The sequence below is a fragment of the Oncorhynchus masou genome, chromosome 24 (assembly GCF_036934945.1).
Source record: "Oncorhynchus masou masou isolate Uvic2021 chromosome 24, UVic_Omas_1.1, whole genome shotgun sequence".
Taxonomy (NCBI): Eukaryota; Metazoa; Chordata; class Actinopteri; order Salmoniformes; family Salmonidae; genus Oncorhynchus; species Oncorhynchus masou.
Window position 1 is genome coordinate 32,651,866 of NC_088235.1, and position 272,277 is coordinate 32,924,142.

Sequence of the window (272,277 nt, forward strand, 5' to 3'; positions counted from 1 at the left end):
CCATATATGTTACATCAAAACATCTCTCAAAATGGCCTATTCACCTGCCAGATACAACACCCTTTATGCCAGTAAAGTTAATATGCTGAAACTCTGTGTCTGAGCCTCTTTTTTGACAGCTCGGTAGCCAAAGCTAGACTGCAGGACAATGTACTCCAGTCAAATCCCTCTCGAATGAAAAATGTGAATACTATTTAGACATTGTTCCATGTGCCAAGAAGCCTCTCTGCACTCCGCCAGAAACCAAATCCGATCTCACTCAAACTCAAATTTTGAATGCAGTTCTCTTTTGGAAATGACCGTACTGCAATAATCTTTAAGTGTTGGTCTCTAGGCAGGGCCGATTCACCTGACTGAGCCCATAGCCTATTAAATAGACTATTACTGGAATGATTCTCATATCGACTAACAGTGTCTGAACGGTTTTCATATCATAAACAGTAGGCCTATAAAGTATCTGAATACAGTTCATATATTTCTATCGCTATAGTGTAAACACACACATACAGTACATTTTCATGTGAAACCAAAACCTCAACGTGGGGCACAGGGAGACGATTCTGGTCATGCACGCGTGCGCACACACACACTGTTTGGAGAGGAGCGGCTGTAGACGACGCCAACATTCCTTATGAGGTAAAAAGCAAACCAATTTCGGAGCAAGAAGCATCCACACTACATACACTAAAATGTGAAGAGGCTCAGACTCAGGGAACAGGATAGGCTGTTCACAACACACACACACACACACACACTCTCTCTCAAATACCACACACACACACCGCAAACATACCACACACACCTATGCAGCCCCTGTCAGATTTGGCCCTGAAGGTTCAATGAGTTTTCAGTCAACACCACTGAGAGTCTTGCTCTCACACTGGATGTGTACAGACTGACAAAAGACTGCTTTCAGAAAGAAGCACCAAGGTAATATCAACATAGCCTAAATAACATTACACGATTTAAATACAGTTTTCTCAGTGCTAGCTAGTGGATGTAGGGTCTCAGTCTATACATAACACACCAACAAGTGAGGCCAACGAGTTCAATAAACACTGAATTCACTTTACAACTACTGGAACCGCTCATCTTGTCTAAGACTAATAACAGTAGTGCACTGTACAGGCTACAGGAACCATTATTATATAACAACAGTAGAAACTACTATACTGTGGCTGAACCTGGCTCTGACTCCAACCTCTCTCTGCAGGAAACAGCAGAGGGAGCACCCCCATATCCACATTGACTGGACCGGAGTGGAAAGCTTCAAGTTCCTCCACGTACACATCACTGACAAACTGAAATGATCCACCCACACAGACAGTGTGGTGAAGAAGGCACAACAGTGCCTCTTCAACCTCAGGAGGCTGAAGAAATTGGCATTGGCACCTAAAACCCTCTCAAACTTTTACAGATACACAATTGAGAGCATCCGGTCGGGCTGTATCCCTGCCTGGAACGGCAACTGCACCGTAGGGTTCTCCAGAAGGTGTTGCGGTCTGCCCAACGCATCACCGGGGGCAGAATACCTGCCCTCCAGGACAACTACAGAACTCGATGTCACAGGAAGGCAAAACAGATCATCAAGGACAACAACCACCCAAGCCACTGCCTGTTCACCAAGCTTCCATTTGGAAGGCGAGGTCAGTACAGGTGCATCAAAGCTGGGACCAAGAGACTGAAAAACAGCTTCAATCTTTTATTTTTCCTTTATTTAACTCAGCAAGTCAGTTAAAACCAAATTCTTATTTTCAATGACAGCCTAGGAAGAGTGTGTTAACAGCCTGTTCAGAGGCAGAATGACAGATTTGTACCTTGTCAGCTCGGGGGGCTTGAACTTGCAACCTTACGGTTACTAGTCCAATGCTCTAACCACTAGGCTACCCTGAGCCTGCTGACCCCATCTCGAGGCCATCAGACTGTTAATTAAACAGCCATCACTGGCACATTAGAGGCTGCTGCCTATATTTATATAGACTTGAAATCACTGGCCACTTTAATAATGGAACACTAGTCACTTTAACAATGTTTACATATCTTGCATTACTCATCTCATATGTATATACTGTATTCTATCCTATTCTACTGTATTAGAGTCTATGCCACTCTGACATTGCTCGTCCATATAATTATATATTCTTAATTCCATTTCTTTACTTAGATTTGTGTGTATTAGGTATATGTTGTGAAATTGTTAGATATTACTGCACTGTTGGATCTAGAAACACAAGCATTTCGCTTCACCAGCAATAACATCTGCTAAGCACGTGTATGTGACCAATAACATTTTATTTTATTTGTGTAAAAATGTAAAACCCAACATGCAACAATTTCAAAGATTTTACTGAGTTACAGTTCATTTAAGGAAATCATTCAATTGAAATAAATAAATTTGGCCCTAATCTATGGATTTCCTGACTGGGCAGGGGTGCAGTCATTGGTGGGCCTAGGAGGACATAGGCCCACCCACTTGGGAGGCAGGTCCGCCCACTGGGAAGCCAAGTCCGGCCAATGAGAATTTGTTTTTCCCCACAAAAGTGCTTTATTCCAGACAGAAATGCTCCTCAATTTCATCAGCTGTCCGGGTGGCTGGTCTCAGACAGATCGACCCTGCAGGTGAAGCCAAATGTGGAGGTCCTGGGCTGACGTGGTTACAGCTGGTCTGAGGTTGTGAGTTCAGTTGGATGTACTGCCAAATTCTCCAAAATGACATTGAAGGTGGCTTATGGTAGAGAAATTCAATTATCTGGCAACAGCTCTGGTGGACATTCCTGCAGTCAGCATACCAATTACACTCTCCCGCAAAACCTGAGACATCTGTGGCATTGTGTTGTGTGAAAAAACTCCACATTTCAGATGTACTTTTTATTGTCCCCAGCATGAGGTGCACCTGTGTAATGATCATGCTGTTTTAATCTGTTTCAGGTTTTGTTTTTTTCCTTTTATGTTGGACTTTTAGCACATATAGCATTTTAGAATGTAGGGTGCACAGATTGTTGTCACCTTGTCAGTCATTATGTGTTACACCTGCGCTGGTTTCCATGTCGTTAGTGGGACGGTGTTTCAACGGTGTTGGCCCAGGTGCTATTTAGGAGTGGCTGGCCCAGTGCTCCAGTTCAGCTTGAGAGATGTTGGGAGACCTACACTTCACGTCAACTGAGGTGCAATTTCAAGCTCAACCTAAATCATTTTGAAAGAAGCCTGAGTTTTGGTTTGCCCTGTTGGTTTTATTCCAAATGATTTTACTCCCTATCCTATGTTGGTGTGGGTTTTTCTTTGAGTTTGTCTTTTTGGAAGCAAACCTCGTGGGCATCCATGGTGGGGGGTGTTGTTTAGAACCCCTTACTAGTGGCTTTGCCAATTTTCAGTGGGCACCCACATATGTTTTATTTAATTTAATTAACTAGGCAAGTCAGTTAAGAACAACTTCTTATTTACAATGACAGCCTACCCCAGCCAAACCCTAACGACGCTCCACCAATTGTGTGCCGCCCTATGGGACTCCCAATCACGGCCGGTTGTGATACAGCCTAGAATTGAACCAGGGTCTAGCACTGAGATGCAGTGTCTTAGACCGCTGTGCCACACAGGAGTCACAAAACTATGAACGCAACATGTAAAGGGTTGGTCCCATGTTTCATAAGCTGAATTAAAAGATCCCACAATTTTTTGATATGCACAAAAAGCTTATTTCTCTCAAATAATGTGCACAAATTTGTTTATATCCCTGTTAGTGAGCATTTCTCACTGAGTGCCCACATGGGTGCCTTTCAGAACCCCTTTCTGTTTTGTTTGGTGGTAAGTGATTTTCTTTGGTAGTTTTGAGTTTGTCTTGGGGGAATGTAACCTGTCAGGTGGATGGATTATCTTGGCAAAGGAGAAATGCTCACCAACAGGGATGTAAACAAATTTCTGCATAAAATTTGAGAGAAATAAGCTTTTTGTGCGCATGGAACCTTTCTGGGATTTTTATTTCAGCTCATGAAACATGGGACCAACCCTTTACATGTTGCGTTTATATTTCTGGGGCTCCCGAGTGGCACAGCGGTCTAAGGCACTGCATCTGCGTACTAGACCCTGGTTATATTCCAGGCTGTATCACAACCGGCGTTTTATATTTTTGTTCAATATATTTATATAACCCAGCTATAGTATATGCTCAGGTGTAGAATACACTCAGAACTGGTGTAGAATACACTCCGAACAGGTGCAGAATACATTCAGAACGGAACAATACAATGGCATTCATCAAAAGAATCAAGGTCATCTCTGCGAACATCACAACACCAATACATTTTTAGTCACAATGGTCTCACATCCATTTTAACTACTGAAACTCTGACTCTGATAATGTCACAGGATTATGGTAGTTATGGTAGCGTCTTTCAGCAGGAGGAACTCTATAGCCTTGATCATTCAGCTGGACAAGAAGATAGATTAAATATTTGGAAGACAGCAGAGTAGGAACATAGTCAAATCCCACTTTACGTTCATCCTAAAAAAAGGATATTGGTGTGTGTGTGCCTGTATGCCTCTGTGCGTGCATGCCTGTCCATGCTTACTAGTATGCATGCTCATGTGCGTGTGTTTAATTGTTAATGATAGGAATTTCCCCAACAGGTTTGTGTTAAAAGGCTCTCAGTAGAAACAGGGAACATCTGCCAACGGTAGAAATGCACAAGTGCAAGTGATTGGCACCAGGAAGTTACACCCCACTTTGTAATAACATGGTGCTCTTTGGTCAAACGCCAAACTGGTCATTGCCTATTTAGTCATAGCAGATCATTTTGTACATAAGCAAACTATAATTATTTGCCTGGAGGTTGATCTTCACATTAAAAATACTATTTGAACGTCACAATATTTAGAATATCAAATAATGCCGAATACATAAATTTGAGTCATTCAGCAGACACTCTTATCCAGAGCGACTTACAGAAGCAATTAGGGTTAAGTGCCTTGCTCAAGGGCACATCAACCAATGTTTTACCTTGTTGGGTCACGGACTAGAACCAGCAACCTTTGGGTAGCTGGCCCAACGCTCTAACCACTAGGCTACCTGACACTGCTTACGTCATCTGTTTAATTGGTTTTTAAAATGACCAACAATGAAGGAACATCAATAAGTGATGAGCTGGTATAAAACATAGGCCAACAACAATTGACTTTGAAATCGGGTCTCAAAGCAACATAGGGGGTTTAAAGGGTGTGTGTATTTCAGTCAACAGATCTTAACCCAATTGAACACTTACCAGAGATTCTGAAGTAGCAACTGAGACGGCATTTTCCACCACCATCAACAAAACACCAAATTATACTTTTTTTGTGGAAGAATGGTGTTGCATCCCAACAACAGAGTTCCAGATGTAGAATCTATGCCAAGGTGCATTGAAGCTGTTCTGGTTCAAGGGGCCCAATGCCTTATTAACACACTTTATGTTGGTGTTTCCTTTATTTTGGCCGTTACTGTACCTCTAAGTGTTTCTTCCCACACCAATGTAACACTTACTTTCTGTCCAAAAGTCTATCGTTCCATACAGTCTATCCTTGGCTACATAATTCACAATGCATAGGCTATATCCACACTTTGACATGGGAGATTTATTCAACAACCACTTAGCAGTAGTTACCTTCTTACTACTGACTGCCAAGAAGAGATTTTTAATTTTGTTAAGTCATCATTGTTAAGCTATCAGGAAGATTACCTAGATACAGTATTATAGGACAAGAGAGGGAGGATTTCTGTGCTACATCAAACCCCACAATGTCCAGTCAGCTAATTGATTAACCCCTAGCTGTCTCACATATACAGTGCCTTGCGAAAGTATTCGGCCCCCTTGAACTTTGCGACCTTTTGCCACATTTCAGGCTTCAAACATAAAGATATAAAACTGTTTTTTTTTGTGAAGAATCAACAACAAGTGGGACACAATCATGAAGTGGAACGACATTTATTGGATATTTCAAACTTTTTTAACAAATCAAAAACTGAAAAATTGGGCGTGCAAAATTATTCAGCCCCCTTAAGTAAATACTTTGAAGCGCCACCTTTTGCTGCGATTACAGCTGTAAGTCGCTTGGGGTATGTCTCTATCAGTTTTGCACATCGAGAGACTGAAATCTTTTCCCATTCCTCCTTGCAAAACTACTCGAGCTCAGTGAGGTTGGATGGAGAGCATTTGTGAACAGCAGTTTTCAGTTCTTTCCACAGATTCTCGATTGGATTCAGGTCTGGACTTTGACTTGGCCATTCTAACACCTGGATATGTTTATTTTTTAACCATTCCATTGTAGATTTTGCTTTATGTTTTGGATCATTGTCTTGTTGGAAGACAAATCTCTGTCCCAGTCTCAGGTCTTTTGCAGAATCCATCAGGTTTTCTTCCAGAATGGTGCTGTATTTGGCTCCATCCATCTTCCCATCAATTTTAACCATCTTCCCTGTCCCTGCTGAAGAAAAGCAGACCCAAAGCATGATGCTGCCACCACCATGTTTGACAGTGGGGATGGTGTGGTCAGGGTGATGAGCTGTGTTGCTTTTACGCCAAACATAACATTTGCATTGTTGCCAAAAAGTTCAATTTTGGTTTCATCTGACCAGAGCACCTTCTTCCACATGTTTGGTGTGTCTCACAGGTGGCTTGTGGCAAACTTTAAACTACACTTTTTATGGATATCTTTAAGAAATGGCTTTCTTCTTGCCACTCTTCCATAAAGGCCAGATTTGTGCAATATACGACTGATTGTTGTCCTATGGACAGAGTCTCCCACCTCAGCTGTAGATCTCTGCAGTTCATCCAGAGTGATCATGGGCCTCTTGGCTGCATCTCTGATCAGTCTTCTCCTTGTATGAGCTGACAGTTTAGAGGGACGGCCAGGTCTTGGTAGATTTGCAGTGTTCTGATACTCCTTCCATTTCAATATTATTGCTTGCACAGTGCTCCTTGGGATTTTTAAAGCTTGGGAAATCTTTTTGTATCCAAATCCGGCTTTAAACTTCTTCACAACAGTATCTCGGACCTGCCTGGTGTGTTCCTTGTTCTTCATGATGCTCTCTGCGCTTTTAACGGACCTCTGAGACTATCACAGTGCAGGTGCATTTATACGGAGACTTGATTACACACAGGTGGATTGTATTTATCATCATTAGTCATTTAGGTCAACATTGGATCATTCAGAGATCCTCACTGAACTTCTGGAGAGAGTTTGCTGCACTGAAAGTAAAGGGGCTGAATAATTTTGCACGCCTAATTTTTCAGTTTTTGATTTGTTAAAAACGTTTGAAATATCCAATAAATGTCGTTCCACTTCATGATTGTGTCCCACTTGTTGTTGATTCTTCACAAAAAAAACAGTTTTATATCTTTATGTTTGAAGCCTGAAATGTGGCAAAAGGTCGCAAAGTTCAAGGGGGCCGAATACTTTCGCAAGGCACTGTACCTATGTAAATTGGTATTTGAAGAGCACCAGCATAAGGATGTTATAACCAGTACATAAGTGTACTGTGTGGCTCAGTCGGTAGAGCATGGCGCTTGCAACGCCAAGCGTCGTGGGTTCGATTCCCGCTGGGGCCACCCATATGTAAAAGTAGTGGCCCCAGCCGACTTGTAAGTCGCTTTGGACAAAAGCGTCTGCTAAATGGGATATATTATTATTTATTATTATTACTGGTTATAACATAGTATTGAAGTCTTTATGTAATGTTACCACTTTATCAATGTTACGGGCCTTTTCCCATGTAGGCCCTACACAAGTGTTTTTCTCAAAGCTGGTGGTATTAGTCTATGTTAATGAACTGTGGATAGAAGAATGGATGAATGGCTGGTTGCTAAGTCAGTCACTAAACTCCTCACCGCAGACCTATTTTGTGAGCCGTTAATTGGGGGTAGGTCCATTAAGTCAAGAGAAGCTTGTTCAGTCAGATGCCAGCAAGGCAGACTTTCTTGCCAATTGCTTCAGATTTGTTTTCACCTGGGCCGGTCAATGAATGTACTAACACCTCTTGGGTAACTTTCAGTAGGCTAACACTTGAATTAAAGTCTGCCACTATAATACATTAGGATGCGGTTATAATGCATTGTAACACTTGTCATAAGCATGTACGCATATGCACATTATTCAGGTTCCATTCATTAGTAATGGGTGATTGGTTATAGAGAGATTACAGCTCTGTTCTTTTCCTCACTCCCATTTCCATTGATTACAGGACAATACTGCAGTATCACTACCATGCAACCGGACCAGGGAGTAAATGGTTAGAAATACTGCAAAGAAAATAAACTGAGACCCCTTCTGTGGTGTGAAATTGCCCACCACAAAGGAATTAATGAGGGATCCTTGCAGCGTAATTGTCTAATTATGTTGTTGGTTGGGCAGATGGGACTCTGCTTTAACTAGGACACATTGTGCTGCTTCCTCCCTCTCCAGACTCCACAACAAAAGGCCAACCAGTGTGACAGTCAGCCTCTTCAGCAGCTAGGCAGCACAGAGGAGTGGGAGGTAGTGAAAGAAAGAAAAGAGAGAGGTGTAGAGGAGAGAGGGAACTACAGAGAGCGAGAGAGAGAGAGAAAATAAAGTAGAGAGTAGGGTAGAAAGAGCAAGCTGGAGAAGAAAAAACCTGTCTCTCTGGCTCTGTCACAGACGAACCATTCCTCCACTCGATGTTACCACAGAAACAAATGTATGGTGTAAACACTGTGGGGATTAGTGCTCCTAGGTTGTGAATCACTGCACTGTAATGAGGTTGGTTTACACCAGGCTTCTCCCCCCTCAGCCTCCCCCTACCCAGCCAGGCTAGCTCAATACATAGACCCTAATTAAAGACAAATCGGACACTTGATAATTGATCACATAGGTGGTCCGTGTGTGTGTGTGTGTATTGCCACTAAGACAAGAGTGAGAGAGAGACAGAGAAAAAGGATGGTGGAAGATAGAGTGAGAGACGTAGGGAAGGACGTAGGGAAGGAGGGTGGGTCAAATTAAATTGTGGAGGAGAAATTAAAGCAATACTTCATGCGGTGTTTAAAGAACAGTATGATGGTATATGATACAACATATCATCACTCAGCTCACAATACAGATGTCACATTGATTGACAGCCAGGCTGTGTCGAGACTGGTCTGGGCCAACAGGATACTCATTACTGAAACAAGCCAGTCAGTAAGTGACAGCAGCGTGGAGTCATGGACTATCGAGTATCTTTACAATTGTCATCACTACGGGGTGTCTGTCGATGGCAACCTAAATATGAATAAGTCTGTGGGCTCCGAGTTCCGAAATTGATTTTACCCAAAGCAAATTAATCATGGATAATGATCCATGGATAAAGGACATTAAACGGTAGAAATGAGACGTATGCCTACAGTATGTTAGGATGATGATTCGCTACTCAGGGGGTGAAAGACATGAGGAAAATAGGTTGGAGACCGTACAAACAAATGGTACATGGTGAATTGTAAATGGGGTTAGAGTGAGTACATGTAGAACACACCTGCATACCAGACAGAGTGAGGTTATACCCTAACAGAGTACCCTGAGCAGGTGCAGGGGGGGGGTAAGATGAGATGTACGACCAGTGGTGCCTAATTTGTCCCAACTGTAATTAAGCTAAATTTCCACTGACAGCCTAGCTCTTTGCTCATTTGTTTATTCCTACTGGTCATTTCCATGTAAAAGGACCCATGAGTACCAACGTGACATTTATAGGATCACATTTAGTGTCAAATGAAAGTGAAGAGTCAATATTTCGGGGAAATTAAGGCATGGATATGTTTTTTTTCATGAAGTATGAGGATTATGACAGTTCAGAGAATTAACAATGTAGACCTACCAATGAGTGTTTTTAGTGATAACAATTTTGGTTATTTATTAAGTGATTAAAAAGTGACGCAGTGGTCACTACAGACCCAGATTCGATCCCAGGCTGTGTCACAGCCGACAACCAGGAGTCCCATAGGGCAGTGCACAATTTGCCCAGCATCATCCGGGTTAGGGGAGGATCTGGCCGGTGGGGCCTTACTTGGCTCATCGAGCTCTAACGACTCCTTGTGGCGGGCCAGGTGCCAGTTGAACGGTGTTTCCTCTGACACATTGGTGCGGCTGGCTTCCGGGTTAAGCAGGTAGGTGTTAAGAAGCACGGTTAGGCAGGTCATGTTTTGGAGGACACACGCCCTTTCCCTTTCCTGAGCCCATTGGGGAGTTGCTGCGATGAGACAAGATCGCAATTGGATATCACGAAAAACGGGGTACATTTTGCTACTAAATCGGCAACAGTTACCAAAAGAAACCTGAAATTGGCCACAATGGGAATTCATAGTAGTCACAAACCAAAGTTGCAGTAGAGCAGATCACAGAGACGAAATGTGAAGCATACTTCAGCACAGTACATTAGATCAAATGAAGAGAACAGTATAAAATAATATACTTTGTTTTTCTTTCGTGTACTGATGTTACGTTCGTTGGAGGAATTAGACCAAGGTGCAGTGTGGTAGGCGAACATCTTACTTTATTAACCTTTAGTGACTAGGGGGCAGTATTTTTTTGGGGAAAAAAGTTCCTATAGTAAACAGGATATTTTGTCAGGATAAGATGCTATAATATGCATATAATTGACAGCTTAGGATAGAAAACACTATTGTCTGTGAGTATAACAGAACTGATGTTGCAGGCGAAAGCCTGAGAAAAATCCAATCCGGAAGTGCCTCATGTTTTGAAAGCGCTGCGTCCCTATTGAGCAGTGAATGGGCTATCAACCAGATTACTCTTTCTCCATATTCCCAAAGGTGTCTACAGCATTGTGACGTAGTTTTACGCATTTATGTTGAAGAATACCCGTAGGCGGCTACATTGCGGAGGTGGTCACCTGATGCTCCCAGAGAGATTCTCGCATAAAATACAGAGGTAGCCATTACTCCAAGCGGTCCTACTGAAAAAATAATTGTCCCGATGGATATATTATTGAATAGATATTTGAAAAACACCTTGAGGATTGATTATAAACAACGTTTGCCATGTTTGTCGATATTATGGAACTAATTTGGAATATTTTTCGCCATTTTCGTGACTGCAATTTCCGGGCGATTTCTCAGCCAAACGTGAAGAACAAATGGAGCTATTTCGCCTACAAAAATAATAATTTTGGGAAAAATGGAACATTTGCTATCTAACTGGGAGTCTCGTGAGTGAAAACATCCGAAGCTCAATGGTAAACAATTTAATTTGATTGCTTTTCTGATTTCCGTGACCAAGTTACCTGCTGCTTGCTGGACAAAATGCTATGCTAGGCTATCGATAAACTTACACAAATGCTTGTCTAGCTTTGGCTGTAAAGCATATTTTGAAAATCTGAGATGACAGGGTGATTAACAAAAGGCTAAGCTGTGTCTCAATATATTTCACTTGTGATTTTATGAATAGGAATATTTTCTAGTAATATTTATGTCCGCTGCGTTATGCTAATTAGTGTCAGATGATGACAACGGTCCCGTTCACGGGATGGGGTGTCACTAGAGGTTAAAATGAACACCGAAAAACAACAAAATACAAAAACAAACATAAAGTTCTGCAGGCTACACAGCACCTATACAAAATCAAGATCCCGCAAACTAAGGTGGAAAACAGGCTGCCTAAGTATGATCCCCAATCAGAGACAACGATAGACAGCTGGACTATCTTTGGAGGTTCTGGACTGACAAACGTCGCCGGAAGCTCTGGACTGGGAACTGTCGCCGGAAGCTCTGTGCGTGGGGCCGGCACTGGTGGTACCTGGGCTGGTGACACGCACCTCAGGATGAGCGCGAGGAGCAGGCACAGGACGTACTGGAATGGGGAGGCGCACTGGGAACACAGTGCGTCGTTGGTCCTCCTTCGCTGCTTCCATGGCAGGGTCTTGTCCACTGCCATAACCTCCTCCCATGTCCACGATGTCCTCCATTCACTTTTCTCCCGGGCACAGGATCCCTGCTCCTCCTGGCCATGCTGCTTGGTCCTCTTGTGGTGGGATCTTCTGTTACATTCGTTGGAGGAATTAGATCAAGGTGTAGCGTGGAATGCGAACATCTTACTTTATTAAAATGAACACAGAAAAACAACAAAATACAAACACGCACGCAAAGTTCTGCAGGCTAAACAGAACCTTTACAAAATCAAGATCGCACAAACTAAGGTGGCAAAACGGCTGCCTAAGTATGATCCCCAATCAGAGACAACGATAGACAGCTGCCTCTGATTGGGAACCATACCCGGCCAACAAAGAAACAGAAAAACTTGAATGCCCACCCAAATCACACCCCGACCTAATCAAATAGAGAAATAAAAAGGCTCTCTAAGGTCAGGGCGTGACAACTGAGCTCTACTGTACAGTACTGAGCTCTACTGTACAGTACTGAACTATACTGTACTGAGCTCTACTGTACTGAACTATACTCAGTTTTTCTTTACTCTACTGAGCTAGGGGTGTGAACATTTTAAAGTTAAAATGAAATTGGCGGGGAGTGAGCCGGCAACCGAAGGGTGACTGGCATCAAAATCTCTGGTGCAACCTATTGCCGATGTTCTCTTCAGAAAGGAATTTACCCTCCTAAAACTGCTCATTGGGTGCTACACTTCTACTGCCCTCTGCTCCAGTCTTTCCAACCTAATGTGTGTGTGTGTGTGTGTTTAAACACACATGTGCATATACAGTAGCTGTTAAAGGTTTGGACACACCTACTCATTCAAGGAGTTTTATTTATTTGTATATTTTCTACATTGTAGAATAATAGTGAAGACATCAAAACTATGAAATAACACATATGGAATCAAGTAGTAACAACAACAAAAAAGTGTTAAGCAAATACAAATATTTATTTTAGAATCTTATGACAGCTTTGCACACTCTTGGCATTCTCTCAATCAGCTTCATGAGGAATGCTTTTCCAACAGTCCCGAAGGAGTTCCCACATATGCTGAGCCCTTGTTGGCTGCTTTTCCATCACTCTGCGGTCCAACTCATCCCAAACCATCTCAATTGGTTTGAGGTCGGGTGATTGTGGAGGCCAGGTCATCTGATGCAGCACTCTCCTTTTTGGTCAAATAGCCCTGACACAGCCTGGAGGTGTGTTGGGTTATTGTTCTGTTGAAAAGCAAATGCTAGTCCCACTAAGCGCAAGCCAGATGGGATTGCGTGTCACTGCAGAATACTGTGGTAGCCATGCTGGTTAAGTGTTCCTTGAATTCTAAATAAATCACTGACAGTGTCACCAGCAAAGCACCCCCACACCTTCTCCTTCATGCTTAACGTGGGAACCACACATGCAAAGATCATCCATTCACCTACTCTGCATCTCACAAAGACACGGTGGTTGGAACCAAAAATCAGACCAAAAGGATAGATTTCCACTGGTCTAATGTCCATTGCTTCCGTTTCTTGGCCCAAGTAAGTCTCTTCTTATTATTGGTGTCCTTTAGTAGTGGTTTCTTTGCAGCAATTCGACACTGAAGGTCTGATTCACACAGTCTCCCCTGAACAGTTGATGTTGGAAGTTTACATACACCTAGGTTGGAGTCATTAAAACTCGTTTCCAACCACCCCACAAATCTCTTGTTAACAAACTATAGTTTGGCAAGTCGTTTAGGGCATCTACTCTGTACATGAAACAAGTAATTTTTCCAACAATTGTTTACAGATATTACTTCACTTATAATTCACTGTATCACAATTCTAGTGGGTCAGAAGTTTACATAGTGTCTGTGCTTGGAAAATTCCAGAAAATTATGTCACGGCTTTAGAAGCTTCTGATGCTAATTGACATCCTTTGAGTCAATTGGAGCTGCACCTGTGGATGTATTTCAAGGCCTACCTTCAAAATCAGTGCTCTTTTCTTGACATCATGGGGATTTTGTTTTTTAAATGCCACGTTCATCTGTACAAACAATAGTACGCAAGTATAAACACCATGGGACCACGCAGCAGTCATATCGCTGAGGAAGGAGACACATTCTGTCTCCAAGAGATTAATGTACTTTGCTACGAAAAGTGCAAATCAAATCGAAAACAACAGCAAAGGATCTTGTGAAGATGCTGGAGGACACCGATACAAAAGTATCTATACCGACAGTAAAACGAGTCCTATAATGACATAACCTGAAAGGCCGCTCAGCAAGGAAGAAGTCACTGCACCAAAACAGCCAGAAAAAAAGCCACACTACGGTTTGCAACTGCACATGGGGACAAAGATCGTACTTTTTGGAGAAATATCCTCTGGTCTGATGAAACAAAAATAGAACTGTTTGGCCATAATGACCATCGTTATGTTTGGAGGAAAACGGGGGATGCTTGCAAGCCGAAGAACACCATCCCAACCGTGAAGCACAGGGGTGGCAGCATCAGGCTGTGGGGGTGCTTTGCTGCAGGAGGGACTGGTGCACTTCACAAAATAGATGGCTTAATGAGGAAGGGAAATTATATGGATATACTGAAGCAACATCTCAATACATCTGTCAGGAAGTTAAAGCTTGGTCGCAAATGGGTCTTCCAATTGGACAATGACCCCAAGCATACTTCCAAAGTTATGGCAAAATGGCTTTAAGACAACAAAGTCAAGGTATTGGAGTGGCCATCATAAAGCCCTGACCTCAATCCTATAGAACATTTGTGGGCAGAACTGAAAAGGTGTGTGCAAGCAAGGAGGCCTACAAACCTGACTTAGTTACACCAGCTCTGTCAGGAGGAATGGGCCAAAATTCACCTAAATTCACTTATTGTGGAAAGCTTGTGGAAGGCTACCTGAAATGTCTGACCCAAGTTAAACAATTTAAAGGCAATGTTACCAAATACTAATTGAGTGTATGTACATTTCTGACCCACTGGGAATGTGATGAAAGAAATACAAACTTAAATAATTATCTCTACTATTATTCTGACACAGGCTGTGTCAGGGCTATTTAACCAAGAAGGAGAGTGATGGAGTGCTGCATCACAAAGTGGTGATTCTAGCTGACCTAAAACAGGGAATTTGTACTCTGATTAAATGTCAGGAATTGTGAAAAACTGAGTTGGAATGTATTTGGCTAAGGTGTATGTAAACTTCTGACTTCAAGTACACATGTTTTATTGTAAAGACAAGGGGCCCACTCAGCATTCCTCTAGATATGAACAGCTCAGCTTGACAGATGCATGTGGGTAGCAAAATATCTTAGACAGTGGAACTCCAATCTGATTATAGCTGTGATCTAATCAGCCATGAATTCATCTTGCAAAGAGGAGAGGCAAAGAGAAAATAACTGTAGAGAACAATTATCAAAAATCTCACAGCAGTACATTAAAATTCTAATTAGGACATAGGACTATTATCTTAATTGCTAAGGAGATGCACATCAAAACAAGGTTAATAAATGGTCCCGTGACGTGCAAAGGAACACGCTGTGGGAACCGCTTTAACATTCAATGAATCTGCTTGACTTGTTCCGCACGAGAGGCATTTCACTTAGGAGTGTTTCCACCCCTCTTAGGTGCTGATAAACCTAGTTGTGAAGTCAAGGAGCAGGCCTATCGGCGCAGACACCCTATCAAATCATTCAAATGTATTTATAAAGCCCTTTTTACATCAGCAGTTGTGACAAAGTGCTTTACACTTGTGTTCCCAGGCCTAGATTCCAAAGAGCAAGCCTACAACAGAATAAACATTTTAACTGCTGTAAATGTATTTTCCATTTATTTAAGCACATCTTGCAAATTGGCCCAAAAATAATTTTAGATGAGAATTATACAATGTGTTATGTACAACTTCTAGCGAATTTTCAAATCGATTTGAGTCTCAAGCAACAGCCAGTCCTATGGTACAGTAGACTACATATTGCTGGTTGTAAATTCAGGCTGACAGCGCCACTATTATCACGGTCCCAGACACTTCCTTTCAAAACGCACAAAGTCTGATGGACCAAAACATCAAACATGGCCTTTGTTAGCCAATATAGGAAGACTGGGAGTAACTCCCAGTGTATAGGCATTGGCTTGATCGGCTTAATCTATCAACCAATCATCTCCCACAACACACCTCGCAGTCATGTGATTTGCTAAAGTTAAGTGATGACAAATACTTTATTCTATTGTCACTCCCAGTAAGGTCAACTTTGAATCGTATCCCAGGCTTATATGTGCAATAGCCTGGGGACGAGGTTAGCACCAGTGTAACTCTGCAGACCTAAGACAGACAGCAGTGTAACAGACAGCCAGCACAAGGGCTAAAAATGACAGGGAAAGAGCACACCATTAAACATGGATTTATGAAGCAGGCTAGACACTGGGTGGCATCCAAAATGGCACCCTATTGCCTATGTAGTGCACTACTTCTAACCAGGGCCTATAGGGCTCTGGTCAAAAATAGTGCAGTACGTATATATGGAATAAGGTACCATTTGGGACACATCCTGGGGCCATGTATCGCAGTTATGTAGCACTCAACAACAGTATGATGTCAAGTGCCCCCCAAATGGTACACTATTCCCTATGTAGTGCATTACATTTGAGAGGCCTATTGGGCCTGGTCACAAGATGTGCACTATAAAGGGAATAGGGTACCATTTGGGGGACACAATGATGTCCAGGACTAAATCACAGTTCATATTGGCTGATCCACTACTCCGCATACACTCCAACTGGTTCAAGCAGACCTGGGTTCAACTAATAATTGTAATAATTGAAAATCCTTTCTCTGTCCTTGATTGAGCTCGTCTGGGGCAATATTTGTATTTATTTTAATTGCATTTAACCTTTATTTAACTAGTAAGTCAGTAACAAGTTCTTATTTACAATGACGGCCTACCAAAAGTCAAAAGGCCTCCTGCAGGGACAGGGGGCTGGGATTAAACATTTTAAAAAATATAGTACAAAACACACATTACGACAAGAGGGACAACACAACCCTACATAAAGAGAGATCTAAGACAACACAGCATGGTAGCATCACAACATGACAACACGGTAGCAACACAACATGGTAGCAACACAAAACATTTTACGAACATTATTGGGCACAGAAAACAGTATAACAAATTGAATAGTTCAAAAAGTGCAAACCCTGCCTATCTGGTACGTTTAAATTTTTAGATAGTCCTACTGTTTCAAATAAACTACATTCTCCAGGTGGTTAAAGAGGCATCAAATCGCTAAAACTGAGGGGTTTGTGAGGAAAAGAGTAGTTTGACAAGACTTTAAAAAGGGGAAAATATTGCTTGCCACCCACAGACTTTCACTTTTTTCATATTTTTTTTTTATACTCGCAAATCTTAATTGGAAAGAGTTGTACTTTGATACAGCACTACCATTTCTCCTGAGATCCTGTCAGTAATTACAGTGTGTGCGTTCCAAATCGCACCCATAGGTCAAAAGAAGTGTGTTATATAGGGAATAGTGTGCCATTTGGGACGTAGCCAGTGTTATGTGTGGCAGGCAGCTATACACGCACACTGCCACACCAACAGCCATTTCCAAACATTCAATTCCTGACAGAATATAATAAACAGTAGATATGTAATGTTTTTTCAGGGAGACACTGAGATTCCTCTGGTAGCACGCATCTGTTGTCCAAGCGGTCGGGTAGGCTGTTGGGAGTGTTTATCTGACAAAATAAAAATCACAATATGTGACTCGTTTCAGGAAAATTAGGCGTATGTCGCGGGTTACTACTTTCATGTGCATTATTAACAGACTTGTATGCCATATGTAAATATGAATAAAATTGTTAAATTACGAGCCTAGTTGGTTTAGCCACAAAAAAAGAACAGCAACCTTCCCGTTAGCCTTGATTGGCTGAGATAATGAGTGGGCTAGACATGCCGAGAGATGAATTGGGATTGGTCTGCCATATAGCACGCTTATGTCTATTTGAGCTGGTCAGAATGTGTAGTTAATCCTGTCCAATGCTGCTTTTTTATGTATCGCGTAGTAGAATTGCATAAGAGGACTGAGTTTTGAAATCAGTGGAATTAGAGTATGATAGCTAAGGAGATGGATAAAACACTTGTCTCCGGATTACATTTTCAGATATTACACGTTTCTAATTTTGACAGAAAGTCATTTTCATTTCCAAGTTAAAGTGTACTGTTAGCTAGCTAACGTTAGCTGGCTGCATCTGTACAAAGCTCATCTGTAAATAGCCCATCCAATCTACCTCAACCTCATACTGTATTTATTTATCTATCTTGCTCCGTTGCACATTAATTTTCTGCACATCCTACCATTCCAGTGTTTAATTGCTATATTGTAATTACTTTGCCACCATGGCCTATTTATTGCCTTACCTCTCTTATCCTACCTCATTTGCACATGCTTTATATAGATGTTTCTACTGTATTATTGATTGTATGTTTGTTTATTCCATGTGTAACTCTGTGTTGTTGTATGTGTCGAACTGCTTTGCTTTATCTTGGCCAGGTCGCAGTTGCAAATGAGAACTTGTTCTCAACTAGCCTACCTGGTTAAATAAAGGTGAAGTAAATAAATTAAATAAACATGGTCTTATTATTCATATCTCAGAGCCATTTGCTTTGCAAGTTATAGCCTAATGTTAGCTAGCTAACATTGAACCTGGTTGGTTAGCTACCTGCAGATTCAAGCAGGGTAGTGATGTCATGAGTTGAGACTATGGTTCATTGTTTAGCTAGCTACATGTCTTAACAAAAGACTCCACTATGCAAGTAACCATTTCAATATAACGTTCATTATGTCACTGCAACAACTGTCAATAGACGTAGCTTGTAAATTTCCTCTGGCCATCTACTCTGATTTCAGAGCATTCTCGTCTTAGTGTGCCAGAGCGCAGAATAACTGACACCTTTACAATCGCTCAACACTCATTGAAAATATTCTGTGTCAGTAAACGTTGGCAAAAAAATGTAAATTGTTGCCAGCAGCACAGTTGCAGTCACCAATGCTCTGGATAACATAAAAACAGGCTAACCAGCTCTGCTAGGTCGAGTAAAATGGTCAGTGAGCTTTTCTCTCATTTGTGTCTGAAAATAGCTAGCAAGCTAGCCAACATTAGCCAGTTAGCTTGGGTGCTTTACGGTTGTTGTTAGGATAGAACACTTGGATCAACTCTTAAAGAGATGGGTGGGGCTAAAGCTTAAGAGGGTGTGATCGAAGCTGAATGGGTGTAGACAAAGAATAGCTCTCCAGTAGGTACCAAAACATTCAAAGGCCATGTTCTCAAAAGGTTACAAGTTCATCAACTTTCAAAGCAGAATTACTTTCCCATCGTTCCTCAAATGCAGTGTATGATATACCATTTTGTAGCTGTGTCTCTGCCTTTATCCAATGTAAAAAAAATATATATTTCTACATAAGACGAAATCAAGGCAGTCGGCCACATATGGCCCCCTCACTTTCAAAACCAAAGTTACACCACTGGTGGTTACCCACGTCATACTGTAAAACACACAGTATGCACGCATGCAGGCACACACACACTTTTCTCTATTTGCTCTTAATGAATGGCGGCCCCTGGAATTCCCTCCTCCCGGCTAGCCCAGCTCTTCCAGTATACAGTGTACCAGCCAGGACCGACAGCTCTTATCATTCCTGAGAAAGCAAAAGCTGCTTGGGGATCGCTTTACAATTCTCAGGGGCTGGAATAACCCGATGTTGAACAGATCCCGCTCGCTGATCCCCCTGTATTGGGTTAGGAACGTGTGAAGGAGCCTGTTGGGAATGAGCTAGTGTGGATATCAACATCCTCACTTTGTGTTTCTCTGGCTGAGCACTGAGCAGATTGTCTGACTTGATTAGTCTTTGCCACCCCCCCGGCCTCAGCGCTCGGGCTAGACCTCCCCTCTATCTCCCAAGCCCCTCTAGACACGGGTATCAGCATGTCAGAAGAGGAAAGTGCCCTCTCTCTCCCCTAGTCTCAAGGTGTAGGCCATTACACTGAGTGAGAGCACTGTAAGTTAATAGGATTTGCTCCCGATCAAGAGACTGAGCTATTTCCTGCTGGTGCCGTTACAGGCCAGAGCACAAAAATAAATGTTGCTTTATTCAACACTATTAAGCTTCTACCACCCCCACCCCTCCTCACCACCACCCACTTTGACCCACCCCTCCTTTTTACCCTTGTCGGCCTGTCTGTTATTACTCAGGGAGGTGGTGCTCTACCTCTATCCCTCACTCTCCTTGCTTTTCTCAAACTGCCGGTAAAAAGTAAAAGGCTGGCACTTTTTGTTTAAAGGAGCCATTTGTTCAGGTGAAACTTGCATGGTAGGCAGCTAGAGCCGGGGCCCAGGCCTGGCTATTGGGCAGAAAATTAACTAAGGTGATTTCAGATAAATCAAATGGACTATGGATATAGCATGGAGGGTAATCATTGAAGAATAATTGCCAGGGAGCTTTGTATAATGTATTCTTCTCCTCGGAGGTAAAACCTTGTACAGAGGAGGGATAGTAGTGTAAGAGGATCTGCATATAAAATATGTTTGCTGCTCCAACCTTTAACGCCAAGCTTAACCTTGGCCCCAGACAGTAATTACGCCGTTAATTGTCAACTGATCTGAAGACTGACGAGTACTGAGGAGTAGAGCAGAGGACTGAGGAGTATGAAAGATGTCCATTAGGTTAAAAAAAACGAAAGAAAACTCCCACAATGGATGATAGGCCATCGGTCAGACTCTACCATACATGAGGGGAAATTACCTAGGTTGTTAGGGTTCTAAACTACTACTCTCGATGCTTGTCACTCACTACTCTGCATTAAACGCTTCTATGGATGTCAGTGATGTTGGGAGAAGTAAGTACAGTTGAAGTCGGAAGTTTACATATACCTTAGGCAAATACATTTAAACTCAGTTTATCACAATCCCTAACATTTAATCCTAGTAAAAATTCCCTGTCTATGGTCAGTTAGGATCCCCACTTTATTTTAAGAATGTGAAATGTCAGAAAAATAGGAGGAGAGAATTAATAATTTCAGATTTTATTTCTTTCATCACATTCCCAGTGGGTCAGAAGTTTACATACACTCAATTAGTATTTGGTAGCATTGACTTTAAATTTTTTTAACTTGGGTCAGACATTTCGGGTAGCCTTCCACAACCTTCCACAATAAGTTGGGTGAATTTTGGCCCATTTCCCCTAACAGAGCTGGTGTAACTCAGTCAGGTTTGTAGGTTCCTTGCTCGCAAACGCTTTTCCAGTTCTGCCCACAACTCTTCTATTGGATTGAGGTCAGGGCTTTGTGATGGCCACTCCAATACCTTGACTTTGTTGTCCTTAAGCCATTTTGCCACAACTTTGGAAGTCTGCTTGGGGTCATTGTCCATTTGGAAGACCCATTTGCGACCAAGCTTCCTGACTGATGTCTTGAGATGTTGCTTCAATATATCCATATAATTTCCCTTCCTCATGAAGTCATCTATTTTGTGACGTGCACCAGTCCCGCTTGCAGCAAAGTACCCCCACAACATGATGCTGCCACCTCCGTGCTTCACGGTTGGGATGATGTTCTTTGGCTTGCAGGCCTCCCCCTTTTTCCTCCAAACATAACGATGGTCATTATGGCCAAACAGTTCTATTTTTGTTTCATCAGACCAGAGGACATTTCTCCAAAAAGTAAGATCTTTGTCCCCATGTGCAGTTGCAAACTGTAGTGTGACTTTTTTTTTTACGATGGTTTTGGAACAGTGGCTTCTTCCTTGCTGAGTGGCCTTTCAGGTTTTGTCGAAATAGGACTCGTTTTTACTGTGGATATAGATACTCTTGTACCGGTTTCCTCCAGCATCTTCACAAGGTCCTTCGCTGTTGTTCTGGGATTGATTTGCACTTTTCGCAGCAAAGTACGTACATCTCTAGGTAACAGAACGCTTCTCCTTCTTGAGCGGTATGACAGCTGCGTGGTCCCATGGTGTTTATACTTGCAAACTATTGTTTGTACAGATGAACGTGGTACCTTCAGGCATTTGAAAATTGCCCCCAAGGATGAACCAGACTTGTGGAGGTCTTTTTTTGTTGTTGAGGTCTTGGCTGATTTGTTTTGATTTTCCCATGATGTCAAGCAAAGAGGTACTGAGTTTGAAGGTAGGCCTTGAAATACATCCACAGGTACACATCCATTTGACTCAAATGGATGTCAATTAGCCTATCAGAAGCTTCCAAAGACATGGCATAATTTTCTGGAATTTTCATAGCTGTTTAAAAGGCACAGTCAACTTAGTGTATGTAAACTTCTGTCCCACTGGAATTGTGATACAGTGAATTATAAGTGAAATCTGTCTAAATAATCTGTTGGAAAAATTACTTGTGTCATGCACAAAGTAGATGTCCTAACTGACTTGCCAAAACAATAGTTTGTTAACAAGAAATTTGAAAGAGTTGTTGAAAAACGATTTTTAAAGACTCCAACCTAAGCGTATGTAAACTTCCGACAACTGTATTTCTGAATAAAAAGTCAAGACAATGTTGGTCTTTGGAGGTGTTAAAACCTTAAATGGCCATACAGCCAGCTTGGATTTCAAAATACATGTAAGCAGCACAACTCTCTCCCAGAGATGTCTTCAGTCAGTGAGCGGAGACAGTGCAGCCATATAAACCCAGTGGGAGCGCTTGGAATAATCTAGGCGATGTTAATGATGCAATTTATATGTGAGGGGACTGTTGTTTGGCAGGCTCTTTCCATCTGAGCGGTGCTTCTCTAGCTCTCCCACCCTTCTTCCATCCCTCCCTCCCAGCAGCCAGCTAGCACCCCCCCCCTCCCCCTGCCTGGTGGAGGGGGTGGAGTAGGAGGTTGTCAGAGCCGAGTGAAAAGAGAGTGAGCACGCCACTGATAAGAGCCATTACTATTAGTGTGTCTGTCACCTGCTGTGAGTCATCCAGCCTACCTGCCTCTCCCTCGCCGCACATCCCTCTCTCTTTCTCACCCCCCCTCCGCTTTCCTCAGGGCGCATCACTTCATAATTGTATTCACCTACACATTTTTCCATCTAGTCACAGATACTCTGTGTGTTAGCAAACTAGAAACTACACTTCCAAAACCAACAGTAGGTTGCTAGGCCTCTCCAATACAGGTGGCTGATTTAGGCCGACCAACAGTAGATAGCTAGGCCTCTCCAATACAGGTGGCTGATTTAGGCCGACCAACAGTAGATAGCTAGGCCTCTCCAATACAGGTGGCTGATTTAGGCCGACCAACAGTAGATAGCTAGGCCTCTCCAATACAGGTGGCTGATTTAGGCCGACCAACAGTAGATAGCTAGGCCTCTCTCTTCAATACAGGTGGCTGATTTAGGCCGACCAACAGTAGATAGCTAGGCCTCTCTCTTCAATACAGGTGGCTGATTTAGGCCGACCAACAGTAGATAGCTAGGCCTCTCTCTTCAATACAGGTGGCTGATTTAGGCCGACCAACAGTAGATAGCTAGGCCTCTCTCTTCAATACAGGTGGCTGATTTAGGCCGACCAACAGTAGATAGCTAGGCCTCTCTTCAATACAGGTGGCTGATTTAGGCCGACCAACAGTAGATAGCTAGGCCTCTCTTCAATACAGGTGGCTGATTTAGGCCGACCAACAGTAGATAGCTAGGCCTCTCTCTTCAATACAGGTGGCTGATTTAGGCCGACCAACAGTAGATAGCTAGGCCTCTCCAATACAGGTGGCTGATTTAGGCCGACCAACAGTAGATAGCTAGGCCTCTCCAATACAGGTGGCTGATTTAGGCCGACCAACAGTAGATAGCTAGGCCTCTTTCTTCAATACAGGTGGCTGATTTAGGCCGACCAACAGTAGATAGCTAGGCCTCTCCAATACAGGTGGCTGATTTAGGCCGACCAACAGTAGATAGCTAGGCCTCTCTCTTCAATACAGGTGGCTGATTTAGGCCGACCAACAGTAGATAGCTAGGCCTCTCCAATACAGGTGGCTGATTTAGGCCAACCAACAGTAGATAGCTAGGCCTCTCCAATACAGGTGGCTGATTTAGGCCGACCAACAGTAGATAGCTAGGCCTCTCCAATACAGGTGGCTGATTTAGGCCGACCAACAGTAGATAGCTAGGCCTCTCCAATACAGGTGGCTGATTTAGGCCGACTAACAGTAGATAGCTAGGCCTCTCTCTTCAATACAGGTGGCTGATTTAGGCCGACCAACAGTAGATAGCTAGGCCTCTCTCTTCAATACAGGTGGCTGATTTAGGCCGACCAACAGTAGATAGCTAGGCCTCTCTCTTCAATACAGGTGGCTGATTTAGGCCGACCAACAGTAGATAGCTAGGCCTCTCCAATACAGGTGGCTGATTTAGGCCGACCAACAGTAGATAGCTAGGCCTCTCTCTTCAATACAGGTGGCTGATTTAGGCCGACCAACAGTAGATAGCTAGGCCTCTCCAATACAGGTGGCTGATTTAGGCCGACCAACAGTAGATAGCTAGGCCTCTCTCTCCAATACAGGTGGCTGATTTAGGCCAACCAACAGTAGATAGCTAGGCCTCTCCAATACAGGTGGCTGATTTAGGCCGACCAACAGTAGATAGCTAGGCCTCTCCAATACAGGTGGCTGATTTAGGCCGACCAACAGTAGATAGCTAGGCCTCTCCAATACAGGTGGCTGATTTAGGCCGACCAACAGTAGATAGCTAGGCCTCTCCAATACAGGTGGCTGATTTAGGCCGACCAACAGTAGATAGCTAGGCCTCTCCAATACAGGTGGCTGATTTAGGCCGACTAACAGTAGATAGCTAGGCCTCTCTCTTCAATACATGTGGCTGATTTAGGCCGACCAACAGTAGATAGCTAGGCCTCTCTCTTCAATACAGGTGGCTGATTTAGGCCGACCAACAGTAGATAGCTAGGCCTCTCTCTTCAATACAGGTGGCTGATTTAGGCCGACCAACAGTAGATAGCTAGGCCTCTCCAATACAGGTGGCTGATTTAGGCCGACCAACAGTAGATAGCTAGGCCTCTCTCTTCAATACAGGTGGCTGATTTAGGCCGACCAACAGTAGATAGCTAGGCCTCTCCAATACAGGTGGCTGATTTAGGCCTATTACTGAAGCTACTAATAATAACCACAATCGTCTGTTGATCAAAATAACTATGGCTTTTAATGGCTATTAGTCTAATGATAAATACCTGAATCAGTCTTGCCTAATTATTATTTTGGCAATAAAAATACCCTTTCAAATGCAGTCGTTAGTAATTATACAGTAATACAAATCAGAAATCACATAGCCTATTCCTTCATGATTCATTATAGTTTTATAGAGTGGCGCAATAGGAAGTTCCACAGAGCTCATTAAACTCCTGACCTTGGTAGAAATTAACTGTAATTGTAGCCTCTGTATTTTCTTCCAATCTTTTTAACCCAAATATTTAAAGCTGTTTTTCCTTTAGTTGCTATGCAACACTTCAACCACAAGAGCAGGAGCATGCTGAGAATGTGCCAGATAAATACTAGCACCACAGCCGAGCCCTTCTCCCGAGGAAACATCAGAAGAGAGGCAGAGACACACAAAAATAGTCACATGTTAATGTAGCCTAATGGTTGGTTTGCGTAAAATGCATTATAATTGTTGCATTCATCATTGTGTCAATTGACCCCATGTCAACAGATAACTCGAGCCAATAGTGGGAGTAACGAGACACTGTTTATAGTACAGGTTCTGATCCCATCCCAAAGCCATATGAGCAGTTTCAATTTTCATTGCCGGAGCACCAACACTTACAAGACAGAGCCCTTAGCTACAGCATAAAACAATGTGTCAGGCATGCCAAGTGCCCTGTGAGATACATCACTGGGTCATTTGACATGAGAACGCTGACAGATATGCGCATGGCCTTACGTTTCACAAGTCTTTTCATATTTCTGTCAGAGTTAGCCCAGAGTCCCGACAAACAGTACAACAGCCAGAACAAAGCCAGTAGGCCAATGGGTATACAAGCCTTCTATTCCAGATCCTCTACAACCAAGGAATCAAGGACTCGTTACGCAAGACATCACATTCAATTCCACAGCAGCGCCAGGCAGGCTCTGAGGCCAGATGATACATATCGAGTGTGTCGGTCTCCCGAGCATTCAATGTTAATCAACACTCTTTTCCAATGCATACTTATGAGTTACTCCCCTCCGTCTTCCTGCCGGCTGCTGAAATTAAGTCTGCAAATTTGACGGCAAATTAACCTCAACAGCAATGGTAATACGTCACCTATACAACAAACTGTGATGTTTCTCTAACCCAGCTAGAGCAAATACAGATGAAAATTGCTGTAAATATGTGTAGAAATGGAATAGATACATTTTCTTTTAAAAAACATTTTGGGTGTTATTTTAGAATGAAGAACAACAGTGTAGGCGAAGTATTAAGCCATCAGTTGTTAACAAATCCTTCTGAAATAAGAAATTGAATAAAATCACCCAGTTACCAGTTATCCTCTTGATCATAAAGCCTACAGATTAAAACGCACACTAGTATTAACAGTAACATACAGTCACAGTAGTGGTGATGGGAGGGATGGGAGACATGGTGGTGAATCACTTGCTCAAATGGGGCGGATGGGAAGATGTGGAATCCACAGAGGTCTCTTCACTTCATCATTGGGTAAATGGCAGTAATGTTCCAGGCAGACACGAGCTGCGACATCACAGCTGCTTCATGACTGGTGACACTGAAGCCCACGCATGAACACATCGCTCATCAAAGCAAATGAGGCGGCGCGTTTCGTTTCTTCCGCCCGCCGCCACTTCTGAGGGAAGAAAACAATCGAGGGAGCAAGGCCCTCCAACAAGTGCCTCGCCGTCTATTCTAACGACACGACGATGGAACACCTGGAATGCAGAGGAGTGGTGTTATGAGGGAAAAGAGGACTAGAGAATCCATTTGGTGTTCTCCCTCTTCTCTCACATCACAGATTAATAGGCTGTGACCCCTCCATAGCAGGGGAATGGGGTATGAATGAGGGCTAAGCCTTAATGGGCTGTGACGCCTCCATAACAGGGGAATGGGGTATGAATGAGGGCTAAGCCTTAATGGGCTGTGACCCCTCCATAGCAGGGGAATGGGGTATGAATGAGGGCTAAGCCTTAATGGGCTGTGACGCCTCCATAACAGGGGAATGGGGTATGAATGAGAGCTAAGCCTTAATGGGCTGTGACCCCTCCATAGCAGGGGAATGGGGTATGAATGAGGGCTAAGCCTTAATGGGCTGTGACTCCTCCATAGCAGGGGAATGGGGTATGAATGAGGGCTAAGCCTTAATGGGCTGTGACCCCTCCATATTAGGGGAATCGGGTATGAATGAGGGCTAAGCCTTAATGGACTGTGACCCCTCCATAACAGGGGAATGGGGTATGAATGAGGGCTAAGCCTTAATGTGCTGTGACGCCTCCATAACTGGGGAATGGGGTATGAATGAGGGCTAAGCCTTAATGGGCTGTGACCCCTCCATAGCAGGGGAATGGGGTATGAATGAGGGCTAAGCCTTAATGGGCTGTGACCCCTCCATAGCAGGGTAATGGGGTATGAATGAGGGCTAAGCCTTAATGGGCTGTGACCCCTCCATAGCAGGGGAATGGGGTATGAATGAGGGCTAAGCCTTAATGGGCTGTGACCCCTCCATAGCAGGGGAATGGGGTATGAATGAGGGCTAAGCCTTAATGGGCTGTGATGCCTCCATAACAGGGGAATGGGGTATGAATGAGGGCTAAGCCTTAATGGGCTGTGACCCCTCCATAGCAGGGTAATGGGGTATGAATGAGGGCTAAGCCTTAATGGGCTGTGACCCCTCCATAGCAGGGGAATGGGGTATGAATTAGGGCTAAGCCTTAATGGGCTGTGACGTCTCCATAACAGGGGAATGGGGTATGAATTAGGGCTAAGCCTTAATGGGCTGTGACCCCTCCATAGCAGGGGAATGGGGTATGAATTAGGGCTAAGCCTTAATGGGCTGTGACCCCTCCATAGCAGGGGAATGGGGTATGAATTAGGGCTAAGCCTTAATGGGCTGTGACCCCTCCATAGCAGGGGAATGGGGTATGAATGAGGGCTAAGCCTTAATGGGCTGTGACCCCTCCATAGCAGGGGAATGGGGTATGAATTAGGGCTAAGCCTTAATGGGCTGTGACCACTCCATAGCAGGGGAATGGGGTATGAATGAGGGCTAAGCCTTAATGGGCTGTGACCCCTCCATAGCAGGGGAATGGGTATGAATGAGGGCTAAGCCTTAATGGGCTGTGACTCCTCCATAGCAGGGGAATGGGGTATGAATGAGGGCCAGCGGTGGGATCCTAGCACTACTGGTGGTGTTGCAATTAACCCGTCTTAAAATCACACACACACACACACACACACTTAAACCTGTGTTTAAACAAACAAGAGGCTTTGTTTGTACTTGAGCTCTGGTGTACTTGAGCTCTGTTCCGCGATGGGTGAGAGAAACTCCAAAGGCTCACCAGGGGTCTGCTTTTAATCAGGCATTAGTATTCTCATTTAAGTACAGCTGCACTGGGACACACACACACACAAACCAGAGAGAGAGAGAGAGAGAGAGAGAGAGAGAGAGAGAGAGAGAGAGAGAGAGAGAGAGAGAGAGAGAGAGAGAGCGCGCAAGTGATCAAGAAATCAAAGCTCTTCAGTTAAAGTAAAGAACAATTTGTTTTTTAAGGGCTCAAACTAACGCCCCTCAGATCTCCCCAGAGGCAGTATGAGAGCATTTGCTTCAACTTGCATCGTAAAGGAGTGTGATTAAGGATCGGATGTGCGCCGTAAACAGTACATGAAAATATTAAATGGATTTGATTTTTCATGTTAGTACATCCTCTCCCCAAATATCCAGAATGTACATAGCCTGTAACACAAACCCCTCTCCCCTTTCACCATGATCCTCCCTGCTCTCATTAAGTGGTAACAGACCTGGGGCAATTCTTGATTCAGTCCATAGAAATGGGAGGAGGCAAGTTGCCTTCTCTCTTGCTCGTTCTTTATTTAACAGAACAAGCTGTAATGCCAAACATGAGGTCATGGAATATTTTCACCCTCAGGAATAAGTGCATACAATAAGAAATAGAACCCAGTTGAAGTATCCCTACAAAATATGAGCTGGTGAGGGTCTCTCTGAGTCGGTTGTTTTTTTATAAAGAAACTTTTCAACAGTGTACTGTTAGGCACATGAGGTTCCAATTAAGAACTCTGCCCAAACTCCTCAGTCCTATCCAAGCCTAGCCTGGGCCCCTTTACACACACCCTGGGTGGCGTCTCAAATGGCACCCTATTCTCTACCTAGTGCACTACTTATGACCAGAGCCCTATGGTTCCTGGTCAAAAGTTGTACACTGTGTAGGGAATAAAGTGCCATTTGGGACAAAACTCCTTTCTCCACAACTGACAAAATCTGAGGAAATGTTAAACAGGCATCAGAACCATAACAAAGACAGGGAAAATGTATCAACGTTTTTAAAGCGACACTCAAAACATTATATTGAATTGCATCATCAATTAAACAAACATCACATAGAATCACAAAAAAAGTCAGAAAATATGATTAAGAATATGTTTGCCGTCATTTACAAGAGCCGGCGAAATATTTAAAAATCCTCATCTATCCTATAGGCCAATGAAAAATTCAGAGGACCCCTTTAGTTACGAAAAATAACAGTTCAATTCAATACAGTTGATGTATTCAATACAGTTGATGTATGAGGATCATAATGAAAAAACACCCAGTTTACAAGAAACATTCCATTTGCATTTTGTAACACAATCTAGCTCCCAGGTAGCAGGCAGAAATATCTACTAGAACGAGACCGGGAGTGAGTCCCAAATGGCACCTTATTCCCTTTATCGTGCATTACTTTTGACCAGATCCCCATGGGCCCGATTCAAAAGTAGTGCACTATAAAGGAAAAAGGGTACCATTTGTGATGCAGTGAGACTGGCTTCTCTCACAGACAACTTCAATCTCCAGACCCTAAGGAGCTGTAGGTGGACTTTGATGTTGGTTGTAAATGAATTGACTGTGCTTCCTGATACTAGCCCTCCAGTCACCCCCCCCCCCCTAACTCCCCCAACGCTGTCACCGGTGATAAACGCACTGCACGCACACACACACCCACTGCATGCTCACATGCTAGAAAGTAGGGCCACCATTTTCCCTAGACGGTATGATGACTGAGAAATAAGATTGTTTCCCTCTCCTCACTGTACTGTATGGGCTCTGCATGTGAGAGAAAAGAAAAGATAGAGAGACGGCAGACAGAAAGAGAGGGCAAGAGAGGGCAGAGAGGGCAAGGAGGAGAGAGGGCAAGGAGGAGAGAGGGCAAGAGAGAGAGAGGGCAAGAGAGGGCAAGGAGGAGAGAGGGCAAGGAGGAGAGAGGGCAAGAGAGAGAGAGGGCAAGAGAGGGCAGAGAGAGAGGGCAAAGAGAGAGAGGGCAAAGAGAGAGAGAGGGCAAAGAGAGAGAGAGAGGGCAAGAGAGAGAGAGGGCAAGAGAGGGCAGAGAGAGGGCAAAGAGGAGAGAGGGCAAGTGAGGGCAAAGAGAGAGGGCAAAGAGAGAGAGAGGGCAAGAGAGAGAGAGGGCAAGAGAGGGCAGAGGGCAAGGAGGAGAGGGCAAGAGAGGGCAGAGAGAGAGTGGGCAAGAGAGGGCAGAGAGAGGGCAAGGAGGAGAGAGGGCAAGGAGGAGAGAGGGCAAGGAGGAGAGGGCAAGAGAGAGAGGGCAAGAGAGAGAGGGCAAGAGAGGGCAGAGAGAGAGAGAGGGCAAGAGACAGAGAGGGCAAGAGAGAGAGGGCAAGAGAGAGAGGGCAAGAGAGAGAGGGCAAGAGAGAGAGGGCAAGAGAGAGAGGGCAAAGAGGAGAGAGGGCAAGGAGGAAAGAGGGCAAGAGAGAGAGGGCAAGAGAGGGCAGAGAGAGAGGGCAAGAGAGAGAGGGCAGAAGAGAGAGAGGGCAGAGAGAGAGGGCAAAGAGGAGAGAGGGCAAGGAGGAAAGAGGGCAAGAGAGAGAGAGGGCAAGGAGGAGAGAGGACAAGAGAGAGAGCGGGCAAGAGAGAGAGAGGGCAAGAGAAGACAAAGAGGAGAGAGGGCAAGGAGGAGAGAGGGCAAGGAGGAGAGAGGGCAAGGAGGAGAGAGGGCAAGAGAGAGAGGGCAAGAGAGAGAGGGCAAGAGAGAGAGGGCAAGAGAGGGCAGAGAGAGAGAGAGGGCAAGAGACAGAGAGGGCAAGAGAGAGAGGGCAAGAGAGAGAGGGCAAGAGAGAGAGGGCAAGAGAGAGAGGGCAAAGAGGAGAGAGGGCAAGGAGGAAAGAGGGCAAGAGAGAGAGGGCAAGAGAGGGCAGAGAGAGAGGGCAAGAGAGAGAGGGCAGAAGAGAGAGAGGGCAGAGAGAGAGGGCAAAGAGGAGAGAGGGCAAGGAGGAAAGAGGGCAAGAGAGAGAGAGGGCAAGGAGGAGAGAGGACAAGAGAGAGAGAGGGCAGAGAGAGAGAGGGCAAAGAGAGAGAGGGCAAAGAGAGAGAGAGGGCAAGAGAGAGAGCGGGCAAGAGAGAGAGAGGGCAAGAGAAGACAAAGAGGAGAGAGGGCAAGGAGGAGAGAGGGCAAGGAGGAGAGAGGGCAAGGAGGAGAGAGGGCAAGCGAGAGAGAGAGGGTAAAGAAGAGAGAGAGAGGGCAAGAGAAGACCAAGAGGAGAGAGGGCAAGGAGGAGAGAGGGCGAGAGAGAGGGCAAGGAGGAGAGAGGGCAAGAGGGAGAGAGGGCAGGGAGGAGAGAGTGCAAGAGAGAGAGAGAGGGCAAGAGAAGATCGAGAGAGGGTGAGAGGGTGAATGAGCGAGAAGAGCAAGAGAAGAACAAGAGAGAAGAATGAGAAAGAGAGAGAGAAGAGCGAGAGAATCGAGAGATTGCTGTGTAACCTTACAGTGGGTATACAGAGCGCTCCAGTAGGTCATCCTTGATACAGGATACCCCTTCAGGGCATGTTGTTAAAGCCCAGAAAAAGACACACACACATCCCTGTTTCTAGGGAATCACAACCAAAGAGCTCTGCATACAAGCTCACAACTTTCAGCGGCTTTCTGACAACTAAAGCTGATGTGAGAGGAACAGGAACACAGATAGGGAAATTACTATTGTGTTGAGACTGACATCTGCCATGGGACTGGGGTGTGCAGGGTGTCACACAGTGTGAAAGATAATGTCTTGATGCTTTTTATAGTGGAGATCAAGTTCAGAAATTACCTGGCTGTGCTGATGAGATAATGGATTGCGCAGTCAGATGCAACAGGGTAAATCGGCTAAATCGTTAAAATGCCTGTGGTAACTTGTGGAATAGACACCGGCTGGAATGCGGTTTTAACCAAATCAGCATTCAGGATTAGAGCCACCCGTTGTATAAAGCTGGATATGCTGTGGCTGAATGGATCACAAGAGAGGTTCAGAGAAAAACACTCCTAGGGAACTGACTGACTTTGCATCAATTGACAGAGGCGCAAACTGGTGAGAGTCCAAAAAGGTGACAAAAAATGTTGCATACAATTTTCATCATTTCAGAGAATACATATTTGAACTAATCTCGATACTCCTAACTTTCCAAACCACAATAGACAGAAAATAGTGTCCTGAGGTTGAGTTCTATGTTCTAGGTTGAAGGTTTATCATGACGTGATAAATCAGTCTCGCCAAAAAGAGTTCAAATTATTTTCTTGTTCAGAACATACATTTTCCAGTGGGTTTAATGAAGCACTGTAAGGTGAAGGTCTAGACCTACCCATCTTCTAAAAACTTCATTTGAATATTATTTTCAGCCAACATTGAGCACAACTCAGTCTCCTCTTAGTATAATCTGACCTGTCAGCCTAACAAACCTCATAACCCCCATTCTTTTTCAGTAAAATATTTTATTTTGATTCTAAAAATAATAAACAGTAACCGGTTAACTCGCATATCTAGCCTACACTCACTCATAGCAGCCACCTTCTCCTAGGCAAAGTCCAGGTGGTGAGGGTAAGCGACAACACATTAGCCACACTGAACCTCAACACAGGGGCCCCTCAGGGGTGTGTGCTTAGTCCCCTCCTGTACTCTCTGTTCACCCATGACCGCATGGCCGTGCACGACTCCAACACCATCATTAAGTTTGCTGACGACACAACGGTGGTAGGCCTGATTACCGGTGACGAGACAGCCTATAGGGAGGAGGTCAGTGACCTGGTAGTATGATACCAGGACTACAACCACTCCCTCAACGTCTGCAAGACAAAGGAGCTGATTGTCACTACAGAAAACAGAGGGCCAAACACACCCACATCGACAGGGCTGTAGTGGAGCGGGTCAAGAGCTTCAAGTTTCTTGGGCCAGATCACTAAGGAATCATCATGGACCACACACCAAGACAGTCGTGAAGAGGGCACGACCACACCTTTTCCCCCTCAATATATTTGGCATGGGCCCTCAGATCCTCAACAATTTCTACAGCTACACCATTGAGAGCATCCTGACTGGTTGCATCACTGCCTGGTATCGCAACTACTCGGCATCGAGCCTCAAGGCGCTATGGAGGGTAGTGCGTATGGCCCAATACATCACTAGGGCCAAGCTTCCTGCCATCGAGAACCAATATCCCAGGCGGTGTCAGAGGAAGGCCAAATTATTTTTCAAAGACCCCAGTCACAGACTGTTCTCTCTGTTACCTAAAGGCAAGCGGTATCGGAGCACCAAGTCTAGGTCCAAAAGGCCCCTTAACAGCTTCTACCCCCAAGCCATAAGACTGCTGAACAATTAATCAAATGGCCACCCAGACTATTTACATTGATCACCCCCATTGTTTTTAGACTGCTGCTACTCACCGTTTATTAATCTCTGCATATTCACCTGTACAAATTACCTCAACTAACCTGTACACTGCATACTGACTCAGTACCGGTACCCCTTGTATATATTTCTTGAACTGCACTGTTGGTTTTAAGGGCTTGTAAGTAATAATTTCATGGAAATTGTGTTCAGCGCATGTGACAAATACAATTTTAATTGACTCCTACACATCAACTCGGTACTGGTACTCTGTGTATATAGACAAGTTATCGTTACTCATTGTGATTTCTTCCTTGTGTTATTATTTTCAAATGATTTATCTTTTTTTGTCTCTGCATTGTCGCTATGCAGTCTTCATGGTCTTCTGGGCACTGGATGTTGGCTGGCAACCATACTCCTGCCTCCTCTCCTTCATCAGGTTCTCCTGTCTCTGACCTTTGTTGCTGCAGTGTGGATGTTCTTAGAATCCCTTGATAACTTGACAGTCTTTCTGGTACATCTGTATAATAGAGACTCCTGAAGGTAGCAATACCTACCAAAGAGTTGGTGCACTGATATCATATTGATATAGTAACACATGAAATACTGACCAGTCTGTGTTGGCTTAAATGCACCCACCTCAGCATTTGCAACTCTTTCACAGGCAGGGACTGGCACGTGCACCCTTTCAGGGCCTTGCGTTATTGGCATCAGTGTCCCTGGCATCACACAGTGTTGTCAAAATAGTGTGCACTTTCTTTTTTGGCAGTGTGCTCTTGCTTCTATAGTTGATATTCTTACAGCAGAGGATGCAAAATTCATGATCTGCCTTGTCTACTTTTTATTTAGTTTTTTACATTGGGAAGGGTTTCTGCACTCCCTTGACATCCATCTTTTTTTTGTTTGTTTTGTTTTACCTTTATTTTACTAGGCAAGTCAGTTAAGAACAAATTCTTATTTTCAATGACTGCCTAGGAACAGTGGGTTAACTGCCTGTTCAGGGGCAGAACGACAGATTTTGTACCTTGTCAGCTCGGGGATTTGAACTTGCAACCTTCCAGTTACTAGTCCAACGCTCTAACCACTAGGCTACCCTGCCGCCCGCCTTTGCATTTGGCAATAACATCCGTCTTTGCTTATGGCAATAACACAGTATAATAATAAGAATTACTTTTGATTTTCTAATGTTCTACATAACTAGAGAATAGCCACACACAGTGTGGGAATGTGGGTTTGTTTAAGGTCATTACACAAACAGGTCACCACTTGCTCATTTGTCACATCCTGACCTTAGAAAGCCTTTATTTTCTATGGCAGATTAGGTCAAGGCGTGACTAGGGGTTTAGTCTAGTTTATATTTCCTATGTGGGGTTCTAGTTAGTTTTTTTCTATGTTCGTGTTTTAGTATGATTCCCAATTAGAGGCAGCTGGCTGTCGTTTCTAATTGGGGATGATACTTAAGTAGCATTTTTTCCACCTGTGTGTTATGGGATATTGTTTTGAGTAAGTGTATGCAGCACCTCTGTTGTCAAAAATCAAATCAAATGTATTTGTCACATACACATGGTTAGCAGATGTTAATGCGAGTGTAGCGAAATGCTTGTGCTTCTAGTTCCGACAATGCAGTAATAACCAACAAGTAATCTAACTAACAATTCCTAAACTACTGTCTTATACACAGTGTAAGGGGATAAAGAATATGTACATAAGGATATATGAATGAGTGATGGTACAGAGCAGCATAGGCAAGATACAGTAGATGGTATCGAGTACAGTATATACATATGAGATGAGTATGTAAACAAAGTGGCATAGTTAAAGTGGCTAGTGATGCATGTATTACATAAGGATGCAGTCGATGATATAGAGTACAGTATATACGTATGCATATGAGATGAATAATGTAGGGTAAGTAACATTATATAAGGTAGCATTGTTTAAAGTGGCTAGTGATATATTTACATCATTTCCCATCAATTCCCATTATTAAAGTGGCTGGAGTTGAGTCAGTGTCAGTGTGTTGGTAGCAGCCACTCAATGTTAGTGGTGGCTGTTTAACAGTCTGATGGCCTTGAGATAGAAGCTGTTTTTCAGTCTCTCGGTCCCAGCTTTGATGCACCTGTACGGACCTCGCCTTCTGGATGATAGCGGGGTGAACAGGCAGTGGCTCGGGTAGTTGATGTCCTTGATGATCTTTATGGCCTTCCTGTAACATCGGGTGGTGTAGGTGTCCTGGAGGGCAGGTAGTTTGCCCCCGGTGATGCGTTGTGCAGACCTCACTACCCTCTGGAGAGCCTTACGGTTGAGGGCGGAGCAGTTGCCGTACCAGGCGGTGATACAGCCCGCCAGGATGCTCTCGATTGTGCATCTGTAGAAGTTTGTGAGTGCTTTTGGTGACAAGCCGAATTTCTTCAGCCTCGATGCTGTCTGTGTGAGTGGACCAATTCAGTTTGTCTGTGATGTGTATGCTGAGGAACTTAAAACTTGCCACTCTCTCCACTACTGTTCCATCGATGTGGATAGGGGGGTGTTCCCTCTGCTGTTTCCTGAAGTCCACAATCATCTCCTTAGTTTTGTTGACGTTGAGTGTGAGGTTATTTTCCTGACACCACACTCCAAGGGCCCTCACCTCCTCCCTGTAGGCTGTCTCGTCGTTGTTGGTAATCAAGCCTACCACTGTTGTGTCGTCCGCAAACTTGATGATTGAGTTGGAGGCGTGCGTGGCCACGCAGTCGTGGGTGAACAGGGAGTACAGGAGAGGGCTCAGAACGCACCCTTGTGGGGCCCCAGTGTTGAGGATCAGCGGGGAGGAGATGTTACCTACCCTCACCACCTGGGGGCCGCCCATCAAGAAGTCCAGTACCCAGTTGCACAGGGCGGGGTCGAGACCCAGGGTCTCGAGCTTGGAGGGTACTATGGTGTTGAATGCCGAGCTGTAGTCGATGAACAGCATTCTCACATAGGTATTCCTCTTGTCCAGATGGGTTAGGGCAGTGTGTAGTGTGGTTGAGATTGCATCGTCTGTGGACCTATTTGAGCGGTAAGCAAATTGGAGTGGGTCTAGGGTGTCAGGTAGGGTGGAGGTGAGCGTCTGCTAAATGACTTAAATGTAATGTAAATGTAAAGGTGATATGGTCCTTGACTAGTCTCTCAAAGCACTTCATGATGACGGAAGTGAGTGCTATGGGGCGGTAGTCGTTTAGCTCAGTTACCTTAGCTTTCTTGGGAACAGGAACAATGGTGGCCCTCTTGAAGCATGTGGGAACAGCAGACTGGTATAGGGATTGATTGAATATGTCCGTAAACACACCAGCCAGCTGGTCTGCGCATGCTCTGAGGGCGCGGTTGGGGATGCCGTCTGGGCCTGCAGCCTTGCGAGGGTTAACACGTTTAAATGTTTTACTCACCTCGGCTGCAGTGAAGGAGAGACCGCATTTTTCCGTTGCAGGCAGTGTCAGTGGCACTGTATTGTCCTCAAAGCGAGCAAAGAAGTTATTTAGTCTGCCTGGGAGCAAGACATCCTGGTCCGTGACTGGGCTGGATTTCTTCCTGTAGTCCGTGATTGACTGTAGACCCTGCCACATGCCTCGTGTCTGAGCCGTTGAATTGGGATTCTACTTTGTCTCTGTACTGACGCTTAGCTTGTTTGATAGCCTTACGGAGGGAATAGCTGCATTGTTTGTATTCAGTCATGTTACCAGACACCTTGCCCTGATTGCAAGCAGTGGTTCGCGCTTTCAGTTTCACGCGAACGCTGCCATCAATCCAAGGTTTCTGGTTAGGGAATGTTTTAATCGTTGCTATGGGAACGACATCTTCAACGCACGTTCTAATGAACTCGCACACCGAATCAGCGTATTCGTCAATGTTGTTATTTGACGCAATACGAAACATGTCACAGTCCATGTGATGGAAGCAGTCTTAGAGTGTGGAGTCAGCTTGGTCGGACCAGCGTTGGACAGACCTCAGCGTGGGAGCTTCTTTTTTTAGCTTTTGTCTGTAGGCAGGTATCAGCAAAATGGAGTCGTGGTCAGCTTTTCCGAAAGGGGGGCGGGGCAGGGCCTTATATGCGTCGAGGAAGTTAGAGTAACAGTGATCCAAGGTTTTTCCGCCCCTGGTTGCTCATTCGATATGCAGATAAAATTTAGGGAGTCTTGTTTTCAGATTAGCCTTGTTAAAATCCCCAACAGCAATGAATGCAGCCTCCGGATGAATGGTTTCCAGTTTGCAAAGAGTTAAATAAAGTTCGTTCAGAGCCATCGATGTGTCTGCTTGGGGGGGGATATATACGGCTGTGATTATAATCGAAGAGAATTCTCTTGGTAGATAATGCGGTCTACATTTGATTGTGAGCAATTCTAAATCAGGTGAACAGAAGGATTTGAGTTCCTGTATGTTTCTTTCATCGCACCATGCCTCGTTAGCCATAAGGCATACACCCCCACCCCTCTTCTTACCAGAAAGGTGTTTGTTTCTGTCGGCGCGGTGTGTGGAGAAACCCGCTGGCTGCACCGCATCCGAGAGCGTCTCTCCAGTGAGCCATGTTTCCGTGAAGCACAGAACGGTACAGTCTCTGATGTCCCTCTGGAATGCTACCCTTGCTCGGATTTCATCAACCTTGTTGTCAAGAGACTGGACATTGGCAAGAAGAATGCTAGGAAGTGGGGCACGATGCGCCCGTCTCCGTAGTCTGACCAGAAGACCGAAAAAGAGGGAAACGTGGCGGAGTCGTTTTTTTTTGGGTCGCTGCATGCGATCCATTCCGTTGTCTTGTTTGTAAGGCAGAACACAGGATCCGCGTCGCGAAAAACATATTCTTGGTCGTACTGATTGTGAGTTGACGCTGATCTTATATACAGTAGTTCTTCTCGGCTGTATGTAATGAAACCTAAGATGACCTGGGGTACTAATGTAAGAAATAACACGTAAAAAAAACAAAAAACTGCATAGTTTCCTAGGAACGCGAAGCGAGGCGGCCATCTCTGTCGGCGCCGGAAGTAACTTTGGTTTCGTTTGTTTGGCTAAGCTTCACTATTAAATATTCTGTGGAACTCAACATAAGCTGCGCCTTGGTCCGACATTCATTATAACGATCGTGACATCATTGGTATCATCATTGTTAAGAGTATTGGGATGTCATGCCCCCAATATACACTGCTGCCTGCCTGTACTACCATGCTAGTTTTAATAATAAAGCAACCAAGTTTATAAAGTTACTCCCTCGCATTCGCCATTGAAATAAAGTGTTCCATGTGTTATTACACACAGACAGGTGAAGTTAGCTAAGGCAAGTGGGTGGTAATGTTAGCTTGATAACAATTTTAAAAGATGTATATTTAAAAAAAAAAGTATATTATTGATGCTTCTCATCAGCAAAAAATTCTAACACCGTTTGCATACCTCGAGTTGCATTCCAATTTTTCAGTCAAACAAAAAGTTTGTTGAATGGAGTGCATGATGGAGAGGCAGTGATCAAACAGGGAAAACATCTGCATCCCCCCCAGATATTTCTTAAAAGTGACAAGTTTGTATCCCTAAATTGATGACCTACTAACACGCAGTCCAGCTAACAGCCTTTGAAGTGAGAGTGGGCAGCTACAGGAAGAGGACAAAACTAACAGATCTATCCTAGGCTAGCGTAGCTTCCCCCTTTGCTCAATTATGGTTTTACCTATGCCTAAAAATTGTCTGTTCATTCTGTTCTCTTCCCGGCTGAGGTTGTTCCTTGATGACAGAAATGTAAATGCTGATGACACAGAAATAATTAAAATGATCAAAGATTGATGATTAGTTTATTATTTAAGTCAGCTATGTAGTGCTAGGACAAAAACCAAAACGTGCACCCTTTGGGGTCCCGAGGACAGAGTTTGGGAAACCCTGAATTAACTCATTAGAGCATCAAATGAACCAGGTGCTTCTGTGTGGGGAAGAGAGAAGCAGCTTCGGTCGCTGCACACAACATGCTGGAAACCCTAGGTGTGGGGGCGGATCAATGACTGGCTGTCAGTAGATGTAGGCCAAGTCCCAAATAGCATCCTATTCCCTACAGAGTGCACTACTTTTGACCAGATCCCTATGGGGCCTGGTCAAAAGTAGTGCACTATATAGGGAATTTGGTGCCATTTTGGGATGCATTCCATAGCTGACAGCCAGTCATTGAGCCGCCCCCACACCTAGGGTTCCCAGCATCCTGTGTGTGCAGCAATTTCACCAGCAAATCCTCTGAACATTCCTCTCAGTCCCTCTGTCTTGTCCCTCTGTCTCGTCCCTCCCTCTTCCAGTGGTGGTGATGGAAATCCTGAGTGAACCTGCCTGCCCTCCCCTAGAACAGAACAAGCATCTAATTTAGTCTGTCTGATGCCCTTTGAAGTGGATTCAGTGCTGCAGTGCATATCATCGTGTTTGAAGGTTTCTGCTCCCACAATACATCCCGGTTTTGATGTTACAACCGTTTAAAGAAGCACCACCATCTCACCTGTGAAAGTAAGGGATTGAAAAAGCAGTAGCCAACAACTCTTCAAGGTAAATGTTATAAAATAATATTTTTTCTGAGACTGCTTGGTAGAAAGCTGGGGGGTGTACATTATATATTTTTATAATGGCATATTATACAGTATTAGGAGAAACTACTTCCTGACATCGAATACTGTAAATGAGGGTAACACCTCAAACAAACCGAGGTTCTGGTATGCCGTGTTTATAAAGTCAATTTAAATGAGCGGTGAACGTTTTCTGAAAGGCATTAAAATAGAACATAAAAAAGCTTTGTTCAGTGTTCGTTGGTTGTTGGCAGTGAACGGTGCAATTCTCATTCTCCATCTGATTTCACATGGGAGCTTGAGCACGGCCTGAGGTGGTTCCCTCAACGTCTTCTTAAATAAAACATGAACACTAGCTACTTGTCAAGGTCTAGTCTAGGTCTTAACTGCAGAATCCCAGACCCAACTGAATGTATGGGTTTCTAACCAACTTGCTACATGAAGTGAGGACATGAAATAATCAGTGTTAAAGAAAATATCTGGCTCTGAATTTTCAAGGTTGTAATCGAGTCAAACTGAATACAACACTCAAGAGGGTAAAAACGGAGGCGGCAAACCAAATAGAGCGCAGAATAAAAAATTAAAAAATGAACTAAAGTTGGAAGTTTGTGTCTCTCTCTCCGTGTCTGCAGACGTCTTTAGAGAGGGAGGTAAATGTTTCTGATCTTCATTATTTAAGAGAGTTTGAGATGGAGGTGCACAGCTTTCTCTCCCCCCGACTGTTGCACGGTTTCTTCCTCTGGCTGCCACTCTCTCCTGGTATCTCTCTTTGAAAAGGATGTTTAATGTCTCTACATCATGAAGATGCTGCTTGCCGCCCCCCCACACATCTCTCACTCTCTCTAAAACACACAAACAGTCTTGGTTGGACCAGGTCCCTCTTAAAATCTATTTTCATCTCAATGAGACTAACCTGGATAAACAAAGGTAAAATAAACCAAAACGCACACACGTAAATGGTGGCTCTGACCCACATCATTCTGTCAATTAGCACCTTCACCCATCTTCTCTCTTTAGAAGCAGCAGTATCTCTGCCAGCTGAGTGGTTTTATTTCCTTCTTTGTTTGTGAACAGACCAAAGGCTTATCAACAACAGCTAATCAGCGCATGTCAAATATGTAGACTTATTGCATTCAGAATAGAAAATGGGATTCGTAAAATAAATCATCTTCCCATCAGTCAATATTGCTATTTTAGATTCTGGGGCCAATCCCCCGGTTTTCTTTTTGAAGCTGGAATCTGTGGAACAGCCAGAGAGGAGATCAGCATTTGTTTGATATAATTTGTTGTGGCATGTTAATTGCATCGATATGTAATTCTTCCTAATTGATGCTTGATATGTCTCTGGAAATTAGGTCAAATAGATCATTGAAAATATTATTAATCCCCCCCCACCTCCCTGTTTCCTCTTCGTCGCAGGTCTGATATATCTGCAGTGCCTAAAACTTTAATGTCAACTAACTGTTACAGCATCCCACTCTCTCCATTTCCAGCACTGCCTGGCTGACAAATCTAAGGTTGCAACAAGCACACTCCTGTAAATTCACAACACAGAGAACCAGAATGCATCCCAAATGGCACCCTGTCCCTATATAGTGCACTACCTTTGACTAGGGCCCATAGGACTCCGGTCAAAAGTAGTGCACTACATAGGGAATATTGTGCCATTTGTAGCGCACAAACACACACACACACACACACACACAGGAAAGGAAAAGGCCCAGAGAAAAGACAAACCTGGGCAATCTTCACTGAGTTTTGGGTGGAGCCACCTGCATGGTACTCAACTTTGCTCTTCTTTGTAATTTCGTCAAACCTGAAAAAGATACATTAGGGAAGGCACAGTAAGTATAGGCTTGTTCATAGTAGACATGTTACCCACAAACCACAGTGTTTGTAAACAGGAAACTGCCCAAAGCCAGAGCTAATATAAGGCCTCTGTCTGAAAAGACACCCTATTCACCATGCAGTGCATTATTTTAGTGCACTACTGTACATAAGGAATAGGGTAGCATTTCAGACTTTACCCTAGTTCAGTGGCCAAATACAGCTGACAGTTGTAAGAACCATCCAACGATGGATCTTTAGGTTGTCCACACTGACTTCATATAAAAAAGTAGGAGTTGTGCTCCTATTTTCAGAAACTTTGTTCTGAAGGTCTAAGGGGGTGCAAATGTGGGCCTGTCTTCAAAAACAGTCTCAAAGTAGGTGTTTTACCTTTTAGAACATAATGAATAAGATTACATGGACAAAAGGGACCTGATCCTAGATCAGCACTCCTACTCAGACACTTTATGAATACGGCCCCTGGAGGCAATGGGTGAAGGAAGAGCGAGTATGGGAAAACCATGTTTATAGGGCCTTGTTATAAGCCTGATGTCAACACTTGAAAGAAACATCACTGAAAACATTTTGTGGATTTTGTGTTTATGAAGAACAATAAATGAAGTCACTGCAAATAGGCATTTAACAAGATCTGTGGAATAGAGTCAGGGATTGTGTAAAAGGAACTTAAGTCGCTCTGGATAAGAGCGTCTGCTAAATGACTTAAATGTAATGTAAATGTAAGTCTTAGGAGGAATTAGGAATGACCAAGGGAGACTTGTTTAAGTTAAACTATCTGCATGACAGAACACTTTGCATATCAGAGTCATCAGGCATACTCTCTCACATGTTCTGAATTTTATAGCTATTAAAGTGATTGTAATATCAGTCTTACATAATAAACTTTAAAAAATATTATTTTTCTACTTGTTCGCATTGTGATGCCCAGGTGAAAGTTCTGAAGAGGAAAATAAACTTGAGAAGCAAAAACAAAATACCAAAAGAAAATGCTGGATTGTGTTATTTGAGATACTTAACCACAAATGTTAGAGTTGAGAAGCGGGCCAGTCACTTAACTGGCAGCTTGATAAAAGCCAGAAATGTTTTTTTTTCACCCCAACATATGTTTGTACTTACTCATTAAGGCATGTTGAGCTGTGAAAGTTATTTTTATCCAACTAAAAAAAATCTTGGTCACCCAAGAGTTGTCCTGTTTTTTGACCAATTGATTGGTCGAAATGTTTAAACTTTAATTTCCCATATATAGAGACACACCCTATGTGTTTGAAAAAAATTCACTACATATAGTGTTTATCTGATGCTTTAAGCACACTTTGATCAAATAATTGAGACACAAATGACTCAAGAATGAGCACGACGGTCACACGGTGTTAAAAAATGACAGCAAGTGCCTGTGTGACATTGTATTGCTCTTCTCCCTACTGCAGCACAGCAAGTATTTCTTGCTCTGTCCGTGCTGAAGCAAAAACATTTCAGCCATTTTGTTTTTTACTTGTTTCAGAATGAAAAGTTCTGTTACCAAAATCCCTAATTTGTTAATGAAAAACATTCCCTATTTCCTCAACCCTTGCGCTCTTTACATGAAACATGTAAGCATCGCCTACATCGGTTCCTCCTTTAAAAGTTGCATATCATGAGCTTACACCGCGGGAGGTACCCAGCGTCACGGCTTCATTGCCCCAGAACACCACAAGGGGGAGTTAGAGCACTCATTATGCATTTGGGTTCCAAGGTTTTTATATGACCAATCATATCGAGTGGTTCCAATGACGAATTTGACGTGGGCCACCCGTCCCTGGTGACATCAAATCAAATTGTATTTCAGCAAAGGTGGCCGACAAACATTACGGGGAAGCAAATGTATGTAGTTATAACGTCATAACGAGTCAAGCAATAAATGTACAATTGAGAGGAATATGTTAGTCAATGTAGAGACAAATTAAAGTGCATATTTTTTTGTCATGAAGTTAATTTTTTTTTTAAATGCTATTTAACAAGTTTTTTTCAACCATATCCAATACCAGGTTTATCAAACTCATTCATTATAGCAAGCAGGGAGCAGGTTTCGAACCTTCAACATTCTAGCCCGAAGTCCAGCACGCTATCGACTGTGCCCAAATGTATTAATTGGGGTTTGGGCCAATTGTGGCTAAAAACACTATCAATTGGAATCTTAAACATGGAAAGGGGGAAAAGTATTTCGTTTTTCACAAGCGTAGCAGGATGGGCTATTAGCTGAACAATTGACTATTCAACCTTTACTAAAGAATTTTATAATAGTCAAGCTAGGTGTGAACCCCCCTCCCCAACTTGAGCGAGGTGAACCCCCCAACTTATAACAAATCATTTTCAGGACTATCTAGAAAAAGCAGCAGAGATGCGCAATAGGTTAAGAAAAGGCTATTCTCCACAATATGTGAATGAAGCTCTTACTTTAGCATAGGGGAAAACACAAGATGAACTGCTACAAAGAAAACCCACTAAAGCTAAAGGACCCTCATGTTCACAACTACATATACTTTGAACTTGTGAAAAGTGGGAGATGCGGTCAAGAAACACTGGCATGTTTTATTTACGAGATAAATTGGTCCATACCAACTGCCAGCCACAAAAGAAAAATCAGCCCAAATGTTTTGGCATTTTCACCCTCCAGACATTATTTCCTAAAGGTCTTATTGATGAAATGCCTATGTATGTTATGTTGTAACTTTGAACATGAATTATGCCCCCTATTTCAGATTACGTTTCTTACACTGTACCAAATTATTTATTTCAACACTCCTTCCGTGGCCTCCAACTGCTCTTAAAAAGCCAGTAAAACTAAATGCATGCTCTTAACCGATCCCTGTCTGCACCACCCCCTCCCCTCCCAATCTAGCAGTACTACTCTGGGCGGTTCTGACTTAGAATATGTGGACAGCTACAAATACCTAGTTGTCCGGCTAGACTGTAAACTTTCCTTCCAGACTTACATTAAGCATTTCCAATCCAAAATTAAATCTAGAATCAGCATCCTATTTCGCAACAGAGTATCCTTCACTCATGCTGCCAAACATACCTTCGTAAAACTGACTATCTTACCAATCCTTGACTTGGGCGATGTCATTTACAAAATAGCTTCCAACACTCTACTTAACAAATTGGATGCAGTCTAACAGAGTGCCATCTATTTTGTCACCAAAGCCCCATATACTATCCACCGCTGCGACCTGTATGCTCTCATTGGCTGGCCCTCACTACATATTTGTCGCCAAACCCACTGGCTCCAGGTCATCTATAAGTCTATGCTAGGTAAAGCTCCGCCTTATCTCAGCTCACTATAGCAGCACCCACCCGTAGCACGCGCTCCAGCAGGTATATATATATATATATATATCACTGGTCATCCCCAAAGCCAACTCCCCATTTGGCCGCCTATCCTTCCAGTTCTCTGTTGCCAATGACTGGAACGAATTGCAAAAATCACTGAAGCCTTATATCTCCCTCACTAACTTTAAGCATCAGCTTACCGATCAATGCACCAGCTAAATTGCAACATCTGCATTTTGAAAGTGTATTTTTTTATCATTTTATGAACAGTATTTATTAGGCGACTGTGCAGTCTACAATACATACTGTAGTTAACATGGGACTTTCAAAATGCAGATGTTGATTTAGTTATAAATCCATAACAAATTACTTGGGGAATAAATATCAGATTTACAGAAATATCGGAACAAAGTTTTCTAAAGAAGGCAAACAATTTATAATCCTCCAATTCCTGTAGCCTACTCCCAACCGTCATGTTGTACATCGCCATATTTTCCATTCCATCTTAATGGAAACCGTGAGGGTTTCATTTTCCTCTCATTAGACACACCATAATATTAAGTCAAATTAATTAAGCCAAATTTCTTAAAATCAATACCATATACTATGTTATTACAAAAAAGGTTTTAAATTCTCTGGTAATGACAATACAATCAAATGCTTCTCAAAGATGCCCTCTGGTGGTCAAACTAGCAATAACTTGCATTAATAGAAAAAATGGCAGAGAATTAAATGATGTGCCACAGAATGCTGCGGCAGCACGCAAGGTGTGCCACAGAATGACGCAACTTTTAAAAGGAGGAACCACTGTATAGGTCTGGCCATATCTTAATCACATCAATAAACTGGTTATAACAAACTCTGGACAGTAACGTGTGACAACAAAACGGATGCTGTGGACGTGAACAATTATCTCGAAACGTGTGAATGTTAACTGGTTGCTCAGGAGAGAAAGGGGTCAGATCTGTGGAAGACATTTGACTAAGTTGTGGTAACTACTGGAGATCAAGATCAAACAGTTGCTGTTAGACTACAATATTATTGTTTTTGACCATTTGGAAGTGTAAACACTAAATAAGTACCAGAGGGTCCGTTCTAAATGGGGAAAAAAGATTGCCTTTATTACAGCAGACTAAAAACAGTTGCACGCATTCGTTAATTGCGGTTTATTTATTGTTTAGGCTAATTATTCAAAGCTCCCTTTGTTATTTCATTGGAAAACTAAAATGCTCGATTCCATTTCAAAGCATGAATGTCTCATGTGCTGTGTGATGGCATGAGCAAATGAATGATAGATTCATTAGCCTATATATTGAAATACAGGCCTAAGATATGGTATTAAGACTAAACAAGACACTTAGGTCTACAGCTCGATGGTGGTTATACAAGGATACTATACAAAGCCAAGTAATGATAACGACATGACTTATTATCATCCGGGTCTCCCGAGTCTGTATGGGAGTTGCAACGATGGGACAAGACTAACTACCAAATGGATATCACGAAATAATGGAGAACAAGTTGAAATAAAATAAATACATACATGCAACAGAAGCTAGATCTGTCTAATTTCTTTACATATACACTCATACATATACACGGATGACTTATAAAGCCAGGCACATTTAACAGTTAGGCCATTGATTATTTGATTTTTTTATTTTTATTTAACTCGGCAGGTCAGTTAAGAACAAATTCTTAAAATGACAGCCTAGGAACAGTGGGTTAACTGCTTTGTTCAGGAGCAGAGCGACAGAGTTTTACCTTGTCAGCTGGGGATTCGATCCACCAAGCCTTCAGATGCTGGCCCAACGCTCTAACCACTAGGCTCCCTGCCGCCAACGCTCTAACCACTAGGCTCCCTGCCGCCAACGCTCTAACCACTAGGCTCCCTGCCGCCAACGCTCTAACCACTAGGCTCCCTGCCGCCAACGCTCTAACCACTAGGCTCCCTGCCGCCAACGCTCTAACCACTAGGCTCCCTGCCGCCAACGCTCTAACCACTAGGCTCCCTGCCGCCAACGCTCTAACCACTAGGCTCCCTGCCGCCAACGCTCTAACCACTAGGCTCCCTGCCGCCAACGCTCTAACCACTAGGCTCCCTGCCGCCAACGCTCTAACCACTAGGCTCCCTGCCGCCAACGCTCTAACCACTAGGCTCCCTGCCGCCAACGCTCTAACCACTAGGCTCCCTGCCGCCAACGCTCTAACCACTAGGCTCCCTGCCGCCAACGCTCTAACCACTAGGCTCCCTGCCGCCAACGCTCTAACCACTAGGCTCCCTGCCGCCAACGCTCTAACCACTAGGCTCCCTGCCGCCAACGCTCTAACCACTAGGCTCCCTGCCGCCAACGCTCTAACCACTAGGCTCCCTGCCGCCAACGCTCTAACCACTAGGCTCCCTGCCGCCAACGCTCTAACCACTAGGCTTCCCTGCCGCCAACGCTCTAACCACGAGGCTCCCTACCGCCAACGCTCTAACCACTAGGCTCCCTGCCGCCAACGCTCTAACCACGAGGCTCCCTACCGCCAACGCTCTAACCACGAGGCTCCCTGCCACCAACGCTCTAACCACGAGGCTCCCTACCGCCAACGCTCTAACCACGAGGCTCCCTACCGCCAACGCTCTAACCACTAGGCTCCCTGCCGCCAACGCTCTAACCAGGTTAAGGCAAGGGCTGTTCCCTCATTTCTGCTGCCTCTGTTGCATTGTTCTGAATCCAAATAAGCTGGTTAACTTTATTATGCACATAGCAACATAGGGAAAGGCGCCAATTCTACAGCGCACTGAAAATTGTTACAAAACCACAGACAACGACCGTATACAACGCGGGAGAAAGCACGTTATAAAATATTTGATTTATTAGTGTTGCACCATTGCTCGTACATAATATAACCATATACAATTTCAGTATCACGTCTTAAGAGTGATGGAATGTGCCATCCCTGTGGCCTCCGAAATGGATTAGACCACTGAGACAGGCATCTTGACAACCATAAAATAATATATTTGTGACTGCTCGACTAAAGAATCTCAGTCGACCAACAGTCTATTGACCAAACAATGGACCAGTCGACTAAATCAGGTCAGCTTTAATATGAATTAAACCTAAACAGTCCAATTGTACTCAAATCAAGCCACAGCCCACAATAAATCAACAGTTTTCTAAATGTATTTGGCAGATATGCCATTGTGTGATTCTTTCATGTTTCTAAAAACCCAAGTAAGATTAAAATCCAATTGCAAAGTGTCAGCTTTGACATAAGCATGAATTTCAAGGAGCAATAACCTGACTATCAAGAGACCATATTTCATAAGCTATTAAGAGCGAATGCTTTGGGACTGTGGAGTAAACAGTCAATCACTATGCAAATCAACTGAAGAATTTCCCTTGGGTTTATCATAGTTACTTGTACTTGCACATTTTGGGGAATATTCAGAGGTGGAAACGTTACGTGGGAATTAAAAGGGAATATGCAAATTGATATTAATACCATTTCAAAAAGTAGATTTATTTGGCATTGCATATACAGTATTTACCACATCATATGGAGACAGAAACCTTTTACCTTATCAGAAGTAGACATAATTGCAAAATATTAAATCCTTCCAATAGAAATAAAAAATAAAACAATTTAGTTATGATTTTAACTTTAATAACCTCTTGAAACTCTAGAGGTTATGGTTCAAAAGCATATTTTGAAAATCTGAGATGACAGTGTTGTTAATCTTGATACTCCCCATCCCGGATCCGGGATCGTGACTAAAGCCTCAGGCTCATTAGCATAACGCAACGTTAACGATTTCTGAAAATCGCAAATAAAATGAAAATAATGCGCCTGCTCTCAAGCTTATCCTTTTCTTAACAACACTGTCATCTCAGATTTTCAAAATATGCTTTTGAACCATAGCAATTCACTAATTTGTGTAAGAGTATGCAAAGCTAGCTTAGCATTTTGAGTAGCATTTAGCAAGCTACATTTTCACAAAAACCAGATAACCAAATAAATAAAATCATTTACCTTTGAAGAGCTTCGGATGTTTTCAATGAGGAGACTCTCAGTTACATAGCAAATGTTCAGTTTTTCCTGAAAGAATCTTTGTGTAGGAGAAATCGCTCCGTTTTGTACATCACATTTGGCTACTGAAACGAACCGAAAATTCAGTCACCAACAACGTCAAACTTTTTCCGAATTAACTCCATAATATCGACCAAAACATGGCAAACGTTGTTTGTAATCACATATCTCTTCATTGATATATCGTTCGTGGAAGCCTGCTTTCTTCTCTGAATTCCATGGAAAAATACTTGCAGCTGAGGTTTGCGCACCAATTTCGGCGCAGGACACCGGGCGGACACCTGGTAAATGTGGTCTCTTATGGTCAATCTTCCAATGATATGCCTACAAATACGTCACAATGCTGCAGACACCTTGGGGAAACGACAGAAAGGGCAGGCTCATTCCTCTCGCATTCACAGCCATATAAGGAGACAATGGAAAACGGAGCCTCAAAAATCCTGCTGATTTCCTGGATGCTGTTTCATCTTGGTTTTGCCTGTAGCTCACGTTCTAGGGCACGCACAGAGAATATCTTTGCAGTTCTGGAAACGTCAGAGTGTTTTCTTTCCAAAGCTATCAATTATATGCATAGTCGAGCATCTTTTTGTGACAAAATATCTTGTTTAAAACGGGAACGTTTTTTCATCCAAAAATGAAATTAGCGCCCCCAGAGTTTCAAGAGGTTAAGAAAAGGCTAAGCTTGAGAGCAAGCCCATTATTTTCATTTTATTTGCGATTTTCAGAAATTGTTAACGTTGCGTTATGCTAATGAGCCTGAGGCTTTATTCACGATCCCGGATCCGGGATGGGGAGTATCAAGAGGTTTGAGTTGACTCTTCACATGGGATGATTTCACTTTACAACTAAAGGGAATATTGAATGATCCCCAATGATCCATCGCATCTCCCAAAAACATTTTCAACATGCATCTATAAAATGAGTCTAGAAACTAAAGCCTTGGTGTCTTCCGCTCAGGCTTCCATGTCTTCTCCCTGTACCTCCTCAATGTCCACATATTGAACATCAGACTCTGAGACCTCATCTTCAGTCACTTTCCAATCTTGTTGAGGGTTGCTCATTGTCAGGCTCCAAAAGCCTAAAATCTGCCCAGATAACCACCACCTTTCAACCCTTGTATTGGTCAGCCTGTTGCGTGTGTTCCCAAACAGGGACCATTTGCGCTCTGAGGTGGCTGATGATGGTGGGATTTGGAAGATGGAGGCAACAGGGGAAAGAAACTCAGAGGCACGAAGTCCCTTCCACTAGGTGTCTGATGAGATATCTTGGCACGACTGCCATATTGCATCTCATCCTTGACCTAATATGATTGAAATTTTCTATTTACAAAAAAAATGTTTTTGTCTTTTGAGCTTTTAGTCATGAAATCTATGCAGCCTACTCAATCACTTTTTATAGCTACTGTTTACAGACCTCCTGGGCCATATACAGCGTTCCTCACAGAGTTCCCTGAATTCCTATTGGACCTTGTAGTCATGGCAGATAATATTCACATTTTTGGTGACTTTAATATTCACATGGAAAAGTCCACAGACCCGCTTTTGGAGCCATCATTGACTCAGTGGGTTTTGTCCAACAAGTCTCTGGACCTACTCACTACCATAGTCATACTCTGGACCTAGTTTTGTCCCGTGGAATAAATGTTGTGGATCTTAATGTTTTCCCTCATAATCCTGGACTATCGACCACCATTTTATTACGTTTGCAATTGCAACAAATAATCTGCTCAGACCCCAACCAAGGATCATCAAAAGTCATGCTATAAATTCTAGGACAACCGAAAGAATCCTAGATGCCCTTCCAGGCTCCCTCCACCTACCGAAGGATGTCAGAGGACAAAAATCAGTTAACCACCTGACTGAGGAACTCAATTTGGCCTTGCGCAATACCCTAGATGCAGTTGCACCCCTAAAAACATTTGTCATAAAAAACTAGTTCCCTGGTATACAGAAAATACCTGAGCTCTGAAGCAAGCTTCCAGAAAATTGGAACGGAAATGGCGCCACACCAAACTGGAAGTCTTCTGACTAGCTTGGAAAGACAGTACCGTGCAGTATTGAAGAGCCCTCACTGCTGATCGATCATCCTATTTTTCCAACTTAATTGAGGAAAATAAGAACAATCCTAAATGTATTTTTGATACTGTCGCAAAGCTAACTAAAAGATAGGATGGCTTTCACTTCAGCAGTGATAAATTCATGAACTTCTTTGAGGAAAAGATCATGCTCATTAGAAAGCAAATTACAGATTCATCTTTAAATCTGTGTATTCCTCCAAAGCTCAGTGGTCCTGAGTCTGCACAACTCTGCCAGGACCTAGGATTAAGGGAGACACTCAAGTTTAGTACTATATCTCTTGACAAATTGATGAAAATAATCATGGCCTCTAAACCGTCAAGTTCCACACTGGACCCTAAACTACTGTAAGAGCTGCTCCTATGTTGAACATAATAAACGGCTCTCTATCCACCTGATGTGTACCAAACTCACTAAAAGTGGCAGTAATAAAGCCTCTTGAAAAATCCAAACACTGACCCAGAAAATATTTTTATAAACTATCGGCCTATATCGAATCTTCCATTCCTCTCAATTGTTTTTGAAAAAGCTGTTATGCAGCAACTCACTGCCTTCCTGAAGACAAACAATGTATACGAAACGGTTCAGTCTGGTTTTAGACCCATTCATAGCACTGAGACTGCACTTTTGAAGGTGGTAAATTACCTTTTAATGGCGTCAGACCGAGGCTCTGCATCTGTCCTCGTACTCCTAGACCTTAGTGCTGCTTTTGATGCCATCGTTTACTACATAATTTTGGAGAGATTGGAAACCAAAATTGGTCTACATGGACAAGTTCTGGCATGGTTTAGATCTTATCTGTCAGAAAGATATCGGTTTGTCTCTGTGAATGGTTTGTCCTCTGACAAATCAACTGTACATTTCGGTGTTCCTCAAGGTTCCGTTTTAGGACTACTAATTGTTTTCACTATATATTTTACCTCTTGAGGACGTCATTCGGAAACATTAACTTTCACTGCTATGCGGATGACACACCACTGTACATGTCGATGAAACATGGTGAAGCCCCAAAATTGCCCTCCCTGGAAGCATGCGTTTCAGACATAAGGAAGTGGATGGCGGCAAATGTTCTACTTTTAAACTCGGACAAAATAGAGATGCATGTTCTAGGTCACAAAAAACAAAGATCTTCTGTTGAATCTGACAATTAAACTTGATGGTTGTACAGTCCTCGGAGTTACTCTGGACCCTGGTCTCTCTTTTGACGAACATATCAAGACTGTTTCAAGGACAGCTTTGTTCCATCTACGTAACATTACAAAAATGAGAAACTTTGTCCAAAAATGATGCAGAAAGATTAATCCATGCTTTTTGTCACTTGTAGGTTAGACTACTGCAATGCTCTACTTTCCAGCTACCCGGAAAAGCACTAAATAAACTTCTGTTAGTGCTAAAGACGGCTGCTAGAATCTTGACTAGAACCAAAAAATGTGATCATATTACTCCAGTGCTAGCCTCTCTACATTGGCATCCTGTTAAGGCAAGGGCTGGTTTCAAGGTTTTACCGCTAACCTACAAAGCATTACATTGACTTGCTCCTACCCATCTTTTCGATTTGGTCCTGCCGTACATACACGCTATGGTCACAAGACGCAGACCTCCTTACTGTCCCTAGAATTTCTAAGAAAACAGCTGGAGGCAGGGCTTTCTCCTATAGAGCTCCATTTTTATGGAATGGTCTGCCTACCCATGTGAGAGACGCAGACTCGGTCTCAACCTTTTAAGTCTTTATTGAAGACTCATCTCTTCAGTAGCTCCTATGATTGAGTGATGTCTGGCCCAGGAGTGTGAAAGGAAAGGCACTGGAGCAACGAACCACCCTTACTGTGTCTGCCTGGCCGGTTCCCCTCTCTCCACTGGGATTCTCTGCCTCTAACCCTATTACAGGGGCTGAATCACTAACTCTTCCATGCCATACCTAGGAGAGTTGCGTCACCTGAGTGGGTGAGTGGGTTGAGTCACAGACGTGATCTTCCTGTCCAGGTTGGCGCCCCCCTTGGGTTGTGCCGTGGCGGAGATCTTTGTGGGCTGTACTCTGCCTCGTCTCAGGATGGTAAGTTGGTGGTTGAAGATATCCCTCTAGTGGTGTGGAGACTGTGCTTTGGCAAAGTGGGTGGGGTTATATCCTGCCTGTTTTACCCTGTTTGGGGGTATCGTCGGATGGGGCCACAGTGTCTCGACCCCTCCTGTCTCAGCCTCCAGTATTTATGCTGCAGTAGTTTGTTTCGGGGGGCTTGGGTCAGTCTGTTATATCTGGAGTATTTCTACTGTCTTATCCGCTGTCCTGTGTGAATTTAAGTATGCTCTTTCTATCTCTTGGAGGACCTGAGCCCTAGGACCGTGCCTCAGGACTACCTGGCCGTGCTGCTGCTCCAGTTTCAACTGTTCTGCCTGTGGCTATGGAACCCTGACCTGTTCACTGGACGTGCTACCTGTCCCAGACCTGCTGTTTTCCAACTCTCTAGAGACAGCAGGAGCGGTAGAGATACTCTGAATGATTGGCTATGAAAAGCCAACTGACATTTACTCCTGAGGTGCTGACCTGTTGCACCCTCGACAACCACTGATTATTAGACCCTGCTGGTCATCTATGAACATTAACATCTTGGCCATGTTCTGTAATAATCTCCACCCGGCACAGCCAGAAGAGGATTGGCCACAGCTCATAGCCTGGTTCCTCTCTCGGTTTCTTCCTAGGTTCTGGCCTTTCTAGGGAGTTGTTCCTAGACACTGCTTCTACACCTGCATTGTTTGGGGTTTTAGGCTGGGTTTCTGTAGAGCACTTTGAGATAACAGCTGATGTAAGAAGGGCTTTATAAATACATTTGATTTGAATCCCATAGCCCTTGCTTGGAAGTGTACTTCGCCAGACTGCCAAGAACCTTGCCCTCATCCAGGCGAAGGTGTTGACACCATAGGCCTTGTTGATCTGTTGACAGGATGCTCTTTCCAGCATACTTCGGGTCCAACATGTGCACTGCGGTGTGTATGGACTTCAGGCAGAAGTCATCACACTTTTTGATGCATTTCAGAACTTCAGTTTCCTCTGCTTGGAGCAACAGTGAAGTAAGCAGGGCAGTACGGACTTCCTCTTTTACATCTGCAAGCAGAGTCTGAACATCAGATAGGATGGCATTGTCGTCCTCATCCCGTGCAATGGCTACTGCTATAGGTTTCAGGAGTTTCAGGCTTCTTACCACTCTCTCCCAAAATACAAAATCCAGGAGGATCCTCTTTATGGGGCTGTCCATATCGGCAGACTGTGATATGGCCATTTCTTGGAGAGACTCCTTCCCCTCCTGGAGACTGTCAAACATGACGACAACACCACCCCAATGGGTGTTGATGTGCAGCTTCAAGGTGGTCACTTTGCTTGGTGAGTTAGATTGCTGCTATAACTTGATGACCCTTCACATACCTAACCATTTCCTTGGCTCTCTTGTAGAGTGTATCCATTGTTTTCAATGCCATGATGTCCTTGAGGAGCAGATTCTATGCACAAGCAGCACAGCCAATGGGTGTGATGTGAGGGTAGGACTCCTCCACTCTAGACCAAGCAGCCTTCATGTTTGCAGCATTGTCTCACTAGTGCAAATACCTTCTGTGGTCCAAGGTCATTTATGACTGCCTTCAGCTCATCTGCAATGTAGAGACCGGTGTGTCTGTTGTCCCGTGTCTGTGCCCTTGTGGAATACTGGTTGAGGGGTGGCGATGTAGTTTATTCCTTGCCAACAAACATTTAACCACCCATCAGAGATGATAGCAATACAGTCTGCCTTCTCTATGATTTTCTTGACCTTCAGTTGCATACGCTCTGTTGAACTCTGCATCCAGCAAATGAGTAGATAAAGCATGTCTGGTTGGAGGGGTGTATGCTGGACGAAGAACATTCAGAAATCTCTTCCAATACCCATTGCTGTGAGCATCAGAGGTGAACCAGTTGCATACACAGCTCAAGCAAGACATTTATCAGCATTTCTGACTGTGTTCCTCCATTGAGTCAAAAAAACTTCTGATTCCAGGAGGACCATGAGCTGTTGCTATCGTCTGATTCTTAATTTTCACCTCGAATAGAAGTAGAGGGACTTTTGTCAGAGGTTGTTTGTTGTGAGCGATTGAAGGAACTTCATGCACTTGGCCAGATGATTCTGCATCTTTGTTGCATTCTTCACATATGATTTGGCACAGTATTTGCACATGTACACAGCTTTTCCTTCTACATTAGCTGCAGTGAAAATGTCTCCACACATCAGATAGTGCCCATGGCATTTTCCTGTAAAGACTAGAAGAAACAATTGCACAAAAAAATACAATTCCATGTACAGATAAATAGTTAAGCAGTTAGATTAAACAACTCCTTTGTAAGATAAATGTTTTAAAATGAAACATGTATGGAAACAGGTGAATTAACACTCCTTAGTTAGCAGGCTCAAGCGAGCTAAAACCAACATGGTTGCAAAAACTAACTAGCAGAAATAGTTAAGTTAGAAATTATTTAAAACACTTTGCTATAGGCTACTATTTACTAGTTAACAAAATATGTATATGTCACATAAAATATATTCACCCCACCCAGTATTGTAATCAAAACTTACCAGAAAGCATGTAGTCCTTGGCTCAGACAGTGTAGTAGTTTGGGCTTAATAGCATATCATAAGTGTGCAAGACCTTGAGAATCAGCTGTACATGTGATGGAAGAATGCACTATGCATGCGGAGGGTTGTGAATTGGGGATAGTTTAACCAAAATATGCAACAAGACCTAGAATTGCCTGTGTGTATCCCACAAAAAAAAGGTTTACAGTTATAAGCTAACTTTTTTGATGAATTTAAGCAATATTCCCAACATTCCTGGGCTTAACTCCCATAGAAAATGTCAGGAAATTTACCAGAAAGTTTCTGACCCTTTGCAATCCTAGTTACTTGTATCATTATTACATTCCCCACTCGTCAATATCCCAATCTAAAATAACTAAGCCTATTTCATGCTTACACAATACACACACAGATTTGTGTTAAATCTACAACACACAGAGAGTAAACCTATTCCAGGATGGACTCATCTGGTCAGCTGTGAGGAGAACATTAATAATATGAATTCCCCACATCTTTCACACACACAGCCTCCCTGAGGCCTTGGCTATAGAAAAGTGCCCGCCCAGAGAGAAGCTACATCCCAAGTGGCACCCTACTCACTACATAGTGCACTATTTTGCCCAGAATGTATCAGATCCTCAACATGCTCTGTTCACACCTACAGTGATGGTCCGGGTATAAACCACACAAAAACCAACACTAGAAACCATGGAACACAAAGCTTTAACTCTCTCATCCTGGAATATACAAGGTCATCTTCCTTTGGCCTAAAGAGTAGGAACCTAGACTTCAAAGGAATACAGACATTTTCCTCGTACAAGAAACATGGTATAGAGGAAACAGACCAACTTGTTGCCCTCCAGGTTACAGAGAGCTGGTAGTCCCATCCACCAAATGACCAGGTGTGAAACAAGGAAGTGACTCAAAGGGAAAACTAATTTGATTTGGTATAGAGCAGACCTAACCCACTATTAAATTAGTCAAAACAGGAACATTTTACAGCCGACTAGAAATTAATAAGGAAATTATATTAACAGAGAAACATTTCCTCATGTGTGCTACCTATATCCCCCCAATAGAATTCCCATACTTTGACAGCTTCTCCATTTTAGAGGGGGAGAGCAACTATTTCCAGGCCCAGGGACATTAACTAGTCTGTGGCGACCTAAATTCTAGAATTGGACAAGAATCTGACACTCCACACAAAGGGGGAAAAACACCTACCTGGCGGTGACGGTATTCCCTCCTAAATATGACTCCCTCGACAACTATGACAAAACAGCCAACAAAAATGGGTCACAACTTTTGCAGCTCTGTCGCATGCTGGGTTTCTACATAGTCAATGGCAGGCTGCGAGGAGACTTATGGCAGGTACACCTACAGCTCATCACTTGGCAGTAGTACTGTAGACTACTTTATCACTGACCTCAACCCAGAGTCTCTCAGAGTTCACAGTCAGCCCACTAAACCACTATCAGATCACAGCAAAATTAACAACAATGACAAATGGTTTGATGAGGAATGCAAAAACCTAGGAGAAATTGAGAAACCTATCCAACCAAAAACATAGAGACCCAGAAAAACAGTCTACGCCTCCACTATGGTGAATCACTAAAACAATAAAGAAACACACTACAGAAAAACAAGGAACAGCACATTGTAAAAAGAAGGAAGAGCACATCAGAAATCAGTTCAATGTAATTGAAGAATCCATAGAATCTAACCACTTCCGGGAAAATTGGAACACACTAAACAAACAACTCAGAGTGATCTATCCAAAACAGATGTGTGGATAAACCACTTCCAATATTTGTCTCTGTAGCAAAGAAAAATAACATATACATGATCAATTACAAATCTTAGAATCAGCAATTAAAAATACTACCAGAACCCACTATTCTCCAATTACATTGAATTAACTAAAGGACAAAATACAAGCCCTCCATCCCAAAAAGGCCTGTGGTGTTGACTGTATCCTACATGAAATTATACAGACCATAAATTCCAATTGACTATACTTAAACTCTAACATCATCCTCAGGTCTGGCATCTTCCCCAATATTTGTAACCAAGGACTGATCACTTTTGTGGATTGGAGTTAAGACAAATTTGATCCCGATAACTAGCGTGTGATGTGCGTCAACAGCAACCTTGGGAAAATACTCCAGTTGATCATTAACAGCAGCCTTGTACATTTCATCAGTGAAAACAATGCACTGAGCAAATATCAAATTGGCCTTTTACCAAATTACCATACGACAGACCACGTATTCACCCTGCACACCCTAATTGACAAAAAAACAAACCAAAACAAAGGCAAAGTCTTCTCATGCTTTGTTGACTTCACAAAAGCTTTTGACTCAATTTGGCATGAGGGTCTGCTATACAATTTGATGGAAAGTGGTGTTAGTAAAAAACACAGCCTTCACCCTACTAGAATCTGAAATCAAATGTCAACTGTTTGCTGATGATCTGGTGCTTCTGTCCCCAACCAAGGAGGGCCTACAGAAGCACCTACACTACCATTCAAAAGTTACTTATAAATGTCCTTGTTTTTGAAAGAAAAGCACTTTTTTGTTGATTAAAATATCAAATTGATAAATACAGTGTAGACATAGTTAATGTTGAAAATTACTATTGTAGCTGGAAACGGCAGTAACTTGAAAGTTGCAAGTTCAAACCCCCGAAATGACAAGGTACAAATCTGTCGTTCTGCCCCTGAACAGGCAGTTCACTGTTCCTAGGCCGTCATTGAAAATAAGAATTTGTTCTTAACTGACTTGCCTAGTTAAATAAAGGTTAGACTAGATGAGACTAGATGAGTATCTGGAGCATCAGCATTTGTGGGTTTGATTACAGGCTCACAATGGCCAGAAACAAATGCCAGTATATTCTTGTTCTCAGAAATAAAGGCTATTCCAAGCGAGAAATTGCCAAGAAACTGAAGAACTCTTACAAAGCTTTTACTACTCCCTTAACAGAACAGCGCAAACGGGCACCAACCAGAATAGAAAGAGTGGGAGGCCCCGGTGCACAACTGTGCAAGAGGACAAGTACATTAGTGTCCAGTTTGAGAAACAGACGCCTCACAAGTCCATAACAGTGAAGAGACGAGCCTCCTAGGCACTTGGATTAGCTAATACAACGTTCCATTGGAACACAGGAGTGATATATATATAAAAATAATTTTATTATTTATATATATATATATATATACACATACATGTACACATACGTACACATATGTGGTTACTGATAATGGGCCTCTGTAGAGAGAGAGAGATATATATATATATATATATATATATATATATATATATACACACACACGCGTGTATGTATATGTATGCATATGTATATGTATGCGTATATATATATATATATACACACATACATATATATACACACATACGTATGTATGTGTATATATGTATGTATGTATGTATAAGTACGTACATATATACATACGTATACATACACACGTGTATGTGTATATATATATGTGTGTATGTGTATGTGTGTATGTATATATATATATATATATATATATATATATATATATATATACACACACATACGTGTGTATATATACGTATGTGTGTATATATGTATGCGTATATATATGCGTATATATATATATGTATATATGTATGCGTATATATATATATATATATATATATATGCGTATATATATATATATGCGTATATATATATATATGTATGCGTATGCGTGTGTGTGTGTGTGTGTGTGTGTGTGTGTGTATATATATACACTTTTGAACAGTAGTGTAGGTGCTGCTGTAGGCAGATTAGAAAACACACCCAATTTTAATAAAATTCCAGTGTGCAATCACAGCAGCAAGATATGTGACCTGTTGCCACAAGAAAAGGGCATGCAATGAAGAACACATAAATACAACCCATATTTATGTTTATTTATTTTCCCTTTGATACTTTAACTATTTGCACATAATGACATTTGAAATGTCTATTCTTTTGGAACTTTTGTGAGTGTAATGTTTACTGCTAATTCTATACTGTTTGTTATCTACTTCATTTGCTCTGGCAATGTAAACATATGTATCCAATGCCACTAAAGCCGCTTAAACTGAGAGAGCAGAGAGGAGAGAGAGAGAGATTGATCTGACTGCTGCAGACTAGATGGGTCGTATTTGAGAAGATCTACTTATGGCAGTTTTTATTTTATTACATTTGTACTGAAAATGTTAAAACGTGTTGATCTAAAAGTGTATTTAGGCCAAGGAAAATGGTGATGACATGGTGGTAAATTGTCATACAAGTCTATTTTTCACCGGTTTATTGTGTAACACCACCTTAAATTAATTGAGTCAGAGGAGCCATTTGGAAAATGGAATAAGAAAAGAAAAAAAGAATATGCTATTTGTCACATGCTTTATAAACAACAGGTGAAAACTAACAGTGAAGTGCTTACTTGGGGGTCCTTTTCCAACAATGCTGAGTTAAGATTTTAAAAAATAAAAAATAAAGTAATTTATGTAGCTATGTACATATACAGTGCATTCGGAAAGTAATCAGACCACTTAACTTTTTGTTAAGTTACAGCCTTATTCTAAAATGGATTAAATTGTTCCCCCTCCTCAATCTACACACAATACCCCATAACGGCAAAGAAAAAATATTTTTAGAAGTTGATCTTCTCAAGCTCTGTCAGGTTGAATCAGGAGCGTTGCAGCACAACTACTTTCAGGTCTCTCCAGAGATGTTTGGCCCGGGTTCAAGTCTGGCTTCTGCCTGGGCCACTCAAGGACATTCGGAGACTTGTCCTGAAGCCACTCCTGTGTTGTCGTGGCTGTGTGCTTACGGTCATTGTCCTGTTGGAAGGTGAACCTTCAACCCTGTCTGAGGTCCTGAGTGCTCTGGAGCAGGTTTTCATCAAGAATCTCTGTACTTTGCTCCGTTCATCTTTCTCCTCGATGATCGAGATCCGTCTCTATCGCAGAAAAACATCCCCACAGCAAGATACTGCCACCGCCACGCTTCACTGTAGGGACGGTGCCAGGTTCTCTCCAGATGGGACGCTTGGCATTCAGGCCAAAGAGTTGAATCTTGGTTTCATCACACCTGAGAATCTTGTTTCTCATGGTCAGAGTCTTTAGGTGCGTTTCGGCAAACTTCAAGCGGCTGTCATGTGCCTTTGACTGAGTGACTTCAGTCTGGCCACTCGACCATAAAAGCCTGATTGGTGGAGTGGTGGAGTGCTGAAGAGATGGTTGTCCTTCTGGAAGGTTTTCCCATCTCCACAGAGGAACTCTGGAGCTCTGTCAGTGTGACTATCGGGGTCTTCGTCACCTCCACGACCAAGGTCTTTCTCCCCCGATTGCCCAGTTTGGTCATGAGGCGAGCACTATGAAAGGTCTTGTTTATTCTAAACTTCTTCCATGTAAGAATGATGGAGGCCACTGTGTTCGTGGGGACCTTCAATGCTGCAGACATTTTTTGGTACCCTACCTCAGATCTGTGCCTCAACACAATCATGTCTCGGAGCGCTACAGACAATTCCTTCGACCTCATGGCTTGGTTTTTGCTGACATGCACTGTCAACTGTGGGACCTTATATAGACAGGTGTGTGCCTTTCCAAATCATATCTAATCAATTGAAATTACCACAGGTGGACTCATATGAAGTTGTAGAAAGATCAAGTCTGATCAATGGAAACTGGATGCACCTGAGCTAATTTTCAAGTCTCATAGCAAAGGGTCTGAATTCTTACCTAAATAAGGTATTTCAGAATTTTTTTAAATACATTTGCAAACATTTCTAGAAACCTGTTTTTGCTTTGTCATTATGGGGTAATGTGTGAAGATTGATGAGGGAAACAATTTAATCAATTATAGAATAAGGCTGTAACGTAACATTTGGAAAAATGAAAGTGGTCTGAATACTTTCCAAACACACTGTAGGTAGGGGTAAAGTTACTAGGCAACAGGATAGACAGTAACAGCAAGTAGAGATACTGGGGTGCAAAAGAGCAAAAAAATCAAAATAAAATAATATGGGGATGAGGTAGTTGGGTGTGCTATTTACAGATGGGCTGTGTACGGGTACAGTGATCAGTAAGCTGCTCTGACAGCTGATGCTTAAAGTTAGAGGGAGATGTAAGACTCCAGCTTCAATGATTTTTGCAATTAGTTTCCAGTCATTGGCAGCACGAATATGTAGCGAGGGCCAGCCAATGAGAGCATACAAGTCGCAGTGGTGGGTAGTATCTGGGGCTTTGGTGATAAAACGGATGGCATTGAGAAAAAAAATTGGATGTAGTCTAAGTAGAGTGTCGGAGGCTATTTTGTAAATGACATCACTGAAGTCAAGGATCAGTAGGATAGTCAGAGGCTTTGTTGCGAAATAGGAAGCTGATTCTAGATTTCATTTTGGATTGGAGATGCTTAATGTGAGTGAGTATGGAAGGAGAGTTTACAGTCTACTTGTAGTTGTCCACATATTCTAAGTCAGAACCGTCCAGAGTAGTAATGCTAGTCGGGCGGGCAGCAATCGATTGGAGAGTATGGATTTAGTTTTACTTGCATTTAAAAGCAGTTGGAGGCCACAGATGGAGTGTTGTATGGCATTGAAACTTGTGCCAGGTGTATACAGAATGGTGTCGTCTGTATAGAGGTGGATCAGAGAGTCACCAGCAGCAAGAGCAACATCATTTATATATACATAGAAAAGAGTCCGCCTGAGAATTGAACGCTGTGGTACCCCCATAGAGACTACCAGAGGTCCTGACAAAAGGCGCTCCAATTTGACACACTGAGCGCTATCTGAGAAGTAGTTGATGAACCATGGCAGACAGTCATTTTAGAAACCAAGGCTGTTGAGTCTGCCGATAAGAATGCGGTGATTGACAGAGTCGAAAGCCTTGGCCAGGTCAATGAAGAGGGCTGCACAGTACGGTCTTTTATCGATGGAGGTTATGAAATCGTTTAGGACCTTGAGCATGGCTGAGGTCTCCCAGTCAGGAATGCCATGCCACAGTTGCCCTTAGTTTGAAGATGTAATCCGGAGACAGGTGTTTCCTCCATCTCATTAAACTATCATACTCTGATTTCAAAATGTGATCCTCCAGAAAGTGGAGACACTTATGCAGCTCCACGACACAATCAATTTTTTTAAAAGCCGCGTTTGACAGGATTACCAACACAGACTGACGCGCTCCTATGGTCGACCAATCCGAACTCCTCTCGGCATGTCCAGTCCAATCATTATCTCAGCCAATCATGGCTAGTGTGAAGGTTGCTCCTTTTTCAGTGGCTTAACCATCAAGGCTCGTAATTTAACAATTGTATTCGTATTTACAGATGGCATATAAATTTGTTAAGGCACATGAAAGTTCACGTTCAAGAAGGCATTTCTGCCCCAAAAAACGCATTATGATAAAAAATAAAAAATTTACGTTCAAAAGTCGTGACTTGCGACATACGCCTAGTTCCCGGAATCGGGTCACATTTCATTGATCTAGAAAGAGGATGAACCAGACTGACATAACATCAATCATGTCAAGCCTTTCACACAGTGCCTATATACACGTCTAATAGTTAACACCGGAACTAACAGTTTCCTCCTGGTATAACATTGATTGTTTTCCAATGAAATATTAATTGAACAAGGAGTAAAATGTAGGCTATATATGCAGTGTACTACAGCTAACAGACGACGGCGGTGCAGAGGTGCTAATCCGTATTTCAATGATCTCCTGGTTTAACTAGGCATGTCTGGCTTTCCAAGCTTTCCAGGAAGTGTGAAAGTAACCATTTTGCTTCAAAGTGAAGCTTGCATATCATCATTTCTCTTTACAGAAAGTGACATCTACCCAGTAACCTAGGGCTGCATGTTCTCAATAAAAAGAGAACATTCCATACAAGTGGAAAATATGCAAAGCTGGAAGAGAAAAAAAGAAACCCCTTACGGTCCGAGACACCTGTTATGACTCAGAGAGAAAACTGAGCGAGAGAGAGTGAGAACGATGGGTGTTTATAGCATGAAGGCAGCCAAGGGACTCACTCAAATAGACCCCAGCTTCTGAGGATTTCAGCTAGCTTTTTTGCCCTTAGAAAAAGTATTTGCTCCACCTTTCAAAGCAGAGTTAGAGACAGCATGCGGCACCAGCTCAGCCCAGTTCTGCTCTGTGTTGGACATACAACTCCATCCAAAAACACATCCAAAAAGCAGCAGCTGCCTTGAGACCTTTACACCCTCAAACACCATGTGATCCCATAGTAGTGAAACAGGCAAAAGGTCCCCACGGCAAATTACAGAGAGGGGAGAAAATACCTTTCCATCTCACTGCCTGTAGTCAACACTAGAAACGCGAAAGCAGTAATTGTGAATGCTCATGAATTGGCATTTTGAAAAAGTCATTCCCCCTCCATCCTGGACTTTTCCTAAACAAGTCTATATAAACACACTGCCATTGTTGTAATTCTAGTTGTTTGTGATATTTAAATTCTAACTAGGTTTAGGAGGGCATGTCATTTTTTTATGCCCCCCACCCCGTTGCCTCTCCTCCTCCAGACAGTAGGGCCTGCTCCACACTTCTGACAGTTGAAGGTCCGTGCCCAGTTGATAATCACCTCAGTAATTGCTTAGAAACTGAACCTAAACCCGAAACTAATTTCACACATAACAGATGAAATAAGTGAAGTAAAGTATGATGAGGGAGAAAGGGGAAGTGAACAATGCATAATTATGTCATCACCAATTGTGAATGAACAGGGTGGGCCATTATATTGTATTGGTATATCCTAATTATAATCTCAAAATGGTATGAACCCTATATCAGTCCACTAAATCCAAGTAGTCTTATCAGTTTACTCTGGCCTACTTGGAGTACACAGAGAGAGCGTGTGTAATTTACATTTGCAAAAAGACCAAGACAAATGCTGCGTTTGAGCTGCTACAAGATCTGAATGAAAACGACTCAGATGGTGGGGTAAGAAATTAATCATGACATCTGATGATTATTCTTCCGGTTCTGAGCCTCAGCCTGAATAACCTATACCTCTGAGGACTAAGCAGAAAAAAGAATGAACGGTGTGCACTGAGCAGGTGCCAATGCCACCACAAAATGAAACAGACAGGAGAGAGGAAGGTACGGTACCGTTTAGACAGAACAAGCTAGTGAGAATGCTGCGGACCGATTATCAAAACAAAAATGTAAATCAGCACATCAGGGACTGTACTGTGGTGCACAGGGCGCAAGGCCTGGGATCTGTCTGTTAAGCTGGAAGCGATCATTTCAATACTGTATGTCTGTGAAGCATTCAGTGGAAATGGCGTGTATATGGTCTGTGTTGATCAGATGGCATGGCTGTACTCGTTGAAAGGAGGCACCCGCAGCTGGCCTGTTGCTGAGTTCTACAACATGCTTGACTTGGCAACTTTCAACACACCTGTTATTCATGCACTGCTTGAACAACACCATGCCCAGGAGAGACTTCATCATGAGTCTGGAACATGGCCCTCATGTCTCATGTAGCCCAAGGCTTCAGCAAAGATTCCAAGCAAGTTGTTGCGCGAGCCAAATTGCGCACAGCTCCCGGGGAGGAGACAATGCCAGGTGAACTCAAGACACCCGTGTCACCAAACACCTGCGACGTGTTTGTGGGAAGTGTGCCAAACAAGTGAAAGTGGCGAAGATTAGTGTCAAATGTTAGGACACGGGATAACAGCTAAATGAAATCCTACTGATGCCATTGGGTGAAAACGCACACCATGTAAGCACGAGCCGCTGCTGTCAAAGACACGAAGATTCATTATAATGCCATTATTGCTTTTGTGCTGATTTGTATTATTTAAGGCACACTTGATGCTTATAATGATGTTCAGTCAAATGATGAAAACATCAGTAGCCTAGGCGTCTTGTTTTTTTTTTGTCGCTATAATTTTTTTTCCTGTTACCATGTTCCAACACCGATGCTTTCTGTTTAATAGTAGTAACAAAAGACGATGTCACGACTTCCGAAGTCGGTCCCTCTTCTTGTTCGGCAGGAGTTTGGGGGTCAACGTCACCGGTCTTCCAGCCATTGCCGCACCACCTTTCATTTTCCATTTGTTTTATCTTGTTTTCATGCACACCTGGTTTACATCTACTCATAATTACTATATGTGTATTTAGCCCTCTGTTCCCTCCATGGCTGTGTGGGGTATTGTCGAGGTTGGCACGCTTCCAGCTGGTTAGCGCCGGCGTTTATGTGTACCTGTGTTTTGTGGCAGCCGGTACTTTGTGCTGCCTTACTTGTTTTAGGAATTTGTTCTTGTGACGCTGTTGCGTTCTGGTCTTACAATTTGCCTCAGTAAAGTGCTTCGTGTTCACTCATCTCTGCTCTCCTGCGCCTGACTTCTATGCACCAGCTACACCCAACGATTACATATGAATAAAATATAACACTTGAATGTGTTTACACATAATCTACAGTAACAAACTAATGAAAATGCTATAGATTTTTAAAATGTTTTTCTGCATATTCTAATGTTATCTAAGACCTTCATAAACATAAAACTATTATTTTTGAAATAGTGTATGAATTGTATTACAGTAGCTAGGTTGGACAGATTTTCATGCAAATATAAAAAAAAAATCTGCATAAAACAAGGTGCGTTTTCCCAATGCGTGTGATGTTTCCATCAGGATAAAATGCTGTGCTTGATGACGTAGTACACATTAAATTTAAAAGTTAAATGAGTTTCCATCGCTTTAACTCTGATGGATTGTCACAAAAACTGTTGGTTATAGAGCAAATGTACCCACTCCGGACAGGGCACATGTGGTCTATCGAACAGTTCGCAGATACAGTGTGGGTAGGCTACCCACATTATGAAATTACTATGGATAAGAGCGATATTATTTGCATTTGTCAAATTGCCGCCAAGATTCATCATGTCACCAGAATAAGACCCTCAATATGTATTAGAAAGGATCGTCAAGCTCATCACCCATCATCGCCCTTTGAGGTTCATCATAAAGCACAAATGGCGCTTATAAAGAGGTTTAGGTTACTGATGTTCTCATCATTTGCCCGATAAGTTCGTCATAACTTATATCATCTCTAGCCTAATAAACTGCATGTTTTCCAGAGTCTTAGTGAGAGGACCACACACACACACACACACACACACCATACATTACCATCACAGAGTTACAAAGAAAAAGCCATATCTCGTTTAATGAAGCTGCCAGTTGAGGACTTGTGAGGTATGTTTTTTCAAACTAGGGACTAATGTACTTGTCCTCTTGCTCAGATGTGCACTGGGGCCTCCCACTCCTCGCTCTATTCTGGTTTGAGCCAGTTTGCGCTGTTCTGTGAAGGGAGTAGTACACAGCGTTGTAAGAGATCTTCAGCTTCTTGGCAATTTTTCACATAGAAATAGCCTTCATTTCTCAAAACAAGAATAGACTTACAAGTTACCGAAGGGCTTTGTTTCTGGACATTTTGAGCCTGTAATCGAACCCACAAATGCTGATGCTCCAGATACTCAACTAACCTAAAGAAGGCCAGTTGTATTGCTTCTTTAAATCAGAACAGCAGTTTTCAGCTGTGCTAACATTATTGCAAAAGGGTTTGCTAATGATCAATTAACCATTAAAAATTATAAACTTGGATTAGCTAACAACATGCCATTGGAACACAGGAGTGATGGTTGCTGATAATGGACCTCTGTACGCAAATAGATAGATAATCCAGATAATCCATAAAAATTTATTTACAAAAATTTATTTATTTACTCATTTACAACATTAAATGTTTACAGTGTTTCTGATCAATTTGATCAGTTTGATGTTATATATATATATTTAAATAACACTGTGTAGACATTGTTAATGTTGTTTGCGCTAGAGATATACACTGCTCAAAAAAATAAAGGGAACACAAAAATAACATCCTAGAATGAAATATTCTTATTAAATACTTTTTTCTTTACATAGTTGAATGTGCTGACAACAAAAATCACAAAAAATATCAATGGAAATCAAATTTATCAACCCATGGAGGTCTGGATTTGGATTCACACTCAAAATTAAAGTGGAAAACCACACTACAGGCTGATCCAACATTGTTGGAATGTCCTTAAAACAAGTCAAAATGAGGCTCAGTAGTGTGTGTGGCCTCCACGTGCCTGTATGACCTCCCTACAACGCTTGGGCATGCTCCTGATTGATGAGGTTGTGGATGGTCTCCTGAGGGATCTCCTCCCAGACCTGGACTAAAGCATCCGCCAACTCCTGGACAGTCTGTGGTGCAACGTGGCGTTGGTGGATGGAGCGAGACATGATGTCCCAGATGTGCTCAATTGGATTCAGGTCTGGGGAACGGGCGGGCCAGTCCATAGCACCAATGCCTTCCTCTTGCAGGAACTGCTGACACACTCCAGCCACATGAGGTCTAGCATTGTCTTGCATTAGGAGGAACCCAGGGTCAACCGCACCAGTATATGGTCTCACAAGGGGGTCAGACGATATCATCTCGGTACCAGTCAGGCTACCTCTGGCAAGCACATGGAGGGCTGTGCGGCCCCCCCCCAAAGAAATGCCACCCCACACCATGACTAACCCACCGCCAAATCGGTCATGCTGGAGGATGTTGCAGGCAGCAGAACGTTCTCCACGGCGTCTCCAGACTGTCACATGTGCTCAGTGTGAACCTGCTTTCCTCTGTGAAGAGCACAGGGCGCCAGTGGCAAATTTGCCAATCTTGGTGTTCTCTGGAAAATGCCAAACGCCCTGCACGGTGTTGGGCTGTAAGCACAACCCCCACCTGTGGACGTCGGGCCCTCATACCACCCTCATTGAGTCTGTTTCTGACCGTTTGAGCAGACACATGCACATTTGTGGCCTGCTGGAGGTCATTTTGCAGGGCTCTGGCAGTGCTTCTCCTGCTCCTCCTTGCACAAAGGCGGAGGTAGCGGTCCTGCTGCTGGGTTGTTGCCAACCTACGGCCTCCTCCACGTCTCCTGATGTACTGGCCTGTCTCCTGGTAGCACCTCCATGCCCTGGACACTACGCTGACAGACACAGCAAACCTTTTGGCCACAGCTCGCATTGATGTCCCATCCTGGATGAGCTGCACTACCTGAGCCACTTGTGTGGGTTGTAGACTCCGTCTCATGCTACCACTAGAGTGAAAGCACCGCCAGCATTCAAAAGTGACCAAAACATCAGCCAGGAAGCATAGGAACTGAGAAGTGGTCTGTGGTCATCACCTGCAGAACCACTCCTTTATTGGGGGTGTCTTGCTAATTGCCTATAATTTCCACCTGTTGTCTATTCCATTTGCACAACAGCATGTGAAATTTATTGTCAATCAGTGTTGCTTCCTAAGTGGACAGTTTGATGTCACAGAAGTGTGATTGACTTGGAGTTACATTGTGTTGTTTAAGTGTTCTCTTTATTTTTTTGAGCTCTCTCTCTGTGTGTGTGTATTTTTTTTTAAATGCTTCTCTTTCAAAAACAAGGACATTTCTAAGTGACCCCAAACTTTTGAACAGTAGTGTATATTTTTAACTGTGCTGTTACAAAAGCTCTAAACCTATATACATTTTACAGACACAGTATTTTAAATTAGTTATCTTGTTTTTAGTCCCACCCTTCAGCTCCACTCAACCCCTCCCATTTATCTTGGAACACCATCTATGTTTTATTTCTATTAGCCATAACTGTTACACAGTTTAAAATAAAATTGTATTAGCCACATGCACCGAACAGGTGCAGACCTTACAATGAAATGCTTTCTAACAAGCCCTTAAGAGCAGCAGTAAAATAATATAGCGAGGCTATATACAGGGGGTACCAGTACAGAGTCAATGTGCGAAGACACAGGTTAGTCGAGGTACTTGAGGTAATATGTACAAGAAGGTAGAGTTAAAGTGACTATATATTGATAATAGAGTAACAGCAGCGTAACAGAAGGAGGGGGGGGGGGACAATGCAAATAGTCTGGGTACCCATTTGATTAGCTGTTCACGAGTATTGGCTTAGGGGTAGAAGCTGTCAAGAAGCCTCTTGGATCTGAACTTGGTGCTCCAGTACCGCTTGCCGTGCAGTAGCAGAGAGAACAGTCTATGACTAGGGTGGCTGGAATATTTGACTCCACCTTGTATAGAGGTCCTGGATGGCAGGAAGCTTTGGAAGCTATGGTGTTGAACACTGAGCTGTAGTCAATGAATAGCATTCTCACGTAGGTGTATCTTTTGTCCAGGTGGGAAAGGCCAGTGTGGAGTGCAATAGAGATTGCGTTATCTCTGGATCTGTTGGGGTGGTGTGCAAATTATTGTGAGTCTATGGTTTCTGGGATAATGGTGTTGATGTGAGCCAAAGCATTTCATGGCTACAGACGTGAGTGCTACGGGTCGGTAGTCATTTAAGGAGGTTACCTTAGCCACAGTGGTCTGCTTGAAACATGTTGGTATTACAGACAATGTAATGAAAATGTCAGTTTAAACACTTGCCAATTGGTCAGCGCATGCTCGGAGTACACGTCCACGTAACACGTCTGGCCCTATGGCCCTGTGAATGTTGACCAGTTTAAAAAGGTCTTACGCATGTCGGCTACAGAGAGTGTGATACAGTCATCCGGAACTGCTGATGCATGGTTCAGTGTTGCTTGCCTCGAAGAGAGCATAGAAGTTATTTAGCTCATCTGGTAGGCTTGTGTATCTAGGCAGCTCGGGGCTGTGCTTCCCTTTGGAGTCCGTAATAGTTTGAAAGCCCTGCCACATCCGACGAGTGTAGTACGATTCCATCTTCGTCCTGTATTGACGCTTTGCCGGAGGGAGGGAATAGCGGGATTTCTTATAAGCTTACGGGTTAGAGTTCCGCTCCTGGAAAGCGGTAGCTCTACCCTTTAGCTCAGTGCAGATTGGTTGGGGTATGTACGTACAGTCTGTGGGGACAACGTTATTGATGCACTTATTGATGAAGCCTTTGTACACGTCGCTGTGTGTGGAGTAAAGGTGGTCTATACTTTTCCCCCCCTCTGGTTACACATTTAAAATGTTGGTAGAAATGAAGTAAAAACGGATTAAAACTTTCCATACATTAAAGTCCCCGGCCACTAGGAGCGCCACCTCAGGGTGTGCGTTTTCCTGTTTGGTCTTAAAGGGAGTGTACAGAAATATAGGACGATTCTTTAGGCTACTTCACATGGCTTTCCGTAGAGTTTGTATTAAAATTGGAATAATGACAACTCAGACGGTAAGAAAAAAAAGATGGGGTTACAATTTCTGTAAGCTATCCCTTTAAAGTGATGCTCCAGAAAAGCCAGTAGTTTTGAAAGTGGTGCTCACAAACCAAAACGGGTGCCTGTTTTGTGTATTACGGCATCCAATTGTCTACCAAGTCATCCATTTCGTATAATATGTTACGTCATGCAAATTATTATTAGGGATACGCGATATATCGGTGAGCATGTCAGAATCGGGCGATATCAGCTAAAAATGCCAACATCAGCCCCATGTCTAGTTTAACACCGATGTGCAAAACCGATGTCAAAGCTGACGTGCATACCTATATAACGTAGGTAGAGATGACAGAATGACACCACATAAAACACAGTGCTACACGTGCCCACACAGCATTCCTAACCTAGCCCACAATGTCTGCTGTGTGGATCTATTTTGAAGTTTCAAAAAGGCCACATGCAACGTGTGCTGCTATTATTTCCCGATGGGAGAAAGTGAAATTTTTCAAAATTTACTCATTTGAATGTGCATCACCCCCAGATACGTTCAGCAACCACTTAGTTTTTTCCCTAGCTTTTGTTCTAAGTGCACACTTCCAACAACTAAACAAGTTCAAGTCGAGCAGTCATTTGAAAGCGTAAGAACATTTCAGCGAGACAACTCAAAAGGTGAAATCCATTAATGCCAAGATAATGGAATTCATTGCCCTTGACAATCAACCGTACTCTGTCGTGGATGATGTTGGCTTTCGCCGACAGGTCGAGCACCTCAAACCCCAGTATACACTACCAAGTAGGTGCTATTTTTCAGATGTTAACTCACCGGAGTTAAAACGAACATCCATGAACTACTACTATTAGCTTCAAGACTGACATTTGGACCAGCGATGTCAGTCCCATGAGCATGCGGATTCTGACAGCACAGTGGGTCAACGAGGATTTCTTACTGAGGAAAGCCATATTGCATGCTTAAGAATGTGCTGGTTGTCATAATTCCGCTGCTGCCATTTCAATAGCATTTGAGAACATTTTTGAAACATGAACACATGCCATGAGGCACACACCTGTCTATATAAAAGGTCTATATAAGGTCCTGCAGCATTGAAGGTCCCCAAGAACCCCAGTGGACTCTATTCTTAAATGGAGGAGGTTTGGCACCACCAAGACTACCTAGAGTTGGCTGCCTGTCCAAACTGAGCAATCGGGGGAGGAGGGCCTTGGGCAGGGAGGTGACTCTGACAGAGCTCCAGAGTTCCTCTGTGGAGATGGTTGTCCTTCTGGACGGTTCTCCCATCTCTACAGCACTCGACCACTCAGGCCGTTATGGTAGTGGCCAGACGGAAGCCACTCAGTACAAGGCACATAACAGCCGCTTGGAGTTTGCCAGAAGGCAACTAAAGGACTCTGACCATGAGAAACAAGATTATCTGGTCTGATGAAACCAAGATTAAACTCTTTGCCCTGAATGCCAAGCGTGACATCACGTCTGGAGGAAACCTGGTACCATCCCTACGGTGAAGCATGGTGGTGGCGGCATGCAGTGGGGATGTTTTTCAGCGATTGGGAGACAAGTCAGGCTCAAGGGAAAGATGAACGGAGCAAAGTACAGAGATCCTTGATGAAAATGTGCTTCAGACCGCACTGGACCTCAGACTGGGGTGAATGTTCACCTTCCAACAGGACAACGACCCTAAGCACACAGCCAAGACAATGCAGGAGTGGCTTCTGGACAAGTCTGAGTGGCCCAACCAGAGCCTGGGCTTGAACCCTATCGAACATCCCTGGAGAGACCTGAAAATAGCTGTGCAGCAACATTCCCCATCCAACCTGACAGCGCTTGAGAGGATCTGCAGAGAATGGGAGAAACTCCCCAAATACAGGTGTGCCAATAGTAACAGTCAAGTTTGGACACCTCATTCCAAGGTTTTTCATTATTTTTACTATTTTTCTACGTTGTAGAATAATAGTGGAGACAGCTTTGCACACTCTTGGCATTCTCTCAACCAGCTTCATGAGGTTGTCACCTAGAATGCATTTCAATTAACAGGTGTGCCTTAAGTTAATTAGACATTTCATTCCTTAATGCGCCAATCAATGTTTGAGCCAATCAGTTGTTGTGACAAGGGTGGTATACAGAAGATGGCCCTATTTGGTAAAAGACCAAATCCATATTATGGTAAGAACATTTCAAATCAGTAAAGAGGAACAACATTCAATCATTACTTTAAGATATGAAGGTCAGTAAATGCAGAACATTTTAAAATAACTTTGAGTGTTCCTTCAACTGCAGCCTCAAAAACCCTCAAGCGCTATAATGAAACTGGCTCATGAGGACCACCATAGGAAAGGAAGACCCTGAGTTACCTCTGCTGCAGAGGATACATTCATTAGTTATTCTTTCTTGGGCCAAGAAAAAGGAGCAATGGACATTTGACCGATGGAGTCCAAATGTGAGATTTTTGGTACCAACCGCCGTGTCTCTGACGCAGAGTAGGGGAACGGCTGATCTCCGTATGTGTGGTTCCCAACGTGAAGCTTGGAGGTTTGGGGGTGCTTTACTGGTGACACCATCAGTGATTTTATTTAGAATTCAAAGCACACTTAACCAGCATGTCTACTACACCATTCTGCAGTGATATGCCATCCCATCTGGTTTGTGCTTAGTCCCACTATCATTTTGTTTTTCAACAGGACAATGACCCAAAACACACCTCCAGGCTGTGTAAGGGCTATTTGACCAAGGAGAGATATGGAGTGGTGCATTAGATGACTTGGCCTCCACAATTCCTCAACCCAATTGGGATGAGTTGGGCTACCGAATGAAGGAAAACCATTCAACAAGTGCTCAGCATATGTGGGAACTCTGTCACCCTGGAAAAGCATTCTTCGTGAAGCTGTTTGAGAAGGCAATGGGTGACTCCTTTGAATCTAAAATTGGTTTTGATTTAACACTGTTTTGGCTACTACATTATTCCATGTTATTTCATTTTTTTTTTTTATTGTTTTTCAATCAACCAACAAAACACATTACACATTCAGATGTGACAGACAAATATATATATATGTATTTTTTTTTAATGATAACCAACTTGCAGCAGCACTATCAATGTTCTTGTTAGCAAGCAAAGGTTTGGACACCTACAGTAGAATGAGTATGTAAATATGATATTTCATTTTTTTATTTTATTACATTTGCTAATGTCTAAACCTGTTTCCGCTTTGTTATTGTCGGGTATTGTGTCTAGATTGAAGGGGGAAATTATTTTTTGCATTTTAGATTAAGACATAACATAATGTGGAGACTGAAGGTCTGAATACTTTCGACTAATCAACAGGATGTAATATAAACAGTAGCAGCAGCTTGCGAGTGTGTGTAGTCAGTATAAATGCATGTGTGACTTAGTAGATGGAGTGAGTGCGTCGAGACTTTTTTTTAACAAAGGTCAATAAAGATGGGTTAACTCCGTATGTGTAGCTATTTAGCAGTCTTCTTGCTTGGGGGTAGAAGTTGTTCAGGAGTCTGTTGGTGCTAGACTTGATGTACCGATTGCCGTGCGGAAGAAATGAAAATAGTCTGGCTTGGGTGGTTGGCGTCTAACGATTTTCCGGGCCTTCCTTCCACACTGCCTGATATAGAGGTCCTGGTTGGCAAGGAGCTTTGCCCCAGTGATGTAATGGGCTGTCTGCACAACCCTCTGTAGTGCCATACGATTGAGGGCGGTGCTCTTGCCATACCAAGCAGTGATGCAGGCTATTTGCTGTGTGCGCACGCATCAGAGGACAGTCAAACAAATTATACATTGTAGTTTAAACATATTCTCGTTCTTTAATACCTAGTACTCCATCCTAACGCCCGAATGTTCTATCCTGATTAGAAGATATTCATTGTGATGCTTTCTCACAGGTTACAACAGACAGAAGAGGCACTCACTGCATTGAAGGAGAAGTACATATATTTCTGAGCAGGAAAGAGAATTAATGATGTCGGGACAAGCCTTCTCACTGACTATTGATTTGAGACAAACTGACTAACCCTTTGAAGGCTTTGACAAACAATTTAATTGGGGGGGAAAACCACTTTCACCTCACCCTCCTCCTTTCATCACCCTCTCCACTTCAGTCCCAAATGGCATCCTATTCCCTATTTGGTGCACTACCTTTGAAAATATTGCTCTATATAGGGAATAGATTGTCCAAAATGGCTTACTCCTCCTTTCATCACATCCCCAAGCTGGTTTTTCCTCTGTGACCTATGACCTATAGAAAACATTACTGTGCATCTGGCCTGATGCCTCTGTACTATATTGGTCCTATGTGGCTCTTTTGGTAGAGCATGGGGCATGCAACACCGGGGTTGTGGGTTAGATTCCCACTGGGGACTAGTACAAAAAATATATACACACAATAGCGAAAGTCGCTCTGCATAAGTGTCTGCTAAGTGACAAAATGTCAAATGTATTTTTTTATATTGATACACACAGTTGAAGACGGAAATTAACATAGTTAGGTTGGTGTCATTAAAACTTGTTTTTCAACCACTCCACAAATTTCTTGTTAACAAACTATAGATTTGGCAAGGCGGTGAGGACATCTACTTTTCATGACAAGTAATTTCTCTCACAATTGTTTACAAGTAGTGAATTACAAGTGAAATAATATTCACTGTATCACAATACCGGTGGGTCAGAAGTTTACATACACTAAGTTGACTGTGCCTTTAAACAGCTTGGAAAATTACAGATAATGTCATGGCTTTAAAAGCTTCTAATAGGCTCATTGACCGAGTCAATTGGAGTTGTTCCTGTGGATGTATTTCAATGCCGACCTTCAAACTCAGTGCCTCTTTGCTTGACATCATGGGAAAATCAAAAGAAATAAGCCAAGACCTCAGAAAATAATTGTAGACCCCCACAAGTCTGGTTCATCCTTGTAGCAATTTCCAAATGCCTGAAGGTACCATGTTCATCTGTACAAACGATAGTACGCAAGTATAAACACCATGAGACCACGCAGCCATCATACCACTCAGGAAGGAGGTGCGTTCTGTCTCCTAGAGATGAACGTACTTTGGTGCAAATCAATCTCAGAACAGCAGCAAAGGACCTTGTGAAGATGCTGGGGGAAACGGGAACAAAGTATCTATATCCACAGTAAAACAAGTCCTATATCGACACAACCCTGATGGGCCACTCAGCAAGGAAGCCAATGCTCCAAAACCGCCATTAAAAAAAGCCAGACTTCAGTTTGCAACTGCACATGGGGACAAAGATTGTACTTTTTGGAGTTGTCCTCTGGTCTGATGAAACAAAAATAGAACTGTTTGGCCATAATGATCATTGTTATGTTTGGAGGAAAAAGGGGGAGGCCTGCAAGCCAAAGAACATCATCCCAACCGTGAAGCACGGAGGTGGCAGCATCATGTTGTGGGGGTGCTTTGCTGTAGGAGGGACTGGTGCACTTCAAAATATATGGTGTCATAAGGAAAATGATGTGGATATATTGAAGCAACATCTCAAGACATCAGTCAAGAAGTTAAAGCTTGGTCGCAAACAGGTCTTCCAAATGGACAATGACCCCCAAGCATACTTCCACAGTTGTGGCAAAACACAATGCCACAGATGTCTCAAGTTTTGAAGGAGCGTGCAATTGGCATGTCGACTGCAGGAATGTCCAGCAGAGCTGTTGTCACACAATTTGTAATGTTTAATGTGATTTTAGAGAATTTGGCAGTACGTCCAATCAGCTTCACAACCGCAGAACATGTGTAACACCCCAGCCCAGGCCTGGCTCCCAAGGTCATGGGCCTATGCCCACCCATGGCTGCGCCCATACCCAGTAATGTGAAATCCATAGATTAGGGCCTAATTTATTTCAATCGACTGATTAACTTATATGAACTAGAACTCGGCAAAGTGTACAAATAACTAACTCGTATATGTAAAGTTTGGACATGTTAGTGACATGTTGGTTATTGTTACTAAAGCGTAATGTCAGGTGAACAATAGCAGAGGTGGCTAACCTCAGTCCACTGATCCCTGATCTACTGGGTGAGCAGACTTCTGTACCAGCCCAGCAAAAGCACACTTGATTATCAACTAATTAGGTTTGATACATTAAATCAGATGTGTTAGTGCTGGGCTGGAACAGAAACCTGCACAACCAGTGGGGTTGGCCTGCTCCAGTTTTAAAAGGTTTATACATTGTTACATTTTAAACTTTGTTTTCAAAATTAGTTAACATAGGTACACCTATAATCCATGGTATTCAAGGATGTACCCTTATTATCCTGGGACATTCATTGGGACCTCTTCATCTGCAGACAGAGTTTCACGGCCCCCAAGGACAAACACACACGGACTGCATTATTCTCAAATTAGACCGCACTGAATATTATTTTGTTCTCTCTGTCCCGTTTTTCTCGCTGGGGACTGGAACTAGATAATCTTTTCATAATGTCCTTCTACAAAAGGTACCTACCCTATCCAGAGTAGTCTACACTCCCTTCTCTAATAGCTGGACCCGCTAGCTAGTCCTTTCATCTTCTTCCATAGCTGTCAGTTGGCTCGCTACAAATGCTTTTTAAAGTACAACGATAAATACATCACTATAACTATCTAATATGAAGTTAGCAGGTTGATATTTAAATCACTTGGCTAGCTATACAGTACGTAAAGTTAGCTAGCTGTCAAACATTATGTTAGCAGCTGATTTGAGTTAGCCTGCAAGCAAAGTTTCTGTAGCAAGCAAGCTAGCTAATAATGGCTAGATCGTTTCTTTAAAAAAAACTGTTCTAAATAATTTTCCAAATACATGTACTTTAATAGATTCTCCCGCTGCCTTCATTTTCTGGGTCCTTTTAGTTTTTCTAACTAATGGGCAATTTTCCCAAAGTTTCCGGTGGTACTTTTGCAAAACGCAGCCAGCCATGTGGACGATTTGGACCAGACTGACTCGGGGTCTTCCAACATGGTGCCTGGTTCGTTGCTTGGTGATTTAACAACTGAAAGCTCTCTATAGGCTACCAAAGTTTGATCAGTTATGAAAACATTTATAAAACATTTCATGCTGCAAAAGACCAACATTTGTACGTTTTCAATGAAAAAAATACTGTAAAAATAAAATCACAACTTTTCAGTTTCTTTGACACACAATAACCATAGCATATGATTTAAAGGCTTAGGCTATACTGGGCGCTCACCATCATTATTCACATTCCAATTCAAATCAAGTCGCAATTATCAGCTTTGGTATTGACATCTGTGAGCAAGCTTTCTGAATGAGGAGTGATACATGGGTAGGTCTATCAGCATAAAACATCTGAAAATGAAATCCAATGTTTATATAAAATGTCTGCCTTTTCCCCTATGTTTGAACAGTTGAGTAAGTCCATCTGTCCTATTTAATTTCATCATGATACATTTGTTTTGCTATTTCAAAAGAACAGAATACCATATTTTGGAGTTGACTCTACAGGCTAATATACTAAAGATCTGCGGTTCAACTTTAAAGCAAGGGCATCTTTTTAAAATTATGTATTTTTCTTGATAGAGAATGTAGTCCCTTCTATTTGAAATCAGTATTTTTGTCCCTCCCATTGTTCCCATTTTGTCAAAAACAACACTATAACATTGGACTGTTGTGAAATCCTGCCCTGGCATGACACTTGCATTAAAATAATTTGAATAAACATTTGAACCTGTTTAAAATAATTCTAGAGGCCTACATTCTTAGCCTGTATAGTTTGGACTGTCCTTTTCGCAATGTATGAAACATCAAAACATTGTAGATAAACCGTGTGTGTGTGTGATTCAGTTGATTGTTGAAACAGTGTTTGAGTTCAATGTCAAATTTCACAGAAAAATGCTTATTGTATTGATAGGCAAACTGCCTAATGCAAAGAACGATTTTGGACGAGTAAAATGTTATTAGAATGTATAAAAATTAACATTCCCGTGATGCCCAAAAGAAGAAGGTTCTAGTTTTAGGTGATACTTAACCTCTTGAAACTCTAGGGGCGCTATATCATTTTTGGATAAAAAGACGTTCCCGTTTTAAGCGCAATATTTTGTCACAAAAAGATGCTCGACTATGCATATAATTGGTAGCTTTGGAAAGAAAACACTGACGTTTCCAGAACTGCAAAGATATTTTCTGTGCGTGCCCTAGAACGTGAGCTACAGGCAAAACCAAGATGAAACGGCATCCAGGAAATGAGCAGGATTTTTGAGGCTCCGTTTTCCATTGTCTCCTTATATGGCTGTGAATGCGAGAGGAACGAGTCTGCCCTTTGTCGTTTCCCCAAGGTGTCTGCAGCATTGTGACGTATTTGTAGGCATATCATTGGAAGATTGACCATAAGAGACCACATTTACCAGGTGTCCGCCCGGTGTCCTGCGCCGAAATTGGTGCGCAAACCTCAGCTGCAAGTATTTTTCCATGGAATTCAGAGAAGAAAGCAGGCTTCCACGAACGATATATCAATGAAGAGATATGTGAAAAAACACCTTGAGGATTGATTCCAAACAACGTTTGCCATGTTTCGGTCGATATTATGGAGTTAATTCGGAAAAAGTTTGACGTTGTAGGTGACTGAATTTTCGGTTCGTTTCGGTAGCCAAATGTGATGTACAAAACGGAGCGATTTCTCCTACACAAATAATATTTTTTTGAAAAACTGAACATTTGCTATCTAACTGAGAGTCTCCTCATTGAAAACATCTGAAGTTCTTCAAAGGTAAATGATTTTATTTGAATTATTTTCTTGTTTTTGTGAAAATGTTGCTGGCTGAATTCTAGGCTTATAGCTATGTTAGCAATCAATACTCTTTCACAAATGCTTGTTTAGCTATGGTTGAAAAGCATATTTTGAAAATCTGAGATGACAGTGTTGATAACAAAAGTCTAAGCTTGAGAGCAAATATATTTATTTCATTTCATTTGCGATTTTCATGAATAGTTAATGTTGCGTTATGCTAATGAGCTTGAGGCTATAAATAGAATCCCGGATCCGGGATTGCGCGACGCAACAGGTTAAATGTAAAATACTAATAGGCCACAAATTAAAGACTATTTTATTAACTTAAGATTCTCATCAAGACAGGCAGACGGTACAGACAAAGTACAGTAAGACTTTGCTCTGCAGCCGACGTGAGTAAGACTTTAAGCAGGTCAACATTCACAAGGCTGCTGGGCCAGACAGATTACCGGGACGTGTTATCTGAGCATGCAGCTGACCAACTGGCAAGTGTCTTCACTGTCTTTTTCAACCTCTCACTGTCTGTAATACGAATATGTTTCAAGCAGACCACCATAGTCCCTGTGCACAAGAACACGAAGGTAACGTTCCTAAATGACTACCGACCCATAGCACACGTCTGTAGCCATGAAATGCTTTGAAAGGCTGGTCATTGCTCACATCAACACCATTATCCCAGAAACGCTAGACCCATTCCAATTTGCATACCGCACCAACAGATCCAGAGATGATGCAATCTCTATTGCACTCCACACTGCCCTTTTACACCTGGACAAAAGGAACACCTATGTGAGAATGCTATTCATTGACTACAGCTCAGCATTCAACAACATAGTGCCCTCAAAGCTCATCATAAGGACCCTGGGACTAAAACACCTCCCTCTGCAACTGGATCCCGGACTTCCTGATGGGCCACCCCCAGGTGGTAAGGGTAGGTAACCACATCCGCCATGCTGATCCTCAACACGAGGACCCTCGGGTGCGTGCTCAGTTCCCTACTTTACTCCCTATTCACTCATGATGGCACGGCCAGGCACGACTCCAACACCAAGTTTGCTAATGACACAGTGGTAAGCATGATCACGACAATCATGAGACAGCCTATAGGGAGGAGGTCAGAGACCTGCCAGTGTGGTGCCAGGATAATGACCTCTCACTCAACGTGATCAAGACAAAAGGAGATGATTGTGGACTACAGGAAAAGGAGGACCGAGCACACCCCCATTCTCATTGTCATGGCTGTAGTGGAGCAGGTTGAGAGCTTCAAGTTCCTTGGTGTCCACATCACCAACAAACCTAACATGGTCCAAGCACAACAAGCTAGTCATGAAGAGGGCACGACAAAACCTATTCCCCCCTCAGGAGACTGAAAAGATTTGGCATGGGTCCTCAGACTCTCAAAAGTTTTTACAGCTGCACCATTGAGAGCATTCTGACGAGTTGCATCACTGCCTGGTATGGCAACTGCTCGGCATCCGACCGCAAGGCACCACCGGGTCCAAGTTTCCTGCCATCCAGGACCTCTATACCAGGTGGATCCATATAATCCAGCCACCCTAGCCGTAGACTGTTTGCTCTGCTACATCACGGCAAGCGGTACTGGAGCGCCAAGTCTTGGTCCAAGAGGCTTCTAAAACTGCTTCTACCCCCAAGCCATAAGACACCTGAACAGTTAATCAAATGGCTACCCAGACTATTTGCATCTTAGAGGAGCAGAATAAGCAATGGAACCCAAATGTATCCTCTGTGGAAAAAAATATCCTGGTGCATGAAGGCTACACCTACAGATAAATCACTTGGGCCAATCTTCCTGACTGTAATAGGCGGTGTAATTTCTGTTTTTAGAGGGAGAGAGAACCTGGGCTAATTGTGCACTGCCCTATGGGACTCCCAATCACGTTTGGATGTTAATAATACTTGTATTTGTTTTGTCTTTTCTGATGGGTTAAACTGAAATTGCTACTAATCACGGACAGTTGTGATAGTCAACCTCAGAAATATATTTTGGACGATGAATACTTCCCATACCCTCCTAGGCAATTCTATTGTCCAGCTACTTGGTAATAGCCATAATGGCGCTGTACAATGTGGCCGTGTGCGTTGAGAGAATTTCAGTCAGCAAAAATGTACCTTCATTAGACAACTTTGTTCCTATATTTCTGTAATTCAGTGATATTTATTCCCGTGGTAATTCGTTATGGATCCATAAATGAATAAATAAATATTTACATTTTGAAAGTGTTTGTCATTTTATTAACGAAAGCATAAAGATGCCATTATTAGATTGCACATTCAAATTAAAAAAGATTAGCACTAAACAGCGGGATCGTTTCCCTAGTCAGCGCCATTATTAGTGCACGCCCCTTATAGTGTTGCTCTGTGCTACCCAGTGTGGCAGGGTGGTGGTCCACCCTTCCTCGTCCTCCCTACCCCATGGGCTAGGTCTATCTTCTGTGCGCGGCTCTGCGGCCCATCCCATGCCCCATGACCTTGTGCCTTGAACCTTGCAGGCTTTCGGTGGATACAGCTGGTGAACTGCAAGGCAATCCCATTGTGCGCCACTAGGGAGCCATGACCAATTATATACGTATTGTCCTGCTAATAACAGGGTTAATAATATACAGTTGAAGTTGGAAGTCTACATATACCTTAGCCAAATACATTTAAACGCAGTTTCACAATTCCTGACATTTAATCCTAGTAAAAATTCCCGTTTTTAGGTCAGTTAGGTTCACCACTTTATTTTAAGAATGTGAAATGTCAGAATAGAGAGAATTATTAATTTCAGCTTTTATTTCTTTCATCACATTCCCAGTGGTCAGAAGTTTTATACAGAAGTTATAGAACTCAATATACTCAATTAATATTTGGTAACATTACCTTTTAAATTGTTTAACTTGGGTCAAATGTTTCTAGTAGCCTTCACACAAGCTTCCCACAATAAGTTGGGTGAATTGTCTCATTCCGCCAAGCAGAGCTGCTGTAACCAAGTCAGGTTTGTAGGCCTCCTTGCTTGCACACACTTTTTCAGTTCTGCCCACAAATATTCTATAGGCTTGAGGACAGGGCTTTGTAATACCAATTCCAATACCTTGACTTTGTTGTCCTTAAGCCATTTTCCCACAACTATGGAAGTATGCTTGGGGTCATTGTCCATTTGGAAGACCCATTTGCAATCAAGATTTAACTTCCTGACTGATGTCTTGAGATGTTGCTTCAATATATCCCCATAATTTCCCACCTCATGATGCCATCTATTTTGTGAAGTGCACCAGTCCCTCCTGCAGCAAAGCACCCCCACAACATGATGCTGCCACCTCCGTGCTTCACGATTGGGATGGTGTTCTTCGGCTTGCAAGCGTCCCCCTTTTTCTTCCAAACATAACGATGATCATTATGGCCAAACAGTTCATTTTGGCGAGAGGGCATTTCTCCAAAAAGTACAATCTTTTCCCCAATGTGCAGTTGCAAACCGTAGTCTGGCTTTTTTTAATGGTGGTTTTGGAGCAGTGGCTTCTTCCTTGCTGAGTGGCCTTTTCAGGGTATGTCGACAGGACTCATTTTACTGTGGATATAGATACTTTTGTACCGGTTTCCTCCAGCAACTTCACAAGGTCCTTTGCTGTTTTGGGATTGGATTTGAACGTACTTTGGTGTGAAAAGTGCATCTCTAGGAGACAGAAGGTGTCTCCTTCCTGAGCATTATGACGGCTGCGTGGTCCCATGGTGTTTATACTTGCACACTATTATTTGTACAGATGAATGTGGTACCTTCAGTCATTTGGAAATCACTCCCAAGGATGAACTAGACTTGTGACAGACTGCTCTATGAAATCATAATTATAACATAACACAGAAATACAAGCCTTAGGTCATTAATATGGTCGAATCCGGAAACTATAATCTTGAAAACAAGACTTTTATTCTTTCAGTGAAATATGGAACTGTTCATAAGTCTAAATATTCCTGTTACATTGCACAACCTTCAATGTTGTCATAATTAAGTAAAATTCTGGCAAATTAGGCGGCCCAAACTGTTGCATATACCCTGACTCTGCGTGCAATGAATGCAAGAGAAGTAACAATTTCACCTGGTTAATATTGCCTGATAACCTGGATTTCTTTTAGCTAAATATGCAGGTTTAAAAATATATACTTGTGTATTGATTTTAAGAAAGGCATTGATGTTAATGTACACATTGGAGCAAGGACAGTCCTTTTTCGTGAATACGCACCGCATCGATTATATGCAATGCAGGACACGCTAGATAAACTAGTAATATCAACCATGTGTAGTTAACTAGTGATTATGATTGATTGTTTCTTATAAAAGTTTAATGCTAGCTAGCAACTTAACTTGGCCTACTGCAGTCGCGTAACAGGCAGGCTCCTCGTGGAGTGCAATGAGAGGCAGGTGGTTTGAGCGATGGACTAGTTAACTGTAAGGTTGCAAGATTGTATCCCCTGAGCTGACAAGGTGAAAATCTGTCGTTCTGCCCCCGAACAAGGCAGTTAACCCACAGTTCCTAGGCGGTCATTGAAAATAGTGTGCTTAACTGACTTGCCTAGCTAAAAAGGTGTATAAAAAAATTTAAAATAAAAAGCCAAAAATCGGTGTCCAAAAATACAGATTCCCGATTGTTATGAAAATGTGAAATCGGCCCTAATTCAGCGGCCAATCCGATTAAAATCGGTCAACTTCTAATCTGTATCAACACAGCTTGCACTGGTATGTAGTGTCTTAGACCGTTGCTCCACTCAGGCACTGTACAACGTGACCGGCTGGGAGTTGGCTACACTACTACAGTAAGAGTAAAATAATAAAAACCTTGGTGTAACAGTTTTAGTAAATAATACTGAAGTCATGCACAATTATTAGTTTCTATTTAGGTTTATGTTGTCCATTCATTGTCGGTTTAAGACACAGTAGGACTCAAAAGCATAACAAGTGCTCTATGAAGTAGTGACCATAGGGTACCATACTAAACCACAAATTACCTCCTAAGTACTGCAGCATAATTGCAAAACTTTTATTGGAGCAAACACTGCAGGGTTAGGTACATCTGAAGAGGGCCAGGCAGCTCCATCTTGTCCTTCACCCCAAAAAGCGTTATTTTTCCACTGAATACTGCAGTGAAATGAACTCCTTCCTCCTCTACCCTTTCGTCCGCGTAAGACTACAATACGTGGGGGAAGCTATTGTGGTTATGACTAAATAATATGAAACCGTGTGTGTGTATACAATGCAGAAAATTGTTTTAAGAAAGACAATTATGAAATAACACATGGAATCATGTAGTAACCAAAAAAAGTGAAACAAATCAAAATATATTTGAGAATCTTCAAATGGTCACCATTTGCCTTGATGACAGCTTTGCGCATTCTTGGCATTCTCTCAACCAGCTTCACCTGGAATGCTTTTCCAACAGTCTTGAAGGAGTTCCCACATATGCTGAGCACTTGTTGGCTGCACAGTGAAAAAAAAAAAAAAAAAAAAAAATCCTACATAAGACCGAAACCAGGTGGTGTCACATGTGGGTTCGATTACAGGCTCAAAATGGCCAGAAACAGTACTTCCTTCTTCAACTTGTCGGAAATGACAGCTATTCCATGCAAGGAATTGCCAAGAAACTGAAGATCTCGTACACATCTGTGTACTACTCCCTTCACAGAACAATGCAAATTCTCTCTAACCAGAATAGAAAGAGTGCGAGGCCCCGGTGCACAACTGAGCTAGAGGACATGTACATTAGTGCCTAGTTTGAGAAACGCGTCAAGTCCTCAACTGGACTTGAGGAGCCCCGTTTCGTCATATTACACTCCTTCATTCGCCTCCTCCTTTGATTAGTGATGGGCCGTTTGATCATGTTCTCCTGCCTCTCCTTGTGTTTAAACGTGAACGAGGCAATTAAATAAGTCGGGGTGGTACGCCTGGAGAGGGTGTCGTGGCGATCATTAGCGTTGAATTAGCACTCAAACACTCGGACTACTTTCAGCTGGACCACTACCGTTAATCGTTACTGACCCGCAAGCGTATCAACGAGTCAGATTCAATCTAGCCATTGATTAACGTCTGCTAGTTCTTCCTGTGGAATCACTGAGGATTTTTTTGCACTCATCCGGTCTTATTTAGTTTGGCTAGCATCAAAGGGCGATTGAAGAGGGGATTGGGTAAGTGTTTGTTCTTTTGTCTTGCCCTTCAGTAAGAGACTTAGAAGAGCCAATGTTGAATTATTACCTCATGTAAATAATCTTCTCCCTGTTTTTCCTTTTTTTGTGGAATAGGAACTCATGAGTCATCTAGAGGAAAGAGCAAAAGGGATGGATCAAAGGGAGGAGTGTGCACTTGTAGTACTTTGTGCCTTTCCAAATCATATCCAAATCAATTGAAATTACCACAGGTGGATTCCAATCAAGTTGGAGAAACAATGGAAACAGGATGCATGTATTTCCAGGCTCATTGCAAAGGGTCTGAATACTTATGCACATTCTAAAAAAAGTACATTTAATATAAAATACAAAAATAAAAACCGTTTGTTTCATTATGGGGTGTAGATTGAGGGGAAAAATGTATTTAATCCTTTTCAGAATAAAGCTTTAACATAAAGTGGAAAAAAGGGTCTGAATACTTTAACTGCACTGTATCACTCCAGTATCCCTGCACATTGTAAATATGGTACTGAACCTGTATATTGTATGCTTACTTATTGTGTTCATATGTTTTTTTCTAGTATTAAAATTTGATGATTGCATTGTTGGTTTTGAGATTGAAATGCCTTTCTTGCTCTCTACTTGTGCATGTAACATTGAAACAAACTACAAAGAGGGGTGAATGTTTGTCATATTATTTTCAACAAGAGTTGTTGCAAATGTCACTTTTTATAGTGCACTACTTTTGACCAGAGCACTTAGTGAATAGGGTGCCCTTTGGGAAGCAGCCATAGAGACGAAGGACTCAACAAGTTTAACCATGGACTTTGCGCCATTGACTACCATTTTAAAAAGTAGTCAACTGAGTGGATTCCTACGCTTTGTAAATGGCTTTTAAAATTGTTATATATATATATATATATAACCTAGAGGGCAAAATAAATGACTAGATTTGGGTCAGAAATCCAGCACGTCAGGTAGCGGTAAATCACCAATATTAGCTTCTTTCAAACACAAAAGAAAATTGACATTAAAAATGTCTATAACCTCAATGGCGCTGCACATGCTGTCACACATGCCATAATGGCACAGATACAAAGATGAGCCCTCTTTCCATCTCTGTGGAAGTGAGCCAGGTATCTCATCCCAGGGTTCTAACAAAATTCAGCCCATCCAGGCCACGGGCCATTAGCTAGCATTAATAGGACTGGTGTGGTCCTTGAAATAAACCAACACTTGAGGATATTTGGTCATGGAGGATCAGTTTATATTCTCTCTGAAACAGGTCACCGCCGCTACCCCACCACTGGTTTAGTCTGCCTTATGGAGGGGTCATAGCGGTCACACACACATTTGTGCATGTATTTACACTGAACAAATGCAAGTGTCGGACCCATGTTTAATGAGCTGAAATAAAAGATCCCAGGAATGTTCCAGACGCCCTTATTGCTTATTTCTCTCAAATTGTGCACACATTGGTTTACATCCCTGTTAGTGAGCATTTATCCTTTCCCAAGATAATCCATCCACCTGACAGGTGTGGTGGAGCATTACACAGGTGCATCTTGTGCTGGGGACAATAAAAGACAACTCAAATGTGCAGTTGTCACAACACCACAGATGTCGCAAGTTGAGGGAACGTGCAATTGGCATGCTGACTGCAGGAATGTGCATCAGAGCTGTTGCCAGAGAATTTTAATATATTTCTCTACCATAAGCCGCCTCCAATGTAATTTCAGAGAATTTGGCAGTACGTCCAGCCAGCTAACAACCACAGACCACGTGTGTGTGTCATGTGGGCAAGCGGTTTGCTGATGTCAACGTTGTGAACAGAGTGCCCCATGGTGGCAGTGGGGTTATAAGCAGGCATAAGCGGCAGACAATAAAAGCATTTAAAACATCAATGGCAATTTTAATGCACAGAGAAAGTGACAATATACTGAGGCCCATTTTTTTGGAGGGGGCCATCTATTTCCAGTCATGTGACATCCATAGATTAGGACCCAAATTATTTATTATAATCCACTGATTCCCTTATATGAACCCAGTAAAATTGTTGCATTTATATACACACTTTTGATCAGTGATTAAATATAATACACTAATTTGACTGTGCCTCTCAACAGCTTGGAAAATTTCAGAAAATGTCAATACTTTAGAAGCTTCTGATAAGCTAATTTACATAATTTGAGTCAATTAGAGATGTACCTGTGGATGTATTTCAAGGCCTACCTTCAAACACAGTGCCTCCTTGCTTGACATCATGGGAAAAGCAAATGAAAAAATAAAAAATAAAAATCAGTCAAGACCTCAGAAAATAATTTAGATCTCCACAAGTCTGGTTCATCCTTGGCAGCAATTTCCAAACGCCTGAAGGTACCACGTACTATTGTTTGTACAGATGAACACAGGGATAAACACCATGTGACGACTCCGCTGTCTAACCACTCACGTAGGAGATGCGGTCTGTCTCCTAGAGATGAACGTACTTTGGTGCAAAGTGTAAAATTAATCCCAGAACAGCAGCAAAGGACCTTGTGAAGATGCTGGAGGAAACCGGTACAAAAGTATCTATATGCACAGTAAAATGAGTTATAGCGATAACCTGATAGGCCACTCAGCAAGGAAGAAGCTTTTGCTTCAAAACCACCATAAAAAAGCCAGACTATGGTTTATAACTGCACATGGGGACAAAGATTTTACTTTTTGGAGAAATGGTCACTGGTCTGATGAAACAAAAATAGTTTGGCCATAATGACCATTGTTATGTTTGGAGGAAAAAGGAGGAGGCCTGCAAGGCAAAGAACATCATCCCAACCGTGAAGCACGGAGGTGGCAGCATCATGTTGTGAGGGTGCTTTGCTGTAGGAGGGACTGGTGCACTTCACAAAATAGATGGCATCATGAGGGAAGAAAATTGTGGATATATTGAAGCAACATCTCAAGACATCAGTCAGGAAGTTAAAGCTTGGTCGCAATTGGACAATGACCCCATGCATACCTCCACAGTCGTGGCAAAATGGCTTAAGAACAACAAAGTCAAGGTATTGGAATGGCCATCAAAGCCCTGACCTCAATCCAATAGAAATTTTGTTGGTAGAACTGAAAGTGTGTGCGAGCAAGGAGGCCTACAAACCTGACTTAGTTACACCAGCTCTGTCAGGAGAAATGGGCCAAAATTCACCCAACTTATTGTGGGAAGCTTGTGGAAGGCTTCCCGAATAATTTAATCCATGTTTAAATTGTTTAAGGCAATGCAACCAAATACTAACTGAGTGTATGTAAACTTCTGAACCACTGGGTATGTGATGAAAGAAATAAAATCTTAAATAAAAATATAAAAAATATTTAAAAATCACTATTAGTCTGACATTTTGCATTCTTAAAATAAAGTAGTGATCCTAACTGACCTAAAACAGGGAATTTTTACTAGGATTATAATGTCAGGAATTGTAAAAAACTGAGTTTAAATGTATCTGGCTAAGGTTAATGTAAACTCAAGTGTGTGTGTGTGTATATATATAACGTTTAATTATTTTGTGAGTGTGTATAGGATGCAGGTTTCCATGAGAGCAAGAGAGACAGGCTTCTTCTCCGTCTGTAGTCTCCAGGGAGGATTGAGATTTGAAGCAGTCTGAATACAAAGCCTTTGAGACCTCTCGTTCCCTCATCTCAGAGGTTGCTACCAGCATCCTTCTTATGGGGATTCATAATGCGCTGAGCACGTGTCATATATATATATATATATATATATATAAATAAAATCAATTGCAGCTCTACTGCTGGGGCAACCAGTGTGAACTTTAAAACACACAGGGAGTGCTTTGCACCACTCAGGTCTCCTAACAGCACTGCTATACGCATGTGAGGATGTGATCTCTAGCCAATCGCGCATCCTAAATGCCACCCTATTCCCTACATAGTGCACTACCTTGGACCAGAGTCCTAGTCCAGAGTAATGAACTATAAAAGGGACTAGGGTTCCATTTGGGACACAATTATAAAGCTTCAAAGAGGGAGGGGGATTCAAAGAAAACAGCTGTGAAAGATATAGCTGTGAGGGAGAGCATGCTTTCAACTGCTCTCTGAACATGCTGTACATGTGCAATTGAGACACCCACATCGTAATTATAAAACACCAGAACGCCCACATGCATAGAAATGTGGGTATATTTGCTCTACCCATAATCAGTTCAGTGGTGTTTCATTGGTGGTTCTAGCGCCAGCTGCTGGCAGAGACTGCCAATAACAGGGGGGATATTACTATTAAAGGAGAAGGACATTGAATTGACTGCATCAGCCATCATGAGACAGCATCATGCTTAAAATACAGAGGAGATATAAGGAATAATAACCAATGTGATTACTGACTGATGTTAACCAATTTTACTGAATGCCACAATCTATAAATATTTTTAAATTCTTGGGGCGGCCCAGGTTTTATACCACTAAAACCTGGGCCGCTAAACTAGTGGTTCGAGCATTGTGCCAGTAACTGAAAGATTGCTAGATTGAATCCCCGAGCTGACAAGGTAAACATCTGTTCCTAGGCCATCATTGTAAATAAGAATGCTGTTATCAGACTTGCCTAGTTAAATTAAAATAAGTAGAATTCATGTAGGTGTTTTGATCAATTCTGACAGCCTCCTAAACTCAACGGAATATCTCAGTTGAGAGCTTTGCCTTTCGGGGGGGGGGATAGTGTGATTTAATATACATCAATCAATCATTGCAAGGTTGAGAAACATGGCAGTTGAGGTGTGCTGTCTTGTCTGGTGTCAATGATGGATGTGGGTGTATGACCTTCGACCTCTATGTCCTGCTCCCTGACTCAGTATGACCCGAATGGGTTTCTGTAGACGCCTTGAGTACTGTACTACATATAGATACAGCACTCTGTAAAACAGACTGGGGTTGGGGCTGTAGTGTGTGAGATTTAGTGGTCTATCTACACTCAGCCAAGCATGAGTGCATCCACTGAAGTGGCACGATGGATAGCACATGCAGCCTGACACGCACGCTTGCATGCACACAGACATGCAATGCGCCGCCAGACACACAGCCGTTCACTCCTTCCCTGCCTGACACCAGGATGGATCCGTTGGGGGTTTCCAACACTCACGATTCCCTCGTTAGAAAGAGGAGAGGGGGAGGGATAGAAACAGAGATTGAAGGAGGGGGAATAGAAAGAGCAATAGACATAAAGAGGGAGGGACAGAGGGAGGAATGAATACAAATGGGGGATTCAAGTGTGTTTACAGAGCCAAATGTATCACACATACACAGAGCCAGGAGCCATAATGTTTAGCTTGTACTCAGAGACGAGAGGAGGCAGGAAGAACCTTTGTTCTTTTCTTCACAGTAAGCAGATGGAACTGCACCACACCAGCAGGTGAGTGTGTGTCTGTTTACGTGTTTCTGTGTGTGTACACAGGGGGCGGTGTGTGTGACAGACGAAAGGAGAGGCACCTCCACTGATCTCCTGTGTCGTGTGCGATGATCCTCACCCCTGCCTGATCCACCACCCCTCTCCCCCACTGCAGTCAGCCCGGTCACCATAGGGCTCTGGTCAGAAGTAGTGCACTGTCGGGACTAGGGTGCCATTTGGGACGCAGTGTCTCTCCTCCCAACCATCCATCCATCTAGAATGCTAATAAGAGCCAGCTACTAAAACACACCGACACACAGCCCTTGCATAATTCATACAGCAGCAGCGGGTCACTCTGCATAATGAGCAGTTTACTCTGGTTCTGGATGCCATTGTGACACCGCTAATCTGCATTTAGCACAGAGAAAATAAAACAGAAAGAGGGATGAGCGTAGAGCTTATGAACTTAATTGCTGTGAGCAAACAACCTCTGAAAGTAGTCATGCTGTCAGCGCTAAGATGAGAAAGTAATCCATTAATGGACAGACGGAGGCAACATAAAATGAATGTGCGAACAGGTCCAGTTTAGACAGGAAGCTGTTGAATGTTTCCCTGTGGGCCGTTACTGAAGATGAGATTACAAGGTTTCATTCAGTCATCTAACAGACTAATTGAATGTTCTAGCCTAATTAACAGTGCCTATGCATTTTAGTCATAATAGTGAATGTGACTCCACAAAGCCCCTTTAACATCAGAGAAAATAGCATATACTTTTCATGGTTATTGTAATCTTTTGCAGATTTGTGTTTTATAATGTTGTCATGTTAAATCAAGCTAAAGAACACATACATACATAAAATAAACTTGTCACCTGCAGGAGAAAGAGGACAGCCAAGATATTCTGTTTATCCTGCATGGTACTGTAATGTGACCATGAAGTTCCATTTCCAACCACATGGTGGTAGTGTCATACAGATAACCAAAAAAAACTATTGATACATTTCCTTATGCATGTAGTTACATTTAAAAATGTGTTTACTCAGATGATATTAAAAGTGCATGAATAGGCTACTAAATGTAACCAACGCTGTTCAATTCATTATATCAAGTAAAACAAAAAGTCAAGATGCAACTTAAGTACGTACCGCCCCATTTTCAAAGCAAAATCTGACTTCATGATCACCAGCTTAAAAACAGGACGATGACAAGATGACTACTGAAACCACAGCACATCCTGTGCAAGTCTCACCAACCATCACCATGCCCTCTCAAAAATCACTTCTGAAACAGACTGTCTGGAGGTATGCTTAGTACCGTTGAGTGAGCAGCATTCTTTGCAGCATCATTTGAAACCACATGCAATCATATGAACAGGCAATGAGCCTGAGGAGCAGTGGGAACCATTAGAAGAGAAGACGTCCATATATGGAAGACAGACTAATGTGAACATGCCCTGGATGCGTCCGAAATGGCACCCTATATAGTGGGCCCTAGTCAAAAATAGTGCACTAGGTCAGGGACTAGGGAGCCATATCCTGAGTCTGGTGGTTAGTCAGTGAATGATGGATTATCTGTACCTTATACACTACATTTACTCTGAGGGAGTTTCCACCCCCTTTCTTCAACTGTAAATCCTGTATTCGTCCAAGGTAATAACGAAGTAGACCATTGTGATCGTACTAGACTGGAGGAAAAGGCAGTCAGGGCTCTTTTGTTGCAACACTGATATACCTTTGATGATTAAAACAGCTATAGCGTTGAAAGAAGTCAATGTAGCTGGATCATGTTTGGATTAATGAGCAGTTTCACCTGCTGTCCTGACTAAACAGTATCTGAGCTTGTATTCATAAAGCGTCTCAGAGTAGAAGCTCAAATATGGAATCAGTTTTGACTTGGACAGGGAGGACCTATTTGAATACAGTTATCAGACTAGTAGTGGTGAACCATTGGCCAGAAATGAGAGAGAGGAGAGTTGATGGCATATAAACACAATAACTAGAACAGATATTGCACTGTCCTGTTGCGGAAGTCTGAAGGGATATACCTGTTCTAGTAATTTTATTTCTATGGCCAGATATGACCGGAAGGGGAGTGATGACAGCGTACACAGTACCAGAGATGGTTCATCTATAATGTTAACAGGATTATCTAGATAATTGAATTTAGACAGGACTGGAGTTGAGACCGCAGAGAGATATTTGTACCACAAAAAAAAAAAAATGGAAGACTAACAGCACTAACCAGTTTGGGTTTGTGAATTTGGAAGTGGCACATAGGGGTAAGCTTTGATAAGGGCTTGCTTTCCATATACTGCTAATCACCAAGCTCCAAAGTTAAGGTCCAGTTAGACAACTTGGCAGCATGTCAGACTTGTTTGGGTTGCTTACAATCAGTGCAGACAAAGGGCTACCAAAAGTAGACCTAAATCTAGGCTAGTCACCACAAGCTAAGTGTGGCAGTACAGTAAACTCTCCAACCAAACATGAACTTCATTGGTTCATAATAATAATACTGTCCAATGACCTGCAGTACAACATGTTGGGTACTGTGTTTAAGGAAAAGCATGACCTGGATTTTAACCTTTATTTAAAAGGATTTATCAAACTGTCCCCTTACTTTTTACTGTATGCCAGAAAGAAAGCAGTTGTCTGAGGATGGTGCTGGGCTATTGGTGTAATTCTCATTTCTGGAAAGGCTTAAAATGGAACAAGCAAGGAGTTCGGCAGAGCCAAGTACAAACTAGCGAGATCCTATTGGCATGTTCTATCATGCATTTGCATATTTCCGTTAGGGAACACCTACTCTGAAGTGCGCGTGTGCAATAATTCAATTCGCACACCTAAACTTTTGAAAACATTGGCAAAGGGTAAAGTCAATAAAAACATAACTAAAATCTGTTCGGAACTAAGTTTTGGGAACAGAAAACTGTATTGAGATCAAATGTTAAAAATCAATGAGAATTTGCTGGCCAAATCCATCTCGTTCCATCTTCTCCCACTGGGTTTCTGTGGAAACGCCAAGCGGATGCTTCACATTTATACATCCGGTGAAATATGTCTCATTGTTCCATCTGTGGGGGGCCAGGACAAAGTTAAGGAAACCCTGACTTTACTGATATCGATCATTACAATAAGCAGCCTATATGAAAGAAATATGAAGTTTGAAATTACATTTTTGTTTGCTAATATGGGTGATTGTTAACAGGACAATTGACGGCTACAAATATCAAACTAGATCTAGAGTCGGCTTCCTATTTCGCAACAAAGCCTCCTTCAATCATGCTGCCAAACATTCCCTCATAAAACTGACTATCCTACCGATCCGCTACGATGTCATTTACAAAATGGCTCCCAACACTCCTCAGCAAACTGGATGTAGTCTTTCACAGTGCTGTCTGTTTTATCACCAAATCCCCATTTACTACCCACCACTGAACAGTATGCGCTCATTGGCTGGTCCTTAATACATAGCAGTCGCCAAACCCACTGGCTCCGGGTCATCTAAAAGTCGTTGCTAGGTAAAGCCCCGCCTTATCACAGCTCACCATAGCAAGACCCACCCGTAGCACACGCTCCAGCAGGTATATTGCACTGGTCATCCCCAAAGCCAACACATTCTTTGGCCGCCTTCCCTTCCAGTTCTCAATGACGGGAACGAATTGCAAAAAAAAAATAAGTCAGATGTCCCTCTAACTTTAAGCATCAGCTGTCAGAGCAGCTTACCAATCACTGCACACAGCCAATCTGTAAATAGCACACCCAACTACCTCATCCCCATATTATTACTAACCCTCTTGCACCCTAGAAGCTCTACTTGCACATCACTCCAGTATCAATGCTAAATTGTAATTATTACACCTCTATTGCCTACATTTGCACACGGATTGTTCTATTGTGCTTTTGACTGTACGTTTGTTTATCCCAGGTGTAACACTTTGTCGCACTGCTTTGCTTTACCTTAAACAGTTTGCAGTTGTAAATGAGAACTTGTTCTCAACTGGCCTACATGTTTAAATAAAATCACAACTAGTATTAGTACTGTGTTGCAATAATGATAAATAAGTTTAAAACATTTATGTGCATCAATGTGGACGTTGGTCCATATTGCCCAGCTCTAGTTTCCACAAGTAAATGAGTAGACTGTATGGCAGTTGAGTAAGCTGTAGTGTAGGCAATAACCAAACAGGCACTGAAACTGGGGGAATACTTCCCACTACTTAGCTTACTTATATCAAGTAAATGTCTATTATGAAGCATTTTATATCAGCAGTTGTCAAAGTGCTTTCCAGATACCCAGCCTAAAATCAAAAAGAGCAAGCAATGAAGAGGCAGAAGCACAGTGGCTAGGAAAAACTCCTTAGAAGGTAGGAACCTAGGAAGAAATCTAGAGAGGAACCAGGTGACGAGGGGTTATACACTATAGTCTACAAAAATAAGGTTCACAAAATAGGTTTCCTCTATACTGAACTATTCCAACAGAGCCGGTCCTGGTGATGTGGAAACAGCGACAAAGAATGTAGCCATTGTTGTTGAGGACAGAACAGAACTGCATAGTATCTGTGATGCCAAAGATAACACTATTCTCTTTGTGTCTGATGTTCTGCCTGCTGGGGAGACAATTACACTGCTGATAAGGCTGCTTTACAGTAGAAGCACCACACCTGGACTACTGGTCAGTGATCTGGCATGCAATAGCACGAAGAGTAGATCTCTAAAGGGTCCATCTAAAATAATACAAGCTTCAAACCGGTTTCACTTGATAAACATTCACTTCATTATTCCCCGGCACACTTTTAGCCACATCTCCTTGATTTCTTATGACGCAGAGAAAAAAAAAAGTCCCCATCGAAAGCAATAGCCTAAAACTTTCCATAATGCAAAGTTTTAGCATGAAGCTAAACATGTTTTATTTTTCTTAAACGTATTACAGTACTACTGTGGATTATTGGTTTCCCCCTTTAGAGATCTCTAGGGAGTACCCTGCCTTCCACAGCAAGCACATCACATTGTACATGGAAAATGAGGAAATTAAAGGAATTCAGTGGCCAAATATTTTTACACAAGCTTTTTGGCTATAGGTACACTATGAATCTATACAAAAGTATGTGGACATCCCTTCAAATTAGTGGATTCGACTATTTCTGCCACACCCGTTGCTGACCGGTGTATAAAATAGAGCACAGGGGTATGCAATCTCCATAGACAAACAATGCAGTAGAATGGCCTTACTGAAGAGTGGCCTTACTCAGTGACTTTCAACGTACAATAGCACCATCATAGGATGCCATCTTTCCAACAAGTCAGTACGTCAAATTTCTGCCCTGGTCAACTGCAAGTGCTGTTATTCTGAAGTGGAAACATCTTGGAGCAACAACGGCTCAGCCGCGAAGTGGTAGGCCACACAAGCGCACAAAACGGGACCGCCGAGTGCTGAAATTCGTAAAAATCGTCTGTCCTTAGTTGCAACTCACTACCAAGTGCCTCTGGAAGAAACGTCAGCACAAGAACAGTTAGTCGGAAGCTTCATGAAATGAGTTTCCATGGCCGAGCAGCCGCACACAAGCCTCAGATTCCCATGCGCTATACCAGCCGTCGGCTGGAGTGGTACAAAACTTGTCGCCATTGTACTCTGGAGCAGCGGAAACGCCTTCTCTTCACTATCTGGCAGTCCGACAGCCGAACAGGTGGATGCCAGGAGAATGCTACCTATCTGGGGCTGTTTTTCATGGTTCAAGCGAGGCCCCTTAATTCCAGTGAAAAGAAGTGAACGCTGCAGCATACAATGGCATTCTAGACGAATCTGTGCTTCCAACTTTGTGTTAACAGTTTTGGGAAGGCTCTTTCCTGTTTCAGCATGACAATGCCTTCGTGCACAAAGTTCATAAAGAAATTATTTGCCGAAATCGGTGTGGAAGAACTTGACTGGCCTGCACAGAGCCCTAACCTCAACCCCATCGAACATCTTTGGGATGAATTGGAATGCCGACTGCAAGCCAGGCCTAATCATTCAACCCCATTAATGCTCTTGTAGCTGAATGGAAGCAGGTACCTGCAGCAATGTCCCAACATCTAGTGGAACACATTCCCAGAGGAATGGAGGCTGGCTGGCTTGCTTGCCCGCCCCCCCCCCCCCCCCAACTCCATATTAAAGCCCATGATTTTGGAAGGAGACGTTCGACGATCAGGTGTCCACATACTTCTGTCCATACAACTTAGTGTAGGTAGCATAGCTGTATCAAAAACAGACCACAGTCTTGTAATCTGAACTGCTGCAAGAGGAGTGTATTCACTATGAACCAAACAGATAAAACAGGGAGGGACAAATTCTCGTTTTCGTTGCAAAACATTGTGTGCACCAATGAATACGACCCAGGAAATGCAGCCTCTGAAGACTCTCCCACTCACCACACCCCATTTAGAATCCTATGGAGTGCTGACTTCAGAATGGAAAGACTACAAATCAGACCATCCCTAAAATCCAGCTCTACTTTGGGTGTCAACAGAAGACATCCGAGGCTCATATATCCTCCTAACACGATGGTATTTTAAGTGCTGCCTAACCCCAAGGCTGAGAAGATATATTGTTGGTGAATTTGCACCTTGTATAACGTAGGGTGGAGAAGGGTTAGTTTTGAGGGTGTGTAACTATCAGCTCCTCCAGCAGAATCTATATTTAGACTACACAGATGTTCACAGAGAAAATCATCCCTCCACAGTCATATGTCAAAGTAACAACTGCTGTGAAGTGCATGCAATTCAATAGTGCACAGCCTACATTTCAACAATATTACATTATTCAAGTCATCTAATTCCTTACCGAAATCCATGAGCCATATATTTCTAATAGTCTACCATTTGACAGCTTGAATGGTGAACTGTAGCAGAATAATGGCGTCAGTGTCGGGGTGCATTCTTGTGCCAAACGGCCGCATCATGGTGAAAGTTGCATGGGTGTGCCATGGCCATGCTTGAGGACCTCCAGATCAAGTGCAGTTGCCCCGTTACGAAAGGCAGATTTATAGACACCCAGGATATGTCCCGAATTGCACCCTATTCCGTATATAGTGCACTACTTTTGACCAAGCCTATAAAGTCGCACACTAAATAGGGAACAGAGTGACATTTGGGACACACCCAGTCAGCTATTTTGAGTGCTGCTTATTATGCCAAGATGCTTCTGGAGAAGTATGAATAAACGCTAGTTGACTAAATTTGAGTGTAAAGTCAATTTTGAAGTGTGTGTGTTGAATTAAGTTGCCATTTTAGCAGCCCGTTACTCACATGGCTTTGTGCTTGTCCTCCGCCAGTATCTGGTCATTGGGCTTCAGTCCATACCTATTGAGACAGAAGCAATATTAAAATAACAGTAGAATTTGATAGGATGCATAGTTAGCTTAGACTAAATGGTTATGTTCAAAACTCACTTGTCAAGGAAGTCCTTGTCCACAACAGCTGAGATGTCCAGCAGGGGGTTGCCCATCCCAAATAGAGCATGTTCACTGTGGAGAGAAAAGAGAGAGAAGCATGACTCAGACACTCTAGTCGGCCTCATCCCCACATCTGGTGTGACAAAGACTAAATAAAAGTAGTGAAAGTGCTGAAATCCCAGAGTCTTCAGACAATGTTGCCTAAAATGGTGGAACGGCAAATCGCTTTATCGAAACCATGAACATGTTCAGTTCGCCAAAGGTTGTGACCAGACAAAGATCTAGGGCCTGTCAAGTGAGGCAGTGTGACACCTGTCCCTGTGTTTCTGTGGTGGCTCTGTTACCAGTGGAGCGCATTTGAGGAAGTCCTGTGCTCCTCAGAGTGAAAGGGGTTAAGACAAGTCAAGTCTGTCATCTGAGCTGTTCCCTGTGAGCAACACGTGGGACACATGAGGAATCCTGTACTGAAAAGAGAACACAGGATCTAAGCAGAGGCGAACATATGCATGTATCACTCTATCAAACTAAACCATATCCTCTGAACTGTCAGTCTTAAGAGAACAATGGAAGAGTGCTGATCTAGGAACAGTTTTGCCTTTTAGATAATGAATAAGATTACATGGACAGGGAGGACCTAATCCTAGAGCAGCACTTCTACTCAGACAGAATATGAATGCATGGTCCAACTGTGTTGGTTATGAAGAATCACACTAAACCCCTATGAGTGTTTCAGCACACTACGGAGAGCCTAAAGTGTTTATTCCACTGACAGCATCATATTTTAGCCCCATGCAGCTATTACATAGGTGACACATGAGCTCCACATGTGCCTAACAGCTGAAGGCCTATATAGCAACGTCACCCCATGCATGCACACACAAACAGCAAACCTGAAAAATGAAGGCCAGTGCACATTCCATAATGCATTTCAACTCCATATGGTAATGGGTCTATATAGACAGTAACTGAGGGTACATGTATTTTAAATCACACACTTTGAAAGATAGTTATCTTTGACAAGGTTTCATAGCTTTGACAGGTTATGGTCGCTCTGGATAAGAGCGTCTGCCAAATGACTTAAATGTAATGTAAATGTATGGTCACTTCTACTCTTATGACAAGATAACTGACCCTCAAATTCTGCAGTTTCTTCCAAGTCATTCCCTAACAAGATGTCCATAGGATATAGCCGATCACTATGTTTCAGATATTCCCTTTTTATCTAACCATTATCACTGGAATAAACAGGAGAAACATGACACATAGACAAATGATTATTTCCTTCCCAGCAATATAACAGTCTTACCTTGCAGTAGTCATTTTGTCAGTTTAGGTTGATTATAGCTTTAGTCTAACAAACTGGTGAAGCTACCACTCAATTCCAACCAGCAATAGCAGCGTGATAATTTCTCAGCAATTTCGACTAAAACTGGAACCTCCTCGAATACGGTTTCCAAAACGGATTGGCTTGAATTGCACTGGGCGGCGCGATATATTTTTTCTAGGTATGTGGTTGGCTGCACACGTCACCTATTTTCAGTCCTTAGCACGTTTGCATAGCTAGTTAAATAAATAAACATTAGCGTTGCCTAACGTGATACTTTGTTGCACATACTAATTAATAGCCGATGTTCAACGTATCCATTTTGCATCATGCATGGAAAATGCAGCTGTGGTTAGGGATACAAAGATTGGACCGTCATGGCCACCATAAGCATTATAGTGCTCTCTGATGCAATAATTTAAGCACAGCAGCAGAATGACAACTTGTGTAATCTCGTTTCATAAGAGCGCGTGTCAGAACAAGATATTATGCTAATCAATGTATTAACATGCGAAAATATTGTTGCACGTGGAAATTCATATCATTCTTGCTAGCTACCTGAACCAGTATCGCACAGATCGATACCCCTTCACTAGATACCCATCTCTGTGCTAGTTTACGAAGCATCACTTCAAAGCCATAATTTATCAGCATTTTATACACACCTGAGCATTGCGTTTCTAAATACGGTTAAATAGTTACACACTTACCCAAGTGCTTTAGCTGTCACTCTGCCTTTCTCCATGTTGGCTTCTACAGCCGCACTAATCTCTGCAGTCACAACAACCGTTTTATTGGACAAAAATATATCACATGCTGGCTTGAGATATTGCCTGAATTAAAACATTTGTGGCTCGCTATTCCAGAGTGAGACAGCTTTGATTTCGACTTATAAGCAATAGAAAAATGTAGGTAACTTTAGCTAATACCGAGATCACCTGCACCAACCTGGTCTCGGAGCATTTCGTATTATTTTGTACGTATATCCTAAGGCCCTATTAATACATAAATATAACCTCAACATGTAAAGCTTATTTCTCTCACATATGTTTACATCCCTTTTCGTGAGCATGTTTCCTTTGCCAAGGTAATACATGTGTGACATTTTAGGCATATCTGTTCATTGAAATGTATTCCAGGTGACTACCTCAGCTGGTTGCAATAATGCCAAGAGTGTGCAAAGCTGTCATCAAGGCAAAGGGTGGCAACTTTGAACAATCTCAAATATAAAATATATTTAGATTTCTTTAACACTTTTTTGCTTACTACATGATTCCATTAAAATAAAGTAGTAAAAATAAAGAAAAATCTTTGAATGAGAAGGCATGTAGGTATATATTTGATTTATTTAACACTTTTTTAGTTACTACATGATTCTGTGTGTTATTTCATAGTTTTGATGTCTTCCCTATTATTCTAAAATGTATAAAATAGGAAAAATAAAGAAAAACCTTTGAATGAGTAGGTGTTCCAAAAACATTTGACCGCTAGTGTATGTACATGTAGGAACTTTGAAGATCTGGGGACCCATACCAAATCTTTTCAGACTCCTGTGGGGGAATAGGCGTTGTCGTGTCCTCTTCACGGCTGTCTTGGTGTGTTTGGACCATGATAGTTTGTTGGTGATGTGGACACCAAGGAACTTGAAGATCTCAACCTCCTCCACTACAGCCCCGTCGATGAGAATGGGGGTATGCTCGGTCCTCCTTTTCCTGTAGTCCACAATCATCTCCTTTGTTTTGATCATGTTGAGGGAGAGGTTGTTATCCTGGCCTTTCAATGTTGTGTCATCGGCAAACTTAAGGATGGTGTTGCAGTCCTGCTCGGCCATGCAATCATGAGTGAACAGGGAGTACAGGAAGGGTCTGAACACGCACCCCTGAGGGACCCCCGTTGTTAGGATCAGCGTGTTGCCTACCCTTACCCCTGGGGGTGGCCCGTTAGGAAGTCCAGTATCCAGTTGCAGAGTGAGGTGTTTTGTCCCACGGTCCTTAGCTTAGTGATGAGCTTTGAGGGCACTATGGTGTTGAACGCTGAGCTGTAGTCAAGTTGAAAATATCAGACACTTGCCAGTTGGTCAATGCATGCTCGGAGTACACGTCCAAGTAATCCATCTGGCCCTGCGGCCTTGTGAATGTTGACTTGTTTTAAGTTTTTACTCACAACGGCTACGGAGTGTGTGGTCATGTAACAGTATAACTTTAGACCGTCCCCTCGCCCATACCCGGGTGTGAACCAGGGACCCTCTGCACACATCAACAACAGTCACCCACGAAGCATCATTACCCATCGCTCCATGAAAGCCGCATCCCTTGCAGAGCAAGGGGAACTACTACTTCAAGGTCTCAGAGCAAGTGATGTCACCGATTGAAACGCGATTTAGCGCACACCGCTAACTAAGCTAGCCGTTTCACATCCGTTACAGTCACACAGTCATCCGGAACAGCTGATGCTCTCATGCATGCTTCAGTGTTGCTTGCATAGAAGTCCCATTCCTTGAATGTGTCAGCTCTACCCTTTAGCTCAGTGCGGATGTTGCCTGTAATCCATGGCATCTGGTTGGGGTATGTATGGTCACTGTGGGGACGACGTCGTTGATGCACTTATTGATGAAGCCAGTGACTGATGTGGGATTTGGGAGATTTGTTTATGACAGTTTGCAGTGGAACACATGAACATGCACCGTATCCAGGTGAAAGCTATGATTCCTTATTGATGCCACTTGTTAAATCTATTTCAATCAGTGTAGATCAGGGGTCCCCAACAAGTCGATCGCATGCTACCAGTAGATCTCAGGCCACCTATGAGTAAGTTGCTTGAAAGTAAATGTTCAATTTTCACGTGTTCCACCGCAAACTGTCATAAACATATCTCACAAGTATCAGATATCGCAAGCTCCCATCTACTATCTAATCCATTCAGAATTGACATTATCCCACCCCTGGCTAGCCACTATTGGCTTAAAAAGCCAAACCTAACACAAATCCTGTCAATTCATTTCCAGAAATATTCCCTGCCTGTCTGTGTGGTGCGTGTGTTTGTCTATAATCATGATAACCATCTTGTGGGTTGACAGAAATACTTTCCCCAATACCTTCTCAATTAAATGTTAACTTCAAAGTAGTCTTACCTGGCCAGAAGTATATCATGAATAAGTATATCATTTGTATCTATTATTTGCAAACTTTGCCATGAAATGAGAAGCAGCAGTACAGAACCATCACTAGACCGGCACATTAGATGGCACATTTCTCACTTGCTAGAGGCGCAATGACAAATAAAAAATATGAACACAACATGAAATGTGTTGGTCCCATGTTTCATGAGCTGAAATAAAAGATCCCAGAAATGTTCCATATGCACAAAAAGCTTATTTCTCTCAGATTGTGCACACACATTTGTTTAGATCCCTGTTAATGAGCATTTCTCCTTTCTCCCAAGATAATCCATCCACCTGACAGGTGTGGCATATCAAGAAGCTGATTAAACAGCATCATTACACAGTTGAAACTTCTGCTGGGGACAATAAAAGGCTACTCTAAAATGTACAGTTTTGTCATGAATGTCACAGTTTTGAGCAAGCATGCAATTGGCTTGCTGCATGCAGGAATGTTCATTTCTCTACCATAAGCCACCTCCAATGTCGTTTTAAAGAATTTGACCATCCGGCCTCACAACAGCAGACCACGTGTTTGGCATTTTGTGGGCAAGCAGTTTGCTGATGTCAATGTTGAGAACAGAGTGCCCCATGGTGGCGGTGGGGTTATGGTACAGTCAGGCATAAACTACGGACAATGAACACAATTGCATTTTATCGATGGCAATTTCAATGCACAGAGACACCGTGATGAGATCCTGAGGCCCATTTTTGTGCCAGTCATCCATCACCATCATCATAACAAACTGACCATAGCCCCCCGACACATAAACTACTGCAGCATAAATACTGGAGGCTGAGACAAGAGGGGTCAGGAGACACTGTGGCCCCATCCGAGGACACCCCCGGACAGGGCAAAACAGGAAGGATATAACCCCACCCACTTTACCAAAGCACAGCCCCCACACCACTAGAGGGACATCTTCAACCACCAACTTACCATCCTGAGACAAGGCAGAGTATAGCCCACAAAGATCTCCGCCACGCCACAACCCAAGGGGGGGCGCCAACCCAGACAGGAAGATCACATCAGTGACTAAACCCACTCAAGTGATGCACCCCTCCCAGGGACGGTATGAAAGAGCCCCAGTAAGCCAGTGACTCAGCCCCTGTAATAGGGTTAAAGGCAGAGAATCCTCGTGGAAAGAGGGGAACCGGCCAGGCAGAGACAGCAAGGGCGGTTCGTTGCTCCAGAGCCTTTCCGTTCACCTTCCCACTCCTGGGCCAGACTACACTCAATCATATGACCCACTGAAGAGATGAGTCTTCAGTAAAGACTTAAAGGTTGAGACCGAGTTTGCGTCTCTTACATGGGTAGGCAGACCATTCCATAAAAATGGAGCTCTATAGGAGAAAGCCCTGCCTCCAGCTGTTTGCTTAGAAATTCTAGGGACAATTAGGAGGCCCGCGTCTTGTGACCATAGCGTATGTGTAGGTATGTACGGCAGGACCAAATCAGAGAGATAGTTAGGAGCAAGCCCATGTAATGCTTTGTAGGTTAGCAGTAAAACCTTGAAATCAGCCCTTGCCTTGGCAGGAAGCCAGTGTAGGGAGGGAGGCGAGCACTGGAGTAATATGATTACATTTTTTGGTTCTAGTCAGGATTCTAGCAGCCGTATTTAGCACTAACTGAAGTTTATTTAGTGCTTTATCCGGGTAGCCGGAAAGTAGAGCATTGCAGTAGTCTAACCTAGAAGTGACAAAAGCATGGATTCATTTTTCTGCATCATTTTTGGACAGAAAGTTTCTGATTTTTGCAATGTTACGTAAATGGAAAAAAAGCTGCCCTTGAAATGGTCTTGATTTGTTCTTCAAAAGAGAGATCAGGGTCCAGAGTAACACCGAGGTCCTTCACAGTTTTATTTGAGACGACTGTACAACCATTAAGATTAATTGTCAGATTCAACAGAAGATCTCTTTGTTTCTTGGGACCTAGAACAAGCATCTCTGTTTTGTCCGAGTTTAAAAGTAGAAAGTTTGCTGCCATCCACTTCCTTATGTCTGAAACACATGCTTCTAGCGAGGGCAATTTTGGGGCTTCACCATGTTTCATTGAAATGTACAGCTGTGTGTCATCCGCATAGCAGTGAAAGTTAACATTATGTTTTCGAATGGCATCCTCAAGAGGTAAAATATATAGTGAAAACAATAGTGGTCCTAAAAGGGAACCTTGAGGAACACCGAAATTTACAGTTGATTTGTCAGAGGACAAACCATTCACAGAGACAAATTGATATCTTTCCGACAGATAAGATCTAAACCAGGCCAGAACTTGTCCGTGTAGACCAATTTGGGTTTCCAATCTCTCCAAAAGAATGTGGTGATCGATGGTATCAAAAGCAACACTAAGGTCTAGGAGCACGAGGACAGATGCAGAGTCTCGGTCTGATGCCATTAAAAGGTCATTTACCACCTTCACAAGTGCAGTCTCAGTGCTATGATGGGGTCTAAAACCAGACCGAAGCATTTCGTATACATTGTTTGTCTTCAGGAAGGCAGTGAGTTGCTGCACAACAGCATTTTCTAATTTTTTTGAGAGGAATGGAAGATTCGATATAGGCCGATAGTTTTTTTATATTTTCTGGGTCAAGGTTTGGCTTTTTCAAGAGAGGCTTTATTACTGCCACTTTTAGTGAGTTTGGTACACATCCGGTGGATAGAGAGCCGTTTATTATGTTCAACATAGGAGGGCCAAGCACAGGAAGCAGCTCTTTCAGTAGTTTAGTTGGAATAGGGTCCAGTATGCAGCTTGAAGGTTTAGAGGCCATGATTATTTTCATCATTGTGTCAAGAGATATAGTACTAAAACACTTGAGCGTCTCTCTTGATCCTAGGTCCTGGCAGAGTTGTGCAGACTCAGGACTATTGAGCTTTGAAGGAATACGCAGATTTAAAGAGGAGTCCGTAATTTGCTTTCTAATAATCATGATCTTTTCCTCAAAGAAGTTCATGAATTTATCACTGCTGAACTGAAAGCCATCCTCTCTTGGGGAATGCTGCTTTTCAGTTAGCTTTGCGACAGTATCAAAAAGGAATTTCGGATTGTTCTTATTTTCCTCAATTCAGTTAGAAAAATAGGATGATCGAGCAGCAGTAAGGGCTCTTTGGTACTGCACGGTACTGTCTTTCCAAGCTAGTCGGAAGACTTCCAGTTTGGTGTGGCGCCATTTCCGTTCCAATTTTCTGGAAGCTTGCTTGTGAGCTCGGGTATTTTCTGTGTACCAGGGAGCTAGTTTCTTATGAGAAATGTTTTTAGTTTTTAGGGGTGCAACTGCATCTAGGGTATTGCGCAACTGCATACTCACCAGACATGTCACCCATTGAGCATGTTTGGGATGATCTGGATCTATGTGCATAAACACAAACCGGTTTAGCATGTCCCAAAGCACATCATTTAATAAAGCCTGGAAAACAGCAGGGGCATTGGTGAGTCCAAATGGCATGACCTGGTACTCATAATGTCCACTGGCTGTGTTGAAGGCTGTCTTCCACTCACCCCCCTCGCGTATCCGAACCAGATGGTAGGCATTTCAAAGGTCCAACTTGGAAAATATGATGGCCACCTGGAGAGGTTCAAATGCAAAGGAGGGGTAGTGGTAACGATTCTTGACAGTAATGTCATTAAGTCCCCAGTAGTCAATGCACGGAGTCAATCCTTCTTCACCACAAAGAAAAACCCTGCGCCGGCAGGAGATACGAACAGCCCAGTGGCCAGAGACTCCTATGTACTCCTCCATAGCTTTGGTCTCTGGTCCAGACAGAGAATACAATCGACAAACGAGGTGGTGTAGTGCCTGGGAGAAGATCAATGGAACAATCATAAGGACGGGGAAGGGAAGTAGCACATGCCTTACTGAATACTTCCAGCCTAGTGGTTAGAGCGTTGGACTAACCGAAAGGTTGCAAAATCGAATCCCTGAGCTGACAAGGTAAAGATCTGTCGTTCTGCCCCTAAACTAGGCAGTTAACCCAGTGTTCCTAGGCCGTCATTGAAAATAATAATTTGTTCTTAACTGATCTGCCTAGTTAAATAAAGTTTTTTTTTTTAAATCACAGGATTGTGCTTTTGGAGCCAGGAAAAACCCAACACAACCGGAACATGGGGAGATGTAATGAGGAGGAACTGTATGGTCTCACTGTGGTTACCAGAAACCCGTAATTGAACGGGCACAGTACTATTGGTGAGTTCCCCTATAGAGCGGCCACCCAGTGCCCTAGCATCCATGGGCACAGAGAGAGGCTGAGTGCGAATACCAAGCTCCAAAGCCATAGTGGCATACATAAGATTTTCATCAGCCCCAGAGTCAATGAGCACTCGGAGAGACTTAGATTGGTCTCCCCACAGCACAAGAGTAAAAAGGGGTGTGCGGGTGATGGGAATTAGGGAACTCCCTGTCTGACTCACCATAGTACTGGTACCCACTAAAGACAAGGGTTTCCTAATAGGGCAGGTAGCTATAAAATGTCCTGCCCCTCCACAGTACAGACAACAGTTACTCTTCATCCTCCGTGAGCGCTCCCAAACTGATAGCCTAGTTCTTCCCAACTGCATAGGCTCAGGAGTATCCAACTCACCCGTTGTAGATTCATGAGAGAGCTCGGGTGGCTTCGACTCCTCTCAGAAGAGCTGCCTTCGGAAACTTCCGGATTCCATAGGAGGTATACATGCCATATCGTTTGCACAAGTGTGCCCGAGAGTCCAGTGTTGCCAACTTAGTGACTTTGTCGCTATATTTAGCGAGTATTCAGACCCACCTAGCGACACATTTTCAAAAAGTTGACTAGCGACAAATTTAGAGATATTTTCTGGTGTTATTGGAGACTTTTAGATTCTGACGTGAAAGCACGTATCGTTCTTACTCTTCTCAATGAGCAGCGGGTGCTGCCGTGGGCCCCACCCCCGTCCCAAAGCACTGACTTTGGGAGATGTTCACCCCTCCGCGCCCAGACTGCAAATGAATTGCCATGCGGGAAGCCGCCACCGGCGGATCCCGCCCTGAATGTTCAGGGCGGGATGTAAAATGTTCTTTGTCTAAAATAAATTACTGCACAAAAATAAATCATTGCATTTGACTCACACAGTCTCAGTCACTTACTCACCTTGTCCACTATGTGTGCCTCTCTGTGACATGAGCTAAACATCTAGCTGGCGAGCTCATCATGTCTCAGTCTAAACTGTACACTCAAAAATACAGAAAGGAGTGGGAATCAAACCCTGAATTCAAAGGCTGGTTGAAGCCGTTTATTGGAGATGATACACGGCATACTGCCTGTATTGTAAGGCTGATTTCTACGCCAAACTTAGTGATGTAAAAAAACACATGACAACTCAAAAACATACTCAAAAGGCAAAGCCTTTAGGACCCATAACAAGCTGCCATTTATGGTTAAAAAAATTGACTCTGCAAAAAAGGCTGAGGCCACCATGGCATTAGCTGTCGCTGAACACTGTTCCATGCTGGCATGTGATCACATTGGAGAAGCATGTAGAGCTGCTTTCTCAGACTTCACTGCTGCTACCCACTTCAATTTGCACAGGACAAAGTGCACAGAAATTATTAATGGTGTTCTAGCACCATACTTTCTGAAAAAGTTGGTCGTAGATCCTCCTCGATGAGTCCACGGATGTAAGTGTTTCTAAGTGCCTGGGGGTTGTGATAAGGTACTTTAGTGACACCAAGCAGACAATTGTATCAACATTTCTGGGGCTTGTTGAGTTGGAGAGAGGAGATGCCAAATCTATAGCCCGTGCTGTTGTGGCTTTCCTCGAGAAGTGTTGTCTTTTGTTTTGTAACAGTATTTTTATTGGAATTTCACCATTTTCACCCATATTAAGAGATACAACAACAGAGACAAAGCACACACAAAAAAACACAAAAAACAGCACTCACTTACACATATATATATACATATATATATACACACATACATATATATACATATACATACAGTGCCTTGCGAAAGTATTCGGCCCCCTTGAACTTTGCGACCTTTTGCCACATTTCAGGCTTCAAACATTAAGATATAAAACTGTATTTTTTGTGAAGAATCAACAACAAGTGGGACACAATCATGAAGTAGAACGACATTTATTGGACATTTCAAACTCCTTTAGCAAATCAAAAACTGAAAAATTGGGCGTGCAAAATTATTCAGCCCCCTTAAGTTAATACTTTGTAGCACCACCTTTTGCTGCGATTACAGCTGTAAGTCGCTTGGGGTATGTCTATCAGTTTTGCACATCGAGAGACTGAAATCTTTTCCCATTCCTCCTTGCAAAACAGCTCGAGCTCAGTGAGGTTGGATGGACAGCATTTGTGAACAGCAGTTTTCAGTTCTTTCCACAGATTCTCGATTGGATTCAGGTCTGGACTTTTACTTGGCCATTCTAACACCTGGATATGTTTATTTTTGAACCATTCCATTGTAGATTTTGCTTTATGTTTTGGATCATTGTCTTGTTGGAAGACAAATCTCCGTCCCAGTCTCAGGTCTTTTGCAGACTCCATCAGGTTTTCTTCCAGAATGGTCCTGTATTTGGCACCATCCATCTTCCCATCAATTTTAACCATCTTCACTGTCCCTGCTGAAGAAAAGCAGGCCCAAACCATGATGCTGCCACCACCATGTTTAACAGTGGGGATGGTGTGGTCAGGGTGATGAGCTGTGTTGCTTTTACGCCAAACATAACGTTTTGAATTGTTGCCAAAAAGTTCAATTTTGGTTTCATCTGACCAGAGCACCTTCTTCCACATGTTTGGTGTGTCTCCCAGGTGGCTTGTGGCAAACTTTAAACAACACTTTTTATGGATATCTTTAAGAAATGGCTTTCTTCTTGCCACTCTTCCATAAAGGCCAGATTTGTGCAATATCCAATAAATGTTGTTCCACTTCATGATTGTGTCCCACTTGTTGTTGATTCTTCACAAAAAAATACAGTTTTATATCTTTATGTTTGAAGCCTGAAATGTGGCAAAAGGTCGCAAAGTTCAAGGGGGCCAAATACTTTCGCAAGGCACTGTATATATATGTATATATGTATTATATATATATAGTTATAGTTATATACATACATACATACATACATAAACTCATGCATATACACAAATATATACGCGTACGCACACACGTACATACATACATACCACACACACACCCATACATACGTACACCATTTTCCTCTTCCCGCTCGGTGCTTCTCTCACCCCATCCCCATTATTGCGTCTCTCAATACATACATTTTAAACAAACTTACGAACAGAAATTAAACAAAAAAGCTCAGTTTAAACCAAGAGGTTAGGTTCCACACATAGAACGTACAGTGTAGTTCTGAAATACTTAGATCCCCGCCATTCTAAGAGAATCCTTGCAGCATAATAGCTGATACCTCAGGTTCTAGGTAATTTAGATAAGGTTCCCATACTTTGTAGGTCTGGTCTGTTTTAGAATGCAATGTACATGTCAGATATTCCAGAGGTACCCATTCAAATAGTATCTTATGCCAATCTTTAATAGAAGGAACCTTATCACTAATCCACTGTAAAAAGGATGTTTTTCCTCACTGCGAAGGTAAGGATGTTGTAAAGCCTCCTTTTACCCACAGAAGTAACATGCCTACTAGGGAGACCTAACAGTAAAGAAACTGGATCCAATTCTAGATCAACCCCTAGGATCTTTTCAATTTCTTGCAGAACACCAGACCAGTATCTTTGTATTTTGGTATGACCATAAACAATGTGTTAGGGTGCCTGTATCAGTTTTGGATTTAAGACACTGAGGGGAAGAGGAAGTGGGGTTAAAAGCATGTCTGCGATTTGGGGAGATATGCAATCTGTGTATTATTCTTAATTGGATTGCTCTAGTACGATTACATATAGATATCGTTTTTGCATATCTCCAAATGTCCTCCCACATCTCTTCGTCAATAGTAACAGACAATTATTTCTCCCACACTTGTTTCACCCTCTGTGTATTGACAGCAGAAAGGGACCTTAAAGTATCATAAAACAGACTTACAGACATTTTCCTTTGTGGGAAAAAAAAGCATTCTTTCAATGACAGACACATCAGGGTTACCAATTAATAATTAAGAGGATCTACTTGCTCTCCCTCAAAAGCCTTGATGGCCAACTGTACCTCACTCAGCACTGACTTCAAAAACGTCAGATACAATATGTTTTGAGGATCATTGTACATGGAGTATAAAACATCTGTCATGTAGCAGTGTTCACTGGACTTGGTGACTGCGAAATGAAGCCTAAGCTCCTCCCACTGGTCCAAAATGTGTGAATCCGCGGGTTCAATGGAGAGCCAACATGTGGCACACACCTTGGTTATCTGTAAAGGTTTCTCCCCACAGTTGGTCTCATATATGGCCTTGTGGGCCTCCCTGCACTTTGTGGACACTGAAATGGAAACCAGTTAACTTGGAGACCAGTTATAAGTCTCTCCTACCAAGTACTCCACACTATGGGGGATGGTGTCATTGGAAACATGACTTACAGAAAGCTGCAGAGAGTGGCACACACAGCGAATAAGAACCAGATATTTGAGGCCATACTTTATGGACCCCATTGTTAATCCCCGTCATAACAGAGGCATTGTCAGTCCCTATCCCCAGAAGTTTCTCTTTTTTAAGACAACACTTCTCTAAGGGCATACGCAGGCTAAATGACTTATTTGCTGATAAGATTTTATTGTCATTTGAGCAGATGGTCGAGAAATATCGAATCCCAAAGCAGGATTTTTTCCGCTTCCTACAAGTAAGTCATTATATTCTGAAGAGCACCACCTTAACAATATGGGGCTACGGGTTCCCAACTAGGAACCCCCCCCCACCCCCTTCAGCCCAAACGGTGGCGCAGGGAAAGCAAAAATATTCTTAAAAATATTTAACCTCCACACATTAACAAGTCCAATAGCTTAAATGAAAGATAAACACCTTGTTCATCTACCCAGCATGTCAGAATTTTAAAATGTTTTACAGCGAAAACATAGCACATATTTATGTTAAACCACCACTAGGAAAACATACAATATGTAGCCACATGGCTATGCAAAATAGCACAATCACAAACGCAGGATTAAAAGAAAAATAATTCACTAACCTTTTGAAAATCTTCATCAGATGACAGTAATAGCACATGTTACACAGTACATTTATGTTTTTTTCAATAATATGCCATTTATATCCATAAATCTCCATTTACATTGAGCCATGTTCAAAAAATGCAGCAGAAATGACCGGAGGAATTATAAATATCTCCGGCAGCTAACGCCAGATAACAGCAATAAACATCATAAACTTTGACTAAATATACATGTTCTACATATATTTAGAAAGATACACTTCTTCTTAATGCAAACGCTGTGTTACATTTATTTTTAACGTTACAGAATTCGTTCACTATTCAATAATCTGAGACGGCGCTCAGCCATTAGCATTATTTCTCTACTATGTTGGATTCGACAAAAATACAATTTTATAACATAAATATTCCCTTACCTTTGATGGTCTTCGACAAGAATGTCGTGGAAGGAGTTATACTTACCTAATATAACGTTTGGTTGCTGTTGGTGTGTCTTTGTATTAGCAAACGCTAACATCTTCAGGTGAATTACCCCAAAAAGGACTTCTGATCACGAAAATTGCGCATCAAAACTTCAAATTTACATATTATATGTCGACTAAACTGGTCAAACTAAGTGCAGAATCAAGCTTTAGGATGTTTTTAACGTACAAAACAATTGGCGATTAAATCAAACATAACAAACTCTCTTCAGGCAAGCTGGAAAAAAAAGACCCTTTTCACAGAGCGCGCACCTGAAAACTCGTGACACCTCAGTATTTTGCCCACCAAGCAGTCAAAGCTCGTGCTATTTTCTCCGTTCCACGTCTCATTGAAAGACGAGAGCGTGCTGAAGAAATAGAAACTGTTCCCAGATCCGTAGCTGGTTGGGAAGGGTGGGGGCGATGACGTTGGAGCAACTTTCTTAGGAGAGAGAGAGTTTGGGAGAATGGCTGCCCTGTGAGTTCTGCTTTACATACAGACATAATTCGAACGGTTTTAGAAGCTTTAGAGTGTTTTCTATTCAATAATAATTATTATATGCATATATTAGCAATTTTTGACAGTTTTTTTAAAAGTTTACTTTGTGCACACAATTCATCCAAAGGGGGCAGTATTTCCCTTAGCCCCATCTTAACCTACTTGACAGCTTGGTTAGCCTGATCAAGTCTGTGAGCAGCAGGGTGCTGAATCCACTGGCAATACATTAGTCCCAAACCAAACCTTGGTTACCTTTTTGAGTCAAAGGCAGCTGAGCTCCACCTTGCGTCTGAGGATGAAAACAATGTCCGAAAGCAGTGTGTAGCCTTCACCAGCTCCCTCACTAATGAGTTGAGGGTGAGACTGCCGGACAACATCGAAGCATTGTAGTACATCTCAGTTTTCAATGTGGAGGAAACTCTAAAGCACAATAAGAGCCCTGGAGAAATAGAAAACATAGCCAAGCTCCTTGGCTACTCCCCTGCAGAGATAGACAAGATTGTCCAGCAATGGCGTGCCATCCATCTTAGTAAATGGAATGAGACAAAAAACACACTGGGCTTCTGGAGTGAGATTTGGAAGTTCAGGGACGGCGGCAGTGTAGCCTAGTGGTTAGAGCATTGGACTAGTAACCGAAAGGTTGCAAGTTCAAATCCCCAAGCTGACAAGGTACAAAATCTGTCGTTCTGCCCCTGAACAGGCAGTTAACCCACTGTTCCTAGGCCGTCATTGAAAATAAGAATTTGTTCTTAACTGACTTGCCTAGTAAAATAAAGGTAAAAAAAGGGATGCAGCTGATATCAACCCGTTTCAAGAACTTGCCATGGCTGCTGTGTCTGTGTTGTCCTTGCCACACTCGAATGCTGAAGTCGAGAGAGTATTCAGCCAGATGAGTGTGGTAAACAGCAAATTTAGGAATCAGATGTCCTTGCAGACCCTTAACTCCATCCTGTACATTCGATATGGACTGAAGTGGTCTGGTGAGGCTTGTTATGAGCACCAGCTGCCGCTTTTTGCCGCTTTTTTTTTTTTTTTTGCCGCTTTTTGGCACATCAGCTGCTTACTCATTTAAGTCAGCTCCCTCAGTTGCTGAACCTGCCATAGAGAGCCTTGACCAAAATGACGATTACCCACTTTTTCTGTGAGCCAGCACAGCCTGTGTGTGTGTGGAGGGGGTTTGGAAAAAAAAACTATTAACCTGAATTAGAGCCAGAAGAGTTACCATCATTTTCTCACATTGCCATTGGCAGTTTTTTTCTATTGTCTCTTTTTGGTCCATTTAGATTGTTAATGTAGATTGCATACAAATAAAAGGTAAAAAATGTTATGGTTAAAAATGTTCATGTTTTACTGTGACTTGTTGTAGGCTCCTAAGTGCTCCATAAGGTTAAAAACCAAACCAAACCAAATTAAGAACATTTAAATAAAAAATAAATAATAATAATAATAATAAAAAAACTAAGTAACTCCGCCAGAGTGTCTCTTTTGGGTCACTTTTGCCGGTCCCAAGCCAGGATAAAGGAGGAGGGTTGGAATTGTGGCATTAAAAAAACAAGAATCGACAGAAGAAAGTTCATTTGTAGTTCTAAACATATTTAGGGTGTTTTTTACTCACTTTTTGCCTCTCCCACGACGTTATTCCTCTCCTACAGCGTCCATCACAATTTACATGCACAATTATGCAAATTAGGTGATGAAGTCATTTAGCAACTACTAGCGACTTTTAGGACAGCCAATAGCTACTTTCCTTACTGGGGAGTTGGCAACACTGGACCAGAGCTCCTCTCACTCTTGCGTTCCCTTTGGCGTCCATCAATTTTAATGGTTAAAGCGATTAGGGAGTCGAGGGCCACCGGCAGTTCCCGAGCAGCTAGCTCATCCTTTACCTCCTCAGATAATCCGTGCAGAAAAGTATCGAAAAGAGACTCCGGATTCCAGGCACTCTTGGTGGCCAACATGCGACGGACCACCGCGTAGTCTGCCACACTAAGGGAGTTTTGACGTAAGTCAAGCAGTTTTCTAGCCGCCTTTCTCCCGGATACCGGGGACTCAAAAACTTCTCACCTCTGCCAGGAATTCCTCCAAATGACTGCAAATGGCAGATTGTTGTTCCCAAACTGCCGTAGCCCAGGAGAGCGCCCTTCCCGACATTAGCTTAATTATATACGCTATCTTTGATCGGTCTGAAGAAAACGAAGATGGCTGTAGCTCAAAAATAAGCGAGCACTGAGAAAGAAAACCCCGGCAGGTACCAGGTCACCCCGAATATCGCTCTGGAGGAGGTAAGCGTGGTTCACTGGGAGTCGGGATAGGCTGTACAAACTCACCACAGATAGGGAAAAAATTTACTGGGTGATTGGGTTATTTCCAGAGGTGGCAGGTAGCCCTGAGCTAACTCCCTGATTTGCTCCATAGTAGCCTTTAATCCATGGTTGTGGCATTCCGTCAAGGAACTGAGCCCTTCCAGAAGGCCCTGTAGCAACTACTGATGTCTCCCAATGGTGGCTCCCTGTAGGGAGAAAGACATGGCCCAAGTCTGCTGCGTCTGTCATGGCCAGTTTGCACTATCATGACACTAGGCGAGACCCAAATGCAGACACAGGAGGCAGATGGTTGGAGTTTAAGATGTTTAATAAATCCAAAGGGAATAGGCAAGAGAATGGTCATGGACAAGCAAAAGGTCATAACCAGATCAGAGTCCAGGAGGTACAGAGTGGCAGGCAGGCTCAAGGTCAGGGCAGGCAGAATGGTCAGGCAGGCGGGTACAGTGTTCAGAACAGACAAGGGTCTGAGCACACACACTTGTGGGCCCGTGTTGCAGATCAGTGATATGGAGGTGTTGTTTCCTACCTTCACCATCTGGGGGCAGCCCGTCAGGAAGTCCAGAACCCAGTTGCACAGGGCGGGGTTCAGACCCAGGGCCCCAGGCTTAATGATGAGCTTGGAGGGTACTATGGTGTTGAATGCTTAGCTATAGTCAATGAACAGCATTCTTACATAGGTATTCCTCTTGTCCATATGGGATAGGGCTTTGTGCAGTGCGATGACATCTTCTGTGGGTCTAGGGTGTCAGGTAAGGTAGAGGTGATATGATCCTTGACAAGTCTATCAAAGCACTTCATGATGACAGAAGCGAGTGCTACGGGGCAATTGTCATCTAGTTCAGTTACCTTTGCTTTCTTTGGTACAGGAACAATGGTGGATATCTTGAAGCATGTGGGGACAGCAGACTGGGATAGCGAGCGATATGGCGAGATGGAATGTGGGTTCTTCCCTCAGTCAATAAGCGGAGGTTGTCGGTTAAAAGTTATACAAGTTAAGAATACCGTAACAGAGTATTCTTAACTTGTAGTCCTTTAGTCCCATCAGAAGGGGAAGGGCTGAATAGTCCTTGGGTATTGTCCTTTCCTTGTGTTCCTGGACCACTTGCCATACAGCTCCAGGTGGCAGAGAAGACATCAATTAGGGCCGAGCCTACAAATGTTAATGTATCACTACAGTTATAACAAGGATTACTGTGTTATAAACCTACGGCACTATCGTGTTATAAATAAGAGAGGAATTGCTGTTGGGAGTCTTAAATGTTTTATTACAAAATAATGTGAACAATACCAAAAAGCAGTACTTGACTCTAATATTATATCTCACTTTGTATGCATCTTATAAATATCACAAAAATGTGTCTGAACAGAAGTATATTGCCTTGAGTAGCGCTTACTACAAAGTAGATACACAACATAATTTCATGTAAATTAATTGTTTTTTATTGCAATTAGTATTTTTTATTACAAGGCACTTCAGATGGTTTTGTAGGGTCTCAGTAACTTCATCTACACATTCAAACTGCGCTGGTCTTATTCAGACACACAAAAAGAAAACATTTTAAAAACGTCCAACCGTTTGTACCAGCTGTGTTAGCAACTGTAAGGGTTAGTTTAGTGTAGTTTGAAGATATAAGAGGAAGAGAAGGCTGATATTTCAACACCAGTTTCATGTGATGCATTGAACTTAAACACACGGGTAGTCTCACGGAAGAGAGTCTACCTGGACATAGTGTCAGCTTAGTCAAGTACTCGGCTTAATACAGTAATCAGAAGCTAGCCCACAAACTGTCCACACCTTCTTTATCCCCCATACCCAGACCTAATCTTCAAAGTATTTGACTGATCATTCATTAATGTTTCACAAAATTGGCTGTGCAGCGCACACCACGTTATGTCAAGACACAGTTTAAACATTACAGTACAGTTGGCCTCTAGTCAGGCTAAAACACGGAGACTGGCTTGCTATAGATTCTCTGAGAAGTACAAAGTATAGAGGGCCAGACCAGAGGGAGACCTAAGGTCTACATGTAATCTCAATGCAACATGGTGAAAAATCAAGCTAGTCCAGAAACTGACATAGTTGAATACATGTCATCTAAATGGATATTTATTTTCAATCGTCAACTCTTTTGTACGCTAAATGGTTGTAAACATTATAAGTTAATAAGACATTCTCTATGCAATGTGTCTGAAGATCGAGCCTTTGTGTTTTCCAACAGCGCACATATAATAAACCTCAAAACATAAAAAAATATATTTAAAAAGTTAATGGTGGAACAAACTTAGCACTAAACAGACCAGCACTCAGGCTATCACGCCAACTCCGGTGCAAAGAGCACAAACAGATTTGGGACCAGGCTAGAATAAACTCTGACAGTCTTGACAATACTTTCTTTTTAAACTTTGCTACAAAAACCAACTCACTATCGACATTTGAAGTTAGAAGTTTACATACACCGTAGACAAATACATTTAAACTCAGTCTCACAATTCCTGACATTTTATCCTAGTAAAAATTCACTGTCTTAGGTCAGTTAGGAACACCACTTTATTTTAAGAATGTGAAATGTCAGAATAATGGTAGAGAGAATTATTTCTTTCAGCTTTTATTTCTTTCATCACATTCCCAGTGGGTCAGAAGTATACATTGTTAAACTTGGGTAGCGTTCCACAAGTTGGGTGAATTTTGGCCCATTTCCCCTAACAGAGCTGGTGTAACTGAGTCAGGTTTGTAGGCCTCCTTGCTCGCACACGATTTTTCAGTTCTGCCCACACATCTTCTATTGGATTGAGGTCAGGGCTTTGTGATGGCCACTCCAATATCTTGACTTTGCTGTCCTTAAGCCATTTTGCCACAACTTTGGAAGTATGCTTGGGGTCATTGTCCATTTGGAAGTCCCATTTGCAACCAAGCTTTCACTTCCTGATTTATGTCTTGAGAATTTGCTTCAATATATCCACATAATTGTCCTCATGTCCTCATGATGCCATCTATTTTGTGAAGTGCACCAGTCCCTCCTGCAGCAAAGCACCTCCACATGATGCTGCCACCCCCGTGCTTCACGGTTGGGATGATGTTCTTCGGCTTGCAAGCCTCCCCCTTTTTCCTCCAAACATAACAATGGTCATTATGGCCAAACAGTTCTATTTTTGTTTCATCAGACCAGAGGACAACTCTCCAAAAAGTATGATCTTTGTCCCAATGTGCAGTTGCAAACCGTAGTCTGGCTTTTTTTATTGTGGTTTTGGAGCAGTGGCTTCTTCCTTGTTGAGCGGCCTTTCAGTTTATATCGATATAGGACTTGTTTTACTGTGGATATAGATACTTTTGTACCGGTTTCCTCCAGCATCTTCACAAGGTCCTTTGCTGCTGTTCTGGGATTGATTTGCACTTTTCGCACCAAAGTACGTTCATCTCTAGGTGTTTATACTTGCATACTATTGTTTGTACAGATGAACATGGTACCTTCAGGCATTTGGAAATTGCTCCCAAGTATGAACCAGACATGTGGAGGTCTACAATTTATTTTCTGAGGTCTTGGCTGATTTTCCCATGATGTCAAGCAAAGAGGCACTGAGTTTGAAGGTAGGCCTTGAAATACAACCACAGGTACACCTCCAATTGACTCAAATGGATGTCAATTAGCCTATCAGAAGCTTCTAAAGTCATGACATCATTTTCTGGAATTTGCCAAGCTATTTAAAAGGCGCAGTCAACTCACTGTATGTAAACTTCTGACCCACTGGAATTGTGATACAGTGACTTATAAGTGAAATAATCTGTCTGTAAACAATTGTTGGAAAAATGACTTGTATCATGCATAAAGTCGATGTCCTAACTGACTTGCCAAAACTATAGTTTGTTAACAAGAAATTTGTAGAGTGGTTAAAAAACAAGTTTTAATGTCTCCAACCTAAGTGTATGTAAACCTCCGACTTCAACTGTAACACAAATATGGAAAAGGGAATAGTGTTTATTTTTCCGTTTCTAGAACATAGTGTAAACAGACATAATAACCACTGAATCATATATATTTGCGTGTAGAGCTCAGCATAATGATATGCTCGAACCAACTCCCATTGAGTTGGATGTGCTTTGTCCTAGCAACAGTGACTGCACAATGCAGATAGTGAAATAAAGAACCAGTATAAAGATATACAAACGTCTTCCAAGACAAATCTTAATAATGTTCAAATTTTTACTTAGATTTGGGGCTACTGTATGTTTAAATGAGACTGATAATAGTACTCCTTTAATCTTACTGGATAAGAAAAGCAAACCTCTAACACACACACACACACACACACCTAGAAAGTCTAAAAACACTGTTTACAGGCAGGTATGGGATTGACATTGACTGATAAATAGTGTATTCAGTATTAACTCACTCTTTTTACCCCAACCATGCAGAGTTTTCATTCATTGTAGCTTGGAATTAGTATGTATGTGTCCATCAAATATATTGCTCAAAGGATCTGGGTGTTTTTTTTCTTCTTAACAAGCTGAGCCTTGAGCAGAGGAACAGAATAATCCGTGTCCCAAATGGCAACCTACTGTATTCCCTATTTAGTACACTACTTTTAACCAGACATGAGCCCAAGTCAAAAGTAATGCCCTACATAGGGAATAGAGTGCCATTTGGGACGTAGTTGAATGGACAATGGCAACCTACTGTATTCCCTATTTAGTACACTACTTTTAACCAGACATGAGCCCAAGTCAAAAGTAATGCCATACATAGGGAATAGAGTGCCATTTGGGACGTAGTTGAATGGACAGTTGGCCCGTATCTTCTTATTGGTACCAGGGTGTCTTACGGATCCAGTGGAGAGTGAAGCCTGCATCTGTCCGGATCTTGATGGAGGCAGCCTCAGCCTCTCTTACCGTCTCCTTCACAGACTGCATCAGGTTCTGGGCATTGTGAACCAACATCTCTGTGGCCTGGGTGAGGGGGAAGGAAAGAAACATGTTGGTCACATTTTACATGAAGTTGCTCTTGTGTAGTAACACTGTAATTACACTAGTAACAACAGCTATTTATATCAATGTTTCCCCTATATACTAGCAGCAACGGCCCACAGATGATAAATTGTTGCCAGCACTGCAAAAAAATGTAATTTAAAAAAATATACATATATCTCTGCTGATATACACTTTTAAATGGATAGCTGTAGGCTCAATGACTGGAAGTCTATGGGAACAGCTAGCATGTCATTGTGCCACCACCTTTGCCACCACTGCTGAAAGAAATCCTAGGGGAAACACTGTACATTGTAACATTACTGTTACATTGTACTTTAGTGCATTTTGTAGTAAATTTCAAGTTGAAATGTTCAAGTGTTTTTCTGTAAAGTTTGCATTTGGAATTACATTGTAATGGAGTTTAGTGGTTTCTGTTATTATACAAGTGGAATAAGGAACACTATTCCACTTGTATAATAACAGAAACCACTAAACTCCATTACAATGTAATTCCAAATGCAAAAAAAGTTAACTGTGGTTGATGTGTGTTATCCAATGATCTCCAGTGTACTGACCTGCTCTGACTCCTCTTCACTGATGTTGGTACGACCCAACATGGTGGCCTTGACTGTGGAGAGGATCTTGAGCTGTGTGCTAATGGTGGGGATCCGCTCACACACCTGGAACACAGAGAAGTTTATTTAAGTTCAAGTTCCGAGAAACCAGTCAGAGACATGAAGATAAAAACAGAAAACAGTGTAATTTATTTCAAATGATGTACCCTAAATCAAATCACGAGGACAGGGTGGAAATTCAATTATCTTTAGTCCTACAACTCCAACATGAATATAATATTGTCCTTTCTATGGTCTTTCCAGAGCAGCTGCTGCTTCTCAAGGAAAACCTGAAGAGAGCAGTCTGAAAGTCTTGCTTCTTCCGTCCTTGTTTGCTCAATTCATCCATTAGCAGAATATTGGACCAGAAGAAACCCTGATAAAGGCAGCATAGCTATCGAAACTTAGGTATTTATTCAATTTATTGCATCGTAGCCATGATATTTAGCATTTTGAAGACTGGACCAGGAACCAGTCGGTCAGCTGACCTGGAGCAGGTTAGTCCGGATGCGTTTGTCTGTGCACTGCTTGGCCACCTCCTTGGCCAGCCTTGTGACCTCATCTGAGGCCTTGGCGATGTCTTTGGCACACTGGATGAGGGCACGCTTGTTCCCACTGCCACCGCGCACCAGACGGGACATCTCAGCCATGAGCAGGGCCATTCTCTTGGCTGCACCGATGATATCGTTACCCTGAAAATATGACAAAAACCATGGCATTAAATTGGACATATTTTATCTTTATCTAACTAGGCAGGTCAGTTAAGAACGAATTCTTATTTTCATTGACAGCCTCGGAACAGTGGGTTAACTGCCGTATTCAGGGGCAGAATGGCAGATTTGTACCTTGTCAGCTTGGGGATTTGAACTTGCAACCTTTCAATTACTAGTCCAATGTACTAACCACTAGGCTACCCTGCCGCCCCAATATGACAACACATCTGGGGTGGATTCCGTGTCCAGTGTAATTGTGCAGTATACATGTATATGTACTTGTCACACTTCCTAAATGGCACCGAATTATGCCTCGTCTGAATCTGCTCTGCTATGGTTTTCTGGTCGCAATAAACTTTGAACATCAACATGTAACTAACTGTATGTGCTGTTAGCTCACCTTGCTAGACCACTTGCGGGCCTCCTCGTGGAGCTGCCTGGCGGCCATCATCATGGGCTCGCTCACCATCTCTCCCAATACCTGCTCTGGGAAGTCCTCGTCCTTCTCCTCTGGGGGAGGGGGTCTGGGGGGAGGAACCTCACCCTCGGGGAGAGGGGGTTTGGGTGGGGCGGGCTCGTCGCTGACCTGGCGTGTATTCAGATAGGTGAAACGTTCAGAATGTTGCAGATAGAAATGAATCCCTCTACTCTACATGGCAGATAATCATATCCGTTCTAACAAATATATATATTTTTTATATGAACGTTCTGAAACCCCATTTCTACGCCACTGAACAAAACCCTGGTGTTGACAGTGCAGGACTATAAAGTATTTTATGACAGATGCTGATGTGAAAAGAGCTTTATAAATTCATTTGATTGATCGACTTACGTGCAGCTGATGCAGATCAGGAGGTGGTGGTGGTGGGAAGTCTGGTTCCTGTGGCTGGAAGGCATCTCTCACAATGGCAACGGCACCCAGGATTCGATAGCCTGAGTCCAGGAAGCCCTTCTGCAGACCTGGACACCACGGAGGAAGAAGGAGATACATATAGGCCTTAGAAACAGGATATTAGACAAATGCCACAAAAGCTGCTGTGCGGCAGCAGTAACACATTGACAGACCCCAAAACCATAACACCATCGACTGAACCTTAACTTTTGACAATCACAGATTCAGAGATTGACAGAATTAATCTTTATATTTAGTATTAGGTCATGTTGGAAAGCTGTACACGGGTAGCTATAACAGCAGGTTATACAGTATAATGATAAAACCCATCCTAAATGTCTGGTAAACTGCCTTGGAACATACTTGGATCTGTGATGTTCCCAGCCACAGCCTTGGCGTCCATCACCATGGGAGAGATGGTCCGGCTGAGCTCATCAGATGCAGCCTTCACTATCTCCCTGAACTTAGGATCCTCAGAGTTCTCCACCTAGGAAAGAAAGTGTATTCATGCATTTCTATTTTGAATCCTTTTCATAGTATGTATTTTAATCTGAACTGCAATTCACTTGTCTGTATTCTAATCTGCTAAAGTACACCATTGTGGCACGTGTTTGTATGCTTGCGCATCTGCATTGCTTGCTCTTTGGGGTTTTAGGCTGGGTATCTGTAAATCACTTTGTGCCAACTGCTGATGTAAAAAGGGCTTTAAAATAAATGTTATTGTACTGTAAATAAAAATGATCTCTACCTCCCGTTTCGCCACCAGGAGGATCCGGTTGGCCCGCCGGGCGATGCTAGTTGCCCCTGCCACTAACATCTGGGGCTGGTGGTTAGCCATGGCCACACGACACTTATCCAGGTCTTTCTTAATGGCCTCCTCAGAGGCATTCAACAGAGACTTGGTGTCTATGGCCTCGTCCACCAAACCTAGAGACGGAGAAGACATCATTCTTAGTGGTTATACCGAAGTGACCACAACGCCCACTTTTTGTAATCAACGACAAATGACACAAGATGGTCTGGCACTACCTGTCATTTTCTCCACGTTGTCAATCCACTGGTTCTTCATGGTCTCAAAGTGCTCGTATGCAGCCTGGTTGCCTGGGTTTCTCAGCAGGATACGGGCTGCAGAGACCACCTAGAAAAGAACGTTCCCATCAGGAAAAAAATATATAGGAAATAGGGCTCAACTGACCAAGGCCAAATGAATCGTCCCTATGTCACTACGGCATAAGCACCACACAAATGTTGATCATGTTGCACAAAACACAAACACACCTACTCCACTGGTGTAGCACAGTTTTTCTGGACCCCTGCAAATTCAGAGTTTGGGCCCCTCCCCTTCCTAAAAAAACAACTAAATGTATAGACTACCAATCGCTGTCTGTGGGTCTGAAATTGCAACGTTTACGCTGCTGCCTATCGATAGGCTGATGTGGTGCTAATGCTTGGCTATAGCTTTGCTTTAATGGATACATGTTCATTTGTATTTGCTCGTAATTTTCTCACGTTAAGCCTAACGTTTATGTTTCATGAAGCTATAGGCCTACAGTGTCACAACGCTGCTATTCAGAATGCTGGCTGGAGGCAATAATGGGAAATTCAAATATTGCAGGTTGTAAAATGAATTTACGATGCAACAGCATACTAATCAGAAACCAAAATATATTTTGAATATACAATTGTCCAGTAGGCCTTTCTGGAAGAGGAGGAGAAGGATGGCCAACAGTCTCACTAGAGGAACTGACACAATTCTGGAGAGGAGGAGGAGGAGGGACTCTCACTAGAGAAACTGACACTATTCTGGAGAGAAGGAGGAGGAGGGACTCACTAGAGGAACTGAAACGATTCTGGAGAGGAGGAGGAGGGAGTCACTAGAGGAACTGACACGATTCTGGAGAGGAGGAGGAGGGACTCACTAGAGGAACTGACACTATTCTGGAGAGGAGGAGGAGGAGGGAGTCACTAGAGAAACTGACACTATTCTGGAGAGGAGGAGGGAGTCACTAGAGGAACTGACACTATTCTGGAGAGGAGGAGGAGGGACTCACTAGAGGAAAAGACACTATTCTGGAGAGGAGGAGGAGGAAAGACTCTCACTAGAGGAACTGACACTATTCTGGAGAGGAGGAGGAGAGACTCACTAGAGGAACTGACACTATTCTGGAGAGGAGGAGGAGGAGGGAGTCACTAGAGAAACTGACACTATTCTGGAGAGGAGGAGGGAGTCACTAGAGGAACTGACACTATTCTGGAGAGGAGGAGGAGGGACTCACTAGAGGAAAAGACACTATTCTGGAGAGGAGGAGGAGGAAAGACTCTCACTAGAGGAACTGACACTATTCTGGAGAGGAGGAGGAGAGACTCACTAGAGGAACTGACACTATTCTGGAGAGGAGGAGGAGGAGGGACTCACTAGAGGAACTGAAACGATTCTGGAGAGGAGGAGGAGGGACTCACTAGAGGAACTGACACGATTCTGGAGAGGAGGAGGAGGGACTCACTAGAGGAACTGACACTATTCTGGAGAGGAGGAGGAGGAGGGAGTCACTAGAGAAACTGACACTATTCTGGAGAGGAGGAGGGAGTCACTAGAGGAACTGACACTATTCTGGAGAGGAGGAGGAGGAAAGACTCTCACTAGAGGAACTGACACTATTCTGGAGAGGAGGAGGAGAGACTCACTAGAGGAACTGACACTATTCTGGAGAGGAGGAGGAGGAGGGAGTCACTAGAGGAACTGACACTATTCTGGAGAGGAGGAGGGAGTCACTAGAGGAACTGACACTATTCTGGAGAGGAGGAGGAGGGACTCACTAGAGGAAAAGACACTATTCTGGAGAGGAGGAGGAGGAAAGACTCTCACTAGAGGAACTGACACTATTCTGGAGAGGAGGAGGAGAGACTCACTAGAGGAACTGACACTATTCTGGAGAGGAGGAGGAGGAGGGAGTCACTAGAGGAACTGACACTATTCTGGAGAGGAGGAGGGAGTCACTAGAGGAACTGACACTATTCTGGAGAGGAGGAGGAGGGACTCACTAGAGGAACTGACACTATTCTGGAGAGGAGGAGGAGGAAAGACTCTCACTAGAGGAACTGACACTATTCTGGAGAGGAGGAGGAGAGACTCACTAGAGGAACTGACACTATTCTGGAGAGGAGGAGGAGGAGGGAGTCACTAGAGGAACTGACACTATTCTGGAGAGGAGGAGGGAGTCACTAGAGGAACTGACACTATTCTGGAGAGGAGGAGGAGGGACTCACTAGAGGAACTGACACTATTCTGGAGAGGAGGAGGAGGAAAGACTCTCACTAGAGGAACTGACACTATTCTGGAGAGGAGGAGGAGAGACTCACTAGAGGAACTGACACTATTCTGGAGAGGAGGAGGAGGAGGGAGTCACTAGAGGAACTGACACTATTCTGGAGAGGAGGAGGAGGGAGTCACTAGAGGAACTGACACTATTCTGGAGAGGAGGAGGAGGGACTCACTAGAGGAACTGACACTATTCTGGAGAGGAGGAGGAGGATGGAATCACTAGAGGAACTGACACTATTCTGGAGAGGAGGAGGAGGAGGGAGTCACTAGAGGAACTGACACTATTCTGGAGAGGAGGAGGAGGGAGTCACTAGAGGAACTGACACTATTCTGGAGAGGAGGAGGAGGAAAGACTCTCACTAGAGGAACTGACACTATTCTGGAGAGGAGGAGGAGGGACTCACTAGAGGAACTGACACTATTCTGGAGAGGAGGAGGAGGAGGGAGTCACTAGAAGAACTGACACTATTCTGGAGAGGAGGAGGAGGAGGGAGTCACTAGAGGAACTGACACTATTCTGGAGAGGAGGAGGAGGAAAGACTCTCACTAGAGGAACTGACACTATTCTGGAGAGGAGGAGGAGGGACTCACTAGAGGAACTGACACTATTCTGGAGAGGAGGAGGAGGAGGGAGTCACTAAAGGAACTGACACTATTCTGGAGAGGAGGAGGAGGAAAGACTCTCACTAGAGGAACTGACACTATTCTGGAGAGGAGGAGGAGAGACTCACTAGAGGAACTGACACTATTCTGGAGAGGAGGAGGAGAGACTCACTAGAGGAACTGACACTATTCTGGAGAGGAGGAGGAGGGAGTCACTAGAGGAACTGACACTATTCTGGAGAGGAGGAGGGACTCACTAGAGGAACTGACATTATTCTGGAGAGGAGGAGGAGGAGGGAGTCACTAGAGGAACTGACACTATTCTGGAGAGGAGGAGGAGGAGAGACTCACTAGAGGAACTGACACTATTCTGGAGAGGAGGAGGAGAGACTCACTAGAGGAACTGACACTATTCTGGAGAGGAGGAGGAGAGACTCACTAGAGGAACTGACACTATTCTGGAGAGGAGGAGGAGGGAGTCACTAGAGGAACTGACACTATTCTGGAGAGGAGGAGGAGGAGGGAGTCACTAGAGGAACTGACACTATTCTGGAGAGGAGGAGGAGGAAAGACTCTCACTAGAGGAACTGACACTATTCTGGAGAGGAGGAGGAGAGACTCACTAGAGGAACTGACACTATTCTGGAGAGGAGGAGGAGAGACTCACTAGAGGAACTGACACTATTCTGGAGAGGAGGAGGAGGGAGTCACTAGAGGAACTGACACTATTCTGGAGAGGAGGAGGAGGGACTCACTAGAGGAACTGACATTATTCTGGAGAGGAGGAGGAGGAGGGACTATCACTAGAGAAACTGACACTATTCTGGAGAGGAGGAGGAGGAGGGAGTCACTAGAGGAACTGACACTATTCTGGAGAGGGGGAGGAGGAAAGACTCTCACTAGAGGAACTGACACTATTCTGGAGAGGAGGAGGAGAGACTCACTAGAGGAACTGACACAATTCTGGAGAGGAGGAGGAGGATGGAATCACTAGAGGAACTGACACAATTCTGGAGAGAAGAAGGAGGAGAGACTCACTAGAGGAACTGACACTATTCTGGAGAGGAGGAGGAGGGAGTCACTAGAGGAACTGACACTATTCTGGAGAGGAGGAGGAGGAGGGAGTCACTAGAGGAACTGACACTATTCTGGAGAGGAGGAGGAGGAAAGACTCTCACTAGAGGAACTGACACTATTCTGGAGAGGAGGAGGAGAGACTCACTAGAGGAACTGACACTATTCTGGAGAGGAGGAGGAGGGAGTCACTCGAGGAACTGACACTATTCTGGAGAGGAGGAGGAGGAGGAGAGACCCTCACTAGAGGAACTGACACTATTCTGGAGAGGAGGAGGAGGGACTCACTCGAGGAACTGACACTATTCTGGAGAGGAGGAGGGAGTCACTAGAGGAACTGACACTATTCTGGAGAGGAGGAGGGGGAGGGACTCACTAGAGGAACTGACACTATTCTGGAGAGGAGGAGGAGGGAGTCACTAGAGGAACTGACACTATTCTGGAGAGGAGGAGGGGGAGGGACTCACTAGAGGAACTGACACTATTCTGGAGAGGAGGAGGGGGAGGGACTCACTAGAGGAACTGACACTATTCTGGAGAGGAGGAGGGAGTCACTAGAGGAACTGACACTATTCTGGAGAGGAGGAGGGGGAGGGACTCACTAGAGGAACTGACACTATTCTGGAGAGGAGGTGGGGGAGGGACTCACTAGAGGAACTGACACTATTCTGGAGAGGAGGAGGAGGAGGGAGTCACTAGAGGAACTGACACAATTCTGGAGAGGAGGAGGAGGAGAGACTCACTAGAGGAACTGACACAATTCTGGAGAGGAGGAGGATGGAATCACTAGAGGAACTGACACTATTCTGGAGAGGAGGAGGAGAGACTATCACAAGGTGGTAGCTTGGCTGTTGTCGTTATCTTCGGTAATTTGGCACGAGCTTGATCAGATAAAACCTGTTTTTTTGGACCGCTTGGTCTTCCCTTATGTTCATCCATCTTGAACAATGCACTCACTCTCCATCCGAGTCCCACCTGATTCACCCACTCACTCTCCATCCGAGTCCCACCTGATTCACCCACTCACTCTCCATCCGAGTCCCACCTGATTCACCCACTCACTCTCCATCCGAGTCCCCCCTGATTCACCCACTCACTCTCCATCCAAGTCCCACCTGATTCACCCACTCACTCTCCATCCGAGTCCCACCTGATTCACCCACTCACTCTCCATCCGAGTCCCACCTGATTCACCCACTCACTCTCCATCCGAGTCCCACCTGATTCACCCACTCACTCTCCATCCGAGTCCCACCTGATTCACCCACTCACTCTCCATCCGAGTCCCACCTGATTCACCCACTCACTCTCCATCCGAGGCCAACCTGATTCACCCACTCACTCTCCATCCGAGTCCCACCTGATTCACCCACTCACTCTCCATCCGAGTCCCACCTGATTCACACACTCACTCTCCATCCGAGTCCCACCTGATTCACTTAACTTTTTAAAAACTTTATAGCCAATTAGGTGAGGAGGCCGAAATAGGCTAATTAGCTGCATGAAAACTACATTGACTGTCTGACTCACCTACTACCCATGTAGATTGAACAACAAACACTTGCTACATTTGTAAATTAAAAAGGAGGGTTACTGTCCAAATTATTTATTACAAAAATTAATACAATTTAGACATAGCCGTGAGATGACAGGCGCATGGGCCCCCAGAGCATGTGGGCCCTCTCGCCTTGCGGGGGCTATGGGGATTTATGCTACACCAGTGACACACTCGCACACTCACACAAACACACTGTCACTTACCTGTGGTGTCAGGTCCCTTGTAGACTTGACGGCAGCTTGGATCCCCTCCACAGTGGTCTTGTTAGCTGTTCCTACCGCGGCAGCCTTTTCTGCCGTGGCACCCAGCTTATTGGCATGGTTCTCAAAGTTGGCCGCCCTCTCGTCAAACACCTAACATAAGTGACAAATCATAGAATCATGAAACATAACACAATATACACTGGGTGGTTCGAGCACTGACTGCTAATTGGCTGAAAGCCGTTGCAAATGAGGCCGTATACTACGGGTATGAAAACATTTATTAGGTGTGTAACCAGTTTATAATAGCAATAAGGCAACTCAGGGGTTTGTGGCCAATATACCATGGCTAAGGGCTGTACCCAGGCACTTATATATATATTGGCCACATACGACACCCCCTCGGGACTTATTGCTTAAATATAGTATACTATATGCCACTTAGCAAATGCTTACAGCGACAAAACATTAGAACGATAAAACATATGATTAAATATTAATCTTGCATGATTACTTATGGTAAGACTTCCCCCTGGAAATGTCGTCTAAGTATTATTGAGTGACAAGTACATAAATGATTGGAAACGAATCAATAAGTCATCCATATGTGTATCATGATATGAATCTGCCAAATAGTCACCATATTGTCGAGCCATATTATATGCATACACGGTACACTTACATTTCACATTTTAGTAATTTAGTAGACGCTCTTATCCAGAGTGTCTTACAGGAGCAATTAGGGTTAAGTGCTCAAGGGCACAGACAGATTTTTCACCTCGTCGGCTCGGGATTAGAACCAGCGACCTTTCAGTTACTGGCCCAACTAGGCTACCTGCTGTCGTACACACTTTAGAGCTCATTATACTGTTCTGTTCATAGGTTGAGTGAATGAATGAGCCATGATAGAGTTACTATAGGGAGACAAGAGAGAGAGCCAGAGGGCGAGGGAGTAAGAGAGGAAGGGGGAGAGAGAAAGATAAACCACCCACCTCGTCCCTGTTAGGGGCATCGGACGGGGCGGTGGAGGCCACAGCGAGTAGTTTGATGGGAGTGGTCGTGTCGCTGAAGATGTCTGACACTTCGTGAGTCATAGCTTCCTGCATCTTTTCTTTGAGGTCCTGAGAAGACACACATGAGTTAGTAAGCGTTAGACCAGCTTTAGAAGCATTACATGTTAACAATAGGCTCTTAGAACTCTTTTGTCAAGTGCTTTACATTGCAGCTCTGATCTATGGAAATACTACTACATGTGTGTGACATCATTCAACAGTTGATTTCAAAGGGGAATTCTTACTTCTTAATAAATAAAAAAAACATTTAGGTCACACTTTCTTTTGATAGTCAGGATTTTCTATCTGTAGACACTCTAACGATGGTCATCCTATCAACAAACTATAGGTTTGCGATAAGGGTTTGGGTAAGGGTTAAGGATAAGAGATAAAGCTAGGGTTAGTTTATGGTTAGCAACTACAGATAGCAAAAATAAACACTTTATTTGGATAGTCTATCATAGTCATAGGGCTCCTGAGTAGCGCAGCGGTCTAAGGCATCTCAGTGCTAGAGGAGTCACTACAGACCCTGGTTCGATTCTAGGCTATATCACAACCGGCCGTAATTGGAAGTCCCATAGGGTGGCGCAAAATTGGCCCAGATTCGTCTGGGTTAGGGTTTGGCCGTCATTGTAAATAAGAATTTGTTCTTAACGGACTTGCCTTGTTAAATAAATAAAATAGTGGATCTGTCATTGACTGCAGCTGGTGTATCCTGCCAGGAGGGGGATCCCTTCACCATGCCTGTGTCAGAGTGAACTCCAGCTGGTTTGGATGACTTGTGTGGCTAATGACTTGTGAGAGTGAATGTCAGCCGTCTCACCTTCAGGGTCTCCTGGAGCTGCTGAGCCACGGCACGTGCTTGTGGCGACTCTCCCTCGCCCCTGGCGGCCAGGTTGGCTAGCTGGGCCATCAACTGTTCTACCTGCTCACACTTCCCCAGCAGCTCCTGTCTATAGGGACCTGGCAGGGCGTTAGCCAGACGACGACCCTCCGCCACCAGACCCCGGATAGCTGCCTGGCCTGTGGAGAGACATAGATGGAGTCAGACACAGAAGCAGCAGTCTAGGTGGCTTATTATTCCATATATTGTTGTGGTTATGCTTACTCTGAACATTCTCTAGTAGATGGTGTCATACAGTCCAGAGCCAGTGTAAACAATGCATGACATGTGAGAGTGTATCCAGGCTTCTGACCCAACAAGTCAAAGAGAGCATTATGAGGTTGGGTGAGAGTAGTGGAATGTAGTGCACAGAGAAAAACAACACAGCAAGGGAGGGAGGGAGATAGATTGGATGAAAGAGAGAAGAAATCAAGAAGCAGGGATGGAGAGAGAGAGAGAGAAAACCAGAGATATAAAGAGAGCGAGAGAGAGACCAGGCTATTGAGACTCACCCACTCCACCATCATCAATGGTAGGGTTCTCCATCCAGCTCTGGGCCTGTTCTATCTTCCCTTCCAGGTGGACTGCTGCCTTAGCAGGCCTGCTGTTGGCTACAGCCTTGGTGGTCTTCGACTGCAGGTTCTGCAGAGCCGTGGCTATCTGTTTGGCCAATGCCCTGGCCTCCGGAGTATCTCCTCTACCCCTGTGAATGGGAGAGAATAATGACATACTGGATAGGATCTTTCTCATAGGCTCTCTAAAGCATGATATACACTGCTCAAAAAAATAAAAGGAACACTAAAATAACACATCCTAGATCTGAATGAATGAAATATTCTTATTAAATACTTTTTTCTTTAGTTGAATGTGCTGACAACAAAATCACACAAAAATGATCAATGGAAATCAAATCTATCAACCCATGGAGGTCTGGATTTGGAGTCACACTCAAAATTAAAGTGGAAAACCACACTACAGGCTGATCCAACTTTGATGTAATGTCCTTATTAAAACAAGTCAAAATGAGGCTCAGTAGTGTGTGTGGCCTCCACGTGCCTGTATGACCTCCCTACAACGCCTGGGCATGCTCCTGATTGATAAGGTGGCGGATGGTCTCCTGAGGGATCTCTTCCCAGACCTGGACTAAAGCATCCGCCAACTCCTGTGGTGCAACGTGGCGTTGGTGGATGGAGTGAGACATGATGTCCCAGATGTGCTCAATTGGATTCAGGTCTGGAAAACGGGCGGGCCAGTCCATAGCATCAATGCCTTCCTCTTGCAGGAACTGCTGACACACTCCAGCCACATGAGGTCTAGCATTGTTTTGCATTAGGAGGAACCCAGGGCCAACCGCACCAGCATATGGTCTCACAAGGGGTCTGAGGATCTCATTCCGGTACCTAATGGCAGTCAGGCTACCTCTGGCGAGCACATGGAGCGCTGTGCGGCCCCCCAAAGAAATACCACCCCACACCATGACTGACCCACCGCCAAACCGGTCATGCTTGAGGATGTTGCAGGCAACAGAACGTTTTCCATGGCGTCTCCAGACTCTGTCACGTCTGTCACATGTGCTCAGTGTGAACCTTCTTTCATCTGTGAAGAATGAAACCCCACCTGTGGACGTCGGGCCCTCATACCACCCTTATGGAGTCTGTTTCTGACCGTTTGAGCAGACACATGCACATTTGTGGCCTGCTGGAGGTCATTTTGCAGGGCTCTGGCAGTGCTCCTCGTGCTCCTCCTTGCACAAAGGAGGAGGTAGCGGTCCTGCTGCTGGGTTGTTGCCCTCCTACGGCCTCCTCCACGTCTCCTGATGTACTGGCCTGTCTCCTGGTAGCACCTCCATGCTCTGGACACTACGCTGACAGACACAGCAAACCTTCTGGCCACAGCTCGCATTGATGTGCCATCCTGGATGAGCTGCACTACCTGAGCCACTTGTGTGGGTTGTAGACTCCGTCTCATGCTACCACTAGAGTGAAAGCACCGCCAGCATTCAAAAGTGACCAAAACATCAGCCAGGAAGCATAGGAACTGAGAAGTGGTCTGTGGTCACCCCCTGCAGAACCACTCCTTTATTGGGGGTGTCTTGCTAATTGCCTATAATTTCCACCTGTTGTCTATTCCATTTGCACAACAGCATGTGAAATGTATTGTCAATCAGTGTTTCTTCCCAAGTGGACAGTTTGATTTCACAGAAGTGTGATTGACTTGGAGTTACATTGTGTTGTTTAAGTGTTCCCTTTATTTTTTTGAGCAGTGTAGTTGATGATGGCCCCGGAGAAGATGGTCGCCGCATTACGGTCTCCGAACCAATTGTGCTATTATGTGTATTTTTTCGCGATATTTGTAAATTATTTGGTGCATAATGTTTCTGCAACCATATCTTACGGCAGAAAAGATCTTCTGGATATCAGGACTGCGATCACTCACCTTGGATTAGACAAAGATTTCTTCAACAACAACAACAGCAGCAGCAAGCAGGACTCACACAATATTCTCCAAACAACCCACAGGGCAGACATCCCAATTATTCGCAAGAGGAAGCGATGCAGAGGATGAAGAGCAGGATGCCTCGTTCGGACTCGCAGAAGACAACTTGGAAAGCTGCCGTTACCGTCAATATTATTCGCCAACGTGCAATCATTGGTCAATAAACTAGACGAGGTAAGATCATGAATATCCTACCAACGGGACATAAAAAAAATGTAATATCCTATGCTTCATGGAATCGTGGCTGAATGACGACATGGATATTCAGCTAGTGGGATACACACTGCACAGGCAGGATAGAACAGCACACGAGGGGCGCGGTCTGTGCATATTTGTAAACAACAGCTGGTGCACGAAATTTAAGGAAGTCTCTAGATTTTGCTCGCCTGAAGTTGAGTATACAGTGATCAACTGCAGGCCACACTACTTGCCTAGAGAGTTCTCAGCTATACTTTTCGTGGCTGTTTATTTACCACCACAGACAGATGCTGGCACTGAGACCGCACTCAGTCAGCTGTATAAGGAAACAAGCAAACAAGAAACCACTCCAGTATCAGACCAGTACTACACCTGTATTAGACAAGTAATACACCTGTAGGCGGCGCTCCTAGTGGCCGGAGACTTTAATGCAGGGAAACTTAAATCAGTTCTACCAATTCTACCAATGTTAAATGTGCAACCAGAGAAAGAAATTGGTAATTCCAACCACAACTCCATCCTCCTGATTCCTGATTACAAGCAAAAATTAAAGCAGGAAGCACATGACAAATAAACTTTGATTTTAATTTGAGTTATTTTAGGGAAAGCTAAATAAAAATGAAATGACGTTGATTACGATTTGTGGACTTCTATCTATCATGAAAACAAAATGTGATTCAACCTCTAAAGAATCACATCACCAAGGGATACATGTACAGTGAGAACAATAATGGTCCAAGAACCGAACCCTGCGGAACTCAATATTTTACATTGGAAGTGTTTTGAACACTCTTCTTTGAAGTCTTCTTTATTCTGCATTGTTCATTTTTTAAGGAATGCAACCATGCATATCCAATGTGCGACTTACTGTCTCCGGAGCTCAGAGAGCTTGGCGGTGAGAGCAGCCATCTCTCCGATGGACCTCAGGATGTCATCTCTCTCCTTGGGGTCTTCACACATGTCAGCGATCTTCTTGGCCTCAGTCAGGATGGCGCGGATGTTCTCCTCTCCCTCAGGACCACCGTTGGGGTCTGCGAGCCAGTTCTGCAGGGGCACAGGGTTAGTGGTCAACATAAGACAATCTGCCCAACAACATGGAACACAAATTACTGTTGTTTAATGCTTTTGTGTGCTACCCTCTGGATTTTGTGTTTTACTTTTATCTTATCATCAATCAATTATCGAATCAATCAGATATCCTACCTGAGCAGCGTCGATCTTCTTGGCGATGACCTGTTTGGAGTTGGTCATGGCCTCCAATTTCCGGGCTGCGTTCTCCACCTTTCCCGTGAGAATGTCCAGGCCCTGGGAGACCTGTTGGGCCTTCTGCATGGCTGCAGGAGATGCCCCCTGACCCCTGGAGAGAATGACAACAGAGAACATCAGTTGGTTGTAAAATTCCAGAAACGTTCACAAAGTTCACAGGTGTCATGACGTGGCACTTTCTGGGGGTAGATCGCCCCCCCCTCACTCTCTCTCCTAAACCCAGGTTTTGTTATCTCAGGTCATAAATTCCTGGAAGAGACTCTCTCCCCCTGGTCATTCAGAAAGAGAGGGAGAGAGCACAAAGAGAGAACAAAGGCCTTCACTTGGCCAAACTCCTAAATCCCCCAAATGTGAGAATTAAACCATTTCTATTTTTGAGAATGTGGGAATGGTCCGTAACACTTAAGGGACAGTTATGAGGAGTGTGTTTCATTTGGTGATCTCATGAAAGACAAGAAACATAAATAAAAGGTATCTCTTAAAGTGTACATTTCCCAGCTGTCAGGTTTACATCAAAATATTGTGAAAAGTATGTGATTCAATATGAAAATTTGTGAAAAGATGTAATGTGATATTAACCTTCTAAATGAGAGTATGGATTTTCATATAAAGATTAACTAGTCAGTGGCCACACCCCCGTGAGCCCAGACATCACATTAAGCGTCATGGACTGCCATTTTCGATTGAAACGTATAAAACCCACTCCTGATGAAATTCACACCAGACCACGCAAACCCGGGTGTAAGCTAAGGTTGCAAATGGTTGAATTTCTGAGACCAAAACATGCCGGGTGACGCTGGTGTGTGAAGTGGTTTAAACTACAACTCTACCAAAGGACAAGACGGAGGAAACACAGTGCCCCTAGCGACATGGTCAGCATGCACTGCGCCCGGCCCACCACAGGAGTCGCTAGTGTGCGATGAGACAAGGATACCCCTACCGGCCAAACCCTCCCTAACCCGGACGACGCTAGGCCAATTGTGCGTCGCTCCATGGACCTCCCAGTTGGCTGCGACAGAGCCTGGGATCGAACCCAGAGTCTCTGGTGGCACAGCTAGCACTGCGATGCAGTGCCTTAGACCACTGCGCCACCCGTGAGGCCAATGAGAACATTTCTGAATGGTACTCCTCTGAAGTATTCATTCTAACCACAAAAGACTTTGTGACTTCAATGAAAGTTAACCAGAGACTCTGATGAACCCTACAGGACGATCAAGGATTCCAACAGTGAAGACAACAACATACGGGAGTAAATATATATACATTGCAATTATTCTTGAATGAGCGACCGTTAATGTTTTACCTTCACCTTTATTTTACTAGGCAAGTCAGTTAAGAACAAATTCTTATTTTCAATGACGGCCTAGGAACAGTGGGTTAACTGCCTGTTCAGGGGCAGAACGACAGATTCGTACCTTGTCAGCTTGGGGATTTGAACTTGCAACCTTCCGGTTACTAGTCCAACACTTTAACCACTAGGCTACCCTGCCTCCCCTCATGTGCAAAGGATTAGCATTTCAATTAATATAATTATAGGCTGTGTGTAATGAATCCATTTGGTCTTTCCCGCACTTTCTCAGTCACACCCCTTTCCTCTTGTCTACCAAGCTGTCATGTCGGCTTAGCACACTAGGGACTTTTCTATCATTCTTAGTAACCAATATTTACTATTTGTTTGTTATGTATTTCTGTGATTATTTAGTTAGTAAATAAATAATTAAGCCAATTTGTATATTGCTGATTCATAATTTATTCTAGGCTTTGTGCAGATAACCAATAATTTTACGACATTTGGAATGAGACTAACAAGGTAATAATAATAGATCAATGAGAATGACTAATTGATCAGATATTAAAATATCTGAGGGCTTCTGTTCGGAAAATTACAGCTCTATAAATCGACATTTTCCATGGTGCCCCAACTTCCTAGTTAATTAAGTTTACATGATTAGTTTAATCACTTAACGATAATAATTACAGAGAATTTATTTGATTCTTCACATTTAATGATAGTAAAAACACGACACAGGTTTTTCAGGAATCCCAGGATGGTTGGAATCCCTGCTTATTCCCTACTGATTCCTGTAATAACTGGGTTAATGTGTGGAAAGCAGGTTGGCATTCATCGTCATGAATCTGGAACTGGAGTCAGCTCTGCAGTGGTCACTAGCTAGCACAGCCACAAAGTCATACAATCCAAATAAGTGCAATGTAATGTGTTGTTTTACTATTCTTAACCCCAGCCTTAACCATACTGCTAACTCTAATGCCGAACCTTAAATTAAGACCAAAAAGCTAATTGTAGTTTTTTTCATGAATTTTTACAATATAGCACATTTAGAGTTTGCAGCTGATGACAATAAACATCAACCTGCTTAGGGAACTATACCTGCATGTGGAAAAGGAAATCTTGTTCATAGTGTTAGTCATTCTGATGGAAAGACAGAAAACTCAACAAAACTGACTGAGGAAATATTTAATTGACTAACATGTTCTGTACCTCTTGCCCTCCTGCTGTTTAACTTCCTGTTCACTGTCTCATATGGGATGAAATACTTGAACAATAATGTCATTGTTTTCCGATCTTAGTGTCTCCACTTCCAGAGGCCTTTCCAGTTAACAGCAGACAGTAATTCATTCAGGCCGGGGGTTTAACCAGATTATGCATTAAGTGAGGAAAGCTGCTTTTAATCTGTGCATGTCCCCAGCCACTGTGAGATCTGATCGGAGGGGAATCAGTTACAGTCTAACACACTATAATCCCCTGTAATAAGCTTACCACCTTGTAGGTTACTTTCTCCCACTGATTGATCACAGGCTGTGTTTCAAATGGTATCCCATTCCCTATATATTTTTTTCTGCAGTTTTACTTTAGTGCCTTATTGCAAACAGGATGCATGTTTTGGAATATTTTTTATTCTGTACAGGCTTCCTTCTTTTTGCTCTATCATTTAGGTTAGTATTGTGGAGTGACTACAAATGTTGTTGATCCATCCTCAGTTTCTCCTATCACAGCCATTAAACTCTGTTTTAAAGTCATGATTGGCTTCTTGGTGAAATCAATGAGCGGTTTTCTTCCTCTCTGGCAACTGAGTCAGGAATGACGCCTGTAGCTTTGTAGTCACTGGGTGGATTAGCACACACCAATAACTAGCTAGCCATTTCACACCAGATACACTCACCCCCCTTTGAACTCCTTCTCTTCAGCAACCAAGCCACAGCCCTTGCAGAGCAAGGGAAACAACTACTTCAAGTTCTCAGAGCCAGTGACATTACCGATTGAAACACAACTAGCTTGCACTGCTAAATAGCTAGACATTTCACACCATTTACACGAGTTTGAGAAATGTTTACAAAAACAATGGATAAGTTGCCCTAAGAGTTGTGCAAGGTTGGTAAAATCGTATTCATAACTGTTATGGCTGCGAAAGGTGTTTCCACCAAGTATTAACTATTGGGTGTGAAGTCATACACAATCAATACATCCTCAATTTGTATTTTTTCATCATTTTTTCCCAATAGTTTTTCTTACATTTTGGAAATGTGGAGTAGCTTGTGGATAGGACAAATATCAAATTTAATCATTTTTTAAAATTGACTTGGCAGCAAAATGTGAAGAATGTGTAGACTTTCACTAGCGACTGTATGTATGGTTAATTGGTAGAGCATGGCACTTGCAATGCTAGGATTGTTGGTTTGGTTTCCGGGGTCACCCATAAATAAAATGAATGCACGCATGACTGTATGCCGCCTTGGATAAAAGCATCTGATAAACGGCATATATTATTACTGTATATGTACTGTACCTGGACCTCATCTCAGACACCAGGTCAGTGATCTGGCCCAGAGTTTTGGCAGTGCCCAGGATATCCCTCCGCTCCTTCCCAGCACAGAGCTCTCCCACCTTCCCAGCCTCATCCAGGATCTGACGGATGGCCTGTTCTCCTGCATCCCCTGATCACCAGGAGAGAGAGACCACGGCAAGACAAATGTTACTTACAACTTAGAGAAAAAGGACAACTGCATTGTTCAATTGGCGCCAAAATCAGAAGAAAACAGACTGATACAGGGAGGAACTACATACACTCCAATAAAACAGATTGTTTTATTTTTTAATTAAAAAACATTGCGCTACAGACTACCCAAATGCAGAGGTTTTCAACCGTCTCCTCAGGGACCCCCAGCCATTCCATATACAGTTGAAGTCGGAAGTTTACATACACCATACCAAATACATTTAAACTCAGTTTTTCACAATTCCTGACATTTAATCCCAGTAATAATGCCCTGTCTTAGGTCAGTTTGGATCACCACTATATTCTTGTTAGAATGTGACATGTAGAGAGAATTAATTATTTCAGATGTTATTTCTTTCACCACATTCACAGTGGTTCAGAAGTTTACATACACTCAATTAGTATTTGGTAACATTGCCTTTAAATTGTTTAACTTGGGTCAAATGTTTCTGGTAGCCTTCCACAAGCTTCCCACAATAAGTTGGGTGAATTTTTGGTCCATTCCTACTGACAGAGCTGCTGTAACTGAGTCAGGTTTGTAGGCCTCCTTGCTCGCACTCTCTTTTTCAGTTCTGCCCACAAATGTTCTATAGGATTGAGGTCAGGATTTTGTGATGGCCACTCCAATACCTTGACTTTGTTGTTCTTAAGCCATTTTGCCACAACTTTGGAAGTATGCTTGGGGTCATTGTCCATTTGGAAGACCCATTTGCGACCAAGATTTAACTTCCTGACTGATGTCTTGAGATGTTGCTTCAATATATCCAACAAATTTTCTTTCCTCATGACGCCATCTATTTTGTGAAGTGCACCAGTCCCTCCTGCAGCAAAGCACCACCACAACATGATGCTGCCACCCCAGTGCTTCATGGTTGGGATGGTGTTCTTCGGCTTGCAAGCCTCCCCCTTTTCCTCCAAACATAACGATGGTCATTATGGCCAAACAGTTATATTTTTGTTTCAACAGACCAGAGGACATTTCTCCAACAAGTACGATCTTTGTCCCCATGTGCAGTTGCAAACCATAGTCTGGCTTTTTATGGCAGTTTTGGAGCAGTGGCTTCTTCCTTGCTGAGCGGCCTTTCAGGTTATGTCAATATAGCACTCGTTTTACTGTGGATATAGATACTTTTGTACCTGTATCCTCCAGCATCTTCACAAGGTCATTTGCTGGTGTTCTGGGATTGATTTGCAGTTTTTACCACAAAATACGTTCATCTCTAGGGGAAAGAACGTGTCTCCTTCCTGAGAGGTGTGACGGCTGCGTGGTCCCATGGTGTTTATACTTGCGTACTATTGTTTGTACAGATGAACATGGTACCTTCAGGCGTTTGGAAATTGCTCCCAATGATAAACCAGACTTGTGGAGGTCTACACATTTTTTTCCTGAGGTCTTGGCTGATTTCTTTTGATTTTCCCATGATGTCAAGTAAGGAGGCACTGAGTTTGAAGGTAGGCCTTGAAATACATCCACAGGTCCACCTCCAATTGACTCAAATTATGTCAATTAGCCTATCAGAAGCTTCTAAAGCCATAACAACATTTTCTGGAATTGTCCAAGCTGTTTAAAAGCCACAGTCAACTTAGTGTCTGTAAAATTCTGACCCACTGGAATTGTGATGCAGTGAATTATAAGTGAAATAATCTGTCTGTAAACAATTGTTGGAAAAATTACTTGTCATGCACAAAGTAGATGTCCTAACCGAACTTGCCAAAACTATAGTTTGTTAACAATAAATTTGTGGAGTGGTTGAAAAACGAGTTTTAATGACTCCAACCTAAGTGTATGTAAACCTCTGACTTCAACTGTATATTTGAATTATTCCAGAACTAGTACACCTAATTCTACTTGTTAATTAATAATCAAGCCCTTGATTACATGAATATGGTGAGCTAGTTCAGACTACAACAAAATAGTTTCATGTCTGGGGTCCTCGAGGAGAGGTTTGAAAACCACTGCCCTAATGAACATGGCCCTGGTACATTAAGCCACTGGGAAGACCAGTCCTTGTTACCTTGTTGGGCATTGGGATCCCTCAGCCAGCTCTTGGCCTGGGTCATCTTAGAGTCGATGAGTGCCAGAGCTCTCTTCATGGCCTCTGTATCCTTTAGTTTCAACAACAGGGTTAAAAGAGATAACATGGATGAATAACAAAGAACCATCCAGTCTAGAACCTCCCCAAAAATACACATTTGAAAAAGATTGATTGACTACAATTAAGACTTTGTATTACAGCATTTTGAGACCTTGGGACTATAAGGTTCTATCTGTGCAAAGCATAGTTCTGAGATATTGAGCATCAAAGTTTTCATATCCCAGATCTCTGAACTGTCATGTAGTGAATTGTTCTTCCATAAACCACTAAGACACTCATCTTAAAGGTACATAAAGTACAGAGTATCAAAATCCTAAGACATTTGTAAATCAGTTATTTTAGGGGAGTGCAATTGCAGATAGAACCTTATGGCTCTGAAATGTCAATCTGGGATCAGCCATAAGATTCTATCTGGCAGAGAATGTTAAAATTATTTATATTTCAATAGAAAAGTATAAACATTTAATGATTAAATAAATAAAAGTACCCTTCCTTCTTTCTTATGGTCATCACACATTTGTTAAAGCGATAGTTCTCTCAAATGGCAAATACGCTATATTCTATGGAGAACTAGCAACATTGCTGAAGCTTAGCACTCGATGAGTAAACTGATATAATTTTCTGGTCTCTGACACCCAAAGTCGGTAAACTACTTGGTATTAATCGAAAAAATGTGGTAAGTTGGTACTTTTTGTGAAATACCCTTTCCATGGAGGTTTTCATATTTATATAGAACAAGATGAAAAGACAAAAACAGCCATGTCTCCACTAAGGGCCTAAAACATGCTCTAAGACTGGGTTTCCAAAACTCAGTCCCCCCCAGGTCTATGTTTTTTTTGTCCTAGCACTACACAGCTGATTCAAATAACCAACTCATCATCAACCATCGATTATTTGAATCAGCTGTGTCATGCTAGGGGAAAAAACATAATGTGCACTCAGGGTGGCCCCAGGACCGCATTTGGGAAACCCTGTTTTAAGGCACCTGTATTTAATTATTTTTTACCATAAAGAGGTTACATTATGGCCATTCTTCTGAAAAGGTGGTGAAAAAAATCTAAGTAATTGAAAAAGAAGACCAGAACTTATGATATGAATAATCAAGGACTTTGGACTATAAAGGTTCTATATGCAAAATGTATAGTTTTGAGATAATTAATAGATCTCAGAACTCTTTTTGTGAGGTCTTCCTTTTTCATGACTTAATAAATATATAATCTTACATACAATTATTTGTGATTGACAACTTAGCATTGTGTGACTGGATTGCAGATAGAACCTTACAGCACCAAGTTAAAAGGTGTTTGCACAGATAGAACTTTCAGATGTCATTTTTCTTATAGTAAATTGACAAAAATAAATACATTTAAAAGGACCATCTAAAGAGCAACTCTGTGAATAACACATTTTTGACCAAAACTTCAGACAGAAACTTATAGTTCCAAGGTCACAATTTCACATACACAAAGGTTTGTTCAAATAATTTGTGCAATGTCTAAAATTAGGTAATGTCCCTAATGATAATTCCTTTTTAGGGTAACCCTTCTGTAGTTTACTGTATGTCTTCTGAGTCAGCTAATGGTTTATCTGTCAATGAGCCAGATATTCCAGCATGTATTTGGAGTTTGAACAGGGTTGGAATAGTGATCTCATACAGTAACAGCATTTGCCTGCTTGGGGAATTCATTAATGTGATGATGACTGATGAGCTCGACATTCACACAGATGAACACACGGATCATGACGTTACATAGTTACATAGGGAAAAGACATGTCATCTCCATGATAACTACCATTACAGTACACACAACAAACCTGCAAAAAGCTGTCACACACACACACACACATCTGTACCTCAAATGCAAGGTTAACCTCTGACAGCAAGACAGAACTGTAAAAGTGCACATGCTGTTCAAATCAAATCACTTTCCATTCTTTTGTCGAGTCCCAAATGGCACCTTATCCCTATATAGTGCACTACTTTTGACTAGAGCCCTATACAGTGCTGAGGATGAGCTTTTTGGACCCTTCATGCCCGGAAGTCATTTAGCCATTCATTGTAGCCACTGGCACTCTGTATAGTTTTCTTGTGTCAATTAACTTGTGACAGTCCTGGATTACTCATTACACTAACAAAGTCCGATTTAGGCAACAAATACTATAGTCAGTTTAAAAAAAGGTTAAGGGTACAAGACTGTTTACATATCTGGCTACGTATCTCATTGAGCCAAGCGGGGAAAGGCTGCCTGTTATCACAGTTCCAAGACCAGTCAGAAACGTCCACCTATGCCAATGTCATCGGTGGATCTCAAAACTGAACTTATATCCGCGTTAAGTAGCAATGATATCCTTCACCACCTTAGTCTTACGACACGACAGATGGCTCAAACCAGTCATGACTATTCAACAAAACAATAAATAATTATCAAGTTTCTTTCCAGCTTATTTCTTAGTTGCATGCTTGTATAACTAGCAAAGGAGTTTTGAATTTAAGGGTTCAGTATTTATGAAGCCTGGCAATGAAAACGAAACCTTGCATAGTTCAGCTAGCCAGATAGTTTAGCCAGGGAAAACAAGCTCGGGACAGGACATAGCTGGGCGCACATGAGCACTAACTAGGCTAATGCAGGTCACAAATTGTTGTTTTTATGCCCTGATATCAGGAGTTGTCGGCAAAAAGTTAGATTAAACAAATCAGAGACTGAAGCGAATCAGTATACAATCCCGAAATCAGCTGTAACTGTCAATAGTAAAACAAAGCATAAAAGGATGTTTGAGCAGGGGCTGGAAAGAGCAGGCGTTCTTAATGTTTAGTATGTTCAGTGTATAGTGACTAGGGTGTCATATGGGACACAACCGTCAATATGGGTGTGGGGTGTAGTTTCACATCATAAAAAGCCAAATAGACTGTGACATTGTAACTCAATCGGACGAAATATAACAATTTGTCTAAGTCAAGAGATGGCGTTGAAACAAAGCTGAATTCTACACATCATGTGGCAAAGTGAGAGATAAAGGGTGATGTTTACATTTGCCTTTTTAGCCAATGCGCTTATCCAGAGGTGAGTGCATATATTTTCATACTGCTCTCCCATGAGAATCGAACCCACAACCCTGACATTACAAGCACCATGCTCTATCAACTGAGCCACACAGGACCTTGTTGAGGGATAGGCTAGTGTTCTTGTATATCCTTTGAATGGCCTTATTGAGTTTATTACTTTTTACTCCATAAAGGACATCCACAAGTAGCTGTTCTCTCTGATACCACCACTCATGAGATTAAAGCCTTGGCATTTGTCCTTCAGAGACAATACAGATCTATGCTATATTAATACTCTACATCTACTGTCTAGTCTCTACTGCATCACTGAACCAATATTAGCCTAGCGGTTTAGAGAGTTGGGCTAGTAACAGAAAGGTCGATGGTTCTGACGCATAATTGTGTGTTCTGCCCTTGAACAAGAACAACAACTGCTCCCTGAGTGCGCGAGGCTCAACTTCTCTGCTGTTTTGGTGCCCTGGCTACCACGGTGTATACAATGTGAAGCGAACCCGTGCACATGCGCCAGTATTGTGTGTGACTATGTGAGAGCGAAGTGTTGCATCTCAATATCTCTGGTGCTGCTAGTGGCAAAGTCATTTTTACTGAGTCTACCTTTAAAAACGGAAGATTGAGCAAAATCAAGAATGGCACTCAAATGGTGAAATAAAAACAATTAGATTTAAAAAAAACATGAAGTTAAACAATAAGGTGAGGAATGATGTCACTATGACTATGTCGCAAATGGCACCCTAGCTTCCCTATATTCCCAGGTCAAAAGTAGTGCACTATATAGGGAATAGTGTGCAATTTGGAATGCATCCAAGGTTTACTTTACCAAGTGATGAAGCCAGCCTGAGAAGTGGACAGGTGATTTGACAAACCAATTATTTCACAACACAAGAAAACACACACTCTCTAACAGTACACTCCATCCATCCAGTGAGAGGCCCTTGCGTTGGATAATTATTAGTATTGGGGATCATGTAAGGTGAGAGGACATTAGATCATTTAAGGAACCTAGCTAGCTAGATATGTGAGCAAAGCACCACTGTTTTTACACTCTGACACTAGCGCAGTCCTGTAATCAGTCAATTCTTTTGACCACTTGATGATTTGAGTGCCATTCTCCCATAGGGTTAAAATATAGTGCAAGATATGTACACCATTAATACACAGATCAGGATTAATTTACACTGCCTAAGGACAGTTTCCCATAGCCTGACTAAGCCCAAAATAAACCTGGACTAAAAAGCATGTTCAATGAAGAATCTAATTTGAAAGTACTTTTAAGTCCAGGAATAGTCTTAACCTGTGTTCCAGAAACTGGCCCTAAATCTTACTTGAACGTTGAATAAAATATCAATTTACATGACTCCATAGTGCTATGGATCAATAAGACACCTAAAGCACATCCTACTACTGGCATCTATAGGAGAAGGGCACTCAGGTCAGCTGTTTATGTGTTATGTCAAACTTGCAAAAACAAAACACCCCTCCCCCAAGAAAATCAAGAAAAACATCTTTAACAAGTTCAAGAGATATTTTAGGGATTTTTGCAATGAGGCCCTTTATCTACTTCCCCGGAGTCAGAAGAACTTGTGGATACCAATTTTGTTTCTGTGTCCAGTATGAAGGAACTTACAAGGTAGTTTTGCGAGCCAATGCTAACTAGCATTAGCACAATGGCTGGAAGTCTATAGGTATCTGCTAGCATGCTAGTCATTGCGCTAATGCTAGTCAGCAATTGTGCTAGAGCTCGCTAGCCACTTCCTTCAAACTGCATGCAGAGACATAAAAATGATATCCATGAGTTCACCTGATTCTGGGAAAGTAGACGAAGGGCCTCATTTCCAAAATCCTGAAGTATCCCTTTAAAGAAAAGTAAAACAACTGCAAACATTTTTAGAACTTACTGCACATTTTTCCCATATGTGTAATTCCATTCCATTAGCATTGCTTATGCTGCATCTAGCATAAGGCAACATCTCTCACACTCACCTAGATAGCGTATCTACTACAGTAGCACTCATAGTTTTACATTAGCACTGATCTACTACATGAAAGCACACATGGACAACCACATGGCACAAACTGTCATCGTCATCATCATCATGTCAGCACACAAACTGAGAGCTGTCAGTAAGGTTGCAAAATTCCTGGACAGTTCAATAAATTCCTTGGTTTTCAAGAAATCCTGGTTGGAGGATTTCGGCTTTCCTGCTGTTTCCCTCCTGATTCCGGGAATCCTCCAACTGAGATTTCGGAAAAACCAGGGAATTTCGAGAAAGATCCAGGAATCTTGCAACTCTAGCTATGAAACATGCTGCGTCCGATTGCACAACAAGATAGGTAGGGGGCGAAAAAGGTAGGCTTACCTTCTACAGGGAGGGGGGGGGGGGGGGGTAAAAAGAAAGGAAGAACAAAACAAATACAAATGTTTAACCAGACATACCGACCAAGACCAACGGGAAAAAAGAGGCAACGTAAAAATAAGTAAGAAGCTTAGTAAAGAAGAAGTCATTCAGAGTGGAGAGTGGGGTGACATGGGAAAGAAATACAGTCGGTTGAGACTGACTGGGCATGCTAAGCAGGCAGAGTGGTGGTCAGAAAGAGTTAAAGGAGAAGTTATTTTTTTACAACCAAATCTCCATTTTTTATTGTAGAAGGGTTTAGACACATTTTTGTAATTTCACTTGTTTTTGGGGCCCTGAAAAATAAAGAACCAAGACTCCAAAAACACCCAAATACTTCCTTTCAGAAACAGAAATGCTCTCAGTATAGTGATGCAGGTCTTTAGATGAAATTGTGTCATTCTGAAATGTATTCGCACCTCTCTGTCCATTCTAATGTTAACTGCCAAAATAAAGGAAACACTTGAATAAATGAAGGATACAAAGTATATTGAAAGCATGGGGTGCTTCCACACAGGAAGTTCCAGACACTTGTAGAATCTATGCTAAGGAGCATTGAAGCTGTTCTGATAGACAAAACGCCCTATTAAGACACTTTGGGGGATACCTAGTCAGTTGTATAACTGAATGAAACGTGTCTTTCGCATTTAACCCAACCCCTCTGAATCAGAGAGGTGCGGGGGAGCTGCCTTAATCTTATACTGGTGCTTCCTTTATTTTGTCAGTTACCTGTAGCAGCAGGCTACACAGAGAATGGAACAGCTGGATAGGGGAAACGTCAAGAGTCGCGCAAAACAGAATATGACATTGCTTCAGAATTACACAATTTCATGTGTACAATATCTAAAGACCTGCATCACTATACAGAGAGCTTTGACGTTTCTAAAAATATGTTTTTGGGTGATTTTGAAGCCTTTTTCATGTTTTTTTTTCGGGGACCCCATACTACACAACAAAGATGAGGAAGTGATTTGCTGTTTGGGGTAAGATTCTCAAAAATGTGAAATACCCCAAAAGTTGCCTGGACTAATTAATATTAATATATAAATATATATATATATATATATATATATATATACACAGTGCCTTGCGAAAGTATTCGGCCCCCTTGAACTTTGCGACCTTTTGCCACATTTCAGGCTTCAAACATAAAGATATAAAACTGTATTTGTTTGTGAAGAATCAACAACAAGTGGGACACAATCATGAAGTGGAACGACATTTATTGGATATTTCAAACTTTTTTAACAAATCTAAAACTGAAAAATTGGGCGTGCAAAATTACTCAGCCCCCTTAAGTTAATACTTTGTAGCGCCACCTTTTGCTGTGATTACAGCTGTAAGTCGCTTGGGGTATGTCTATCAGTTTTGCACATCGAGAGACTGAAATGTTTTCCCATTCCTCCTTGCAAAACAGCTCGAGCTCAGTGAGGTTGGCTGGAGAGCATTTGTGAACAGCAGTTTTCAGTTCTTTCCACAGATTTTCGATTAGATTCAGGTCTGGACTTTGACTTGGCCATTCTAACACCTGGATATGTTTATTTTTGAACCATTCCATTCACAAAAAAATACAGTTTTATATCTTTATGTTTGAAGCCTGAAATGTGGCAAAAGGTCCCAAAGTTCAAGGGGGCCGAATACTTTCGCAAGGCACTGTATATATATATATCAGAGAGAGACATAGATAGAGAGAGGCTGCTTAAATGGAAATTAGGACCCTGTGCCTGTTTCCTCAAGCAATCTTAAAATAGCAATGTAACAAATGGCCATTTTAGACAATCAACCACCTCAAAATAGGCTTTTCCAAAATGAACCTTTTTTTTCTTTTTTCCTAACAATGAACAGTAAATGGGCATCACACTTAAACCTGTCCAGGCTGCGGTGCACTCTACTCCCACAACATTCTGTATAGTGCATGTGAGCGCACGTGGGTGTTTAGCAGACCAAGCTTTGGCCCAGACAGTCACTGCTTTCCTTTTAGCCTTTCATTTGAGTCCAGATTCATACAAACTCATACTGGACAAAAAAAAACATTTCTTTAGCCGTTGCAATGAGCGAGTGACTGGGCAAAGCGATTTCACTGCCTAAGACAAGCAGCTCTCGAGGGTCGAGGTGTGTGCGTGTGGGAGAGACTGGGCCAAAAACAAGCTCTGGGGTGAAGTTTCTCCCAGGTACAGCATCTTTCCCCCAATTCTAACTTTAACCGTTAGTGGGGACAATGCACAACTGACCCAAGATCAGTATCTGGGAGCAACTTCACCCACTAGTGGCCAAGACAACCCTGAGGGTGTGGTTCTAGTTAGCTACATACCTTATTGGCCCAGGAGTCTTCGTCCCAGGAAGTGAGCTGCAGCACCCGAATGATCTCGTTGATCTCAGCGCTCATCTTCTCGAAGGTGAAGTTCCTGTTCTTCAGAGACTCCTCTACTCCCTGGCTGCCGGACGTCTTGGTCGTCACAAAGATCTTGATACCTATAGTAACACCACAACAATGACCATCAGTAACAAGCACTTAGTTACTTGCAGTATAGTTGAAAGTATAGGGATCTGAACTTGAGGTCTTCACAGGTCCAACAGTCCTTGATATTCCGAGATCTGACCTGAGAGGGTCCGGGTCCTAAATTTTGTCTCGGATCGGGTTCGAGCTGATATAATTGCCATGGGTCTCGGGTATGTGCAATTGAAATTGATTTACCGATAGGACCTCCTCTGTAAATTTAAAGGTGGTTGATGAGAACTGCGTAAGCTTGTTATCTGTGTCAGCCAGCTGAAACTGATTCTGGCCTCTCACCTAACATGCACCTGCTGCTAAGGAGAGCGAGAGAGTGAGTGAGAGGAGCCTTGGCCTAGTCTACTGTTGATTGTGAAGATGGATGTAAATTGTAAATTGAAAGTTAGAGAAAGAGTATAATGAAAAGAAGCCGAGAAGGGGAATTTCCATGGGGACAAGTTTTAATATTGTAATGGGTAAAGATGATAAGAACAATTGTGCGGACAACTCTTCAGGTTTGACGCAATTTTAAAACTTGTATTTTATTTATTTTCATATTTATTATAATTTGATTTATCATTATTTTAGGCTTTTATATGAATCCAAACCAGTTCTCTCAAACTGTTTTTAAAATGTTTTGCTCTGTATTTCGTTTAAGATAGGGTATAAGTAGGTATGTTGTAAAAGAAAGATCCTTAGCTTATTGGTGTCATTTGTCCAGTAGCCTACGGTATAGGGACTAACCTTTGTTGAGAGGCCTAATTGCTTCAATACAGCCTGTTCAAAACTTGTGTGTTTAAACCAGCTTTTTAAATACACTACATCACCAAAAGTATGTGGACACCCGCTCAAATTAGTAGATTCGTTCCATGATTTTGGAATAAAATGTTAGACGATGTTCGAGTTGTTCGATGTGTGTCCACATACTTTTGGTCATGTAGTGTTTGTAAAAAGTATTTTGCTTCATTCTGTTGAGACATTTTCATTGGCCATATTATGTTACAAACTGCATGTTTGCCGTAATATAATATAATATAATTACTATGTAACATTCAATCTATGAAAAAACAAAATCCGTCTGAGATGTAAAAATAAACGTATTGTTATGCTGCAATTTAATAACCTGCTTGTATTTTCCCTATAAGCAATGGCTTGTTTTACTTTTGACATTACCCTAATAAAGTTGAGAAAATGTTGTGAAGGTTTGGTGTGTTGTGAATATTATACGCTTTAGCTACTGCAGGCCTATGAAGGCAGTGCGCATTGGCGCTCCAACGGCCTCCGACAATTGAACTTGAGGTGAGGAAGAATGTTTTAGGCCTACCAGAGTTATTCCTTTAATCTAACAATATAACGCTCCTCTTTATATGTTCAAAATTAACAAATTAGCCTAAATCTGTATAGCAGTAGCAGCCTATCTGACAAGGATAAAGAAATGCATCTCGGTGTTGGAAACAAAACCGGGATATCTCTCTCTGTCTCTATAGGACGAGGCCTAAGCTTCTTGTCCTTATAAATACAGTTGAAGTCGGAGGTTTACATACACCTTAGCCAAATACATTTAAACTCAGTTTTTCACAAATCTTGACATTTAATCCAAGTAAACATTCCATGTCTAATGTCAGTTAGGATCACCACTTTATTTTAAGAATGTGAAATGTCAGATTTTATTTATTTTTTATTTTACCTTTATTTTACTAGGCAAGTCAGTAAAGAACAAATTCTTATTTTCAATGACGGCCTAGGAACAGTGGGTTAACTGCCTGTTCAGGGGCAGAACGACAGATTTGTACCTTGTCAGCTCGGGGATTTGAACTTGCAACCTTTCGGTTACTAGTCCAATGCTCTAACCACTAGGCTACACTGCCGAGAGAATGATTTATTTCAGGTTTGATTTCTTTCATCACATTCCCAGTGGGTCAGAAGTTTACATACACTCAATTAGTATTTGGTAGCATTGCCTTTAAACTGCTTAACTTGGGTCAAACGGGTAGCCTTCCACAAGCTTCCCACAATAAGTTAGATGAATTTTGGCCCATTCCTCCTGAAAGAGCTGGTGTAACTGAGTCAGGTTTGTAGGCCTCCTTGCTCGCACACGCTTTTTCAGTTTTGCCCACAAATGTTCTATTGGATTGAGGACAGGGATTTGTGATGGCCACTCCAATACCTTGACTTAGTTGACCTTTTTTGCCACAACTTTGAAAGTATGCTTGGGGTCATTGTCCATTTGGAAGACCCATTTGCGACCAAGCTTTAACTTCCTGACTGATGATGAGATGTTGCTTCAATATATTCACATAATTGTCCTTCCTCATGATGCCATCTATTTTGTGAAGTGCACCAGTCCCCCCTGCAGCAAAGCACTGTCACGCCCTGGCCATAGAGAGGCTTTAAATTCTCTATTTTGGTTAGGACAGGGTGTGACAAGGGGGGGGGTGGCATTCTTATGTTCAGTTTCTATGTTTTGTATTTCTTTGTTGTTTGGCAGGGTGTGGTTCTCAATTAGAGGCAGCTGTCTATTGCTGTCTTTGATTGAGAATCATACTTAGGTAGCTTTTTCCCACATGGGTTTTGTAGGAAGTTGTTTTCTGTTTTGTGTCTTTCTGCACCTGACAGGACTGTTTAGTTTTTCGGCCATTCTCTTTGTTATTTCAGTGTTCAGTTCTAATAAAAGCATGAACATGAACCATGCTGCGCTTTGGTCCTCACCTTCTTCCACCAACAGCCGTTACGAGCACCCACACAACATGATGCTGCCACCCCAGTTCTTCACGGTAGGGATGGTGTTCTTCGGCTTGCAAGCCTCCCCCTTTTTCCTCCAAACATAACAATGGTCATTATGGCCAAACAGTTCTTTTTTTGTTTCATCAGACCAAAGGACATTTCTCCAAAAAGTATGATCTTTGTCCCCATGTGCAGTTGCAAACCGTAGTCTGGCTTTTTTTATGGCGGTTTTGGAGCTGTGGCTTCTTCCTTGCTGAGCGGGCTTTCAGGTTATGTCGATATAGGACTTGTTTTACTGTGGATATAGATACTTTTGCACCTGTTTCCTCCGGCATCTTCACAAGGTCCTTTGCTGTTGTTCTGGGATTGATTTGCACTTTTCGCACCAAAGTACGTTCATCTCTAGGAGACAGAATGCATCTCCTTCCTGAGCGGTATGATGGCTGCGTGGTCCCATGGTGTTTATACTTGCGTACTATTGTTTGTACAGATGAACGTGGTACCTTCAGGCGTTTGGAAATTGCTCCCAAGGATGAACCAGACTTGTGGAGGTCTACAATTTTTTTTCTAAGGTCTCGGCTGATTTCTTTTGATTTTCCCATGATGTCAAGCAAAGAGGCACTGAGTTTGAAGGTAGGCCTTGAAATACATCCACAGGTACACCTCCAATTAACTCAAATTATGTCAAATAGCCTATCAGAAGCTTCTAAAGCCATGACAATTTTCTAAGCTGTTTAAAAGCACAGTCAACTTAGTGTATGCAAACTTCTGACCCACTTGAAATGTGTAAATGATCTGTCTGTTAAACAATTGCTGGAAAAATTACTTGTGCCATGCACAAAGTAGATGTCCTAACTGACTTGCCAAAACTGGAGTTTGTTAACAAAAGAATTGTGGAGTGGTTGAAACACTTAGGTTGGACTCATTAAAATCAGTTTATGTAAACTTCCGACTTCAACTGTATATATACACACACATACACAGTAAATATGTGTGCATTACTATCATACAGTGGACACCTAAGCCTATGCATGCAATGCCCTGATACATTTTGCGCTCAAATATCTGACAGCTGAATCCTGAGGTGGACAATTATTGTTTTAGGAAAGTAAAAACCAATAAAACAATAGGCTATAAAGTTATGAATATGCTACACATCAAAACGCAATAAATCTTTTTTTGGTGTAATGTGTTATAGGCTGTTTAAGGACAGGCAACCGTGGCTCATTTGGCCAAGCGTCCGATCTGACTTTTCTTTTAATCACTTTCTTTTTCTACTCTCGGATCCTAACTGTCACGGGCCTGTTTTTCCACGGGCCTTTTTGAATGGGACTGACTGTCCTCGGGGCCATTTGGAACGGTTCGCTGTTTATTTTTTTAAATAATTACGCATATTGGGTCGGGTGGGAAAGACCTGGTTCCATTTAGGAACGGGTCCAACTTTACAGACCTGTGGAGACCTCCACTGTGAACATCCAGTATTACTCTGTTAGAGAAGCAGTTGTGTGTTAGAGTCTGGTCTAGTGGTATAAAGGTCGACTCTGGACTCTGCATACACACTGGCGACGAGGGTTCCAGCCCCATCTCAACCTTTACTGTCTATGTCCATCTTCCAATCTACATTCACTCTGTACTGTCACAAAGAATACCAATATGAATGATCTTTGAATTTAAAAAAAGACAGTTAGAAGGAGAGGAGAGAAAAGAGAGAACAGCTTGTTGACTGTGTTCAATAGAATAGAACAGAAGCTCACCTGAGATGAGTATAGGGAGCAGCTCTTTGACTGTCTTTAATACAATAGAAGCTCTTTGAGTAGAGTAGCTCTTTGACTGTGTTCAATAGAATAGAATAGAAGCTCACCTGAGATGAGTACAGGCAGCAGCACTTTGTGTTCAATATAATAGAGTAGAATAGAAGCTCACCTGAGATGAGAACAGGGATCAGCTCTTTGAATGTGTTCAATGGAATAGAATAGAAGCTCACCTGATAAGAATTCAGGCAGCAGATCTTTGTGTTCAATAGAGAAGAATAGAAGCTCACCTGAGATGAGTACAGGAAGCAGCTATTTGTGTTCAATCAAATAGAAACTCATCCGGCTCTTTGACTGTGTTCAATAGAATAGAGTAGAATAGAAGCTCACCTGAGGTGAGTACAGGCAGCAGCTCATTGACTGAATAGAGAAGAGTAGAAGAGACGCTCACCTGAAAGGAGTACAGGCAGCAGCTTTTTGTGTTCAATATAATAGAAGCTCACCTGAGATGAGTACACAGAGCAGCTATTTGACTGTGTTCAATAGAAAACAGTAGAAGAGAAGCTCACCTGGGATGAGTACAGGCAGCAGCTCTTTGACTGTGTTCAATAGAATAGAGTAGAATAGAAGCTCACCTGAGATGACTACCGGGAGCAGCTCTTTGATTATGTTCAATAGAATAGAGTAGAATAGAAGCTCACCTGAGATGACTACCGGGAGCAGGTCTTTGAATGTGTTCAATAGAAAAGAGTAGAATAGAAGCTCACCTGAGAGGAGTACAGGCAGCAGCTCTTTGTGTTCAATAGAATAGAGTAGAATAGAAGCTCTCCTGAGATATGTACAGGGAGCAGCTCCTAGACTGTGTTCAGTAGAATAGAGTAGAATAGAAGCTCACCTAAGAGGAGCACAGGCAGCAGCTCTTTGACTGTGTTCAATAGAAAGGATGGGAATAGAAGTTCACCTGAGAGGAGTACAGGGAGCAGCTCTTTGTGTTCAATAGAATAGAGTAGAATAGAAGCGCTCCTGAGATATGTACAGGGAGCAGCTCTTTGACTGTTTTCAATAGAACATAGTTGAATAGAAGCTCACCTGAGAGGAGTACAGGTAGAAATTCTTTGTGTTCAATAGAAAACAGTAGAATAGACGCTCACCTGAGATGAGCACAGGCAGCAGCTCTGACTGTGTTCAATAGAAAACAGTAGAATAGAAGCTCACCTGAGAGGAGTACATGCAGTAGCGCTTGTGTTCAATAGAACAGAGTAGAAAATAATCTCACCTGAGATGAGTACAGGGAGCAGCTCTTTGTGTTCAATAGAATAGAGTAGAATAGAAGCTCACCTGACATGAGTACAGGGAGCATCTCTTTGTGTTTAATAGAATAGAGTAGAATAGAAGCTCACCTGAGAGGAGTACAGGCAGCGGCTCCTTGTGTGCAATAGAATAGAGTAGAATAGAAGCTCACCTAAGATGAGTACAAGCAGCAGCCCTTTGAATATGTTCAATATAATAGAGTTGAATAGAAGCTCACCTGAGAGGAGTACAGGTAGCAGCGCTTTGAATATGTTCAATAGAAAATAAGTTCACCTGATAGGAGTACAGGGAGCAGCTCTTTGAATGTGTTAAATAGAATAGAGTAGAATAGAAGCTCACCTGAGAGGAGTACAGGCAGCAGCTCTTTGTGTTCAATAGAATAGAGTAGAATAGAAGCTCACCTGAGATGAGTACAGGGAGCAGCTCTTTGAATGTGTTCAACAGACAATAAGCTCACCTGAGAGGAGTATAGGCAGCAGCTCTTTGTGTTCAATAGAATAGAGTAGAAGCTCACCTGTGATGAGTACAGGGAGCAGCTATTTGACTGTGTTCAATACATAGAGTAGAATAGAAGATCACCTGAGATGAGTACAGGGAGCAGCTCTTTAAATGTGTTCAATAGAAGAGTAGACTAGAGGCGGCAGGGTAGCCTAGTGGTTTGAGTGTTGGACTAGTAACCGGAAGGTTGCAAGTTCAAATCCCCGAGCTGACAAGGTACAAATCTGTCGTTCTGCCCCTGAACAGGCAGTTAACCCACTGTTAACCCACTGTTCCTAGGCAGTCATTGAAAATAAGAATTTGTTCTTAACTGACTTGCCTAGTAAAATAAAGGTAAAATAAAATAAAAAAGAAGCTCACCTGAGATGAGTACAGGCAGCAGCTCTTTGAATGTGTTCAGTGGAAGAGTAGAATAGAGGCTCACCTGAGATGAGTACAGGCAGCAACTCTTTGACTGTGTTCATGGAGTTGACCAGCATCACACGGTGTTCCTGGTGGGTCAGCTCCTGCTGTCGCTCGTCAATCATCTTTGCCATCTTTGTCATCCCTGGACAGGAACAACAACAAAGGATCGGTTATATAATGTGTTTCTCTCGCGTAATTTCCACTTCCTGTCAACATGCCATCCATGCAGAGAACTTCAAGTCAACATCAGGTCATCATGTCAGGAGCATAGGGTGTTGAGGTGGGATTGATGCAGGATCAGCTTGTGTTTTTCCCTCTACCTGTTTGTCTGTATACATTTTAAAATGCAAAATACAATTTCAAAAGTAATGTCAAACGTTTATGGATAAAGCATATATTATTGTTATTATGCATTATATCATCTCAGTAGCCAGGTATTGGTAACTAAAGTATGTGGTTTTGACATGTGGTTGTAACACCTATGCAAATGTAACTATGAAGGGACTGACCTGGACCCAGGTTCTTTGTGTATGTGATCAGGTCCTCCATAGATTCCACCACCTCTGCCACGGTTAGGTACTCCAGGATACCTTTGCAGACGCGAATGATTTTACGAACCTGCAATTGATCAGAACAACACGAAACAGGATCAATAATCTACATTGTCTTGGTAACCCAGTTTGGTGTGGAAATTAGATTTGGAAATCTGATTTGAAGTCAGAATCAACTTTTTAGACTAGTGTTTCAAGCGAGACCTTTCATTCTTGGACTCTAAACTCCATCTTCATTGACTAAAGACTTCTTATTATGATGTGTGAATCACAGCTGAAGGTGATTCTTTCAGAGTGATTATGCTAACGTCATATTACATAAACGTTATCTTGGACTTAAATGTCCAAGACAAATTTCCCCTCAGGACAATAAAGTAAACCCTAATTATTTGTTGGTACAGTATTTTGTCTAGCTATTTAGACTGGATATTAATGCTGTGCTACTGACATTCCTGTCTCTTTGTCCTGCTCATTCAGCTTCAGACCAGCTGTGTGTGTGTGTGTGTGTGTGTGTGTGTGTGTGTGTGTGTGTGTGTGTGTGTGTGTGTGTGTGTGTGTGTGTGTGTGTGTGTGTGTGTGTGTGTGTGTGTGTGTGTGTGTGTGTGTGTGTGTGTGTGTGTGTGTGTGTGTGGTTACTGTACGGCTCTCCTCATCTAGTCCCAGTGCTGCTTTATGAACAACTTACCTGGCTCAGTCCCAAAATGCACCCTATTCTATGTCTCTACACTGTATTGTGCTACTGTCCCAGAGTCCAGCCGCATGAACAGATAAAACAGCTTGTCTGTGCTGACTGCCGAGTCGCCCTGGCTGCTGCTACCGCCTGATGAGAGCTGATGGCTGGTGATTTTCACCCCCGGGGAAAGAGGATGGATGGGGTTAGATGGATGGTACGGCTACCTGGTTTAAGACACTAGCTCTAGCCTTCTGAGCTGAGCTGGGCTGTGCTGTGTTGTAATAACACACATTCGTCCCGGAATACATTTTGACCATGGCCATGGATGGGCGGCAGGTTATGCCTGTGTGTAATTAATGGGGTTTAGAAGAAGTTCAGTTTGAGGGTGAGATTAAACTGCTCACAGAACCTATGGTGCTGTACTTGACGGTACCTCAGCTTCGTCGAAGGTCAGTAGCAGGTCCGATGTGCCAGAGAGGATGCCCCGGGAGCCGTCGATGAGGTAATCTCGAGCGGGGACGGAGTAAGGGTCTGCTTTCAACATAGATGCTGCCTGCACCAGCTTGGTGCATGCAGTCTCCACCCTGAGAGAGGGAAAGGGGAACAGTAGAAAACAATACCACTAAACAATAATGTGACATAGATAATTTAGGGTCTCCAAAAGCCAGTAGGGCACCAGGGCCAATCTCCTGTTGTTAAAAGTGATCATGGATAAAAGTGTCTATACATAGCAGCAGTGTGTCTAGGTGGAACTGCTGACTTGACGACAAAGAAAAACGAAACGCTCTTTCATGTTTTAAACACAACTACTTTCTCACGTTCTAAATCAGTATACCGCCTCCAGTCATATACTGCAAGGCAAGCAGATGAAGCCCATTGTCAATATGAAGAGCTTCTATTAGTCACACAATATATCTCACACTATAGCATCCCTGAGCAGGTTTCATGAAAATGGCCTCGGGTGTGTACTGCTGCTGCAGAGGAGATGCAGTATATTTAAGAAAACTTTTAGTTAGCGAAACACAGGCAGGCTCGATATCATAGCCCAAGCCTCATATGAGCCGTATATCATCGAACCTCCAACCCCACGGTACGATGCACAGAAACAGGCAACAAGCCAAAGACAGACATGTTCCAATTCCCACAGAATCCCGACTTCCCACTAAAGCCTGCGGGCCAAACACTCTTCTCCTCTGTTTAATAGGGAACTGGGAACTAGCATTATTCGTCCCCCCCACAGTGCTGGAAGGCAAGGCACTGTGTTTGCAGGAAGGGCCAGACTAGAGAAGTTCAGTTTGAGTTTCCATTATAGCTGAGGCAGAATTGCCGCTGGTCTCTTAAAGCCTGTGGTAACTGATAATGTATGTGCATATTAAAACAGGAAGAGTGCTGGGAAGTGACACTTGCATGCTGGCGGTGTCTGTGTGTAGTTTGTAGTGTAGGCAACGCCATGGCCATGTGTTCGATTCCCACTGGGGTCACATGTAAAATGTATGCACTCAACTGTAAGTCACTTTAGATCAAAGCATATATTATGTATTATTAATGCATCAACACTGAACAAAAATTTCAATGCAACATGCATCAATTTCAACAGTTTTACTGAGTTACAGTTCATATAAGGAAATCAGTCAATTGATTAGGTCCTGATCTATGGATTTCACCGGACTGGGCATAGGCCCACCCACTTGGGAGACAAGCCCACCCACTAGGAGCCAGGCCCAGCCAATTGCAATGAGTTTTTCACCACAAAAGGTCTTTATTACAGACAGAAATACTCCTCAGTTTCATCAGCTGTCAGGGTGGCTGGTCTCAGACGATCCTGAAGGTGAAGAAGCCAGATGTGGAGGTCCTGGGCTGGTGTGTTTAAACGTGATCTGCAGTTGTGAGGTCGGTTGGATGTACTGCCGGCTTATTTTTTGTTTGTAATTTTAGCTTTATTTTACTAGGCAAGTCAGTTAAGGACAAATTCTTATTTTCAATGACGGCCTAGGAACAGTGGGTTAACTGCCTGTTCAGGGGCAGAACGACAGCTCGGGGATTCAAACTTGCAACCTTCCGCTTACTAGTCCAACGCCCTAACCACTAGGCTACCCTGCCGCCCCTATTGCTTATGGTAGAGAAATTAACATTCAATTCTCTGGCAAAAGCTCTCTTGGACATTCCTGCAGTCAGCATGCCAATTGCCCGCTCCCTTAACTTGGCATTGTGTTGCGTGACAAAAAAAGCACATTTAAGAGCAGCCTTTTATTGTCCGCAGCACAAGGGGAATCTGTGTAATGATCATGCTGTTTAATCAGCTCCTTGATATTCCACACCTGTCAGGTGGATGGATTATCTTGGCAAAGGAAAAAATGCTCAAAATTTGTGCACAAAATTTATATATCCCATTTAGCAGACGCTTTTGTCCAAAGCGACTTACAAGTCGGCTGGGGCCACTACTTTTACATATGGGTGGCCCCAGCGGGAATCGAACCCACGACGCTTGGCGTTGCAAGCACCATGCTCTACCGACTGAGCCACACAGGAGCCCCTAAATTTGAGAGAAATAAGCTTTTTGTGTGTATGGAACATTTCTGTGATCTTTTATTTCAGCTCATGAATGATGGGACCAACACTTTACATGTTGCGTTTATATTGTTTCAGTATAATATTATGTATGTTACGTTAGTGCAGCCAGCACTGTCCTTCAGCAGCCAACCCCATGCTATGCTACATTACTGAACCAGACCAGGATCAACGCACACGCTAATTATAGTGAAGGAGACACGTATAGTTAAGGAGACACATTCCAGCATTTGTATCTGATGGATGAAGACATGGTGACGATGTGACTTCAAGGTGCCAAATGGGTTCAGGGCGCCTCTGTGACCTCTATGACCTACGCCTGCCAATTGCTTTTCATCCGTGAACTTGTTGGGCGTCCCGTGACCCCGTCGTGACCCAGTCAGCCCCTATTGTATTACTGAGTTATAGACGGAGGTGACGGGGGCGAGGGTGTAAAGGCTAAGAAGGGATCGCCGAGTCACAGCAAAGCAGCTGGGCTACAGATTATTGCTCGATCGAGTGGAGTAGGAAGAGATCTCAGGAGGGAGATACTGGAGGAGGAAAGATTAATATCCTTCTTGATGAATTTATTCAGGGAGTGATTAATCGTTAGATTACTGTTTAAAATTATAAAAAGGTAATATAGACTCAGTGGCCAGTTTATTAGGTACCAGATCGAACCACCCAGCCAACATTCTGCACACCACTGTTGTACTGTGCCGATATTTGTCAGTTTGTGGCCCGCCTGTTGCCATTCTCCTTCAACCTCTCATCAACGAGCTGTTTTCACACATAGGACTGCCACTGACTGGATGTTTTTTGTTTGTTGCACCATTCTCAGTAAACTCTAGACACTGTCGTGCATGTAAAGCCCAGGAGGCAGGCCATTTGTGAGATACTGGAACTGGTGCGCCTGGCACCGACGATCATACCACCCTCAATGTTGCTTAGGTCACTCGTTTTACCCATTCTACCATTCAATCGAACGCATTGATGCCCGTCTGCCTGCTTTATATAGCAAGCCACGGACACGTGACTCACTGTCTATAGGAGTGAACCATTTTCGTGAACGGGGTGGTGGACCTAATAAACTGGCCACTGAGTGTAGATTGAATCAATATGTCCAAAGAAAACTACTGTCTGAAAATACATTTTAACAGCATGTCTTCACTAGGGGCTTAGCTTTAGTCGAGGTTGTGCAAGAGCAGCTGTCCAGGAAGGAAGACCATATAGAAACCTAACAGTGTTCCTTCCTGCTTCATTAGAGTCCCTCCATGGGAAAATAGTAGCCTATGAGGCAGCCAGCAACTCACTAGCAGTAGCAGGCAGCACCCCAGCACAGTGTTTATAATACACCATGGAAGCACAGGACTGACTGACTGAGGCGCCACTACCAGCCCCCTAACCCTAAGAGCCCTGGTCAAAAGTGCGCTATATAGGGAGTAGGGTGCCATTTGGGACACAATCTAAGACAGTATTTATAATAGACCAGGGAGGGCAGGGCTGTGACTCTGAGGCACTTAACATGCCATCTCTGACCTTTGCGTGCTGGCCTGGGTGCAAGCAGCCATTACTGTCTGCAGCAGATAGCAGAGAGGGAGAGAATAGGACAAAGAGAGAGTACAGAAGTTCATACTCATCATCGTTAACTAATGACTAAATTGGATAGATTGGTAAATAATAAATAAGGTGAAAAGGTTTGGGGGCTGAGAATCGAGGAGAGTTGTTCTTTGTGTACTTACTTGATGAAAGCTGGAGGCATATCTCTCTTCATTATCTGGTCCTCCGTAGTCTGGACAGTGTCTTTCCCCACCTAGAACAGAAACACAGGGAGAGCACATTACCACATGCTGTAGAGCCAGTTTCCTGGACACTCCTATAGACTAAGTATTCACTTTTATATTAGTTAATAATGGAGTCTTCATTGAGCATCTGGGTCCGATTAACCCAGAACCTGTGATCTTCCTTGTTGTCTTTAATCATGTATTGTTACATCTTGTTAGTCAACGATGATATAAACAATTGTCTCAACAAGCAGGTCACTGGAGGAGAGCCAGGGCAACACACACACACAAAGTAATGTGTAAACCAGCTGAATGCCTCCTCTCTCACACACGGCTACTATGACTCATTTCTCCCAGTATGACCTCACACTCACACAAGGAATGATCAAAACCATTAATAGAAGACAGAGGAAAATCTATTTGTCAATTACAGAGAGGAGTAGTTTCTTATTGCAGATGTTCAAACCCACGCACAGGGAGGGAATGCCTCGGGTCAGTTATTGTCTATTAGTCTCTCCCCGACCCGATAGGCAACTGAGCCCTGAGCTTCGAGCTCGCTCTGCAAGCGAGGCTGTTAATGTCTGATTCAGATGGGGCTTGTTGGCTGACTGATCCCGTCTCACACACACACACACACACACACACACACACACACACAACAAAATGTTAACATGCCCACTACAACTCTGGTTAACAAGCACCACGACTTCAACTTGATACTACGACCACAACTTCATCAGCTACACACACTGGTGTATCTAAAAGTAAGGAATTTTGGGAACTTTGATACAAAGGGAAATTATAATGAAGTTGCATAATAAACTTAACAAAATGATAAGTTCTACAATTTGTAGTATGTTCATGAGTATTTCCTGACCACGTCAATAACTTATGGGGCTACAACTAGTAGGGTTGTTTCAGGCCAGGTCACAAAGTCCACACCCAAAACATTGTGAACCTGGTTATTAGGAATGGGACATTAGTGGTGAGGTGGTAAGACTCCACTCTTAACTGCTCCACCAGTTCATCACAGTCAGTGGCTATTCTTTCCAGGAAGCTGACATCATGGAGTCTGCATGGGACAGAGCCAGAAGCACATCTCTCAACCCCATTACTCTCTTCTCATTGGTCCAGTGGGACTGTGGAAGTAGAGCGTCCAACACCACCGTTCATCAATTAAACACAAAGGTTGATGCCAGGCTAAAAGTGGAGAGAGGCTGAGAGAGAATGGGCCCCAGGACTCTTCCAGGTCATGTCATAAAGTTACAAACAAAAAACACCTGACCCTAGTAGTTATTAGGAAATGTGAGGTGAAAGCTCAAGGATGCTTCAACAGTAACCAGCTCAGCTCGAGACCGTGAGCAGCACAGCCATCCCAGAAAGCTGATGTACTATAGTGTGGTCCGAGTTGGACCAAAGCACATTGGTTTCATCGGTCAATTGGAAGTAAGTTACTGAACAGGACTCTCTCCTGCCCTTTAGTTCAAATCCACTCAGTTGGTTTGTGTGTCCTACATCTAAAAAGGACTCTCCCCTGTTCCCCTAACCTTTAGTTGAATGGCCCTGTAACTACCCTGGAACCCTGGATAGTGGTTTTTATGCTAGCTGCCACCTCACAGAGAGAGCTGAGCAGTTACTTTAGTTTTAGCCTGGCATCAATTTTTGTTTAATTTATAAATGCTCAGTGGACAAACGTTACAGTACCAGTATAGGGCTACACCAAATATCGCAATTTGATCAAATCAAATCTTATTGGCCACATACAAATGGATAGCCGATGTTAATGCGTGTGTAGCGAAATGCTTGTGCTTCTAGTTCCGACTGTGCAGTAATATCTAACGAGTTATCTAACAAATTCAAAATGACTACCTTATACACAGTAAAGGGATGAATAGGTAAGTATAGATGTATGGATGAGCGATGGCCGTGCGGCATAGGCAAGATGCAGTAGGTGGTATAGAATACAGTATATACAAATATGAGATGAGTAATGTAGGATATGTAGACATTATTAAAGTGGCAGTATTTAAATTGACTAGTGATACCTTTATTAAATCCATTTATTAAAGTGGCCAGAGATTTGAGTCAGTGTGTTGCCAGCAGCCACTCTATGTTAGTGATGGCTGTTTAACAGTCTGATGGCCTTTAGATAGAAGCTGTTTTTCAGTCTCTCGGTCCCTGCTTTGATGCACCCGTACTGATCTCGCCTTCTGGATGGAAGCGGGGTGAACAGGCAGTGGCTCGGGTGGTTGTTGTCCTTGATGATCTTTTTGGCCTTCCTGTGACATCGGTGCTGTAGGTGTCCTGGAAGGCAGGTAGTTTGCCCCAGTATTGCGTTATGCTGAAGGATAAGGGTGTCCAGACCCCAGTGGAATCTTTTAGAGTGCTAAACCCTGACACATGGTCAGAAGACCAGGCCAGCCTTCTCACCTTTGGCGATGATGGTGTGGCAGACCTGATGAGGCATTCAAGGAGCCTCTAGAGAGGTAAGAATTTATTTGACACTACATGGCCATATGAGACACATGTTATGTTTGCATATTTGCAAACTCACTTGCTCTGTTCAATCCTGCAGATCGGGGTGCAACATGGCTGCAATCCAGGATGAGTGGCAGGGGCTGAAAATCCTGGTCAGCCACAGTTTCAAGGACAAGTTCTACAGTGGCCTGTGGAATACCATGTTGACAAAGGACCCCTACAGGGACGATTACAAGGTAGGCTAACAGTCCTGATTGGTTATGTATGGTATCCCTCTATGGTTGTTTTTGATAAGTTACATGGTAAGAGTTTAAATGAAATTGAAAGATGCATTTTTCCTAGAACATACTGGAGCTGGTGCAGCTTATGCTGGTGCTTCCCATTTCAGCCGCCCAGTGTGAGCGAGGCTTCTCTGCGCAGAACCGGATTAAGAATTCGACAAGAAGCTGCCTTGTGGTCTCCACCACCGAAGACCTGATGAGGATCAGCCTGGAGGGGCCTTCTGTCGAGGAGTTCGATCCCACTCCTGCCGTGGACCGCTGGCTGACCTCTAAGCGTGCCAGACGGCAAACATACAAAAGCAGCTGAATAACTGATATCCTTTGGGTCCAGTAGGCATGGGTCAATGTCCCTTTACGGTCTCCTTTGTTTTGTTGACGTTGAGTAAGGGGTTATTTTCCTGACACCATACTCTGAGGGCCCTCACCTCCTCCCTGTAGGCCGTCTCGTCATTGTTGGTAAACAAGCCTACCACTGCAGTGTCGTCTGCAAACTTGATGACGGAGTTGGAGGTGTGCATGGCCATGCAGTCATGGGTGAACAGGAAGTACAGGAGAGGGCTTAGAATGCACCCTTGTGGGGCCCCAGTGTTGAGGATCAGCGGGGCGGAGGTGTTGTTTCCTAACCTCACCAGCCAGCTGGTCTGGAAATGCTCTGAGGACATGGCTAGGTATGCCGTCTGGCCCAGCAGCCTTTGCGAGGGTTAAAACATTTAAATGTTTTACTCACGTTGGCCACGGTGAAGGAGAGCCCACAGGTTTTGGTAGCGGGCCGTGTCATTGTCACTGTATTGTCCGCAAAGCAAGCAAAGAAGTTGTTTAATTTGTCTGGGAGCAAGACGTCGATGTTCGTGCGGGGCTGGATGTCTTTTTGTAATCCGTGGTTGACTGTAGACCCTGCCAAATGTGTTTGAGCCGTTGAATTGCGACTAATTGTGATGATATACAGTGTATTCAGAAAGTAATCAGACCCCTTCATTTTTCCACATTTTGTAATGTTACAGTCTTATTCTAAAATGGATTAAATGTGTCTCCTTTAAAAAAAACGGAAATATCAAAGACCCTTTACTCAGTACTTTGTTGTAGCACCTTTGGCAGAAATTGCAGCCTTGAGTCTTCTTGTGTATGACGCCACAAGCTTGGCACACCTGTATTTGTGGAATTTTTCCCATTCTTCTCTGCAGATCCTCTCAAGCTCTGCCAGGTTGGATGGGGAGCGTTGCTGCACAGCTATTGGCAGGTCTCTCCAGAGATGTTTGATCAGGTTTAAGTCCGGGCAATGGCTGGACCACTCAAGGACATTCAGAGACTTGTCCCGAAGCCACTCCTGCATTCTCTTGGCTGTGCGCTTAGGGTCGTTGTCCTGTTGGAAGGTGAACATTCAACCCAGTCTGAGGTCCTGAGCGCTCTGGAGCAGGTTGTCATCAAGGATTGCTCAGTGTTCCGTTCATCTTTCCCTCGATCCTGACTAGTCTCCCAGTCCCTGCCGCTGAAAAACATGCCCACAGCATGATGCTGCCACCACCATGCGTCACTGTTGGGATGGCGCCAGGTTTCCTCCAGACGTGACGCTTGGCATTCAGGCTAAAGAGTTCAATCTTGGTTTCATCAGATCAAAATTATTGTTTCTCATGGTCAGTCCTTTAGGTGCCTTTTAGCAAACTCCAAGCGGGCTGTCATGTGCCATTTACTGAGGAGTAGCTTCCATCTGGCCACTCTACCATAAATGCCTGATTGGTGGAGTGCTGCAGAGATGGTTGTTCCCTTAGAAGTTTCTCCCATCTTATTGGTCACCTCCCTGACCAAGGTCCTTCTCCTTCGAGTGCTCAGTTTGGCCAGCCGGCCAGCTCTAGGAAGAGTCTTGGTGGTTCTAAACTTCTTCCATTTAAGAATGATGGAAGCCATTGTGTTCTTGGGGACCTTAAATGTTGCAGAAATGTTTTGGTATCCTTCCCCAGATCTGTGCCTCGACACAATCCTGTCTCGGAGCTCTACGGACAAGTCCTTCAACCTCATGGCTTGGTTTTTGCTCTGACATGCACTGTCAACTCTGGGACATTATATAGACAGGTGTGTGCCTTTCCAAATCATGTCCGATCAATGTAATTTACCGCAGGTGGACTCACATCAAGTTGTAGAAACATCTCAAGGATGATCAATGGAAACAGGATGCAGCTGAGCTCAATTTTGAGTCACATAGCAAAGGGCCTGAATACTTGTGTATTTTGTTTTTTAAACATCCCCAAAAACAAATAACCTGTTTTTACTTTGTCCTTATGGGGTATTGTGTGTAGATTAATTTTTTATTAAACCACTTCAGAATAAGGCTGTAACATAAAAAGTCAAGGGGTTTGAAATGGAATTACTTATATTATGAAAGAAAGTGGAAAGCAGCATGGTTCTTGTTTAGAACAATTGACCTAACAGAAAAGCATGAAAACTTTTTGTGACTAACAGCGAGGAGGCGGAATTGTGGTGCTTGTGTGATAGGGGCGGCACTTGGTGTGTGTGGGACAGTGGAGGCTCCTCAAAAGAGGAAGGGGAGGACCATCCTCCTCAGTGAATAAAATTTAAAAAAATAATAATTGTAAAAGATTCAAATGTGTTATCCTTTTTAGATAAAAACTAGACTAAATATATTCATATGTCACCAAAAAATTGATTAAAATACACTGTTTTGCAATGAAGGTCTACAGTAACTTCAACAGCACTGTCTGGGATAGCACCATGGTGTAGCCAGAGGACATCTAGCTTCCTCCCTCCTCTGGCTACATTGACTTCAATACAAAACTTCAGAGGCTCATAGGCCTCCCCTTCCACAAACATACATAATAATTATGACCACTTCCGGAGGACGTCCTCCAATCAATCAAAGCTTTTGTAGTATAAACTGACATGTTATCCATCCAATCATAGAATGGTGTCATTGTTGGATAGAGATTAAGAGTGAAGAGTGACAGTTTAGCATTTTGGGGATATTATTCAATTAAAATGACAGGAGACGGAGGAGGTATATTATAAATAGTTTTCTTGGCTTTAGAACTTTATTTTTGTGTCCAGTTAGTGCAATTAATTGACATTTGCCTTGCTAATTTCAGTAGCTAGCTAGCTAGCAGCGGGAGAGGGCAGTTTTCTCCGCCAGAATGGTAGAATGGCCAACATTGCAGAAAATGTTGTGGACTTTTTGTTGAAGAACCCCTTTCATTCTCTGGGGTACATGGAACAGATCTGAATTAAAAGTGAGGTTCGACCTCTGCCTGAGATCAGTTTCATGAAGAAGGATGAAAAGGTGAGGGCGTTCAATACCAACTGGTATCAAAAGTATAGCTGGTTAACAGGGAGCCATTCATCAAGCCGCCTGTATTACTGGCCTTGCCTGATTTTTGGAAAGTCTGAGCCTTGGTCGAAAGGTGGGTACAGTAATCTGAAGAACATCAATAGTTTAGCTAAATGGCAAAACAAAAGCAGGGAGCATCCAAATGCACACATCGGATTCAAGATTCTGGGAAAAAGCTACTTTGATTATGACGAAGGTCTACATATTCAAACTACGCAACACAATGAGAAAGTAAGAAGTAACAGGGATGTTATTAAGCTGCTTATCAAGACCACTGTGTTTTTGGGCATGTAATAATTTGCTTTTAGAGGACACGACGAGAGGGAAAGTTCCGCCAACAAGGGTAACTACAAGGAGCTTGCAGAGGTAATTGCACGTTACAATGCTTTACTTGCTGAACTTATGGACATTTCTACTGTCTTTTCTGGGATGTTGAAAATAATTCAGAATGGTTTGATAGCTTCCATCGCATCATCCATTAAAAGTTACATTAAAGAGAGAGGTTAACACAGCATATTTTTTCTTGGGCGCTCAAGTATACTTTCCACTTTCTTCCAGTGTTAATTTAATAAAGATGATAACACATAATTAGTCCGGACAAGCAAAAACCCATGACATAAATGTTGCAGGAACCTAGACTACACCTAAACATTAGAAATCTGACATGCTGTATGGGATGAAAACAAGATTATTTTTCAGTCTGATAATTAATAAGAGCAGCTGCATACAGCCTATGCGCCCTGTCCATCTGGTCAGGGTAAACTAATTGGTAATGTAATGTATTTATAGTCAATTTGTGTGTCAGGGGAAAATGTGAATGTGATCAAAATTTGTATATATTCCAAATTGGGCTGACTGGGTCCAAAATGATTAACTGGAAACAATTCATCAACATAATAGTGATGACAGATGTAAGTACATGTTTTATAAAGCCGACAGTTGCAACAGCCTGCATGATGCAAACATGCATAAAGCAAGCTCAGCTCCGTGAGTTCTATTCTCTATCAGTTGTTTTCTATGTGTCTGGGTAGAGGAAATCCCCCTCCTAATCTACTCTAAATATAATTTAGATGAACAAATCAGGTAGCTGCAGTTTAAAAGGTTTTCATCCAACCCAGGGCCAGGATTTTTGTTTTTAAACCATGTGACCTGATTACGGAAAAACTGGTCCCATCATAGACCATATAAAACCTTTTAACGACTGATTAATCACTGTCATACCTTATAAAAAGGTCCAGAGTTTTCCTAGTTAGGTTAACATATAAGGAAAAATTTCAGACCCCAGGGGGTAAAAAATTGCCACACCGCTCTGGTACCTATGGTGTGACCAGTTTGCTTGCAGTAGTCTGTTATCAAACAACAAAGAATGCGCTCTCATCCACACGCATGAAAACACTAAAGCCACTTAGAAAAACTACAAATTCCAGCTAATTTTTCTAAAAAACAAGCCTGAAACTCTTTCTAAAGACTGTTTACATCTAGTGGAAGCGCTAGGAACTGCAATCTTGGAGATTTTCGCCTCATATTAAACATGACAGCCATTGGAAACAGTGGTATAAATATATATATTTTTTGGAAGCTTTGTTCTCGGGTTTTTGCCTGCCATATCAGTTCTGTTATACTCACAGGCATTATTTTAACAGTTGCAGAAACTGAGTGTTTTCTATCCAATTCTATCTACCAATTAAATGCATATCCTAGCTTCTGGGCCTGAGTGACAGGCATGTTTCTACTAACTTTTATTGTACTTTAAAAAAACTTTTCGTCTGGACTTATTAGTGCACGTGCCTTAAGCATTTGGATTACTGGACAAAACACGCAAACAAAAAGGAGGTATTTGGTCATAAAGAGGGACATTATCGAACAAAAAAAACATTTATTGTCGAACATGGAGACCTGGGAGTGCCACCTGATGAAGATCATCAAAGGTAAGTGATTAATTTTAACCTCTTGAAACTAGGGGGCACTATTTTCATTTTTGGAAAAATAACGTTCCCAAAAGTAAACCGCCTATTTTCTCAGGACCAGATGCTAGAATATGCATATAATTGGCAGCTTAGGATAGAAAACACTCTAAAGTTTCCAAAACTGTAAAAATATTGTCTGTGAGTATAACATAACTGATATTGTCTTCCTATGTACCCCTATTGGCCACTGAAAGGGATATCAACCAGATTCCTTTTCTACGTATTCCCTAAGGTGTCTACAGCATTGTGACGTAGTTTCATGCCTTTATGTTGAAGAATGAGCGTAAACGACTACATTGCGTAAGTGGCCAGCTGAGGGTTCTAAGAGTGATTCTTGCGTAAAAGACAGAGGTAGTCATTTTTTCCTCTCTCTCCTACTGAAAAGCCATTTGTCCCGGTTGATATATTATCGAATAGATATTTGAAAAACACCTTGAGGATTGATTATAAAAAACGTTTGCCATGTTTCTGTCGATATTATGGATCTAAATTTGTATTATTTTTTCTCTGCGTTGTCGTGACCACAATTTCCGGTGGATTTCTCAACAAAACGTGGACAAGAAACGGAGGTATTTCGGCTATAAAATAATCTTTAGGGAACAAAAGGAACATTTGCTGTCTAAATGGGAGTTTCGTGAGTGAAAACATCCAAAGCTCATCAAAGGGAAACAATTTAATTTGATTGCATTTCTGATTTTCGTGACCAAGCTTCCTGCTGCTAGCTGGACATAATGCTATGCTAGGCTATCGATAAACTAACACAAACGCTTGTCTTGCTTTGGCTGTAAAGCATAATTTCTAAATCTGAGATGACAGGGTGATTAACAAAAGGCTAAGCTGTGTTTCACTAAGACGGTCTTACAGTAGCAACACTCTAAGGTAGCACCATAGTGTAGCCGGAGGACAGCTAGCTTCCATCCTCCTCTGGGTACATTGACTTCAATACTAAGCCTAGGAGGGAATAGGCAACATACCCGTTTCCTGAACCACAACACACACAGACCTTCAGGTCTGAGGTAGGCTACTCTTTGAATATAACTTTTCTAACGTGCAAAAAGAGCAGTGGTGGTTATGTAATGGTTGGAAATTCTTAATTTCAAGAGAGGGGTTCTGCCCGCACACTGCAAAATAAATGATATTCAGAATAAGTCATTCGACTGACCCAGACGGTCATTGTGGCAGTATGATGTCACACCAAACAACCTGATGTCAAGCAGGCCTACAAGCCAGCCAGGGCCCTATTTCCAACTGCCAATAGAACAGAACAGACCAGTGCAGTGATGTGAGGACTAAACCCTTGCATTGTGAATGAGCTAGATAAAGTGGCCGGGCCGAGGGAACAGACAAGGCCTTGTTGACATGCACTCACAGAGAAGACAGAGAGAATACATGCCACTCTCAAAGCCTGGAGGACTGAGGTAGTGACACAGAGAGAAAGACACAGCCTGGTTTTCAGAGGGGGCGCTAGCACCAGATGCTAGGCTGGTTCTTTATATGGTAACATTCTATTAGGCCTAAGTAAGTGTCCTCATTGACATCTAGAAAAATCGCTCGCTCTGAACGTGTTATAGAAGGAACGTATTTGCCATTAACTGTGTAATAGCAAAAGGATGTAGTATCCAAACATGTTCCTAATCACAGGAAGCATGTGTGACACGTGAAGCGAAGAAGCAAAGAGATTCATTTTCTGTAACAATCTGCAGAGGCTTCAGCACTAACAGCTCCTCATTAGGGCGACCATGAGGTAGTCAGGTGAAGGTGATCCATTTGGCTTTTCATTTCTTTACTAAAATATGCCTCTTAAATAGGAAAGCAAAGTTAAGTAAAGTTAAGAAATAACTGAAACATTATGTTGGCAACTGCACATTAGGGCAAATACTAAATAGAGAAATAGAGATAAACAATGCAACCATGGACAAGTACTGTAGCTGGCGATTCGACTGAAGTGAGTTTAGAGACACTACTAACAGAAATTTGCACTGGCAATGAGAAACTGTCTAAGCGGATTAAGAAAATATCTGATGATGTAAAGAAAATAAAGAAATCAAGTTGGGAATCCCTGATATGACTGAACTAGGGAAACACTTGGAGGAGGCCGAAATTGTCTTAACCCTGGAGAAAAACGCAAGAAAATCGCCAGAAAACCATGGCTGAACAAAAATACATAATTACAGGCTTACTAAAGATTAAACGGGATGGAGGACTTCAGTCGTTGTTCAAATCTTCATTTCGTAGGTTTCCCCGAATGCTGTGGAACAACTGGAATGGAAGAATTACTGGAAAAGGTAATACTATAACTACTGGGCCAGGAGAACTTCAAAAGGGCTCCCACAATCGAACGAGCACATCAAACAGGCGGCCTGTGAGGGGACACGAGCAGCAAACCAAGGGGCATCATCGCAAAGTTCCTTAGCTATAGGGACAAAGATAAAGTTCTATGACTGGCCATCAATGCCCAAAAAAAAAGGAGTCGGACCTTTGATGTATGAGGGCCATCGGATCTAGCTACATCAACACAGTTTCCCCGAACCGACGAGGTGAAAAATCTGTCTGTGCCCTTGAGCAAGGCACCTAACCCTAATCACTCCTGTAAGCTTCTTTGGATAAGAGCGTCTGCTAAATGACTAAAATGTTCTAAATGACTAAAATGTTCAAATCACATGCCTATTGAAAAGACAATTACAGCACAATTACAGCACCACTTAGGTGATCTGTCCAAATGAATAACACTTTGAATAACACTTTAATGACTATTGGCCATGCAGCCTAAATGACAACTCATTAATTGGCAGGCTATAGCCATGATCTGTTTCGTTTAAGAAACGGACTGACAAGGGAAGCTTGCTATGATCCGGACAATTCTTTTTGAATGCTCCCCAGCCGACAGGCTATAAAGGCCTGAGTAAACAGGAAGAATTTAAATGTCCCACACGAAAAAAAGACTGGGAGAGATCAAATGTTTTACAGCCTAAGACGCTGAAATTGTAAACACACTGCACTTTTATTTCCTTTGCTGGCTCTCTCTCACTTTATTCTTATTATATTTACTTTTGCCCAATTAAGGCATGATAAAGGAGAAATTGATATATGAATGAAAAAATGTGTGTTACCACTTTGGGCAACATGATAGGGGGGTGCACATGACCAAAATCATGTTTACAAACCTGCTCGTCGAAAATCTCGTTCCAAAATCATGGACATTAATATGGAGCTGTTCCCCTCTTTTTATCTTTTTATTTCACCTTTATTTAACCAGGTAGGCTAGTCGAGAACAAGTTCTTATTTACAACTGCGACCTAGCCAAGATAAAGAAAAACAGTTCGACACATACAACAACACAGAGTTACACATGGAATAAACAAACATACAATCAATAATACAGTAGAAAAAGTCGATATACAGTGTGTGCAAATGTGGTATGATAAGGGAGGTAAGGCAATAAATAGGCCATGGTGGAAAAGTAATTACAATATACCAATTAAAATATACCTAATATACCAATTAGGTCGCAGTTGCAAATGAGAACTTGTTCTCAACTAGGATACCTGGTTAAATAAAGGTGAAATAAAATAAATGAATAAAAGAGTGATAGATAAATGTGCAGAAAATAAATGTATGGGGATGAGGTAGTTTAACTTCATGCGACGAGCAATCCCGGACCCGGGATCCTATTTATAGCCTCAAGCTCATTAGCATTACGCAACGTTAACTATTCATGAAAATTGCAAATGAAATGAAATAAATATATTTGATCTCAAGCTTAGACTTTTGTTAACAACACTGTCATCTCAGATTTTCAAAATATGCTTTTCAACCATAGCTAAACAAGCATGTGTAAGAGTATTGATAGCTAGCATAGCTATAAGCCTAGAATTCAGCCAGCAACATTTTCACAAAAAGAAGAAAAGCATTCAAATAAAATCATTTACCTTTGAAGAACTTCAGATGTTTTCAATGAGGAGACTCTCAGTTACATAGCAAATGTTCAGTTTTTCAAAAAATATTATTTGTGTAGGACAAATCGCTCCGTTTTGTTCACGTTTGGCTACAAAAAAAAACTGTATCCAGTTATAGCCTCAAGCTCATTAGCATAACGTAACGTTAACTATTTATGAAAATCGCAAATTAAATGAAATAAATGTGCTAGCTCTCAAGCTTAGCCTTTTCTTAACAACACTGTCATCTCAGATTTTCAAAATATGCCTTTGAACCATAGCAAATCAAGCATTTGTGTAAGAGTATTGATAGCTAGCGTAGCATTTAGCGGGCAACATTTTCACAAAAAACAGAAAAGCATTCAAATAGCTGAGGTTTGCGCACCAATTTTGACGCAGGACACCGGGCGGACACCTGGTAAATGTGGTCTCTTATGGTGAATCTTCCAATTATATGCCTACAAATACGTCACAATGCTGCAGACACCTTGGGGAAACGGCAGAAATTGTGGGCTCATTCCTGTCGCATTCACAGCCATATAAGGAGATATTGGAAAACAGCGCTTCAAATATTTAGCTCATTTCCTGTTTGAAGTTTCATCTTGGTTTCGCCTGTAGCATCAGTTCTGTGGCACTCACAGATAATATCTTTGCAGTTTTGGAAACGTCAGAGTGTTTTCTTTCCAAAGCTGTCAATTATATGCATAGTCGAGCATCTTTTTGTGACAAAATATCGCGCTTAATACGGGCACGTTTTTTTTCTCCCATAATGAAATAGCGCCCCCATAGCTTCAAGAGGTTAACCTCTTGAAACTCCCCATCCCGGATCCGGGATCGTGACTAAAGCCTCAGGCTCATTAGCATAACGCAACGTTAACGATTTCTGAAAATCGCAAATAAAATTAAAATAATGCGTTTGCTCTCAAGCTTAGCCTTTTCTTAACAACACTGTCATCTCAGATTTTCAAAATATGCTTTTGAACCATAGAAATTGACTAATTTGTGTAAGAGTATGCAAAGCTAGCATAGCATTTTGTGTAGCATGTAGCACGCAACATTTTCACAAAAGCCAGATAACCAAATAAATAAAATCATTTACCTTTGAAGAGCTTCTGATGTTTTCAATGAGGAGACTCTCAGTCACATGCCAAATGCGCAGTGTTTCCTGAAAGCGTCTGTGTGTAGGAGAAATCGTTCCGTTTTCTACATTGCGCCTGGCTACTGAAACGAACCGAAAATGCAGTCACCTACAACGTAAAACTTTTTCCGGATTAACTACATAATATCGACCGAAACATGGCAAACGTTGTTTGGAATCAGTCCTCAAGGTGTTTTTTCACATATCTCTTCATTGACATGCAGTTCGTGGAAGCTTGCTTTACTCTCTGTATTGTTTGGAAAAATACTGGCAGGTGACTTTTGCGCACCAATTTCGGCGCAGGACACCGGGCGGACACGTGGTAAATGTGGTCTCTTATGGTCAATCTTCCAATGATCTGCCTACAAATGCGTCACAATGCTGCAGACACCTTGGGGAAACGACAGAAAGGGCAGACTCATTCCTCTTGCGTTCACAGCCATATAAGGAGATCATGACAAACAGAGCCTCAAAAATCCTTGTCATTTCCTGGATGCCATCTCATCTTGGTTTTGCCTGAAGCTCACGTTAAAGGGCACGCACAGAGAAGATCTTTGTATTTCTGGACACGTCAGAGTGTTTTCTTTCGAACAGTAGCAATTATATGCATAGTCGAGCATCTTTTCGTGACAAAATATCTTGTTTAAAACGGGAACGTTTTTCATCCAAAAATGAAATACTGCCCCCAGAGGTTCAAGAGGTTAATGACCTATTAACCGATGGGCTATGTGCAGGTGCAGTGATCTGTGAGCTGCTCTGACAGCTGGTGCTTAAAGCTAGTGAGGGAGATATGAGTCTCCAGCTTCAGTGATTTTTGCAGTTCGTTCCAGTCATTGGCAGCAGAGAACTGGAAGGAGAGGCAGCCAAAGGAGGAATTGGCTTTGGGGGTGATCAGTGAGATATAGTGCACCCATGACCAGCTCTGAAACCAGATTGCATACCAGAGAAGGTATGGTGGGATTCGAAATGGTCGGGAATCTGTTTGTTAACTTGGCTTTCGAAGACCTTTGAAAGGCAGGGTAGGATAGATATAGGTCTGTAGCAGTTTGGGTCTAGAGTATCTCCCCCTTTTGAAGAGGGGGATAATTGTGGCAGCTTTCCAATCTTTGGGAATCTCAGATGGTATGAAAGAGAGGTTGAACAGGATAGTAATAGGGGTTGCAACAATTTTGGCAGATCATTTTAGAAAGAGAGGGTCCAGATTGTCTAGCCCGGCTGATTTGTAGAGGTCCAGATTTTGCAGCTATTACGTATGTCCCCATTATCAGTAAAACATAAACAAAAACCTGTTTCCTTCACTTACTTGCTGTGCTGTTTCGTTGTTCATTTGTTCAGTTGTTTCATTCTCAACCAGGATTTCATCGTACATGTCAAGCAGTGAAGTATCAGGTCTGTCTGTCCGTGGCCTCTCTTCTTCGGTGCACAGTGGCACTGTGTCCGTTTCCATTTTGTCCAGCTGTGTATATAACATTTCACGTAAACCCTGTTTCTTGTCTGCATCGAAGTAGCGATCCTTGTACATAGCATCGAGCATGGTGGCGACACAGCAAAGAGAGAATGTCACCAAATTGCTTGTTCACAGCCTGTGTCCTCAGTTTTGTTGAGCAGGCGTTTCAATTACATGACAGAGGGTATCACGTCTGCTGCAGGCACAGTTGATGAGCTCATTTCTCGAGTCTGTTGTTCGATTGGAGATAGCTAGTGTGACCATGTTTCCACGTTTCAAATGTGTTTTCTAATGCCATTGAAATGGCAGCAGCGGTATGACAACGAGCACATTCATGTGCATGACTTTCCTCAGTACGAAATCCTTGACAACCCACTGTGCTGTCAGACTCAGCATGCTTATGGGGCTGATATCGCTGGTCCAAATGTCAGTTGTGAAGCTAATAGCAGTGGCGCTATTACTGTGTAACTCGGGTAGAGCAAAATCTGAAAAATAGCTCACTTGGTAGTGTGTACTGGCGCTCGACCAGTCGGCGTAAGCCGACATAACCCACGAAAGAGAACGATGGATTGTCAAGGGCAATGAATTCTATTATCTTGCCATTAATGGATTTCGCCTTTGAGTTGTCTCGCAGAAATGTTCTTACTCTTTCAAATGACTGGTCGACTTGTTGACTGCTCGATCCACACAGCAGACATTGTGGGCTAGCTTAGGAATGCTTTGTTACACGTGTAGCGCTAAATTTAACATGGCGTCATTACGTCATGTACCTACATTATGTACAGTTGAAGTCGGAAGTTTATATACACCTTAAAACATTCATTAAAACTCCATTTTTCACAATTCCTGACATGTAATTCTCGTAAAAATTCCCTGTCTTAGATCAGTGAGGATCACCACTTTATTTTAAGAATGTGAAATGTCAGAATAATAGTAGAGAGAATGATTTATTTCAGCTTTAATTTCTTTCATCACATTCCCAGTCGGTCAGAAGTCAACATACATTCAATTAGTATTTGGTAGCATTGCCTTTAAATTGTTTAACTTGGTTAAAACGTTTCGGGTAGCCTTCCACAAGCTTCCTACAATAAGTTGGATGAATTTTGGCCCATTCCTCCTGACAGAGCTGGTGTAACTGAGTCAGGTTTGCAGGCGTCCTTGTTCGCACACGCTTTTTCAGTTCTGCCCACAAATATTATTTTGGTTTGAGGTCACGGCTTTGTGATGGCCACTCCAATACCTTGACTTTGTTGTCTTTAAGCCATTTTGCCACAACTTTGGAAGTATGATTGGGGTCATTGTACATTTGGAAGACCCATTTGCGACCAAGCTTTAACTTCCTGACTGATTGATGTCTTGAGGTGTTGCTTCAATATATCCACATAATTTTCTTCCCTCATACCATCTATTGTATGAAGTGCACCAGTCCCTCCTGCAGCAAAGCACCCCCACAACATGATGCTGCCACCCCTGTGCTTCACGGTTGGGATGGTGTTCTTCGGCTTGCAAGCCCCCCCTTTTTTCATCCAAACATAACGATGGTCATTATGGCCAAACAGTTCTGTTTTTGTTACATCAGACCAGAGGACATTTCTACCATAAGGACGATCTTTGTCCCCATGTGCAATTGCAAACTGTAGTCTGGCTTTTTTATGGTGGTTTTGGAGCTGTGGCTTCTTCCTTGCTGAGCGGCCTAACAGGTTATTTTGATATTTTACTGTGGATATAGATACTTTTGTACCTGTTTCCTCCAGCATCTTCACAAGGTCCTTGTTCTGGGATTGATTTGCACTTTTTGCACCAAAGTACGTTCATCTCTATGCGTCTCCTTCCTGAGTGGTATGAAGGCTGTGTGGTGTCATGGTGTTTATACTTGCGTACTGTTGTTTGTACAGATGAACATGGTACCTTCAGGTGTTTGGAAATTGCTCCCAAGAATGAACCAGACCTGTGGAGGTCTTTACTGAGTAATTTTGATTTTCCCATGATGTCAAGCAAAGAGGCACTGAGTTTGAAGGTAGGCCTTGAAATACATCCACATGTGCCCCTCCAATTGAATAAAATGATGTCAATTAGCCTATCAGAAGCTTCTAAAGCCGTGACATCATTTTCTGGAATTTTCCAAGCTGTTTAAAGGCACAGTCAATTTAGCGTATGTAAACTTATGCCCACTGGAATTGTGATACAGTGAATTATAAGTGAAATAATCTGTCTGTAAACAATTGATGGAAAAATGACTTATTTAACCAGGTAGGCTAGTTGAGAACAAGTTCTCATTGACAACTGCGATCTGGCCAAGATAAAGCAAAGCAGTGTGACACAGACAACAACACAAAGTTACACATGGAATAACATGGAATAAACAATATGCAAGCCAATAACACAATAAACAAGTCAATGACACAATAGAAAAAAATAAAGTCTATATAAAGTGTGTGCAAAAGGCATGAGGAGATGAGGCAGAGGCAATAAATAAGCCATAGTAGCGAAGAATTGCAATTTAGCAGATTAACACTGCAGTGATAAATGAGCAGATGATGATGAGCAAGTAGAGATACCGGTGTGCAAAAGAGCAGAAAAGGAAATAAAAACAGTATGGAGATGAGGTAGGTAGATTGGGTGGGCTATTTACAGATGGATTATGTACGGCTGTGTCATGCACAAAGTAGATGCCCAACCGACTTGCCAAAACTATAGTTAACAAGACATTTGTGGAGTGGTTGAAAAACAAGTTTTAATGACTCCAATGTAAACTTCCGACTTCAACTGTACAGTGAGGGAAAAAGTATTTGATCCCCTGCTGATTTTGTACGTTTGCCCACTGACAAAGAAATGATCAGTCTATAATTTTAATGGTAGGTTTATTTGAACAGTGAGAGACAGAATAACAACAACAAAATCCAGAAAAACGCATGTCAAAAATGTTATAAATTGATTAGCATTTTAATGGGGGAAATAAGTATTTGACCCCTCTGCAAAACATGACATAGTACTTGGTGGCAAAACCCTTGTTGGCAATCACAGAGGTCAGACGTTTCTTGTAGTTGGCCACCAGGTTTGCATACATGGATTTTGTCCCACTCCTCTTTGCAGATCTTCTCCAAGTCATTAAGGTTTTGAGGCTGACGTTTGGCAACTCGAACTTTCAGCTCCCTCCACAGATTTTCTATGGGATTAAGGTCTGGAGACTGGCTAGGCCACTCCAGGATCTTAATGTGCTTCTTCTTGAGTCACTCCTTTGTTGCCTTGGCCGTGTGTTTTGGCTCATTGTCATGTTGGAATACCCATCCACGACCCATTTTCAATGCACTGGCTGAGGGAAGGAGGTTCTCATCCAAGATTTGACGATACATGGCCCCGTCCATCGTCCCTTTGATGCGGTAAAGTTGTCCTGTCCCCTTAGCAGAAAAACACCCCCAAAGCATAATGTCTCCACCTCCATGTTTGACGGTGGGGATGGTGTTCTTGGGGTCATAGGCAGCATGCCTCCTCCTCCAAACACGGCGAGTTGAGTTGATTCCAAAGAGCTCCATTTTGGTCTCATCTGACCACAACACTTTCACCCAGTTGTCCTCTAAATCATTCAGATGTTCATTGGCAAACATTAGGCGGGCATGCATGTATATGTGCTTTCTTGAGCAGGGGGATCTTGCGGGCGCTGCAGGATTTCAGTCCTTCAAGGCGTAGTATGTTACCAATTGTTTTCTTGGTGACTGTGGTCCCAGCTGCCTTGAGATCATCGACAAGATCCTCCCGTGTAGTTCTGGGCTGATTCCTCACCGTTCTCATCAACATTGCATCTCCACGAGGTGAGATCTTGCATGGAGCCCCAGGCCGAGGGAGATTGACAGTTCTTTTGTGTTTCTTCCATTTGTTTCTTCCAACTGTTATCACCTTCTCACCAAGCTGCTTGGCGATGGCCTTGTAGCCCATTCCAGCCATGTGTAGGTCTACAATCTTGTCCTTGACATCCTTGGAGAGCTCTTTGGTCTTAGCCATGGTGGAGAGTTTGGAATCTGATTGATTGATTGATTGCTTCTGTGGACAGGTGTCTGTTAAACATGTAACAAACTGAGATTAGGAGCACTCCCTGTAAGTGTGCTCCTAATCTCAGCTCGTTACCTGTATAAAAGACACCTGGGAACCAGAAATCTTTCTGATTGAGAGGGAGTCAAATACTTATTTCCCTCATTAAAATGCAAATCAATTTATAACATTTTTGACATGCGTTTTTCTCGATTTTTGTTGTTGTTATTCTGTCTCTCACTGTTCAAATACCATTAAAATTATAGACTGATCATGTCGTTGTCAGTGGGCAAACGTACAAAACCAGCAGGGGATCAAATACTTAGATATGCACGTCAGCTTTGACATTGGTGTTAAACTAGACATTGGGCCGATGCTGATGTTGGCATTTTTAGCTAATATCGGCCTATTCTGATATGCTTACCGATATATTGTGCATCCCTACTCCAATCACCCAGAAAAGACTACTGTCCTTGATGTTATCCTTACAAATAATCCTGATAGGTATCAGTATTGTGTTTTCTATAATGACTTTAGTGATCATTGTTTTACAGCCTGTGTTCGTAACTGCTGCTCAGTGAAACAACTGTTTCAGTATGATATGTTGGATGAAGCAATAAGGACAGACACCAATGTCAAGTTCAATAGCCTTGTTCATGCATCTATCAACTCGACTCCGTAACATCATCCTTTTCAATAGAAAAAAGCGTGACATTTAATTTTTTACTTCAGTTGTCATCTTCCTTTTTTTCATTTTCTTTTTACTAACAGAGGACAAGTTAACACAGTCTGTCCTGTGGCTTGCACAGCCGACCCACCCATGAGTATGTATTGACTCTGACAGGGGTAGGATTAGGGTCACGGGCTGGAGAGCTTGGTGAGGTAGAAGCCTCACCTTCAGTTGGCTCATGTCTCAATTCTGCGCCCTTTACCCTTAGGCCTGGACTGTGATCCAGCTCATCTAGGTGAGTGTATGGCGTGTTCTGGTTTGTCTGCTCTGCTTGGCGCTGATCTACCCGATTGCGACAATAGAGGGAACCACCAACATCCACCAGGTAAGAACGTGGTGCAACTCTTTGTAGGCACGTGCCCAGCCTCCAAAGTCCTGTGTGGTCTCCCAGCAGAGGTTTCATCCTTATCATTTCACCCACCTCCAGCTCTGGTAGGTCTCGAGCAGTCCGGTCGTAGAAGCACTTAGCGAGCTGCTTTCTGTGATGCAGTTTGTCCGTGACGCCAACCATGACGCAGGGCTCAAGTAGCTTGTTAGCTATGGGGATGGTAGTCTTCAGATGCCTGGACAGAAGGCGTTGTGCTGGGCTGCTGTCCATGTTTTCGGTGGGTGTGTTCCTCCACTGTAAGATCGCTTTCCATGGGTCGTTGCTGTCGCGCAAGGCCCTGCTTAACAGGTTTTTTGCAATATTGACAGCTGATTCTGCCTTGCCATTTGCTTTTGGGTGTCACGTGGTCAAACTCCCATTCTGAGGCGAAACGCTTAAACTGTGAAGTGAATTGTGGGCCATTGCCCGTGATTACCTTGTCAGGCTGACCTTGCCTTGCAAACTACGCCTTGCAGTGCTTTATGACCGTCTCTGCAGACAAGTCAGGGAGCAGTTCAATTTCCCAAAAGTCAGAGTAGTGATCAACGATGAGAAGATAGTCCTTTTGTCTGTGGCTTAATAAGTCCATGCTGACGATTTGCCAGGCCCTTGTGTGTAGTTCATGTGACATCATGGTTTCCTTTTGCTGTTCATGAGCATACTCGTTGCATGTGGTACAGTTGCTGACAAAGTCTTTAATTTCTGCTTGCATGTTTGGCCAGTATAATGTTTCACGAGCCTGGCGTCACCTCCAACGTGACTGAAGTGTATGTGGGTAAGCATCTCTGGACGTAATGATTTGGGAATAATGACCTTCTGACCTCTGAACAAGACGCCATTTTGCACACTGATCTCATCTCGAAAGGTCCAGTATTCTCTCACTGTGAAAGGTGTCTCCTCTTTCAGGTATGGCCAACCTGCGAGAGCCATGGACTTCAGTGACTGTAGGTGTCCGTCCTTGTCAGTGTGTTTCCTGATCTGGGCTAGGTGGGGATCTGTGATGCTTAAGTAGTCCGCCTGATTGATCTGTTGAACATCTTGTTGTTCCTGCTGTAGCGAACAGATGGCCTGCCGCTGATAGGCAGTGCCTATGCCTGTACATTGTGCTGTTGCCCTGCTCAGTGTGTTGCTGATGTACATCTCTGGTGCTGGCTTGTAAATTACCTTCGGGCTGTAGTTTTTCAGAGGCAGGAGCATGCTTTGAAGCCTCTTGGGCGCGTTGAGGAGAGGTTTACTGAATATGGCAATGAGTGGTTTGTGGTCAGTTTCAGTGGTGACCAGCTCTCGACCATATAAGTATTGATGGAATCGCTGGCAGGAGAAGACCATGCTGAGGCACTCTTTCTCAATTTGTGCATAGTTTTGTTCGGTGGGGGTGAGCACCCGAGGCAAACGCAACGGCCTGGCCTTCCTGCATAAGGCAGCATCCAAGTCCCCTTTGGCTGGAGTCGCTCTGGATTGTGACAGGCTTCGTGACGTCGTAATTAGCGTAACACTAGCATGGATGAAGCCAGAGATTTCATCTACTGCACTGCGGCCTCGTGCTTGGGTAGCCAGTGCCGTGGTGTGTCTTTGTCCAGCAACCGGCGCAGAGGCTCACAGACTGCTGATAGGTATGACATGAACTTTGCAAGATAGTTTGCAAAACTGATGAGATGAAAATCCTGGCCTTGGGAAGCTTGTAGAGGACATCCTCTAGTGTAGGCATGATGTTGTTGTGTCTTTGGCTATTCCGGATTAAGTGATATGACATGCTATTCTATAAAATTATTTTAGAATTAATATTACCTGATTGAGCTAATCATGTAAATGTAATTAACTAGAGAGTTGGGGCACCACAAAATAATATTTATAGAGCTGTTATCTTCCGAATACACTCTTAAAGACCTAGTAATATTTTACATCAATAGCAGTCAATATTAATCGTCATCTTAATTCAGTCTCATCTGAAAGTTGTAAATTCTTGGTTATCAGCACGAACCCTGGCTAACAATTGGAATCAGCAATGCAAAATTGTGTTTAATTATTTATTTACTAAATACCTAACTAATCACACAGAATTACACATACACATAATTAAATCATAACTTGATTACAAATTACGTTATAAAGGAAAACGTCCCTAGCGGGCAGAACAGATATGACAGCTTGTTACACAAAAGAAAAGGGCTGGGTTTGAGTGAAAGAGCGGGAAGACTGAGGAACATAGGGCGATGCTATCATAAATACAGAATCTTATGCATTCTATATGCAACTGTTTCAGTATGATATGTTGGATAAAGAAATAAGGACAGACACCAATGTCAAGTTCAATAGCCTTGTTCATGCATTGTACAAATCCCTACACGCGGAGTCTGGGGAACAGTCCGGCTAGTCGATCACCTGTCAACTAGACTATGTAACAACAACCTGTCCTGACTTGTCAAAAACTTTAATGAGCAAGCGTTCCTTCATTATCTGGCCTCTGTAAATTGGTATAGAATCAGCTTGATCCCCTCTGTTGAAGACGCTTGGACCTTCTTTTTAAAATATTTTTAGTGGTATCGTTAACAAATACGCGCCCATAAAGAAAATGAGAATTAAAAAACAGGTTCAGACCCTGGTTCGACCGTGATCTGGCAGTTACTTCACCTCAAGAATTCCATTTGGCAAATCGCTTGGCACACGCACACTCAGGCTGACTGGCTCTTGTTCAGGCAAATTAGGAATAAGTGCACTCAGGCTATCCGGAAGACCAAAGTTCGTTACTTAAATTTTTTAAGGCTAGGGGGCAGTATTCGGAAGTTTGGATGACTGAGGTGCCCAAAGTAAACTGCCTGTTACTCAGGCCCAAAAGCTAGCATATGCATATGCATGGTAGTATTGGATAGAAAACACTCAAAAGTTTCTGAAACTGTTACAATAATGTCTGCGAGTATAACAGAACTGATTTGTCAGGCGAAACCCAAGGACAATCCATCCAGGATTTATTTTTGAGGTCATTGGACTTTTCAATGTTTTTCTATGGGAAAATCTAATAATTAGGACCCAGATTTCAGTTCCTATGGCTTCCACAAGATGTCAACAGTCTTTAGAAATTGTTTCACGCTTGTTTTTTAAAAATGAAGAAGTATTCGTATTCTTTTGAAGTATCCCCCAGAAGGACTCTAGTCTTTTGGCGCGCGTAAATGAGTGTACACTCCTTGTTCTTTTTCTCCAGTATTGAACACAGTTTACTCCATCTTAAATTGTATCGATTATTTACATATTAGGGTACCTGAGGTTGGATTAGAAACATTGTTTGAACAGTTTGGACAAAGTTTACAGGTAACTATTTAGATTCCTTTGTAAGCATGTTGGGCGAATTGGAACAGGCGTATTTCTGAATCAAACGCGCCAAATAAACTGACATTTTTGGGATATAAAGAAGAATTTTATCGGACAAAACAACCATTCGTTGTGTAACTGGGACCCTTTGGATTGCAAAAAGATGAATATCTTGTAAGGTAAGTAATTTATTTTATTGCTATTTCTGACTTTCGTTATGCCTCTGCTTGGTTGGAAAATGTTTGTGGCGTGCTCCGGTGAGGGCACGCACATTGTTATTTATGAACAGACTATTTCCATCTTACATTTTATCATTTATTTACATATTAGGGTACCTGAGGATTGATTAGGAATGTTGTTTGACTTGTTTGGATGAAGTATATTGGTAATGTTTGGGATTCATTTTGTATGCATTTTCAACGAGGGGAAACTGGTGGATTATTGAATGAAGCAAGCCAACTAAACTGACCTTTTGGGGATATAAAGAAGGACTTTATCGAACAAAACTTTATCGAACAAAACGACCATTCATTGTGTAACTGGGACCCCCTGGTATGCAAAACGATGAAGATCTTCAAAGGTAATGGATATATTTTATCGCTATTTTTGAGTTTTGTGACACCTGTGCAGGTTATGAATTCATGTTAATGTAGGAAGTGGGTGAGGCGCTGTCCTCAGACGATCAAATTAAATCAAATCAAGTTAAGGAGCAGCTCTTTCTCTGTGGGTTTAACCCCAAGAAGTTCTGTAACAGTTAAAGACCTGCCCATGTCCCTTAATGTTGATGTGGTTGTTTCTGACAATGAGCACAACTGAGCTCTTTAATCATCACTTCATTAAGTCATCACTTCATTAAGTCAGGATTCCTATTTGACTATTTGACTGCTTGCCCGTCCAACATTTCCTCATTTCCCACCCCTTCTAATGCTCCTCCCTCTTTTTCCCCTGCCCCGCTACAAAGTTCCTCCCTGCAGGCCGGTCACTGAGTCCAAGGTGCTAAAGGAGCTCCAGTTATGCATTAGGGGGCGTTATAAAAATGTTGGATGAAAAACGTTCCCGTTTTAAACAAGATATTTTGTTGCGAAAAGATGCTCGACTATGCATATAATTGACAGATTTGGAATGAAAACACTCTGACGTTTCCAAAACTGCAAAGATATTGTCTGTGAGTGCCACAGAACTGATGTTACAGGCGAAACCCAGATAAAAATCCAACCAGGAAGTGCCACATTTTTTGAAACCGCCTCATGCCAATGACTCCTTATATGGCTGTGAATGAGCTATGAATGAGCTTGCATTTTCCACGTATTCCCCAAGGTGTCTACAGCATTGTGACGTCTTTTTACGCATTTCCATTGAAGAATGGCTGTAAGGGACCATATATAGCAAGTGGTCACATGGTGTCTCCCGCAGAAAATCTTGCGTAAAATACTGAGGTAGCCATTTTTCCAATCGCTTCTTATGAGAAACCAATTGCCTCGACGGATATATTATCGAATATATATATTGAAAACACCTTGAGGATGGATCCTAAACAACGTTTGCCGTGTTTCTGTCGATATTATGGAGTTAATTTTGAAATACGTTTGGCATTGTATAGGTAGCATTTTCCGGTCGATTTCTCAGCCAAGCATGATGAACAAACGGGAGCTATTTTGCCTACAAAAATAATATTTTTGGAAAAAAGGAACATTTGCTATCTAACTGGGAGTCTACTGAGTGAAAGCATCCGAAGTTCTTCAAAGGTAAATTATTTAATTTGGTTGCTTTTCTTATTTTCGTGAAAATGTTGCCTGCTGCCAGCAGAGCCTAGCGGACATATTGGTGCAGATGGCTTCTGGGTTAAGCAGGCATTATGGTAAGAAGCAGTGCGGTTTAGCTGGGTCGTGTTTCGGAGGATGCACTGCTCTTGATCTTCGCCTCTCCCGAGTCTGTATGGGAGTTGCAGCGATGGGACAAGACTAACTCCCAATTAGATACCACAAAAAAAATACAATTAAAACACTAAAAGAAATAGGTCCTCAATGATGTCACCATTGCCCTTGATTCTAAGCAATGTTCTGCTGCTTTTTTTATTGACTTTTTATTGACTTGATACGGTAGACCATTCCATTCTTGTGGGCCGAATAAGTAGTATTAGTGTCTCTGGTGGTCTTTTACCTGATTTTCTAACTACCTCTCTCAAAGAGAGTGTGTAATGTCAGAACATCTGCTGTCTTAGCTACTGCCTGTCACCAAGGGAGTACTCCAATGTTCAATCCTAGAACCCATGCTCTTGTCAATTTATATCAACATAGCTCAAGTAATAGGAAGCTCTCTCGTCCATTTACTGTATATGCAGATGATAGTCATACTCAGCTGGCCCTTCCCCGGATTTTGTGTTTAACTCTCTACAACAAATCTTTATTAGTGTCCCAACAAGCTTTCTCTGCCCTTAACCTTGTCTTGAACACCTCCAAAACAAAGGTCATGTGGTTTGGTAAGAAGAATGCCCCCCTCTCCACCGGTGTGATTACTACCTCTGAGGATTTAGAGCTTGATGTAGTCACCTCATACAAATACTTGGGAGTATGGTTAGACTGTACACTGTCCTCTCAGCACATATCAAAGCTGCAGGCTAAGGTTAAATCTAGACTTGGCTTCATCTGTCATAATTGCTCCTCTTTCACCACAGCTGCCAAACTAATCCTGATTCAGATGACCATCCTACACATGCTAGATTACGGAGACGTAATCTATAGATCGGCAGGTAAGTGTACTCTCGAGCGGCTAGATGTTCTTTACCATTCGAACATTAGATTTGCCACCAATGCTCCTTATTGGACACATTACTGCACTCTATACTCCTCTGTAAACTGGTCATCTCTATATGCCCGTTGCAAGTCCCATTGGTTGATGCTTATTTATAAAAACCCTCTAAGGTCTAACTCCCCCATATCTACTGCAGCCTTCATCCTCCACATACAGCACCCGTTCTGCCAGTCACATTCTGATAAAGTTCTCCAAAGCACACACACATCCCTGGGTCGCTCGTCTTTTAAGTTCACTGCAGCTAGCGACTGGAACGAGCTGCAACAAACACTCAAACTGGACAGTTTTATCTCAATCTCTTCATTCAAAGACTCAATCATGGACACTCTTACTGACAGTTGTGGCTACTTTGCGTGATGTATTGTTGTCTCTACCTTCTTGACCTTTGTGCTGTTGTCTGTGCCCAATAATGTTTGTACCATGTTTTGTGCTGCTACCCTGTTGTGCTGCTGCCATGTGTTGCTACAGTACCATGTTGTTGTCATTAGAGGTCGACCAATTATGATTTTTCAACGCCGATACCGATACCGATTATTGGAGGACCAAAAAAAACGCTGATACCGATTAATCGGATGATTTTTAATTTATTTATTTGTAATAATAACAATTACAACAATAATGAATAAACACTTATTTTAACTTAATATAATACATCAATAAAAATCAGTTTAGCCTCAAATAAATAATGAACCATGTTCAATTTGGTTTAAATAATGTAAAAACAAAGTGTTGGAGAAGAAAGTAAAAGTGTCACGACTTCTACCGAAGTCGTTGCCTATCCTTGTTCGGGCGGTGCTCGGCGTTCGACGTCACCGGTCTTCTAGCCATCATTGATCCTTTTTTCATTTTCCATTGGTTTTGTCTTGTCTTGGTTTTGAGATTGTTCTATTGTCAGTGTAGTTGCTTGTTGTATAGGTGCGCGTCGGGTCCTCGTACCATGTTTGTTTGTATGTGTACAATTTAGTGTGATGGAGCATACTACGTGGACTTTATTAAAAGACTCCATTTTACACTCCTTTTGACTCTCCTGCGCCTGACTTCCCTGACACCTATACACCTATGTCTGACAGAATCTCTGACCCTATATATGAAGTCAGCAGGGGAGGACACTATGCCCATGGACCTGGAGGAACGCTTTCAGGAACAAGCGAGGGAGCTTGACGTTATCAGCTCCGTCATGGATCACATTGTCCAGAAAATGGATCGCTGGGAGAGACAGGGAGTTTCTCCAGCGCCACCACCACCACAACCGGAATCTCCCGTGAACGTTTTTTCCTCTCCGGAATCGAAGATCCATTTATCCCTACCTACGGGATACAACGGAGATACTGCCGGCTGCCAGGGTTTCCTCCTTAAGCTGAATTTATATCTAGCCACGGCCTCCCCAGTACCATCTGACCGTGAGAAGAGTTACGCCCTCGTCTCATGCCTCACCGGGAAAGCCCAGGAATGGGCCAGTGCTGTGTGTAGAAGGGAGGATGTGGCGTTGGACCATTTTGAGGAGTTCACCTGCCAATTCCGGATAGTATTCGATCACCCACCTGAAGGCAAAGCAGCGGGTGAGCTCCTCTATCATCTGAGGCAGGAGACGAGGAGTGCACAGGATTTTGCTTTGGAGTTTAGGACCTTGGCTGCCGGCGCTGGATGGAGCGACAGGGCCCTGATCGACCATTACCGTTGTAGTCTACGCGAGGACATCCGTCGGGAGCTGGCCTGTAGAGACACCACCCTCACCTTCAACCAGCTGGTGGACATGTCCATCAAGCTGGACAACATGCTGGCTACTCGTGGACGTCTAGATCGGGGTCTAGTTGTTCCATCCTCCCGCACCCTCTCTCCCGAAACTATGGAATTGGGAGGGATGGTGCGCAGGGAGACCGGAGGGGGTTCCCACTCGAGCACCATTCAAGGTTGCAGAGGGCACACTGCTGGTCGGTGCTGGGTTGGTTCCTCTGGGAATAGAGAGGGCAGGCAGGGCATTCTGGCGTCACCCCAGGTGAGTAGGCACCATTCTCATCCAGAGCCCTCTGCTGCACTAATGTTTGTCTCTGTCTCTTTTCCTGATTTTTCACTGCATTCCCAGTATAAGGCGCTAGTAGATTCAGGTGCGGCTGGGAATTTCATTAATAAAAGTCTAGCTCATAGTTTAGGGATCCCTATTGTTCCTGTGGATATGCCTTTCCCTATTCATGCCTTAGATAGTCGACCATTAGGGTCAGGGTTTATCAGGGAGGTAACCGCACCTTTGTGTATGATAACGCAGGAGGGTCACAAGGAGAAGATTAGTCTTTTCCTTATTGATTCTCCTGCGTATTCTGTGGTGCTAGGCCTACCCTGGTTAGTTTGTCATAACCCCACTGTTTCTTGGCCACAGAGGGCTCTCACGGGGTGGTTGCGAGAATGCTCAGGTAGGTGTCTAGGGGTTTCCGTTGGTGCTACTACGGTGGAAAGTCCAGACCAGGTCTCCACCGTGCGCATTCCCCCCAAATATGCCGATTTGGCTCTCGCCTTCTATAAAAAGAAGGCGACTCAATTACCACCCCATCGACGGGGGATTGTGCGATAGATCTCCTGGTAGACGCTGCATATCCCAAGAGTCACGTGTATCCCCTGTCGCAAGCGGAGATGGAGTCTATGGAGACATATGTCTCTGAATCCCTGCATCAGGGGTTCATTCAGCCATCCATTTCACCCGTCTCTTCGAGTTTCTTTTTTGTGAAAAAAAAGGATGGCGGTTTACGCCCGTGCATTGATTATCGAGGTCTTAATAAAATCACAGTGAAATATAGTTACCCGCTACCTCTGATCAATACGGTTATTGAGTTAATGCACGGGGCACGTTTTTTCACAAAATTGGATCTCAGGAGTGCGTACAATCTGGTGTGTATTAAGAAGGGTGATGAGTGGAAGACGGCATTTAGCACCACCTCAGGTCATTATGAGTACCTGGTCATACCATATGGGTTGATGAATGCTCCATCAGTTTTCCAATCATTTGTAGATGAGATCTTCAGGGACCTGCACGGGCAGGGTGTAGTGGTGTATATCGATGACCTTTTGGTCAGGTGGCAGCTCCCATTACCTCACTGCTAAAGGGGGGCCCGGTGCGCTTGCAGTGGTCGGCTGAGGCGAACAGGGCTTTTGAGCACCTGAAGACTCTGTTTACCTCGGTGCCTGTGCTGGATCATCCGGATCCCTCTTTGCCATTCATAGTGGAGGTGGACGCATCCGAAGCTGGGATAGGAGCAGTGCTCTCTCAGCGTTCGGGTATGCCACTGAAGCTTCGCCCCTGTGCTTTCTTTTCGAAGAAGCTCAGCCCGGCGGAGCGAAACTATGATGTGGGGAACCGAGAGCTGTTAGCTGTCGTAGAAGCTTTGAAGGTGCGGAGGCATTGGCTTGAGGGGGCTAAACACCCTTTTCTCATCTGGACTGACCACCGCAATCTGGAGTACATCCGGCAGGCGAAGAGATTGAATCCTCGCCAGGCAAGGTGGGCCATGTTTTTCACTCGTTTTGTGTTTACTCTTTCTTACAGACCAGGCTCCCAGAACGTTAAGGCAGACGCATTGTCTCGGCTGTATGACACAGAGGAGCGGTCCATGGATCCCACTCCCATACTCCCAGCTTCGTGTCTGGTGGCGCCTGTAGTGTGGGAGCTGGACGCGGACATTGAGCGGGCGTCACGTGCAGAGGCTTCTCCCCCTGAGTGTCCAGCTGGTCGTCTGTACGTTCCGTCTGCTGTCCGCGACCGATTGATATATTGGGCTCAAACGTCACCCTCCTCTGGTCATCCTGGGATAGGTCGGACGATGCGCTGTCTTGAAGGGAGGTACTGGTGGCCCACTTTAGCTAAGGACGTGAGGATTTATGTTTCTTCCTGCTCGGTGTGCGCCCAGTGCAAGGCTCCTAGACACCTGCCCAGAGGTAAGCTACAACCTCTACCCATTCCTCAACGGGCGTGGTCGCACCTGTTGGTGGATTTTTTGACTGATCTTCCACCTTCACAGGGTTACACCACGATCCTGGTCGTTGTGGATCGGTTTTCAAAGTCCTGTCGTCTCCTCCCTTTGCCCGGTCTCCCTACGGCCTTACAAACTGCAGAGGCCCTGTTTACACACGTTTTCCGGCACTATGGGGTGCCTGAGGATATAGTGTCTGATCGGGGTCCCCAGTTCACATCAAGGGCCTGGAAGGCGTTCATGGAGCGTCTGGGGATCTCAGTTAGTCTTACCTCAAGGTTTTCACCCAGAGAGTAATGGGCAGGTGGAGAGAGAGTTAACCAGGATGTGGGTAGGTTTCTGCTGTCTTATTGCCAGGATCGGCCGGGGGAGTGGGCGAAGTTCGTGCCCTGGGCAGAGATGGCTCAGAACTCGCTACGTCACTCCTCCACTAACCTTACTCCCTTTCAATGTGTATTAGGATATCAGCCGGTTCTGGCTCCTTGGCATCAGAGCCAGACCGAGGCCCCTGCGGTGGACAATTGGTTTCGGCACGCTGAGGAAACCTGGGAGGCAGCCCACATCCACCTTCAGCGTGCCATAAGGCGCCAGAAAATTGGCGCAGACCATCGCCGCAGTGAGGCCCCAGTGTTCGCACCAGGGGACAGGGTCTGGCTCTCGACCCGAAACCTGCCCCTTCGCCTGCTCTGCCGGAAGCTGGGTCCGCGGTTTGTGGGGCCGTTTAAAGTCCTGAGGAGAGTGAACGAGGTATGTTATAGGTTACAACTACCCACTCATTACCGTATTAACCCCTCGTTCCATGTGTCTCTCCTCAGGCCGATGGTGGCTGGCCCGCTCCAGGAGGCTGAAGTGCGTGATGTTCCTCCGCCTCCTCTAGACATCGAGGGGGTTCCGGCGTACTCTGTTCGATCCATTTTGGAATCGAGACGTCAGGCGAGGGGCCTTCAGTACTTCGTGGACTGGGATGGGTACGGGCCTGAGGAGAGATGCTGGGTTCCGGTGGAGGACGTGTTAGATCCTTCCATGTTATCAGAATTCCACCGTCTCCATCCGGATCGCCCTGCACCTCGCCCTCCGGGTCGTCCCCGAGGCCGGTGTCGACGCGCAGCTGGAGCCGCGCATCAGGGGGGGGGTACTGTCACGACTTTGCCGAAGTCGTTGCCTCTCCTTGTTCGGGCGGTGCTCGGCGTTCGACGTCACCGGTCTTCTAGCCATCATTGATCCTTTTTTCATTTTCCATTGGTTTTGTCTTGTCTTCCCACACACCTGTTTTCAATCCCATTCATTACCTGTTGTGTATTTAACCCTCTGTTTCCCCTCATGTCTTTGTCAGAGATTGTTCTATTGTCAGTGTAGTTGCTTGTTGTATAGGTGCGCGTCGGGTCCTCGTACCCATGTTTGTTTGTATGTGTACATTTTAGTGTGATGGAGCATACTACGTGGACTTTATTAAAAGACTCCATTTTACACTCCTTTTGACTCTCCTGCGCCTGACTTCCCTGCCACCTATACACCTATGTCTGGCAAAAAGTGCAATATGTGCCATGTAAGAAAGCTAACATTTAAGTTCCTTGCTCAGAACATGAGAACATATGAAAGCTGGTGGTTCCTTTTAACATGAGTCTTCAATATTCCCAGGTAAGACGTTTTAGGTTGTAGTTAATATAGGAATTATAGGACTATTTCTCTTTATACCATTTGTATTTCATTAACCTTTAACTATTGGATGTTCTTATAGGCACTTTAGTATTGCCAGTGCTACATTATAGCTTCCGTCCCTCTCCTCGCTCCTCCCTGGGTTCGAACCAGGAACACATCGTCAACAGCCACCCTCGAAGCAGCGTTACCCATCGCTCCACAAAAGCCGCAGCCCACAAATGTGGTGTTTGAATTAATGGTTACGAGTCTGCTGGTGCCTACCATCGCTCAGTCAGACTGCTCTATCAAATCATAGACTTAGTTATAACATGATAATACACAGAAATATGAGCCTTAGGTCATTAATATGGTCGAAACTGGAAACTATCATCTTGAAAACAAGACGTTTATTCTTTCAGTAAAATACGGAACCGGTCTGTATTTTATCTAACGGGTGGCATCCATAAGTCTAAATATTCCTGTTACATTGCACAACCTTCAATGTTATGTCATAATTACGTAAAATTCTGGCAAATTAGGTGGCCCAAACTGTTGCATATACACTGACTCTGCGTGCAATGAACACAAGAGAAGTGACACAATTTCACCTGGTTAATATTGCCTGCTAACCTGGATTTCCTTTAGCTAAATATGCAGGTTTAAAAATATATAGTTCTGTGTATTGATTTTAAGAAAGGCATTGATGTTTATGGTTAGGTACACATTGGAGCAACGATACGCACCGCATCGATTATATGCAATGCAGGACACGCTAGATAAACTAGTAATATTATCAACCATGTGTAGTTAACCTCTTGAAACTCTGGGGGCGCTATTTCATTTTTGGATGAAAAACGTTCCCGTTTTAAACAAGATATTTTGTCACAAAAAGATGCTCGACTATGCATATAATTGATAGCTTTGGAAAGAAAACACTCTGACGTTTCCAGAACTGTAAAGATATTCTCTGTGCGTGCCCAAGAACGTGAGCTACAGGCAAAACCAAGATGAAACGGCATCCAGGAAATCAGCAGGATTTTTGAGGCTCCGTTTTCCATTGTCTCCTTATATGGCTGTGAATGCGAGAGGAATGAGCCTGCCCTTTCTGTCGTTTCCCCAAGGTGTCTGCAGCCTTGTGACGTATTTGTAGGCATATCATTGGAAGATTGACCATAAGAGACCACATTTACCAGGTGTCCGCCCGGTGTCCTGCGCCGAAATTGGTGCGCAAACCTCAGCTGCAAGCATTTTTCCATGGAATTCAGAGAAGAAAGCAGGCTTCCACGAACGATATATCAATGAAGAGATATGTGAAAAAACACCTTGAGGATTGATTCCAAACAACGTTTGCCATGTTTCGGTTGATATTATGGATTTAATCCGGAAAAGGTTTGATGTTGTTGGTGACTGAATTTTCGGTTCGTTTCGGTAGCCAAATGTGATGTACAAAACGGAGCGATTTCTCCTACACAAAGATTCTTTCAGGAAAAACTGAACATTTGCTATGTAACTGAGAGTCTCCTCATTGAAAACATCCGAAGCTCTTCAAAGGTAAATGATTTTATTTATTTGGTTATCTGGTTTGTGTGAAAATGCGTGCTAAATGCTACTCAAAATGCTAAGCTAGCTTTGCATTCTCTTACACAAATTAGTGAATTGCTATGGTTCAAAAGCATATTTTGAAAATCTGAGATGACAGTGTTGTTAAGAAAAGGCTAAGCTTGAGAGCAGGCGCATTATTTTCATTTTATTTGCGATTTTCAGAAATCGTTAACGTTGCGTTATGCTAATGAGCCTGAGGCTTTATTCACGATCCCGGATCCGGGATGGGGAGGATCAAGAGGTTTTAACTAGTGATTATGATTGATTGTTTTTATATAAGATAAGTTTAATGCTAGCTAGCAACTTACCTTGGCTTACTGCAGTCGCGTAACAGGTAGTGTCCTCGTGGATTGCAATGAGAGGCAGGTGGTTGGAGCGTTGGACTAGTTAACTGTAAGGTTGCAAGATTGAATCCCCCGTGCTGACAAGGTACAAATCTGTCTTTCTGCCCCTGAACGAGGCAGTTAACCCACCGTTCCTCGGCCGTCATTGAAAATAAGAATGTGTTCTTAACTGACTTGCCTAGTTAAATAAAGATTAAATAAAGGTGTAAAAAAATATATATATTCCGATTGTTATGAAAACTTGAAATCGGCCCTAATTAAATCGGCCATTCCGATTAATCGGTCGACCTCTAGTTGTCATGTTGTGCTGCTTACCATGCTGTGTTTTCATGTGTTGCTGCCATGCTATGTTGTGGCCTTAGGTCTCTATATAGTGTTGTCTCTCTTGTCGTGATGTGTGTTTTGTCCAATATTTGTATTTTATTTTTAATCCCAGCCTCTGTCCCCACAGGAGGCCTTTTGCCTTCAGGTCGGCTGTCATTATAAATAAGAATTTGTTCTTAACTGACTTACTTAGTTAAATAAAAATAAATACATAAAAAGATGTTAGAACATTGCTACGGGGAATTGCTTCCATTCAGCCACAAGAGCATTGTTGAGGTCAGCAATGAGGCCTGGCCCCACCAAACTTTACCGTTGTTTTGGGGCAGATAGTGTTCTCCTGGCATCCGCCAAGCGCAGATTCATCGGTCGGACTGCCAGATGGTGAAGTGTGATTCAGCACTCCAGAGAACGAGTTTCCACTGCTCCAGTCCAATGACGGCGAGCCTTACACCACTCCAGCAGACGAACAGTTATTGTGCTGACGTTGCTTCCAGAGGCAGTTTGAAACATGGTAGTGAGTGTTGCAACCGGGGACAGACAATTTTCACGTGCGACGCGCTTCAGCATTCCTGTTCTGTGAGGTTTGAGTTTATTTTTACAGGGACAGTGCACATTGATCAACGTTTGAGTAAAAACGTGGCCTACCACTTCGCGGCTGAGTTGTTGTTGCTCCTAGACATTTCCACTTTACAATAACAGCACTTACAGTTGACTGGGGTAGCTCTAGAGGGAAGAAATTTGACTAACTGACTTGTTGGAAAGGTGGCATCCTATGACGGTGTCACGTTGAAAGTCACTGAGCACTTCCGTAACGCCATCCTACTGCCAAAGTTTGTCTATGAAGATTGCATGGCTGTGTGCTCGATTTTATACACCTGTCAGCAACGGGTGTGGCAGAAATAGACGAATCCACACATTTGAAAGGGTTGTCCACACACCTTTTTATATATAGTGTAGGTTTATCCCGCAACTGTCTAGTCACGTCAAGCAGGGGTTATTAATATAGTTCAGGAAGTGCACAGAGTGTAGCCAAGGTGGTGACAGACACAAATCAAATGCCTCACTAGGCCTGTGCGCCAAAAGAAACCATGCAGCAATTAAGCATGCATCAGACACACTTCTTGGCCATCTCTCATGATACAGAGTAATAGTCTATCATGAGTCTTTCTCATGACAATATTCCTATTCATAAGCTTTCACAAGATTCATTGAGCAGATATTTCTGGTCATAATTCATTGAGAACAACTTCCGGCCAACATAAGCATACTATTTGTAGCATGAATTTACCATCCGAGTCTTAAGAGTAATCTTTTCATTATTTTTCTTTTCAAACAGCTGAGGTGACACTGACAGCCACACCGTACATCACATTTGCATCCCAAATGGCACCCTATTCCCTACATAGAGCACTACCTTTGAGCAGAGCCCTATGGGCCCTGGTTAAAAGTAGTACACAACAGTGCATTCAAAAAGTATTGAGACCCCTTCCCTTTTTACACATTTTGTTACGTTAAAATCCTTAACAATCGACACACAATTCCTCATAATGTCAAAGCAAAAACAGGTTTAGACATTTTTGCTAATTTATATATATTTTTAAATTAAAACTTATTTACATGAGTATTCAGACACTTTGCTATGCGACTCAAAATTATGCTAAGGTGCATCCTGTTTCCATTGATCATCCTTGAGATGTTTCTACAACCTGATTAGAATCCACCTGTGGTAAATTCAATTGATTGGACACGATTTGGAAAGGCACACACCTGTCTATATAAGGTCCCACTGTTGACAGTGCATGTCAGAGCAGAAATCAAGTCATGAGGTCGAAGGAATTGTCCATAGAGCTCCGAGACAGGAGCTCAAAGAGCAGATCCGATGAAGAGTAACAACAAATATCTGCAGCATTGAAGGCCCCCACGAACACAGTGTCTTCCATCATTCTTAAAAGGAAGAAGGTTGGAATCACTAAGACTCTTCCTAGAGCTGGCCACATGGCCAAACTGAGCAATCGGGGGAGAAGGGCCTTGGTCAAGGAAGTGACCAAGAACCCAATGGTCACTCTGGCAGAGCTCAAGAGTTCCTCTATGGAGATGGGAGAACCTTTCAGAAGGACAAACATCTCTGCAGCACTCCACTAGTCAGGCATTTATGGTAGCGTGACAAGACGGAAGCCAATCATCAGTATAATCTACATGACTGCCCGTTTGGAGTTAGCAAAAAAGCACCAAAAGGACTCTCAGACCACGAGAAACAATATTTTCTGGTCTGATGAAACCAAGATTGAACTCTATGGCCTGAATGACAAGTGACCCGTCTGGAGGAAACCTGACACCATCCCTACGGTGAAGCATGGTGGTGGCAGCGTCATGCTGTGGGGATGTTTGTCAGAGGTAGGGACTAGGAGACTAGTCAGGAACGAGGAACGGAGCAAAGTACTGAGAGGACCTTGATGAAAACCTGCTCCAGAGTGCTCAGGGCCTCAGACTGGGGTGAAGGTTCACCTTCCAACAGGACAATGAACCTAAGCACAAAGCCAAGACAATGCAGGAGTGGCTTCAGGACCAATCTCTGCATGTCCTTGAGTGGTCCAGCCAGAGCCCGGACTTGAATCCAATCAAACATCTCTGGATAGACCTTAAAATAGCTGTGCAGCGACGCTCCCCATCTAACCTGACAAAACTTGAGAGGATCTGCAGAGAGGAATGGGAGAAACTCCCCAAATACAGGTGTGCCAAGCTTGCAGTGTCATACCCTAGAAGACTCGGCTGTAATCACTGCCAACTGTGCTTCAGCAAAGTACTGAGTTTAGGGTCTGAATACTTATGTAAATGTGATATTTCAGTTTATTTTTAATGAATTATGGGGTATGGTGTATATTGATGAGGATTTTATTTTAAATACATTTTAGAATAAGGCTGTAATGTAACAAAATGTGGAAAATGTCAAGGGGTCTGAAAACTTTCCGAATGCCCTGTATATAGGATAAAGGGTGCAATTTGAGATGCAGCTTACACCACACAGCCACAGCAGCTGAGGTGGCTCGATGGAACACAAAACCTCTGGTGGTTTCCTGACACATCTGACTACACACTATTTCCCCATGGCGGTTGTGGTCTTTAGGGCCAGCAATGTATCATCGCTGGGGAGGAGGGAAGGGAGGGAGGATAGCTCATCAGTGCCCAGCAGAGTTGAAGTTGATTTATTTCCCTCCCTTCCTATGTTGTACTAAACAGCTGTTGTTGCAGCACTGGACTACTACTGCTGGTGGATTCAGATCCACAGCCTTTATCCAAGGCTTCCTGACTTGACTAACTGCACTTCCATTCTCACTATACCTCACCCTGCCTCCCATCTCACCTCTCCTTCCACCTATTCTCAAAAGCCCATCTTCATGTGATCGATGAGAAAAACAGAGGCCAAAATGGCACCCTATGCCCTATTCCCCTCCGGTCAAGAGTAGTGCACTATATAAGGATTAGGGTTCTATTTGGGAAGCGGCGGTTCCTCTGAATCAATTAGTTAGATGGCAAAAAAGGCTAAATCCATATCTTAACATAAAATACTTTATTATGTAGTTATTTGTTGAGTAAAGACGTGTAGCTACGCATCAAAGCTGTGTCATAATGCAAATCCCAAAAGAGCAAAGTAGCAGCAGGTCTCCTTTCCCTTAGCCCAGGACTTAGCAAGGCCAATCAAATTACAGTTAAGCACCATCTACACCACAGTGCTGAAAGTTTGTTTAATTGTGCATGAAGTCTCCAGTCTTCAGCCCTTGTCTTGGAGAGACTTGGCTGTAGAAGCAGGCCGACAAACATTCAGTTCCCAGTCTGTGCCAAGACCCTGTGACTGAGTAGAACGTCAATGGCACATCTTAAAAGACCATAAAAAGGAACTGCAGAAATGATTAAGTACAGCAGGCCTCGTTTGAAAATCACCCTTTTAGTCATCTCAAAACTATGCCTGCTGACTAGTATGCCTGCCTAAATAACACTTGCTATAGTGGGAAATGAGTCATCCCGGCACGCACAAGCCAAGGCTCAAATGCCAGGCTACTTACTCTTATTTATAGTGGGACGTGTCTTTCTTTAGGGATGCATTAAGGCCATCATGGCTGATTTCTTCAACACAGCCACCCAAGGAATATGGCCAAAATTGTGCTTAAAATTCAAACATTTCTGTTTCTGACACACAAAGAAGATCATGGAATAAAGAGCTAAGAAGATAGAGCACTCAAAAAACAAGGTGAACAGGTGACTCCGGGATGCTGGCCTTCTAGGCATGGTTCCTCTATCCAGTGCCTGTGTTCTTTTGCCCATCTTAATCTTTTCTTTTTATTGGCCAGTCTGAGATATGTCTTTTACTTTGCAACTCTGCCTCGATGGCCAGCATCCCGGTGTCTCCTCTTCACCGTTGACATTGAGACTGGTGTTTTGCGGGTACTATTTAATGAAACTGCCAGTTGAGGACTTGTGAGGCATCTGTTTCTCAAACTAGATACTCTAATATACTTGTCCTCTTGCTCAGTTGTGCACCGAGGCTTCCCACTCCTCTATCTATTCTGGTTAGAGCCAGTTTGCTCTGTTTTGTGAAGGGAGTAGTACACAGCGTTGTACAAGACCTTCAGTTTCTTGGCAATTTCCTGCATGGAATAGCCTTCTTTTCTCAGAACAAGAATTGACTGAAGAGTTTCAGAAGAGTTATTTGTTTCTGGCCATTTTGAGCCTGTAATCGAACCCATAAATGCTGATGCTCCAGATACTCACCTCGTCTAAAGAAGGCCAGTTTTCTTGCTTCTTTAATCAGAACAACACTTTTCAGCTGTGCTAACATAATTGCAAAAGGGTTTTCTAATGATCAATTAGCCTTTTAAAATGATAAACTTGGGTAAGCTAACACAACATTCCATTGGAACACAGGAGTGATGGTTGTTGATAGTGGGCCTCTGTACACCTTTGTAGATATTCCAATTTTTTTATCTGCTGCTTCCAGCTACAATAGTCATTTACAATTTTAACAATGTCTACACTGTATTTCTGATCAATTTGTTGTTATTTTAATAGACACATTTTTTTCTTATTTTCTTTCAAAAACAAGGACATTCTAAGTGACACCAAACTTTTGAAATGTAGTGTATATACTGTATAGAGGTCGACCGATTATGATTTTTTTTAACGCCGATACCGATTATTGGAGGACCAAAAACAGCCGATACCAATTAATCGGCCAATTTATATATTTATATATTTATATATATATATATATTTGTATTAATGACAATTCCAACAATACTGAATGAACAATGAACACTTTTATTTTAACTTAATATAATACATCAATAAAATCAATTAAGTCTCAAATAAATAATGAAACATGTTCAATTTGGTTTAAATAATGCAAAAACAAAGTGTTGGAGAAGAAAGTAAAAGCGCAATGTTTCAGTTCCTTGCTCAGAACATGAGAACATATGAAAGCTGGTGGTTCCTTTCAACATGAGTCTTCAATATTCCCAGTGTCACAACTTTCGCCGAAGTCGGCTCCTCTCCTTGTTCGGGTGGCGTTTGGCGGGCGACGTCACCGGCTTTCTAGCCATTGTCTCTCCATTTTTCATTCATCCATTTGTATTGTCTTGTTTTGCACACCTGGTTTACATTCCCCAATTACACTGAATGTATGCATTCCTCTGTTCCCCCTCATGTCTTTGTGTGATTTTGTTTGTGTGTTACGTGTTTTTGTAACGCTCCAGGCTGGCGGATGTTATTTCGTAGTATTTCACGAAGCTTGTTTGAATTGTTAAACATTCATGTTTTGTGACTGTTTTTGCACGCTTTACACTTTACCTTGTTGGCTGGAGGTTGTTGACACAGCTGCGTCCGTCTGTAATCTTTCTCCTGCCAAAATAAAGTGTGCGCCTGTTCACAATTCCCTGCTGTCCTGCACCTGACTTCACCACAAGTACGCACACGCCTGACACCCAGGTAAGAAGTTTTAGGTTGTAGTTATTATAGGACTATTTCTCTCTATGCCATTTGTATTTCATATACCTTTTGACTATTGGATGTTCTAAAAGGTACTTTAATATTGCCATCCTAATCTTGGGAGTTGATAGGCTTGAAGTCATAAACAGCGCAATGCTTGAAGCACAGCGAAGAGCTGCTGGCAAAAGCAGTAAAGTGCTGCTGGTGTCACGTTCTGACCTTAGTTCTTTTGTTAGGTCTTTGTTTTAGTATGGTCAGGGTGTGAGTTGGGTGGGTTGTCTATGTTCCTTTTTCTATGTGGTGTTTTTGTGTTTGGCCTGGTATGGCTCTCAATCAGAGGCAGGTGTCGTTAGTTGTCTCTGATTGAGAATCATACTTAGGTAGCCTTTTCCCACCTGTGTGGTGGGGGGTGATTGTTTTCTTTTGAGTGTTTGTATCTGCACCAGACAGAACTGTTTCGGTTTAATTCGTTCACTGTTGTTTTTGTTCAGTGTTCTATTACGTTATTAACTTCTTGGAACTCTAGGGGCGCAATTTCATTTTTGGATGAAAAACGTTCCCGTTTTAAACAAGATATTTTGTCACAAAAAGATGCTCGACTATGCATATAATTGCTACTGTTCGAAAGAAAACACTCTGACGTGTCCAGAAATACAAAGATCTTCTCTGTGCGTGCCCTTTAACGTGAGCTTCAGGCAAAACCAAGATGAGATGGCATCCAGGAAATGACAAGGATTTTTGAGGCTCTGTTTGTCATGATCTCCTTATGGCTGTGAACGCAAGAGGAATGAGTCTGCCCTTTCTGTCGTTTCCCCAAGGTGTCTGCAGCATTGTGACGTATTTGTAGGCAGATCATTGGAAGATTGACCATAAGAGACCACATTTACCACGTGTCCGCCCGGTGTCCTGCGCCGAAATTGGTGCGCAAAAGTCACCTGCCAGTATTTTTCCAAGGAATACAGAGAGGAAAGCAAGCTTCCACGAACTGCATGTCAATGAAGAGATATGTGAAAAAACACCTTGAGGACTGATTCCAAACAACGTTTGCCATGTTTCGGTCGATATTATGTAGTTAATCCGGAAAAAGTTTTACGTTGTAGGTGACTGCATTTTCGGTTCGTTTCAGTAGCCAGGCGCAATGTAGAAAACGGAACGATTTCTCCTACACACAGACGCTTTCAGGAAACACTGCGCATTTGGCATGTGACTGAGAGTCTTCTCATTGAAAACATCAGAAGCTCTTCAAAGGTAAATGATTTTATTTATTTGGTTATCTGGCTTTTGTGAAAATGTTGCGTGCTACATGCTACACAAAATGCTATGCTAGCTTTGCATACTCTTACACAAATTAGTCAATTTCTATGGTTCAAAAGCATATTTTGAAAATCTGAGATGACAGTGTTGTTAAGAAAAGGCTAAGCTTGAGAGCAAACGCATTATTTTAATTTTATTTGCGATTTTCAGAAATCGCTAACGTTGCGTTATGCTAATGAGCCTGAGGCTTTAGTCACGATCCCGGATCCGGGATGGGGAGTTTCAAGAGGTTAAAAATATGGACACTTACCACGCTGCGCATTGGTCCTCACCTTCTTCCACCGCCAACGACCGTTACAGTTTGAATGAATGCTTACGAGCCTGCTGCTGCTTACCACCGCTCAGTCAGACTGCTCTATCAAATCATAGACGTAATTATAATCTAATAACACACAGATATGAGCCTTAGGTCATTAATATGGTCAAATCCGGAAACTATCATTTTGAAAACAAAATGTTTATTCTTTCAGTGAAATACGGAACCTGTCACGCCCTGACCATAGAGAGCCATTGTTTATCTATGGTGTAGTAGGTCAGGGCGTGACTAGAGGTATTCTAGTTTATTATTTCTATGTAGGTGTTTCGTATGATTCCCAATCAGAGGCAGCTGGTAATCGTTGTCTCTAATTAGGGATCATATTTAAGTAGCTATTTATCTTATTTAAGTAGCTATTTTTCCACCTGTGTTTGTGGGATATTATTTTGTGTTTGTGCATGTGCACCACGTAGTCACGTTCCGTTGTTCGTGTATTTGATTTATTTGTTTTTGGCTTAAGTTTCACTTTGGAATAAATATGTGGAAATCAATATCCGCTGCTCCTTGGTCCCGTTCTTACGACAACCATGACAGAACCGTTCCATATTTTATCTAACGGGTGGCATCCATAAGTCTAAATATTCCTGTTACATTGCACAACCTTCAATGTTATGTCATAATTACGTAAAATTCTGGCAAATTAGTTCGCAATGAGCCAGGCGGCCCAAACTGTTGCATATACTCTGATTCTGCATGCAATGAACGCAAGAGAAGTGACAATTTCCCTAGTTTAATATTGCCTGCTAACCCGGATTTCTTTTAACTAAATATGCAGGTTTTAAAAAATATACTACTGTGTATTGATTTTAAGAAAGGCATTGATGTTTATGGTTAGGTACATTTGTGCAACGATTGTGCTTTTTTCGCAAATGCGCTTTTGTTAAATCATCCCCCGTTTGGCGAAGTCGGCAGTCTTTGTTAGGAAGAAATAGTCTTCACACAGTTCGCAATGAGCCAGGCAGCCCAAACTGCTGCATATACCCAGACTCTGTTGCAATAGAAGTGACACAATTTACCTAGTTAAAAGAAATTCATGTTAGCAGGCAATATTTACTAAATATGCAGGTTTAAAAATATATACTTGAGTATTGATTTTAAGAAAGGAGTTTGTTTATGGTTAGGTACACATTGGTGCAACGACAGTGCTTTTTCGTAAATGCGCTTGTTAAATCACCCGTTTGGCGAAGTAGGCTATGATTCAATGATAAATTAACAGGCACCGCATCGATTATATGCAACGCAGGACAAGCTAGATAAACTATCAACCATGTGTAGTTAACTAGTGATTATGTTAAGATTTATTGTTTTTTATAAGATAAGATATGTTTAATGCTAGCTAGCACCTTACCGTGGCTTCTTGCTGGCCCTAATTAATCGTCCATTCCAATTGATCGGTCGACCTCTAATACTGTATCTTATAACATCTATTGCATCTTGCCTATGCAGCTCGGCCATCGCTCATCCATATATTTGTATGTACATATTCTTATTCATTCCTATAGATTTGTGTGTATTAGGTAGTTGTTGGGGAATTGTTAGATTACTTGTTTCGATATTACAGCACTGCCAGAACTAGAAGCACAAGCATTTCACTACACTCGCATTAACATCTGCTAACCATGTGCATGTGATCAATCAAATTTGATTTGGACAAAAAATGTTTTGTCGTCCAGCTCTTCTTGGAAAGAGGAATTAGAAACAGCCATTGTAGCTAATCATTTAGCAATCTCAGCTGGACAGTGCATGGCAACATGGCTTCCATGAACCTGTAAACCAGTACCGCCCCTGTTTTGGAAAGCCTGCATTCGAGGGTCTGAACAAGGAAGTAGGGATCCCGTCAGACTGTCATTTTTTACAAAGCCATGGAAAATTTGTCAACCTGAATATCCTGCAATGTCCTGGCAGATAGCATCATCGTAGGGACAAGTCCAATGGCTCTAATTGAACATGGGCAACCATATCTACTTGCTGCTAGCGTGACTGCGCAACACAATAATTGCTATAAAACAAGACTACATTTATTTTTTAGATCAGACAGCAGGCTCAAATCAAGCAATGATATCATTGGTTGAGCTCTCCCAGTGCAAAAAAAAATAAAAAATAAAAAAATACAGCTATAGTGAATAATTATGTCTGAAATACCCTCTCAGCACTCATGATTATGTAGGGAGACTGGAAAAACACCCCAAATAATGTTGAGCGGTGAAGTTTCCCTTTAACTGCCAGCCTGGCCTGGCCAGTCCAGGGTGAGTCCTACAAGTAAACAACACTCTACCTCCAATACTCCTACACTGAGTATCACTTTGCTGGGAGGAGATGCTAGGAGATGTCAGTCTAATTGTCCAAATGTATACTCCAGACAACTGCCAAGGACTCCTAGCTTCACAGAGTGATGCAGAAATAGGCCTAACTTAGAGTAAATGTCATACAGCCTAGTATTAGTGTGAGAAATGTATTGTGAAATGTACTTATGTTTGACAACTTCTGGTTGTTTAGCAATCTGATAATAAAGACTGAGTCTAATACTGAAATTGAATACAGCGTGCCTGGATCATCCTGCTTATACGAGCACCTTTGAGTAGCTAAGATGCTACAGTACTTGGAAGAAATATTAATTTATTCCCTTTTTTTGGAAACCACCATTTCTGTGAGGACACTGATAATTACACCTTTTTCTTTTTTTGTTAGCTTCCTCACTTAAAGTGATAATCTCAGCTATGCTCTTGTAAATAAGAGGAAATGCCATTATGGGTCATTTGCCCATTGGTCATGTCCTGTGTAATATGGTCACGTTTAGACTGCAGAAGACAACTACTTCTTAATATCGGTATTAGGGAGGAAACCATTGGATTGCTATTGCATTCTGTACTAAACTGCCATTTAACAAATAAGGACATTGACTGTGGGCCGAACTTGCTTGCTGGCTGCCATGGAGTTCAGTCAGTCATCCACTGTATGAAGTTGTTGTGTGGAGCACAACTTCCACTCCCACTGGGGGTTTTAACTGCTTTTGATTCTATTTACACTTGTCCAACTAAGTCACAGCTCAGACTGTAGTTAATTACATTCAAAACTGTTATACTGTGTGAAACTTTTGGCTATTTTTACAACTGTATGCCCAGTGTCTGATAGTAAAATGCAAACGAACAGTATACTACATAGGCTATATTCAGAGCCAAACCTGAAGAAGATTTAACTAACAGATTTGTCTGTCATTAGCAGATCATATGGTGAAGAAATGCTTATTACTCTGTCATACACTGGGGTTGCCCTTACCAGTCAAATAGCTTACACTATAACGGCATCACTTCCATTAATTCTCATAAAAAACATCTTGCTGGCACAAAGTTGAGTAGGAAACAATGTGGTTCCATGCAATTAAATGTTGGCATTTACAAAAGGCTACAATACAAATACTGCTGAAAATATCAATAATTGTTTAGAGAACACTTGAGTTGATGACAATTAACAATAGTTTTTCAATTGAAATACTCTGGCATTAGAATAGCGTATACATCAACGGGGGGACTTATACATAGCTCCGGGGGACAGGCCCAGAGCATATTCTCAAGGGGAAAAGGGCGTCACTGCCCTACGACCCAAGTGAAAGGGAACTTCAACTAAATGTAATATATACATTGTAGCTACAACTCTCGAGTTCTAAAAGAATTCCGTTGACAACTGATATAGCGATGAAAAGAAACAAAGTAACCACAGCCGTAACTTCTCACATAAAATTACAGTTGACTGGAATCTCGGCGGGCGGGGAACCTTGTAGCACTACACAGACAGCAAGCAACAGGTAAACAACCCTACGCCAGCGTATTGTGTGGACTGTTCACTTACCCGGACCAGGTTGCTGACAGCCGCCTGCACTGCAGCCACAGGTCCGGTGAGATCCGGGATAGCTTTCCCGTCCACTTCACCTTCTTCGTGCATTATCACCAGGTGGGATATCTGCTGAGCCACCGGCTCTAGGATACTTTCTATCGTCTTTGTGTGAAAAACCGGCATGATGAAAACTTAAGTCCGCTCTCCTATCCAAGAGAAAAAGGCAGACCCGTTCTGTGTTTCAAAACTTCCCTCTCTTGTTTGCGCCTTTATGAAATCTAATTTGGTTACTCCAACACTTTCCTTCCCTAGAACAGTTTCACTCTCTAGGAACACGAACTACTCCCCTTGCAACCATCAACGTGAGAATCCCCAACCGCACATCGCGAAAAGTAATTGCAACTTTACCATAATGAACGTAATGTCCACCCTCTGACCAATAAGATAAATAGCATAATGTTACCGCCAACGCGATTGGCGCAAGTGGATGCCAATCTTTCCCGATTTGCCCCCGCCTATTCCACACATTCGCGTTTGCTCGAGTTCTCCCAAAATTACGTAATACATTATCATGCCCTAAAAAGGGAAATGTGCGTCTTCTGTTGAGAGGAGCAAATTCCAACCAGTAAGGACATAGACAGTGTAAATTCTAGTGTCAAATTGCTGGCAGAAGGGACTGAAATATAGTCTAGTTGCTTTGGGATGTAGGCTATACCTGCTCTGTACAGTTTCTATATAAAGGTAGAATGAACAATTGTGAAGTATAATATAATTTTAGCATATAATAGAAAGTTAGAATATCCCAAATAAAAATTAGGTTTGATTAGGTGAATTAAATTCCCAGAAATTGATTTGATAAATATTCTATTAGCCTTCTGCATAGTTATCATAACACATTAGCTGAAAGACTACAGTGATTAAGTAATTCAAATCATATCTAAGCATACCGGTAACCTACAACTAATTTGAATCCTTATAGGTAACATGTTTGTCTAACAGGACAGTCATAAGACCTAAAATGAATAGGCTAAATCCTTCCCAAGGTCTGATTTTATGAGCCCAAATTCAAGTATGGGTCCTATCCACTGCCAGCAACAATTGACCATAGTTTATTCAGAGCTTTTCTTCCTACATCCACATAATCACAGTTGATCCTATGAGTCTTTCAAGTTCTGTATCTTGTGAAATTGGGATCACCCTCCAACAAGTTCATCACATTGTTTTCACTTTCAGACTTTAGCAGGCAACACACTTGAACCATCAAGAGGAAAAAAGGTGGCAGGTAGCCTAGCGGTTATGACCGTTGGGCCAGTAACCGAAAGGTTGCCAGTTTGTTCACCTAGTTGGCTCAGGGATCCAATCTGTTGGTTGGCCAAGGGACTTAATCCTAATTGCTCTCGATAAGGGCATCTGCTAAATTATGTAAATGTAGGAAAACAATTTCCCTACTGAAGTATAGTGTCAACCATGTGCACTTTTGTATAAGATTCGAACTCAGGTCAAAATGATTTATTCTCGTTCTGGCAACTTGAGTGTAGCATAACACATTTTTCAAATTCCATCTCCCCTTTACAACATTAAATAACAATATTGGAGGGTTGAAAATCAACTGCCAGCCAAACCAGCAAAGGAATTCACATAGATTCCCAAGAGGAGGCTGCAAGGCAGCAGCCTACTTCCTAAAAAGGAAGAGTCTTAAAAATAAAGAATCAAGGAAGTTGCTCTGTTTGAGACATCATGTAAACATTCAAGGGATTGATGAACCTGCAGCTGCTGCTCTCATGCTCTGGTTCTGTTTCTATCTTGCAGTGTTTTGGTGCCTATCAGTGGTGGAAAAAGTACCCAATTTTCATAATTGAGTAAAAGTACAGATACCTTAATAGAAAATGACTCAAGTAAAAGTGAAAGTCACCCAGTAAAATATTCATTGAGTGAAAGTCTACAAGTATTTGGTTTTAAATATACTTAAATATCAAAAGTAAATGTAATTGCTAAAATATACTTAAGTATCAAAAGTAAAAGTATAAACCATCTCAAATTCCTGATATTAAGCAAACCAAAAGGCAGCATTTTATATATATATATATATTACTTTATTTAAGGATAGCCAGGGACATACTCCAACACTCAGGCATAATTTACAAACAAAGCATTTGTGTTTAGTGAGTCCATCAGATCAGTGGCAGTAGAGATGGCCAGGGATGTTCTCTTGATAAGTGCATGAACTGGAACATTTTCCTGTCCTTCTAAGCATTCAGAATATAACTAGTTATTTTGGGTGTCAGGGAAAATGTATGGAATAAAAAGTACATTATTTTCTTTAGGAATATAGTGAAGTAAAAGTATAAGTTGTCAAAAATATAAACAGTAAAGTAAAGTAAAGATACCCCTAAAAAGTAATTAAGGAGTGCATTAAAGTATTTGAACTTAAGTACTTTACACCACTGGTGCCTATACCAAGGATGGGTAACTCCGATTTTTGGGTCTTCGGGCTCAATTGGAGTGACAATGTCTCATAGAGATTTTCTTGAACACTATGTCACTAAAGTTGGAAAATGTGTGGTAGCAGTGCAGCAATGGTAGCTTTCTCTGTGTTATCACTCTTTCGTTCATCCCTCCGTCCCATACATTTTTCCCATAGGGATTTTACACTGTGACAAATAATGTTAGTATACAACAAGTTGTTGCTCACTTATACCCTTTAATCATATAACAATGGAAAGCTTAGATTCACAGCTATCCATCAGACACTTTCCAAACCCCCTGACTCACACTCCTTATGAGCAAAACATTTTAGCAGCCCCCCCTCTTGACAGCGGAGAGAAACAATATTTTAGAGTTAATTTTCCTGCGATACTACACATTTTTCCATGGAGCATAGAGAAAATGTTGCAATTTTATAACTAATTTCATACAATTCTACTCATTTTGCCAGGGGAGAGAGAAAGATGAGCAGTTTTACAGCAAATTTTCTGTAACTCTACACATTTTGTCATGGGTGGAGACAAATGTTTGCCATTTTAATATGATATCTGAGTGAGATATCATATTACGGGGGCCCTCAGGTTGGTAATTTTACCATGATTTCTACAAGTTTAGATAGCTGGCCGTTATACTAACATATACATTTACATGGGCTAATTGAGTGACTGACATGAGAGAAAAACTGCTAATGGACAACAAACATTTGAAAATGCACCTTGTGTTTCCTACTATTCTAACTATCAACAGTAAGTTGAGACCCAAACTGAGTTCCAAAAACCTAACCCTGGCATATACCAAAGATGATTAAATATAAGATCCTGAAATATACAAGGTTTAATATAATCGTCTTCAAGGTTTTTTAATCTCTCATTTAGGCTTGGATGCCTGACACATCTTTGAAGTACACACTCAGCATGCAGTTAGTTCCATGTAGTGTAAATACATGGGGTTAAAGAGTGCACTGCATCCCTAGTAGCACACCACACTAACACCACATAATCACTACTCACTCCAGGGTTACTGCCATATAGCTCAATGCAGTCCATTTCAGATGCTCTTACCTCATAATCACCTATTCCTAGTTTCACTGACCCAAATTAGTATTTTTTTAAGGAAGCAGAGTGGTGTTTGTAAATATTGAAAAGCACATTCAGGCTCTGTAGCCTAAGGCCTATTTCCCTAATTTTAGAATGCCTGAAAATCTGATGATATAGTTCTGTTTAGTCTTATACTATTTATTTGATTTGCAAGCAACTGCAGTTCACAATTTTTGCAGTATCTTTCCATAATACCACTCTTACTTAGATGGATCCATAATAACGTGATAACCCAAAAGGCCCAAGGAGATGCTATAGAATAATGCCATAGAATAGGCCTCAATGACAGTACACAAGAAGGCCCCTCACTCTCTCTAAAAATCCATGCCTTCAGAGGATAACCAAACAGAAGAGTCCGTTCTAGATATAGAAATCAAAGGGAAGGCAGCAGGCTGTAGTTCTCTGAAGTCTCGGGTTGCTCCCAGGGCCCTCCCCTGTGTACAGTCTGGAATGCACGTGGGGCTGCCTGCCGGTCAAGATGGGTGGTCTGGCATGCGTTCCAAATGGCACCCTTTTCCCTATGTAGTGCACTACTTTTGACCAGGGCACTGTGGGATTGTAAGGAATAGGGTGCAATTTGAGACACAACCCCTGGTCGCCTTCTTACGCTCTATGTCTGATAGAATAATTTAATGATACTGTCTGTCCACACAAAACTGAAATAGAATTGTTGGTAGTTTGTATTTAGTTCTTCCTCAAAGTGTAATGGTGGCACACTTAATAAGGATCCAACACTGATCCCGTAGAGGTTAAGTGTTAAGTGTTGGCACATTCCATTGTTATTTTTATAACTATTGTGAAGTACACAAATCCATAATGTGCTCCTATGATGCCATGCTATCATTTTATGTAGTAGGAATTGTTCTGATATTGCTGAAAGTATTCTTTAGATGCTTTGAGAGAAAATACTATTTTGAACCCTCGGTTCAGTTATGCATCAACAGCACTACTCTGTACAAAGGCCCTGCGATGCTATAGATAGTTAACACCTGACACCCTCTAGTGGTGAAAGGTAGTAAATACAACAGGTTCAAATAATAGAGGAAATTAGATACTCACTTATTATCATGCCCAATTATAAACTGTACCAAATTGTTATACTGGAAAATGACTACAGGACTTTCAAATGCTGTTTTATATGAAATGTAAATCTTAAGAACTTCATAAGTGAAACCAATGTGTCATTTGACCTCAACTATCCAACCTACCTTAACTAAACTAAAATCACCTTTGTATACTTGGCACTGTACAGAGTTGGCATGATATGATATCTCTGTATGTATCACTGCATGTCTTTAAAATTGGATTTGGTTCATGTTTGTTACTCATCCCATCTCAAGTTCTCTGGTGAAATACAGAACCGGACGAGGTACCGTAGGTTACCGTAACCGTGGGGACCCCAGCTCTAAGTCTAATTCTTGCTGTAGCTAGCCGTCAAAACAAAAATAACACTGTGGGTCAGGGCCAGCTGCAGTGGCGCTCCTAGTGGCTTCATGTGAGGGGGCTTCCACGAATCCATGTGATGCGTGTCAAGTCCCCTAACTCACACACACTGACACATGCAAGACACTCGCACACACACACACAGTACAGATGTAGGATGTTAATTTGAGACAGTTTTATACCGCAGGAAAATAATCCTGCAGCAACAGGAAATGTTAATTATTACGTGGATTATACATTTTTCAAGGCAAAATAAAGGCTTCTAACTTGAGCATTTTCTGCTGTGTAGAAAATTTGCAGCAACAAAAGAGTGATCAAATTAAGATCCTACATCTGTACACGACACACACACACACATTTGATCCCATACTCCTAGCACACAATGACTACATCATGCTTGTGACTCTACCAAATCATTGGATGCATTTAAAGTTTGTTTTGGTTTATGTTTCCCAATCGGAACTTAATGGTTAACGATGACTGGATTCATTTTCTTTCCAAGGGAGTAGATAAGATGTTCATGAACACATCTAAAAAATATGTTTATTTTATTTAAGCAGGTAGTCACCATTGAGACCAGGGTCTTTTTCACAAGGGAGACCTGCATATATAATATACTATTTCAAAATAAAATACGAAACAATTAAAATACATCACAACACAAATATTCAAGAAAAACAATTACATTCTTCAATAAGAAGGTCTCCAATCAATATTTGTAATTGCCCGTGCTGCACCAGTACATTCAACTGAAATGCATTTTGTAGTTGGTTCCAGCAATGAGGTGCTTTAAAACTAAAAGCGGATTTACCTAGTTCGGTGGAGACCTGATAATACCATGATTAAGAAATCATTAATGAATCATGAATGGTGATGATTGAGAAAGTAACAGAGGCAACAACAAAACATGCTATGTGCAAGGAATATGGGACAAAATACTAAACTTTTGAGTACTTTAATTCACTAAGTACACTTGTAATAATGTAAAACAGATATTTGACATTCTGTACTGTCTCCTCACATGAAACATTTGAACTCAAATCCAAAATGCTGGAGTATAGAAACAAATGAAACATTTTATATTCACTGTCCAAATACATAAGGAGGGAAGTGTACATATATATGCAGTGAGTGAGTGATGTGGACATATATCCCACATTTGTAATAAAGTTATATGTTAGGTGCCACGAACGTTATATTGAATGGACCAAGGCACAGCGTGCGTAGCGTTCCACTTGTTTAATTTAAGAAACTCACCAAAACAATACAGACGAAAGGAACGTGACGCTATGCAGTGCTCACAAGCAACAATACATAAACAAGATCCCACAAAAACCCAGTGGGAAAAGGCTGCCTAAATATGATCCCCAATAAGAGACAACGATAGACAGCTGCCTCTGATTGGGATCCATACCAGGCCAACATAGAAATGAAGAAACTAGACTACCCACCCTAGTCACACCCTGACCTAACCAAAATAGAGAATGAAAAGGATCTCTAAGGTCAGGGCGTGACATTAGGTTCATAACCTAAAACCACTATTGTATTGTTAATGTGTTTATGGGGCTTGTAATTAATGGTGTGAACAAGGGTGACAAAGTAAGATGAAGATTCAGTCACAGATAATATTTCTTGCCAATAGAGAAGGAATGTATCTTTCAACAGCTGCAATTCAACACGTCTCCTTTTATAGTCTCCTTTTATGGACAGATTGGAATGAATGAGTTGTTGAAAAACTCAAGACTCTCATCAGCCACTAATAACACTGAAAGATTTCAAAAACATAGGCTACATGTTTTGCCATTAACTGACTAACCTCGTCCACGGGCTAATTGCTACCACATAAGTATGGGTTCAACAGAAAGAGAGCCGACTGGTGGACGAGACTATCAACTGACTGACTCCTACAAACCCACATTAATCATCAGTCGCCAACAGGCCTTCCAGCGTAATTGGAGGTATGAAGTATTCCATTCATCCAGATTACTAATTTGAAAGGCAAGTCTAACCTTAATTACATTTACATGACCATTGGGTAAAAGATCTGAAGCCTTGTGGTTTAAGGTTGAGCCCTGATCAAGAGAGATTCCAGAGGCATGACTAGGTCGAGGCTCCTGGGTGGTGTGGTTGTGTGGGCGGTGAGGGTTGCATGTTGTATAGGGGGATAACCATACAACGAGCTGTCACTGGTGAGTCACTGGAAGGAGATCTTCACAGATTTGCTACAGTATATTTTCAAGGTTGGAAGTTGGACCATTTTGGAAAAACCTTGGATTGTGAGTAATATAAAAATGCTTTATTGTCGCCCTGTTTGCAAAGACATAGAATAAAAATTAAATATTATGTTTAAACGTCAGGAGTTAAAATACTTATATTCCTATATGTACAATTATACAACATGATATACAGCATATTACGAGTCTAATGCGGTCATTTCTGTGGGTACATGGACCCTGACGCAAGGGAGGATAGGACTATTCTCTTCTATCCACTTGTTGTACTTGGCCACTGTTGTGTACAGGTCTGGTCGTAATGCACCCCTCGCCCCCAACTGACGATTCCAAAGAGGAACATCCAATTGTCCACTTCACACACCATTGGCCCTCTGGAATCACCCTGTGGAGAAAAGAAGAATACTATAGTAATATACAGAATATTTCTCATGGAGAAAGACTGTCCTGATATCGTCTTTACATGTCTGTGTTTTCAATAACTTTGAATGCCATTATTTTCCAAATACATATTAACTGCTGAATAAAAATGGTCATCTCAAGTCACTCCTGCGTATCATACCTTTCACGCACGCATCTTGACTCCAGTCCGGTTTTCCAGCGCATGACATGTTTTCTGTGCTCATGTTTCCTTAGTACTCATGGGCCAAAACATTCACCTTTGCCTCCTGGTACTGTGAATTGTACCATAAACCTTAATGAAGAGAGGACACACATGCTGTATAACAAAGCGCTCAACAGGTAAGGAAAAATATAAATATTGCATTGGCATGAAAACTAGTGAATTTACCATTGGAAGGGAATGGGAATAGATATCAAGTGAAATCAAGACATTTAATTAAGGGGTCTGGGTCGTATTTAAAAAGTGTCACAGACTCAGTTGCCTTTTAGATTATAATAAATGGACAGGAAGGACCTGATCGTAGATCAACACCTATTCTGGGGTGGCAGGTAGCTGAGAAGTGCAACTGGAGAATGGCTGGTTGCCAGTTCAAATCCCAACTCAGATGGGAAAATCTTTTGCCATTGTGTGCCCTTGTGCATGGCACTTAACCACCTTCAAGTGCTGCACTGTGGCTGACCCATTGCTTCTAGCCCATTGGGTTGTGAGCACAAAGACACATTTCTGTTCTCTGTAAGATAATGGACAATAAGGCATATAGCCCCTGAATCCTAGATCAGCACTCCTCTCTGAGATACTTTATGAATACCTTGCCCTGGTTCTGTATGTTGTAGACGATCCTTCTCTTTGCTGTAAACAGCTATCTCACAGCAGGATCTCGTGTCAATGGCCTAGCGTGCCTGGGTTAGACAGACAGTCCTCACAGAGCTGCTCTCCTCTGCACACTGGCCATCTATAGCCTTTAGCTTCAGTAGGGTTGTATGGGAAACATAAATTAACCACTCCGATCCACATTATTATGATTAGAGTCTCAAATCCCATGACACATGCACTAACGTTTTACTCTTGACCTTCACACAGCATACAAACAAAAAAATCAATACCAATGAGATTAGAATTTAATAGCCTGGTAGGTCCCTCCAATGACCAGAGGAGTTGGCAAGACAGCACAAACCAATTTGGAACCAGGCTAGGAATGTTTTAATGCCTGATTGAAGCGACAGACTGGCTGACTCCAGAGTCTGGGAATCCGCTTTGATGTTATCGCCACGATGCGTCGATAATGAAGGGGGCTGTGCTTTTACGAGTTCGTTTTCCTCTGTCTCTTTCAATCTCTCAGCATTACAAGGAAAACCATGTTCATACCATAGGGGAGAGTGAGATAAGTTGTGCCAAAGGATTAGTTGAGCCCCCCCTTGTTTCTAGCAAACCATACACAAAATGAATCATGTGACCAAATATTTAGGAAGAGGTCATCACTTTGTGCAGTGTGTGAAGGAAGAAACCACATGGAAAAAGTGGTAAGCAAGTTAGGTGAGAAAGGGATATAGGTGAACAAATGCTGTGGTCAAGGCTACGACGGCACCAGCACGAAGAGTGGAGCTTACTAAGGTGTTCAAAAGCGCATATCAAAGGGTCTGAATACTTGTGTAAATAAGGTATTTATGTTTTTGACTTGTAATATTTGCAAGAAATTCTAAAAACCTATTTTCGCTGTGTCTTTATGGGGTATTGTGTGTAGATGAGTAATATATTTTTTTTCTTCCATTTTAGAATAAGGCTGTAACGTAACAAAATGTGGAAAAAGTCAAGGGGTCTGAATACTTTCTGAATGCACTGCATAGAAAGGTTTGGAAAACACACATACTGTACACCTACACATTAACACATAGAAACAGTACAACCTCCATATAATTCATAACGTGGACTGTGAAGAGACACAAAGCTACAGACAGACACATGCATACGCATACATTGTGACATTGTTGTATGGTGATATTAAAAATGTTGTACTGTAGATATGTAGTGGTGTAATAAGGTTATATGATGTACTTTTTTATATTTTGTTGTATATGTAATATGTTTGGACCCTAGGAATGGGGATCCCTAATAAATACAAATACAAATATCATAGGCCTAATAGTACTACAGAGTTCTTTTTACTTACACACAATATAGCTGGGTCACCACATCCTGCCCCTAGGGATCCATGGCCCTGTAACGCCCCAACCCAACACACCCGACTCAGCTTTGGGATCTTAGTGAAACATTCATTGTTTCCAGGTGTGTTAGCCCAAGGCCAGAGTGACCACAGTACACCGGACCCACCCGGCCAGGACTGAGCAGCCCAGTAGCAAGCGATTTTCTAAACAGGTGTCTCCTCTGACATAGTCATGTTTTCAATACAGACTCCCTTTGTCATACAGTATTCCATATAAGGCATCCAGACAGATCTTTTGAAAGTTGCACAGTATACCCTTAATCTTAAAACAAATCTAGTGATACTGTACATAACTTGACATTTCTTCCAAACATTGTGGGAGGATAACCAACCTTGCAATGAATGGCAATGCATTTATTTAGGTTACACAGTTTCTTCTGATAACTGTCTCCAGTATCAACATTTTCAAGCAAACCAAAACAGGGAGAAGGGAGAACCTGTAGACATACTTAGATAAAAGTACATACTCTTTGTCAGAATTCAGCCAGCCTTCACAAGACCACAACATATGCAAATATGTCCCCTTTTGTGCTTTACACCTCCAGCAGAATACAACTTCTGAGTGCATGATATTCAGTTTCACTAGCATTAGGTACGTTCCATGGATGGTCTTTTATGTCTGAGATTCTGTGAACATGACTGGGCATTTTAACATATCTGGATCCATTCATCATTATCAATAAAGTCTCCCAGGTCTTTCTCACACATTGGGAAAAGCTTCTATCAACCCTTGATGCAGTTTGGAAATAATCTTTGGAGGTTTGTTAGACTGCCTTAAAATAGCATCTGGCACCTCATATGCATTTTACAATAATATTGTACCCGTGGATGCCACTGAGAGTCCCTGTTGTACTACTAATAAGCAAAGCCATTATGAGAAGGAATAAAACACAGCTAACCAGCAACCACATAATCTATTGACTGCATCATATTAAATATAAGTTTGTATTTTAAGTATCAGTCTATCAAAATGTATTGCTGATAATTAGTCTACATTGTGCCGTGTTGTTATAGAGGAAAGGTAAACCACATCTAATTAATTATTTTTAATTTATAATTCGTAGGCCTGTTATTCGTGCATGATGTTACAGGTTGCTGCCTGTAGATGAGCTGATTCATCAGGTGTTTAGGTAAATTGTCAAGGAATTACGTCAGCTAATTCACATTAAAGATGTGAACTAAAACAAATATGTACATTTTTATCCCGGATGTCGCCATGCCTGGATTTGCTTAGTTCAATTCCTCCAGACTGTGCTTCGCGAAGGCTCAGGACAACTGGAGGAGGATGTGACGGATGAGGGAGACTATCCACGAGAAAGACGACGCACGAGCGACCGACGGACGGATCAGTATTCAGGCGCTTCAGGCGAAGCAAACAGGTGGCTGCCTCGTACAAAATGGGTAACGCTGACTCCAAACTCAACTTCAGGAAAGCTGTGATACGACTAACAACCAAAACACAGGTTTGTTAACATAATAATGCTCTTTTGTATAGGCCAATGCAGCATTTAAATATTTATGAACAGTTCTGTTTTTCAAGATAAAAATAGCAATTCAAGTGGGCCAGATGGTAGTCTGCCTACAAGTTGTATTTGACATACATGGATGAGTGACATGGATGATTGGGTGCTAGAGAAATACAGTAATGATTACCATCAGTCCAAAAGCAGAGTTTACTGGTTAAATGTAAACTTTTAATTAAAATGTAGGACTAGGAAATGTATATTTTGTTATTGGCTATAAACTGACAATTAGATTAATTGTAGGGTACTGTTATAAATGCTGCGAATTTGTGCCATCAAATAGTGGACTCATAATATCGGCAACAATGTATCTATGTTGTAATCAAATGTAACATTGTAGTCATACTTCTGTAGTTATAATAAACACAACCAAGAGCCTCGTATCAGGTGCAGACAGTCGTTCTAAGGTGTATCCTATTTACAGAGCTATAATGAGATGTGAATATGAATACTGTACATTTGGGGGCTGTATTTGAATCAATCATTTTCCTGCTTTATTCTTCCTTGATTAAAAAAATAAAATTGAATGAAGGTAGCCTAGAAACCATTTCCAGCTACATTTATGATGACATTGAATGAATCATAACACTCAGACAATATGGCGGATTTAAGGTGGGATGAAAGACATTCAAGTTAGTTAAATAAGCATTAGTCTAAAGTGCACTGTTTGGGTGACATTTACTCTGTCATCAAGGCAAAACAAGTAGCTGAATATATTGTCTGTACAACAAAACAAAAGTAAATTTCATCATATGTGTTGTTCATTGGGGTGGCACGTAGTCTAGTGGTTAGAGCGTTGGACTAGTAGCCGAAAGGTTGCAAGATCAAATCCCCGAGCTGACAAGTTAAAAATCTGTTGTTCTGACCCTGAACAAGGTAGTTAACCCACTGTTCCTAGGCTGTCATTGAAAATAAGAATTTGTTCTTCACTGACTTGCCTAGTTAAATAAAGGTCAAATAAAAAAATGGATGGTTTCCTGGGCACAGATCTTAGTCCTGGACTAAAAAGCAATGCTCAATGAAGAATCTCCATCAAAAGTGTTTTTTAGTCCATGACTAAGTTTATTATGTCTATATTTATCTGCTCTGCTCCTGAAGGCTACAGCCAAGCAGGTTTCTGAATTAATAATGTATGAGTTAATAGAGAAGGGAAATGGCAGCATCCCAACTGTCTGTGCTCATCAATGAGAGCACACTCACATGATGTAGAGTGGAGTGACGTCTGGGACTGGGTTTAGATGGGGCCTGGCTCTGTGTGTCTGAGAGTGGAGTGACGTCTGGGACTGGGTTTAGATGGGGCCTGGCTCTGTGTGTCTGAGAGTGGAGTGACGACTGGGACTGGGTTTAGATGGGGCCTGGCTCTGTGTGTCTGAGAGTGGAGTGACGACTGGGACTGGGTTTAGATGGGGCCTGGCTCTGTGTGTCTGAGAGTGGAGTGACGACTGGGACTGGGTTTAGATGGGGCCTGGCTCTGTGTGTCTGAGAGTGGAGTGACGACTGGGTTTAGATGGGGCCTGGCTCTGTGTGTCTGAGAGTGGAGTGATGTCTGGGACTGGGTTTAGATGAGGCCTGGCTCTGTGTGTCTGAGAGTGGAGTGACGTCTGGCACTGGGTTTAGATGGGGCCTGGCTCTGTGTGTCTGAGAGTGGAGTGATGTCTGGGACTGGGTTTAGATGGGGCCTGGCTCTGTGTGTCTGAGAGTGGAGTGACGTCTGGTTCTATCTGTTTGATGGTGTGCAGAATGGAGATTGTTTCCTCTGACTCACTGTTCTGGTCAGTAGTCTAAAATGAATCTATGATCTTATGCTATCTATTTGTTTTTTGTAAGCTGTTTGTAATCAATTTGAATATTTGAGAATTAACCAATGATATTAGGCCACACTTGGCCATGATCACAGACACCTGTGTGCCTTTTGACACTATAAAAACGAGTCATCCCGCAGTGTTTGTGATTCTACCCTGATGAAGACAGCTTGGCTGTCGAAACGTTGGTAATTAAGTTTTTTGCATCTGAGCTCAAAGAGTGTGTGGCTCTCCTTTATTTTCAAGGGAAATGTCTACAGAACAGACTAAAGAAAAAGTTGCACTCATTTATTTTTCTTGCTGTGAATTTATTTGACAAAACTTTTGGCTACAGAGCCTTCAGATAGGGTTTTGGGATGGGGAATATATCTAATCCCTGTTTGTTGCCTCATCTCCCCCAGCCTGTGGAGACTACAGACGATGCTTTCTGGGACCAGTTCTGGGCGGATACTGCCACGACCATCCAGGATGTGTTCGCTCTGGTGCCGGCAGCGGAGATACGAGCTGTCAGGGAGGAATCTCCCTCCAATCTAGCAACCCTCTGCTACAAGGTAATGTAGGGTAGGATACAGTACATCCTCTGTGTGTGTATGTGAGTTTAACCTTTATTTTTTATACCTTGGATACAATTGGTGTAATAGGAATGCAAGACGGTGTACAGTAACAGTAAATTCTATGGCAAAAATCAGAACACGAACCAGACCACTCTTTGGTCATTTAAAAACCTGCTGTATGTAAAATATTGTGTGCTATAGCTTGGAAGATAAATAAATGGGACTCAGGATGACAACATGATGTTTGTTTTCAACATTAGGGCCGTTTTCCTAAATAAGTTCAATCCGCCTCGTGTTTTGTTTCCTTGCCACGATACTAATGAGTATTGCAATACTTGCATTGTCCCGGCCCTAGTAACAGGCGTATGCTGAGTGTGTTAAGTGGTTCTGTAATGTAGTAACAGGTGTGTTCTGAGTGTGTTAAGTGCTGCTGTACTGCAGTATCGGGCAGGTGTTCCACCTGGGTTTGCTTCCAATATGTCTCTAGTTGTTTTTAAATGGTGTGTTTCATCCTTTTCTGTATTTAAGCAGATTATATTGGGTACCTTCGATACAGATGGTGTTAAAGGAATGCTAGTGTTTGTTGCAGCAAACACCATTGTAAATGTAATTGTATGCCTGTGTTGAGCTTCAAGGGTCTACTGTATAAGCCCTCAAATGGAAACGCTTGCATAAGCAAGAAATTAAGCAGTGTGTGAGAGGAAGTGTTGTATTTGACTAACTGTACATGTTCATGTGTTCATTCCAGGCAGTGGAGAAGCTAGTCCAGGCGGCTGAATCTGGTTGTCCCTCAGAGAAGGAGAGACAGATAGTCCTGAACTGCACCCGTCTGCTCACACGTATCCTACCATACATCTTTGAGGATGCAGACTGGAGAGGGTTCTTGTGGTCTACCGTGCCTGGAGCTCGGGTGAGAATACTGTACTACTCATCAACGGCACCATCCAATATTGATAAAAAATGCTGTGTCCCAGAAGTGTTCTGTGCTATCCTTGCCCATTGGACATGTAACCTTTAAGTGATTTCATTATATTTGCAATTTGCATATCAGTTTATCAGTGGTCAGGGTCATTTTAATTAGGTGAGACTCACTTATGTGTTCCTTTATTATTTGGGAATTAAGAGGGATGCATTCTCTATCGCATGCTGCCAAGGATGCCAGTCTCGCTCTCCACTTGTTTTTAGCACCTCAGACTTGACCACTTGCAGGGAGAAGTGACCACTTGCAGGGAGAAGCTGTGTGGCGGGGCAAGGGAGAAAGAGGAAGGAGCATCGGGGCTAGTTGCATTAGAAGGGCTGGGAGATGAGGAAGTGTTGGACGGGCAAGGAGGCATGGCTGAGTCAAATTAATGAAGTGGCTCAGCCAAACGCTCCTTGTCAGTAACAACCACATTATCAGCATTAAGGGACATGGGCAGCTGTGAGGAGGAGGGTTTATTCTGCAGGTCTTTCTTCGTTTTCCAGAACTTCTTGGGGTTCGACCCACAGAGAGAGAACTCCTTAACCTGTTGAGAGTAGGGGGCAGTATTTTGATGTTTGGATGAAAAATGTACCCAAATGAAACTGCCTATTTCTCAGGCCCAGAATCTAGAATATGCATATAATTGTCAGATTAGGATAGAAAACACTCTAAAGTTTCCAAAACTGTTAAAATATTGTCTGTGAGTATAACATAACTGGTATTGCAGGTGAAAACCTGAGGAAAATCCAACCAGGAAGTGCTGTTTTTCCTGAAACCTCTCTGTTACATTGCATGCCTTCCCTCCATTTAAAGGGATATCAACCAGATTCCTTTTCCTATAGCTTCCACATGGTGTGAAGAGTCTTTAGACATAGTTTCAGGATTTTATTCTGAAAAATGAGCGAGAAAGATCACATCGCGTCATTGGATGGCTGGGTGCCAGCAGAGTTTTGCATGCATGAGCAGCTTGGAGCTGACATTTTCTCTCACTCCTATTGAAAAAGCTACGGTCCAGTTGAAATATTATCGATTACTTATTGTAAAAACAACCTGAGGATTGATTATAAAAAACGTTTGACATAGTTCTACGAACTTTACGGATAGTATTTGTAATTTTCTTCTGCCCCGTCGTGACCGCTCGCGCCTGTGGATTTCTGAACATAACACGCCAACCAAATGGAGGGTTTTGGATTTAAAAAGAGTCTTTATGGAACAAAAGGAACATTTATTATGTAACTGGGAGTCTCGTGAGTGCAAACATCCGTAGATCATCAAAGGTAAGCAAATCATTTTATTGCTTTTCTGACTTTCGTGACAATCTACTTTGCTGCTAGCTGTTTGTAATGTTTTGTCTACTGAGAGCTATCCTCACATAAATGCTTGCATAGATTTCGCCGAAAAGCTTTTTTGAAATCTGACATGCCAGGTTGATTAACCACAAGCTAAGCTGTGTTTTGCTATATTGCACTTGTGATTTCATGAAAATTTGAATTTGGCGCTCTGCAATTCAGCGGATGTTGACGAAAATGATCCCGCTAACGAGATAGATGCATCAAGAAATTGAGGTATCTACTGTAACTTTGGTTTTCTAGATAGCCTGAGTGCACTTATTTCTCCTGAACAACAGCTAGTTAGCCTGGGTATGCGTGTGCCGAGCCTTTCACCAAATGGTGTTCTTGAGGTGGAGTAACTCTGAAAGATCACAAGAACTCCAAGGGGTGCTAGACCCCTGCTTGTTTTATGTTGGAATACAAGAGGCTTAATGATGTCTGCTCTGTAACAATACAAATCTTGAGTTCATATGCATGACGTATTATGCATAAACAGACTTATTTGTACCCCTTTTTCTCCCCATTTCGTGATCTCCAATTGGTAGTTACAGTCTTGTCCCATCGCTGCAACTCCCCTACAGACTTGGGAGAGGCAAAGGTCGAGAGCCATGTGTATGGTTTCCTAGAAACAACTAACCATTTGGCTCAACTTACCCCACTCTCCCCTACTTGTTACAGATCATTGGATAGAATAGGTTTGTCTTATGGTGAAAAGGATGCTGGTGATTTAGCACAACATGCACTGTGGGCTTGGAGAATGGACAGACAGACAGAGGAAGAAAATTCTTCCCAAGACTCTGGTTTAACTTTTCAGCTCCCTTTTCAGTTTTCTAAGGAACATATTTTCTTCTTGAATTTGTGAGTGAGCGCCCCACTCTCATACTGACTGTCCCCCACTACTGCAGCCGCTGCTGTGCTGTCTGGTGGAAACTGCATGTATTCAAGTTTTCAAAGCTCTGACCAGCCAGCATTGTAGGATGAGCCCAAGCTGGGTTGTGTTCATTTGGACACACTGTAGCAAAATGTTTAACAACTTTGTGTAACGCAAAATAAAATGTGCATTTCTTATTAGACAAGATCAGGTAGTACCTAGGGCTGTTGTGATGACCATATTACCGTCACACTGGCGGTCATTAAGGCTGTCAAATTCCACATGACCGTTTAGTCATAGTAATTAGGCTTCTCCAAGCTCTGATGCTGCTTGCTAACTTGCTGGTACTCAGCACTCTATTGTCCCTATAATCACTCTGCCATCAATGCAAATGTATCAACTCTAATCAAACACTTCATAAGAGCTCATGTTGCGCAACATTTCTATATGCTATGCAATTGCAGGAGAAAACAGAGTGATGGCCTTAAAAAGAACAGGATTCCATCAGCTTTTTATAGGCTAGGCCTACTATATTTATTTCTCAACTCCCCTAATATTTAGCACATTGGTTATATTTGCAACAGGATTATAGCCACACAACAACAGCAGGTAAAATGGCGATGACTTGGCAGAGATAGTGTGTTATGTTCGGAATACACATCCATACTTTACACATTTGGATACCTGTGTGTTTGTGTGTTTACTACATGCATAAGGTGAATTCACCAATTTGTAAGTCGCTCTGGATAAGAGCGTCTGCCAAATGACTTAAATGTAAATGTAAATAGCCTACCTGGCTGGCATGATAATAAACCATGGGGAAAAGTATTCTCCATTCGCTATTTAAGTGCATAGATTACATGTATATTTTTCCCGCTGCCCCTGTTTTGATACAGGTGCATGATAATGGTCCATTCTAAATCAAAACAAATGTCACATACATATTATTTAGCATATGTAAAGATAAGATTAAATCAAGAATAGTCTGATGGGTGACAATATTGGCCTATCAAGTATGAATTATATATTATCACTTGTGATATAATGAAATAATGCCTTTTTTGCGACTTTTTCGAATCATAGTCGCACACCCCATGTAGCCTAGCCTATACAATGTTTTTTTTTACACGTTAATTTCATATAAAGCAATAAAGTCATATGTGCTCAGTTTTAGGACGATTTTAAGCAGAATACGAAATACAAAAACAATTAGAAACATCTAAAGTGCTCAATTCTGTTTATTTTCCTGAACAAACAGCTCTGTCATAATTCACTCACATTCACTCTCACACACCTCTCCATCAGGCTTGGAGCTATATTTAAAAATAAAAAAAGTTTGTATCACAACTAAAGTTGCCAAATAATTAATCTGCTTTGCAAGGGGTGTAGAGCCTAACCTGCATACATAATCAGTGCATGAGATTCAAGTTTGGGGAAGATAATTTTCACCATATAAATGCACCTTTTTTAATAAAAATATTACATGTATAATTGCATTTGCGGTCACTTTTGATAATGGTGTTTTCCGCTAATGGAACATTTGCGCTTATAGCCTACTACACTTATAATGTGAAGAAATGGCCTAATAGTTTATCAACGTTTTAAACTAAACGTTCTGATCTGTTGCGTCAGCCACATTGCGTAAAAAAGTTTTTGTTGTTGCTAGTGCTTGTATTAATGTGGGATCTTTTGCATCCCACAACTGTCCCAGACTATGTTTGGAATATATATTTCTTGCAGAGAATACAATAGGCCGACTTTTGTACTATGGAGGATAGTAGATGTGTTTTTGCTGTTCGTTAAGCCTTACTCATCTTGTTGGCTGACGACAAGTAAATGTGGACAGATCTTCCAATATCTTCAATATGCACCTCAGAATTGGATAAGGTCGCACGCAGTTGCGTCCCCGATGTGGCTCTCTTCACTTGTAGCCTGTGAGAAAGACCCAATCACATGATGGATAGCCATGTGAGTGATAAGGGATTCGGCTCGCTCAACACTCAGGGAGAAGGGCACAAAGGCCACTGGCCACAAAAGGCATGGATTTATTTTAGGATGCATTACAGCCACACAAAGGAGATGCCTCCTTGAAAATCTAGGCTTTATCGAGTGCTTGTCAAATTGTAAATGAGTAACTGATGTGTGTACAGCGTGTGCAAAAAACAAAGCAGAGCTCATGCCTTTTTCAATAATTTAAAAAAATCATCATTCATCGCATCATACAGCCTTACAATGTATTAAAAATCAAAACATATAACCCAATGTTTGTAGAACTAAAGTTACATTAATAACTCTAAATTAAGCATATACTGTAGGAATACATATTTCTTTGTTAACCGCTCAACACATAATAGCCTCGTTGCGCCCTCATCGTTTGTTCAATTGTTTTCTTCATACTATAAAATAATGCCACAGATTTCTAAGCAAATCTTGTCTGCTAAAGGAACTAGTGTAGCCCACAGCCATATGGCATAGCCAGATCAGGACCTAACATAAAGTCAAATCAGAGTATGCTATTCTGTTCTTCTGAAATTGACTATATTTTCTTCATATCATGCTTCTTTAAACCTGTTTACAATAAATAATGTATTTATTGTGAAGGTGTAAGCTATATTACATGGATTTATTAGACTTTTTTAAAGTAGATGTTCCAAAGATCTGCATCAGTGGCTTATAGGCTACGTGTGTAAGCCAGGAGATGCTAAATGGGTTTATGTCCATTACCGTGAGACCGACAGTTATTTGCTTGACTCTCACCAGCTGACGGAATGTCGTGACCACTATAGCCCTAGTAGAACCTCCCCGTTACAGTCCATCTTCTTCCAGGGTTTTTCGCCTTATGAACACAGACCTGGTGTTGAGTCAGGTCACTGTCCCAGGCAGAGAGAACTCTTTTGAGGTGGGGCTTTCCTTCTCCCCACATGTCTGCTAATTGTTGGACCAGCTGGTTCTCCTGTAACCTGGCCTGTAGAGCATCTCAGCCTGCCTGAACACTGTTCCTATTGTGTCGCCCTCCCCCATCCCTCCCTCCTGGCCAGTGGTTGAATTGAGTAGGTATTGGATAGCCTTTAATTAAAATGAGAGGCTGGATGGGTGAATGCCAAACTATTATGGGAGTCGGTGTGAATGCGGAACGGTTGTAGCAATCGGTGAGGCATTCTCTACTACAGACTGAACTGGTTGGGGTACTATGTTTTTCCCGATAGCTTTAAGAACCCAGGCAGTCACACACAGTCAGGCAGTTAAGGTGAAAGTGGCCTGAAGACCTGCTAAGTATTTGGAAAGGGTAGTACTATGGTCTCGAAACACAATTGAGTTTGATATGTTTTTGTCATGCTCGTTATTGATAATCCTTAACCCATTTTATACTACAATGTAAGATACAGTACCAGTCAAAAGTTTGGACACCTACGCATTCAAAGGGTTTTCTTTTGTTTTTACTATTTTCTACATGGTAAAATAATAGTAAAGAAAGTCAAACTTAGAAATAACACATGGAATCATGTAGTACCCAAAAGTGTTAAACAAATCAAAATATATTTTTATATTTGAGATTTTTCAAAGTAACCCTCTTTGCCTTGATGACAGCTTTGCACACTCTTGGCATTCTCTCAACCAGCTTCACCTGGAATGCTTTTCCAACAGTCTTGAAGGAATTCCCACATGTGCTAAGCACTTGTTGATTGCTTTTCCTTCACTCTGCGGTTCAATTCATCTCAAACCATGTCAATTGGGTTGAGGTCAGTTGATTGTGGAGGCCAGGTCATCTGATGCAGCACTCCATCACTCTCCTTCTTGGTCAAATAGCCTTTACACAGTCTGGAGGTGTGTTGAGTCATTGTCCTGTTGAAAAACAAATGATATTCCCACTAAGTGCAAACAAGATGGGATGGGGTATCGCTGCAGAATGCTGTAGTAGCCATGCTGGTTAAGTGTACCTTGCATTCCACCTACTATGCATCTCACAAAGCCATGACGTTTGGAACCCAAAATCTCAAATTTGGAATCATCTGACCAAAGGACAGATTTTCACCGGTCTGTTGTACATTTCTCATGTTTCTTGGCCCAAGCAAGACTCTTTTTATTATTGGTGACCTTTAGTCGTGGTTTCTTTGCAGCAGTTCGACCATGAAGGCCTGATTTACGCAGTCTCCTCTGAACAGTTGATGTTGTGTCTTACTTGAACTCTGTGAAGCATTTATTTGGGATAATGAACTTATCCTCTGCAGCAGGGGTAAGTTTGGGTCATCCTTTCCTGTGGCGGTTCTCACGAGAGCCAGTTTCATCATTGCACTTGATGGTTTTTGTGACTGCACTTGAAGAAACTTTCAAAGTTTTTGAAATGTTTCGAATTGACTGACCTCATGTCTTAAAGTAATGATGGAATGTCGTTTCTCTTTGCTTATTTCAGCTGTTCCTGCAATAATATGGACTTGGTCTTTTACCAAATAGGGCTATCTTCTGTCGTCCACCCCTACCTTGTCACAACACAACTGATTGGCTCAAAAGCATTAATTCCACAAATTAACTTTTTCTCCCCAATTTCGTGGTATCCAATTGTTAGTAGTTACTGTCTTGTCTCATCGTTACAACTCATGAAGCTTGTTGAGAGAATGCCAAGAGTGTGCAAAGCTGTCATCAAGGCAAAGGGTGGCTAAGGTTATATCCTTCCTGTTTGGCCCTGTCCGGGGTGTCCTCGGATGGGGCCACAGTGTCTCCTGACCCCTCCTGTCTCAGCCTCCAGTATTTATGCTGCAGTAGTTTATGTGTCGGGGGCTAGGGTCAGTTTGTTATATCTGGAGTACTTCTCCTGTCCTATTCGGTGTCCTGTGTGAATTTAAGTGTGCTCTCTCTAATTCTCTCTTTCTCTCTCTCTCTCGGAGGACCTGAGCCCTAGGATCATGCCTCAGGACTACCTGACATGACGACTACTTGCTGTCCCCAGTCCACCTGGCCGTGCTGCTGCTCCAGTTTCAACTGTTCTGCCTTATTATTATTGGACCATGCTGGTCATTTATGAACATTTGAACATCTTCTGTTATAATCTCCACCCGGCACAGCCAGAAGAGGACCGGCCACCCCACATAGCCTGGTTCCTCTCTAGGTTTCTTCCTAGGTTTTGGCCTTTCTAGGGAGTTTTTCCTAGCCACCGTGCTTCTACACCTGCATTGCTTGCTGTTTGGGGTTTTAGGCTGGGTTTCTGTACAGCACTTTGAGATATCAGCTGATGTATGAAGGACTATATAAATAAATTTGATTTTGTTTTGATTTACATTGAAGAATCTCAAATGAAATATATTTTGATTTGCTTAACACTTTTTTGTTACTACATGATTCCATGTGTTATTTCATAGTTTTGATGTCTTCACTATTATTCTACAATGTAGAAAATAGTAAAAATTAAGAAAAAACCCTGGAATGAGTAGGTGTGTCCAAACTTTTGACTGGTACTGTATACATGCACTATTAGTATCTAAAATATGTGTTCTTTCCTGTGGCTAAACTCTGTTTCCTAGCAAGATGAAGGTAATGATGATGGAGCGAGGCCCCTGGCTGAGTCTCTCCTCCTGGCTGTATCTGACCTGCTCTTTTGTCCAGACTTCACCGTTCAGAGTCACAAGAGAGCCGGCCCGGTGAGTAACCTCATACAGAAACGCTATGAGAGGTGGCCTCCTGAGTGGTGCAATGGTCTAAGGCACTGCATCACTGTGCCACTAGAGATTCTGGGTTCGTGTCCAACCTCTGTTGCAGCTGTGGGGCGGGGAACAATTTGGCCCAGCGTCATCCGGGTTAGGGGAGGGTTTTGCCTTTCCATTGAATTTTGTCTGCATTGGTCAATCCAAAATGGCTTTTTAAGGCTGTCATTGAATTTTTTTTATTGCCTATTACCAAGTCATTTACAGTTTCTATGCCTTTAGTTTCCCATGTAGACCAATTTATCAGTGAATTCTGATAAGCTATCCAAGGATTGTTCCATAATGTTTTGTTTTTAGGGAGTGATATTGGTTCTTGTTGAATACATTTAATTTTCTTCCGTATTGTTATAAACTATGAAGTTATTCTGGGGATGAGCATTCGCATCTTCAATTGTACCCATTTGTTCTTCTAGTGCATTTAACTATATTTATTAAGAAAAAGCCTTGGGTAGGTAGTTCATACAATCCCACGTCTGGAAGGTTAAAACCACCCTCAGACTTAGAAAGATATAAAACGTTCCTTTTTTATTCAATACATTTTTAATTGGCCATATAAAGTATGTTATGACTGAGTATATATTTTTAAAGAATGTCTTCGGTTAGGTAATTGGCCATGCCACTCTGAATAGGTTTATTTAATTTAATCTGCTTTCATATTGTTTTGTAATGGAATAAAGTTATCTTTATATATTTGTTGTTTGCTGTCACTTAGTAAGCATCCTAAGTATTTAAAGGATTGCTGCAGATCTTGAATTATTCCTTTTATTTTCCTATTGCCATTTTTTTTCCCACATTAATTTTATATCTTGATTGTAGTATATTGGTCAGGTATCACAGGAGGTTATCTGCGAATAAGTTTAGTTTATATTCATGTTTACCATTACTGATACCTGTTATGAATGGGTCTGGTTCAATTGCCAGTGAAAACAGGAGGGGGAGAGGGGACATCTCTGTCTTGTGACCCTGACCCTTTCTAAAGAAATTGAATCAGATAATGTACAGTATTATTTGTGTATATTATACAGTGCCTTGCGAAAGTATTCGGCCCCCTTGAACTTTGCGACCTTTTGCCACATTTCAGGCTTCAAACATAAAGATATAAAACTGTGGGACACAATCATGAAGTGGAACGACATTTATTGGATATTTCAAACTTTTTTAACAAATCAAAAACTGAAAAATTGGGCGTGCAAAATATTCAGCCCCTTTACTTTCAGTGCAGCAAACTCTCTCCAGAAGTTCAGTGAGGATCTCTGAATGATCCAATGTTGACCTAAATGACTAATGATGATAAATACAATCCACCTGTGTGTAATCAAGTCTCCGTATAAATGCACCTGCACTGTGATAGTCTCAGAGGTCCGTTAAAAGCACAGAGAGCATCATGAAGAACAAGGAACACACCAGGCAGGTCCGAGATACTGTTGTGAAGAAGTTTAAAGCTGGATGTGGATACAGAAAGATTTCCCAAGCTTTAAACATCCCAAGGAGCACTGTGCAAGCGATAATATTGAAATGGAAGGAGTATCAGACCACTGCAAATCTACCAAGACCTGGCCGTCCCTCTAAACTTTCAGCTCATACAAGGAGAAGACTGATCGGAGATACAGCCAAGAGGCCCATGATCACTCTGGATGAACTGCAGAGATCTACAGCTGAGGTGGGAGACTCTGTCCATAGGACAACAATCAGTCGTATATTGCACAAATCTGGCCTTTATGGAAGAGTGGCAAGAAGAAAGACATTTCTTAAAGATATCCATAAAAAGTGTTGTTTAAAGTTTGCCACAAGCCACCTGGGAGACACACCAAACATGTGGAAGAAGGTGCTCTGGTCAGATGAAACCAAAATTGAACTTTTTGGCAACAATGCAAAACGTTATGTTTGGCGTAAAAGCAACACAGCTCATCACCCTGAACACACCATACCCACTGTCAAACATGGTGGTGGCAGCATCATGGTTTGGGCCTGCTTTTCTTCAGCAGGGACAGGGAAGATGGTTAAAATTGATGGGAAGATGGATGGTGCCAAATACAGGACCATTCTGGAAGAAAACCTGATGGAGTCTGCAAAAGACCTGAGACTGGGACGGAGATTTGTCTTCCAACAAGACAATGATCCAAAACATAAAGCAAAATCTACAATGGAATGGTTCAAAAATAAACATATCCAGGTGTTAGAATGGCCAAGTCAAAGTCCAGACCTGAATCCAATCGAGAATCTGTGGAAAGAACTGAAAACTGCTGTTCACAAATGCTCTCCATACAACCTCACTGAGCTCGAGCTGTTTTGCAAGGAGGAATGGGAAACAATTTCAGTCTCTCGATGTGCAAAACTGATAGAGACATACCCCAAGCAACTTACAGCTGTAATCGCAGCAAAAGGTGGCGCTACAAAGTATTAACTTAAGGGGGCTGAATAATTTTGCACGCCCAATTTTTCAGTTTTTGATTTGTTAAAAAAGTTTGAAATATCCAATAAATGTCGTTCCACTTCATGATTGTGTCCCACTTGTTGTTGATTCTTCACAAAAAAATACAGTTTTATATCTTTATGTTTGAAGCTTGAAATGTGGCAAAAGGTCACAAAGTTCAAGGGGGACGAATACTTTCGCAAGGCACTGTAGCTTTTTTTTAATAAGAGTCTTTTCCATATCAACAGCCATTATTGATAAACCTATAGCTTGTTTTTTGAGTATTGTATTAACCTGGACATTTTATTGTATTTGTTTATACCGTTTGATTTGTATCACATGGTAAGACTTTTGCCATTCTATTGCTTATAAGCTTTGTTATTATTTTATTGACACAATTTAATAAACTTAAACTTGGGTCTATAATCAGTAAGAGACTCTCCAGATTTTCCTGGTTTTAATATAACTGAAATAACGGTTTGATACATGGAACTAGGAAGTACTGAATTGTGTGACGTGTGCTGTCATTTGTGTAAGTAGAGGCACTACTTTGTCCTAAAATGTTGAATAGATTTCTATGGGAATGCCATCCATTTCTTGTGCTTTTCTCTGCATGAATATTTCTTCTTGGGTGATCTGTTTTTAGTGATTTATTTTTTTGTCTGCTAATAATTGCTTCAGAGTTGTTGAGTCTAAGAAGCGATAGGGTCCGTCCAACTGTTTAATTTAAAGTTTGTATTTAATTTTGCGGGGGAAAATTGTAACTCAAGATCTGCTCACAAAAACGAGATTATGCAGACGTTTGCATTAATCTCAAATTAAGATCCTAAGTTCCTAAGTGAACAGAATGTCCCATTAGACCCCTGTTGTGCTTCCATGCTGTGTGTAATTCACCTGTTAGCTCCGTTAGCTCCCCTGTGCAGACTAGGCTCCAGACTCAAGACTCAAGTCCTGAGTGTGAGGTGAGGTGTGACCCTGGGCCATGTTTGTCAACTGGGCTGAGGAGGAGGAGGGTGGTGAACACTTCTTATCCACTGTGCAAACACCTCTATGCTGTTGTTTCCGGCCACACAGGGCCCAATGGTGTTTGACAGGGCCGTGAAAATAAAATGGTCACCCTCCACCCTCCCTATCCTCCAGTTGACCACTCACTCACAGCTACTCAACATACACACGTGCATGCACACGGAAATGTCACACTCAGTGGAGCACTTGATGGTGTGAGGAAAAAAATGGACAGCAGAGTTGTGTGGAGCAGAGTGGAGATGGAGAATAGCCAGGGGCTGTGTGTATTCTGTGTATCCCTATCGATTCAAGGATCCAGGCAGTCACACACAGGCAGTTAAGGCTGAATGACTGCTAACTATTTGGAAAGGCTAATTTGCTTGCCTGAGGAACATGCACAGACACACACATGCACGTCTATCACTACCAAGGTTGGAGTCTAACTATTGATTAGAGTGAATAATATCATGACAGAGTTCCTACACAACTGAATTTACTATAGTAATCTATGAAGATTAAAAATGGGGCTGCTGCTGACACTCCTTCTAGGCAGTTAAAATCTCTCTCTGCAGAGGTGTTGGACAATAGGTGGACAAAGTCAGATGAGTGCTCAGCTCAGGCCACTTGTAAAATCACAAGGTAGACAGAAGTGTGAACAAAGGTTGTGTCCCAAATGACACCCCATTCCCTATATAGTGCACTACTTTTGACCAAAGCCCTATAGGCCCTGGTCAGGAATAGTAATCTATATAAAGCAGGGATGGGCAACTTTGATGGGGATGGGAGCCATCAAAAATTGGAACTCAACATGAGTGGCAGGTCTGCGTACCCAGATCTGTACCCACACATGTAGTCAGAGCCAGCCCTATCCTTTTGGGGGGGGCCATAAGCAACATTTTGATGGGCCCCAAACCCCCCACCTTGCAAGCAAAACATTTCAGCGGCCCCCCTCTTGGCAGTGGAGAGAGGTTTTAGAGTTTATTTCCTGCAATTCTACATGTTGTTGTTAGGCATTGAGAAAATGTCCGATTTTAAAGCAAGTTTGCTGAAATTCTACACATTTTGCCATTGGGTGGAAAGAAATATTTGCAGTTTTTACTATGATATCTGAATGAGAGTGGATAAAAAAAATCAGTTGTGGCCCCCGGACGGTTATTCAACCATGATTACTACAAGTAATCGACAGGTAGCCTAGTGGTTAGCACGTTGGACCAGTAACCGAAAGGTTGCAAGATTGAATCCCCGAGCTGACAAGGTAAAAATCTGCCGTTCTGACCCTGAACAAGGCAGTTAACCCACTGTTCCTAGGAGGTCATTGAAAATAAGAATTTGTTCTTATTGCCTAGTTAAATAAAGGTCCCCCCCCCACACACCCACACACACAAAAGGTCTGCCAGTTGCCCAGCCCTGATATAAGGGGTAAGGCACTATAAGGGGTAGGGTGACTGTGCTGATTCCCAGCCACAGTCACTCTGCCTTTTGCACATGACTATGTATCCCCCTGTCGATCAGGCTATTTGACTCAGTTGGCTGCTACTGTAGTGCCATACTCCATCTTGCCAGTCACCCATTCATTACCGACAAGCCCCGATGCATTCAGTTCATGATTTATCTCACAGTCGCAGCACCCCCGCCCCTCTGTTGATATGAGTAAAGCACTGTCCACCATGTCCTTTGATCTCTGCACTGTAGGGTGGCAATAACTGATATCCCATTTGACATTCATCAATTATTTACTTTACACATTGTGCAGTAAACCATGTTTTATAGTAAACCAAACAATCATTGTTCTACATTAGTGTAACAACATTTATTCGAATTTTGTAGGATTTCATGAACAAAAACCTGAAAAAATTAGGTTTGAAGGTCACATCAATGTTCTCTTGTTTCCAAGGACACAGAGGAGGACATGCAGTCGATAGACAGTTGTGAGTACATCTGGGAGGCAGGGGTGGGGTTCGCTCAGTCACCCCCCCTCGACTACATCCACGACCTCAACAGGTGAGATCACAGCACCAGGGAGGATGGAGAGAGGGCATCTCTGAATTCCTAGATCTACTTGTGTAGATATGAGAGGATTGGATAGATATAATTAGTACGGCGACAATTCCACTTGGCTTATCGGGGGACAAGATGGAACTCCCACTACAATGCTTACACATATCCAACTCTCTCAGATCTACACAAGTGACTAGAGCAGTTGAGTTTCAGTTGGTGGTCAAAAATAATGTAAAATGACCAGGAATAATAATAATAATACTACAAATTTATTCAGAAATTCTGTTCCCAAGTATTCCCACAAATAGAAATTCACATGATCATGTCTCAATGTAATCAAGGTACAGTATGTATTTGAACTATCATTTCAATCTCTTTTTGTGCTTATTTGTGGTAAATTTGCGATGTACAAATTATTATAATTATTTTCTGAAACCAGACCGTTTGCTGGGATAAACTAAATCAGCCCCGTGGTTAAATCTAGGTGCCTACCTCTGGCCTAGAGGGTAGGGGCAAGGGGTTGATTTGGGATTTACAAGATGTTTTCCATCTTTCTCTCCACTGTCCTGGTCAGGACGGAGCTGCTGAAGCTGCTTCTGACCTGTTTCTCTGACGCCATGTACCTGCCCCCCTCTGCCGAGAACAACATCCTCAACCGCTGGGTTACCTTCTTCAGCTCTACAGATAACAGGTAACACACACACACTTTATGACTGATTTGGTTTGAAGCGTGTGTGTGTGTTACACTCATCCTAACTTCTTCCTCCCCCTCCCAGACATGCCCTGCCTCTCTTCACATCTCTCCTAAACGTGGTGTGCGCCTATGACCCAGTGGGGTACGGTATCCCCTACAACTACTTGATGTTCTCTGACTACCGAGAGGTGCTGGTGGAGCATGCTGTCCAGATCCTCATAGTGACTCTGGAGCACGAGGCCGGGGCAGCTGCAGCCACAGCTCAACACAACCTGGACCACTTACACTTCCTCTCCGCCTCTGCGATGGAAGACAAGGAGGTAAGAGAACCTGAATAGCTTCCACAGAGGGCTGAGTGTCTGGGTTTTCACTCCTCCCTTGTACACGATTGATGAATTAAAGTCACTAATTAGTAAGGAACTCCCCTCATCTAGCTTTCTAGGTCTTAATTGAAAGGAAAAAAATAAAACCAGCAGCGACTAGGCCCTATATGGTGTGAGTTTGACACCCCTGCTTTACATCTCAGCTACTTGTGGAGAACTGGATAGGAATAAGCAACATGGTGGTAGCTCGAGCTTGCCTCTGGCCACATGGAATTGTTAGAGGTTGTATCATCTGATAACATTTCTCTTCCTTGTGTTCTCAGCTTGTGGGACCAGACAACCTGTTTGTTAACTACCTGTCCAGGATCCATAGGGAGGAGGTAGGAGACTAATGTACACTGTTCAAACGGTCAAACCAGAGCCATATGACTCAATGGGTCAACCAGAGGTCTTTTTTTAACACTTCAAGTCACCGTAAATTGATAGATTGTTGTTTTTCCTTCCTGTCTATCCCCAGGACTTCAGCTTCATTCTGAAGGGCCTGGCCAGACTGATGACCAACCCTCTGATCCAAACCTACCTGCCCAACTCTACCAAGAAGATCCAGTTCCACCAAGAACTCCTGGTGCTCTTCTGGAAGCTCTGTGACTTCAACAAGGTTTGGACTGGAGCCCTAGCACCGGCATCCTCTCATTCCTATATTGAAGGATACAACAGTGCCTTAGTAGCCTTAATACTGTCCTAGATGGACTAGTAGTCTCACCCCATCACTTCTAGCCTGGTCCCAGATCTGTTTGGGACTTCAACAAGGTTTCGGAGCACACAGAGTTCTTCTGCCCTAAGACCATCCTAGGTCATATGGTTCTTAGTTTCTGTTCTAGCCTCACTCTACACAGCTGTTTCCCCTTCTAGCCTCACTCTACACAACTGTTTCCCCTTCTAGCCTCACTCTACACAGCTGTTTCCCCTTCTAGCCTCACTCTTCACAGCTGTTTCCCCTTCTAGCATCACTCTAAACAGCTGTTCCCCCTTCTAGCATCACTCTACACAGCTGTTCCCCCATCTAGCCTCACTCTACACAGCTGTTCCCCCATCTAGCATCACTCTTCACAGCTGTTCCCTCTTCTAGCCTCACTCTACACAGCTGTTCCCCCATCTAGCCTCACTCTTCACATGTGTTCCCCCATCTAGCCTCACTCTTCACAGCTGTTCCCAACATTAGTGGTCCTTAGTCATATATTTACAGTTCATTGAATAATAATAATTTTGCATCTCTCATTTCGGTTCATTAAGAACACTGAGGGGTGTCTAGAGAGTAGGGTAAAGTGGCACATCTGTGTTTGTTAGGTGCCATGGTCTTTGGAGGTCTGTGCCGCACACTGCCTCTCACATCCATTCACTTCTCAACACTTTCTGCATCCTGTTCTTCTACCGTTCTTCCCTCAACACTGTGCTACCTGGTACATGCCTCATTGCGTCGCACGTTGATTACATGTTTACATACTCCTCGCTCTCTCATCGGGTATGCACTGAGGAGATGAGGTGCCTTTTTAAAGTGTTTCTCTAAATAAATGTAAACCAGCTGCAAACTTAAGCTTAAGGGCAAGGTCTTAACGATTCTGATAATAATTTAGTTTTAACTTTGACAACTCTTGTCTAAAGTGTTTGTGTCTAACCTCTGGGTTTCTGTCTGTGACATTTTTAAGTACAGTACTGCTGTTCCTGTTGCACACCGTACAGGGGAGACTATTCATATACTATTGAAGCTCAATCTCTTAGCCCCTTTGTGGGCTAAAAGGGATCCAAATAAAAAAACATTTTATTTTTTGTGTGTTTCAGAAGTTTCTGTTCTTCGTGTTAAAGAGCAGTGATGTTCTGGATGTCCTGGTGCCTATCCTGTTCTACCTGAATGATGCACGAGCTGACCAGTGTGAGTCACATAAAACTGTCTGAGTCGGTGGCACTGAGAGATATGGCAGCTCTGCTTCTTGCTCCTAAGCAACTTTGCAGTTACAAGCATTTTGCTACACCCGGAATAACATCTGCTAAATATATGTAGGGGACCAATAAAATGTGATTTGTGTGCATTTTCCGAATGCAGTCTGTGTATGTTTTGGGATTGTTGGGTACTAGGTGTACATGCACTCTGTCTTAGTTTATAGTGTGTGTTTGTGTGACATGCACTGTGTGTGTGTGTGTGCAGCTTGTGTGGGCCTGATACACATTGGTGTCTTTATCCTGCTGCTGCTGAGTGGAGAGAGGAACTTTGGTGTGCGTCTGAATAAAACCTATTCGGTACGGGTCCCCATGGACATCCCTGTGTTCACTGGAACACATGCTGATCTGCTCATCATGGTGAGTAGTGCTTCTGGTGCTGTCTGGATGGGAGATTTCTCAGTGCTTCCCTGGATGGGAGTGGGTTGAGGGAATTATATATTTTACATGCTCTGATGAAAGTCTTTGTTGACCGAAAAGCCTGGCACATAAACTGAAACTACCACTGATTCAAGTGTGTGGAGACTATTCATAGTACACTATTAAGGTAACTGTGCACAGTTGCCTTATGTTAGTTCATTTGTGATTGTCTAGATTTTCCACAAAATCATCACAGGTGGACACCTGCACCTGAAGCCTCTCTTTGACTGCCTGCTTACCATCATAGTGAATGGTGAGCGCTCCTATTCTATTTAAATCTGTGGGTGAGTGTCTGACTGTCAGTGAAATGGTCACCACCTGTTGGCAGCATCTGGGTATTACAGTTTCTTGACGCCAGTACTCCACCATCCTCCACAGTGTCTCCCTACCTGAAGAGTCTGTCCATGGTAGCAGCCAACAAGCTGCTCCACCTCCTGGAAGCCTTCTCCACCAACTGGTTCCTGTTCTCTGCCTCCCAGAACCATCATCTGATCTTCTTCCTGCTCGAGGTCTTCAACAACCTCATACAGTATCAGTTTGATGGTAAGGCCTGGCCGTAGCTAGTTCGGGTCCCATATCTGATTGTGCTATCTTGCCAAGCATGGCAATGAGTGACAAGGTGTTGGCAAGACAGCACAAAGTGATCTGGGACCCGGGCTCTATAGTCTCACGTTGTCAGTCGTCAAAAAGTAGTAGAGCAAACCTGGGGTCATGAGGCTAGGTTGGCTCACTCCTCCAAAGATTTTACCACGCACTGACTGGGCGGTATGGGAACTACACCATCTCTTGGTGGATATTGGGATTGTTTCAACATGGTTGACTTTAAATGACCAGAACATAAACTGCCACACTGACACTATTTAAGAGCACTTTTCTTTACATTATAAACCTGCCCAATGTTTGTTCCTCCCCCCTCCAGGTAACTGTAACCTGGTGTACACCCTCATCCGCAAGCGCAACATCTTCCATCAGCTGGCCAATCTGACCTCTGACCCGGTCACTATCCACAAGGTAAAGAGAGAGAGAATGTGCTCTCTAATGTAAAAGTCTATACCATACAACAGCAAACAGTGGATCTTAAAATGAAAAAGGGGCCAGCACTCACTTGACACAGTTGCAGTTGAATCATTGAAACTTTTATTGATCATTTTCTTCTCCATCCACATAACAAGGCCCTAGAGATGAAGAAGATGACATTGGCTCGTATCTCCCGTACCAACTCCCAGGAGACCATCTCCATGGATGGGTCCCGACCGGCCATCCCAGCTGAGCCAGGGACCCTCAAAGCCAGCCTCGTGGCCATACCAGGTACCCCCTCTCCTCTTTGGAGCTCACCATGCATGCATGTATTTTGCAAAGCACATTTCCCTATGGTATGCTAATGTTTTCTATTAACTTGGCTTTGCCGGTTGTCCACTAAGCTTCACTAACTTATAACCTATCACTCTACAACTCCGTTCATCACAGATATTGGAATTCTCTCAGCCCTTTTTATTTAAAAAAACAGCAGTTGATTTGGTTTAGTCATTTTCACCAAATATCATAGCAATCCCTTATTTGACATCAGTTTTGTTCCATTGTTAGAAACCATTGAACACTTCTCTAAGAGTCTGCTGTCACTGTAGCTATTGACAAGCTGACAAAGAAGGCTCAGGTCTCTGAGGATGGCACCATGGTCTGTCTCCAGCACAACACACACTCTCCACAGATGACTGCTGACCAGCATACACACAGCCTGCAGCCTCAAACGGCTGGTGACCAGCACAAACACTCTCCACAGTCCTCTGACACCAACACCAGTGGTATAGCAGGAGCCAGCAACACAGAGTCCAATTCAGGGAGAGACAATGAGGTAAGAGCTCTGATTGGGGAGACTCATGATCCCAGCTCACTGGAAATCAATCCATGGGGGAATGATTTAGTGAATTGCGAACATGTATCAGGACAACATATATCCAGAATGCAACTTCTCAAGTGACATGATTTTGTAAAGAAAATGCTATTGAGCCTAGTGACGACCACAATGGTTACTCTTATTCCTGTCAGGAGGCAGTGTCAGACCCCGCCAGGGGTTGTTTGTCCAGAATGTCAGCATCAGCTACATATTGGAACCCTACTCCAGACTGGGTAAGAGAACTCCCTCCCCTTTCCATCCAACCCTAAACATGGAGTACATTCACAGCTGGGGTGTTATGTACATCATTGGTAAGATCTTTCCTTCTCTCCCTCCCGATAGATGGTGACCTGCTCTCCTTTCTCTGTACTGTTCTCCGTCAGGTCCTCTCCTGGAAGAGTAAGCTTCCTCTCCAGACGATCATGAGGCTGCTACAAGTCCTGGTTCCTCAGGTGGAGAAGATCTGTATAGACAAGTAAGGTAGAAGGATCCTAATCTTACCAACAATGTAAAATGGGCGGGGGGGGGGGGGGTTACTTTTCAATTCAAGAGAGTATGACAGAGCATTTGTTGGATCATTTGATTTTGATTGTGGAACCCATAACTGACCAGAACACAGAGTGATCAATATCATTCCCCAGAACTGGACTAGCATGGATGAGATATACCAATTCTTTTAATCTAACCTGCCCAGGGACTACAGTTAAAAATTAGCCATTTGGATAAAACAGCCACTTTGACAGTATTGTTGATTAATGTGCACTGTCCCTGCAAAACTAAAGTATATGCTTTTCTCTTCCAGGGGCCTGACAGATGAGTCAGAGATCCTGAAGTTCCTGCAGCATGGTACACTGGTGGGCCTGCTGCCTGTGCCACACCCCATCCTCATCAGGAAGTACCAGGCTAACGCGGGCACTGCCATGTGGTTCCGCACATACACGTGGGGTGTCATTTACCTACGGTAAGCAACATGGGTCAAATGAAAATATTAAAATATTTGATGGTGATGACAGTAAATACTTGTATTATAAGACCCAATCCATGTACAGAATGAATATGATTAAGTTAAGATCTACTTTGGAGTAAATACAAAAGAGCAGTGCAGGCTATTGCCGAATCCCGAAAGCAGGATTATTAAATTGGCCAGCGAACTTTGATTAATAGCCACATAACTTGATTTTCTGGTTGATAAAGAAATCAACATTTGTATATTGGTTGTTGTCAAGTCAGTTAAACATTATCATTATATTTCTCAAGATGATTTCAAGCAATTTTGGTCATCTGGCTAACTATTTTTGATCCAGCTACCTTTACCAGCTCCCAGGTCTAGGAATAAAGTGTACCAGCTGGTGGTCAGTCAGTGTGTTTGTCACATCTACTTGCCGAGTCACTTATTCCATGACTCAGAGGTGATTGTGAGTTATTCTCTCAAATTGAATCTGATCTTTATTAACTCCTTTCCCCTGGGCTTTTGTTACCGTAGTAATGTGGATCCTCCAATCTGGTACGACACCGACGTCAGACTGTTTGAGATCCAGAGGATCTAACTGGAGGAGGTGAAGAGGTCTCTACGACTGCGTCTGAAATAGCACTCTGACCCCTATATAGTGCATAGCTTTTGACAGGAGCCCTATGGACCCTTGTCAAAAGTAGTGCACTATATAAGGGGATAGGGTGCTATTTGGGAAGCACACTGTGTCTCTCTGGAACTGGGTTGTCTGGCTGGTTCCCCCTCAGAACCACAAACTCATAACCGTCTCTTACCAACTGCCATCTTCAAACCTGAACAGAAGTCTGGATGAGGAAGAGGACAGATGAAGATTAAACGGACATACCTGCTCTCGAAAACAAGAATTGACAGTTTTTTTCCTGCATTTTGTTTCTTGCCAAACCTGTAAATCATCATGTAATAAACCACTTTTCCTACACGCTGTCTGCTACTACAACTGCCAAAATATCTGCCATATCAACCCTCTACTGGTGTGTATTTTCTATGTCAGTATATTCCTTCACTTCTTCAACCTTGATGTAACTTTTTTTCCCAAACAAAAACCATGTATACACTACCGTCTGTATACGTTAAGTAATCTGATATTTAAGTTTATGTTTTAGATTATGTATTGCACTTATTTTCAGTATCTCCTTTTTCAGGAAGCTTCATTTTTCCCCTATTATCGCTGTAAAATGTATGTTTATTTTTGTGTGAAATAGACTTAGACTAGCGTGAGCCTCACTAAAGGATGCAGCTTTAAGAAACCTGTCATGTCTGAATTAAAAAGGCAGACTCGTGCTGAATCCCACATCGCCCCTCCAATTCCGTGTTCACGTGCCCCATTCGCCATATGCACACGTGCTGAGGGTGTGAAAATAATGGATGGCTAATTAGATCCCACCCCGATAGCCACTTTGACCGAGTCAGCTATGCTCTCCGCTTCAGAGTGATGTGGTATCCCATAACTCATTGCGTTATTTGAGTTTGTGTAATTTCACACAAAATAAATGCGGTGTGGCTTGTTATGAGCCACCTGTATTTGTTTGTGTCTAATGTTGAGGCTTTACACATGTAACATGAAATACTTCCCACAGTAAATGTTTGTTACCAATGTTTATATCTTGTAAAATGACAGGGATTTTTCTCATTTGAATTTAATGCTTGTTTTCTTATTGAAACGTGGAACATGAATTGCATCTTTCAAATCACAAGTGTCCTGAAGTTAATGGGTTTCTTCGATCCCTCGCCACTCTTGAAGTCCCCCTCTGTTTCACCAGAAACACATGACAATGGATGGCCTTCCAAGCGAGTTGGTAGGGGCGAGTGGCTGGTTTGCAGTTCACCATAGGTGCACTGACCAGGACCTTTGTGAACTGACAGACGGAGACAGGTAGGGATATCTTTATGGAATGCATTGGCTTTTGAACTGCAGGCAAATTGCATTCTGTGTCTGATTTCATAATGTCAATATTTTCATAAAGTAACTTCTACAGGATATCATATGAAACAAATCATTATATAAATTGTGAATCAATGTACACGTGTAATTAATGTCAAAACATAGTGGGTCAACTATTTGTTCATGTAATTTCATAATTCCCATATGTGTTCATTAATTGAATTCACTTAGTCTATTTTATGAGAATTTGTAAGATTATTATTTGCATAAAATAGACAGAGACCAGTCTTATCAAAATTAGATAATAGTATTTATTCTCGGAGCGCGCTGCCATGAAACCACGAACAGTTTATATACAAAATATGACGTCATAGGTTATAAAATGTCCTTCCTCCTATCGACCAGGACCCAACAGGTTCAAACGTTTATTCCCACCACCTCGCTCGCTCACTCCAGACACACAGTTAAATCAAGATCAAACTTCTGAAGTCTTCATCTATTACTATTCAGCAGAGAGTTCCAGCTCATGGAAAACCTAGGAAAACACTCAATGCCTTATCTAAACATCCCAGAGCTAAGTTGAGTCGGTTCAACCATAGGTTAACTATCCTTTCTGCTTACTTAAAACCCACAATCCATTTCCTCCCCAACCTAGCTGGAATGGTATTTATTAATCAGATTGCATCCTGTAGAAGACTCCAAGAGTCTGTCCCATGTTGACCAGGATAAACCAGGCTGAGAAGCCATGAGAACTGCTTCCCCAGGCAGTTCTCAAACTGGGTCTGAGCTCCAAACGCTGGGATCATCCACAGCTGAGGAGGGGAGAGAAAAGGTAAGGGGACAAATGTAAATTAAATTTAAAAAAGAATAGGGTGTAAATACGAGCCTGCTCCCAGATCTGTATGCACTTTCTTGACAATTCCTATGCCAAAGAGAAAGCATAGGAGTTGGCAAGAAAACACAAACAGATCTGGGATCAGGCAAGGTAAATACTGTGTAACATGACACTATAAGCCCAGAGACATAATAGCCTCAGCATTACTCATTACAATGATATTGGAGAGAATGAGGATGGCACAGATCTCCTGTGTGGCTCTCATGTACCAGGTGATTTCCCATACATGTTCACCAGGTTGTGCAGATGCTGCCTTTCCTCTCCAGTAGAGCTATACCTCCTGCTTAATCCATGTCTTTATTTTTCTCCATGGTCTTCGTCTTCTGCTTTGGGACAAGAGAAGGGTCATATTTTCAATGTGTAACTATAAATACATGTGTAACTATAGTTTAGTTAGTAATTATATATGAGTTATGATATGCGTATGCTGCTACCTGAGTGCACATTTTGAATAATGATGGCTCGATGAATACATGCTTGTTCATCTCTTTTATATTTTAAATAAGCAATTAGTTAGCAAATCTTGTCCAGGGGCAGTTGGAGTACTCAACATTACGTAAACCATGAAGAAGACAAAGAAGACTCGCCTTGAATATGATGCTCCTCTCCTTTCTTCTTGGCGAGGGCCAGGCTGGGGTATCGGTGGAGGCCCTCGGAGATGATGTTCTGCAGCAGGTGCTCCAACAGGCTGAGAAGGGAGTAGGAAAGATCCAGGCATCCCAGGGGCCCGCTAGGCCCCACCGCCAGAGCAGCCACCAGAGAGAAATTGGACAGGGCCAGCTGACCCAGGGCTGTACCAACCAAGAGAGACACATCCAGGCTACATGTGGGATTATGTCCCCCCTCCTTTTACCTCCTATCCAGTTTATGGACCAACATGCCAGCCAGGGAGCAGAGGGACATGATTGGCATCACAGCTAGATGGTAGCCATAGAACATCAGAAACACAGTTCCGGTGCTGGAGCTGGTTCACCCAGACATGGTACAGGATGATTTATCTGCTACCGTACGGCAAGTGGTAACGGAGCGCCAAGTCTAGGACCAAAAGGCTCCTTTATAGCTTCTACCCCCAAGCCATAAGACTGCTGAACAATTGATCAAATGGCCACCAGACTATTTACATTGACACCCCCCAATTTGTTTTGTACACTGATGCTACTCACTGTTTATTATCTATGCATAGTCACTTCACCCCTACATACATGTACAAATTACTTTGACTAACCTGTACCCCTACACATTGACTCTGTACCGGTACCCCCTGTATATAGCCTTGTTATTGTTATCTTATTGTGTTACTTTTTATAATCTTTTACTTTAGTTTATTTCATAAATATTTTCTTAACTCTTTCTTGAACTGCACTGTTGGTTAATGTTTACCTTTACATTTTGTTCAGTATGTATATTAGTTAGTAATTCAGGTATAGCACCTCCCAAATCATCTGACTCAGGCCCAGCCCAGTGGAACTACGTTCCTTGTGATAATACAGTACATCAAAGAAAAGAGAAACCATGATGAAGGCCAAGAAGCCGACACATAAGCTTTAATATAATAAGTGATGTGAGCACGAGCAGTGTGCAGGCTTCTATTTTTTGAAGTTATTGCTTTATTCTCATGCACCTGCAATCAGATAACTCAGATGTGCGAGTGCTTTTGGTGGATTTTTATAACAACTGGTCCAACACTAAATGTGTTTTAGTTGTGTAAGAATACAGTATATACCTGTGTCAGAACTGTCCGAGCTGTTGGACAGGTCCCCACTGAGAGTGACCATCAGCCTAGACCTAGCAGAACAACACCAACACACACAATCACATTGTTTTTCCTTGTTTGCTTTATTCAGTGCCCTGCGAAAGTATTTGGCCCCCTTGAACTTTGCGACCTTTTGCCACATTTCAGGCTTCAAACAAAGATATAAAAATGTTTTTTTTGTGAAGAATCAACAACAAGTGGGACACAATCATGATGTGGAACGACATTTATTGGATATTTCAAACTTTTTTAACAAATCAAAAACTGAAAAATTGGGCGTGCAAAATTATTCAGCCCCCTTAAGTTAATACTTTGTAGCGTCACCTTTTGCTGCGATTACAGCTGTAAGTCGCTTGTGGTATGTCTCTATCAGTTTTGTACATCGAGAGACTTTTTTTCCCATTCCTCCTTGCAAAACAGCTCGAGCTCAGTGAGGTTGGATGGAGAGCATTTGTGAACAGCAGTTTTCAGTTCTTTCCACAGATTCTCGATTGGATTCAGGTCTGGACATTGACTTCGCCATTCTAACACCTGGATATGTTTATTTTTGAACCATTCCATTGTAGATTTTGCTTTATGTTTTGGATCATTGTCTTGTTGGAAGACAAATCTCCGTCCCAGTCGCAGGTCTTTTGCAGACTCCATCAGGTTCTCTTCCAGAATGGTCCTGTATTTGGCTCCATCCATCTTCCCATCAATTTGAACCATCTTCCCTGTCCCTGCTGAAGAAAAGCAGGCCCAAACCTTGATGCTGCCACCACCATGTTTGACAGTGGGTATGGTGTGTTCAGGGTTATGGGCTGTGTTGCTTTTACGCCAAACATAAGATTTGCATTGTTGCCAAAAAGTTCAATTTTGGTTTCATCTGACCAGAGCACCTTCTTCCACATGTTTGGTGTGTCTCCCAGGTGGCTTGTGGCAAACTTTAAACAACACATTTTATGGATATCTTTAACCTCTCTGGCCCACCCGGGATACAACCGCACCCCCTGCCAACAATAAATGCAAATGCGCTACGCCAAATGCTAATAGCACTCATTAAAACTCAAACATTCATTAAAATTCACATGCAGGGTAGTCAATTCAAGCTACACTCGTTGTGAATCAAGCCAACAAGTCAGATTTGTAAAATGCTTTTCGGCGAAAGCATGAGTAGCTATTATCTGATAGCAGGCAACACGCCGAAATACCAGAAGGGGACGTAAACAAAGGAATTAGCGTAGCCGGCGCTACACAAAACGCAGAAATAAAATATAAAACAGTCATTACCTTTGACAAGATTCTTTGTTGGCACTCCTATATGTCCCATAAACATCACAATTGGGTCTTTTTTTCGATTAAATCGGTCCTTGTGTACCCAAAATGTAAATTTATGAACACCGTCAGATCCAGTAAAAACATTTTTTAAACGCAACGTTATTTTTTAAAATTAAAAAAGTTGCCTATAAACTTTGACAAAACACTTCAAACTACTTCTGTAATCCAACTTTAGGTATTACTAAACGTTAATAAGTGATCAAATTGATCACGGAGCGATCTGTATTCAATAAGCACGAGGTTGGGAAACGTAACTAACTTTTCCGGTTCCATTGTTTACAGCTGAGGACTTGACAACCGGATGTGGCTATTACTCAGATGACCAAAGATTAGTTGAATCGAAATCACAACACTGGCGACATCGTGTGGAAGTTATAGGAACTGTATTCTCAGCCTTAACTATTTTTCCTTCCAATAGACAATACATGTACTGGCGGATTGATTTTTTCTTAGTCGATTTAGTGACCAGGTTTTCTGGCGATTTTGACCACGGAACTCGTTCTGTTATAGTCACAGACACCATTGAACCAGTTCTATAAACGTCAGTGTTTTCTATGGACACATACTAATCATATGCATATACTATATTCCTGGCATGAGTAGCAGGACGTTGAAATGTTGCGCGATTTTTAACAGAATGTTGAAAAAAGTAGCCCGATTTCTATTAAGAAATGGCTTTCTTCTTGCCACTCTTCCATAAAGGCCAGATTTGTGCAATATACGACTGATTGTTGTCCTATGGACAGAGTCTCCCACCTCAGCTGTAGATCTCTGCAGTTCATCCAGAGTGATCATGGGCCTCTTGGCTGCATCTCTGATCAGTCTTCTCCTTGTATGAGCTGAAAGTTTAGAGGGACGGCCAGGTCTTGGTAGATTTGCAGTGGTCTGATACTCCTTCCATTTCAATATTATAGCTTGCACAGTGCTCCTTGGGATGTTTAAAGCTTGGGTAATCTTTTTGTATCCAAATCCGGCTTTAAACTTCTTCACAACAGTATCTCGGACCTGCCTGGTGTGTTCCTTGTTCTTCATGATGCTCTCTGCGCTTTTAACGGACCTCTGAGACTATCACAGTGCAGGTGCATTTATACGGAGACTTGATTACACACAGGTGGATTGTATTTATCATCATTAGTCATTTAGGTCAACATTGGATCATTCAGAGATCCTCACTGAACTTCGGAGAGAGTTTGCTGCACTGAAAGTAAAGGGGCTGAATAATTTTGCACGCCCAATTTTTCAGTTTTTGATTTGTTAAAAAAGTTTGAAATATCCAATAAATGTCGTTCCAAAAATACAGTTTTATATCTTTATGTTTGAAGCCTGAAATGTGGCAAAAGGTCGCAAAGTTCAAGGGGGCCGAATACTTTCGCAAGGCACTGTAGGTCCCTATAGACAATGCAAATTCTGAAGACCTATAATACGATGATAAATGTGTTTCTGAAGTCAAATGAAATTGAGAGGCATTCACCTGGTGATGATCTTGTGCTTGTAAATGCAGTCTTTGGAGTGAGCCCACAGCAAATAGGTATAGTGCTTCTACATCTGCATTGCTTGCTGTTTGGGGTTTTAGGCTGGGTTTCTATAAAGCACTTTGTAACATCGGCTGATGTAAAAAGGGCTTCATAAATACATTTGATTGATTGATTGAAAATACATTAATTAAAACAGTAATACAAGGACATTTCATGGAGACAAATTCAAAATAAAGGTCCCTATTAAAAATTCTATCACAAGGAGACTAGCCTGGTTAAATATATATTTGAAACCTTTTGAAATTAATGAAACAATGAATTGAAACAAATCAGGAAAAATATAATTTTGTGGAAATAAAGGCCAATGATTGATGACTTCCTGTAGCCCAAGAAAGGGAGCCTCGACGATGTGGGCGAGAACATTAGCAGTCGGCTTTTACACTTCATCATCAAGGCATAGTAACCCATCCTGAAGATATGCAGCAGGAGACTGAAAACACCAAAACTGAATCAGGACCACTGGCAGGGCAGGGAGACAGGGGGCAACCAAAAACAAGTTTTAGTTTAGATTGCGTGCCACATGGTATCAAATTCGCTTTAAAGTGCACTACTTTTGAATAGAGCCCTATTGAAACAGGGTGCCATTTGAGACATCTTTTGTTGAAGCATTTCAAATAATGGATTGTGATCTGATAGTTATCCTAACTACACATTGTCACAATATAGAAGCCATCCTTATAGAACTAACTGATTGTCCCTATTGAATTACTGAGGCCCACCCTGCACTCAACCACTGTATAATACATTTAGGAATGGATGTTGGAAGTATAGCTATACATCAATGTGTTTGTATCCGTCCCTCTGTAGACATACAGCCTGGTAGAATTGTAGAATACAATAAGGGGGACACAAGATCACATCTGTACTGTATTCATGTTAAGGGAAATGTTAACTTTCGTCTGAGGCCAAAAAAGACGGGAAATTCTAAATCTAAATTGGACCTATGGACTAACAAGGCTTTTCAGCATCAGCAGCTTGACTACTGCTTGAGTATTGTAGCTTTATTGAAATTGGACCTGTGTACTAACAAGGCTTTTCAGCATTAGCAGCTTGACTACTGCAGCTTTATTGAAATTGGACCTACCCACTAACAAGGCTTTTCGGCATGAGCAGCTTCACTACTGCTAGAGTACTGTAGCTTTATTGAAATTGGGTGTATGCACTAACAAGGCTTTTCAGCATCTGCAGCTTGACTAATGCTAGAGTACTGTGGCTTTATTGACATTGGACCTATGCACTAACAAGGCTTTTCAGCATACACAGCTTGGCTACTGCTAGAGTACTGTAGTTTTATTGATCTACTGTACTTCAACAACAGATGTACTCACATTGGATGGGTTGATAAGAATTCAAACCTTCTCTCAAACAGCCTAATTCCCTAATACATATTCTTAGAGGAGGTATACCCCATTAATGTATACTGAATAAAAATATAAAACATGCACCAATTTTAAAGATTTTTCTGAGTTACAGTTCATATAAGGAAATCAGTCAATTTAATTACATTCATTAGGCCCTCGTATATGGATGTCATACGACTGGGAATACAGACATGCATCTGTTGGTCACAGATGCAAGTAGCAGTTGGATAAGAAAACCAGTCAGTATTTGCTGTGACCACCATGTATCTCATACAGTGCAACACACATCTACTTCGCATAGAGTTGATCAGGCTGTTAATTATGGCCAGTTGAATGTTGTCACACTCCTCTTCAATAGGCCCGAGCATTAACATGCTGAAACATGAGGTGATGGAGGCGGATGAATGGTACGACAATGGGGCTCGGGATCTCGTCACGGTATCTCTGTGCATTCTAATTGCCATAGAGAAAATGCATTTGTGTTCGTTGTCTGTATTTTATAGCTGCCCATACCATAACCCCACCGCCACCATGAGGCACTCTGTTCACAATGTTGACATCAGCAAACCGCTCGCCCACACAATGCCATACAAGTGGTCTGAGGTTCTGAGGCCGGCTGGACGTACTTCCAAATTCTTGAAAACAATGTTTCATAGAGAAATTAACATTCAATTCTCTGGCATTAAGCTTTGGTGGGCATTCCTGCAGTCAGCATGGCAATTGCCTTGCTGTGGCATTATGTTGTGTGACATTCTTCTTACCAAACCACATTACCTTTTTTTTGGAGGTGTTCAGAACAAGGTTAAGGGCAGAGAAAGCCTGTTGGACATTAAGAAAGTGTTTAAAACAAAATGCTGGCAGGGGGCAGTTGAGTATAAGACTGTATCATCTGCATATAAATATTTGAGAGAGCTTCCTACTGCCTGAGCTATGTTGTTGATGTAAATTGAGAAGAGCGTGGGGCCTAGGATCGAGCCCTGGGGTACACCCTTGGTGACAGAGACAGTGGCTGAGACAGCAGATGTTCTGACTGTATACACTGCACTCTTTGAGAGAGGTAGTTAGCAAACCAGGTCAAAGACCCCTCAGAGACATCAATACTCCTTAGCCGGCCCACAAGAATGGAATGGTCTACCATATCAAAAGCATTGGCCAAGAATAGCAGCACAACATTGCTTAGATTCAAGGGCAATCCATGACATTATTGAGGACCTTTAAGGTTGCAGTTGCACATCCATAACCCGAGTGGAACCCAGATTGCATAACAGAGAGAATACCATAGACATCAAGAAAGCCAGTCAGTTGATAATTGACAAGTTTTTTCCAGCACTTTTGACAAACGGACAAATAGAAATAGGCCTATAACAGTTACGAGCAGCTTGATTCCCCCTCCCTCTTAAATAAAGGACTAACCATGGCTGCCTTCCAAGCAATGGCAACCTCCCCAGATAGGAGAGACAGGTTTAAAAGGTCAGAGATAGGCTTTGTGATTATATGAGCAGCAACCTTAAAGAAGAAAGGGTCTAAACCATCTGACCCATATGGCTTTTGGGTGTCAAGTCTCAGGAGCTCCTTTAGTACCTCGGACTCAGTGACCACCTGCAGGGAGAAACTTTGTAGCGGGGCAGGGGGAAAAGAGGGAGGAGCATCTGGTTTAGTTGCATTAGAAGGGGTGGGAGATGAGGAAATGTTGGATGGGCAAGGAGGCGTGGCTGAGTCAAATAGGAATCCTGACTTAATGAAGTGGTGATTAAAGACCTCAGCCATGTGTTTCTTGTCAGTAACAACCACATCATCAACATTAAGGGTCATGGGCAGCTGTGAGGAGGAGGGTTTATTCTCCAGGTCTTTAACCATTTTCCAGAACTTGTGGGGTTAGACCCACAGAGAGAGAACTGCTCCTTAACCTCTTGATGCTATGGGGGCGCTATTTCATTTTTGGATGAAAAACGTTCCCGTTTTAAACAAGATATTTTGTCACAAAAAGATGCTCGACTATGCATATAATTGATAGCTTTCGAAAGAAAACACTCTGACGTGTCCAGAACTACCAATATATGTTCTGTGCGTGCCCTAGAACGTGAGCTTCAGGCAAAACCAAGATGAGACGGCATCCAGGAAATGAGCAGGATTTTTGAGGCTCTGTTTTCCATTGTCTCCTTATATGGCTGTGAATGCGAGAGGAGTGTCAACCCTTTCTGTCGTTTCCCCAAGGTGTCTGCAGCATTGTGACGTATTTGTAGGCAGATCATTGGAAGATTGACCATAAGAGACCACAATTACCAGGTGTCCGCCCGGTGTCCTGCGCCGAAATTGGTGCGCAAAAGTCAGCTGCCAGTATTTTTCCATGGGATTCAGAGAGGAAAGCAAGCTTCCACGAACGATATATCAATGAAGAGATATGTGAAAAAACACCTTGAGGATTGATTCCAAACAACGTTTGCCATGTTTCGGTCGATATTATGTAGTTAATTCGGAAAAAGTTTGACGTTGTAGGTGACTGAATTTTCGGTTCGTTTCGGTAGCCAGATGCGATGTAGAAAACGGAACGATTTCTCCTACACACAGACGCTTTCAGGAAAAACTGCGCATTTGGTATGTAACTGAGAGTCTCCTCATTGAAAACATCCGAAGCTCTTCAAAGGTAAATGATTTTATTTATTTGGTTCTGGTTTTTGTGAAAATGTTGCGTGCTAAATGCTACTCAAAATGCTATGCTAGCTTTGCATACTCTTACACAAATTAGTCAATTTCTATGGTTCAAAAGCATATTTTGAAAATCTGAGATGACAGTGTTGTTAAGAAAAGGCTAAGCTTGAGAACAGACGCATTATTTTCATTTTATTTGCGATTTTCAGAAATCGTTAACGTTGCGTTATGCTAATGAGCCTGAGGCTTTAGTCACGATCCCGGATCCGGGATGGGGAGTTCCAAGAGGTTAAAGTAACTAACTTTGGCCTTCCGGATAGCCTGAGTGCACTTATTCTCATTTGCCTGAACGAGAACCAGTCAGCCTGAGTATGCGTGTGCCGAGCCTTCCGCCAAATGCGATTCTTGAGGTGGAGTAACTCTGCAAGATCACGGTCGAACCAGGGGCTGAACCTGTTTTTAATTCTCATTTTCTTTATGGGGCGTGATAGTGAACAGAATCACTGAAGATATCAAAAAAGAAGGTCCAAGCTTGTTCGACAGAGGGTATCAAGCTGATTCTATACCAGTTTACAGAGGCCAAGTCATGAAGGAAGGGTTGCTCATTAAAGTTTTTTAGCAAGCGTCTATGACAAATCAGGACAGGACGTTTCACTGCGTAGCCATTACGAATGCAGTCTGTAAAACAATGATCACTAATGTCATTACAGAAAACACCAGACTGGAACCTATCAGGATTATTTGTGAGGATAGCATTGAGGAGAGTAGCCTTTTCTGGGTGTTTGGAGTCATACCTTGTGGGATTGGTAATAATCTGAAAAATATTTAGGGAGTCCCATTGCTTTAGGACTTGGTCAGGTGGTTTAAGCACGTCCCAGTTTAGTTCACCTAGCAGGACAAATTCAGACTTAGTGTAAGGGTCCAGGAGAGAGCTTAGGGCAGGTAGGGTACAGGTCGGTGCTGATGGAGGACAATAACACAACAACAGTCAACAAAGAGCTATTTGAAAGTTTATGCTTAAAACCAGAAAATCTAATTGTTTGGGGACAGACCTGGTGGAGAAAACTGAGCACTAAAGGTGATCCTTGGTAAATATTGCCACTCCCCACCTTTGGAAACCCACCTTTGCCGAAATCAATTGGTCTTAGGCCTGCACCACCTTTGGAGAACGCATGCGCTTAGCATGTCTGGAGGGGATGAGGACCACCGTACAATCCTCCCCGTCTGATAACCGTTTTCCGCCCTCTGGGGTGATGCGTTGTCACGGCACCACCCCTTCGGCCCCCCCAAACTCAGTACGGCTGAGGAGTTGAGGGGGGAAGACGGCGAAGCCTCCTTCGCTCTCCACGCTGGAGACGTTGGAGTTGGGTGACAGTGCTTCAGTGTTCCAAGCACATCAGGGATCGATCCAGTCCACAGCGCCATCTGTAGCTGGCAACACCACTACGGAGGAACCCCGGCGTTGATGGAAGCAACACGGTAGCTTTTAGCGAGATTGGATACCGCCCTTGATATCAAGCTGGAAGAAAACACCATCGGAGCAGTTCCTTATCCCCATGTTTCCCAAGTTTGCTTTGACTCTCCGCAAATATTGTAGCAATATGGGAGGGTGCTTACATTGCAACAACCAGAACAGGCTGTAGACACTCCTAATGGATGCAGAGACCTTGGGTATAGACCACTATCCAGTGATGGATGGCATGGTGGCTGCCATGATCCTCCCTGACAAGAAGATTGTTGGCAAGGTGCCTCGCTTCAAACCAGGACCTGAAAGAGTAAGCGATGAATGGCTGCAAAGCACTTCTGGGACCCTCACCATCATGACGCAACTCATAAACGCAGCTACGATGCTCCCTCACCCTGCTGATCCCTCGCCTCCCAGTGATTGGTGACAAGCTTCTTAAGGAGGCCAAAGAAGTGTCAAGGCTGCTCACTATGCTCCAGACGGACATGACACGTGCCAATGGCAAGGCTTTGGCTTCAGTGTTGACTTTACACCGCCATCTTCGGCTGGCACAGTCTAAACTGCCACCGCCAGTTCAGAAAACATTGTTGGAGCTCCCCTTCACGCCAGGTTCCACCTTTGGGCCAGGGGTAGACATCATTCAAAACTGAGCAAAGACAGAGAGACTTTGCAGGAGTTCTTGGCAACTGCATGCCCTACTGCTGCCCCTCAGAGGAGCAGGAAGACAGGGCAGGATGTTTCGAGGGCGCTCCAGCAACGTCTTGGCCCCCCTTCTCCCCCACCAAGACGCAAGGAAATGGGAACTGGCATTTTACATAACCTAACAGCAGAAGGACAGGCATCATGACCACCCTCACAAGCAGCATCACGCGGCTAAGAGAATTCATCACGCTCGACCTGAAGGATGCGTACTTCCTTTTCATCGAGATCACTGGAAGTACCTCCAGTTTGCATTTGAAGGAGTGGCTTACAAATTTAAAGTCCTCCCATTCGACCACTCACTGGCGCTGCGTACATTCACAAAGTGCATGGGTGCAGTCCTAGCGCCTATCATGTCCCAGGGCATTCTAGTGCTAAACTACCTGGGCGACTGGCTGGTGTAGGCTTAATCAAGAGAGCAAGCTACAGCAGACACACGGATAATCTTGAAGCACATTCATGACCTGGGCCTCACCCTAAACAGGGAGAAGAGCAACCTGACTCCCTCACAGACGGTGGTCTTCCTGGGGATGTTTATTTACTCAACTCTTATGAGAGCACGTCTCCCTCAGGTGAGATTAGAGAAGATACAAGTCTAACTAGACCGTTTCCGGGTTGGACGAGCTTTGTTCATATTAGAGTGGCATAAGTTACTCAGCCTTCTCACATCAGCTTCTCGGTTGATGTTACTGGGATTTATTTGTATACCTCAGGCCACTCCAGCAATGGTTCAACTCTCACCATCTACACCATAGATGACACAGACATCATCAGCTATCGGTGACAAATGCATGTGTGAGGACTCTGTTGAAATGGCACTCTCACTCCTTCCTTTTGGAGGGAGTGATACTGAACAGAGTCCATCGCAGGGAGCTAGTGTGCACTGATGCCTCGCTAGCGGGTTGTGGGCCAATGTTCAGAGGCTTGGCAGCGAGTGGATGCTGGAGCCCCCCATGGAGTGGCAAGCACATCAATGTGCTGGAGCTCAGGTCGGTTTGTCTGGCACTCTAACAGTTCCTGCCCTACTTGGAAGGGTTATATGTCCTGGTCAGATCAGACAACACCACGGTAGTGGCATTTATCAATCACGAGGGAGGACTGAGATCACGGCACCTCCACGAAATGGCTTGGGAGCTCACGATTGGCCGGCAAAAACACTTTATGCATTCCCACCATTTCCCCTGCGCTAGACAAGGTCAGTTTGAAGGGCCACTGGCTGCTTCTGATAGCCCCATACTGGCTGCAACGACCATGGTTAAGCCTCCTGTTGTCCCTCCTCTCTGGGACCCCATGGCAGCTGCCACTGATACCCGACCTGCTCTCTCAAGCTCGGGGGACGTTCTGGCATCCGGACCCACGTTGCCTCCAGTTTTTGGTAAATGGGCATGTCTAGGCATTCAGAACAATGTGGTGAGCACTTCCTCCACCAACGTGTCATATCAAATGCGGTGGGGCATATTCTGTAGTTGGTGCGAGGGTCATAATGTTGCCCCAGACTTGTGTGATGTATAAACTTGTTTTAAACTTTTTACAATCACTGTTTGATGCAGGGCAAGCGGCATCTCCTTTGAGAGTGTATTTGGCATACGGCTTGCCATGACGATGGCCCAGAGGGACCCATGGGTGGCCACCCATTACTCTCCAAGCTTATGAAGGGAGTTAGACGTCTGTGTCCAGGGAAGGCCAGTTCGGTGCCAAACTGGGTCTTTGACGTAGTGCTGTCAGCACTTGCTAAGCCACTCTTTGAGCCCCTGGGGTTAGTCTTTGAAGCACCTATCCATGCAGGTGGCATTCCTGTTGGCAATTACCTCTACTAAGAGGATTAGTGAACTCCATACTCTTCATATGAAGTCATTTGACATATACAATTAAAGCATCCTGGCTTAAATTCAATTGTGAATATGGCTGAGAATTTTACAAAATATATATTTAACGTCAATGTTGTCAGAATAATAACATTATGAAGCTAGCTAGCTAGTAACTTGTGCTGCTATCTGCTGTTTACTAACGGTGCGAAGTAGTCAAGACAGGAGAATGATGTCACAGCCCTGAGATCAAATAGATATCCAATCATGAGCTGCTTTATTCTCACTTTGTATGATCTGTAATACTAGTTGTTAATATTTTTGTGTTTCAATGACTGCCTCGCCTGGTTCACCAACTACTTCTCTGATAGAGTTCAGTGTGTGAAATCGGAGGGCCTTTTGTCCAGACCTCTGGCAGTCTCTATAGGAGTGCCAAAGAAAGGAAAGAAAGGCCCTATAGTTCTCAAGCCTTCCCTCCTCGCCTAGAGCCAAGGTCAGTCAGTGTAGATAAGCATTCTAGACAGTCCGTCCCTGCCCTCTGGAGATAGTTCATTCATTTGTACAAAGGAAAAGACCGTCATTGTACTAAACCCCCGACTATATTCACTACATTATTTTCAATAATGGGAGCAAGAGAGAAAATTCATACATGTACAGTAGCATAATTGTATTCTGATTAGTACATCCTGATTGAAATGTATACATAATTAGTCATTATAGATAAAAATTCCCTTAATAACTGTAATCTCTCCTTCCAGACTTACATTAAGCATCTCCAATCAAAAATTAAATCTAGAATCGGCTTCCTATTTTGCAACAAAGCATCCTTCACTCATGCTGCCAAACATACCCTCGTAAAACTGACCATCCTACCGATCCTCGACTTCGGCGATGTCCTCTATAAAATAGCCTCCAACACTCTACTCAACAAATTGGATGCAGTCTATCACGGTGCCATCCCTTTTGTCACCAAAGCCCCATATACTACCCAAAACTGTGACCTGTACTCTCTCGTTGGCTGGCCCTCGCTTCATACTCATCACCAAACCCAATGGCTCCATGTCATCTACAAGTCTCTGCTAGGTAAAGCCCAGCCTTATCTCAGCTCACTGGTCACCATAGCAGCACTCACCCGTAGCATGCGCTCCAGCAGGTATATCTCACTGGTCACCCCCAAAGCCAATTCCTCCTTTCCTCCTTCCAGTTCTCTGCTGCTGTAACAGTATAACTTTAGACCAACCCCTCGCCCATACCCCGTCGTGAACCAGGGACCCTCTGCACACATCAACAACAGTCACCCATGAAGCATCATTACCCATTGCTCCACAAAAGCCGCAGCCCTTGCAGAGCAAGGGGAACTACTACTTCAAGGTCTCAGAGCAAGTGACGTCACCGATTGAAACGCTATTTAGCGCACACCACCGCAAACTAAGCTAGCCGTTTCGTATTAGTTACACTCACCCCCCTTTTGATCTCCTCCTTTTCCGCAGCAACCAGTGATCCGGGTCATCAGCATCAATGTAACAGTATAACTTTAGACCGTCCCCTCGCCCATACCCGGGCACGAACCAGGGACCCTCTGCACACATCAACAACAGTCACCCTTGAAGCATCGTTACCCATCGCTCCACAAAAGCCACGGCCCTTGCAGAGCAAGGGAAACTACTACTTCAAGGTCTCAGAGCAAGTGAAGTCACCGATTGAAACGCTATTTAGCGCGCACCACCGCTAACTAAGCTAGCCGTTTCACATCCGTTACTGTTACGAATCCCTTTTGGCCCGACAGTCTAGGGGGGATGGTAATGAGACTCGTAACATAACTCATGCAAATTATTATTGTGACAAAGGAAAAGTGTGAACGAAATAAGCACGACAACTGAAATCTACCGTCAAACTCTAGGTTTATTTATAAACACACGGTAATGGGGGGAGCAGGAAAAGGGGCTGAGCTGGACCCAAGGAAAGAAACAATAAGTATTCAAAAACACCCCTAAGCTAGACTAGCCTACTTTAACAACAGCTAACTAACTAACCAAAAATACAGTGGGTGGTCCGCCCAGTTCTAACTAGTGTATTTAACAAAGTTCACCTACGGGTAGTGTATGCCCATGGGCGACTTGTCTTGGTTTTCCCCTTTTCCACCAGCAATCAAACACAAACACCATAACCAAAAACAATACTCACAGGTGATGACAAAGTGCTATGAGGTGCTTAAACAAAAGAGAGGTTACGACACAAAGCGAGAGTGAAACACAGAGACCTACAGACATGGCATTTACAGAGAGATTGAGCTGAGCTGAGCTGGGCTCTAGAACAAACAAATGATGGGGTTTTTAAACCATGGGGAAAGAACTGTGATAGGTTTAGGAAATATGAGGAGGTGTGTCTTCTGATTGATGATTGATTGGGGAGTGATGATTTTCACCTGTGAGGGGAGAAGGAGAGAAAAGAAACACACACACAGGATACACACACACACACAGGATAACTGTATCCGTAACAGTTACACTGCCAATGACTGGAACAAACTGCAAATATCACTGAAGCTGGAGACTCATATCTCCCTCGCTAGCTTTAAGCACCAGCTGTCAGAGCAGCTCACAGATCACTGCACCTGTACATAGCCCATCTGTAAATAGTCCATCCAACTACTCATCCCCATACTGTATTTATTTATTTATCTTGCTCCTTTGCACCCCAGTATCTCTACATACACATTCATCTTCTGCACATCAATTATTCCAGTGTCTATTTGGTATATTGTAATTACTTTGACACCATGACCTAGTTATTGCCTTACCTCCCAAATCTTACCTCATTTGCACACACTGTGTATAGATTTTCTTCAACTTTATTATTGACTGTATGTTTTGCTTTATTATTGGCCAGGTCGCAGTTGTAAATGAGAAGTTGTTCTCAACTAGCCTACCTGGTTAAATAAAGGTGAAATAAAAAATAAAAAAATAAAAAAAACTAGTCTACCTGGTTAAATAAAGGTGAAATAAAAAAAATACAAATTTACAACATGAACAATGTCTACACTGTATTTTTGATCAATTTGATGTTATTTTAATGAAAGGAAAATAGACTAGATGTTACAGAGTTACAGTTTATATAAGGGAATCATTCAATTGAAATAGGTTCCTTAGGCCCTAATCTATGGATTTCACATGACTGGGAATACAAATATGCATCTGTTGGTTACAGATACCTTTTTAAAAAAGGTAGGGGCATGGATCAGAAAACCTCATGCAGAGCGACATCTCCTTCGCATAGAGTTGATCAGGCTGTTGATTGTGGCCTGTGGAATGTTCTCCCACTCCTCTTCAATGGCTGTAAGAAGTTGCTGGATATTGGCGGGAACTGGAACACGTTCTCAAACATGTCAATCCAGAGCATCCCAAACAAGCTCAATGAGTGACCTGTCTGGTGAGTATGCAGGCCATGGATGAATGAACTGGGACATTTTCAGCTTCCAGAAATTGTGTACATATCACTGTGACATGGGGCCATGCATTATAATGAAGAAACATGAGATGGTGGCGGCGGATTGATGGTGCGACAACCGGTCTCAGGATCTCGTCACGGTATCTATGCATTGAAATTGCCATTGATAAAATGCAATTGTGTTCATTGTCCGTAACTCATACCGGCCCATACCATAACCCCACTGTACCATGGGCCACTCTGTTCACAACAGTGACATCAGCAAAATGCTCACCCCCATGCGCCATATACAGAGCGACACATCTGCTAAGTAAAGTTGAAACCTGGATTAATCTGTGAAGAGCACACTTCTCCAGAGTGTCAGTGGCCATCGAAGGAAAGCATTTTCCCACTGAAGTCGGTTATGATGCCGAACAGCAGTCAGGTCAAGACCCTGGTGAGGACAATGAGCACACAGATGAGCTTCACTGAGATTGTTTCTGACAGTTTGTGCAAAAATTCTTCGGTTGTGCAAACCCACAGTTTCATCAGCTGTCCAGGTGGCTGGTCTCAGACGATCCCACAGGTGAAGAAGCCGGAGGTGCAGGTCCTGGCCTGGCGTGGTTACACGTGGTCGGCGGTTCTGAGTCTGGTTGGACTAACTGACAAATACTCTAAAAAGTTGTTGGAGGCGGCTTATGTTAGAGAAATGAACATTCAAGTTAGTAATCGTAAGTGAAAAAGCTGTACCAATTGAACTGCTATATGGTAGTGGTTCTATTAACAATATATTGTGTATAGTGAACTGGTAAGAGTGTCAACAAGTCTTCATCCTTTACTGTTTGACTATTTTTCCAAGTCCTTTTGGTCTGTTTTGCCCTGTAATCGCAGCCAGTTTGGAAGCCGTTGTTTAGGACTCTAAGTGATATAAAACACCAAATATTCATACATATTCTGTTATATACAAATGCCAACCTGCTTTCACCAATTCAATGTAACTTCAGTAAAATACTGTAAAGAACTATGTATTTTTAATTAACTAGGCAAGTAAGTTAAGAACAAATTCTTATTTACAATGACGGCCTACATGGAGAACAGTAGGTTAACTGCCTTGTTCAGGGGCAGAAAGACAGATTTGTACCATGTGAGCTCGGGGATTCGATCCAGCAACTGGCCCAACGCTCTAACCCTTAGGCTACCTGCTGCCCCAATATGATTACAGTAGAATTTACTTTCTTACAGCATAGTAGGCACATTTTACAGTCCTGTGTTGTTGCTCTGATATTACAGTAGCTTGCAAGAAGCTGGTGGCAAGTTACTTTGAATATTACAGAAACATACTTGGCATTATTCAGAGATAGACGAAGATACAGTTGAAGTCTGAAGTTTACATACACCTTAACCAAATATATTTAAACTCAGTTCTTCACAATTCCTGACATTTAATCCTAGTATAAATTCCCTGTCTTTATTTTAAGAATTTGAAATGTCAGAATAATAGCAGAGAGAATTATTTCTTTCAGCTTTTATTTCTTTCATCACATTCCCAGTGGGTCAGAAGTTTACATACACTCAATTAGTATTTGACAGCATTGCGTTTAAATTGTTTAACTTGGGTCAAACATTTCAGGTAGCCTTCCACAAGTTTCCCACAATAAGTTAGGTGAATTTTGGCCCATTCCTCATGACAGAGCTGGTGTAACTGAGTCAGGTTTGTTGGCCTCCTTGCTCACACACACTTTTTCAGTTCTGCCCACATAATTTCTATAGGATTGAGGACAGGGCTTTAACTTGACTTTGTTGTCCTTCAGCCATTTTGCCACAAATTTGGAAGTCTGCTTGGGGTCATTGTCGATTTGGAAGACCCATTTGCGACCAAGCTTTAACTTCATGAATGATGTCTTGAGATGTATCCACATAATTTTCCACCCTCATGATGCCATCTATTTTGTGAAGTGCACCAGCCCCCCCTGCAGCAGAGATAATTCACGGTTGGGATGATGTTCTTCGGCTTGCAAGCCTCCCCCTTTTTCCTCCAAACATAACGATGGTCATTATGGCCGAACAGTTCTATTTTTGTTTCATCAGACCAGAGGACATTTCTCCAAAAAGTACAATCTTTGTCCCCATGTGCAGTTGTAAACCGTAGTCTGGCTTTTTTATGGCGGTTTTTGAGCAGTGGCTTCTTCCTTGCTGAGTGGTCTTTCAGGTTATGTCGATATAGGACTCGTTTTACTGTGGATATAGATACTTTTGTATCTGTTTCCTCCACCATCTTCACAAGGTCCTTTGCTGTTGTTTTGGGATTGATTTGCACTTTTTTGCACCAACGTACATTCATCTCTAGGAGACAGAACGCGTCTCCTTCCTGAGCGGTATGACGGCTGCGTGGTCCCATGGTGTTTATCATTGCGTACTATTGTTGAACGTGGTACCTTCAGGCGTATGGAAATTGCTCCCAAGGATGAACCAGACTTGTGGAGGTCTACAATTATTTTCCTGAGGTCTTGGCTGATTTCTTTTAATTTTCCCATGATGTCAAGCAAAGAGCCACTGAGTTTGAAGGTAGGCCTTGAAATACATACACAAGTACACCTCCAAATGACTCAAATTATGTCAATTAGCCTAACATAAGCTTCTAAAGGCATGCCATCAATTTCTGGAATTTTCCAAGCTGTTTAAAGGCACAGTCAATTTAGTGTATGTAAACTTTTGACCCACTGGAATTGCAATACAGTGAAATAATCTGTCTGTAAACAATTGTTGGAAAAATTACTTGTGCCATGCACAAAGTAGATGTCCTAACTGACTTGCCAAAACGATAGTTTGTTAACATGAAATTTGTGGAGTGGTTGAAAACGAGTTTTAATGACTCCAACCTAAGTGTACGTAAACTTCAGACTTCAACTGCACATCAAAATACATGTTGTTACAAATATAACATACCTTGAAGACCAATTTATTCTTAACTACAACAACATTCTCAGTAATGGGTACAGAAACGTTTTACTTGCAGCAAACTGGCTTGTATAGCGCACTGAGCGAACCCCCCCTTAAACCACCTCATTCGCCCCGCCCGCACCAGGGGGCGCCCGTGCCGCCCCCGGCAAGATGCCGACCGTACCTAAAATCTACCGATTTGTATTAGTCTATAAATACATTTCTTATCCAAAATTCGTCATCTCTCCCATGTCTTATTCGACGAGTGTTTTTGAAAGTGTAGGGATAATAATTCAGGCATAGTTGTTCTGAAATGTTTATTGCTTTAATATAACACACATACATTAATTATTAATTTCGGTTGCCTATCCTGAAGTGAAGTTTGTTCTATAGAAAGTATTTGACCAGCCACAAAATTTAAAAAAGGTTGGGGGGGATTTTCGGCACAACACAGGCTCAGGGATTCGAACCTGCAATCTTTTGGTTACTTGCCAAACTCACCAGACTGAGTTGAATATGTTTAATGAATAAATGCATTCACAATTAATTGTGCTCAGTAGGTTCAAACAAAAACAAATGGTTACAGTGAGATCTCGAGGATCTGCACAGGTCTAGGAGGCGACAACCCCTCCCTGTTTGACAACTGCTTAGTGTGTCCCTGGCAACCGCTCCGGCTTCTTTCTCTCCACAGTCCCCGGTAGTTACTACCTCCTTCCGGAGGGAAGCAACAACTGAAGACCCAACGACACCCCGCGCCTTTAGGACAAACCTGCCCCTTCGGAGGGCAAGCTCTTCGCCTTGATGCCAAATAAGCGACCGTGAGCCAGGCTACCGGAGCCATAGGCACCATGAACGACAAGTACCACAGGGCGGCCCGGGATGGCTACCTAGACCTACTCAGAGAGGCCACTCGGAAGGAGCTGAATGCGCCTGATGAAGATGGAATGACACCGACTTTATGGGCTGCGTACCACGGCAACCTTGACGCGCTCCGGCTTATTGTTGGAAGAGGGTAAGTGTCGTTAAGTTTCCTAAGCTGCCTATAGCACAGACAATAGCTTCAATCGCAACTCAGCACCAAGGCAACTAACTTAACATTTTGCTCAGCTTTTTACCTTTGCATATCGGGTCTACCTGTTGAACTATCAACAAACAGGTGTGGAGGTGTCACATGGGGCAATGTGCATATCTCACTTCCTTCCATCTGAAAAGTAAGTAGACAGAGCCATATATAGGCTAGAGAGGTGACTAGTATGTGTATATATAAGATCTTATCTCTGATATACAGCTCATTTTACCTATAGGTGGTCACTGGAATCGAAACCACCATCCTGAAGTTGAGCTACAAAAGACTACTAAAACCTCCAGTCAGCTGGTTGAAGCCCTGATTACTGTCTAGGAACAAAATGTACATTCAAATGACTGTTAGTGCCAGCTCAGGATTTATGTAGGCTGGTTTCACCCTCCTCACCCCATCCAACAGTGCTGTTGATGTGATGGACAGCTCTTTGCCTCCATTTTAAGAGCCTAATTAAAGGCAAAGGTCACTGGCAGGAGGATGGTCTACCCAACATTCTCTCACATACCCATTCACAACCATGTGGCGTGAATACTTATACATGCATGCACGCACACACGAAGGCACCTTCACAGACACACACTTGAAAAAAATATGCTGCTTCAATTTACAATTGTAAGGCAACTAGCTGCAATAAGATTGTGAGTTTGTTCAACATTTGGGCATATCTGATCCAACATACAATTACACTAGAGAATGTATGTTAACTCAGCTTAGAAGTTTAGCTTGACTGAACATGCAATTCAACTTGAGATTGTATTCTACATTATTTCTGCCAGTGTTGATTTTTCGCTCTGTAAGAGTGGCATTAACACTTAGTGGAGTAAAATAACTAGTGATGCACCAATATTACATTTTTGGCCGCTACCGATAACCAATGTTTTCCTTGCCCAAAAAATATTAGCGGCCTTTTAAGCATTCTAGTACAGTTAAATAGTTAACACACACACATGGATGCAGCGGTCTAAGGCACTGCATCTCAGCACAAGAGGCGTCACTACAGTCCCTGGTTCGAATCCAGGCTGTATCACATCCGGCCGTGATTGGGAGTCACATAGGGTGGCGCACAACTGGCCCAACGTGTTCTGCGTTTGCCTGGGGTAGGCCGTCATTGTAAATAAGAATTGGTTTTTAACTGACTTGCCTAGTTAAATAAAGGTTACACACACACACACACCACACGGACCAAAAAGTTATTTTGTTGGCCTTTACGGATGTCCCCATTACCAGTAAAACATAATCAAAACATATTTCTTTCACTTACTTGCTGTACTTTTTCATTGTTCATTTGTTCAGTCGTTTCAGTCTCAACCAGGATTTCATCATACATGTCAAGCAGTGAAGTTTCAGCTCTGTCTGTCTGTGGCCTCTCTTCCTCGGTACGTGCTGTCACTGTGTCCGTTTCCATCTTGTCCAGCTGCATATGTAACATTTCACGTAAACCCTGTTTCTTGTCTGGATTGAAGTAGTGGTCCTTGTACATAGCATCGGGCATGATGGCGTCACAGTAAAGAGAGAATGCCACTGAATCGCTTGTTCACAGCCTGTGTCGGCAGTTTTGTTGAGCAAGTGTTTCAATGCATGACAGAGGGTATCACGCCTGCTGCAGGCGCAGTTGATAAGCAAATTTCTTGAGTCTGTTGTTCGAATGGAGATAGCTAGTGTTTCCAAGTTTCAAATGTGTTCTCTAATGCCATTGAAATGGCAGCAGCGGTATGAGAACCAGCACATTCATGTGCATGAAGTACGACTTTCCTCAGTACGAAATCCTTGACAACCCACTGTGCTGTCAGACTCAGCATGCTTATGGGGCTGATATCGCTGGTCCAAATGTCAGTTGTGAAGCTAATAGCAGTGACGCTATTACTGTGTAACACCGGTAGGGCAACATCTGAAAAATAGCTCACTTGGTAGTGTGTACCGGTGCTCGACCAGTCGGCGAAAGCCAACATCACCCACGACAGAGTACAGTTGATTGTCAAGGATAAAGAATTCCATTATCTTGGCATTAATGGATTTTGCCATTGAGTTGTCTCGCTGAATTTGTTTTACTATTTCTGCTCAACTTGTTGACTGCTCGATCCACACAGCAGACATTGTGGGCTAGGTTAGGAATGCTGTGTTGCGGGTGTAGCGCAAAATTTGACGTGGCGTCATTACGTCATGTACCTACGTTATATAGGTATGCGCGTCAACTTTGACATCGGTTTTGCACATCGATGTTACGCTAGACATTGGGCCGATGTCAATGTTGGTATTTTTAGCTAATATCGTCCAATTCCGATAACTTCACAGATATATCGTGCATCCCTAAAAATAACTCCCATTTGTTGGTGTTAATAACCAGAGTTATTGTTTTACACTGTTGAGGGTAAAACAGTCCCATCGAAACCACACTCGTTATTATCATATTTCCCAGCATACTCTACTGCAGGTTGATAAAAAAGTTGTTAATATCTGTGTTTGTACATTGATTGATTAATCTTATGCTTCAAAGATCAAACATGCATTTTTCTGAACTAAGCCAATCAGTTAGTTAGATTTATTGCACCCATTAACACTTTTTAAAAATATATATTTTATTTATTTAATTTCCATATATCAGGGGGTGCTGCAGCACCCTCAGCACCCCTAGTTCCCGTGGCTATAAGTAGTAGTAGTGAAGGGGTGGAGTGGAATCATATTCATTGATGGTAGCTTTGACTATGAGTTGAATTCATGTATCACGTTCTGTATCACAGGGCCTTCTCCCCTATGTAATACATCCAGTTGAATTACATATGAAAATGCTGTTTTCAATCAGATCAACTTTTGAAAGGGCCCACTCCTTTTACCATATTGTTCGCTAGCAGGCTACCATGGACTGTACTTGTGAGCTACAGTAGCAGAGTACTACAGCCAGATAACAGCTATACTCTTTGTTGTCCACAAAAAACCACTAGGCATACATCACCTAATTAGGACCTACTGTATACTGTATGTCACTGTACACCCTCAGTGGTCTATCAATGGTGCTTTCTGACTTTCAATGGGAAACAAGAGAGACTCAGGATTTAGGAGTAAGGCTATATTATCATTTGATAAATCAGCTACTCTTTCAGCTACTGAAGCACCTTTGTGTACAGTATAGGCAAAAAGCCCTCTCTTTTGTTGAAGGTTTAAGTGCTGGACAAAGCAGGTTTGGATGGAAAGGGTATAGTATTTACTCCCTATTTAAGAGAGCCCTGTCCTATGACAACCCACTATGGTTGACACAGCACCCAGGAGAGCAGAAGAGATTAGGAGGAAGAGGATAGGGAGAGAGGGCAGAGGAGGAGGGTAGGGAGAGAGGGCAGAGGAGGAGGGTAGGGAGAGAGGGCAGTGGAGGAGGGTAGGGTCGAGACTCAAGGAATAGAGACGTGGAGGAGAGACAGAGGAGGAGAGGGGGATGGTAGGGTCGAGACTTGAGGGATATGTCAAGACCTTAGTGACAGGTTTATAAGACATGGTGGTAATTAAGTGTGGAGAGAGCAGTAGAGGCTGATGCCTGAGAGAAGCTGCAGTGGCAGAGGTGTAGCGTAGATATTAACAGCATAGATATTAGCTGAAGAGGAAAGGTCAGGGTAACAAATAGGACTAATTGGGCAGACTGGTCCTCTAACAACACTTCCAGGGGACTGATGCTACACCACAGGGCCAGGCTGGAGGTGGATGAGCTAAGGATGGACAGGACCAGAGCTGTGGTGAAGGTCAGAGGGCCTGCTAGAAGGTAAAAGCAGTTTGCTGTAATTGAACTATGCTGATCTGGTCCTACCACTTTTCTGCATTTTACAGGCCTCTTTGTTTTCTTATCTAGAAGGTAAAAAGAAAATAATGGGTCTGTACATGTAGGTCTGGGCGGTTTCCCAGATCCATATTGCTTAATCTTGGACTAATAAGCACTGAATGGAGATGCTCTGACTGTGTAACATATTTCATACAAATTATGCTTTTTCTATTTGTGTATTATTATTTTTCGTTATACAATGGGTGGGTCTAATCCTGAATGCTGATGCTGATTGGTTAAAACTGCATTCCAGCCATGTCTATTCCACAGAGATTAGAGATTGAGCAAACAGATTTGGATATCAGAAGTTGTAGCCTATTTTCTAAAAAAATATACATAAAATTATACACAAAAAAGTGACGAGGCTGTGTTTTAATTACGTAACAACCACCATTGTTTTGGTCTGTAACTGGGTCATAGGGTAGGGTTGGCTGACTGTTGGGTCAGATCCCTTGGTTGTCTTGTTGATAGTCAAGCACAATTGACCATGAGACGTAATCTGTAGGTGGAGAGTCAAAACATGACGATGCACATCGAATTTATAAATGCATGAAGGATCAAATGTGTTAGTAGGAGGTATCAGAATATTCACAATTAGTAAAACAGATCAAAACAAATTTTATTTGATCTGTCTTACTAATTGTTTTACTAATTGATACTGTATTACATGACTGCCCAACCCTCTTCCTGGAGATCTACTGTCCTGTGGGTTTTCAGTCCAACCCTAATTTAACACACCTGATTCTACTAATTAGCTGCTTAACTAGCTGAATCAGAACTGCTAAATTAGTGTTGGGCTGAAAACCTACAGGACAGTAGATCTCCAGGAAGAGGGTTGGGCAGCCCTGCTTTATTGACTACCTTATGCCAGGATATGGGCCCATATGTAGATTTTCAGAGTAGTAATTCAGGAACAGTTTGGCCTTTCTGATCATCATGAATACGATTATATGGACAGAGGGGGACCTGATCCAAGATCAGTTTTTACAGACATGTAGAAGTTAGGGTAGAGATTAGCAGCCAGAGGGGGCACATTTTGCAACATTCTGATAGAAATACAGGGCCTTTGGAAAGTATTCAGAACCCTTCACTTTTTCCACATTTTGTTACGTTACAGCCTTATTCTAAAAACGATTAAAAAAAACATTTTGTTCAGCAATCTACACACAATACCCCATAATGACAAAGTGAAACAGGTTTTTAGAAACTTTTGGAAATGTATTTTTAAAACCCCCCAGAAATAACTTATTTACATGAGTATTCAGACCCTTTGCTATGAGACTCGAAATTGAGCTCAGGTGCATCCTGTTTCTATTGACCATCCTTGAGATGTTTCTACAACTTGATTGGAGTCCACCTGTGGTAAATTCAATTGATTGGACATGATTTGGAAAGGCACACACCTGTCTATTTAAGGTCCCACAGTTGACAGTGCATGTCAGAGCAAAAACCGAGCCACGAGGTTGAAGGGATTGTCTGTAGAACTCTGAGACTGGATTGTGTCAAGGCACAGATCTGGGGAAGGGTACCAAAAAATGTCTGCGGAACTGAAGGTCCCCAAGAACACAGTGGCCTCCATTATTCTTAAATGGAAGAAGAACCACCAAGACTCTTCCTAGAGCTGTCCACAAGGCCAAACTGAGCAATTGAGAAGGTCCTTGGTCAAGGAGGTGACTAAAAACTTGATGGTCATTCTGACAGAGCTCTATAGTGCCTCTGTGGAGATGGGAGAATCTTACAGAAGGACAACCATCTCTGCAGCTCTGCACCAATCAGGCCTTTATGGTAGAGTGGCCAGTCCTCAGTAAAAGGCACATGACAGTCAGTTTGGAGTTTATTTCAGCTACTGCCTGTCACCAAGGGAGTACCCCAAGGCTCGATCCTGGCACCCATGCTCTTCTCAATTTACATCAACAACATAGCTCTCTCATCCATTTATATGCAGATGATACAGTATTATACACAGCTGGCCCCTGTAACGGCTTTCATGCGGTGAAAGAGAGTCGGACCAAAATGCAGCGTGTAGATTGCGATCCATGTTTAATGAACAAAAACGTAACACGAATCTAAATACAAACACTACAAACAAAGAACGTAACGAAAACCGAAACAGCCTATACTAGTGTAAACTAACACAGATACAGGAACAAGGACACTAAGGACAATCACCCACGAAACACACAAAGAATATGGCGGCCTAAATATGGTTCCCAATCAGAGACAACGATAATCACCTGACTCTGATTGAGAACCGCCTCAGGCAGCCATAGACTAACGCTAGACATCCCACAAAACCCCAAGACAAAAACACACCACAATAACCCATGTCAGACCCTGGCCTGACCGAATAAATGAGGAATAAACATAATATATTTCGACCAGGGCGTGACAGAACCCCCCCCCCTAAGGTGCGGACTCCCGGACGCACATCAAAACAATAGGGAGGGTCCAGGTGGGCGTCTGTCCATGGTGGCGGCTCCGGCTCCGGCTCGTGACGTGGAACCCACTCTATAAATGTCTTAGTCCCCCCTCCTCGCGTCCTAGGATAGTCCACCTTCGCCGCCGACCATGGCCTAGTAGTCCTCACCCAGAACCCCACTGGACTGAGGGTCAGCTCGGGACAGAGGGTCAGCTCGGGACAGAGGGTCAGCTCGGGACAGAGGGTCAGCTCGGGACAGAGGGTCAGCTCGGGACAGAGGGTCAGCTCGGGACAGGGGCAGCTCGGGACAGGGGCAGCTCAGCACTGAGGGGAAGCTCGGGACTGAGAGGAAGCCCAGCACGGAGAGGAAGCTCAGCCAGGTAGTTGGATCCGGCAGATCTTGGCTGGTTGACGGTTCTGGCAGATCCTGGCTGACTGGCAGATCTGGAAGAGTCTGGCTGACTGGCAGATCTGGAAGAGTCTGGCTGACTGGCGGATCTGGAAGAGTCTGGCTGACTGGCGGATCTGGAAGAGTCTGGCTGACTGGCGGATCTGGAAGAGTCTGGCTGACTGGCGGATCTGGAAGAGTCTGGCTGACTGGCGGATCTGGAAGAGTCTGGCTGACTGGCGGATCTGGAAGAATCTGGCTGACTGGAGGATCTGGAAGAGTCTGGCTGACTGGCGGATCTGGAAGAGTCTGGCGGATCTGGAAGAGTCTGGCTGACTGGCGGATCTGGAAGAGTCTGGCTGACTGGCGGATCTGGAAGAGTCTGGCTGACTGGCGGATCTGGAAGAGTCTGGCTGACTGGCGGCTCTGGCTGCTCCATGTAGACTGACAGCTCTGGCGGCTTCTTGCAGACTGGCAGCTCCTTGCAGACTGACAGCTCCTTGCAGACTGACAGCTCCTTGTAGACTGGCAGCTCCTTGCAGACTGACACCTCCATGCAGACTGGCAGCTCTGGCTGTTCCATGAAGACTGACAGCTCTGGCTGCTCCATGTAGACTGACAGCTCTGGCTGCTCCATGTAGACGGACAGCTCTGGCTGCTCCGTGTAGACGGACAGCTCCTTGCAGACTGACAGCTCCTTGCAGACTGACAGCTCCGGCTGCGCTAAACAGGTGGGAGAAACCAGCAGCGCTGTAGAGGAGGAAGGCTCTGGCTGCGCTAAACAGGCGGGAGACTTCAGCAGCGCAGGAGAGGAGGAAGGCTCTGGCTGCTCTAAACAGGCAGGAGACTCCAGCAGCGCAGGAGAGGAGAAAGGCTCCGACAGCGCTAAACAGGCGGGAGGCTCCGGCAGCACAGGAGAGGAGGAAGGCTCTGGCTGCACTAAACAGGCGGGAGACTCCTTCAGCGCTGGAGAGGAGAAAGGCTCCGATAGCGCTGAACAGGCGGGAAGCACTGTAGGCCTGATGCGTGGTGCTGGCACTGGTGGTACTGGGCCGAGGACACGCACAGGGAGCCTGGTGCGGGGGTGATTCTGTAACGGCTTTCATGCGGTGAAAGAGAGTCGGACCAAAATGCAGCGTGTAGATTGCGATCCATGTTTAATGAACAAAAACGTAACACAATTCTAAATACAAACACTACAAACAAAGAACGTAACGAAAACCGAAACAGCCTATACTAGTGTAAACTAACACAGATACAGGAACAAGTACACTAAGGACAATCACCCACGAAACACACAAAGA

At 42.7% G+C, this 272,277-nt stretch overlaps 4 protein-coding genes across 5 annotated transcripts in view; 2 read left to right on the plus strand and 2 right to left on the minus strand.

Annotated features, from left to right (window-relative positions):
* Window positions 1-101,313, minus strand: part of LOC135512056 (adenosine kinase-like) — a 296,146-nt gene extending 194,833 nt beyond the window's left edge. The window contains exons 1-4 of one of the 2 annotated variants that reach the window (XM_064933668.1): window positions 101,104-101,313; window positions 99,067-99,141; window positions 98,924-98,977; window positions 41,988-42,066 (exon numbers count right to left, since the gene is read on the minus strand). In XM_064933668.1, the coding sequence (XP_064789740.1) occupies window positions 41,988-42,066; window positions 98,924-98,977; window positions 99,067-99,141; window positions 101,104-101,138 (243 nt within the window). In that variant the 5' untranslated portion in view covers window positions 101,139-101,313. Of the gene's footprint in view, window positions 1-41,987; window positions 42,067-98,923; window positions 98,978-99,066; window positions 99,142-100,375; window positions 100,532-101,103 lie in introns of those variants that run through there. The other variant, XM_064933669.1, reaches the window with a different exon arrangement.
* A 16,027-nt stretch (window positions 101,314-117,340) lies between these two features.
* On the minus strand, window positions 117,341-207,589 carry LOC135512057 (vinculin). Its single transcript, XM_064933670.1, has 22 exons — window positions 207,204-207,589; window positions 162,020-162,090; window positions 158,164-158,314; window positions 157,016-157,124; window positions 156,526-156,648; window positions 149,638-149,798; window positions 141,789-141,879; window positions 139,564-139,711; window positions 135,695-135,848; window positions 135,360-135,535; window positions 132,310-132,500; window positions 131,738-131,937; window positions 130,855-130,983; window positions 129,866-130,015; window positions 124,135-124,243; window positions 123,854-124,032; window positions 123,469-123,592; window positions 123,046-123,173; window positions 122,614-122,799; window positions 121,989-122,192; window positions 121,462-121,566; window positions 117,341-120,865 (listed from the first exon to the last, which is right to left on the minus strand). Exons 1-22 carry the CDS (start codon window positions 207,369-207,371, stop codon window positions 120,719-120,721), a joined length of 3,204 nt encoding a protein of 1,067 aa, XP_064789742.1. The 5' UTR covers window positions 207,372-207,589; the 3' UTR covers window positions 117,341-120,718.
* A 10,639-nt stretch (window positions 207,590-218,228) lies between these two features.
* Window positions 218,229-243,192, plus strand: LOC135512058 (protein HID1-like). Its single transcript, XM_064933671.1, has 20 exons — window positions 218,229-218,530; window positions 220,794-220,943; window positions 221,695-221,856; window positions 229,626-229,742; window positions 235,118-235,224; window positions 235,796-235,912; window positions 235,998-236,235; window positions 236,562-236,618; window positions 236,756-236,896; window positions 238,078-238,168; window positions 238,442-238,593; window positions 238,828-238,906; window positions 239,032-239,196; window positions 239,573-239,664; window positions 239,826-239,961; window positions 240,279-240,505; window positions 240,700-240,780; window positions 240,931-241,022; window positions 241,350-241,508; window positions 242,031-243,192. The coding sequence occupies exons 1-20, from the start codon at window positions 218,465-218,467 to the stop codon at window positions 242,092-242,094; spliced, it is 2,493 nt and encodes an 830-aa protein (XP_064789743.1). The 5' UTR covers window positions 218,229-218,464; the 3' UTR covers window positions 242,095-243,192.
* Window positions 243,193-263,617: 20,425 nt separating this feature from the next.
* The window catches only part of LOC135511595 (pre-mRNA splicing regulator USH1G-like), a 34,197-nt gene continuing 25,537 nt past the window's right edge, over window positions 263,618-272,277 (plus strand). The window contains exon 1 of the mRNA XM_064933085.1: window positions 263,618-264,295. Coding sequence (XP_064789157.1) covers window positions 264,132-264,295 — 164 coding nt within the window. The 5' untranslated portion in view covers window positions 263,618-264,131. The remainder of the gene's footprint in view (window positions 264,296-272,277) is intronic.

Bases quoted from the DNA above. Each gene is read 5' to 3' on its own strand.
- LOC135512057 (XM_064933670.1), bottom strand. From the start codon at position 207,371: ATGCCGGTTTTTCACACAAAGACGATAGAAAGTATCCTAGAGCCGGTG. The intron at 149,799-156,525 runs GTGAGCCTCTAT...GTGTTACTATAG, and splicing joins GCTGCCTGTACTCATCTCAG to GTATCAAGATCTTTGTGACG. The intron at 135,536-135,694 runs GTAGGATATCTG...GTGCCCCTGCAG, and splicing joins AGAAGATCGACGCTGCTCAG to AACTGGCTCGCAGACCCCAA.
- LOC135512058 (XM_064933671.1), top strand. From the start codon at position 218,465: ATGGGTAACGCTGACTCCAAACTCAACTTCAGGAAAGCTGTGATACGA. The intron at 235,225-235,795 runs GTGAGATCACAG...TGTCCTGGTCAG, and splicing joins TACATCCACGACCTCAACAG to GACGGAGCTGCTGAAGCTGC. The intron at 239,665-239,825 runs GTAAAGAGAGAG...CCACATAACAAG, and splicing joins ACCCGGTCACTATCCACAAG to GCCCTAGAGATGAAGAAGAT.